Here is a 288,358-nt window from a genome sequence, read left to right as displayed (position 1 = left end):
TCATCTATTTTAAATTTGACTCGAATCACAAAAACTAGGAAAAAAAGCTGAATTTACTTGAATTTTTGTGCAGGTATTTGTTTTATATAACTTTTGTGTGCATTATATATGTATGTTATTGTATACAAATACAAAAACTTGGTATGCTGAAAAGCTAAAATGGACTCCTCCAAATGCCATTATTTTTCTTAATTATGTAATATATATTTACCATATGCCACAAAGTGTGCAATCACTGACAGTCTCAGAGATGTTTACATATCTCTAGACTTGAAAGTAGGAAGTGTGAAAGAATTGTTTGCTTTTCTATACTTAGCCATCTGGGTAACAGAGAGGACTTGTTAATTAAGTTTGCGAAATTCTGCCAGAATTCAGCTAGAAAGCACAGGAACAGACACTTGACTCTCAAGAAGTGAATGATGACTAAGTAAAGGAAGTTTCATAAATAGTTGAGAATCCTTTTTATGTCTTCTTAACGCTGTAAATATGTTGCTTAAATGAATTTGCCTTTTCCATATTTTTTCAAGGGATGTAGTTAATTGACCGGCGGACTACATGGCACTGGTCTATATCCTGACAATGAAAGCCGATGGGGGACTTAAGATAGGCATCGAAATACCGATGCCTACATTAATCCCGACGGTGGAATACATAAGGATACCAGACCAATCGGGGTAAGTCCGGGCATCTTAGCACTTAGCTGGAGGGGGGTTAGGTTTAGGGACTCCTGGGGGTCTTAGGGTTGGGCCCCCCATGGAGGGTTAGGCTAGGCGGAGGGGGGGTTAGGGTTAAGCGCCACTGGGGGGAGGTTAGGGTTAGGCACCCCCCCAGGTAGTGTTAGGTATAGGGTGCGGTAAGGGCGGGTTAGGGTTAGGCACCACTAAGGCAGGGTTTTGGTTAATGGGGGAGAGGAGTAGGGATAGGATACTTACCTGCCCTGTAGGGATCTTCCTCCTTTGGGCTGCTGGCATCGGGATATTAACCGGTGCCTATTTAGCCGCTGGGACTTCATAAACATTTCTTTTTTCAACCCACTTTTATTACTCATTAAAATACATAAAAAATATATCATATTTCTGTGTGCATTGAATATTGTCATGAACCTCACCAGTGGTGATGAGATTCTGGAGATGTCAGTTCAGTTTGGCAGTGGCACTACTTAACCCAGAGGAGCGACAGCATATGAAAGGCAGGTGCATGTCCATGTTCAGGGCAGGTGGCAGACCGAAGTATATCCAGGAAATAAGAAGGTAACAAATTTGATGGAACAACAAGCAACAAGATTCAGGAAACGGCAGCAGCAGGTTCAGCACAGTCCAGACAACCTGGCAATATACATGTATGATTACAGTAAGGGGAGTAGGAAAAATGATTACACGGGAATGTATAATTAGTGAGAGGATCAGGGTATAGGTATGATATCAAAAACAAGAAAAGGGAGGTGCATCCCAGGAGTAATCTATATCAGTAGCCAAAAAAGGGGAGAGGAAGTAAAGACTCCTTATAGGGGTCACACTCCTATGCTATTATTGGTAGTGAAATAAAAACTCTAAATTTTATTAATATTCATTAAAATTGACAAGAAAAAATGGCTAAAATAATCTATCTAGGTATACAATTAAAGGACACATCAAAACAAATAAGGAGACAATTTCTCCAATTATAGGAGATCCACTAAAACATGTCTATAGTAGGGGTGTGCATCGGCCACTTTTCGTGTTTTGGTTTTGGATCTGGATCTTTCTTCGTGTTTTAGATCTGGATTGGTTTTGCCAACACCACCCTTCCGTGTTTTGGGTTCTGGGTTTTGTGTTTTGGATCTGTATTTAAAAAAAAAAAATAATAAAAACAGCTAAAATCACAGAATGTGTTGGTTTTTCTGCTCCTATGCTATTATTAACCTCAATAACCTTAATTTCCACTAATTTCCAGTCTATTCTGAACACCTCACACCTCACAATAGTGTTTTTATGTCCAAAAGGCTATGCTAAGCGACACGAATGGGCGGCACAAACATGTGGCCCATCTAGGAGTGGCACTGCAGTGGCAGACAGGAAGGCAGTTTGAAAAACTAGGCCCCAAACAGTACATAATGCAAAGAAAAAAAAGAGGTGCAAGATGGAATTGTCCATGGGCCCTCCCACCCACCCTTATGTTGTATAAACAGGACATGCACACTTTAACAAACCAATCATTTCAGCGCCAGAGTCTGCCACACGACTGTGGCTGAAATGATTGGTTCGTTTGGGCCCCCACAAAACAAGCTGGCAATTAATCTGTCCCTGCACAAACTGGCTCTACGGAGGCAAGATGTCGTCCTCATCCTCCTCATCCACCGATTCCTCACCCTCTTCAGTGTTGTGTACATCCTCATCCTCACAGCCTATTAACTCGTCCCCGCTGGAATCCACCACCACAGGTCCCTCTGTACGTTCTGGAGGCTGGTCTCCCTGGAAGAGTTGGTAATTCATTTTTATGAACATCATCTTCTCCACATTTTGTGGAAGCAACCTCCTACGCCTTTCGCTGACAAGGTTCCCGGCTGCACTAAACACTCTTTCGGAGTACACACTGGAGGAGGGGCAACTCAGGTAAAATAGAGCCAGTTTGTACAGGGGCCTCCAAATTGCCTCTTTTTCCTGCCAGTACAGGTACGGACTGTCTGACATGCCTACTTGGATGCTGTCACCGATGTAATCCTCCACCATTCTGTCAATGGTGACAGTATCATATGCAGTGACAGTAGACATGTCAGAAATTGTTGCCAGGTCCTTCAGTCCGGACCAGATGACCAAACTTGGTCCTGCCTGCCCTGCGTCACCGCCAGCGGGTTGCTTAGGATACCTAAGTTTTTTCCTGGCAGCCCCAGTTGCGGGAGAAAATGAAGAAGGAGCTGTTGACGTGTCACGTTCCGCTTCAGCTGACAGTGTTTTCACCAGCAGGTCTTTGCACCTCTGCAGGCTTGTGTCGGCCGGAAAGAGAGACACCACATAGGCTTTAAACCTAGTATCGAGCATGGTGGCCAAAATGTAGTGGTCTGATTTCAACTGATTGACCACCCTGAAATCCTGGCAAAGCGAATGAAGGGCTTCATCCACAAGTCCCACATGCCGAGCAGAATCGCTCCATCTTAGCTCCTCCTTCACTTTCTCCAGCTGCTTCTGCAAGGGGAATAACCTGACTCAAGCTGGCAGTGTCTGAACTGACTTCACGTGTGGCAAGTTCGAAGGGCTGGAGAACCTTGCACAACACGGAAATCATTCTCCACTGTGCTTGAGTCAGGTGCATACCCCTTCCTTTGCCTATATCATAGGTGGATGTATAGGCTTGAATGGCCTTTTGCTGCTCCTCCATCCTCTGAAGCATATAGAGGGTTGAGTTCCACCGCGTCACAACCTCTTGCTTCAGGTGATGGCGGGGCAGGTTCAAGAGTGTTTGCTGGCGCTCCAGTCTTTGGCATGCAGTTGCTGAATGGCGAAAGTGGGCAGAAATTTTTTGGGCCACCCAAAGCGTCTCCTGCACGCCCTTGTCGCTTTTCAGAAAATTGTGCACTACCAAGTTTATTGTGTGAGCAAAACATGGGACATGCTGGAATTTCCCCAGATGTAATGCTCGCACAATATTGGTGGCGTTGTCAGATATCACAAATCCCCAGGAGAGTCTAAGTGGGGTAAGCCACTGGGCGATGATTTCCCTCAGTTTCTCTAAGAGGTTATCGGCGGGGTGCCTCTTACTGAAACCGGTGATACATAGCGTAGCCTGCCTTGGAACGAGCTGGCATTTCTGAGATGCTGCTACTGGTGATGCTGCTGTTGTTGCTGCGTAAGGCGATACATCTACCCAGTGGGCTGTCACAGTCATATAGTCCTTAGTCTACCCTGTTCCACTTGTCCACATGTCCGTGGTTAAGTGGACATTGGGTACAACCGCATTTTTCAGGACACTGAGGACACTTTTTCTGACATTTCTGTACAATCTTGGTATCGCCTGCCTAGTGAAGTGGAATCTAGACAGGATTTGGAACCGGGGACACACTACCTCCATCAATTGTCTAAATCCCACTGCACTAATGGTGGATACCAGATGCACGTCTAACACCAACATAGCAGTCAAGGCCTCAGTTATACGATTTGCTTCAGGATGACTGCTGTCGTACTTCATCTTCCTCGCTAAGGACTGTTGGAGGGTCAATTGTTTAGTAAAAGTAGTGGTGTTCCTACTTCCTCTCTGGGATGATGGACGACTCCCAGCAGCAGCAACAGCAGCAGTGGCAGCAGTAGGCATAGCAATGCAGGATCCTCCGGAGGAATCCCGGATAGTAGAGTCAGTCATGCCAGTGACATGGCCTTCAGGACTACTTCTGATCCTGACTAAGGAGGAAATTGACGAGGAGGGAGTTGATGGTGTGGTTTGCAGGCTCCTGGATACAACAGGACAATGGGATTTAGGTGTCCCTGGACTGCTTACGGTCTTAGCCAAAGTTTCTGAACTTGACAGTAACTTTTTATGAATGCGCTGCAGGTGCCGTATAAGGGAGGATGTTCCTAGGTGGTTAACGTCCCTACCCCTACTTATTTCACCTTAACATATGGTACATATGGCAAGACAGTTGTTGTCTGGATTTGGATAGAAATATTGCCAGACCAAAGAGGTGGAATGTTTGGTCTTCTGCCCAGGCATGACCGTGATGGGCTTTTTCATCCCACGGACAACAACTCTCTCCCCTGGAGCCTGATTTAAACAAACCACATCACCATCAGAATCCTCCTCGCCAACTTCCTCCTCAGCGCCAGCTACACCAGTATCATCATCCGGTTGTACTTCAACAGTGACATCTTCAATTTGCATATCAGCAAGTGGACTGTGGGTGCTCCTTTCAGCACTTGCAGGGGGCGTGTAAATGGTGGAAAGAGCCACCTCTTCCCATCCAGTGCTGGGAAGGTCAGGCATCGCAACCGCCACCACACTTGGACTCTCCTTGGGGATTTGTGATATCTTCTTAGAACGCACAGTTCTTCGCTGTGCTTTTGCCAGCTTAACTCGTTTGATTTTTTTAGCGGGAGGAGGGCTTCCATCGTCATGTGAAGCTGAACCACTAGTCATGAACATAGGGAAAGACCTTAGCTGTTCCTTGGCACTCTGTGTCATAAATGGCATATTGGCAAGTTTACGTTTCTCTTCAGATGATTTAAATGTTTTTTTTAAGGTAATTTTCCTGAACTTTGTCATTTGGGACTGTATGTGCCCTCTACTATGACATTGGGCATCGGCCTTGGCAGACGACGTTGATGGCATGTTATCGTCTATGTCATGACTAGTGGCAGCAGCTTCAGCACTAGGAGGAAGTGGTTCTTGATCTTTCCCTATTTTATTTTTATCGGAGAAAGTTTGGTCCTCCATTTATGTGATATTGATTTGATATATACGTGCGGCTAAGGCGCACACAAACACAGAAAATATTTTTTTATTTTTGCTGGAGACTAGTGCACTTTGTGTGTTACACAACCCTTTAAGAAATGAGCCAGCCGGCTCTTTACTTATGGGACACAGGCGCACGCTTGGTGCTGCTCCTTTGTTGATGCACGTGCAGCCACAGTGCACACAATTCACAAACACAGTAAACATTTTTTTATTTTATTTGGAGTGTACTTTGGGGGCTACAGCACCCTTTAACGGACAAGCCAGACGGCCCTTTACTTATGGGACACAGACGCACGCTTGGCGCTGCTCATTTGTTGATACACGTGCAGCCACAGTGCACACAATTCACAAACACAGAAAATATTTTTTATTTTGTTTGGAGTGCACTTTGGGGGTTACAGCACCCTTTAACGGTCAAGCCAGCTGGCCCTTTACTTATGACACAAGCGCACGCTTGGCACTACTTTGTTGATGCACGTGCGGCTACAGTGCACACAATTCACAAACACAGAAAATATATATATTTTTTTTGGAGTGTACTTTGGGGGCTACAGCACCATTTAATGGACAAGCCAGCTGGCCCTTTACTAATGGGACACAGGCGCACGCTTGGCGCTGCTCCTTTGTTGATGCACATGCAGCCACAGTGCACACAATTCACAAACACAGAAAATATTTTTTTATTTTGTTTGGAGTGTACTTTGGGGGTTACAGCACCCTTTAACGGACAAGCCAGCTGGCTCTTTACTTATGACACAGGCGCACGCTTGGCACTACTTTGTTGATGCACGTGCGGCTACAGTGCACACAATTCACAAACACAGAAAATATATATATTTTTTGTTTGGAGTGTACTTTGGGGGTTACAGCACCCTTTAATTGACAAGCCAGCCGGCCCTTTACTTATGGGATACAGGAGCACGCTTGGCGCTGCTCCTTTGTTGATGCACGTGCAGCCACAGTGCACACAATTCACAAACACAGAAAATATTTTTTTATTTTGTTTGGAGTGTACTTTGGGGGTTACAGCACCCTTTAACAGACAAGCCAGCCGGCCCTTTACTTATGGGACACAGGCGCACGCTTGGCGCTGCTCCTTTGTTGATGCACGTGCAGCCACAGTGCACACAATTCACAAACACAGAAAATATTTTTTTATTTTGTTTGGAGTGTATTTTAACGGTCAAGCCAGCTGGCCCTTTACTTATGACACAAGCGCACGCTTGGCACTACTTTGTTGATGCACGTGCGGCTACAGTGCACACAATTCACAAACACAGAAAATATATATATTTTTTTTGGAGTGTACTTTGGGGGCTACAGCACCATTTAATGGACAAGCCAGCCGGCCCTTTACTAATGGGACACAGACGCACGCTTGGCGCTGCTCCTTTGTTGATGCACACAATTCACAAACACAGAAAATATTTTTTTATTTTGTTTGGAGTGTACTTTGGGGTTACAGCACCCTTTAATGGACAAGCCAGCTGGCCCTTTACTAATGGGACACAGGCGCACGCTTGGCGCTGCTCCTTTGTTGATGCACGTGCAGCCACAGTGCACACAATTCACAAACACAGAAAATATTTTTTTATTTTGTTTGGAGTGTACTTTGGGGGTTACAGCACCCTTTAACGGACAAGCCAGCTGGCCCTTTACTTATGACACAGGCGCACGCTTGGCACTACTTTGTTGATGCACGTGCGGCTACAGTGCACACAATTCACAAACAGAAAATATATATTTTTTTTGTTTGGAGTGTACTTTGGGGGTTACAGCACCCTTTAACAGACAAGCCAGCTGGCCCTTTACTAATGGGACACAGGCGCACGCTTGGCGCTGCTCCTTTGTTGATGCACGTGCAGCCACAGTGCACACAATTCACAAACACAGAAAATATTTTTTTATTTTGTTTGGAGTTTACTTTGGGGGTTAAAGCACCCTTTAATTGACAAGCCAGCTGGCCCTTTACTTATGGGATACAGGAGCACGCTTGGCGCTGCTCCTTTGTTGATGCACGTGCAGCCACAGTGCACACAATTCACAAACACAGAAAATATTTTTTTATTTTGTTTGGAGTGTACTTTGGGGGTTACAGCACCCTTTAACAGACAGGCCAGCCGGCCCTTTACTTATGGGACACAGGCGCACGCTTGGCGCTGCTCCTTTGTTGATGCACGTGCAGCCACAGTGCACACAATTCACAAACACAGAAAATATTTTTTTATTTTGTTTGGAGTGTACTTTGGGGGTTACAGCACCCTTTAATGGACAAGCCAGCCGGCCCTTTACTAATGGGACACAGGCGCATGCTTCGCTCTGCTCCTTTGTTGATGCACTTGCAGCCACAGTGCACACAATTCACAAACACAGAAAATAATTTTTATTTTGTTTGGAGTGCACTTTGGGGGTTGCAGCACCCTTTAACAGTCAAGCCAGCCGGTCCTTTACTTATGACACAGGCGCACGCTTGGCACTACTTTGTTGATGCACGTGCGGCTACTGTGCACACAATTCACAAACAGAAAAAATATTTATTTTTTTGCACTTGGGGGGAGCACCCCTGATGGACAGAGCACCCCCTGGACAACACTACAGCACCCCTTCAGGACTGGGACACTGCACAGGACTTTGGAGTGGACACAGCCCCTATGGACAACTGACTGCACAACACAGTCCAGCCAGCCCCTATGGACTGTGGAGGAGTGGACACAGCCCCTATGGACAACAGCAGCACAGCGCAGCACAGCACAGCACTACACTGCACTACACTACACTACACAGCCCAGCCAGCCCTAACTGCCACCCTCCCTCTTCACTGTCCACAGCCGAGTGAGAAAATGGCGCCGACGTGGGTACCTTATATAGGATCCAAAAACCGGCAAGACCTGGAAGGCGGGATGATGACGTTTTGCCTCGATTTCAGATCCGTGTCAGGCGGGAAAAGTCGAGCCTGACTCGGATCGACCTCGGATCGGGGGGGTTCGGATTTCAGAAATCCGAACCCGCTCACCCCATGTCTATAGTAACTGTAGTATATAATATGTTGCTTATAATTATAAGAAATAGTCATGCATTTACTAGGATGAAATGATAGAGTTAATCCATCAATGTCTTAACTGGCAATATAACCAGCACTAAGAGATCTATTTACAAAATTAAATAAATAATTTTATCCTGCATTTATGGAAGAGACTGATCTTTCTCCCATACTGCATTGTGCCTCCTGGCTATACTTACCTATTCTCCCTCGACTGCCGGGAGCCTCCCGAAAAGAGTAGGTAAGTCTCCAGGAATGGCCACTGCACCCCATGTGGCCCCACCATGCCACCATGCCCCCCTGCATCTACATGCTAAAGTTGGCAGTTCCTTGAGCGATGACGCAATTCAGTGTCTCGTAGCCCCGCCCCCTGCTTTACAATGCCGGTATAATTCTCATTATAAAACAGGGGGTGGGCCCACGATGATGCCGGCATGCCGTGCTTAGTTAAGATTACCCCACACCCTCTGCTGCACTGACCTGGCAGCCTCGTCCCATTAGGGCAGCTAGAATGTTGGTAAGTATGCTCCTTGCACCTTTGACAAGGAGGTGCATGTGCACAGGGTACATGCCATCTTTTGCATCAGTAAATCTCCTTGCTGGGACAGACATTTATCGCTATATCTGACTCAGGGCCTGATTCAGCAAGGATCGCAGTAGCAAGGACACATGCGATCAGTCAATTAATTCGCATTGTGCATTCTTATGCATTGCAGTGCGTGAACCAGCAATTGTGATGCTAAATATATTTCCAGAGGCTACACAGATTCAAAGCAGAGTGAATGACAAAAAATGCCGTTTGTGGGTGGTGATGTGGGGGTGGTCAGGAGAACGCAGGCGTGCCAGTGCATAAATTATCCACTGCAATACCATGCGCAGCATGAGGGCTCATAGTGTGTGCTGAAGTTAGCAATTCCTGAGTGAGGTCTGACCTGCTTAACTGTGCGTATGTGTCTGATGTTACTCGATGTTACTCATTATTTCGATATGTTGCCCAAATATACAGATGTGTGTAAGGGGAAGTGGGCGTCCTTATGGTAAGCTGTGTTTGCAATGCGTTTGCAAACATTTTCAATTTCACAGCTAATATTAGCAACTGCGGTGCATGTGTTCTAGCAGAATAGCGATCCTTGCTGAATCAGGCCCTCAGCACCCAAAAAAAATATAAATATAGAGATAAAAGGGGTTTGGCTGTGGCCAGGAAGTGGGAAGAAGTCCTTATGTCAAATCTTACAGTGCATTTGATTGTGCTGAAAACAGAACACACCCGAACTCTGGGGTTCTGAGTTGAACAGAGGAGCTCATTCAGACCAGCTCGCTAAAATGCAAACGCTCACTGCTGCCGATGGTATGCACTGTGTATGCATTGTGCGCATGCGTATGCATCGCAGTGAGCGTGCGCATACCATACCTTAGCGAAAGTTCACAATGCGTTCGTTCGCTGCGCATAGACAGCCCAGCACATTTAGTGATAGGGGAAGCCATTTTTTAGGTGGTAACAGGGGCTGGCCATTAAAAACAGGGGAGTGGAGGTGCAAAGTTAAAACCTCAAGTGCTGCGATCGCATCTGATGTACCGATGGTTGCATACACTACCAGGACTTGGCACACACAAGTGTGTGTTTTAAGATAGGCTGGTGAGTGTCTGCATAGAAATACTGGGCGTGCTAATGCATTGCTGTGCGATTGCACTGCCTACGCGGCTCTGAATCAGCTCAGGAGTCCCGGCTCAGATCTCAGATCACTTTGGGGCTCTTAGCAGAAACTGGGTCTACTCGCCATGTTCACATCTTGGATCTCAAGAACGGATTTCAGGTTTTTTGGATTGCATGTACAGAAAATCTGTCTCTCATGATTTCAGGTGCCACTTCACACAGGAGAGTGTATGGAGAGGGTGTGGGCTGTAGTTCATGCTGCAATACTACAAACTGTACTCGCCTTAATTGGATAGAGTTATAGGTAGATGCAGAGGCGGCCATAGGTATAGGCATTCTAAGCAATTGCCTAGGGGTGACTGGAATGCCTAGAGGCATTCCAGGACTCTGCTGCTGCCCCACCCCCTCCACGACGCTGCCCCCGGAGCTGGTTTAAGGGGGGAAGGCAGGGGGTAAGTATCCCCGTGCCCTCCTCTCTGATTGAGCCCCCTGCCACAGATCGGATCACTATATTGATCCAATCTCCGGCGCTGCACATGCGCACCTCGCTGCCGCTGACAGCAGTGACAGCCGCCGGCGCTGCAGAGAAGTGCTGGGCAGCTGAGCGACGGCTCAGCTGCCCAATGACTTGTGAAGTTGCAGCCTGCGTCTCAGTGACTGGCAGGCTGCAGGGAAGGAAGAGGCAGGAGGAAGGGAGGGCACAGCCGCAGCCTGGCCCCTAAGCATGGAGGTGGATGACATGAGAGGAACATGCAGTCCTTCAGCCAGGGAAGGTACGACAGTTTATTAATTTTTTTAATAATTAAATTTAAAGGCACTGGGTCCTATGTGTACTAGATATATATATATATATATATATATATATATATATGATGAGCATGTTCAGTATGTGTGTTATGTGTATAAAATATATATGTGTGCATATATGTACATAGTCTGTAAATATATATATATATATATGTGTGTGTAAAAATATATGAGTATATATACAATATATTTATATATACAGTATATATATATATATATATATGATCGGTATGATATGCCGGCGGCTGAATAGATCGAAGCCCGATCACTGAAGATACCGACAGGGAACATAAGTGCCCTAGCCCTCCCCCTCTCCCCCCTAACCCTCTCTTAGTGGTGCCTAACCCTAATCTCCCCCCAGTGGTGCCGAACCATAACCTCCCCCCAGGGGTGCCTAACCCTAACCCCCCTCCCCGTAGCCTAACCCTAATCCTCCCCGGGGGGTGCCTATCCCTAATCTCCGCCCGGGAGTGCCTAAACCTAAACCCCTCCCCCATCCCGGGGAAACTAACATACTTACCTGGGTGTGGACGTTCGGGAGTCCGGCGTTCGGGATGCCGATGCCAGTATCCTGTTCTCCTTCAGGATATATCGGCATCAGCATTATAGCATTATGTCGGGCAGCGGGATTCCGGCATCGGTATATGGACAGCCGGCGGCATCCCGTCTGACAGCAATAGAACTACATCCGCGTATAAACACTTAGTGCTCGATCTAATTAGGTGCAATGTGCCATTACTATGGCATGGCGCATCGCACCCTTCGCAGCTCGACTCGCCACTGAATTTGTCTGAATTTGCTTGCTGCCCTTTTGGGCAGCGAGCACTTTCAGGCGAATCCGGGCGGCCGTCAAGCACGGCCACTGTTGCGATGACTCTCACACGCGAGTACATTGCATCTAATTGGATTGAGCCCTTAGTTTGCTGGGGGCACCAGTCATAATTTTGCCTAGGGCACCAAATTAGCTAGGGCCGGCTCTGGATAGATGGAGTGGGAGGGAAAAGTGTAAAAGACTGCAGGCAACTTTGTCACTGTGTATATTTGTCAGTCACTAGCTAGCATCTGCAATTCAGTGCACACAGGCTCTTGTATATGCAGGGCTGGATTAAAGGCAGGATGACAGGGGCGGTCGTCCAGGGGCCCCCCACACATAGGGGCTCCCCACACACTGTCCCCGACCTCTGGCCACATGCCTCAGCTAAGGTCCGGCTAAGGTTGGTCGCAATCTACTAGAAGCTCGCGGAGCTCCTGCATGTAGATCGTGCCCAACTAACTGGGAACGCTGACCTCTGATCGCTTCTAAAGCCAGCGTTCCCAGTGATTCATTGCGCGGGTGACGTCATGACGTCAAGCGCGATGAGGGGAGCCTGCGCGCCTTTACTGGATCTAGTTAGATCCAGCAGGCAGTGGCAGCAGCGATGGCGGGACCTAGGAGCCCTGACAGCGTGGAGTGAAGACAGGTAAGTATTTCACAGGGGTGTGGGCGGGGAGGGGGAGTTAGTACTGGGGGCACTACATTAGGGTGCATGACTACAGGGGGCATTGCTGGGGGCACAACTACTGGGGGCATCGGACAAGAGGCACAACTACAGGGAGCATTGAATAAGAGACACAACTATTGGGGGCACTGCAGGGGGCACAACTACTGGGGGCATTAGAGAAGGGGAACAACTACAGGGATCATTGAATAAGAGGCACAACTACTGGGGGCATTGCAGGGGGCACAACTACTGGGGGCATTAGAGAAGGGGCATAACTATTGGGGGCATTGGAGAATGGGCACAACTTCAGGGAGCATTGCAGAAGGGGTACTATATGTGTGTATATATGTATGTACAGTCAGGTCTATAAATATTGGGACATTGACAGAATTTTCAGATTTTGGCCTCTATTCACCACCACAATGGTTTTGAAATGAAACAAATAAGATGTGATTTAACTGCAGACTTTCAGATTTCATTTGAGGGTAATTAAATTCAAATCGGGTGAACGGTGTAGGAATTACAACAGTTTCAATATATGCCTCCCACTTTTTAAGGGGCCAAAAGTAATGGGACTATCAACTCAAAAGCTATTTCATGGACAGGTGTGGGCTATTCCCTCATTATTTCATTATCAATTAAGCAGGTAAAAGTTCTGGAGTAGATTCTAGGTGTGACATTTGCATTTGGAATCAGTTGCTGTCGACTCTCAATATGAGATCCAAAGAGCTGTCACTATCAGTGAAGCAAGCCATCATTAGGCTGAAAAATCAAAACAAACCCATCAGATAGATAGCAAAAACATTAGGTGTGGCCAAATCAACTGTTTGAAACATTCTTAAAAAGAAAGAATGCACCGCAGAGCTCAGCAACACCAAAAGACCCGGAAGACCATCGAAAACAACTGTGGTGGATGACAAAATAATTATTTCCCTGGTGAAGAAAAACCCCTTCACAACAGTTGGCCAAATCAAGAACACTCTCCAGGAGGTAGATGTATATGTGTCAAAGTCAACAAGAGAAGACTTCACAAGAGTGAATACAGAGGTTTCACCACAAGATGTAAACCATTGGTGAGCCACAAAAACAGGAAGACCAGATTAGAGTTTGCCAAACAACATCTAAAAAAGCCATTACAGTTCTGGAACAACATCCTATGGACAGATAAGACAAAGATCAACTTGTACCAGAGTGATGGGAAGAGAAGAGAAGGAAAGGAACTGCTCATGATCCAAAACATACCACCTCATCAGTGAAGCATGGTGGTGGTAGGGTCATAGCGTGGGCATGTATGGCTGCCAATGGAACTGGTTCCCTTGTATTTATTGATGATGTGACTGCTGACAAAAGCAGCAGAATGAATTCTGAAGTGTTTCGGGCAATATTATATGCTCATATTCAGTCAAATGCTTCAGAACTCATTGGACGGCGCTTCACAGTGCAGATGGACAATGACCCGAAGCATACTGCAAAAGCAACCAAAGAGTTTTTTAAGGCTAAAAAGTGGAATGTTATGCAATGATCAAGTCAATCCCCTGACCTGAATCCGATTGAGCATGCATTTCACTTGATGAAGGCAAAACTGAAGGGAAAATGCCCCAAGAACAAGAAGCAACTGAAGACATTTGCAGTAGAGGCCTGGCAGAGCATCACCAGGGATGAAACCCAGCATCTGGTGATGTCTATGAGATCCAGACTTCAGGCTGTAATTGCCTGCAAAGGATTTGCAACAAAGTATTAAAAAGTGAAAGTTAGATTTAGGATTGTTTAGTTTGTCCCATTACTTTTGGCCCCTTAAAAAGTGGGAGGCACATATAGAAACCGTTGTAATTCCTACACCGTTAACCTGATTTGGATGTAATTACCCTCAAATTAAATCTGAAAGTCTGCAGTTAAATCACATCTTATTTGTTTCATTTCAAAATCATTGTGGTGGTGAATAGAGGCCAAAATATGAAAATTCTGTCAATGTCCCAATATTTATGGACCGGACTGTATATATAATATATATATATATATATATATATATATATTTATATATGACCTTTATTAATAGGGGCCCCCACATGTTTGTTGCCCAGGGGCCCCCACAGAGCTTAATCCAACCCTGTGTATATGTATGGTAGAACTTGAAGTGTTCTGCATATATGCATTTACTTACAATTGTTTTTCATAGATTCGCAATATATTTTTTTTAAAACTGTGTTTGTGCCACTACTCTGTCACTTAGTTTAGTCAGTCAGCTCTCTGCAGCCTTTGGACAATTTTGGTGAAAACAATATTTTTAAAGTGATCCAGATCTAAAACCAAAACATGACTATAGATATGGATGTATGTAGAAATGTTGTACATATGTAAACACTTTTAAGTGCATTGAATTGTATTTACCTTGTGCTTCCATTCAGATGAACATAAGTTTCTACTACGCTGATGTGCGTAATAAGAATATAAAGCATTTGGAATATACTTGCCTACTATTGAAAAAGCTTTTCAGGGAAATTGTGAAACCAACACCTATGAGAACGGCGGTAAAGTGGACGTGTACTGCTACATCTGAGAGGCGTGCCATCAAATTGACTTACATTCAAATGTAAATGAGCCCCAAAGCAGTTAGTGAGATCTATTTGTTGATAAAATTCACTGATAATTTTCAGAAAATACATGTAGCCATAGGGATATTTGTGCCTTATAACCAATGCAGAAGAAGTGATACTAATGATCCCATTTGAATGTAAATATCTCTGTTTATTTTTATATATAACAGGGTAAGGTGCAATCAGGGAGATTGCTAGCCTCTTCAGGAAGACATGGAGAGTGGTACTATTTGATAGAGTCTCCCTTACAATCAGGGAGAGTTGGCAAGTACAGTATGATTTGGAATACGTATTACAGTAAATTGGAACACAAATTACTGCTTTGTACAGTAAATGCACATTTGGTCTACATACTGTGACAGGGACAGCCTGCGGTCACATGAGGTTAATGTGGAGCAGCGGGTTTTTGCAGGGCCGACGAGCAGGGCCAGATTAATAATGGGGCGGATGGAGCTACAGCTCCAAGCCTCCAAATAAAAATAGGCCCATCAACATGACAGCATGATTACCAGCTGCCTAACTAGCAATAAATAGTTTTTCTAGTTTTCCCCCTAAAAAAAAAAAAAATGCAATTTTTGTATTTCTATGCAGTTAGGGAGACATAGGGCCTGATTCAGAGATGCTCGCAAAAAGCGAGCGCTCCCTCTGAATCAGGGAGGCCGCATGTTTATTTTTGTTCGGCCTCCTGGCCACTCGCTAAGCTGTGGGTGACCACCCACAGCTTTAGCGAGCAGCCAGATGATGGTCGCGATGGTCGCGACCATCGGGCTTGCGATGAGAAACTTGTGGAAGGGTGTCATCCGTCACAAGCCCCAGTGAGCTTCCGGCTCTAATAGACTCGTGATGTCAGTGGGGACCGCCCCCAAACGGCAGGCGTTCCTTCGGGAACGCCTCCATTTGAATAGCCACCCCCCCCGACATGCCTACCAAATGGGTCAAGCAGCGTTGATCAACATCAACAGCCGCCCCTTTTGGATGCGAGCGCCGGAGCGTATGCACTGCCCAGCCATCGACCCGCTTGCGAGAGGGTCTGAATCAGGCCCAGAGTGTTCATAGTGTACACACCAAGGTGACTTTGATCACACCCACACCGCACCGATCACAGCTCTTCCCCTTCTCAGTATTGGCCCTTGAACATTTTCAGCTCCAGGCCCATGTGAGCCTTAATCCGGCCCTGCCGACGAGAGCCGCGCTGGGCCAAGTGACAGTGGGCATGGCCTAATCGTGGGAGGCATGGCCACGCCCCCTTCAATTTTTTTTTAATAAATATTATTTTAGCGCTGCAAAGGGGGACGCTGTGTGCCCCTCAGTCCAACGCACAGCCAATGGGGGTCACGATCAGTATGATTGCTCCCCCCATAGGCATAGGAGACTGCTCCAGTTGCTGCTTTAGCAGCCACAAGCAGTCTCCCAATGCAGCCCAGCACACAGCAGTAATGTTGGATTTTACCCAGTCTATGTGATTCTTGTCACATTTGGTACCCAAACAGGGACCTTGCTGGATACTACTATGCAGCAAGAGCCTGGATATAGTGACCGGATTCACCCACAGCAGAGGTGAGACGCATTGCAGGATGCTACCTGCTGCGCAGCGGCTTGGTGAGTCTGAATAACATTACTAGTTGCTGGGTAGGTGAGTGTGGCAGGCCAGCCATAATATGGTAGTGTTCACAGTGATAATCTGTCCATGTGCACAATATGCAACTGTTTAATTGAGTGTATGGGGCTGGGAGCCCAGGGACTGTAGTGCAGTTTTAAGGGAAGCCAGCTGATATAGATTGCTGGGAATCTGGTGAAGCCTTTTTCATTTGTCCATAAAGGGATAAAGCAGTGTGGAATGGAGGAGCTTTTGAAAAGTTTTGCTGAACTAGCTGCATGGTAGCAAACTCTGGCAACAGGACAGCAGGCTCTAGCTGCTGGGCAACAAACTGAAATTCTGTTATTACATGCAGAGTTAACTGAAATAAGGAAAGGTTTGCAAGAGCGAGACGTGTTACAGAAGCTTGCCCCATCTGATAACATTGAAGCTTTTCTGTGCACTTTTGAGCTTACTGCTGCATGTTTAAAATGGCCTAAGGAGGAGTTGGCTGCCAGACTTGCTCCCTGTCTCACAGGGGAACCTCAGAGAGCATACTGTATGTTGATTTAAACATGACTGAGGAGCGCCCGTCGCTAGCTGGGTCTCGCGCATGCGCACGACGGAGCCGACTCTGGCGTGCGCATGCACAGTGAGGGACCATCGACCCACTTGCGAGCGTTGTGCGCTCGCGAGCGGGTCTGAATCAGGCCTAGTGTACGGATACACATTATTTGAACCATATTGTTTATTTAAGAACACTGGAAGATTTCTATACCCACAAGCACAGGTGGATTTGACTTTGAACTTTGAACTTTGATTGACCTTGGAACTCTTTTATCCATTTTTTTTTTCTGTATTATTTTTCTACATTTCAATTTTATTAAATCCTTTAGCTTCTCTGTTTTTACATTGATTGATATATTTACTCTTTCCGTTTATTATTGCCTTCACGTGTCCACCCCCTCTTTCCTAGTGTTTTGGTTTTTATTTGCATTTTATATTTTGTCATATTTGAGCTAATTTTTTACCACGTCATGTGGACACAATCTTAGTTGAATAAATACGCATATAATTTATTATCCCAAGAACTCATGTTTTACTGTCACGTGTACAGTCCATTTGTTATATTAACCATACTGCCATTTCCATATTAACAAGTTGGATAAATTACTACAAGGGTTGAGTTGAATTACATACATAGTGACAGAAAATAGATTACACATGATTGAGCGCTCACTGGTATAAACATTCCTATATGTTTATTCTTTGTTCTATAAAGCAGAGGTTCCAGCCAATACCCAAGCCTATAACCCAGTTCCCAGTTGTTAAAGCCAACAACCCACTTCTAGCTGTGTGTTTTGACTGCGGCAACGCCGTTCATTTGCGCCGAGACTGCCCAAAGCAGGGTGAGCTGATGGAATGCAGTGCTGGAAAAACAACTCAACCAGTGGTAAGCATGGCTGATGGAAGCACTTCTCCGGTGCGAACCACCTTGTTTCATTTGACGGTGCAAGTGGATGGCTGGGAGGTCTGGACCTTAGTGGATACTGGCAGCCTGGTTCCACCTGGGGCTGATCAGGTACTACCCCCAGTAAAGATTATATGTGTACATGGGGATGTAGAAGAATGTCCCTGTGTGCACAGGGCTATCTCTGAAGGTGGTAGCCACAGTAGCTGCCAGACCACCCTACCCATTGATCCTAGAGGTGGTTACTTGGCATGATGACAGCAGATGGGCCACATCAGAGCTGTCCCAAGAGCCAAGCTCTGCTGTGTCCCAAAGTTTGGTGGCTGTAAGACCCTCCTTGGGCAATGAGAAGCAAGAGGGGAGTGAGACCGAGGCACAGTGGGGTCCCATTGGCAAGAAAGTGTCTTTGCAGGACTTTGGCCAAGACCAACAGAATAATGGGAACTTGATAAATGCATTTGAAAATGTTGTAGAGATATATGGTAGTGTAATCACGGCTTTACCAGCAGAAGGTAACTTACTTTGCATTGAACAATTATTTGTTATATCGTATAACATATATGCAGGGTAAGAGAGTAGACCAATTGTTGGTTCCCCGGAAGCACGAGCAGTTGGTGTTGAGGGCGTATCATACACACCTGTGATGTGGTCATTTGGGGAGGAGAAAACTCTCCAGTGTATTCAGTTAAGATTCTTCTGGTCAGGCATTCATGCAGCAGTAAAAAATTATTGTCAGGAATGTCCAGTGTGTCAGAAGACAGCACCCTGGCCAGGGTTTCGGGCACCCTTGGTTCCCCTCCCTTTCATTTCTGTACCTTTTGAGAGAATTGGTATGGATCTAAAAGGGCCGGTGGAAAAATCTGCTTGTGGGCATCAATACATATTTGTGTCAGTAGATTATGCCACAGGTACCCATGGAGGTCACCGTCAGTCTTAGCCAAAAACAGGAATTGGTGAGCTTTGTAGCTCGAAACCAAGATGTATTCTCTGCTATTCCAGGAAAGACCCAAATCATACAGCATGATATTGTTATTCCTCCCGGGGTGATAATAAAGCAGAGACCCTATCGCATACCCGAGACAAAACGTGCAGCGGTAAAAGGAGAGGTGTAGGAGATGCTGCACTTAGGGTCTTAGAGGAGTCAAGCAGTGAATGGATTAATCCCATTGTCTTAGTGCCTAAGCCTTTGGGGGCTTTAAGATTCTGTAATGACTTTTGCAAGTTAAATAAACTTCTCAGTTTAACTCCTGCCCTATGCCCTGAGTTGATGAGTTGGTGGAGAATCTAGCAGAAAGCCAGTATCTCACCACTCTCAATTTGACAAAAGGGTATTGGCAGATTCTTTTGACTGAAGTTGCTAAAGCAAAAACAGCCTTCTCTACCCCAGAGCGATTGTTGCAGTGCCTATTGGATTGCATGGAGTGCCAGCAACTTTCCAGATGGCTATGAATAAGTTATTTTGGCCCCACAGGGAGTATGCAGCTGCATATTTAGATGACATAGTCACACCGTCCAAGGGTAGAGGCAGTGTAACAGTCTTTACATGCGTTTACCACTAACCCTGAGAAATGTGCCATTGGAATGGTGGAGTCAAAATACTTGGGATATATCATAAGCAGAAGGCAGGTTAAACCTCAGACCAGTAATGTGGAAGCAGCCCTCACATTGCCTAAAACCAAATGTAAATCACAACTCAGAACATTGCTTGGTCTGGTGGGCTATTACCACAGATTTATATGTGATTTTGCCACCAGGGCAGCTCCACTGACTGATTGCCTTAAAAAGCAAACTCCAGCTTAGATAATGTGGTCTAGGCCAGCAGAGGCTGCTTGGCAAGATTTAAGATGAGCTTTGTGTGTAGAACCTGTTTTGCAAGCTCCTGACTTTAAATCTGGGTACACACGTAAAGATTTTCTGTCCAACCATCCAACTAGTTGATTGGTTTCAAATGAAAATCTGGTAAGGTATGAAAGCAAATGACAATCAGCAATTTGCTCCCAAATGCCAGAAAATGGACAAAAACTGTTGTTTGAACAAATTGTTTAGATCAAACAATTAACAAACTTGTCTGACGACCATTTTCATCTGTTTTCTGGCATTTAGGAGCAAATTGCTGATCATCAGTTACTCCCATACATTACCAGATTTTCATCCCAACCAATCAACTATTTGGATGGTTTGACAGAAAATCTTTACATGTGTATGCACATGTGTATGCAGCCTAAGAAACAGTTTGTGTTGCAGATTGATGCCTCTGGGACAGGCTTTGGACTAGCCCTTTCCAAGGAGGTAGATGGGGAGGAGAGACCTATATTGTATCTTAGTCGGAAATTGCTGCCCAGAGAACGCAAGTATTCAACTGTGGAACAGGTGTGCTTGGTGATAAAGTGGGCACTAGAGTACCTAAAGTATTATCTGTTGGGGTGAAAATACTGGCTAGTCACAGATCATGCTCCCATACAGTGAATGCACACAAAGAGGTGAATGCCCGGGTGACCCGCTGGTTTTTGGCTTTAAAGCCATTTGACCTCTGTTTATTGTGATGAATTCAGCATTAAATTTCCTTTCATTTGATATATGAATCATTGCACTGCGTGAAGTGAAACAGTTTTATAAGCATTCGAAGTTGATACAAGGGCATACAGGGTTTAAGTCAGAGCATCTAAAATCAAGAACCAATCTTTTACAGTGGTAAAGAAAAAAACATTAAAGGGAAAGTTAGCTGCAGAATGACATAAAATTGGCAATATGCCTTTCACCACATGAAGTGGCAAGGAAAGGCTAAGGCATTGGCCTTTATTTATGACTGGTGGTTCTGCTATTTATGATGATGTACAGTAAGCACGAGTGAACATGCTGACATAGAAATCAAGGATGCTTCTGTGGAATTGCAACAGAATGAGAATGATATTTGTGTAGCTGACACTATAAAGAATATTGTTGGTGAGGATGTTGTTTATTTAAATCAGGCACCAGTGGAAGAAACCATTATTGCCCATGATAAGGAAAAGCCCAATGTCATGCCTGGGCACGAGACAAAAAAAATCCACTTTTTTTATATGTGGAATTATTTTTACCCAAATCCGGACAATAATTGTCAAATCATCTGTACCCTTTATAAAGTCATAGTAGGTAGAGGTAGGAACCTAAACATCTAGGAATCTCCTCCCTGTTATGTCATCTGCAGCGCATCCATCCAAAATGTTATTGTGTTTTGTGTTGACTCATCTACATTACCAGTGGGTCTTTTGGGAAGGTTTAGTTTTTCCTCGCAGATGCACTTGCTGGAGAAAGTGAAGGAGCAGCCATTACTGCATCACGTGCCACTTGAGCTGACAATATGCTTACCAACATCTCTTTGCATCGCTTCAGATCTGTGTCCATTGGGAAGAAAGACACAAAGCATGACTTAAACCATATATCATAAATCTTGCATTTATTCTGTTCAGCTTGTCCACATATCTGTGGTTAAGTGGACAGTGGTTACATCATCATTTTGGAGGCCACTAATTAAGGTTTTTTTAATGTCCCTGTATGTGTTGGGAATTGCTTTTCTAGTGAAGTGGATTCTTGATGGGATTTGGTAGCAGGGAAACAGGACCTCAATTAACTGTTTCAAACCCATTGCATTATTGGCGGATATTGGACGCACATCTAATACCAGCATAGATGTTATGGCGTCAGTTATCCACTATGCAACTGGGTGACTGCTGTCATAATTGCTCCCCCTTTCAAAGGATTGTTTAACAGTCAATTAGTTCTACTAGTAGTCTTCCTGGTCCCCTTCTGGGATGAAAATCCACTCCCAATAGCAGAAGGCATAGCACTGAAGGATTCTTCTGGGGCAAGGACTGATGTGAATGATTTAAATATTTTTTGTAAATGCCTTCCCTCTCCTCCCTCATAAATTTGCTGCAGAATAAAAAAATTCAATTACATTTACTACTAATCAAATCTTCCTTTCAATGCCTTAAACTACATACATACTCCAACTCCCTCAGGCCTCTTAAATAATTAAAACATTTGTTTCCGGATGTGCCATGTTGGAAGTTGAACTGCCACTACTGCTGCAATCTTTGACATGTGGTTGCTGAATGCCAAAAATGTCCAGAAATGTTTATGGCCACAGACAGCATCTCCTGCATGTGCCTTTAATTTAAAAAACACATTCTGAACCACCAAGTTGATTTTGTGGGAAAAACATGGCACATATTGTTCACCCATGCTCTCCCCTCCTCCCTCATAAGTTTTCTTTGGAATCAAAAAATGTAATTTAATTGACTATCAATCAACCCTACCTGTCCCTGCCTTCAACTACATACATACTCCAACTCCCTCAGGCTTCTTGATTAATGAAAACATATGTTTCCTTATGTGCCATGTTGGAAGTTGAACTGCCACGTGTTTATGCCGCCCACTGCTGCTGCTTAGCTTAGTCAGCCAGTTAGCTTTGTGCAAATTTTGGGCCAAAACTAGATGAAAACAATATTGTGAACTGTGAGGTGGTCAAAATTAACTAGAATTGAGTGGAAATTAATGTTATTGAGGTTAATAATATTGTAAGAATAAAAGAAAAACAAATTATGTGATTTTAGCAGTTTTTATAAATTAAAAAAAAAAATTACAGATCCAGAACCAAAACACGCAAGGGGTGGTTTTAACAAAACCAAATCCAGATCCAAAACATGAGGAGATACAGATCCAAAACCAAAACACGGGGGTCGGCACACTTCCGTACTTCCAACATTTTTTTGCCTTTTAATATAGCACTGTCATCAGGGAATATAAGAAAAAAACAATCATCTTGCCTTAAAGAGACCCTCAACCAGGTGAACAGGACGTACCACCCTGCTGCCAGAGCCATCTTATGATATCATCCTGTTATGTACATCCTCCTGGTCTAAGATTGGAGTTCTATTTAAGAAGTGATGTTGCCCATAGCAACCAGATTCCAGGTATTATCTTCTAGAAGGTGCTAGATAAATGAGAAGTAGAATCTGATTGGTTGCTATTGGCAACATCAATTCTTAAATAGAACTCCCATCTTAGTAAATTTACCCCTAAGTAACAGATTATAAACACTATGCATAAATCACACTGCCACAAGGAACTATAGCACTAATCATAAAATATGCTTAATAACCTATGCCATAAATTAATTACAATATTACTTATCTAATAACAATACTTCAATAATTGTCATGAATCACCCAAATATATATTCTAATATCTATCCAATACAATTTAAATCTAGATGCTATTGAGATCCTTAGGTGCAAGAGCTTGCAATCTGTGGTTCCATCTCAATTCACATTGCAATAATCTCTTAGATCGATCATCATCCCTAGTAGGGCATGGGAAATGGTATATCATTCGATAATTAATTGATGCCAGAATGTGCCCTGCTGCTACAATATGCCTGGCAAGTGGCTGATCACTAGATCCACTCACCGGCGTGTAGCTCCATTCTTTCTTTAAATAATCTTTCAGTATTACTAATGTATGCAGGAAAATTGGTCTTGGTATGCAATGGTAAGTACCTACCAAAATGTGGTCCATGGTAGGACAACCAGTGAACCAGTGACAGGGTCTTGGGCACCCAAGGCTCATAGATGCGCGTGTGGAGCAAAGACTAGCTGACTGCTCTGATCCCACAGAAGAACTTGTGTAGCACAGATTGTTGAAAATGCTGGCTATGATAGAAAGCTGTCAGAACACACAGTGCATTGCAGCTTGCTGCTTAGCCACAGACCAGTCAGATTGTCCATGCCAACAGTGCCTATAATGGGAATGTGAGTGTCAGAACTGGACCATGGAGCAATGGAAGAAGGTAGCCTGGTCTGATGAATTACATTTTCTTTTACATCATGTGGATGCCCGGGTGCGTGTGTGTTGTTTACCTAAGGAAGAGATGGCACCAGGATTCACTATGGGAAGAAGGCTACCTGGTGGAGACAGTGTGATGCTCTGGGCAATATTCTGGTGGGAAACTTTGACTCCTAGCATTCATGTAGAAGTTACTTTGACACCTACCACCAGACCAAGTACACTCCTTCATGATAATGGTATTCCATGATGGCAGTGGCCTCTTTCAACAGGATAATGCACCCTGTCACACTGCAAAAAATCATTCAGGAATGGTTTGAGGAACCTGTCAAAGAGTTCAAAGTGTTGACTTGACCTTCAAATTTCCCAGATCTGAATCCAATTGAGTATATGTGGGATGTGCTAGAGGCCCCACCTCACAACATACAGGACTTAAAGAATTTGCTGCTAACATCTTGGTGCCAGATACAACAGATCACCTGCAGAGGTTTTGAGGAGTCCATACCTTAACAGGTCAGCTGTTTTGGTGGCACAAGGGGGGACCTACATAATATTGGGCAGTGGGTTTGTTATGGCTGATCAGTGTAATACACTTGTATGTATATATATATATATATATATATATAAAGGCTTACAGATGTACAGTATTAGTCGTATTGTGGCCTCACTTATACAAAGCTGCTGCTTGGGTTTGGGTTTAACTTGTTAGTATGACTTCTGAAATGAAAATAATAAACATTACTGTATATATTAATATTATACTTCCAAATTTCCACGAATATTTTTAATATTCTAACTAAATTGAAGCACTGCAATCAACACATATTATTTGCATACATACAGCAGTGCATTTTGCTGCAGAGCTTCACTAGACATGCAGGCTGTTTCCAAAAATTGCTCTATTTGCTTTCTAGCTGTATGATCATGGTCATAGTACATCAGCCTCTTTTACAGCCCAGTAGGTAACATCATTTCAACAATTAGAACCATACTGACAGAGCAATACCAAGTTATTTACCCATGGTTTGCACACTGGTCAATAATGTTGCAAACACATCCAGTGCATATATGAGGGGTCCTTCAGACCAGGACATCTTCAGCTGGATTTCAATGTCCAACCAGGTAAAGATCTGCTCAGTATTATGGGGTGTTCCACAAGAGCTGGCATGCTGGGACAGGCTTGCTGGTACTTGTAGTTCACCTGGACAATATTATCTATTCTTTTAACATTAATTCCACACCCACTGCAACCAGGAGTGCAAGGAACAGCTATCAACACAGGGCTTGTAGTTCCTCGGGAGTGGGGATCCAATTTTATTTTTGGGGTCCCCACTTTCCAAAGAATTTCAGCCCTAGGCTGACCAGATTAAGGCTGTTAATGTTATGTCAGGGGGTCCCCATGCTGTGTATCTTCTGACTATGGCATTATCCCCCCAGCTGGTTCAGTCAGGTGCTGATTAAAGGAAAATAGGGGAACCGCACACCATTTTTTCTAATACCACCCCGGGCTGATATGTCTGGGGCTGGTTATGGATTTTGGGGGGAATCATACTGATCTGTGCAGTGCTTCTCCCAAACTCACCAGTCAGAGGCTGATCTATTGTTTGGATGGATTGGTGGCCAGATACTACAGTTGAGACAAAATAACAGCGCTGTCAAGGCAAGGAACCACACTTCCTCCCACACTTAACATCATGCCTGGGTCCTTTAGCTGAAGGGGAACCAGGCTCAACCATGGCAGTAGAGCCTCCATAGGCTTAAAGGGATTTACACCCTCTGAAGAGGGTGTAAACTAATGAGGTCAAGCTCCAAAAAGCTCTCCCCAGTTGCAGGAGATTGCTTTGTTGCTAGTTTATTACAAAAGGCACAATAACTGTTACATTACAATAATTTGAATAATCTATTATGTACAATTCTTTCTAAAAAGACACATTTCTGTTGCAATTAGTTTAATGTAAATTCCGACAAGTAGAGTCTCCTGGTACTGCATGTATTGAAAATGTGTTAATAACGCCTGGTAAACAGAATAATGGAAGTTACTGTACAAGTAGAACATCTGTTTGCATTATTAATTGAACTAGAATGTGTTTGTAAAGTTAGGTAAGCAGTACTCTAAAAAATATATATATGTTGCTATTTGTAGAAAGCGCATAACAGAAATGGGACTCTCTTTTTAGGTATTTATGACACAGAAAGGGATTTACGAATTATAACTCTGCATAAGCAGACAGATATGCGTTCTCTATCAAAATATGGTATATTTTTAATGTACTTTACAAAAAAAAAAAATGTACAAAACTGTTGCACACTGATATACTGTAGTTGGTTGTCTGTTAGATACCTATTCAATTCCGAAAAAACGAAAGTTTTAAAACACTATTTGAAAAAGACAAATTCATGCAGTGTAGAGTACAAAACAATACAAAACACGGTATGCAATTAATTTAATAGAAATTTCAACAAGTAGAGGCTCCTGCTACTGCATTTATTGAAAATGAGTATTAGTGGATAATAGTCAAGAAGAACAAATCAAAAAGTAGGTTCCAGCTATCATATAACCCAGGAAAGAATGGAGTTCCTATTCTACTTACAGTATATAGTTCTAATCAATGAAAATTGCTGTTTTTGTATGATTTACTATTTTTTTTTTTATTGATAGTGACCTGTTTCTGCTATGGGAATTATTCTTTATTTATTTGAATCAGAATTTAGAAATTGAATCTGCAACAGTATATTTTAGAAATTCAATTACCAAGATTTAGCCAAATCATTTTGCTCATCTCTGTTTCACTTCCAAACTTTGGGCCTGAATCACTACGGATCGCAATTCTGCATACACACGCAATAGCAAACCAATCCACTGCGATCGCAATGCAAACTCAGCACTACATAAGGACGCCCACTTTAATATATGCACATCCATAATACTGAATAGTGAAACCATTGGTACAATCGAGTACCATCGCATCCTCATGCACAGTTGCACAAGCCCTGACCTTACTCAGAAATTGCTAACAGGCACGCACGCTATGAGACCTCACACTGCGTATTGCTTTGCAGTGGATAATTTATGCATGCCCCTGTAATGGCATGCCTGCGTTTGGGCGACCACCCCCCATCACAACCCACAAATGGCACTTCCTGACAATCACTCTGCAATGGGTCTGCGTAGCCCCCTGATCGCAGTCCCAATCGCAATAGCTAGTTCACGCATGCGCAGAACGCAACAATCAGCCGAATGCATACGTATTAGCAACTGCGATCCAAGCTGAATCAGGCCCTTTATTTGCAACATCTAAGAAGACCTTAGAAAATTTGCCCAAAAGTGTAACAAAAATGGAGGGCAGCACAGGACAGCATACATTGAATTAGATTGGAAAATAATAATTATTCAGTTATTCATATCTCTATTTTATTATATTTAAAAATGTGTCGTTTTTTTAAATGTATTCCAATCATTAATTCATGTGTCTGGCTGTGGTAGAAAGAAGCTTAAACCTGCGTAATATAACACAGTTTCCAAGTCTATTAACATTTAGCATAAAGGCCATATGTTATGTTCTATTCTTATCCTCTTTGAGATGCCTAATCAACTAAATGACTAGATATAATCCATTAGTGTTAGCTAAACTGTTACATACAATATTGCCAAGAATATTAAAGGGCTGTAAGATTTCTAAATAGTGACAATAAGCATGCAGCTTATAAGTACATGTATAGATATTGCAACACAGTGCGCAGCGGGTGTGCCTTAGGTAACCTGAAACTCTACCTTAAGTAACCACATCTCAGCCAGCTCTGTCTCATTCCTGCCTCTTCCTAGCTTCCACAGAAGAGGCAGCATCTTTTTGAATTCAAGATGGTAAAAGTGAAACCCCTTTATTTAAATAGAGCAGTTTTACAATAGCCATCTTGGATTCAAGATGAGGCTGCATCTTTTCTGGGAGCTGTGGGGAAGAGACAATCCTACTGACGTGAGTAATCTATGTACCATGCAGTGGCGTAAATCCGGGATGCAATAGAAGCATTGGCCTCTGGGTGCCAGCTGTAATGGGGGTTCTAAGGAGGGAGGAAGGAGTAGTGGCAGACCACCAAAGGGCTGCTGAGCAATGACTATGATCTCTGGCCGCACATTTCATGAGTAATTTGCTGCAGTCACTGCTGTTGCTGCTTAGCAGTCCCTTGGTGGTCCCTCGAAAGGGCTGGATGTCTTTTGCATCCAGGAGTTCAGTTGCAGTTGAAGACTCCAAAACACCCCAATACCTATCCTGCTGTGCAAGGCACTGACATAGAAGTACTAGGCACCCTCAATGGGTAGGAATCATGCATATATATATATATATATATATATATACATATACACAGTATATACACATATATATATATATATATATATATATATTAGGGGTGTGCACCGTCCACTTTTCGTGTTTTGTGTTTTGGTTTTGGATCTGGATCTTTCTTCGTGTTTTGGATCTGGATTGGTTTTGCCAAAACCACCCTTCCGTGTTTTGGGTTCTGGGTTTTGTGTTTTGGATCTGTATTTTTTTTAAAAAAAGCATAAAAACAGCTAAAATCACAGAATTTGTTGGTTTCTCTGCTCCTATGCTATTATTAACCTCAATAACCTTAATTTCCACTCATTTCCAGTCTATTCTGAACATCTCACACCTCACAATAGTGTTTTCATGTCCAAAAGGTTGCACCGAGGTAGCTGGATGACTATGCTAAGCGACACGAGTGGGCGGCACAAACACGTGACCCATCTAGGAGTGACACTGCAGTGGCAGACAGGATGGCAGTTAGAAAAACTAGGCCCCAAACTGTACATAATGCAAAGAAAAAAAAGAAGTGCAAGATGGAATTGTCCTTGGGCCCTCCCACCCACCCTTATGTTGTATAAACAGGACATGCACACTTTAACAAATCAATCATTTCAGCGCCAGGGTCTGCCACACAACTGTGGCTGAAATGATTGGTTCGTTTGGGCCCCCACAAAACAAGCTGGCAATTAATGTGTCCCTGCACAAACTGGCTCTACGGAGGCAAGATGTCATCCTCATCCTCCTCATCCACCGATTCCTCACCCTCTTCAGTGTGTACATCCTCATCCTCACAAAGTATTAACTCGTCCCCACTTGAATCCACCACCACAGGTCCCTCTGTACCTTCTGGAGGCTGGTCTCCCTGGAAGAGCTGATAATTCATTTTGATGAACATCATCTTCTCCACATTCTGTGGAAGCAACCTCCTACGCCTTTCGCTGACAAGGTTCCCGGCTGCACTAAACACTCTTTCGGAATACACACTGGAGGGGGGGCAACTCAGGTAAAATAGAGCCAGCTTGTACAGGGGCCTCCAAATTGCCTCTTTTTCCTGCCAGTACAGGTATGGACTGTCTGACATGCCTACTTGGATGCTGTCACCGATGTAATCCTCCACCATTCTGTCAATGGTGACAGTATCATATGCAGTGACAGTAGACATGTCAGAAATTGTTGCCAGGTCCTTCAGTCCGGACCAGATGTCCAAACTTGGTCCTGCCTGCCCTGCATCACCGCCAGCGGGTTGCTTAGGATACCTAAGTTTTTTCCTGGCAGCCCCAGTTGCGGGAGAAAATGAAGAAGGAGCCGTTGACGTGTCACGTTCCGCTTCAGCTGACAGTGTGTTCACCAGCAGGTCTTTGCACCTCTGCAGGCTTGTGTCGGCCGGAAAGAGAGACACCACATAGGCTTTAAACCTAGGATCAAGCACGGTGGCCAAAATGTAGTGGTCTGATTTCAACAGATTGACCACCCTGGAATCCTGGCAAAGCGAATGAAGGGCTTCATCCACAAGTCCCACATGCCGAGCGGAATCGCTCCGTCTTAGCTCCTCCTTCACTTTCTCCAGCTGCTTCTGCAAAAGCCTGATGAGGGGAATGACCTGACTCAAGCTGGCTGTGTCTGAACTGACTTCACGTGTGGCAAGTTCGAAGGGCTGGAGAACCTTGCACAACACGGAAATCATTCTCCACTGTGCTTGAGTCAGGTGCATACCCCCTCCTTTGCCTATGTCATAGGTGGATGTATAGGCTTGTATGGCCTTTTGCTGCTCCTCCATCCTCTGAAGCATATAGAGGGTTGAGTTCCACCGCGTCACAACCTCTTGCTTCAGGTGATGGCGGGGTAGGTTCAAGAGTGTTTGCTGGCGCTCCAGTCTTCGGCACGCAGTCGCTGAATGGCGAAAGTGGCCAGAAATTTTTCGGGCCACCCAAAGCGTCTCCTGCACGCCCCTGTCGCTTTTCAGAAAATTCTGCACCACCAAGTTTATTGTGTGAGCAAAACATGGGACGTGCTGGAATTTGCCCAGATGTAATGCCCGCACAATATTGGTGGCGTTGTCAGATATCACAAATCCCCAGGAGAGTCTAAGTGGGGTAAGCCACTGGGCGATGATTTCCCTCAGTTTCTCTAAGAGGTTGTCGGCGGTGTGCCTCTTACTGAAACCGGTGATACACAGCGTAGCCTGCCTTGTAACGAGCTGGCGTTTCTGAGATGCTGCTACTGGTGACGCTGCTGCTGTTGCTGCGTAAGGTGATACATCTACCCAGTGGGCTGTCACAGTCATATAGTCCTTAGTCTGCCCTGTTCCACTTGTCCACATGTCCGTGGTTAAGTGGACATTGTGTACAACGGCATTTTTCAGGACACTGAGGACACTTTTTCTGACGTTTCTGTACAGTCTCGGTATCGCCTGCCTAGTGAAGTGGAATCTAGACGGGATTTGGAACCGGGGACACACTACCTCCATCAATTGTCTAAATCCCACTGCACTAATGGCGGATACCGGACGCACGTCTAACACCAACATAGCAGTCAAGGCCTCAGTTATAAGTTTTGCTTCAGGATGACTGCTGTCGTACTTCATCCTCCTCGCTAAGGACTGTTGGAGGGTCAATTGTTTAGTAAAAGTAGTGGTGTTCCTACTTCCTCTCTGGGATGATGAACGACTCCCAGCAGCAGCAACAGCAGCAGCGGCAGCAGTAGGCGTAGCAATGCAGGATCCTCCAGAGGAATCCCGGATAGGAGAGTCAGTCATGCCAGTGACATGGCCTGCAGGACTACTTCCGATCCTGACTAAGGAGGAAATTGACGAGGAGGGAGTTGACGGTGTGGTTTGCAGGCGCTTGGATACAACAGGACAACGGGATTTAGGTGTCCCTGGACTGCTTACGGTCTTAGCCAAAGTTTCTGAACTTGACAGTAACTTTTTATGAACGCGCTGCAGGTGCCGTATAAGGGAGGATGTTCCTAGGTGGTTGACGTCCCTACCCCTACTTATTTCACCTTTACATATGGTACATATGGCAAGACAGTTGTTGTCCGGATTTGGATAGAAATATTGCCAGACCAAAGAGGTGGAATGTTTGGTCTTCTGCCCAGGCATGACCGTGATGGGCTTTTTCATCCCACGGACAACAACTGTCTCCCCCGGAGCCTGATTTAAACAAACCACATCACCATCAGAATCCTCCTCGCCAACTTCCTCCTCAGCGCCAGCTACACCAGTATCCTCATCCTGTTGTACTTCAACAGTGACATCTTCAATTTGCATATCAGCAAGTGGACTGTGGGTGCTCCTTTCAGCACTTGCAGGGGGCGTGCAAATGGTGGAAAAAGCCACCTCTTCCCGTCCAGTGCTGGGAAGGTCAGGCATCGCAACCACCACCACACTTGGACTCTCCTTGGGGATTTGTGATATCTTCTTAGAAAGCACAGTTCTTCGCTGTGCTTTTGCCAGCTTAACTCTTTTGATTTTTTTAGTGGGAGGAGGGCTTCCATCGTCATGTGAAGCTGAACCACTAGTCATGAACATACTAGGGATCGACCTTAACCGTTCCTTGCCACTCCGTGTCGTAAATGGCATATTGGCAAGTTTACGTTTCTCTTCAGCTGATTTAAATGTCTTTTTCAAGGTCATTTTCCTGAACTTTGCCATTTGGGATTGTATGTGCCCTCTACTATGACATTGGGCATCGGCCTTGGCAGACGACGTTGATGGCATGTTATCGTCTATGTCATGACTAGTGGCAGCAGCTTCAGCACTAGGAGGAAGTGGTTCTTGATCTTTCTCTATTTTATTTTTATCGGAGAAAGTTTGGTCCTCCATTTATGTTATATCGATTTGATATATACGTGCGGCTAAACCCAGAAAATAATTTTTTTTTTGGTTTGGACTGGAGTGTACTTTCAGGGGTTACAGCACCCTTTAACGGTCAAGCCAGCCGGCCCTTTACTTATGACACAGGCGCACGCTTGGCACTACTTTGTTGATGCACGTGCGGCTACTGCGCACACAATTCACAAACACAGAAAATAATTTTTTTTTTTGTTTGGACTGGAGTGTACTTTCGGGGGTTACAGCACCCTTAACGGTCAAGCCAGCCGGCCCTTTACTTATGACACAGGCGCACGCTTGGCACTACTTTGTTGATGCATGTGCGGCTACTGCGCACACAATTCACAAACACAGAAAATAATTTTTTTTTTGGTTTGGACTGGAGTGTACTTTGGGGGTTACAGCACCCTTTAACGGTCAAGCCAGCCGGCCCTTTACTTATGACACAGGCGCACGCTTGGCACTACTTTGTTGATGCACGTGCGGCTACTGCGCACACAATTCACAAACACAGAAAATAATTTTTTTTTTGGTTTGGACTGGAGTGTACTTTCGGGGGTTACAGCACCCTTAACGGTCAAGCCAGCCGGCCCTTTACTTATGACACAGGCGCACGCTTGGCACTACTTTGTTGATGCACGTGCGGCTACTGCGCACACAATTCACAAACACAGAAAATAATTTTTTTTTTTGTTTGGACTGGAGTGTACTTTCGGGGGTTACAGCACCCTTAACGGTCAAGCCAGCCGGCCCTTTACTTATGACACAGGCGCACGCTTGGCACTACTTTGTTGATGCACGTGCGGCTACTGCGCACACAATTCACAAACACAGAAAATAATTTTTTTTTTGGTTTGGACTGGAGTGTACTTTCGGGGGTTACAGCACCCTTAACGGTCAAGCCAGCCGGCCCTTTACTTATGACACAGGCGCACGCTTGGCACTACTTTGCTGATGCACGTGCGGCTACTGCGCACACAATTCACAAACACAGAAAATAATTTTTTTTGGGTTTGGACTGGAGTGTACTTTCGGGGGTTACAGCACCCTTTAACGGTCAAGCCAGCCGGCCCTTTACTTATGACACAGGCGCACGCTTGGCACTACTTTGTTGATGCACGTGCGGCTACTGCGCACACAATTCACAAACACAGAAAATATATTATTTTTTTAGCACTTGGGGGGAGCACCCCTGATGGACAGAGCACCCCCTGGACAACACTACAGCACTCCTTTAGGACTGGGACACTGCACAGGACTTTGGAGTGGACACAGCCCCTATGGAGAACTGACTGCACAACACAGTCCAGCCAGCCCCTATGGACTTTGAAGTAGTGGACACAGCCCCTATTAACAACAGCAGCACAGCACAACACAGCCAGCCCCTATGGACTTTGAAGTAGTGGACAACAGCAGCACTACACTACACTACACTACACAGCCCTAACTCCCACCCTCCCTCTTCACTGTCCACAGCCGAGTGAGAAAATGGCGCCGACGCGGGTACCTTATATAGGATCCAAAACCCGCGAGACTCGGAAGGCGGGATGATGACGTTTTGCCTCGATTTCAGATCCGAGTCAGGCGGGAAAAGTCGAGCCTGACTCGGATCAGACTCGGATCGGGGGGGTTCGGGGGGGTTCGGATTTCAGAAATCCGAACCCGCTCACCCCTAATATATATATATATATATATATATGTCTTATGAAAGAAAAGAGAGCAATAGTTGTTTTAAGGTGGTACACTAATTGTTAAAATAAAACTGTTTATTATTATCATTTGTGGCCAGTCTCTGAAAATATAGATTCCTTATTGCCGCAAATTGCAGCAATAAGGAATTGTTATTCACCCAGATGTACCATTGGTGAGTCGCCAGGGCAGGGGCTCTGATAGGAGCCCAGCCTGGCGAATATAGAGATAGAATTTGTTTGCATTGTGATCACATTACTTCCTTCTTTACCCTCTCAGCTGGGCTACTTGGGTAAGGAGGGCCATCACCATCTATTTCACCTCCAGGCACATAGGACCTCATTCAGAGTCGGTCGAAGCGGAAAAGGGGCCGGATATTCAAATGATTCCCTCGCAAGTTGCGTCCCTAAGTTCGGATCGGTAGCTGGCCGACCAAGGGGAGGAAACGGTCGGAATTCAAAAAAATACGCCCCCTTCTCGTACACATTGCACATCATCTCCGGGAATATAAGGATTAATCGAGACAATCGGGAACCATCGAAACTGGTCGTAGAGCTTAAGGTTGACCATACCCTCTCTTAAGCTCTACGATCATGTCAGTGTAAAAACCTCCCATGTCACATGTGCCATGACGCTACTTTGTTAGTTATGCACTCCCATAAACCGTATGCACTCCCATAAAATGCTGTTCGCATAATTAGGCACGCCTGCGTTCGGATCTCCACTCCCCCGTTTTCAAGCACATTCCCCTGTTACCACCCACAAACTCCTCAATCTGTTACTCAAACTACCGACCTGGCTGTGTTCAAGGAGAGAGAAATTTCTAATCATAGCGGCTAGTTTGCGCACGCACATTGCGAACTTTACGCATGCGCAGTATAGCGAACATCGAAGGCGTACGACCGTGCGGCCGCAACGACCGACTCTGAATGAGGTCCATAGTCCCATGTGTACCCTATGTCTGGGGGTGCAGTGTGGTAGTCTAGGTTGGATAGAGGGGGCAAGGGTGGTAGTCTGTGTCCTGGCAGGAGGTTGCACACTCCTTGCGCAGCACCTGCACACCCCTATGTTTTGCAATATACTGCTACCATATAGCATGATTTTGCATTATATATGCAAAAGTGCCTTCATTTATACTTTATTCTATTTAGCTATGCACTTAATTTTCTGGAAATGTATCCTTTTTAATGATGTGTTATGAAGCTTGCATGGCATGCCTTGCTTGTTTATTTACAGTCTCATATAAGCTTAATGTACTCATATGCTACCAGTAACAGTAGTACTTAACAATATGGTGCCCAGTAATACAATCAACTATTTAGTAATGACCAGTTACAGTATATGCAGCATTTTCCACCTTTGTTGTCCCAGTATAACCAGTTGTAGTGTGCAACTGCAGAAAAGATTCCGAATACTTGAATAAGTTTGAGGAAAAGTAGGCACCCTGTTTTTTAGGAGGTTTGCTAGTTCGTTCAGGTATGGGGTTAAAGGATAGAGAGGGCATAGCTAGTGAGTGGTCTATCAAATTATAAGCTTATAGCAGTGTTGGCAGGACTGCTAGTCCCATAAATAGCCAGGGTAGAGGAGCCATCTACCTCTTACAGCTATTCAAGCTGGCTGAGTATCACCCTCTTTGTTTGCTGTATTATTGCTTTGTCTTTATCACTTCTCACTTTCACCTATTCCTTTTCACCTATACCTTTACACCTAATCCATCCATCTCATTCACCTTCATAGCTTTCAATCCTAGCTCCAGCCCGTGCCCCACCTGCCCTCCGCTCCTCCCTTGAGTACTTCCATTGCAGTGCAGCAATTCACCCCCCCTCAGCGATGCCCCGTCCGCGCTGAAATGCTCTCCCCTGCCACTTGATGAAATCGGCCAGCCTGCTCACATCAGCGGCCCCAGCCTCATCCAGGCATGGCTCGTGGCATGCATGTAGCCACGATGCCGTGCCTGTGGCCTCCGCGGGTGCGCGCGCCGGGAGCTCCGGCATTAGCGCACCTTGGGGTAGATGTACGAAGCCCAGAAGCGGTATCAGCGCACGTTATGTGCGCTGATACCGCTTCTCCCCGATGTCTGGGCGGTAAATGACAGGGGCGCTATGCGCCCCTGTCATTATCGGCGCTGCTATCTACAAGATAGCAGCGCCGATAGCCTGGGCTATGTACGAACGGTCAGATCGTCTGACCGTTCGGCCGGCTGTAGCTGTTGTTATCGACAGCTACAGCCTGGCGCTAGCTTATCCCCACAGCAGGGACCGGCTCCAGGGCTCCACGCGGGGATCTCGCGATACTTGCGAGATCCCACGCATGCTCAGTGGAGCCGGCCGGGAGAGAGACACAGTGCATCAGCACTAGGCTGATGCGCTGCTGTCTCTAGCGGGTAGCGCCGGAGGGGGGAGTTAACGCTCCCCCTCTCCGGCCGATGAGATGTTTATACATCTCATCGGTAGTGCTTCCTGCTTCGCCTCGGTAAAGAGGCGAAGCGGGAAGTGTTATAGCGTCATGGTAAGTGCCGCTATAATACATCTACCCCCTTCTCCGGTCCCGTCTACCATTACTGTGTGGCTGGCCGGGGGCTCTGCAAGTGGCGCTGGTGCCTCCCGCCAGTCAATCCCTCAGCCCCAAGCTCCCATTGACCATCGGCCTTCCTTGGCATTAGGCCACACCCCTCAAGCCCCGTTGGCCATTTTAAATGGCTGCCAGCCCTCCACCAGCAGCCACCTACTCCCCAGCGGCCCTTCTCCTGCCCCCTCTGCTTTAGGAGCAGGGGGGCACATTTTGGTTAGAGGGGATTATACCCTGTTATTTAGCCACTGGGGCTCTTTGGTGTCACAGGCTAGTCCTGCTCCATCTAGGGCCCCTAGTACCCATATGGTCTCCCACTATTCGGCCCCCCCTCACCACTTTGCCACTGCTTTCCCTGCCAGTGTGCAGGCGTAGGTGCTGCAAAGCCACCCACCTTTGATGCCCACTGGCTGGTCACCTTATTTTTCCGGCGCCGCACACCAGCAGAATATGCACCGTTCCATGGTGCCCCCTTATGGTGCTGCCCCTGCCCTTTTACAGCAAGCGCCACTCCAGTTTATTATCTCCCCTGGATTTACCACACACAACCCCTTGCCGCTAGGCCAGGCAGGTTTTTACCAAGCTTACCAGCCTCCCTTGCTAAGACCCATTATTCCTACAGGCGTGTTCACACAGGCCCTGCCTTTACCCCCTGCCATGCCCCCCACCCCCCTTTCCGCTATCATCTGTATCTTATGCATCCCCCACCTGCGGTGGCTCTACCACCTCAGCCCGCCTCACACTCTGTTATCTTGAGCCTGCAGATTCCCGTTTCCATGGCTTCCAAGTTTCTGCAAGTTGGATTGATCGCAGTGCATGCAACTCTCCCCCATCTTCTGACTCTTTTAGCAGCCCAAAACGAGCTAGGGTGCTGTCCTCTCAAAAGGTGCCAGATGCAGCTGGGGAAATGGTTCACTACGCAAATACTGCTATTCTTAGGGGCCTGTGGTCGAAAGTGCAGGAGAGAATTAAAAAAGGCAAATTTGTTGACATGTTTGCCATTACTGCTGACGCTAAAAAGGCGCTTGACCAGGCGAAGTCCGCAGGGGCGATAGCGGAGGAAGCTAGACGGTCATATCAAAACTGGTTGTCCGGCATGTATGTTTTTGTGGCATGTTACTTAGAAACCAGGCTGGGCGAATACATGAATGTATCGAAGTACATGCAGTTAGTCTACGGCATGTGAAACTCGGCTAAAGGGAATGCGTGGCGTCAATATGACAAAACCTTTTGGAAAAAACAGGAGGGGCGGGATGTGTTCCAATTTGGTTTCAAGGACGTCGAAGTCTGGCTGGAAGTCAACCATTAAACCAAAGCACCCTCGGACACAGGCATAACCAGGAAACAGCCTTTTCCAGGGTGTTCTGCCCCAACAGGGGTCGGTCGTGAAAAATGTTACGCTTTCAATAATGCCCAGTGCAGCAGAGGGACGGGTTGCAGATATCGGCTCATCTGCAAGCTGTGCGGTAGTGGTCATCCGGCAAAGGAATGCTCCTGCGTGGGAACTGCTGGGGCAGGGCGTGGGGAGCACCACGGGGAACAGCGTGGCGGTTTTAAGTAAGGCGCAGTCGCCCATCAATTTATCTGAGTTGGAGAAGTGTTTAGGTCGCTATCCGCTCAAGGTGCAGGCAGCTTTTTTGCTTGACGGGTTTAGGAATGGTTTTCATCTCTCTTTAACTCTGGATATTTATGTGGTCTCCAAGCGGAACTTGCGGTCCATGAGGAAGCACATAAACTGTATGCTGAGGTGCAATTGGCCGCATGTGCGGACCCTTTTCTTCTACCCCCATGAAGGATCTGTGCATCTCACCATTGGGGGTGGTTCCAAAGAAGGAGCAGGGCAAGTTTTGTTTAATTCAGCACCTTTCTTTCCCGGAAGGGGGATCAGTCAACGATGCTTTGGCTGAAAAGGAATGTTGTGTGAGATACCAATTGTTCGAGCAGGCCCTCGAAATCGTACAAGGTTTAGATAGGCGGGTGCTTTTAGCAATTATGGATGTCGAATCAGCCTTCAGACTTCTTCCCCTTCACTCCGAGTCCTTTAAATATATGGGTTTTAGGCTTGCAGGACAGTATTACATTGACAGATGTCTCCCAATGGGGTGTTCCATCTCCTGTTAATTTTTCGAGCAATTTAGTTATTTTTTTGCAATAGCGCGTGCAGGCAGGTATGGGTCAGAGAAGCATAGCCCATTACCTCGATGATTTTTTGTTGGTAGGTCCAGCGGGGAGTTCGGTTTGCGGCAATTTGCTTTTTTCATTGCAAGCATTGTTTATCGTACTAATGGTTCCCATCGCTCAGGAATAAATGGAAGGCCCGTTTATCATACCTAGGGATATAAATCGATAACAGTCTACTCCATTTCCTTACACAGAACTATATAAAAAAAATGTTAACTCTTACTGCATACCACATAATGGGGTAGCTTCTCTGTTATTTCACTTAAACAGGCTTTGTGTCTGTGCTGGTTTACCAACTGGTTCCAGACATATCTCCCCCACTGGGTCCTGGGGGATGAAAGCAAAAAGATGGTGCTCAACTGTAGTGCAACATTCCATGTTTGTGAATGGTACACTCAGCAGTCCAACAGGAGGAATAAGCAATGGATGCCTGGATCAGATTTCAAGGTAATAACCATCACTTGGCAAAGTGGTGAGCACATCATGGGAATTAGGGGGGTTTGATGGGGATGATTAACAATGGGTCCTGTCCTTAGTAGAAGGATGTTTAAACCAGAAAGAGTAGTTGGCAGTGGCCCCATGACTGACTGTCCCAATGGGAAAATTCCTTGTGAGGTCTATGGCCAATCCATCTTTACATATAGAACAGTACTCCTGGTGTAGAGCAGCAATATAAAACCCTACCACATAAACATTTATAAGATAACAATAAACAATTACAATGAATAAAAACTCCCCAAAAGGTCCTCAAAAGTTACTATAGTCTCTGTTCTTTATAAATAATAAACCCTTTGGTAACATGAGTCTAACTCAGTTGCCCTAATTTGGGGGAGTCCTCATGGAAGAATAGACAATGGTCCTTATGCCCACCCACTTCTCCAGTGAAGTGAATGGGGTGGGTCCATGATGATACATTCTCACACCCACTATCTCCCACTACCCACCTTGACCTCCCCCTGCCAGATCTCCTAGAGGACACCATTAGAAAGTAGATGAGTATTGCAGACTCTGTCCAGGATGTCTCATCTGATTGCCCAAATTGTCTCTCCTACAGGAGTCTGTCATGCACCTCTCTTTCCAGGTGTCACACAAATTCCCACCAGAAGATAGCATTGTTTCAGCACATTTACTAACTTACAGTTCCCATTTTGGTGTCCTCCTCCTCTCCAGTAAACCGATTTATATGTCATTTTTTCCTGGCCTTTGGAAGGGTCTAGAAAATCGATTGTGTGGTTTACATTTTACATTTAGAAGGTCACAGTTAATACATGGATATGTACTTTAAGTTCAGGCCACGTGTGATGACCAGTTCTCAGCATAGGAACTGTGGAATACTGTATACATGAAACATGCAGGGTTCTATTGTTTGGGGAGTTTGTCACTAACTATTGTAACCAACCACTGCAGAACCAAACACTTAACAAGCTAATCTCACATTTACATAAAAGGCTAGATGTATTTTTGTAATAAAATATGCAGTTATTATTACACATATGTCAATATGTTGACATGGATCATCATAATCATTACTGTTATGCTAATATGCCTGGGGTAATATATCTAATTTTAGCAACAACTATGTCCCACTCTGTAACTTGCCATCTCCCTTTTCTAATAATAATATGCCTACTTTTAATATAAAGCTATTTGCCAGAAAGCCTCTGACCCAGCAGGATTCTCAGATTGAAATATGTACCTAGTGTCAGAGAATGACACATTTGAGGGAAGTAAATTGGCCAGGAAGAAGCGCACAGTACATAAGTGCCTAGCAGAGGATGAATAAAGCATAGCTCACTGTGGGTTATTATCTGGGACCTAGGGAGAGAGAATAATGAACACTTTAGATAACTAAAATGAGCGCTAACTTGCTGAGGAAACAAAGTCAGGGGAGACAAATTAACAAAATATGCAGTTACTTAGTAAATTGCACACTCCTGAATATGTGTCTGTAAGATGTAACCTGGGATATATCCACACTCTTCAAAATATGATACTGTGAGATGTGAATAATCAGCATAATGCTTCTATGTGTAGGGTAATACAGGTCTAGTGACTGATGCAGAGTTGAATGTACATCCACTTTTGTAGTGTAAGTTGCTAAGCATGCAGGGCCGGCGTTAGGTTTCTCTGCACCCAGCGCTGTCCTGTGGCTGTGCTGCACTGCGCCCCTTCCCTCCCCCTGAGCGTATACCAATAACGCAAGTGTGTGGGTGGAGGGCTGGTTTTTCACGAGTCGGGCGGTGGTGAGCTCTTTTAAAGTAATGTTCAGGCAGGGCTGCGCCCTTCAAGCTATGGCGCTCTGAGCCCACACATGTTTGTCTATGCAGAGTTATGCACCATTTGGACACAGTCACCCTTACAGCTGAGGTGGTGGCACTTGGATGGGAAGAGGCGCTCAGAGTGATGGTGTGCTGGAGAAATGCAGATATATATTCGCAGATGCACCTGTTAGGAGGCGTATATTTTGGGGGTTTTGCACCTTCTATAGGGAAGTACAAGTACTGGATGCTGCTGCTTATGATTTATCAGATAATAGCTGCATATGCTGCCAATGCAAAGGCAAACACACCTCATGTATTTCTTATGTGCAGATAAACATGAAAATACTTCTTTTGTGCAAAGCGCTCTCATTTTACTTCCAGCTTGGCATCGGCCCTATGGGGTGCTAGTGGAAACCTGTCTGCAGCAGACAAAGTAAAGCTGACAGTTTTCCAATAGTTGTGGAAGTTTGTAACCTATAAAAATCCCCATAAAAACTGTTTGATTATGAACAATCGGTTTGGTATAACTGATTTCTACATGGAGAACATCGTGTCAGCAGCGGGTGATAGACTTGAAGTGTGCAATGTGGTTAGATTACAAAGTGTCACATACATACAAGTCACTTTGCTATGAGAATGAGGTGGTGGGACAACCAGGGGCTTAGATAGCGGCCTGGGAGAAGGGGTGTAGATTAATCAAGTGAAGCTTAGAAAGAAAAAAAACCTGCACACTGGGGAGGGGGGCACTGTGAGCCCCTCAGCCCAGCATAAAATCAAGGGGGGGTGCGGTTATTGTGATTGCTCACCCCCACAGGCAGAGGAGACTGCTGCTGCTGCTCAGCAGCGAGGGAGCAGTCTCCCACTGCAGCCTAGCACACAGCATCCTGACAGGTAAGAGGGAGGGGGGATGGCTTCAGAACCAGGTCCCCTCCAGACCCCTCCAGCAAGCTCGGGCCCAGTTAATTAGTACCCGCTCTCCCTTCAGCTCCCCTGGACACAACTTCTGGGTAAGCAACAATAAGTGATGGTATGGCGTGATAGGGATATGATTCAGATATCCAATATTTGCTGGAGATGGAGCAAAGTCTTAAGCTGAGTACACTCTATATGATCTATTATCCGACACGGATTGGAGTGATGTATTGTACACTTTGTATAGTGTATTTACCCAATCCATCATTCCCGGCCATCATTCATTAAATTGTCTGTGCTCCACATCAGATGGGACAATTCCACGGCCAATGCAGTGTTGTTACATGCAGCATGTAACGATACATTGCACCATCATACGGCAGATCATTTAATGTATGGCGACACAATGCATTGTTACATCACATTACACCAACGTATGGTGTGTACCAGTGGAAGCTCCAAGGGTGGGGCTGCAGTGCAGTCCAACATTCAAATAGGGGAGCCACTTCAACTGCCAATGAGTCCCAGCCATCTATGTTTGGCAGTTTGAAATAGCAGTTGGTATGACTCCCCTATTTGAATTTTGGACTGTGCTGCAGCCCCACCTCTGGAGCCGCCACTGATGTGTACCCAGCTTTACTCCTATCCCCTAGTAGGGAAATGGGGAACCACATACCCTATAATTGTTGTCACGATTCAAGGTCTGTTTGCTACAGTAGACAACAAATTTAACCTAGCATCTGCCTTGGCAACTGTGCTAAACACAAATAGTAATATTCTACACAAAAGATATATACGATTTATATATACAATTCAGGCGTATATATAGAAAGTTCCTAAATAGTGTTAAGCAGCTCCTAATCATGATATATCTGCAATATACACCTAGGTTTCAAGATAAAAAGAAGCCTGGATAAAGAATATTCATATTATGTGCCTTAATATGCCAGCAATATTATTTATATTCAACCAGACAAAAGAGTGCGTTTCTCCGCTGCAGGTGATGGCGGTTTCATCAGACGACATCACCTGCAGCTGAGAAACGCGTAAGAGTCTCCTTTACATGCTACAAGCTGGTCTTTACACAAATGTTCCTGTCAGATACCGGAGAGCCACACATGGGAGTACGACTATAAAGAGAGAGCAAGCTCCATGAGTGATGTACGTTGGGCTCCATCCAATTCCAACAGACGGGCTGTGACACCCTTCTTAAACAGCCGGCTGGTGGTAAGCAGTCACTATTACTGACTATCACATGAGAGCCAGTCTCAAACCTCTGTGCCTGGACGGTGTTACTAACCACTGGGGTGAAAGTGATTATCACTGAACCAGTGTCATGGAACATTTCAAACAGGCTAATTGATTACATGCTACAAGTTGATTGATGGGAATCTGATGTGTGGACACTTAGTAACAAACACCATATAAGAAACATCTTGAAGTGTGTACACTATAAGCCATGCAAATATCGGCGATACCATCATTTGTTACCCGGAGGACAGAGACTATTTTTTGGAATTCAAGTAACCGATGGTTACATATTACATATCGATACAGGAGACACCTTCTGCAGGGGTTAATCTCCTATGAACAGATGTAAGTTATTACTAATATCCAGCACCATCTTGTATTTTATGTATGTGTACGTGTGTCACTTACTTTAGTTAATTTATTTCCATTGCTTTTTTCTTTTGTTACATAATAAATCGCTAATACTTTTTACGTCAACCGCTCTTTTGTCTGGTTGAATATAAATAATATTGCTGGCCTATTAAGGCACATAATATGAATATTCTTTATCCAGGCTTCTTTTCATCTAGTAATATTCTAGCAGCCGACCAACACCACGTGGAGAATGTCGAACTGGTGTGCTAAGGTGCTCAAGAATATTGAAATACAATACAAAACATTAATAATATATATTTTTAATTGAATATAATAAATACAATATATCTTCTGGGAGTAGAAAAATAAAGACAATAATAATAATAATAATAAAATGAATAATTAACCTAAATTCCAGAAATGGAAATATAAATCACAATAAACACTTTATGGTCATGATGATCCTTTAATGTAAATGAATACTAATGTTTCAATCAACATCCTTAGAGGAAAAATGCAACAAAGTTCCCCAGAAATAGATAAAATGTATTGCAAGACTTGAATAGCCCAACGTTAATTAATCTTCCATAGTAGATATATGAAAAAAAATCATGGAATAAGTTGGAAGATATAGTTACAGTCCGGTAAGTATGGATCGTGTATTAGGGGAAACAGTTCACGTCGCTAGTGAGTTGTAAATGTAGCAGTTGTCCTCATGAATACTCACTGGCTCCGGAATCCTCTATAAATTGCCTCACCAGATAGTGTGCGGGAGCTGGTATAGTGACCCGCTACTGCTGCAACTCACACAGGGGACTAGTTGTATCCTGGAGGATAGGCGGGCAGGATTCCAGTCCACCGCCCGACGATCAGACCAGAGATAGAAGTCGATAGTCAATAGTGCGTTAGGCCACAAAGACCTTCTAGAGGCACAATCCACAAGTAGCTGACAGGTATCCACGGCACTTCCGCCCGACACGGACAGGGCACTGACAAGATGCTGGATTGCTGATGGTAAATTAGCAACTGTAGTCCTCAACATGTTTTTCTGTATCTAAAGGCTTTCTCAAGAAGCAGGTGCATAAGGAGTGGGAAGGTGTGTCCGGCTTTTATTTGTGAATGTTCTAAAGTTCAAGGTGTTTATAATAACTGCAATCACTACTCCACACTGCTGTTAATGTTCCATAGTAATGTGCTGTACTATAGGAAATCTCTTTCAGAATTCCTACTACATTAGATAATCATAAAACATACAAATATAAATAAAAAGGATACAATATTTATATGACATGTTTCCAGATAGATACATAAGATGATCTAACCTAATTAAAGAGAGTATTCTCAATGTGCTTTTTCTATGGGAATGAACCTTCTATAAAGGATACATTCTCCCTTGCTTTTTTTATGTGGCTACTAGATCTAACTTATTGTTAGAATCTTACATTAGATCCATTTTTCCAACACTTGTTCTTAACAAGACAAGAAATACTTTCCAACATAAGCAAATAAGCAAATACAAATAAAATTTCAATCAAAATAAAACACAAAAGCTAAAGCAATGATCAGAAAGCAGTGGAGGCTAAATCGAATATAGAGGGAGAGAACATATAAACCTAAATTAATTCCAGATCAATATTTTCATTCAGGCCTTATGGTTTTAAAGTTTGCAATCTTAGAATCCAAACAGCCTCCTGTCTACATAGAGCAGTGGTTCCCAAACATTTTTGAATCACAGCAATTTTTCACGGCACCCCTAGGCCAAAAGTTTGTTATTGAGAAATTCAGAAAAAAATGTAGTAAAGTATTAAAGTGAAGTAAATTGTACTGACCTGTCATCCTTAGGGTCAGTTATGTGGTGGTGGACAGGTTTGCGCTTCTGTTTGTCCACATATTTACATTACATTGACCATAAATAATTTGATTTGGTGCTGGACCACCAACCTGAGGCACCCCTGCAAGTGTTTCGAGGCACCCCAGGGTGCCACTGCACACAGTTTGGGAACCACTGACATAGAGTATTAAATCTGTCACCCCCTCTACAGATGTTTTCTGATCTCTGCTTTAGCTTTTGTGTTTTATTTTTATTTGCTTATGTTGGAAAGTATTATAACAAGAAGTTAGATCTAGTAGCCACATAAAAAGAGCAAGAGATAATGTATCCTCTATAGAAGGTTAATTCCCATAGAAAAATAATATTGAGAATACTCTCTTTAATTAGGTTAGAGCATCTCATGTATCTATCTGGAAACATGTCATATAAATATTGTATCCTTTTTATGTATATCAGCTTTACTCTGGCCAAAGTGGAGAAAAGCGGAGAAGAGAGCTCTCTTCCTGCTCTCTCCCACAATGCTGCACTTCCTCGTCTCCTCCTTCACTCATCTCTCATCTTATGTGCTCTACTGCTACTTCTGTGCTGCTCACCAGCTCCTCCTCAGGGTATAAATATGCAGTTTGGGTGGACAAGTAATCCACCCAGGTACTGGCCTTTTTTGGTTCTAGTATCTGACATCTAGGGGGCAGATTCAGTTAGCCTCAGGGTTGTCCCCGCGACTAATTGCTGGCCAGACTCCCCGTGGGGAAAAGCTATTCAATTAAATAGCCTTCCGCGTAGACTGCGGAATCAATGTGTTTTTTTCCACCCTCACGAGCCCGAATAAAGTGAATTTTACCTCGCACCACCAGGTGCTGCATTTTAAAGTACGACAGCGGGGAATCGCGCAAGGGGTCTTGGGGACTCCTGCGCGAGGAATCCCCGGCAATTGAATTGGACCGGAGCAGCATTTAGACACGGTGACAACCCCAGTGCTAACTGAATCTGCCCCCTAGTGTTACAGTAATTAAGACAATAGAACACAGCGCCTTAATATTTAACCTGGGACACCAGTACAGCACACATCAAATAAAGATATAAAATATATAATTTATTCAGTAGAGCTAAATAGCAACATACAAATCACACAAAATTAATTATATAAATAAATAATTAAGAACAATTACACAATAAATCCTATTAAGCATGAAAAATTATCAATACGGTACATTCAGCAATAGAAGAGTTGATCAGACTCTTAAAGAAAGTACTCAGAGAAAAAGAAAAATTAATAAACATCAGTGGAATCATATGAAATATCCAGAATGAATATGGCCAAAAATGTATCCAATGAAGGAATAAGTATCCGGATGGCTGATACAAATTAGTGACTCTAGAAGGTACCCCGGAGATCCTTTCAGGAAATTAAACATGTAATGGTTCTCCTCTGATTGATATTAGAGATAGCCCGACAATGATATATTGAAGAAAATTGTGGCGTCTATAGGAGAGTCTGTATCCTTCTACTGTACATCAACTGCTGTGAATTAAGGGCCTGATTCAGACCGGCTCGCGAGCGCTATGCGCTCGCAAGTGGGTCGATGGTGGCCCAGTGCACATGCGCACGACGGAGCCGGCTCCGTCGTGCGCATGTGCGAGACCCGGATAGTGACGGGCAAACCGTCGCTCCGGGTCTCGTACCAAAGGGGGCGTGCTGTCGATGTTGAGTGACAGCATGCCCCCTTTGGTGGGTGGGCTGGAGGCATGGCTGCCCAGATGGAGGCGTTCCCATGGGAACGCCTACCGTCTGGGGCCGGCCTCACTGACATCACAAGTGATGTCAGTGGGAGTGCTTTCGGCTCTGTTAGAGCCGAAAGCACTTTTGGGCTTGCAGCAACGAGACCCTACCACAAGGGTCTCGTCGCAAGCCCGATGGTCGCAATGGTCTTGACCATCGCGACCATCATCATGGCCGCTCGCTATAGCTGTGGGTGTTCACCCACAGCTATGCGAGCGGCCAGGAGGCCGTTCTAAAAAACCAGAGGGCCGGCCCTGATTCAGAGCGAGCGCTCTGTCAGAGTGTCCGGCTCTGAATCAGGGCCTGAGTCCTGTATATCTGTGTATAACCACAGCAGGTTATTGGTAGGGAATACTCACTGACACCCTGTATTCAAGGCTATACCTTAGGGCAGAAAAAGACAAGTCCAGTGTAATCATCCACCACAGGACACTCACGGCTCTTGTCTCAACACGATGACAACGGTGCAATGGTCCTCCGCAGGATGCTCACAGCCACTGTCTTATTGCACCGAAGGCAGCGCAGACGGCACAGCGTGGAGGGAGCTGGAAACACTGACCATGTGTAACGGCACTGGACACGGACAGCTCACATACCACAGCCGCCCAGCCGCTCTGACACCGACGGTGTTTAGCAGACATAAAATAACTTTCCAACATATTAAAATCATCACAGACTTATATTTGAAAAGTAGCAAAGTTGCTAAAAAGTAGCACGAACAGCTTATTCACAATCTTCCCCAAACACCTACCGACGGTGTTTAGCAGACATAAAATAACTTTGCAACACATTAAAATCACCACAAACATATTTGAGCAGTAGCAAAGTAGTGGTATTTTCCCCTGCATTCACATTAACACATACGCGATGTAGCAAAAAGTAGCAAATTAGTGGTGTTTTCCCTGCACTTCATGTTAAGCATAAGACAATGCAAAATAGCTATTTAGACGCACAGCCATCTTTTTAGTGATCTTACCCAAACCCATACTGGCATGCTCACACACATACACAGAAGCCTTTCCAACTTAGTGCTGGTCGCTAAGTGCCCCACAGACCCTCAAACGCACAACACAATTTAATGTCATTTCTCCCCGCATACACATTTAAAAGCAATGGTCCCGCAGCACGAAAGGAATGATTATTATTTGGTTTAATCGCAATGTCAGCATATGAAGAAATGAATGTTTTCTGTAACTATGGTTTAGTAAATGGTAAATGGACCGTGATTGGTGTCGTACTGATCTACTCTTTTCCCACAGCGTTCCGGTGGCATCGGTGAGGAGATCAGAACATGCGGCTATGAAATATGAATGATAGAGAGAATAACTCCTTGAAATGTTGTATGCCATAGTTTAGACTAGATTTATTATGCAGCGGGAAAGTGGACACAATCAGGCTGTTAGAGGCTGGTTTGAGTCTTTGCACTGACCTATGAATTGTACCGTAATGGAAGAAGCAAGAAGAGGGACCAATGAGAACCTGCCAACGTATTCTATTGTATTGCTTATCCCAGTACGGGTATATATGTGAGTGCTCTGAAACGAGATGCCAGTCTGCGGTGGTCCTGTTATGCTGTTTCGACGAAGGTTTCATTACTGATGCCGGTATCTGGCCCCAGAGCGCACGCGTATGTATTGACTGTACCTTATGACCTAAATGTTTGTACAATTTAGTTTGCGCTCATTGTTAGATCATAGCGTGGTAACATCTGTACTTTTACCTGAATAATAATCTTTAGCGCGTTGGACCGCTATTCCACTTTCTTAGAGTCTTATTAATGGTATATTTAAAACACAGTGCTAAGTAGCGACACCTTATGGTTTTAGGAGGTATAGGCAAGTTTTGTCTTAGAGGTTCTAGGCAGGTGAATCTTAGAGGTTTATAGGCAGGAATGTACTAAAGGTTCAGTTGCACGATTCAACAGTTGGGGGCTCATAGGTTTATCACGTTATCTGATACACGGTAACACTCGGTCAGTTCCCTCTCAGCAAAAGGGTGGAGGCGCCTTTTGAGAGACGCATTAGTCTTTCATTACCACAGTGTTGCTGAGAGCGTACTGCCGGTTATTGTGTAGAGGAAGCGCTGATCAAAATCCAGGGACAATGAGAGAAAAGTTATTTTCTCTCGTTGATAAAAGTTTAGAGGGAGTAGCATAATAGCGTTAAGGTAATAACACGTGGGTCTGGTCGCATCACTGTGTATGCAACTAGTCGCTCAATTGTGTACACGTACTTTCGGTTGTGCTGCCACGTGTTTGAACAAAGCCATTGAGGTTTACATTTTTTTTTCTATTACCAATATCTGGGTTAAACGTGTAGTTTTCTGCGCAGGAAAAAAGTGTGTAACAGTGAATATTTGTTGAACAAAGTTAAGGGTATCGTATGATCCTTAAGGGGTAGGTGCAAGGGTTAGCCTAGTCGCTCGGTAAGCAGCTTTACTGTTCTATACAGGTAGTAGCAGGTGTACATGTTGTCTTTTGTTGTATAGAGGTGCGTGAGAGTGGCCGACATATAAACTCTCATAGGCTTGGAAGTTGCCTAACTAAATCTTATCTGGGTGTGGAAGTTGCCTTTTTCAAATCTTATCCAGGTGTGGAAGTTGCCTTACTATATCTTATCCAGGTGTGTGGGCGCCGCCGACTTAAATCGTCCGCAGGTAAGTGAAAGTATCTTGATTGTCTTTCACCGGTTTAAATTTTTATTGGAAAGCGTAGGAGTTGTCCCAGAATGGGAGCCATGCAAACAGTAGAAATGTTAGGCAATGATGTACTGCTAATGGAGGCGCCGATCGGATCGGCCCATCGTATCATGCATACCAAATACGGTACTTATGCAATAAGGTATTGTGATTTATGGTTTAATATGACGAGGAAGAGTGTCAGACCGTTTCCCAGAATCGGTAGTTTTGATAAAAATGTGTTAGATTATGTCCAGGATCACATCAGTTTGATGCGATCCCGAGAGAAAAAGATTAAATATTTTGAATGTTTAAAACTGTGGCAGCACGAGGGGGAAATGTGGCTGAAGGAGGTACCCGCGACGCAAGCAGGCGTCGCGGGCACAGTCTCGGGCAATGCGCCGGTGACGCTAAATAGCGCCACAGATGCATCGCTTGATAGCGTGCACGCACTGCAAGGTAGCGTCACAGAAGGTAGTACAGATGGTTCACGCGCACCACCACCACCCTATGCGGATGGGGGTGTAGGTGCAGTCAATGAAAAAAAAAACCCATAAAAATGTAACAAACAAATTGTACCCTCTCTTAAGCAACCTTAAAGAAAATGTTTATGATGTGGATGATGAGCCTATTGTAATGTCTGCCATTTCCCATGCTGTGCAAATGATAGATGCTGCATCACCACAATCACGGGTGGTGCCGCCATCTCCATCGGTAACAGCAAGGGAAGTGTTAACACACTCTGCACCCATAGAGGAAGTTGTTAATACCATACGTAGCAGCAGCAGATTAAACCCCCAGCCAGGTAACCAGGTCAAAGGTAGCAGCGCTACCGGTCTGCATCCCATTCGGACAATAACTGTTCCAAATGGAAATGCAGATGCAAACGGTATAGTGCCCACGAGGGAAGTAGTAATGCATTGTCCTTGGACAAGAGCAGAACTAAATTCCATCATAAATGATTTCCCCGATCCCAAAAAGGAATTAGCCAAATGTCAAAGATTTTTGAGAAATTTGGGTAGTTCACATGAGCCCACTAATAAAGATTGGCGTGTGGTGTTAAGGGCCTGTCTGCCACGCAATACCGATGTGACAAAATTTATCACGGATTGTGTATTGGATGGTGACGCCCCCTTAACAGATCAAGTAAACAAAGGTAACATTTCCCACATAGTAACTCAATTGGGTATATATTTTCCAGTAGTAGTTAACTGGAACAAAATTTTCACAATTAAACAGAAAGAGAGTGAGACTGCAGAAGATTACTGCGATCGGGCTCTGCAGGCTATCACCCAGTACACTGGGATAGAGGATATTAAAGATAGCACTCACCACCGGGGAATGATAGTCACAGTACTTGTGGACGGTCTGAAAGAGAGTTTGAAAACTCGGGTACAGACCTCACAGCCTGGCTGGCGGGGACTTACAATAGATATCCTCATAGAAACCGCCATTGAACATGATAAGAACATCTCCAAAAAGAGAGAAGCCCAGAGCGAGAAACTGATGGCTGTCAGTATACAAGCTCTGGAGGGAATGACGGTAACATCACAGCCAACAGCAACGCTTGCACTTGCACACACACCCACTCTCACTAACCCCACTCAACAACAAACGCAACTCTATCCCACTAACCCAATGCAACCACAGGTCCCAGGCTATCCACCAACTTCTTATCCCCCACAATACCCTTACCCTCCCTATCCTTACCCATATCCACCACCTTTACCCTCTGCGCAAACCTCACAACACCACATGTCTTCACCCGAAACACGAACATGCTTTAACTGTAAACAAACAGGATACTTAAGTAGAAACTGCACAGTAAAAGGAGTAGGAATCCCACATCAGGGAAAATTTAGATATCCCCATAAAGGATATGCACAAAGGCCAGCAAATGTTCAACAGGCACCAGCTCCAATTATAGCCGTAAATGCTTTATTGGAGAATGGTAGCCAATGCTAGGGGTCAGGTCATACCTGTAGTCTACAGATAGTCAGGTTAACGGGAAGTACTAGGGAAGAACCAGTCATAATGGTTGATGTAGCTGGTACTGAATATCCTTTTCTTGTAGACACAGGGGCGACCAGGTCAGTGATGAAATCTCCCGTTAATTTACAGGTGACCAATGAGACAGTACCAACAATGAGTGTAACAGGTAAAGTGGAATGTTATCCTTTAACAAAGTCCACAGAGGTTACTATTGGGCCGTTGCATACCAGACATTCGTTCCTTCTGGCTGCTGCGGCTCCTACTAACCTACTGGGCAGAGATTTGTTATGTAAGATAGGATGTGTTATATATTGCACCCCTGATGGGGTATATTTAGATATCCCAGAGAGAATGGTATACGAGGTGCGGGATATGTTAGACACTCCTCAAAGGATAATGTATCACTCTACAGTTGTAAATGAAACCCCATCACAAGTAGACGAAATGTTGTCCCTAATTCCAGATTCCCTTTGGACTAAGGATGGACAGGACACTGGATTAATGGCAAATGTAAGCCCTGTAATGGTAAACTTAAAAAACGGTAGGCAAGCTCCTAAAATTCCCCAGTACCCACTAAAACAGGAGGTAGAATTAGGGGTGTTTCCAATAATTGAGCAATTGTTACAACAAGGAATTTTAGTCCGTACAGCTAGTGTAGCCAACAGTCCCATCTTTCCAGTGAAGAAGAGTGGTGGGAGGGGCTATAGGCTGGTACAAGACCTTAAAGGTGTTAATAAGGTAGTAGAGAGCCAATTCCCCGTAGTGCCAAATCCAGCTGTCATTTTGATGCAGATCCCACCAAATGCAACCCATTTCACTGTCATTGACCTCTGTTCTGTTTTCCTCTCTGTGCCTCTCCATCCTGACTGTCGGTATCTATTCGCATTTACATACAGATGTTTACAATACACATGGACACGATTACCCCAAGGTTTCATAGACAGCCCCAGTATCTTCTCCCAGGCATTGCACAACTGTTTACAATCTTTTCAACCTGCCAATGGATCTGTTCTAATTCAATATGTGGACGATTTATTGCTATGTTCTGACTCGTTTATGTCATGTTTGAATGATACTAAACTTTTATTACTTCATCTCTCACAAACAGGACACAAGGTGGCTATGGACAAACTACAGCCGTGCCAATCCAGAGTAAAATATTTGGGACACTGCCTAACCCAGGGGTTACGACACCTTACAACAGATAGAATACAAGCCATACAAAACATGACACTGCCGCAGAATCAAGAGCAAATTCGTACCTTCTTAGGAATGTGTGGATATTGCCGAATGTGGATCCCAGGTTTTTCTATTTTGGCCTTACCTTTACAGGAATTAGTCTCTTTCTCAAAGCCCGATCGTGTCATACACACAGAGGAATCAGAACAGGCTTTCCTTAATCTTAAGGATAGTCTGACAAGAGCTCCTGCATTGGGAATACCTGATTATGAAAAACCTTTTGATTTGTATTGTACGGAAGCCAATGGTTGTGCTGCAGGTCTCCTTACACAAAAACATGGTGATTCCAGTAGGCCCGTAGCATACTACAGTGCCCAATTGTACACGGTAGCAAGATCACTCCCCACTTGTTTGAGAAGTGTAGCAGCTACCGCTCTATTGGTGAGTAAAAGTGAGGACGTAGTATTGGGCCATGATATGATTGTCTACACTCCCCATGCTGTATGTGCTCTGTTGAACTCAGCTCAAACCAGACACGTCTCCTCAGCTAGGTTCACCAAATGGGAACTAGCCCTAATCGCTCCTGCAAATGTTACTGTTAAACGTTGCAGTACGCTGAATCCAGCAACATACCTACCATATGTACAACATGATGTACAAAGGGTGGAAGGAGAAGAGTTGCTGGCGGGAGGTGAGTTCGGCAGACATAATGATATGCACAATTGTATGACATATCTGAATCAGACCTTTACTGCTAGACCTGACATACATGACAGACCTTTAGAGAATGTGGATGTAACTTTTTATACGGATGGGAGTTGTCATAGACAAACAGACACAGGTGAGTTATGTACAGGTTATGCTGTTGTAAATGACACAGACATCATGGAAGCTAAACCTCTCGGTCCTCCTCACTCGGCCCAGGTGGCAGAGTTAGTTGCACTGACTAGAGCATGTGAACTGGCAGCAGGCAAATCTGCTAACATTTACACTGATTCGAGGTATGCGTTCAGGGTAATGCATGATTTTGGGGCTCTATGGCGTCTGAGAAATTTTATGACAGCAGCAGGCACACCAGTTGCACACTCCCGACACATAAAACATCTCTTAGAAGCAATCCAACTGCCCAAGGCAGTGGAAGTAATTAAATGTAAAGCCCACACATGTGAGGATGACCCGGTGTCACTGGGCAACAACAGAGCTGATGAAGCTGCAAAATGGGCAGCAGGATTAAAATTGTTTTCTCCAACTGAAACAATTATGTCATTCCAAACCGTTGACATGCTAAAATTAATTGAGATGCAAAATTTGTGTTCAATTCAGGAAAAATCCATTTGGAAGTCCAAGGGGTGTGGGCAAGAGTCCTCTGGGCTCTGGAGGGATGGACATGGTAAACCAGTAGCCCCCAAGGCATATTACCCCAGCATGGCTGAGGCAGCACACGGTCTGACTCACCTGTGTAAACAGGGTATGTGCAAGTTGGTGAAGGCACACTGGTGCGCACCAGGTTTTTCTTCACAAGCAGAGAAGATAGCAATGTCCTGTCTGACCTGCTTGAGAAAGAACATAGGGAAAGCGATCCCTACCGAACCGTCCCACATTCCACCGACTGATGGACCTTTCCAGGTGATACAAATTGATTTCATTCAATTACCACCCTGCAGGAACCTTAAGTATGTATTAGTGTGCACAGACGTATTTTCTAACTGGGTTGAGGCCTACCCAGCGGCCACTAATACTGCTGCATTTACTGCCAAGAAAATAGTTCAGGAATTTGTATGCAGCTATGGTATCCCTAGAATCATCGAGAGTGATAGGGGTACCCATTTCACAGGTGATGTTTTCCAAAATATGTGTAAGCTGATGGGTATTAATAGCCGACTTCACACCCCCTACCGACCGCAAGCCAGTGCCAAGGTAGAGAGGATGAACGGGACTATTAAAAATAAGCTAAGTAAAATCATGGCAGAGACTGGACTAGGATGGCCAGAAGCATTACCCTTGGTCCTACATAGCATAAGGACCACTCCTAGACCTCCTCTGAATCTGTCCCCATTTGAAATATTGTTCGGTAGACAACCTCATTTGATTATAAGTCCACAGGAAGATCTAAAGGGTAACAACGAGGTAACTGTAAAGTATCTTATATCAATGAGTAGGCAGTTAAAGCAACAGCAGCAGAAACTGAAATTGTTGTCTAATGATATGCCTGAAACTAACTGTCATGATGTTGAACCAGGAGAATATGTAATGATCAGAAATTTCTTGCGTTCAGGTTGTTTGACTGACAGGTGGGAAGGTCCATACCAGGTGCTGCTGATGAGTACTACATCTTTGAAGGTGGCCGAGAGAGATACCTGGGTCCATTCGACTCACTGCAAAAAGGTCAATCAACCGGTGGAGAAACAAGTCGGAAACAAGGCTGATAGTGTGGACCTGTCACTCGCGAGCTTGTTCCGGGTGGATTGAAAAGGTCGTAGTGAGATACTTGAACCGAGAGAAATTTTGCAGGACTTGTTGTTAAAATGGACAGGCCTGCTGTGTTCATTTTCATATTCTCTTTTAGAGTGTTCACCATTCTGGTCAGTCCAGGGATATCCAGTGTCTTTGATGGGGGACCGATTGAGGAAACGGGAGCTGATGGCAGTGCCGATGGAATGGAGACAGGAGGAGTGCAATGCCAATCAGGGGAGTGTCTTTCCAATCTTAGTACTGTTATTGTTAAAAGAGCTATCATTCCGGATACTCGGAGAAGGTGTGGAGGGTTATCGTCTGAGGATTCCTGTATTTGTGAGCTTTGTGGGTCCCTAGTTGATGAGAACTGTATCCAACGGTGCCAACCAAAATATAATCCGTACTGGGGAGGGTATCCTTTAGAGGATTATCACAGCATGGTAGGCAAAGTGTTAAATCAAACCGATTGCTGGGTGTGTTCACATGTGCCACAGGGACAGCATAATGTAGGGTTGGTGCCATTTCCGCTGAATATCACGGAAATTTTAGAATTGCAAAAAGGGAAAACATTGGATGGAAAATTCCTCTCATCCAAACCACCTAATTTCAAACTCTATCAATTCCAAGTAGATAGATCACTTTTGTGTTTGAACATAACCAACCCCAATAAACAACCCGGAGGTTGGGAAGTGACGGGGAATAATCAGACGATGACCTTCTCACAAAGAGCTGGTAATGAGTCCATAAACTATGATCTGCTACGCTCAATTAAATCAAGTGGGAAATATTTTAGGTACCGGTATACATTGAGTTCCACCAAAGAAATGATTGGTAAAGTACCAGATGGTTATTGTGCTAAAATAATACAACCAGAAACTTGCATGTACCAGATGGAAGAGCCTGAGATAGGATTGTTTGCAAGAGAAATGTGTTTAATGATAATGATGCATACCATTCCTTATGTTCTCCCTGATAATGTATATTTTAAATGTGGAAGAAAAGCGTATAAATGGCTCTCCCCGAGTTCCGATGGTTTGTGTTACCTGGGAAGAGTAGTCCCAGAAGTTATGACCCTCACACATGTTGAAATGCTGAGTATACATAAAAACACACCGTCACCAGATCTTCACACTCAATATGAACACAGAGGCAAGAGAAATATGATACCTGGTGATATGCATAAAGCCGCTCAGTTAATCAGTGAGACAACTGGCTTCCAAGTTTTAGTCGCCCTGGATCCCACCAGAATTGCGAGGGGTACATTAAATTTTAGATATATCCAAGAACTTGCTAAATTAATAGATAATATCACCGAGATGTACGATGACACATTCAGGATACACAGGGAGAGAATTGCAAGCGTACAAGAAAGAACTGGTGCAACACAGGCTAGTGTTGAATTATTTAACAGCTGTTACTGGAGGGTATTGCATAACATTGGCCACTCAATTTGGAGTAAAATGTTGCACCTATGTCACCAATGATACCAGTGACCCTAAGGAGGTGATAGACCAGAAGATGGATGAAATTCTGCAGCTAAAGTGGGAATTTCGCAAGAACCATAACGCTTCAGTGGCTTGGAGGGGAAAAGATAGAAGGATGGGTGTCATGGCTGAACCCAGTGAAATGGTTCTCGGGTCTACGGGAATGGGTCCAGGAAGTGATCGCCAGCATAGGCAAATTCTTGATCCTTATACTGATTGTCATCATAGTAATTGGCATATGCGTCCGGTGTTATCCTATTGTGTTGAAGTGTGGAAAATGTAAAAACAGAGTGAAACGAAGGAATGAAACTGTGATGGTGGTTAGAAATGATAATATGTATACCGAGGTAGATACAGAACTGCATTACAACCCTGAGCTAGGAAGTACCATCATTTAAATGTGTAATATTTAGACATGCATAGAGGATATTATTGAAATGTTATTTAAAGAACACCCAGAAAATGTAAAGTCTCAAATTCCCCTTCAAGACTGCTGTTATAAGACTGGTGCATTCCCACACCTGTCACATGATCTCCCAAGATCCGCAGTGTGCATATAATAGTAGTTTTATGTCCCCACCCAGAGACTCATTATTGATGGATTAAGAACCACCTTGTGCCATCCCATAATAACACTAAATAATATATAAATGTAAGCCTAAATTAAATCCTAATAGCAGATTGTGATAGCATGTTGTTTGCTATCAAAGGGTGGACTGTTGAAGCTGAATAATTGGCTGAGACAAGTTCAGTTTAAAATTTAATCGCGACAACGCCATTTTGCGACTGGCCTCAAGACACCATCTTGTGAATGGCAGCAAGACTCCATTTTAGAAAAGAAAGCTTACACAAGCGCCATTTTGTCAAAAATACATAGTACACAGTCCACAGTGCAAAATTGATAAAAGTAGCAATTTTGCTACTCACAACGCAAAGTTGCTAAAAAGTAGCACGAACAGCTTTTTCACACTCTTCCCCAAACACCTACCAATGGTGTTTAGCAGACATAAAATAACTTTCCAACACATTAAAATCATCACAGACTTATATTTGAAAAGTAGCAAAGTTGCTAAAAAGTAGCATGAACAGCTTTTTCGCAATCTTCCCCAAACACCTACCGACGGTGTTTAGCAGACATAAAATAACTTTCCAACACATTAAAATCATCACAGACTTATATTTGAAAAGTAGCAAAGTTGCTAAAAAGTAGCACGAACAGCTTTTTCACAATCTTCCCCAAACACCTACCGACGGTGTTTAGCAGACATAAAATGATTTGGAAAACATTAAAATCACCACAAACATATTTGAGCAGTAGCAAAGTAGTGGTGTTTTCCCCTGCATTCACATTAACACATACGCGATGTAGCAAAAAGTAGCAAATTAGTGGTGTTTTCCCTGCACTTCATGTTAAACATAGGACAATGCAAAATAGCTATTTAGACGCACAGCCATCTTTTTAGTGATCTTTCCCAAACCCAAACTGGCTTGCTCACACACATACACAGAAGCCTTTCCAACTTAGTGCTGGTCGCTAAGTGCCCCACAGACCCTCAAACGCACAACACAATTTAATGTCATTTCTCCCCGCATACACATTTAAAAGCAATGGTCCCGCAGCACGAAAGGAATGATTATTATTTGGTTTAATCGCAATGTCAGCATATGAAGAAATGAATGTTTTCTGTAACTATGGTTTAGTAAATGGTAAATGGACCGTGATTGGTGTCATACTGATCTACTCTTTTCCCACAGCGTTCCGGTGGCATCGGTGAGGAGATCAGAACATGCGGCTATGAAATATGAATGATAGAGAGAATAACTCCTTGAAATGTTGTATGCCATAGTTTAGACTAGATTTATTATGCAGCGGGAAAGTGGACACAATCAGGCTGTTAGAGGCTGGTTTGACTCTTTGCACTGACCTATGAATTGTACCGTAACGGAAGAAGCAAGAAGAGGGACCAATGAGAACCTGCCAACGTATTCTATTGTATTGCTTATCCCAGTACGGGTATATATGTGAGTGCTCTGAAATGAGATGCCAGTCTGCGGTGGTCCTGTTATGCTGTTTCGACGAAGGTTTCATTACTGAAGCCGGTATCTGGTCCCAGAGCGCACGCGTATGTATTGACTGTACCTTATGACCTAAATGTTTGTACAATTTAGTTTGCGCCCATTGTTAGATCATAGCATGGTAACATCTGTACTTTTACCTGAATAATAATCTTTAGTGCGTTGGACCGCTATTCCACTGTCTTAGAGTCTTATTAATGGTATATTTAAAACACAGTGCTAAGTAGCGACACCTTATGGTTTTAGGAGGTATAGGCAGGTTTTGTCTTAGAGGTTCTAGGCAGGTGAATCTTAGAGGTTTATAGGCAGGAATGTACTAAAGGTTCAGTTGCACGATTCAACACATCATTTATGTCTTCCCCGGGAAAGGTCTTTTTTGAACGCCCTGTCCTGGCAAGTCATATCATATAAATATGGCATCTGTACTGAACATCGCAAGATATGGCTAAAAACACTGATAACAATTGAATTTAGCATTGTTTACTAAATAGACCCCTTAAGCCTTCCTGCTTCTCTGATCTAATGCACTGCACCCACACTTTGCCTACAGTATAAAGGTCTGGCTTTTGCAGCTTCCTGATACTCTTGTTATGTGGGCAGCCTTGGTTCCCTGTGCCTTCACCTGGTATCCTGCTCATAGCCGCTATTGAGCCTGACCCCTGAATACATGTGGTATCTGTACTGTTTCCTGCTATCCGCAGATGCTCATTATTCCCAGTGGACTTCTCAGCTAATGCCAGATACACACTGGAGTGATGTCGGCATGATATGTTGTTTCCAGGCGAATCGGAATGACATATCGGTCGCATTGCTCAGTGTGTACGGCCAATATGCGCACTCCCGCGGACGCTTGCGACATTGTCTGGTTGGGCATGCTGCAAGTACAACCGGACAATAGTGCAAGCAGCCCCTTTGCAGGTAAGGAAGTATGGAGCAAGGTATCATTCCGTCCTTCATTACCTTGTTCCGATGTGTACCCATGATCCAATAAGTCGGCCTATCGGGCCGACATATCAGCTGGGTATACATCACTCAGTGTGTAGCCAACTTAAGTTTACCTAGCCAGTGAATGCAATGCACATGAGGTTTGTTAGCACATGCCTTCTCATAGACTCCTGTTTTTCTGTAACTATTTAGGCATACTTTGGCAGATTTCCCTGGGCTTAACTGCATATAGCTGCTTAGAGACACTTGTTCTTTATATCACTGCAAACACTTAGTTCTAGCACTGCAAACACTTAGGGCCTGATTCAGACCCGCTTGCTAGATGCGTTCGTAATATTCATAGGTACACAGCCAAAGTATGCAAATCCCGCCATCACACAGCAATGCATTAGCACGCCCACTATGTCTTGGCATGTGATTGCGGTATGTATTTAGATGCCCACCAGCCTGTCTTAAGACGCGCACTTTTCCACGTCATCTCAAGGAAGTGTATGCAACAATCGGTAACATGGAGTAACATCGGACCCATAAGCAGCACTTGTGTCTCACCATACCCTACTGCAAACACTGCAAGTGCTTTAGTGTTTAATTCAGGCATGAGACGTGTATGCACATTTCTCAAATGGCGTTAAGACGTTCAGACACGCCTGCATTTGCCCGGGCTCCTGGGGGGCACTTAGGGTTAGGCACCCCCCGAGAGGGTTAGGTTTAGGATGGGGAATGGAATGTTAGGGTTAGGCACCCACGGGGAGAGGTTAGGTTTAGGCACCCCACGGGAGACTTAGGTTTAGGCACCCCACAGGAGACTTAGGTTTAGGCTGCGGGTAAGGGCCTTTAGGTTTAGGCACCCCTAAAGGAGGGTTAGGGTAGGGAATTAGGTTAGTGGCACTTACCTTAATTAGCCATTGGGATCTTCATCCCTGCTGGGCTTCCGCTGTCAGGATTTGAACCGCCGGCCATGTACACCTGAAAGTTGTATTTTAAATACATCAATGTCATTACCATGGTGACTATTTTGGGAATATGTGACATGGTTCCAGATTGTTCAGCCTAAAGCTGTGTGGTAGGCAGAGATCTGAAAATTCACGAAACCTATTGATTTTCTGCCAATCAAACTTCAAAAAGCAATGAAATTACGATCATTAAGGCTGAAACCTTAATGGAAGTGTTCCTTGTGCAATACAGATATGATATGCCATCACACCCTGTGGTTAACTGCAGATTCAGCACTCTCACAGAACGAGATTGCTGTCACTCACAAAATGGTGGAGCTGCTAATTCACAGAATTGTGTGCTAATTGGAATACACACATGCAGTCTATGCAACTGAGTTTTGAGCAGTTATGTGGCTCCCACATCCCACTCAGTGCCCACAATCTTCCCATTTGATCACCAAAACAATCTCACTGGCTTCCCACATCCTTCTCACTGTATACATTTATCTCATTTACAATACACATTCAGCTCCCTTATTTTTAAAACTATCATACTCTGTCTATGAATGTACACTTTCTTCCCCTATATGCCTCCATGCTGCTATATATTCCCCAATCCCTACTGCTGTGTGGTCTCCCAACTGGGATAGTCTGTGTTCCCTCATCCGCATCAATGTTTTTCCCCAACCACACCGGCCTGCATCCGTGCCTTCTCCACAGCCACGTTGCTGTCTTTCTCTCATCTGTGGCACTCTTTCTTCCTCCATCTGCACTACTCTGGTCCCCCAACCATGCAACTCTGTCTCCCCCACCACCCGCACCACTCTGTTTTCCTCCCCATCCACACCAATCTGTCTTCCCCAATCCCTACTGCTGTGTGGTCTCTGAACTATGGTAGTCTGTGTTCTCTCATATGCACCAATCTGTCTTTCTCCATCTGCACCACCCTGCATTCGTGCCACTCTGTTTCCTTCTGCACCACTGCCTTCCCCTAAGCCATGCCGCTGTCTTCTTTTCCTCTGTGGCACTCTTTCTTCCTCCATCTGCACCACTCTGCCCCCCCAACTCCGTCTCCTCCCCCCACCTGCACTACTCTGTCTTCCTACCCATCCACACTAATCTGTCTTCCCCAATCCCTACTGTTGTGTGTTCTCCAATTTGTGCTAATCTGTATTCCCTTATCCACACCAATCTGTCTTTGCCCATCTGCATTGCTCTGTCTTCCCATGTCCATGCCACTCACTTCCCCCATCCACGGCGCTGTCCCTCCAAACCATGCCACTCTGTTTTCCCCCATCTGCACCACTGTTTTCCACCCATCTGCATTACTTTGGCTACCCCCCCTCTGTACTGCTTAACCTTCCCTCCTCTACACACCTTTGTGTATCACCTATCTGTCTCCTCCCCCCATCCACACCACTTTTATCCCATCTGCACAGCTCTATTTTCTGCTTTGTTCTCAGTTGCATAGACTGCATGTGTGTATTCCAATGAGCACACAATTCTGTGAATTAGCAGCTCCACCATTTTGTGAGTGACAGCAATCTCATTCTGTGAGAGTGCTGAATCTGCATTTAACCACAGGGTGTGATGGCATACCATCTCTGTACTGTGCAAGGAACACATCCATTAAGGCGTCAGCCTTAATGATCGTAATTTAATTGATTTTTGACGTTTAAGTGGCAGAAAGTCAATAGGTTTTGTGAATTTTCAGCTCATGTATAAGCAGCCTTAATGGGACATGTGAAACCGTAAAGTTTTTTGTCTATGGAATTTCATAGCTTTTTTAAAATGTATTAACTAGATAAGCATCTATGGAGGGTAGTACTGTATATACTGTGGCAGCACAGAGGTGGGTAATGGAGTTACATACAGCAGCATTGCAACTAATAAAACAAGATTGGCCATCTTGACATCTATGATGACATACTGTACGACACAGTATTGCAGGCATCTGTAGTGTAGTGGTTAGAAATCAAACCACTACATGCAGGCATCTGTATAACCAGTTTCCGGGGTTCGAGACCTGGAAGGTTACACTTTTTTTTTTAATATAATTATTATTATAATTATTATTATTATTATTACACAGTCAGTGTGTAATACAGAGATCCCACTTTCACTGTGTGTGAATCATGACCCGCTATGATCTTCCATACGCCATGGCATAGTGCTACATGGGTATGGCTATGGCGCGGTGCCACTTGGCATGCACCAGAGATCCCATTGCAAACCCTCCACTGGGAATGCACCAGAGATTCCATTTAGAACCCCTCGGAGCTGGCTGACAGCCACCACAGCACCAACCGTAGTGACATTGATGCCAGTTTGCGCTTTAAATGCACAGTCAGATTGTAATACAGAGTCCTCTCTCTCAAACAGAGCCCACTACCAGTTGCTGGTCATGAGAAATCACTATAGTGTCCAAGGATGGGACAGCGCTGACTTTGATGCAATGTTGCGCTCTAAACGCACAATCAGTTTGTAATATAGAGAGCCCACTTTTAAACAGCCTAATACACTACAAATTTCTAAAGTCATGAAATCACTCTACAGTACTATAGTCTGGGATACAGTGTGTGAATCCCGACACACTGGGCATGTGCAGTAGAAACAGACTTGAAATGCTATACTGTAGCATGACTAGCTTTGTGCTGTACATGGGTACTGTATTGGTGCGCCATACACCCCTTTCTTGAGCACACAGTGGCATAAAGTACTGTAGCATAGAAATACCAGAATTTGTGGATAATGTATTAGTGAAGATTTAAAAAAAATATTTATATATATTTTAATGTCTCAAACCCATGGGACAAGAAGACAGTAGAAGCAGTGAGGCTAGGCATTAGCCCCCTAGCCCACACGCCTCAACCCTAGACTACAGTAGTTCCTAAAGTCATGGAATCACTACAATGTCTAAGTCCTGGACAATGCCAACAGTACTGTACTTACATTACCGCAAGTGTGCACAGTCAGTATAGTATGTACAGTAATACAGACAACTGGGCATGCGCAGTGCTGAGACTGAATACACAACAGCGTAGTGCGTGACTAGCAATGCGCTACATGGCATATGGAGCAACAAACTACAGTAGCTGGGCACATCTACATATACGGTATAATGTATTGAGTTTAGTAAGGATTGGATAACAATACTGAACTACTGTAGTGACCATTTAAATTTTTTTTTATCAAGTTCTCGAACAGGCAGACAGGAAGTGTAAGCAAGGTGGTTCACCTAACCCCTTGCCCACAAGCCTGTCCTAGTAAGAATTGCATCTGTCATGTATGTGATGTGACGGCTGTGAATTACAGTACTTTATGTGTAGTGAGCCTCCTTGTAGCTTGACTGGTGTATGGAGTGGCTTCATTGTGTGTGACTCCCAACACACTGGGCATGCGCATTACTACTACAGTATATGAGCCTCCTTACCCCACATATGGAGCGGCTCCACTTGGCATGTGCCAGAAATCCCTTTGCAACCCCTCCACTGGGCATGCGCCAGAGATCCCATTTGTAACTCCTCGGATGCTGGCTGACAGTCACCACAGCGCCAACCGTGCTGACATTGACGCAAGTTTGCACTTTAAACACACAGTCAGTTTGTAATGCAGAGACCTCTCTCTCAAACAGAACCCACTAGCAGTTACTGAACTCATGAAATCACTAAAGTGTACAAGTCTGGGATAGCATCGAAATTGATGCAAGTTTGCGCTGGGAAATTGTACATATTTAGGTCTATGCATTCACTGTATAGATAACATATACATGTATGTATCATGTTATCTGCCACTTGGGCAGCACTGGGTTAATAGTAATACCAATACATTCAAATTATGTAAAAATCATATTTTCCAGATAAAACATGTCCTTTTTTGTAATGGGTTTAGTTGTTATATTGATAAACAGACCATTTAGAAAGAAGCATGTGTTTTGCTTTAGGCAGTGATAGCTGTAGAAATTGTATTGACATAATGTATGTCTTTTAGGAAATGTAATGCATATGTTGCCAGAGGGTATTGTTCATGTAGAGTGCTCTGTAAACTAGTATCTGCTGTTTGGAAATCAGATTAAAACTATGAGTGGTTAAGAGTTTATTATTAGCAAAGCACTGCTTGTGAAAATCAATAAAGCTGGTTGTCCATTGGCCATGCTTGCCGAGTGGTGAGGCATGGATTGCATGGCATAGGTGGGCAGTTTGTGGGGCGTTATGGCACAATTACATCATCATAAAACACCATCCACTATACAATGCTGAGATTACCGGACCGCCCACTTTTCTCGGGAAGTTGGTGGTGCCCGTCTAATGCAGTGCAGGACCAGGAGACTTGAATGCTCTTTCTGGATTCTGGCAGCAGCACCTGAGATTCGGGATAGTAGGCAAGTATGCAATTAGCTGATCTGGCCACTGACCAGACAGTTGGGCTGCTGCTGGATAACTGTCAGATTGTTCTCCCTCTATATTGTAAGTAGAGATGAGCGGGTTCAGATCTAAAAGATCCGATCCCACCCGAACTAAGGGAATCCGAGTCAGATCCAGGTGGGCTCGGATGTTCCCACCGACTTGGATCTCTCAAATCGAGGCAAAACCATAGAGACGAAATCTCGCGACTTACGAGCTTTCATCTCTATATATAAGGGACATGGCGAGCGCCATTTCACTCTGGCTGTGGAGACTGAACAGGGAGGGTGGGTAGTGTAGGGCTGGGGAGAGGTGCTGTGCTGTTCTGTCAGCTGTGTCCTGGGTTCGTGCTGCTGATCCATTCTGGGCTCGTGTTGTGTTGTGCTGTCTGCTTTGTCCTGGGCTGGTGCTGATCCATTCTGGGCTGGTGTTGTGCTGTCTACTGTGTCCATCTGGGCTGTTGCTGCTGATCCATCAGGGCTGGTGCTGTGTTGTCTGCTGTGTCCATCTGGCTGTTGCTGATCCATCTGGGCTGGTGCTGTCTGCTGTGCTGTCTGCTGCGTCCATCTGGGCCCAAGTTCTGGACCCAAATAAAGTGTATTTTTTTTTGTAATATATATTTGTCTGCGTGCGTGTTAGGCTTAATTGCACAATATACAGCAAGTCAGCAATGCAAGCTAGTGCTGCCCGACTCCAGTCGTCATCAATCTGTGCTCTGGGCCCAAAGTTCTGGAGCAGAAAAAAACTAAAGTGTCTCTTTTTAATCTTTGTGTGTGTGTGTGCGTGCACGCGTGTTAGGCTTAACCAAACAAGATCAAGCCAGCAATGCAAGTTGCAACCTAGTGCTACCCGACTCCAGTCGCCATCAATCGGTGCTCTGGGCCAAAGTTCTGGAGCTGAAAAAAAATAAAAATAAAGGCCCTCATTCAGAGCCGTACACTCTGAGCAGAGCGCACGCTCTGAATGAGGGCCGCCCTCCTTAAAAATGGAGCGTCCTCCTGGACGCTCGTATAGCTGTGGGTCACCACCCACAGCCTATACGAGCGTGCAGTTTGATGGCCGCGATGGTCTTGACCATCGCGACCATCGAAACTGCGAGCAGGAGCCTGCGGTTGAGGTTTTCAACCGCAAGCTCCGGAGTGATTTTGGCTCTGTCAGAGCCAAAATCACTCCCACTGACATCACTAGTGATGTCAGTGGGCCGGCTTCTGATGGGAGGCGTTCCCGTGGGAACGCCCCCGTCAGGGAGGCACGCCCCCGGCATGCCCACCAAAGGGGGCGTGCTGTCAATCAACATCGACAGCACGCCCCCTTTGATCAGACACAACGAGCGAAGGACTTTCCTTCGCTCGTCGCGTCTGGCGCATGCGCACGACGGAGCTCCCTCCGTCGTGCGCATGCTCAGTGCAGAACATCGACCCACTTGCGAGCGGACAGCCGCTCGCGAGTGGGTCTGAATCAGGGCCAAAGTGTCTTTTTTTAATTTTTCTGTGTGTGTTAGGCTTAACTGCACAAGATCCAGCCAGCAACGCAAGTTGCAACCTAGTGCTGCCCGACTCCAATTGTCATCATTCGGTGCTCTGGGCCCAAGTTCTGGAGCTGAAAAAAAATAAAAGGAAAATTTTTTTGTCTAATATTTGTGTGCGGCCGACTGCACATGTGTGAATTTTGTAACCACACCTTGGCTACACTATTGGTGCTTGTGACACTGCTTCAAGACTGCAGAAAATATGGAGGGCTGTCACATGACAGGAGAGCCAGTTCAAGAACCACATGTTGTAGCTGTCGCCAGCAGTGCAAGGTTATCAACTTCCTCGTCTTCTATAAAGGCCCATGCCCCAGGGCTTAAGTCACGCCATCGATATGGTAAAGCAAGTTTTACTGACGTTAGGAAAAAAATATTGAAAGGAAATTTGTCTTTAGATAAACAAAAAATTGGCAATATGCCATTCACTACACGAAGTGGCAAGGAAAGAATAAGGCCTTGGCCTTTCTTTATGAAGACTGCTGATTCTGATAGCCCTTCTGCTTGTAGTAGTAGTGGTGGTGGTGGTACCATTAAAAAATTGAAAGTTGTTAAGACAGCTCCGGAAATCCAACTGTGTGCCCTGAGAAATCGAAATCACAAACCCCCAAGGAGAGTGCAAGTGTGTCCGCGGTTGCCATGTGTGAGCCAGACCTAAATACTAGTGTACTGGAGGATCCTCCAAGTTCCAACATTTGTGTGCCCTCTGTAAATGTGGGGAAGGGCAGTCAACATCCTGTGAGATCCAAGCGCCTTCGATCTCCAACACCAACACCTGCATCTTCAACATCCTCATTTGTCATCGGGAGTAGTCCTGCTGCATCCAATGTTGGTATTCGAAGCATGATTGACTCCTCTCCTATCCGTGATTGCTCAGAAGGATCCTTGATGACTACGCCTGTTGCTGCTGCTGTTGCTGTGAGTGGATCTTCATCCAAGAAGGGGACCAGGAGGAAGACTACTTGTAGTGTATCCTCCAAAAAAACAATTAACTGTCAAACAATCATTTGCAAGGGCAAACAAGTATGACAGCAATCATACAGTTGCACAGCGGATTACTGATGCCATAACAGCTATGCCGGTATTAGATGTGCATCCAGTTTCTGCCATTACCGCAGTGGGGTTTCAACAGTTAATTGAGGTCATGTGTCCTTGCTACCAGATTCCTTCTAGATTCCACTTCGCTAGAACAGCAATTCCAAATTTGTACAAGGACATTAAAAAAAACCTAATTAATGTCCTTGGAAATACCGTTGTACCCACTGTCCATCTGACCACTGATATGTGGACAAGTGGGACAGGGCAAACTAAGGATTACATGACTGTGACAGCTCACTGAGTAGGTGTATTGCCTACAACTGCAACATCTACCAAAAGACAGCTGATACAGAGGCAGGCTACTCTTTGTATAACTGGTTTCACTAAGAGGTATACCGCTAAGAACCTCTTAGAAAAACTCATGGAAATCATTGCTAAATGGCTTACCCCACTTGGACTCTCCTTGGGATTTGTGATTTCGGACAATGCCATGAATATTGTGAGAGCATTACATCTGGGTGAATTCCAACACATCCCATGTTTTGCTCACACAATTAATTTGGTGGTGCAACATTTTTTTAAAAATGACAGGAGCATGCAGGAGATGATCTTCGTGGCCCGCAAAATATCTGGACATTTTAGACATTCGGCAAACGCTTGTCAAAGATTGCATGACCAGCAGGTACAGTTAAGTTTGCCCTGCCATCAGCTAAAGCAAGAGGTAGTAACTCAGTGGAATTCTACCCTCTATATGCTTCAGCGGATGGATGAACAACAAAAGGCCATCCAGGGTTATACGACGGACTATGATATAGGCCGTGGAGGGGGAATGCACCTTACTCAAGTGCAGTGGAGAATAATTTCTGTGTTGTGCAAGGTTCTCAAACCCTTTGAACTTGCCACACGTGAAGTTAGTTCAGACACTGTCAGCTTGAGTCAGGTCATTCCACTCATCAGACTTTTGCAAAAACAGCTGGAGAAACTGAAGGAGGAGGTGAAACGGAGCGATTGCGCAAAGTATGTTGGATTGGTGGATCAAGCCCTTGATTCACTTCACCAGGATCCAAGAGTCGTCAATCTATTGAAATCTGAAAAATATATTTTGGCGACAATTCTGGATCCTAGGTTTAAGTCCTACCTTGTGAGTTTTTTTTCCAACAGACCGAAATCTAAAACTGTGCAAAGAGATGTTGGTATAAAAATTGTCAGCTGCAGCCGCATGTGAAATGCCATCATCTTTTCCTTCAGTTTCTGCAGCTGCCAGGAAAAGACTCAATTTTCCTTATAGAATGCCTGCTGGTCATGCAGATCGTTCACCAAAAAATGACATCTTGTCGGGCCTGAGAGAACTGCCTACTAGTGACATGGCTTCTACCATGACTAAGTGTGATACGAACTTCAACAGAATGGTGGAGGACTATTTCAGAGATAACATTCTAATAGGCATGTCAGACAGTCCCTTTCAGTACTGGCATAAAAAAAGGCAATTTGGAGTCCCATACACAAACTGGCTTTGCTTTACTTAAGTTGCCACCCTCCAATGTGTACTCCGAAAGAGTTTTCAGTGCAGCTGGCAACCTTGTCAGTGATCAGGGTAGGAGGTTACTTCCTCAAAATGTGGAAAAGATGATGTTCATTAAAATGAATTACAATTTAAACGAGGGAGACCTCTACCAACAATTACATGAAAAAATTACAGAGGCACCAATGGTGGATTCCAGCAGGGACGAATTAATATTGTGTGAAGTAGAGGATGTACACACTGATGGGGATGACGAGGACGATGACAACTAGTAATGTAAAGCCAGTTTGTGTATGGGATCATTTTCATTTCCATGTCCATAATACATTGGAAGCTTGTTTTATGGGGGTCCAAACAAACCAATCATTTCAGCAACAATTGGCAGTCATTGTCACTGAAATGATGGGTTTGTTAAACTGTCCTGTTTCGTATACAACATAAGGGTGGGTGGGAGGGCCAAGGACTATTCCATCGTGCACCTTTTTCCATTCCATTATGTGCTGTTGGGGCATTGCTGCCTGATATTTTAAATTAATGAATGGTTGGTTTAGGAACCAATGATTTGTTTTTAAATTAATTTATTATCAAATTTTACAGCCAGGGGCTGTACCAATTAATTTCTTTTTATTAATTATTCAGCCAGGGGTTGCACCCAATTAATTGTTTTTTAAATAATTTATTATCAATTTTACAGCCAGGGGCTGTACCAATGAATTGCTTTTTGTTAATTATTCAGCCAGGGGCTGCACCCAATGAATTGTTTTTTAATTAATGTATTATCAATTTTACAGCCAGGGGCTGCACCCAATTAATTGTTTTTAATTAATTTATTATTAATTTAACAGCCAGGGGCTGCATCAATGAATTTATTTTTCTAATTATTCAGCCAGGGGCTGCACCCAATTAATTGTTTTTTAATTAATTTATTATCAATTTTACAGCCAGGGATTGCACCAATGAATTTCTTTTTATTAATTTATCAGCCAGGGGCTGCACCCAATGAATTCTTTTTTAATTGATTTATTATCAATTTTACAGCCATGGGCTGTACCAATGAATTGTTTTTTAATTAATTTATTATCAATTTTACAGCCAGGGGCTGCACCAACTATCAACTATCAATTCTTCAATCCTTAAGGGTATCCCAACCATCATCTTTGCACAGTCCTCAACTCTATTAATAATTATATCAATCAGTTTTGAGCCAGCAAGCTGGATGCAACCTTTTGGGCCTATAACTAGATGAAAAAATCAATATTGTGAGCTGTGAGGTGGTCAAAATTGACTGGAAATGAGTGGAAATAAATGTATTGAGATTATTAATACTGTAGGACCAAAAAAATGCCAATTTTATGTGATTTTAGCTGTTTTTTTATTTTTTAAGAAAAAAATCCAGATCCAAAACCAAAACACGAAAACAAAACATGGAGGTGAGGTTTAGACAAAACCAATCCAGATCCAAAACCAGGGGAGTTCCAGATCCAAAAGCAAAACCAAAACACGGGGGTCGGCGCACATCTCTAATTGTAAGCTCTCACAACCAGGGTCCTCTAGCCTATATTTATTTTCTGTCTGCCTTCCATGTCCTTGTTATGTGCTTGACAAGTGTTACCCTGTAAACTACTCTTGTGCCTTTTGCCTGCCACATGCTGTGTATTGCTTGTTTCTTACTAATATCCCTTTTCCACCAAAATCTCGGGGCTGTCCCCCGGGCTTTTTGGCCTGGTATTTTGCAGAATTGTAATTGACTTTTCCACTTTTTCCACTGCACCCTCGTCTCGAGTTTTCCCTGGGTCATCTCTATTTCCACTTAACCCGTGAAAGGCCAGCAAAACCTATGGATGTCATAAAAATTGGCCTTTATTCAGGCTCACAAAGATGAGGTCACAGAAAGGGAACAAAAGGGAGGAGTGAGGACTGCTCACAGCATTGCAACAATGATGGCCAATGAGTTATCAGTGTGTAGCCTGGAGTTGCTGATTGATTGTTGCTTTCTGCTGTTTCATACAGCAAATGAGAGCATGATTCAGATTGTGACACTGTGCTGCCTAGTGCAGTGTCATTTAATGAGGAGGAGAGCACAATTTCTGACCCAGAGGGCTAATTCTCGAGGTCAGTATTTGTGCAGGAGGAGAGCCCTGATTTCATCGACCATGGCAAACATACTGGAAATAAGCATGGCAAAACAACTGAGAATGGGGGTCAGAGACCGTAGGCATGGAGAGGCTTTCATGATGACTGTGGAAGCCTTTCAGGATGAACAGTGGATGGCAAACTTTTGGATGTCGTGTGCTACAGTTCAGTATATACTGGACCTACTCACCCCAGCACTCACCATGCATACGACCAATTTCAGAAGTCCCATCAAGCCAAGTAGGAGACTTGTGATTTCTCTTAGGTGATATGCTACCCCGGGGAGTACCACATAATCTCTTGCTTGTTTGGAGTTAGCAAGATTGTGTACCAGGTGATGCAGGCAATACTGGACAACCTCTACTGCCGCTTCATCTGCTTGAATGAAGGTGAACGGCTAGATGAATGGCTAGATGACACCATCCAAGGCTTCCTGAGGCACGGTTATCCCCAGTGTGCAGGTGCCGTCGACAAGCATCACATCCCTATCATTGCACCCCTTGACAACCTGGCAGATTAATGCAACTGCAAAGAATGGCACTCAATTGTATTACAGGCTGTCATGCACTGGTAAGCATTTTTTAACAATGTGTGTTTTATATCCACTTCTCACTGTTTTATTGTTTGTGGTTTGCGATACATAATCTGATAAATTGTATTTTCTAGCTTCATCGATGTGTTTGTGGGATGTCCTGGCCGAACACATGATGCACGAGTTCTGACCAACTCCAATCTCTATAGCCTCGCACAAGAGAAGCAGGATGTCTGACTGTTTCCTAAGGGGGTAAGAATTTTTTGTTATTTGTTAAAATTTTCATAGCTGTACTTTATGTTGTCATAAATGTGAAAATCTAGGGAAAAGCCTACAATTTGGAATATTTTTTTGCACATTATAGTAGTAGTAATGTATTATAGCAGGCATAGGGGGAGATGCACTAAGCTCTGGAAAGTGATAAATTGGAGAGTGATAAAGAAACAGCCACTCAGCTCCTAACTGTCATGTCACAGTGTGTATTAAAAATGAGTTAGGAGCTGAGTGGCTGGCAGTTTATTACTCTCTAATTTATCACTTTCCAGAGCTTAGTACATCTACACCAAAGTGTGTTCAGCTCCCTTTATTTTTATTTCCCTGTGTGAAAATGTGGCATCATGGTTTTTGTGATCGTTAGCATTACTCAAACTTATCAATTTAGATATTTACTGTTACCGCAAGTCAGGTTTGCTGCAAACTTACCATTTTGAACATAATCACCGTGGCATCCAGTGTTCATGCTATGACTCTCAATCATAACTTTGGAAATACAGCTACTGTATGTGTTTTTCCAAGTAATAGCCATGTTGCCACTGTTGCTAATTAGCAAGGTAGTATGCGTGAAGCTCTGTGGAAAATGCGCATCATTGACCCAACATTAAATTTTATATTTCCAAACACAAGTACACTGTGAAAATGTCCCACCTCAGCAAAAAAGTGATACTGTTTCTATTTATTTATAGAAATCAAAGCTTGTGGATGGGGTGGAGATACCAATACACCTAATTGGGGATACTGCATACCCTTTGAGGCGGTGGCTTATTAAGGGTTTCACACAATGGGCCCACTTGCCATAGGTGAAAACTACATTTACCCACACCCTGTGTTCTGCCAGGATGGTTGTGGAGAATGCCTTTGAGTGTTTAAAGGGAGTTTGGTGCTGCTTGATGAAGTGGAACGATGTGGACCTGAAGCTAATGCCCAATATTATTGCTGCCTGCTGTATTCTCTATAACATCTGTGAGATACAGAAGGAGCATTTTCTCCCTGAGTGGACTGTGCAAGCACTGTAGAGCACAACACTGCACCTGATTCTGGGGTCTTTGATGGGGGACACAGTAGGGCAGATGCAGGTGTGCTGCACAAAATGCACACTCATTTTGTAAACCAAAGACACTCTTTTTGGGCTGAGACTTGTAGTTCAGTGATGGATTCATATATTGCTGTTCAAACCCCACTACTAATTTCTAAAGCTTGCCATCACTGTGTGAGAGCTGCACACCACTATCTACAGTACTGTAGTAACTGGTACTTACTTATGTGTATTGATTAGCATCATGCTGTACGAGCTTCTAATGGCATAGCAGTGCCGCCATTGCAGCAAATATGCTGCAGAAAATGCACAGTCAGTTTGTAATCCAAAGACAACTCTTTCTGGGCTGAGACCTGTAGTTCATTAATGGTTTCATACATCACTGCTCACACCCTACTACTAATTTATAAGGCATGTCATCACTGTGTGAGCGCTGCGCACCACTGTCTACAGTGCCACAGTGAACAGTACTTAGACATGTTCTATAAGGTCCTAGTGACACAGCAGTGCCAATATTTCCGCAGGTGTGTAGCAGAAGATGCACAGTCAGCATGTAATCCAAAGACACCTTTTTCTCGGCTGCGACTTGATGGTTTCATGCACTGCAGCTCAAACCCCTCTACTAATTTCTAAGCCATGGCATCACTGTATGAGTGCTGCATACCACTGTCTGCTGTGCCACAGTGACTTGTACTTCAGTGATGGTTTCATACATCGCTGTTTGTATTATATGGTTTCATACATCGCTGTTCAAACACTATTACTAATTTCGAAGGCACGCCATTACTGTGTGAGCACTGCAAACCACTGTCTATAGTACCGCAGTGATTGGCACTTACTGATGTGTACCGATTAGCGACATGTCTGACAAACTCCTGGTGGCACAGTAATGTCAAAATTGCTGCAGGTTTGCAGCAGAAGATGCACAGTCAGCATGCAATCAAAAGACACCTCTTTCTGGGCTGAGACTTGCAGTTGAGTGATTTTTTTTTACAGTGCCCTTCAAACCCCACTGTTCATTTCTAAGGAATGTCATCATTGTGCAAGTGCCGCATATCACTGTAGAAGAATGTGCATAGCACAAGTCGCACTGACTGGCACTGACTTCTCTAAAATTCAGTATTATCATGCAGTTACAAATGTGTACTGCTACATCTTTGATCCATACACCATGTAGTGTGCCCTGCAAGTCGCGCTATGGCATGACATATTGAATCGTATTGTACAGTACTGAAGCACTGGAAAGCCTGTCCACCTAATGTTGCTTTATCTAAACTGCACTGCGCATGCATAAAAAAAATTAAATGCAATGTCTGTAGTACCGCCCGCAGACTGGCTGATTGAACCTGTCATTCGGTACGCTATAGTGATCATGGATCGAGGGCTGTAATTGAGTGTGCAATAAATTATTAAATCGTTCAACACATGTGCGAGTCCTGAGTACACTTTTTAAAAACAATTTATAAATGTGTTCTGCCATCATTATTACAGTATATTATGCTAGATACATGAGTCAGCAAGATAACACCTCATTTTAGAAAAGTCAGTGCCAGTCCATGCAACATTGTTTTGCAGTGATGTGCAGCACTCACACAGTTATAACATGCCTTAGAAATGAACAGTTGGGTTTGAATGGCACATCAGTAAGTGCTGGTCACTGCAGCATTGTAGAAAGTGGTGTTTGGTGCTCACACAGTGATGGCATGTCTTACAAACTAGTAGTGGGGTTTGAACAATGATGCATAAAACCAGCACTGAACTACAAGTCTCAGCCCTGAAAGAGGTGTCACTGGATTACAAAAGGACTGTGCATTTTATGCCACACACCTGTGGCAATGTCGGCACTGCTGTGCCGCTTGACGCTAATAGTTACACATCAGTAAGTGTCGGTCAGTGCAGCATTGTAGAAAGTGGTGCTCATCGCTCACACAGTGAGGTGAGTGCATAACACCATCACTGAATTACAAGTCTCAGCCCAGGAAGAGGTGTCTCTGGATTACACACTGACTGTGCATTTTATGCCGTACACTTGTAGCAATGTAGGCAATGCTGTGCCACATGGAGCTTGTACACCATGTTGCTAATAGGTATATAGCAGTAAGTGCATTCACTGCCGCTCTGGTGCTTTCAAAGTGATGGTATGTCTCTGAAACTACTAGTGGGGTATGAACTGCAAGTCTCAGGCCAGAAAGAGGTGTTTTTGGGTTACAAAGTTAGCCTGAAGGCTGACAATTAAGCATGAGAGACATTAAACCATGAGTGTTAAGAGTGTTGCCATTTTAATAAGGTGTTGGTTATTGCCCCTTTAAGTTTAGTTTTGATAGGCAGCCAATGACTGGTTTGTGGGGAGTGGTTACCGTCTATTTAGTGTGGAGAAGTAGTGTGATCTGCCACTTTGTTACAGTTTTTTTCCAGGATAGAGAAGTACATTTTGTCAGTTTAAATACAGTCTTCACTTACTGTTTTTTCTTTCTCCTGATCTCTTCCTCTGCTTCTATTCTCTTTTCCTTCTCACTCAACCTTCTCTTCCACTGTATTTCTTTCCCCCCTCCCCCGTTTTTTCTATTTGTACTGTCTCCCTCATTATGTCCCATCCTCAACAATCTCTCCTTATTCGCTGCCTGTGAGTGCCGCAGCTTCAGGCTCTCAGGTCAGTCCACACTGCGGCTGTCACACTCCAGTGTGTGTTAGCAGAGGAGTAGCATGGAACCATGGTGCCCAAAGAAAGTGCATGTCATAGCGCCCGACCCTCCCTATACTGAACTGTGCTAGTGGGGTATGGCCAGCCTGTGGGGGACTACTGAAAAGAAGAGAAAAACAGCAAACAGTGGCAGTATTATGCTGGGCATTGAGGTCCCATTGGGGGAATGAAATGCTTTAGTGATGCACATTAAGGGGTAGCTGCTTTAGCACTGCTTTATGTATGTATAGTACCTAGGATCTAACTTTTATCTCCTTTGAATCATTGTCTTTAGTCAATAGAGGAGATTGTATTATATATTCTGATCTAACTTAAATTGACAGAATACAAGTGCTAGAATGAGATTCCACAGGGTGCACAGCTTATGAGTGCAATTACTGCCCCAAGCAGCTTTCACTGGAGTGGGAACACCTATGGAAAGCTCCATGAATTCTAGAACTCTGGATGGTGCCCTCTGTCCATTTTGTTTGCCTGGAGCTCATGCTCCACTGGAACCACCCTCGCTACTCCCCTGTGTGTTAGGCCTGAGGTGGCGGCTGCACATTCACAGTCAGGCAGAGCCATGGCTGTGATTATGGCCATCAGCCCTGCCCTTGGTTCAAGTAGTGTGAGGTCGGCAGCAATAGCTGCAACCTCTGTCCTTGCCTCCTCACTGGTTTTCCTGGTGCTGCCACTGTACACCAGCTCTCGCTAAGCCCAAAGCAGTGGTCACATCTGTGCAGTCAGGCAGAGCCACGGCTGGTCATTTGTCCGCCTGCTCCATCTGCATAGTGAGTGATCAGTGGCAGGCAGTGGTAGCTGCCACCGCTGATTACACTGCTTAGGGGTCCAGCCGTGGTCATGCACCCACAATCACGGACTGCGAAAGGGGCGTGGCTTTGCTACTGATGGCATCTTGATAATGTAGGGAGCACAGCTACCCACCCTAGGCGCTGTGTGCACCCCTCCCCAGTGACCCAGACTGCCCCATTAGTGCTCCCTAATGTAAGAGGCTATGCTGTTAATCTGGCAAGGGTTGTTACTATGGCCATAGGTGATGGGCTCCAGTAACTGTCTAAAGCCACCCCCCTGTCCCAGATAGACCTGGGGGAGGGTAGCAGATTTAGGTCACCTCTGTCTAGGCAGGCTGCAGCAACTACTTTGGATCAGGGTGTAGGTTCTGCTGTGCCCATTGAACTTCTGGCTTCTTGCTGCACTGTGAGTCCAGGCCCCTGTTCCCCTCCCCCTGTTCCTTCAATGCTCACGCCTGTTGTGATTTTCACAGCTCCTCTGTCTGCAAGTGTTGCTGCTCTTCCCACAAGTAACCCTCCAGTGGCCATGTTGTATAAGACTGCTGTGGTCAGTCATGTGTCAACTAATGTTGCCGGTTCTGGCCCACTTGGTGAGTCCATTGGGTTGGCTTATAGGGGTAACAAACAAGCGTGTTCCTCATCTTCTGCCTCTGATACTGATAGCTCGGATGATAGAGGCAGAAAATGCTCACGTCACAGCCGACATCATTCTTGCCGTTGGTCCCCGCTCTTCTAGTGTAGATAGTTCAGTTTCCCCTGTGGCATCAAAGGGTGGAGTAGTGCACTGCGATAACACGATTATGCTTAGAGGGCTGCATTGGAGGGTTCATGACAGGATACAAAGGGGCAAGTATGGTAATGTTTTTGCCCTAACTGCAATAGTTAAGAAGGAGTTTAGGGCGGCTGAGAGATGCAGTGGTATTCGGGAGGAGGCCCATTACTCCTATCATAATTGGCGGGCGTGTTTTTATTTATATTTGTGTCAAGATACCTGGAATCCCACCCTCAGGAGCATTTAAATGTCATCAGATATCTTCAGTTGATGCATTCTGTGTTACATTTCAAGAGTAACATATACAAGGGTCTCGGCTTAAACAGTTGTGAACCTCGGTTATCGATTTAGACTGCAATGCTGTAGGGATATGAAGGTTTGGCTGAAGGTGACTCAGCCGGGCCCCACCACTTCAGTCCCTGCCCCTAGGTACATGCAAGCTTCCTTTCGGCCCCTCTCCCATCACTAAACATGGAAAGGTGCTAAATCCACACAGGGTTCAGTTTTTTGTTTTGTTTGCCAATTTTTGGTTCTGTTCCCAATGGTTCCCCCAAGAATTTGGAGTTATTTATTTATTAATTTATTACCAGTTATTTATATATAGTGCACTCATATTCCACAGTGCTTTACAGAGAATATTTGACCATTCACATCAATCCCTACCCCAGTGGAGCTTGCAATCTATGTTCCCTATCACATGCACACACTAGGGTTGAATTTGTTGGGAGCCAATTGGCCTACATGTATATTTTTGGAGTGTGGGAAGAAACTGGAGCACCCAGAGGAAACTCATGCAAACGTAGGGTGAATGTACAAACTCCACACAGTTGGGGCAGTGATGGGAACCGAACCCATTACCTCGGTGCTGTGAGGCAGTAATGCTAGCCATTACACCATCTGTGTTGCCCATTAACATTTAAACTGACGTCTGCGGTGCTTGCAAATGTCATTAGGGAGGTGGAGCGGTGTAGGATGGCAGGTCTTTTTTCATGCTGGAACTGGTTCTTTCCCCTGTTGGTGTGTTCCTCGAGAAAGAACCAGGAAAAAGCAGGCTCATTCAGCATCTGTCTTACCCATGGGTTTTTTTTCTAACACTGGCACTATTCCTCAGGAATTGTGTCGTGTACAGTATCAGTCATTCGACCAGCATTTGGACCAGGTTCGAACATCTGGCACAGGAACCTTCTTGGCTAGGATTATATTGAATCAGCCTTCCACCTATTGCCCCTGCCCCAGAATCTTTTTGATTCATGACTTTTTTGCCTGCAGAATGGTTTCTACACAGTCAAATGCTTGCCTATGGGCTGTTCCGTATCGTGTGCCGTTTTGAGCGTTTCAGCACATTTTTGTTTTACTGTTGCCGGTACAGGGGAAGTCGAGATGGCTCACTACCTTGACGATTTCCTATGCATTGGTCCAGCTGCTTCCCCTCGCTGCGGTAACCTACTTTCAATGCAGTCATTGTTTGCCTTTTTTGGGGTCCCCGTTGCAAGCGAGAAAATGTAAGAGCCAGTGATGCAGCTCTCCTTCCTAGGTATCGAGATCAATGCCTTGGCAGGTTGCTGTTATCTCCCACGGGACAAATTAAACAAGTTGCGCAACTCTATTGTGGTTGCGTTAGGCATGGGTTATCTGACCCTGCATGAGGTGCAGTCCAGCTGGGGATTTTCTACTTTGCCTGCAGGGTCATTCCTATGGGTAGGATCTTCTGCCAGAGATTGAAAAGGTCTATTGCAGGCATCATTCGCCCCAATATTATTGTACGTTTATCAGCTGAGATCAAGCGTGACTTACGTATTTGGAATGTGTTCTTTTCCCAGTTCCACTGAGTATCTGGCCTGCCCCCATCCTGCAGTACCACTTAGCTGCAACTTTTTACTAATGCTGCTGGCTCATATGGCTTTGTAGCTTACCTCAATGGTTCGCAGTGCCAGTGGCGTATCTATAATGGGTGCAGTGTGTGCGGGGCACATGGGCCCCCAGGTCCAGGTGGGCCCTGCACCGCACACCCTGCACCCATATTATTTTAAACTTACCTGTCCATGGTCCCACGGTGGCTGTCAGTGCTGCTTAGAACACCGGAAAAATGGCCGCCACGGACATTATTCTGGTGTTCTGCGCAGGCGCAGTAGACTCCGGTGGCTGGCCAGCCACTTCAGTTGGCTGCCGGCCACCGGGGGGAGAGAAGGGGGACCCCTCCTCTCTTAAGATGCCCCTGCATAGTGCACTGCACCTTGGGGGTTGATGTTGGCTGCGGAGCGGTTCACTAGAACATGCTGTTGCTTGAGCTGTTCCTCATTGTGGTTGCTTTAGGACTCTGGGGGTCCACTTGAGCAATGCTAGCATAATAATAACATGGACGTGGTGCATGTGATTAACCATCAGACTTCATCCTCTTTTCTGGTTGTTCGTTTGCTAGTGAAATTTGTTCTGCGTAGGCTGCTGCTTAATATCAATTTTGTTGCCAGGCATGTTCCCAAAGTGGGATTGCGATACACTGTCACTGTGCAACTGGCTTCGGTTTCGGGAATTAGCCATCAGGCCGATCTGTCTGGTGACCCGTGTCCTCATTTTGTTTGGCAGATCATCAAGCCGGCATGAAGTAATTAGCTTTGAGGGCCATTGCCCCCAGGACTTTGCGCTGTTCTCAGGTGGGTTGGCTGGAATGGGAGTGTTTCCAGGTAAGAGCTTTCAGAGAGTCATACTGGCTTTTATTTGGGATCTGTATTCGCAAGGGCGCTCGCTCACTGTAGTATGGCATATTTTAACAAGCATGTAATTATTTCTCTGCGTTATATGACAGTCATGACTTCTCCAGGTCCTTCCTAATTTCAGGGGCCTTGAGGGGTTTGTCCAGGTCAACCTCTACAGTGGTTGGCTACAGGCGTTCCATTGATATTTCCATCTTGCTTTACATGGTGGCTGCTGTCCCTTCAGTTTGCTTTTCAGCTTTAGAATGCTTGCGGTTTCAATTAGGTTTTGACATGATGCTTCATGAAGCTTTCCAGTCTGCAAATTAGTTGCTCCCTCTAAGAGGGCTATCCCACCAATCACTATTGCGGACATAATTGTATACCCAGATACAATGCTATGCCTTATATGGTGCTCCGGGTCAGAACAGGCTGGTAGAGGATGATAGCTTTCACTACAACCATATCTCATTCCTGCAGTATGTCCTGTGGCGCTGGCGAGCACCTTTGAGCAAATGCATGGAGAATGGGATGGGGGATGGTTGATGCACGAGGATGGATCCCCGGATATGATATACCAGTTTTGCCATGTTTTGAAGCATTGTTTGGGATTTTCAGGGCTCGAGTCGGGTGAGTTCGGTACTCACTCATTTAGAATAGGAGCTGCTACATCTGCGGCTTCTGCTGGTTTATCCGATGGGGATACCCAAACCCTTGGTCGGTGGTGTTCTGCTGCGTTCCAATGATATATTCAATCGGGTTTAGCTATTTTTGCTCCAACGTAGCTCAATTGGCTTCTGAATTATATTATATGGCATGATTGTTAGTTTACTCCGGGGTTTTTTATGTTTTTCCCTCAAGTCTTGTTATCTACATTGTTCCTCTCCCCCTTACATTTACATATCTTGTCAATATGGTCTGTCTGTGGTGTGACTGCTTTGATTGTGTTTTTTTTTCTTTCCGTGTTATAAAGTGCTCCATCTGGGTGGGAATGATTTAGGTCAGTGCACTGCATTGGATTTGAGCTCTGTTGTCATTAGGGACTTCCATTTGATAGCGGAAGCACCGCCTTACTGCAAGTTGGTGAGGATCATTGTTTATAGGAGTCTTTGCAGGAATGCTGTTTCTGGTGCATCATTGGATGTGCTTAGGAGGAAGGTCAATACTGCTGTGGTGAGGTACATGTTGGAGAATAGTGGTGGTGTAGTGGAGCATGTGTGGTTTCAATTCCGGATGCACATTTGTAATGTGGAGATGGCGTGCATCTTAGTCCTGCAGTTTTGGCTATTTTTTTTGGAAGGCATTTTTTCTGATGGGTGAGGTGTTTCTGGTTATGGGGTTGAGTTATGGTGGCGGCGCATCGGTTTAGGCCTCGCTTGGCGGAACAGAATGGCACTTTGAGTTCATTTATGTTAAAAGTTAGACTTAGTGGGTGCACGCTCCTTGAAGTGGAGTAAGGCGACAGCCAATTATCCTGGATGGGAAATGGCTATAGCACCTGGACGGGTGGTTGAAGGTAAAGGAGAGTTGATCACCAATGCTTGGCTTGTGTGTGATTGTTTGAGCTGTTTGGTTGTTATTGTCCTGTGTGTTCTTTTTGTGCCATCACCATTATTATTAACTTATAGTCTAAAATTTAATGACGTGTCAAAAAATAAATTGACAAAAATTTCAACGCCAACACTGTTGTCTGTGTCTTTATTTTAGAAGTTAAGTTTTTCATGGCATTTAACAAGGTTATTATAGGGTAACACGATAATACACATTAGTGAGTTTACTGTGTGTTTTATGAAGCACAATTGCAGCAATGGGCCTGATTCAGCAAGGATTACAACTGTGATTATGCACTCTGTTACGGTAGTTATTTTTCCTTTCTTTTATTCTGTCTATCTGTTTGTGCTTCATATGCCTGAAGGAAATATTCTATTTTTATTCTTTACTAACAGATCAAAATTAATATTTTAACTGGCAAAGTTTTAACCAGGAATCTATAAATCATTAGGATAATTTCATTTCAATTAGATTTGCACACCAGATGTACTAAAGTAAAAGTGTATTTAAATAAACAAATTGATTGATGCTCATAAAGTTCCCATACAGTACAGTATATCATAAAACAGTATTAGTCAAATACAATGTAAGATATACAGATACTGTATAATCACAGAGAGAAAGTTAGTGTGGGGGTGTGGGGGATGTGTGGGGATGGGATGCTACATGTTCTTTGTTTCCATGCCTCATGGTTCAAAGATAAACTCCATTTTGAATGTGAGGAAACTCCCATGATCCTCTGTAAATCATTCTGCCTACAACACTGATATCTGCCAATTAACTATACTATAATAACTAGAGATGAGCGGGTTCAGTTCCCAGAGAACCGAACCCACCTGAATTTAGCATATCCAAGTCGGATCCAAGCAGGCTTGGAGGTTCCCACCTTACTCGGTTTCTCGAAACCGAGGCAAAACCATAGAGATGGAAATCTTGCGGTTCGCGAGCTTTCGCCTCTATGATCAATGTAGTATATAAGAGACCACACAACGGATGTCATTTCCACTCTGGCTGTGGAGACTGAACAGGGAGGGTGGGTAGTGTAGGGCTGGGAGAGGTGCTGGTGCTATCTGCTGTGTCCTGGGCTGGTGACTGCTGATCCATTCTGGTCTCTGGTCATGGTGCTGTCACTGTGCAGTCTGCTGATCCATTCTGGTCTCTGGTCACGGTGCTGTCACTATCACTGTGCTGTCTGTGCTGATCCATTCTGGTCTCTGGTCACGGTGCTGTCACTGTCACTGTGCTGTCTGGTGATCCATCTGGGCTGTCTGCTGTGTCGATCTCTGGGCCCAAGTTCTGGACTCCAAAAAAAAAAAAGTAAAAAAAAAAAATCAAAGTGTCTTTTTATATTTTTCTGTGTGTGCACGCGTGTTAGGCTTAACCACAGTAGCGCACAAGAGCCAGCCAGTAACGCATGTTGCAGCCTTGTGCTGCCTGACTACAGTCGTTCTTAAGAAAAAAACAATAAAAGTGTCATACCGTATTTTTTTTTCTTGTTTGTGTGGGTGGGTTTTCGCCTTAACCGCAGTAGTGCACAAGATCCAGCCCAACTCCAGTCGTGCTACAAAAAAAAATAAAAGTGTCTTATATTTTTTTCTTCTACGTGTGCTTGTGGGTGTTAGGCTTAACCGCAGTAGCGCACAAGAGCCAGCCAGCAACGCAAGTTGCAACCTTGTGCTGCCCGACTCCAGTCGTTCTCCAAAACAAAATAATAAAAGTGTCTTATATTTTTTTCTTCTGTGTGTACTTGTGGGTGTTAGGCTTAACTGCAGTAGCACACAAGAGCCAGCCAGCAACGCAAGTTGCAACCTTGTGCTGCCCGACTCCAGTCGTTCTCCAAAACAAAATAATAAAAGTGTCTTATATTTTTTTCTTCTGTGTGTACTTGTGGGTGTTTCGGCTTAACTGCAGTAGCACACAAGAGCCAGCCAGCAACGCAAGTTGCAACCTTGTGCTGCCCGACTCTAGTCGTTCTCCAAAACAAAATAATAAAAGTGTCTTATATTTTTTTCTTCTGTGTGTACTTGTGGGTGTTAGGCTTAACCGCAGTAGCACACAAGAGCCAGCCAGCAACGCAAGTTGCAACCTTGTGCTGCCCGACTCCAGTCGTTCTCCAAAACAAAATAATAAAAGTGTCTTATATTTTTTTCTTCTGTGTGTACTTGTGGGTGTTAGGCTTAACTGCAGTAGCGCACAAAAGTCAGCCAGCAATGCAAATTGCAACCTAGGGCTGCCAAACCAGGCGTGCAAAAAAAAAACATCAACACAAGTGTCTTTTATATTTTTCTGTGTGTATTTGCGTGCATGTTATGCTTAACCGCAGTACTGCACAAGATCCAGCCAGCAACGGAAGTTGCAAGCTAGTGCTGCCCGACTCCAGTCGTCAAGTGTGCTCTGGGCCCCAAGTTCTGGAGCCAAAAAAATAAAAAGAAAGTCTTGTTTTTTTCTAATAATTGTCTGAGAGTGGTAGGCTTAGCGGCACAAGAGCTATCAAGTCGGCAATGCAAGCTAGTGCTTCAAGACCGCAGATAATATGGAGGGCTGTCACATGACAGGAGAGCAAGGCCAAGAACCACATGTTGAGGTTGTAGCTGCTGCCAGCAGTGCAAGGCCGTCAACTTCCTCATCCTCTATGAAGGCCCATGCTCCATGGCTTAAGTCACGCCATCGATATGATAAAGCCAATTATACAGAAGTTAAGAAAAAAATATCGAAAGGCAAATTGCCTTTAGATAAACAAAAAATTGGCAATATGCCATTCACTACATGAAGTGGCAAGGAAAGGATAAGGCCTTGGCCTTCGAGTTGGAAGACTGCTGATAGCCCTCCGGAAAAACCAGCTGTGTGCCCTAAGAAATCGAAATCACAAATCCCCGAGGAGAGTGCAAGTGCTTCTGCGGTTGCCATGTGTGAGCCAGACCTAAATACTAGTGTACTGGAGGATCCTCCAAGATCTAACATTTGTGTGCCCTCTGTAAATGTGGGGAACGGCAGTCAACATTTTGTACACGTAGTCATTCAGGATGCTTCTGTGGAGTTGCACATCCCGGGGGAGGATATTTTGGTATTTGAAGGCGGTAAGGATGATGAGGATGTTGATGATGAAGATGTTGGTGATGAGGATGTTGAGGCCGAGGATGTTGCGTAAATCAGCCACCAGTGGCAGCAGTTCTTGCTAATGATAAAAAGAAAGCCAGAAAAGCAACGTCTTGGGTGTGGAATTATTTAAATTTAAATTCTGACAACATTTGTGAAAGCATCTGTTCCATTTGTAAAGCCAAAGTTAGCAGAGGAAGGGACGTTAACCATCTAGGCACCTCCTCCCTGTTACGTCATTTGCAGCCAGTTCATGCAATTTGTTTAACAAAATTATAATTTGTAAAATAATAACAAGCAGTCCAGTATCAGCTACCAGCAGTTTGGACCATAACATGCAATCTCCACCACCAACACCCTCATCATCAACCTCCTCCTTAATAATTGAAGGTAGTCCTTATAAAAAATGTTTTGTGGGGGCCCAAACAAACCAAGGAGTTCAGCCACGAAAGTGTCAGTCCTAGTGGCTAAAGAGAACAATACAAATGGATTCTGCGCTTCTACATAAATAAAGTGCTTGGTTTGTTAAACTGTGCATGTCCTTTTAATATCCCACATAAGAGTGGGTGGGAGGGACAATTCCATCTTGCACCTCTTTCCTTTACATTTGGCACAATTTGGGGCATTACCGATTGACATTATTATAGTTTATTAAACTGCCATCCTGTCTGCCAATGCTGTGTGGCAATGTTTCATAGATGTCCTATATTTTTTTTAACTGCCGTGCGTTTGTGCTGCTGCTCTGTTGCTTACTTTAGCCAGCCACCTGGCTGCAGGCTTTGGCCTATATTGGTGAAAAATAGTGAAATCAATATTTTGAGCTGTGAGTGGGTTAAAAATGCCTGGAAATGCCTGAAAATCATTGTTATTAAGGTTAATTATACTGTAGGAACAAAAACATGCCAAAATTATGTGGTTTTAGCTGTTTATATAATTTTTTGGAAAAAATACAGATCCAAAACCAAAACACGAAAACAAAACACCAAGGAAAAAAATCCAAAACCAGATTCAGATAAAAAACCAGGGGAGATCCAGATCCAAAACCAAAAGCAAAGCCGAAACACGGGTGTCGGCGCACATCTCTAATAATAACATACTACATTATACCTACGTAATGCATCCAGAATTTCACATATTTATCCATCTAAGGTTATTATCTCCTCCATTACACCAACTTCATCAGACATCCCTTCAATACTATTACAATATATAGTATTCCAGAATGCATAACATATAAGCTGATTCCAATATCTAACAATTCCATCTTAATATCACCATATTACTAGGGGTGTGCACCGACCACTTTTTGTGTATTGTGTTTTAGTTTTGGATCTGGATCTTTCTTTGTGTTTTGGATCTAGATTGGTTTTGCCAAAACCACCCTTCCGGGTTTTGTGTTTTGGTTTTGGATCTGTATTTTTTTAGCTAAAATCATAGAATTTTTTTTTTTGTTCCTATGCCATTATTAACCTCAATAACATTAATTTCACTCATTTCCAGTCTATTCTGAACACCTCACACCTCACAATATTGTTTTTAGGCCAAAAGGTTGCACCAAGGTAGCTGGATGACTATGCTAAGCGACACAAGTGGGTGGCACAAACACATGGCCCATCTAGGAGTGGCACTGCAGTGGCACACAGGATGGCAGTTTGAAAAACTAGACCCCAAAGAGTACATAATGTAAAGAAAAAAAAGAGGTGCAAGATGGAATTGTCCTTGGGCCCTCCCACCCACCCTTGTGTTGTATAAACAGGATATGCACAGTTTAACAAACCAGTCATTTCAGCGCCAGGGTCTGCCACACGACTGTGGCTGAAATGATTGGTTCGTTTGGGCCCCCACAAAACAAGCTGGCAATTAATCTGTCCCTGCACAAACTGGCTCTACAGAGGCAAGATGTCGTCCTCATCCTCATCCACCAATTCCTCACCCTCTTCAGTGTTGTGTACATCCTCATCCTCACAGAGTATTAATTCATCCCCGCTGAAATCCACCACCACAGGTCCCTCTGGACTTTCTGGTCTTCCCAGAAGAATTGATAATTCAATTTGATGATCAACCTCCTACACCTTTCGCTGACAAGGTTCCCGGCTGCACTAAAAATTCTTTGGGAGTACACACTGGAGGGGGGGCAACTTAGGTAAAATAGAGCCAGTTTGTACAGGGGCCTCCAAATTGCCTCTTTTTCCTGCCAATACAGGTACGGACTGTCTGACATGCCTACTTGGATGCTGTCACCGATGTAATCATCCACCATTCTTTCAATGGTGACAGCATCATACGCAGTGACAGTAGACATGTCAGAAATTGTTGACAGGTCCTTCAGTCTGGACCAGATGTCCAAACTTGGTCCAGCCTGCCCTGCATCACCGCCAGCAGGTTGGTTAGGATATCTAAGTTGTTTCCTGGCAGCCCCAGTTGTGGGAGAAATTGAAGGAGATGTTGCTGTGTCATGTTCTGCTTCAGCTGACAGTGTTTTCACCAGCAGGTCTTTGCACCTCTCCAGGCTTGTGTCCGCCAGGAAGAGAGACACCATGTAGGCTTTATACCTAGGATCAAGAATGATGGCAAAAATGTAGAGGTCTCATTGCAACAGCTTGACTACCCTTGAATCCTGGGAAAGTGAATCTACAAGTCCCATATACCAAGCGGAATTGCTCCATCTTAGCTCCTCCTTCACTTTCTCCAGCTGCTTCTGCAAAAGCCTGATGAGGGGAATGACCTGACTCAAGCTGGCAGTGTCTGAACTGACTTCACGTGTGGCAAGTTCGAAGAGCTGGAGAACCTTGCACAACATGGAAATCATTCTCCACTACACTTGAGTCAGTTGCATACCCCTTCCTTTGCCTATGTCATAGGTGGATGTATGGGCTTCAATGGCCTTTTGCTGCTCCTCCATCCTCTGAAGCATATAGAGGGTTGAGTTCCACCGTGTCACAACCTCTTGCTTCAGGTGATGGCAGGGCAGGTTCAAGAGTGTTTGCTGGTGCTCCAGTCTTCGGCACGCAGTCGCTGAATGGCGAAAGAGGCCCAAAATATCTTGGGCCACCCAAAGAGTCTCCTGCATGGCCCTGTCATTTTTCAAAAAATTCTGGACCACCAAATTTATTGTGTGAGCAAAACATGGGATGTGCTGGAATTTGCACAGAAGTAATGCCCGCACAGTGTTGGTGGCATTGTCAGATATCACAAATCCCCAGGAGAATCTAAGTGGGGTAAGTGATTGGGCGATGATTTCCCTCAGTTTCTCTAAGAGGTTGTTGGTGGTGTGCCTCTTACTGAAACTGGGGATACACAGCATAGCCTGCCTTGGAACGAGCTGGCGTTTCTGAGATGCTGCTACTGGTGATGCTGCTGTTGTTGCTGCGTAAGGCGATACATCTACCCAGTGGGCTGTCACAGTCATATAGTCCAAAGTCTGCCCTGTTCCACTTGTCTACATATCCGTGGTTAAGTGGACATTGGGTACAACCGCATTTTTTAGGACACTGAGGAAACTTTTTATGATGTTTCTGTACATTCTTGGTATTGCCTGCCTAGTGAAGTGGAATCTAGACGGGATTTGGTTCTGGGGACACACTACCTCCATCAATTATCTAAATCCCACTGCACTAATGTCAGATACCGGATACACGTCTAACACCAACATAGCTGTCAAGGCCTCAGTTATCCGCTTTGCAACATGGATGACTGCTGTCGTACTTCCTCCTCGCTAAGGACTGTTGGAGGGTCAATTGCTTAGTGAAAGTAGTGGTGTTCCAACTTCCTCTCTGGGATGATGAACGACTCCCAGCAGCAACAGCAGCAGCAGTATGCGAAGCAATACAGTATCCTCCGAAGGAATCCTGGATTGGAGAGGAGTCAGTCATGCCAGTGACATGGCCTGCAGGACTACTTCCGATCCTGACTAAGGAGGAAATTGACGAGGAGGGAGTTGACGGTGTGGTTTGCAGGCGCTTGGATACAACAGGACAAAGGGATTTAGGTGTCCCTGGACTGCTTACGGTATTAGCCACAGTTTCTGAACTTGACAGTAACTTTTTATGAATGGGCTGCAGGTGCCGTATAAGGGAGGATGTTCCTAGGTGGTTAACGTCCTTACCCCCATTTATTAGACCTTTACATATGCTACATATGGAAAGACAGTTGTTGTCCTGATTTGGATAGAAATATTTCCAGATCAAAGAGGTGGATTTTTGGTATTCTGCCCAGGCATGACGATGGGCATTTTCATCCCATGGACAACAACTGTCTCTCCTGGTGCCTGATTTAAACAAACCACATCACCATCAGAATCCTCCTTGTCAACTTCCTCCTCCGTACCAGCTACACCAGTATCCTCATCCTGTTGTACTTCAATAATGACATCTTCAGTTTGAATATCAGCAACTGGACTGTGGGTGCTCCTTCCAGCACTTGCAGAGGGCGTGCAAATGGTGGAAGGAGCCACCTCTTCCCATCCCCAGTGTTGGGAAGGTCAGTAATCGCAACCGCCGCCACACTTGGACTAGTCTATGTCATGACTAGTGGCAGCAGCTTCAGCACTAGCAGGAAGTGGTTCTTGATCTTTCCCTATTTTATCCTCCAAATTTTTGTCCTCCATTATTTTTATGGAGTGCATTATTTTTATGGAGTGAATAACCCCTGTAAAAATTATTTTGATTAAGGGCAACGTACAGCACACAGAACAGCCCCTGTAAAAATTAGTTTGATGAAGGGCAGCGTACACCACAGGACAGCCCCTGTAAAAATTATTTTGATGAAGGGCAGCGTACACCACACAGGACAATCCCTGTAAAAATTAGTTTGATGAAGGGCAATATACCCCTACACCGCACAGGGCAGCCTGTGTAAAAATTATTTTTGTTTATGGACAGCTGCCCCTTGACAGACAGGAGCACAGCACCCCTACGCACCTACCTATGCCGATGACAGGTGTGGCACACAGAAAAACTAAATATATATTTTTTTCACACTGGGGGTGGGTGAACAGAGCACCCCTGAAGGACAGATCACCCACTGGACCACACAGCACTAAAGCCAGCCAGCTCCTATGGACAGAACAACAGCCAGCCCCTATATGGACAACAGTAGCCAGCCAGCCCCTATGTATATGGACAACAGTAGCCAGCCAGCCCCTATGGTCAGTGTTAGCAACAGCTCCCAGCTTTCTCCCTCTTCACAGTAGCCAGCCAGCGTAGTATGTAATGTATATAAGTACTTTATTATTATATAAACGTTTTCACAACAGTAGCCGTCAACTCCCGAATCTGCACGCTCCACAGCCGGAATGAAAAATGGCGTAGATCATGGGACGTTTATAGAATCCAAAACCAGCGAGAATCCGACAGCGGTATAATGATGTTTTGCTTCATTCTGGGAACCGGGCTCAGTTCCCGGCTCAGACCGGGGGGGCTCAGGGGGGTTTGGATTTCAGAAATCCAAACACACTCATCCCCACATATTACAGCTAAATCACAAGAATATAACACATACCTATGCATCCCAGGCTATACTATTGTTCCAAGCACATGGTTCAATGGGGGGAGGAGGATAGCATGGATTCCTTTGTTTTACCTTTTTGAACTATACAATTGAGTATATCAAACAGTGTATAGTACTTATGAGCCTATTATATCCATCAAATGTCCACAGCTTAAAGCAAATACTTAATCTCATAACTAACCAAAGTCTTACAACCTTATGGTATGTGAACAGACAAAGGCTCCATTATGAATCATCCTCCTGCATGCTTCCCATGGCACACAGCTTTAAAGTCTGCCAGAACTACACAAAGCAATATCTATTAAACACACTGCCTAGATCACACCACAGAACTATTATAGCATTTACTGCATGTTAACACAAATTGTACAGGACACATATATACAGTTCAGACTACTACATTATTTCTGAAACCATTAATAACCGTGCCATTATCGAGGTCCATGTAAGACAATTGTGGGTTGAGAGAGAGAAATAGAGAAATCCATTGGGGTGGAAAGGAGCCAGTTTCCCCAATGAGTAGTGTTGATATCCCATCATTCTGTTATGGCTGAGGGTCAGTGTCTGTGTCTCTGCACTCTCTTTGTGTGGGAACCCCCTCCCTCTGTGGGGTGTGGTTCTAACCTTATTGTGTTAGGTAGGGCCTGAGCCAGGAAGTGGTCTGAGTGTGTGTGAGTTGGCTACATGTCTTCAAATGCTAATCAACCAAACAAACTAGTTTCTGGGCCATAAATGAGTAATGCTCATATTATGTGACTATGATTGAATAAAATAATTTTATATTTATACAGTCAGGTGCATAAATATTGGGACATTGACAGAATTTTCATATTTTGGCCTCTATTCACCACCACAATGGCTTTGAAATGAAACAAACAAGATGTTCTTTAACTGCAGACTTTCAGATTTAATTTGAGGGTAATTACATCCAAATCAGGTGAACGGTGTAGGAATTACAATGGTTTCTATATGTGCCTCCCACTTTTTAAGGGGCCAAAAGTAATGGGACAAACTAAACAATCCTAAATCTAACTTTCATTTTTTAATACTTTGTTGCAAATCCTTTGCAGGCAATTACAGCCTGAAGTCTGGAACGCATAGACATCACCAGATGCTGGGTTTCATCCCTGGTGATGCTCTGCCAGGCCTCTACTGCAAATGTCTTCAGTTCCTGCTTGTTCTTGGGGCATTTTCCCTTCAGTTTTGTCTTCATCAAGTGAAATGCATGCTCAATTGGATTCAGGTCAGGGGATTGACTTGGCCATTGCATAACATTCCACTTTTTAGCCTTAAAAAACTCTTTGGTTGCTTTTGCAGTATGCTTCGGGTCATTGTCCATCTGGACTGTGAAGCGCCGTCCAATGATTTCTGAAGCATTTGACTGAATATGAGCATATAATATTGCCCAAAACACTTTAGAATTAATTCTGCTGCTTTTGTCAGCAGTCACATCATCAGTAAATACAAGGGAACCAGTTCCATTGGCAGCCATACATGCCCACGCCATGACAACACCACCACCATGCTTCACTGATCAGGTGGTATGTTTTGGATCATGAGCAGTTTCTTTCCTTCTCCATACTCTTCTCTTCCTATCACTCTGGTACAAGTTGATCTTTGTCTCATCTGTCCATAGGATGTTGTTCCAGAACTGTAATGGCTTTTTTAGATGTTTGGCAAACTCTAATCTGGTCTTCCAGTTTTTGTGGCTCACCAATGGTTTACATCTTGTGGAGAACCCTCTATATTCACTCTTGTGAAGTCTTCTCTTGATTGTTGACTTTGACACATATACACCTACCTCCTGGAGAGTGTTCTTGATTTGGCCAACTGTTGTGAAGGGGTTTTTTTTCACCAGGGAAATAATTCTTATGTCATCCACCACAGTTGTTTTCCATGGTCTTCCTGGTCTTTTGGTGTTGCTGAGCTCTCTGGTGCATTCTTTCTTTTTTAGAATATTCCAAACAGTTGATTTCGTCACACCTAATGTTCTTGCTATCTCTCTGATGGTTTTTTTTTATTTTTCAGCCTAATGATGGCTTGCTTCACTGATAGTGACAGCTCTTTGGATCTCATATTGAGAGTCGACAGCAACTGATTCCAAATGCAAATGTCACACCTAGAATCAACTCCAGACCTTTTACCTGCTTAATTGATAATGAAATAACGAGGGAATAGCCCACACCTGTCCATGAAATAGCTTTTGAGTTGAAAGTCCCATTACTTTTGGCCCCTTAAAAAGTTGGAGGCACATATAGAAACCGTTGTAATTCCTACACCGTTCACCTGATTTGGATGTAATTACCCTCAAATTAAATCTGAATGTCTACAGTTAAAGCACATCTTGTTTGTTTCATTTCAAAGCCATTGTGGTGGTGAATAGAGACCAAAATATGAAAATTCTGTGAATGTCCCAATATTTATGCACCTGACTGTATATAATGATTAACTGGTTACCCTCTAACACAAGAAATCGGCTGATACATGCATACACATCGCAGTGTGTGAACCAGCCACTGTAATTGGGACTGTGATTGCAGTGACTATGTAGACCCATCACGGAGTGATTGTCAGGAAGTGCCATTTGTGCAAGGTGATGGGGGTTGGTTGGCGAAACGCCGGCGTGCTAGTGCATTTCAGTGCCATTGCAGGGGCATGCATAAATTAGGCACTGCAATGCCATTTGCAGCTTGAGTATTTACTGCTTGTGATGAGGTTAGCAATTCCTGAGTAAGGTCAGAGCTTATGCTAGTGTGCGTGAGGCACCAATGGTACTCAATGTTACAAATGATTTTGCAGTTTTGCTACATTATGGATATGTGTAAGGTAAGGTGGGCATCCTTGTGTTGATCTGCAATGGCATAGCGATCACAATGGATTAGCATACTATCGCAGTGAGACTCTGTGCATAATCACTATTGCATTTGCAGTTGTGATCCGTAGTGAATCAGGCTCAATGTCAGCACTGCTGTGCCACTAGGAGCATGTACAAAATTGTTGCTAAATGGTACACAGCAGTAAGTGCCTTCACTGTGGCACTGCAGAAAGTGGAGTGTGGTGCTCACATAGTGATGGCATGTCTCAGAAACTAGTACTGGGATCTGAAGAGTGGTGCAAAAAACCATCACTGAACTACAAGTCTCAGCCCAGAAAGAGGAGTCTGTGGATTACAAATTGACTGTGCGTTTTATGCTGCACACTTGAGGCAATTCCGCAGTGCCGTGCAGTGCTCACACAATCATGTCATGCCTTAGAAATAGTAGTGGGGTTTGAACACTATGAAAAGTATGAAACCATCACTCAACTACAAGTTACAGGACAGAAAGAGACTACCTCGCAGCATCAATACACTGAAATTCACACACACAAACACTGAGTAAAACATGTCCTGTGCATGCGTATGCTCCGATGCATTAATATCTGGCATCATGCATCCTGCAATTTAATGCTGTACAAAATTGCTGTTGGGCAGCAGCCATACTTCAGGAGGGAGCTGCAGGTCCTCCTTTTAAGGAGGGATCAGCCACTGATCAGCAATGCTGGGAAGAGCCAGGCATTTATAAATGATCCATTTGCTCACTCTAGCAATGCTGGAGTGATTTGGTAATGAGGGTCGGATGCCCCACGGCTGCAGAGGCTCAGACAGTGCCTTGTGCATAGTAAGTACAGTATTACTGTACAGTTACAGTAGTTAAGTATAGCCAATCAGAATCCTCTTTAGCGCCATTACTGTGTGACATAACGTGAATGGGCTTTGTGTGACATAAACTGTTAGTGACATGAATTCTGTGTGACATAATGTAACATCAATCGATTTTGCAATGCTAAGTAGTAAATCAATTTTTCACTGTCATCAATGCACAAAACATGGATGTTTTAAAAACTGCATATCCAGTATTAAAACTGTATTAAAACAGGGATGACCATTGGAGGATGAAACCATCGATGGTTTCATATCATCAATATTATCCATCAATATTCATCATTAATGGGTAACCTACTGATGGTGATCCCTAAAGCCACTACTTTGTGACAGAACGTGAATAATATGCACCACTATGTAACAAAGGGGTAGATGTTTTATAGCAGCTTCTTCTCTTTACTGAGATGAATGAAGCAGGAAGCACTACCAATGAGAGCCCTGCCTGAGTACAAAGCGCACCATGCTAGTGAAGATGCTCTGTGTCTAACCTCCCAGCCGGCTCCACTGGGCATGCGCAGGATGTCGCAAGCATCACAAGATTCCGCATGGTGCCAGCAGCTGTCGCAACTGTGGTGATAGGGCAAAGATAGTTGCAGCTGTTGATATCGATAGCTGCAGCTGTCGAAACCAATAGTTCACTGCCATCAATGGCACAGATCCAAACAATGTATTTTTTTATTTCATCTCCATGTGCTCAGGCCTGCCCTGCCCTTTCACAGATTGTGTATAATTGAAGGTCCTCTACTAATGGAATAATATAATATAATAAGAATTGTAGTACAGTAGGGTTTTATTTTTATTCAAATTTTATACATTGTACAGTTTTTTTTACAGTACGTCAGCACTAGAGGAGACAGCAGCAGGCAGAGGAGGGGGAGCCTGCACAGTCAGGTAAGTTCTGTACAGTACAGTAAATAGCGTTTACAAGCTGGGACAATGTTTTGGACTTTTTACATGTACTGTAGTGTGTTTACATTTTTTTCTACAGTAATTTTGTGCCAATGTGTTTGTTTCCATGCATCTTTAATTGTGTTGAGGCAAAATTACATTATAGTATTTTGTTTAACAGTTGTATGTTGACAGCGCATCCACTGTATATCCTCCTCCTCCTCTGAGGTGGACAGGGGCAGAGGGGCCAGACAACCCTCCCCAGCCTAGTATGTACTGACTGTACTCTACCTCTTTCCTCCACTCCCAGTGGTTCTACTTCTGCAACTTGTGCCATCACTATTGGAGTCAGGTCCATGCTTCTTTGATTACTTCCTATAAAAGAGAAAACCATCTAAATAATGGGAGACTACATGCTGGCCTGTGCCCGCCACAATGCACCAGCGCAGGAAAGTGGTGAATTTCTCAAAACAGGCACAGGAGACAGAACAGCCCATTGGCAGGAACTTGTTAATGTAAATCCTATCATCCCTCTAAAAACCCATATAGAACAAAGAATCGGGGTGCAATTGGCAGTAGCCGAAAAGCCGATTCAATGTCCATTTTTTTCATTAATGACCCAGGGCAAAAGCTGCAATTGAAACTCAGTGCATCATCAAACAGCTGATACCGCACCCAGCAAAGCTCTTCTGGAATGTCGTCGTCGACAAAGCCCCCTCCGCGGATGAGACAAATGCTGGATTAAACAGAACTTACCCGGAACTTTCTTGGGCACCACCCCAAGGGGGAAAATGCACAAGCCGGGCAGGACTTCCCCCTCAAATGTCCCAATTTAATCTCCATCTCCACCCACTGCCTCACCAGCAGTGGTAACTCCCCCACCGACTTGAGACTCCTGCGAGCAACTATTAGAAAAGAACCCGAAATGGCAAACGAAAACCCGAACTAAAACCTGCTAACAAAAACTCTGCCTCATCACGTTAAGGATAACGCTCCGGCCATTTTTTGAGCTCTTCTATAACCATAGGCGTCGGTGCCCTATTAAGTGGTCCCACTGATCTCCCCACACTCTGACTGAGCATCACCAGCCCGACCTTCCAGTCCTTGACTGGGTGCCCTGCCCCCCAATAGCGACATGAGTGTCGAAAACGACAACTCACTTGTATGTTTAGAATAATTGAAGGTGAAGCATTTACCCTTTGCTTCCCTGCCACGTTTGGCTACCTCAAATGACTCTCTAGGACGTTTTACTATGCTGGGTAACTACCCACCACACCTCTGCATCCTAGCACCTAAAGGCAAGACTGAATTCCCATCCTGCTTATGACTAAATTTTCCATCATAATCCCTATTTTATCTTTTCCCTGATCCCTTTTCTCAAACCCCTAGTTATAGCTGTATTGTCACAATGTACCATATCAGAATACGATGCCACTTCAGCAGGCGCAGTTGTCTTGCCATTTGAAACCTTACTCCTCGCCGTTTTCTTAACAATGCAATGCACAATTAATTTTGCTAATTTCCGTGGGCGCCTAGGGGGATCCTGAAGACTCGCTGCTAACAGATGAATCAGATGAAGACCTATCATTTGTAACTTGTGCAAATGTATGCTCACCCGATCCAGACGGGCCTGGAAACTCCAAATCACCTGCTGAAATTCCTCCAGCCTTGACAGCGACATCCAATGCTGATGCCAATTCCTTACGAACCGCCGGCCTTGTTCGTTGCACTATAAAAACAGTCAATACCATGGGTGAAATAGAGTGAACAATGGGGAGGGGGATGAGATGAAGGGATGGGAGCAGAGATCGAAGCAGCCCGAGGTAACTGTGAAGAGTGAACTACAGGGCTGTCAGGAGGACCGGCAATGGTTAGCGAGGCAGGGACATTTTACTGCAGCAAGCCTGGCGAAAGGTAACCATGCAACCAAGTACTGGGCGGGTGCACATTACCCATCGCAAGCCAAGGGTAATACGGGCTGGGTGGCTGCTCCGCAAAAGAAAATGTGTGTTGGCCATATGACAAATGACTAACTGCTGATGCGGGAGGGGCGTAGAAGGGGTAAGACATTGCTACGTCAAAACTTGCGGCACAACTAGTGGCCAAGTGGTTTGTGCCGCATAAGGGGATGAAATGGGAACTGACCAAGGGAGACATTTAGTATTGAAAAATTGGCTGCCTGGCAGTACTGATGGCAGGCCCGGCAGAGAAAGAAGATACATTAATGGGGACAGTAGGCAAAGCATAACCAGCTACAGCCCTCAGAGAATTTAATGTGGGCTGTGCTGGAATACTATAAGCTGTTGAAAGTGTGCTTTAAGTACTAGTGTACTGCTAATACCATGCGTGGGCTGCTGATGGCGCCCCAGGAATATGCATATTGGCGTCAAACACCTGAAGAGCTAGCCCCTGCAGTGTCTAAGATGGCGCCCACGGTAACAGCTGACAGCATGGGCCCTAGGACCTCTGCAGGGAGGCCAAGGATTCCCGCACCAACAACCGCCTCATTATTGCTCCCTAACGTGCCCGGGGATTCCCGGTCCCCAGCACGCATGTCATCACTAACTCCCTCCCCAGTATCCACATCGTGACCCACTTTGTCATGCGGGCCACCCTGCAGTCCAGTATGCTCATGGCCAGGGACTCCCGGTCCCCGGCATGCAGGTCACTAGTGTGGGCATCCCCGGGGATGATTCCGCAGCCCACGTGAAAAACTCAGGCCGCAAAGTCCGCCGGGACCCGGAGCATTCAATGCCAGAGTCGGGGACAGCTGAAACTGAGGAACCGCTTCCCCGCCCACTGTGGTAATAGGCTGACTAGCGGCACTCTCCCAGAGGAGGAGGCCAAATAGTTAAACAAACGCCTCTGGTAACCCACAGCCGAATGTGGGCGGGCCACCTCAGAGACGCGCCGGAGGGGGGGGATGTCAGAGCACTTGGAACGGGGCATAATGGAGGGAAACAGAGACAGGGGAATAAACTATTTAAAGTACTGTATAGGTGAAGTGCTGAAAGACAAAAGGCAGGGTGATTAGAACTAACCGTTAAAAAGGGGTTTAAGGCTGTAAAAGTAATGGAAAGGAAAAACCAGAAAGGATGTAAAGTATATTTGAAAAGATAGTGACAGAAAACACAGATTCAGGGCCTCATTCAGAGGCGGTCGTTAGATGCAAGCGGTTGCTCTGAATCTGGTCGGCCGCTTGCATCCTGAACGGCCGCCTCCTTGTTAACACCCACAGCTCTAACGACCGACATGGGTGATGGTCGAGATGGTCAAGACCATCGCGACCATTGGGGCTTACGACCAGACCCTAGGGTAGGGTCTGGCCACTCGTAAGCCCCAGGGAGCTTCCTGCTTTGTTTGAGCAGGAAGTTCCCCACTGACATCAGCAATGATGTCAGTGGGGTCACAGCGTTCCGACTGGAACGCCTCCGTTTGGCCGGGCACGCCCCTGGCCCGCTCAGCAAATGGGCCGAGCTGTCACTCAACAACAACAGCTCACCCCGTCTGCTACGAGACCCCTAATGACAGAGCGCCCGTCGTTAGCCGAGTCTCGCGCATGAGCGCGACGGAGCCGGCTCCGTCGTGCGCATGCGCTGTGGGGAAACATCGTGTCAGATGTGAGCGCTCACGACCGACTCTGAATGAGCTCCTAAGTCCTGAGGTAACCACACTAAACTACAGATACTACTTAGCTGGCTTCCAACTGAAGAAGAGGCTGAACCAATTCAAAGTCAGCCTTAAAAAGCACAGCCTAAAAGTACCTACCCCCATCAACCCTAATTGGCTGACCATGAACTAATAACAAAATACCTCACAAACTAGAACCAGCCTAGCAACAGATTCTCTATGCTACCCATCACAAAAAATGTAGGACTCTTAAATAGTCTCCTGCTTATGCAGCCCTCATCTAGTCAAATGCCAGAAGAGCATGTCCAGATGGGCCAGTCCGGCCTGGCCAATTTTGCGGAGGGAGCCCGGGTGGTAGCAGGTTTGAATTTGTTGCCGCATGCCCAGCCATCCACAGCAGCCCTTGAGAATGATAGCACTGCTCTCATCACAAGCCAATGGGAGCTCGCAGTTCGGTAGCCACTGATGATTGGCTGCTGGTCCATGAGCTCTAGTGGCTCACATTCGGTGCCTATTTGAATGACAGGAGCGCTGTCTCACTCTCTGCAGGGTGTCTGGGATGAACATCGGAAGCCCGGCATGGAATGGTTTCCAGGCTTCCGGCATCAAATCATGCGATGCAATGGCAGCTAGCCATCGCATCAAATCACTAGTATAACCATCACGATGGTTACACCACCACCCAAAAGGGGGACAGGGTCTGCTGGGGGCATACCCAGCATGCTCTGAGATGCTTGGTTGCCCTCCAACTCTCCCTACACTGAGAATAGAAGCCGTGTGCATGCACAAGTGCACAGCATCTATTCTCCTGCTGCCCATTTGCTGCTCTGCTATGCAGAGCAGCGGTGTGTGCACTCCTCCACAGCCAGCCATTGGATGGGCATCGGAAAGCTGCATCCGATTGCTGGCAACAATCGAATTTCCAGTATTCGATGGAAAAACTACTTCCATCGAATCAGAAACATCGATGGTTGCTAACCATTGGTTCTGCTGTCCATCCCTACCCCACGGACACCAGATTAGAATGAGGGCAGCTGGGCACTGTCATTCTCAAGGGCTACTGTGAACAGCAAATTCAAAGCTGCTTCCACACTGGCCATGTCCAATAGGCTTATTACCTGCTGCTGGAGACACACAGAGGGACAAGGTGAGAGGGTGAAGTGGTGAGGGGTAATGAGGGGAATTACTGTGTATGGCATAATGTGTTATAAGGAGCATTACTGTTTGGCATAAGATTATAATGGGAAATACTGTGTATGGCATAATGTGTTATAATGGGCATAAGGGCCATTACTGTGTGTGACATAATGTATTATAAGGGGCATTACTGAGTGTGGCATAATGTGTTATAATGGGCATTACTGTGAGTGTCATAATGTGTGTAAGGGGCATTACTGTGTGTGACATAATGTGTAAGGGGCATTACTGTGTGGCATAATGTGTTTTAAAGGGCATAATGTACAACGGGCTCTACTACTGCATGGCATAATGTGTTTTAAGTATATAGGGAAAAAAAACACTATACAGTGCTTAGCCCATAAGCGCTCAATCACAGATCAAAATGTAGTATTTATACATCAGTATACCAGAGACAATGTTGCTAATAGCCAAATAACTTAAATTATTTAGAAGGGTCCTAATTAAAAGCAGCAGATGAATCAAATATAAGTTAAAGAAAATATTATTTATTAAAGGAATTGTCAAATGGTATATAATCTTGTCACACAGCTGTGCTAAAAACATATGCAGGTGTGCTGAAAGTCACATGAGGGAAGGATGTGGGAAGGTGAAGGTGTAGGTCATAGGAGGAAAAATAAAAAAATAATAATTAAGGAAAAAAAAGGTAGGATATAAAAACTTTCCTGTTTAAGAGAAGAGATGTATAAAAATAGTAGAAAAAATAAATAAAATGTAAAGTCCTTAATAACAATGTGCTAAATACAATCAAAATGATAAAATAATTAAATCCAAGGTAATATCAATGTTAATCCTGTAAAGTACTGTCCATATGTGCAAAAATACAAGGAATAGGGTAGCAATTAATTCATAGGAGTGCTTGTAGGAATATTATGCAGTGACTAAGTTGCACACCGCAGCTCTGCAGTAGCCGCGATCCATACAGGGCCAGCTATCACTGCTTGTACTGAGAGCACTAGACAAATCCCTAGAACAGCGTCAAGGTCCAGTCAAGTGGGTGCAGGATCCTGGGAGGTCTTGAACTCCAAACATGATGGTATGGTGGATAACCAACCACCCTGCTGGAGCATGCACTACTACTGTGTGGCATAAGGTGTGTAAGGAGTACTACTGTGTGGCATAATGTGAATGGGCTCTGTCCAGGGTAATGGGAATGGGTTCTGTGTACTGTAACATGAATTGGCACTACTGTGTGCCGTAATATGAATGAGGGACACTACTGTGTGGTGTAATGTGACTAAGGGACACTACTGTGCGGTGGAATGTGTCAAAAAGGGCACTGATTTGTAGCATAGTTATATTTGGGGGAACTATTGTGTGGTCACGCCCCTTCCCAGCAAGAACACCTTGGTTCACTTGTGGATGGTGGCACCAATGCTCTTTATGTACACAGGGCACCAAAATGTGTAGTTACGGCTTTGTTTTGGTGTGCATAGATATCCTCCTCTGTGTTCAGCACCCCTGCTCTAAAAAATTCCTACAGTGGACACTATCTATTCCTCTACAACTGCTAAGCTAGGGCTTTATCAATTGGGAAAATGCCTTCCGTTTTCTTTGTGTGTGACCTACACTAATATAGTGCCAGCTTTACCTAACGGAACCAACCAAATACCAAATGTTTCACTATGGCATATGTATGAATACCCTGAAGGATGAGCTCTGTAGTGGGTATATTTTAATATAGAGCATAATGTACTCTTGATGCTCTAATATTAATTATTATCTTTGTAAGAGCATAGACTAGGAAGTAGGAGGAGTCAGGAATAGTAAGTGGAAGAGTGTGTGCCAGGAACCATATGCTGACGCGAGTTTGGCCTGTGTCTTTTAAATGCCAGGGCCTATTTTTAGTCCCATTCTGGCCCTGCCAGTAGGTATAGTGATGCGGCTGCCTTAATCATATGCTAATTCAAACACAGAGGCATCAACGGGTCTGGTGACACCAGGTGCACAGCCCATAACCCCCTTGCATCCGAAAAGGGGGCGTGGTTTAACATAAAGGGGTGTGGCCTCACAGGAAATCACTCTGGGGGTGTACCCAGCATCCCCAGTGATGCTGGGCTGCCCAAGGAGGCAAGTGCCTGCAGTGTCGGCTCCCCCTCTGTGACAGAAGCCGCGTGCTGCAGGAGTATGTCACACTCCAGTTCCTGGCTCGTGTCACTCTCTTCTAGGGTAACACCAGGTGCACCCAGCACCCCCATAGAGATATATAATTTTGTCTAGTAATACAATGTATTTGGGGCCTGATTCAGCAAGGATCGCAAGAGCTAAGATGCGTGCAGTCAGCAGATTTTCATAATCTGAGCATGCGTATGCATCGCAGTGCACGTGTGTGACCTAGCCACTGCGATCGGAAATGAGAGCGTAGTGTGTACGCAGACCCATTGCAGAGTGATTGACAGGAAGTGCCATTTATAGGTCTGAAGCAGCAGCCAGTGCTCACTGCCCAGGCATCCACGTCATCCACTGCCACCACCAACGGAGACTGCGCAGGCAGGTATGGCGTGTGACATCACACCCGACCCGCCCAGGCCGTCGTCCTAAACAAAGCCTCTACAAACAGAAGCAAACTGGCTTACGACAGATGTACTCCATCAGACCTAAACAAATGCATGTCTTTAAACCTGATTGCACTATGAACCACACCTCTGCAATCAACTGACAACAGAAAACAAGGGCAACCGCAGTGTTTACATTGCGTCGCGCCTCTTCCATCACTGTACCTAGTTAGCTGGATCACCAATTATGGCGAGGAATCATGGCAGACCAAACCAACGTACAAAATGGCCACTCATGATGCAACAGCTCAAAATCATGCACAATAGCCCACATAAGATCCAAAGACGTACGTTTTCCCAGTTTATTTCCACCCAAGTGTACAATCAACACCATAGGCCGACCAAACATTCGCACTGCATACACCAGGCGCCCTTTCAATTCATGCCCTAGAATTACTCTAACACCTAACCACCTAACATTATGGGCCAAAGCAAATGAGCTTAAATCATGTGCAGCGGCCGACAGCAGCCCAATAAATGAATCGAGACTGGCCTGTCATCGTACAATCCTGTAAGGAACATAATATAGGTTATTTAGAAAGATGTTGAAAAACCCAAAACTCTCACCACACCATAAACACATGCAAAACCACATACATGACAACATAAAACAACAATAACAATGTTAATGACAAACACAAGCATGCTAACCAGGCTGGAGGCAACAAACAAAAACCTACTAGGATCTTTTCTACTTTTATGGGGAATCTAATTGTTGCCTCCCTAGGAAAAAATAAAAATCCCTCCAGACCCCTGAAAGCGAGTAGTCTAAACCTCTGGTTAGCATGCCGAATAAGCGCTAGCAAGCACCTTGCCCGGACCCACGTAACAACGAAATGCTCTGAGGAAGCCGCCGAGCATAGACGGAGGTGGAGAAACGCATTAAGGGTCTGCTTATCCAAACCAGCTGGCGCTCTAACACTCGTCACATCACCCGGGTGAACTGTGAGTACGGGAGCATTAAACTGTTCTAGTTACGCTCCTGAGTTCCCAAAAGGAGTTCACTTGTCTAAAACTCCGGCTTGCATGAATAAGGGATTTAAAAACTGTCTTCATTGCTTGCTCTGAATGTCCTCTTGCCTACTAACCCTCTTGGCACAAGTGCTTACTAACAACTGGGGCATAACAACTAACATACATAGAGCTGAAAACTTGGATGCATGCATGTACTAATCATTAAACAAGTCAGTGCACGGAATTATTTGCAATGAACATTGACTAATACCCTTATCTAAACAGATAAAGTCTCATGCTATTGATTTTTTTCATGCTTGCAAAAAAATGGTCTCTATATGACACCAAATAAGGTGTATTCTTAATACCATATGACAAAAATTTCTTTTTTTATGGTCCTATTAGCTGATTGATGAGTGTACACACCAGCCGGTTTTGTGTAAAACACTACTTTTTGTCTATTGTATTGTAATGTCATAATATTTGTTTGTAAGGTCATTTTAATGTATTAAATCTTTTGTCAAAAAGCGCTGTCTCTATAAAATTACAACTTCCTTGTGCTCTGATTTTCACCTGCCCAGAGCCTGAATCTCTGACTGTGAAAATCCGGAAGCCGCAGCAGATGTGGCAGCCCCAATTCGGAACGAATGAGTATCATATTCATGTAAAGGGAGGCCGAGAGCTGCAATGCACTGTTGCAATACCTGCCTGACTTGATACTTAGTAACTGGTATCCCATCCTCGTGCACCAGCCACGCTTCCCCAAACCCGGGACGCTGACACAAGTATGCATGAACCAAAAACTTTGGGCAGATCCGGTTGTCCCGACACTTCTTTAAAGAGAGCCAACGACCCCGCCCAATCTGGTCGGTTTTGGATCAACGTATCTTGCACAATAGAGTATCCTCGCTGCACAATACGTCCCGACGAAGCAGAGCTGACATCGCAGCATATGCGGGCGCCATTAACTCACTAACCCAAAATGCGCCATGAAACGCCATTGCAAAAGCCAATTTAAACAGACAAACTTCAAATTGTGAGAAGCACACACCTTCAACTGCCATCAATAGATGTGGCAGCAATTATTATTGATTGGCCGATGATGATCCTCCCCCACCGGCTTAGTCCGCGCCCAACCCTTAAGCGCCTTAGCTACTAAAAAACTCTGAGTGGTGTCGGGCCGACCCAGCAGGCTAGAGAAAAAGGACACCCTCGCTAACCATTTAAGCATGGATGACAAGGAACACCACAAAATAGGACTAGATAAAAGAGTGCATCAACTGATGCTGACTCTTACCTGTATTCCCAGGAGAAAGACAATATTGCTCCCACTCACGCCAAGAAGCTTCATACAAACGCAAAGTCACTGGAGCAACAGATCTCCTTGCTGATGACCAGCCAGACATAATCAAGACAGATATCACCAAGAAGTGCCACCCGTGGCGCCAGCTCCCGAAAATTGACCCAATTAAATCTGGAAAGGGAATTTGCAACTGCATTATCGACTCCAGGGACATGCTTGGCCTGAAAACTTATGTTACACAGTAAGCAACGCAACACCAATCTAGCAAGCAAGTGTAAACCAGAAGGGAGGATGACCGCTGACGGTTGATAGCCTGGACTAGCCCCAGGTTGTTGCATCAGAATACTATGCTGGAGTTGCGCAGACACTTACCCAAAATTTCCACAGCCACTATGTTTGGGAAAAGCTTGAGCAGAAGCAGATTCCTGGTCAAACCTTCCCCAACCCAAGACAACGGCCATGGGGCCGCGCACCATAACCCATCTAGATAAGCCCCGAAACCGGATGACCCGGCAGCATCAGTAAATAACTGTAACTACCAATTACTGCGCGCAGAAAAAATGGACCAAACCCGCAGGTCCCACTTTATCTACACGGACAGACGCAAGAAATTATACGGTTTATGCAAACCCGCAGTGGTCCTTTCTAATTTTCGGCAAAAAACTCTACCCTTAGGAATAACCCCACAGGTGAAGTTTAATAGCCCGAAGAGAGACTGCACTTGCCACAGCGTCACCTTCCCAGCCAGCAGCCCAGACGCAATAGCTGCTTGCAGTTTATGAACTTTATCGTCCAGAAGCTGACAGCAACCCACAGCGGTATCTATTTCTATACCCAGGGAGGAAAGGTGTGTAACTGGGCCCTCTGTTTTGTCATGAGCAATGGGAACACCTAGTTCTGAAAATAAAGCCTGCAACGAAAAAAGCAAATGCGCACACCGAGGGGAGCCCACCAGACCGATGCAGAGGAAATTTTGAGGGGTATCCGACATAACCTGGCATCTAATGGGTAGACAAAACCCTTTCAAAAAACCAGAGCACAGAAATTCTGCATTGCTGCTATTTGGGTAAACCCTAGCCACTTTAACAAAGGTGCACTGCGAATAGGGGATGGCGCCCTACTTAGCTCCACCCCTGCCAGCCGGCCAGAAGGGGTGGCTTCAGAGGCCCTGCTACAATCAGCTGGATGCTGCCCCCCTGCAATGGAGGCAAGCATGCCTAAATCTATACCGCATACTAAGTCTGCATAAAGACCCATTGAAGGTGTAACATTGACCCTACCCCCCCACTCGGGAAGCGGGTGTTCACCGGCACCTTACACACTGCTACCACTGGCGCGGATCCTGACGATGGCTGAGTAACCTTCAGCCAATTCTCAACATCCTTGCACCCAAAATCTATGATGGCCAATAATCGGTTGTTTCTTTCGTAATTCTACATCATATGTGCGCCACATGGGCCCTTTAGTAAAGTGAGACATGCCATGAATCATGTGCAAATATTTAAGCACATTTGGGTGCTTTGCTGGCCTAGTGTCTATATAGCAAGCAAATATGTATACATCCCAACCAACCAATTAGTATAAGAGCTAAATGAATCCTCCCCAATTCCCCCTTCTTGCTTGGAGGCTCTAAACCCCTTTCTTAGACTTAGATGTGAGCGTGAATAAATCCATGTAATATGGTCATTTACATGCCTGTGCAAGCCACACAATATGGCTGTAGTGTCGCAATGTACAAAGCCACCTTTAGGCTGTGTATCGTCCTCTGACTCGCTAGACGAGTCGTAGCTGGACTGACGTGACCTGCGAGACCTACGCTGAGACCTATGCCGAGATTTACATCTTGCTCACTTAGCCCGTTTAGGCGCTGCCTCAGACAAAGAAGAATCATCATCAGAAGATGTGGAGGAGGAGGAAGTAGTCGCCTTTGCTGCGGCCACCCCAACTGCCGACTTAATTGAATTCCCAGGTGGATCACAGGTGGATCACAGCCCGCCTGCGGCACCGCGACAGCAATCTGGCCAGCTGAGGACATTGCAACTGCAACACCTGCAGAGGAGGAAAGAGGAATAACAGGCACAAATTCCGTTGCCACATTCACAGTTGTAGAAGTAGAAGCTACCGGCGCAGCACGAGGGTTTGAAAACCCCTGCAAACCTAAAGCATGCAGAAGCTGCCCTATCAGAAGGGCCAAAGCTTCCTGCAATTGTGTAGGCAACTGTGCTGCTGCTGAAGGACCTGGAGACGACGCAGACTGCACCGCCAATAAAGAATTTAAAGCCACCAATGCCATGGGTCCGGGGTCGCTGCCGGTGAGGGAAGCAGCAACATAGGAGGGACCAGCATATGTGCGGAAGAAGGGATTATGGGGGCAACAAAACCTGCTGTACTACAGGTGCCGTATGACATAGCGAAAGCTGCCTGGGAAAAACATGTGCATTACACAAGCATGCCCGCCGCACACGTTGCACTAACAGTGTGGTGCAGGGATTGCCCAGCGACAATTGTCCCCCAGCAAATGCACCAGTCCCTGTAATGAGTACCTCGCTATACAGTGGGGCAGTGTAAGCCATCCGGCCGTGAGGAGCCATCCCTCCCCCATGCAAGGCAGCAGCATGCTGTACCTGAGCAACAGGGCTAGCCTGACATGCAGGCTTACACATAGGGACCTGCAAGGCAGCAGTACTCCCCTTTCCTTCCCTGGAGCCCCTGGGAACTGGAAAGACCGAATGTTGTAGCTCTGCCCCCACCTGGAACGACGCTGACTCTGGCCCTGATTCAGAGCCGCTCGTAAGCGGCCGCTCGTTCGTTCTGACCGATGTTCGCACATCTGCGCATGCGTACGGTTTGTAATACGCATGCGCAAACCAGTCAGTGCGGCCGAAAATCGTTTGTTCGCTATATAGCGAATGCCTGCTATTTTGAGTGACAGGAGGAGGTGTATGTGGGTGGTAACAGGGGAAGGTGCTTGAAAACGGGGAGTGGAATTAAGAACGCAGGCGTGCTTAAAGGTCAAAACGTGCATTTTAAGGGTGTGCATAATTAAAACAGCAGCGTCATTGACCACGTCACTTGTTTTTTTTTTACTCAGAACTGCTCGCAAAATAGCGGTTGAAAAAACCAACCACAAGAATAGCGAGCAGTTCATACGCTGTTCGATGTACTCGATTAATCTATTAAATAGCGGACATGACGTATGGTGCGAGCGGCAAGGGAGCGTATTTTTCAAAATTACAACTGCAAGTTTTGCTCGCTCGTTCAGACTTAGAGGCGTGAACAGACCGCAATGAGCGAACGGATCATTTGAATAGCCACCCCTTGTTTTTGAATGAACGACCGCAAATAGCGAGCGGCTCTGAATGAGGGCCTCTGTCTGGAGTCAGCTGCGAATAAGGTACGATCAGCAGGGTCCGCACTAATGGCGGGGTCAAGCGGAAGTAACACTGATCCCACCGCTGTCATGCTGGCACAGGCCTCTAGAGATGTGCCCGCTGCAGCCACATGGGCCACGTCTCTCAATAATATGTAGAAAAGGTAGGGGGGTTAACCCCCTATTGCTCCTCAGCACACTGAATTATACTTGCAACAATATATGAACACTATATGGTAATAGAACTTCAGAGATATTGGTTGCATGCATTTGCAAATACATGGGAAGCTGCTAGGCCACGTCACGGCTTCTCTGTCACTAGCAGTCCCTAACACTAAGGTGTTCACGTCTGGGGCGCAGAGCATCCCAAAAAACGTCCAGCCCAGGACCACCCCAGGGCATCACACGAAAATGGAAAAAGAGTGACAGTGCAGTGTAAAATATAGATGTGTGTGAGTAGTTAATAAGTGTTGAAACAGAGGTTAAAATATATGTGAAAAATTAACATGAATAAAAAGCAAACATAAAAGGTGATGTGAAAAGTAATTATGTGTATTAAGTGGTGATGCCCTGAGGAGGTCCAGCCAGAGTAGCCTCGGGGGCCCTACGCCCAAACTCTCACCCCAAATGTAATGTATACCAATTATAAGGCCTCATAATAAAGGCACATATATATCTTGGCAAATGTAAGGCCTCATGATAAAGGCACATACATAAATGCATCCAAATTGAGAGCCAGCTTACCTGTGAGTCACCCATGGGAACTACAACTAGCACTACTAGAACCAGCATGCCCTGCTAATGCTGGCTCATTCATGCATCTCAGGACCACAAACAAAACAAACAAAAAAAAAATGAGCAGCAGCCATTTTTTTCTTTGTTTCTCTCAATAATATGCAGCGAGACGGGGCCAGCCGACGCTGCTGTACCCTGCCGGGCGTCAGCGCTGCTGAAGCAGCCTCCGAAAACCTGCGCTGCTCTCACCAATGGTGACCCATGCTGTGACCCGCGGTCGCAGCAGGCCATGTGACCGCCAGCCACGCGGCTGTTGTCCGGCCCTGCTCTGGCAGCAGAAGCCGAGCGGGAGGGTCGCTTAGCCAGGGGACGGCGGGGCATTGCGATGGCTGAGGAAAAGGCTTAACAAAGAAATAAGATGAAAAAGCTTAGTAAAGAATGAAGTAGACTAGGAGGCAAGAGAAAATATAAAGAAATGACAAGGGTGTAAAAAGAGATTATAGAATCAAGAAAGGACAGAACCATGCACTGATTACAATCAATTACACAGACCACTTCCCTGACTCCTGGGCTGGAAATTTCCAGAATCAAAGAAGCTGACTCTTCGGTAATCATCCTAATATACCAGCAAGGCCACACCCCCAAGATCCCTATAGGCTAAATGTCTGATACTTACAATACCATAACTCTTACAGGTATACTGCTACCACAACTACAGGGTTTAAATTGGCTCAGTCAGATTGCAGCTGACGTCCTTCTTTGGAAACATCCATTTGATATCTGGAAATATTTTAATATGATACAGCTCCATAACAGGGCGGCAGTGTTCCCTGTGCTAACCCCACCCCTTAAACCTGTGAATTCAAGCCCAGGAAGCAGGGCCGCTGGCTCTTGGAAGTAGAGCATTGCCCTGAGTGTCCTAAGGATGCTCCAGGCAGCTCTACAGGCTGCCTGCGGTGGCTTTTCAGTAAGCAAGCCACATGCAGGTGTCATGGGTCAATGACAGTGCTGCCCCCTAGTTACAGCCCTGATCTGATGTCTCCAAAATTGTTGAGACACATTTATTTTTATTTTTGGTACATGGTTACTAGGGGTGTGCACCGGCCACTTTTCGTGTTTTGTGTTTTGGTTTTGGATCTGGATCTTTCTTCGTGTTTTGGATCTGGAATGGTTTTGCCAAAACCACCCTTCCGTGTTTTGGGTTCTGGGTTTTGTGTTTTGGATCTGTATTTTTTTTTTAAAAAGCATAAAAACAGCTAAAATCACAGAATTTGTTGGTTTCTCTGCTCCTATGCTATTATTAACCTCAATAACCTTAATTTCCACTCATTTCCAGTCTATTCTGAACACCTCACACCTCACAATAGTGTTTTCATGTCCAAAAGGTTGCACCGAGGTAGCTGGATGACTATGCTAAGCGACACGAGTGGGCAGCACAAACACGTGACCCATCTAGGAGTGACACTGCAGTGGCAGACAGGATGGCAGTTAGAAAAACTAGGCCCCAAACTGTACATAATGCATAGAAAAAAAAGAAGTGCAAGATGGAATTGTCCTTGGGCCCTCCCACCCACCCTTATGTTGTATAAACAGGACATGCACACTTTAACAAATCAATCATTTCAGCGCCAGGGTCTGCCACACAACTGTGGCTGAAATGATTGGTTCGTTTGGGCCCCCACAAAACAAGCTGGCAATTAATGTGTCCCTGCACAAACTGGCTCTACGGAGGCAAGATGTCATCCTCATCCTCCTCATCCACCGATTCCTCACCCTCTTCAGTGTGTACATCCTCATCCTCACAAAGTATTAACTCGTCCCCACTTGAATCCACCACCACAGGTCCCTCTGTACCTTCTGGAGGCTGGTCTCCCTGGAAGAGCTGATAATTCATTTTGATGAACATCATCTTCTCCACATTCTGTGGAAGCAACCTCCTACGCCTTTCGCTGACAAGGTTCCCGGCTGCACTAAACACTCTTTCGGAGTACACACTGGAGGGGGGGCAACTCAGGTAAAATAGAGCCAGCTTGTACAGGGGCCTCCAAATTGCCTCTTTTTCCTGCCAGTACAGGTATGGACTGTCTGACATGCCTACTTGGATGCTGTCACCGATGTAATCCTCCACCATTCTGTCAATGGTGACAGTATCATATGCAGTGACAGTAGACATGTCAGAAATTGTTGCCAGGTCCTTCAGTCCGGACCAGATGTCCAAACTTGGTCCTGCCTGCCCTGCATCACCGCCAGCGGGTTGCTTAGGATACCTAAGTTTTTTCCTGGCAGCCCCAGTTGCGGGAGAAAATGAAGAAGGAGCCGTTGACGTGTCACGTTCCGCTTCAGCTGACAGTGTGTTCACCAGCAGGTCTTTGCACCTCTGCAGGCTTGTGTCGGCCGGAAAGAGAGACACCACATAGGCTTTAAACCTAGGATCAAGCACGGTGGCCAAAATGTAGTGGTCTGATTTCAACAGATTGACCACCCTGGAATCCTGGCAAAGCGAATGAAGGGCTTCATCCACAAGTCCCACATGCCGAGCGGAATCGCTCCGTCTTAGCTCCTCCTTCACTTTCTCCAGCTGCTTCTGCAAAAGCCTGATGAGCGGAATGACCTGACTCAAGCTGGCTGTGTCTGAACTGACTTCACGTGTGGCAAGTTCGAAGGGCTGGAGAACCTTGCACAACACGGAAATCATTCTCCACTGCGCTTGAGTCAGGTGCATACCCCCTCCTTTGCCTATGTCATAGGTGGATGTATAGGCTTGTATGGCCTTTTGCTGCTCCTCCATCCTCTGAAGCATATAGAGGGTTGAGTTCCACCGCGTCACAACCTCTTGCTTCAGGTGATGGCGGGGCAGGTTCAAGAGTGTTTGCTGGCGCTCCAGTCTTCGGCACGCAGTCGCTGAATGGCGAAAGTGGCCAGAAATTTTTCGGGCCACCCAAAGCGTCTCCTGCACGCCCCTGTCGCTTTTCAGAAAATTCTGCACCACCAAGTTTATTGTGTGAGCAAAACATGGGACGTGCTGGAATTTGCCCAGATGTAATGCCCGCACAATATTGGTGGCGTTGTCAGATATCACAAATCCCCAGGAGAGTCTAAGTGGGGTAAGCCACTGGGCGATGATTTCCCTCAGTTTCTCTAAGAGGTTGTCGGCGGTGTGCCTCTTACTGAAACCGGTGATACACAGCGTAGCCTGCCTTGTAACGAGCTGGCGTTTCTGAGATGCTGCTACTGGTGACGCTGCTGCTGTTGCTGCGTAAGGTGATACATCTACCCAGTGGGCTGTCACAGTCATATAGTCCTTAGTCTGCCCTGTTCCACTTGTCCACATGTCCGTGGTTAAGTGGACATTGTGTACAACGGCATTTTTCAGGACACTGAGGACACTTTTTCTGACGTTTCTGTACAGTCTCGGTATCGCCTGCCTAGTGAAGTGGAATCTAGACGGGATTTGGAACCGGGGACACACTACCTCCATCAATTGTCTAAATCCCACTGCACTAATGGCGGATACCGGACGCACGTCTAACACCAACATAGCAGTCAAGGCCTCAGTTATACGTTTTGCTTCAGGGTGACTGCTGTCGTACTTCATCCTCCTCGCTAAGGACTGTTGGAGGGTCAATTGTTTAGTAAAAGTAGTGGTGTTCCTACTTCCTCTCTGGGATGATGAACGACTCCCAGCAGCAGCAACAGCAGCAGCGGCAGCAGTAGGCGTAGCAATGCAGGATCCTCCAGAGGAATCCCGGATAGGAGAGTCAGTCATGCCAGTGACATGGCCTGCAGGACTACTTCCGATCCTGACTAAGGAGGAAATTGACGAGGAGGGAGTTGACGGTGTGGTTTGCAGGCGCTTGGATACAACAGGACAACGGGATTTAGGTGTCCCTGGACTGCTTACGGTCTTAGCCAAAGTTTCTGAACTTGACAGTAACTTTTTATGAACGCGCTGCAGGTGCCGTATAAGGGAGGATGTTCCTAGGTGGTTGACGTCCCTACCCCTACTTATTTCACCTTTACATATGGTACATATGGCAAGACAGTTGTTGTCCGGATTTGGATAGAAATATTGCCAGACCAAAGAGGTGGAATGTTTGGTCTTCTGCCCAGGCATGACCGCGATGGGCTTTTTCATCCCACGGACAACAACTGTCTCCCCTGGAGCCTGATTTAAACAAACCACATCACCATCAGAATCCTCCTCGCCAACTTCCTCCTCAGCGCCAGCTACACCAGTATCCTCATCCTGTTGTACTTCAACAGTGACATCTTCAATTTGCATATCAGCAAGTGGACTGTGGGTGCTCCTTTCAGCACTTGCAGGGGGCGTGCAAATGGTGGAAAGAGCCACCTCTTCCCGTCCAGTGCTGGGAAGGTCAGGCATCGCAACCACCACCACACTTGGACTCTCCTTGGGGATTTGTGATATCTTCTTAGAAAGCACAGTTCTTCGCTGTGCTTTTGCCAGCTTAACTCTTTTGATTTTTTTAGTGGGAGGAGGGCTTCCATCGTCATGTGAAGCTGAACCACTAGTCATGAACATACTAGGGATCGACCTTAGCCGTTCCTTGCCACTCCGTGTCGTAAATGGCATATTGGCAAGTTTACGTTTCTCTTCAGCTGATTTAAATGTCTTTTTCAAGGTCATTTTCCTGAACTTTGCCATTTGGGATTGTATGTGCCCTCTACTATGACATTGGGCATCGGCCTTGGCAGACGACGTTGATGGCATGTTATCGTCTATGTCATGACTAGTGGCAGCAGCTTCAGCACTAGGAGGAAGTGGTTCTTGATCTTTCTCTATTTTATTTTTATCGGAGAAAGTTTGGTCCTCCATTTATGTTATATCGATTTGATATATACGTGCGGCTAAACACAGAAAATAATTTTTTTTTTGGTTTGGACTGGAGTGTACTTTGGGGGTTACAGCACCCTTTAACGGTCAAGCCAGCCGGCCCTTTACTTATGACACAGGCGCACTCTTGGCACTACTTTGTTGATGCACGTGCGGCTACTGCGCACACAATTCACAAACACAGAAAATAATTTTTTTTTTGGTTTGGACTGGAGTGTACTTTCGGGGGTTACAGCACCCTTAACGGTCAAGCCAGCCGGCCCTTTACTTATGACACAGGCGCACGCTTGGCACTACTTTGTTGATGCACGTGCGGCTACTGCGCACACAATTCACAAACACAGAAAATAATTTTTTTTTTGGTTTGGACTGGAGTGTACTTTCGGGGGTTACAGCACCCTTAACGGTCAAGCCAGCCGGCCCTTTACTTATGACACAGGCGCACGCTTGGCACTACTTTGTTGATGCACGTGCGGCTACTGCGCACACAATTCACAAACACAGAAAATAATTTTTTTTTTGGTTTGGACTGGAGTGTACTTTCGGGGGTTACAGCACCCTTAACGGTCAAGCCAGCCGGCCCTTTACTTATGACACAGGCGCACGCTTGGCACTACTTTGTTGATGCATGTGCGGCTACTGCGCACACAATTCACAAACACAGAAAATAATTTTTTTTTTGGTTTGGACTGGAGTGTACTTTCGGGGGTTACAGCACCCTTAACGGTCAAGCCAGCCGGCCCTTTACTTATGACACAGGCGCACGCTTGGCACTACTTTGTTGATGCACGTGCGGCTACTGCGCACACAATTCACAAACACAGAAAATAATTTTTTTTTTGGTTTGGACTGGAGTGTACTTTCGGGGGTTACAGCACCCTTAACGGTCAAGCCAGCCGGCCCTTTACTTATGACACAGGCGCACGCTTGGCTCTACTTTGTTGATGCACGTGCGGCTACTGCGCACACAATTCACAAACACAGAAAATAATTTTTTTTTGGTTTGGACTGGAGTGTACTTTGGGGGTTACAGCACCCTTTAACGGTCAAGCCAGCCGGCCCTTTACTTATGACACAGGCGCACGCTTGGCACTACTTTGTTGATGCACGTGCGGCTACTGCGCACACAATTCACAAACACAGAAAATAATTTTTTTTTTGGTTTGGACTGGAGTGTACTTTGGGGGTTACAGCACCCTTTAACGGTCAAGCCAGCCGGCCCTTTACTTATGACACAGGCGCACGCTTGGCACTACTTTGTTGATGCACGTGCGGCTACTGCGCACACAATTCACAAACACAGAAAATTATTTTTTTTTTGGTTTGGACTGGAGTGTACTTTCGGGGGTTACAGCACCCTTTAACGGTCAAGCCAGCCGGCCCTTTACTTATGACACAGGCGCACGCTTGGCACTACTTTGTTGATGCACGTGCGGCTACTGCGCACACAATTCACAAACACAGAAAATAATTTTTTTTTGGGTTTGGACTGGAGTGTACTTTCGGGGGTTACAGCACCCTTAACGGTCAAGCCAGCCGGCCCTTTACTTATGACACAGGCGCACGCTTGGCACTACTTTGTTGATGCACGTGCGGCTACTGCGCACACAATTCACAAACACAGAAAATAATTTTTTTTTTGGTTTGGACTGGAGTGTACTTTCGGGGGTTACAGCACCCTTAACGGTCAAGCCAGCCGGCCCTTTACTTATGACACAGGCGCACGCTTGGCACTACTTTGTTGATGCACGTGCGGCTACTGCGCACACAATTCACAAACACAGAAAATAATTTTTTTTTTGGTTTGGACTGGAGTGTACTTTCGGGGGTTACAGCACCCTTAACGGTCAAGCCAGCCGGCCCTTTACTTATGACACAGGCGCACGCTTGGCACTACTTTGTTGATGCACGTGCGGCTACTGCGCACACAATTCACAAACACAGAAAATAATTTTTTTTTTGGTTTGGACTGGAGTGTACTTTCGGGGGTTACAGCACCCTTAACGGTCAAGCCAGCCGGCCCTTTACTTATGACACAGGCGCACGCTTGGCACTACTTTGTTGATGCACGTGCGGCTACTGCGCACACAATTCACAAACACAGAAAATAATTTTTTTTTTGGTTTGGACTGGAGTGTACTTTCGGGGGTTACAGCACCCTTAACGGTCAAGCCAGCCGGCCCTTTACTTATGACACAGGCGCACGCTTGGCACTACTTTGTTGATGCACGTGCGGCTACTGCGCACACAATTCACAAACACAGAAAATAATTTTTTTTTTGGTTTGGACTGGAGTGTACTTTCGGGGGTTACAGCACCCTTAACGGTCAAGCCAGCCGGCCCTTTACTTATGACACAGGCGCACGCTTGGCACTACTTTGTTGATGCACGTGCGGCTACTGCGCACACAATTCACAAACACAGAAAATATATTATTTTTTTAGCACTTGGGGGGAGCACCCCTGATGGACAGAGCACCCCCTGGACAACACTACAGCACTCCTTTAGGACTGGGACACTGCACAGGACTTCGGAGTGGACACAGCCCCTATGGAGAACTGACTGCACAACACAGTCCAGCCAGCCCCTATGGACTTTGAAGTAGTGGACACAGCCCCTATTAACAACAGCAGCACAGCACAACACAGCCAGCCCCTATGGACTTTGAAGTAGTGGACAACAGCAGCACTACACTACACTACACTACACAGCCCTAACTCCCACCCTCCCTCTTCACTGTCCACAGCCGAGTGAGAAAATGGCGCCGACGTGTGTACCTTATATAGGATCCAAAACCCGCGAGACTCGGAAGGCGGGAAGATGACGTTTTGCCTCGATTTCAGATCCGAGTCAGGCGGGAAAAGTCGAGCCTGACTCGGATCGGACTCGGATCGGGGGGGCTCGGGGGGGTTCGGATTTCAGAAATCCGAACCCGCTCACCCCTAATGGTTACCCAATTCATGACATATTTCATGTGGTTACCATAGGTGTTTATTGTAAAATGTTCTGCACCGGGACTAGGCGCTTATTTGTCTTTGTTTTCTCATATATATATATATATATATATATATATATATATATATATATATATATATATACTAGGGGTGTGCACCGGCCACTTTTCGTGTTTTGTGTTTTGGTTTTGGATCTGGATCTTTCTTCGTGTTTTGGATCTGGATTGGTTTTGCCAAAACCACCCTTCCGTGTTTTGGGTTCTGGGTTTTGTGTTTTGGATCTGTATTTTTTTGAAAAAAAGCATAAAAACAGCTAAAATCACAGAATTTGTAGGTTTTTCTGCTCCTATGCTATTATTAACCTCAATAACCTTAATTTCCGCTCATTTCCAGTCTATTCTGAACACCTCACACCTCACAATAGTGTTTTTATGTCCAAAAGGTTGCACCGAGGTAGCTGGATGACTATGCTAAGCGACACGAGTGGGCGGCACAAACACGTGACCCATCTAGGCGTGATACTGCAGTGGCAGACAGGATGGCAGTTTGAAAAACTAGGCCCCAAACTGTACATAATGCAAAGAAAAAAAAGAGGTGCAAGATGGAATTGTCCTTGGGCCCTCCCACCCACCCATATGTTGTATAAACAGGACATGCACACTTTAACAAACCAATCATTTCAGCGCCAGGGTCTGCCACACAACTGTGGCTGAAATGATTGGTTCGTTTGGGCCCCCACAAAACAAGCTGGCAATTAATCTGTCCCTGCACAAACTGGCTCTACGGAGGCAAGATGTCATCCTCATCCTCCTCATCCACCGATTCCTCACCCTCTTCAGTGTTGTGTACATCCTCATCCTCACAAAGTATTAACTCGTCCCCACTTGAATCCACCACCACAGGTCCCTCTGTACGTTCTGGAGGCTGGTCTCCCTGGAAGAGCTGATAATTCATTTTGATGAACATCATCTTCTCCACATTCTGTGGAAGCAACCTCCTACGCCTTTCGCTGACAAGGTTCCCGGCTGCACTAAACACTCTTTCGGAGTACACACTGGAGGGGGGGCAACTCAGGTAAAATAGAGCCAGTTTGTACAGGGGCCTCCAAATTGCCTCTTTTTCCTGCCAGTACAGGTATGGACTGTCTGACATGCCTACTTGGATGCTGTCACCGATGTAATCCTCCACCATTCTGTCAATGGTGACAGTATCATATGCAGTGACAGTAGACATGTCAGAAATTGTTGCCAGGTCCTTCAGTCCAGACCAGATGTCCAAACTTGGTCCTGCCTGCCCTGCATCACCGCCAGCGGGTTGCTTAGGATACCTAAGTTTTTTCCTGGCAGCCCCAGGTGCGGGAGAAAATGAAGAAGGAGCTGTTGACGTGTCACGTTCCGCTTCAGCTGACAGTGTGTTCACCAGCAGGTCTTTGCACCTCTGCAGGCTTGTGCCGGCCAGAAAGAGAGACACCACATAGGCTTTAAACCTAGGATCGAGCACTGTAGCCAAAATGTAGTGGTCTGATTTCAACAGATTGACCACCCTGGAATCCTGGCAAAGCGAATGAAGGGCTTCATCCACAAGTCCCACATGCCAAGCGGAATCGCTCCGTCTTAGCTCCTCCTTCACTTTCTCCAGCTGCTTCTGCAAAAGCCTGATGAGGGGAATGACCTGACTCAAGCTGGCAGTGTCTGAACTGACTTCACGTGTGGCAAGTTCGAAGGGCTGGAGAACCTTGCACAACACGGAAATCATTCTCCACTGCGCTTGAGTCAGGTGCATACCCCCTCCTTTGCCTATGTCATAGGTGGATGTATAGGCTTGTATGGCCTTTTGCTGCTCCTCCTTCCTCTGAAGCATATAGAGGGTTGAGTTCCACCGCGTCACAACCTCTTGCTTCAGGTGATGGCGGGGCAGGTTCAAGAGTATTTGCTGGCACTCCAGTCTTCGGCACGCAGTCGCTGAATGGCGAAAGTGGGCAGAAATTTTTCGGGCCACCCAAAGCGTCTCCTGCACGCCCCTGTCGCTTTTCAGAAAATTGTGCACCACCAAGTTTATTGTGTGAGCAAAACATGGGACGTGCTGGAATTTGCCCAGATGTAATGCCCGCACAATATTGGTGGCATTGTCAGATATCACAAATCCCCAGGAGAATCTAAGTGGGGTAAGTGATTGGGCGATGATTTCCCTCAGTTTCTCTAAGAGGTTGTTGGTGGTGTGCCTCTTACTGAAACTGGGGATACACAGCATAGCCTGCCTTGGAACGAGCTGGCGTTTCTGAGATGCTGCTACTGGTGATGCTGCTGCTGTTGCTGCGTAAGGTGATACATCTACCCAGTGGACTGTCACAGTCATATAGTCCTTAGTCTGCCCTGTTCCACTTGTCCACATGTCCGTGGTTAAGTGGACATTGTGTACAAAGGCATTTTTCAGGACACTGAGGACACTTTTTCTGACGTTTCTGTACAGTCTCGGTATCGCCTGCCTAGTGAAGTGGAATCTAGACGGGATTTGGAACCGGGGACACACTACCTCCATCAATTGTCTAAGTCCCACTGCACTAATGGCGGATACCGGATGCACATCTAACACCAACATAGCAGTCAAGGCCTCAGTTATATGTTTTGCTTCAGGATGACTGCTGTCGTACTTCATCCTCCTCGCTAAGGACTGTTGGAGGGTCAATTGTTTAGTAAAAGTAGTGGTGTTCCTACTTCCTCTCTGGGATGATGAACGACTCCCAGCAGCAGCAACAGCAGCAGCGGCAGCAGTAGGCATAACAATGCAGGATCCTCCGGAGGAATCCCGGATAGGAGAGTCAGTCATGCCAGTGACATGGCCTGCAGGACTACTTCCGATCCTGACTAAGGAGGAAATTGACGAGGAGGGAGTTGACGGTGTGGTTTGCAGGCACTTGGATACAACAGGACAACGGGATTTAGGTGTCCCTGGACTGCTTACGGTCTTAGCCAAAGTTTCTGAACTTGACAGTAACTTTTTATGAACGCGCTGCAGGTGCCGTATAAGGGAGGATGTTCCTAAGTGGTTGACGTCCCTACCCCTACTTATTTCACCTTTACATATGGTACATATGGCAAGACAGTTGTTGTCCGGATTTGGATAGAAATATTGCCAGACCAAAGAGGTGGAATGTTTGGTCTTCTGCCCAGGCATGACCGTGATGGGCTTTTTCATCCCACGGACAACAACTGTCTCCCCCGGAGCCTGATTTAAACAAACCACATCACCATCAGAATCCTCCTCGCCAACTTCCTCCTCAGCGCCAGCTACACCAGTATCCTCATCCTGTTGTACTTCAACAGTGACATCTTCAATTGGCATATCAGCAAGTGGACTGTGGGTGCTCCTTTCAGCACTTGCAGGGGGTGTGCAAATGGTGGAAAGAGCCACCTCTTCCCGTCCAGTGCTGGGAAGGTCAGGCATCGCTACCACCACCACACTTGGACTCTCCTTGGGGATTTGTGATATCTTCTTAGAACGCACAGTTCTTTGCTGTGCTTTTGCCAGCTTAACTCTTATGATTTTTTTAGTGGGAGGAGGGCTTCCATCGTCATGTGAAGCTGAACCACTAGTCATGAACATACTAGGGATCGACCTTAGCCGTTCCTTGCCACTCCATGTCGTAAATGGCATATTGGCAAGTTTACGTTTCTCTTCAGCTGATTTAAATGTTTTTTTCAAGGTCATTTTCCTGAACTTTGTCATTTTGGATTGTATGTGCCCTCTATTATGACATTGGGCATCGGCCTTGGCAGACGACGTTGATGGCATGTTATCGTCTATGTCATGACTAGTGGCAGCAGCTTCAGCACTAGGAGGAAGTGGTTCTTGATCTTTCTCTATTTTATTTTTATCGGAGAAAGTTTGGTCCTCCATTTATGTTATATCGATTTGATATATACGTGCGGCTAAACACAGAAAATATTTTTTTATTTTTGCTGGAGAGAAGTGCACTTTGTGGGTTACACCAGCCTTTAAGAAATGAGCCAGCCGGCTCTTTACTTATGGGACACAGGCGCACACTTGGCGCTGCTCCTTTGTTGATGCACGTGCGGCTACTGCGCACACAATTCACAAACACAGAAAATAATTTTTTTTTTGGTTTGGACTGGAGTGTACTTTGGGGGTTACAGCACCCTTTAACGGTCAAGCCAGCCGGCCCTTTACTTATGACACAGGCGCACGCTTGGCACTACTTTGTTGATGCACGTGCGGCTACTGCGCACACAATTAACAAACACAGAAAATAATTTTTTTTTTGGTTTGGACTGGAGTGTACTTTGGGGGTTACAGCACCCTTTAACGGTCAAGCCAGCCGGCCCTTTACTTATGACACAGGCGCACGCTTGGCACTACTTTGTTGATGCACGTGCGGCTACTGCGCACACAATTAACAAACACAGAAAATAATTTTTTTTTTGGTTTGGACTGGAGTGTACTTTGGGGGTTACAGCACCCTTTAACAGTCAAGCCAGCCGGCCCTTTACTTATGACACAGGCGCACGCTTGGCACTACTTTGTTGATGCACGTGCGGCTACTGCGCACACAATTCACAAACACAGAAAATAATTTTTTTTTGGTTTGGACTGGAGTGTACTTTGGGGGTTACAGCACCCTTTAACGGTCAAGCCAGCCGGCCCTTTACTTATGACACAGGCGCACGCTTGGCACTACTTTGTTGATGCACGTGCGGCTACTGCGCACACAATTCACAAACACAGAATATTATTTTTTTTTTGGTTTGGACTGGAGTGTACTTTGGGGGTTACAGCACCCTTTAATTGTCTAGCCAGCCGGCCCTTTACCTATGACACAGGCGCACGCTTGGCTCTACTTTGTTGATGCACGTGCGGCTACTGCGCACACAATTCACAAACACAGAAAATAATTTTTTTTTGGTTTGGACTGGAGTGTACTTTGGGGGTTACAGCACCCTTTAACGGTCAAGCCAGCCGGCCCTTTACTTATGACACAGGCGCACGCTTGGCACTACTTTGTTGATGCACGTGCGGCTACTGCGCACACAATTCACAAACACAGAAAATAATTTTTTTTTTGGTTTGGACTGGAGTGTACTTTGGGGGTTACAGCACCCTTTAACGGTCAAGCCAGCCGGCCCTTTACTTATGACACAGGCGCACGCTTGGCACTACTTTGTTGATGCACGTGCGGCTACTGCGCACACAATTCACAAACACAGAAAATTATTTTTTTTTTGGTTTGGACTGGAGTGTACTTTCGGGGGTTACAGCACCCTTTAACGGTCAAGCCAGCCGGCCCTTTACTTATGACACAGGCGCACGCTTGGCACTACTTTGTTGATGCACGTGCGGCTACTGCGCACACAATTCACAAACACAGAAAATATATAATTTTTTTAGCACTTGGGGGGAGCACCCCTGATGGACAGAGCACCCCCTGGACAACACTACAGCACCCCTTTAGGACTGGGACACTGCACAGGACTTTGGAGTGGACACAGCCCCTATGGAGAACTGACTGCACAACACAGTCCAGCCAGCCCCTATGGACTTTGAAGTAGTGGACACAGCCCCTATTAACAACAGCAGCACAGCACAACACAGCCAGCCCCTATGGACTTTGAAGTAGTGGACAACAGCAGCACTACACTACACTACACTACACAGCCCAGCCAGCCCTAACTCCCACCCTCCCTCTTCACTGTCCACAGCCGAGTGAGAAAATGGCGCCGACGCGGGTACCTTATATAGGGTCCAAAACCCGCGAGACTCGGAAGGCGGGATGATGACGTTTTGCCTCGATTTCAGATCCGAGTCAGACGGGAAAAGTCGAGCCTGACTCGGATCGGACTCGGATCGGGGGGCGCTCGGGGGGGTTCGTATTTCAGAAATCCGAACCCGCTCACCCCTAATATATACATATGTATATATATATATATATGTGTATATATACAGTATACACTGGGAAGCGGCACTCCTCTAATGTGCAAACATTTACAATGAATAAATAGATAGTTGCAGTCTGGTGCCCTCCAAGCTGTGCACGGTCAGTGTAGCTGTATGCAGATTCCAAACCGGTGGCACTCTGAAAATAACTCCACTCCACAAGAAATATGTTCCAACTTTTCAATGCTCTATTGTTGCATTTTCGTCAGGATGCCAAAAAACACACATGTCAACCCGGCACTCCAGAGGTGGATAATTAAGTACTTACTATGGTGCCTTCCCAGAGTGTCAGCACACTCACCATAGAAGAACAGAAGGGCAGCACTCAATAGGCTTTTGAGTAATAAAATGGTCCTTTAATGCATCATAACAACATTTCGGGGTTTCCCCCTCGTGTACTGCTGACCCTGACGAAGGGGGAAACCCCAAAACGTTATTATGATGCATTAAAGCACCGTTTTATTTATCAAAAACCTATTGAGTACCAAGCATATATATATTTATTTCTTTATTTATTCACCATACCCAGAATACAGGGCCGCATTTGGCCGCTGTCTTGCTGTGGGTTTGTAATGCCTTTATTTGGACTTTAATGGACTTGTGTTTTTATTAACCATGCTTAATATGTAATAAATAGAATAAAGTGCCTTGAAAGAATTGTACTGTACATGTTGGGAAGACTGCTGAAACACCAAGCAAAACGCCCTGGTGCAAACCAATTAATACTCCACCTCTATTAATGTAGCTCTTTTTTTATACTTCTGAATGAACTTGACATGAAGCACTGATCTTACTGCAGTAGAAACTCCAATAAAAGTAACAATTGCAAAAACATTAATGATGGTCAAAATGACAGCAAATACATTAAATATTATTTGCATTAATTAACATAATACAATATTCGCTTATAAAGACATTGAATGCAAAGGGATCACTAACCTTAACATTTACTGACATCTGGATAGCAGACTTCAACATTTAATGACCAAGAAAAAATTATATCTTTTGCTGATGGCACGAAAATTGTGTCAGGCTGAACATTCATCTCAGCATGTAATTTCTCCACACGGGGACACTGATATATTGAGCCTGGGCAGCGAGTGCCAGACATATTAATACAGACAAATGTTGGTGTAGGCATTCATTTAGCAATTTTAACCGCAATGGTTACAAATTCAAAGGGACAAATCAGCACAGTGTTTTGGAAGGAAAGGATTTTGTAGTCTTTGAATGTTTTTAGAGCAAAGACGATGTCATGCAATAACCCATATAATTGCAAGAAGTTAACAGAAAAACCACTCAGAAGTATACAGGGTAATCTGTTTACACCGACTCACAATAGATATTGCATTATTGTTGTACTGTAGTTCATCTAGTACATTTATAAATGATCTTCCTTTGAATGATAAAGACAATGCAATTTTAAAGGTTTCTGAACAGGAAAGAAAGGTATATTTTATGTGGGTTCTGCATAAACAAATCACTGCTTTTATAAAAAATAAAATGTATATTTGCTTCACTGAAGTTCCGTTGTGCTTAGGTGCAGCAAGGTCTATGGGGCATATTTATTAAAGTTATCTTGTGGGAAATCCCCAAAAACGTCCTTTTTGGGGGATACTCACAAAATCTAAGTATGCCCTAGAACATGGATGGCAGCATATATCTTTGATATCTGTTAAGGGGAATGGGATTGAAATACCGGTAGTGACAGGCCGACAGGTGAAGATCTCAACGCCCAGTGGTAAGTATGCTAACCCTGCCCTCTCCCCCCCTAACCCTAACCCTCCCTTAGGGGTGCCTAACCCTCACCTCCCCCCATGGGTGCCTAACCTAACCCCCCCTCTCCGCACCCTTAACCTAACCCTCCCTTAGGGGTGCCTAACCCTAACCTCCCCCCTAGTGCCTAACCCTAACCCCCCATTACCCTAGCCTAATCCTAACCTTCCCTGGGGGGGTGCTTAAACCTAAGTCCCCCCTGGGGGTCCCTAAACCTAACCCCGCCATCCCTGGGCTAGTGTATACTTACCTGGCAGAGAGGATGATCAGTCTGGCATCCTCGGCGGTCCGGCATCTGGATTAACATAGGCGTTGGTATTTCGATGCCTATGTTAAATCCCTTGCCTGGATTACATTGTTGGGATTGAGACCGGCGGTCATGCGGCCGCCGATCTCATAACTACATCCCCTGCCATGGTCCCTCCATTTCTGACCACAAAAGCAGCGACCATAGGTTTCAGATTTACCAAGCTCTGGAATGCAGAGCTGGGTGGAGAGGCGCCGCCACTGCCTTCTCCATTTGCCAGGTGCAAAAAGCTGTCGGACGGCAGCGGGGGCAGGAGCAGGACTTCAGGTAAGTACTGTTTGTGTGTTTGTGTCTGTATGTATGTGTAAGAGGCACTACTAGTGTGGGCATTGTATAAGGGACACTATTACTGTGGGAATTATATAGGGGGCACTACTACTGTGGGCATTTTATAAGGGGTATTACTACTGTGGGCATTGTATAAGGGGTACTACTACTGTGGGCATTGTATAAGGGGCACTACTACTGTGGGCATTGTATAAGGGGCACTACTACTGTGGGCATTGTATAAGGGACACTGCTGCTGTGGGCATTGTATAAGGGGCACTGCTACTGTGGGAATTATATAATGGGCACTAGTACTGAAGGTATTGTATAGGGGGTACTACTATTGTGGGCATTGTATTAAGGGGCATTAATACTGTGGGCATTTTATAAGTGGCATTGTAATTGTGTGGCATAGTGTGTATATGGGGTACTATGGTGTGGTAAAGTACACAAGAGTGGCCACGTCCCCTTTTCCAGGATGTGCGTGCCTCAGGCACACGCATTAATACAACAATAGACTTTTCATACCCCCTATTAGACAATTTAATCTTTATTGCAGTCTAACTGGGTTCCAATGTTTCTAAAGAAAGGGCAGAGGAAATGATATACTACTGATAGGTAAGTACAAAAGGGGATTGTGAAACTAGAAGGAAGAATTGGATTTTAGTAGATGTGACTGGGGAACAAAAATCGCCTTGAGGAATCATGTGGGGCGATTCAATTGACCACGCTGTAAACTGCAGACCATACTTGCCAACTCTATCTCATTGTCAGGGAGACTCCCTGAAATAGTAGCAATCTTCCTTTCTCCCTGAAGAGTCCAGCAATCTCCCTGATTGCATCTTACCCCCATTATGAAGCTGTTAAATAAAAAAAACCCAAGAGATGTATACATTGAAATGGGATCATTAGTATAATTTTCCTGCATTGCTTATAAGACACAATGGGGTAGATGTATTATTACTTAACGTGCCGCTATAACGCTTCCCGCTTTGCCTCTTTACCGAGGCGAAGCAGGAAGCACTACCAATAAGATGTATAAACATCTCATCGGCCGGAGAGGGGGAGCGTTAACCCCCCCCTCCGGCGCTACCCACTAGAGACATCAGCGCATCAGCCTAGTGCTGATGTGCTGTATCTCTCTCCCGGCCGGCTCCACTGAGCATGCGCAGGATCTCGCAAGTATTGCGAGATCCCCGCGTGGAGCCCTGGAGCCGGCAACCGCCGCAGCAGGGACAGTGCTGTCCATGCTGTGGGGATAGGCTAGCACCAGGCTGTAGCTGTCGATAACGACAGCTACAGCCGGCCGAACGGTCATGCGTTATGACCGTTCGTACATATCCCTGCCGTTGGCGCTGCTATCTTGTAGATGGCAGCGCCGATAATGACAGGGGCGCATAGCGCCCCTGTCATTTACCGCCTAGACCCCCGATCATACATCGGGGAGAAGCGGTATCAGCGCACATAACGTGCGCTGATACCGTTTCTGGGCTTCGTACATCTACCCCACTGATCCCTATGGCTGAAAAGTATGTGTGTTTTATTCAACAAATAGATCTTACTAGCTGCTTTTGGGTTAGTTTACATTTGGATGTAAGTCAGTATTATGGCACACCTCTCATATGTATCAGTACACACCAACTGTAACACGCGCTCATAGGTGCTGCTTTCACAATCTCCCTGAAATTCTTTTTCAAAAGAAGGCAAGCATGCTGCAGACTGGAGGATTTAAGCTCACACCCTCCTAAGGTGCGAGCAGAAATCCGACTAAACTAGGGCAGCGATGCTGGTTTCTATGTTAGTGCATGTTCTAACAGCATCACGGATGACTCTTAAGTCTGAGAATGCCGTTACAGCGACTTAACACCCAGCTTAAGGCGCGGTAATTCTCGACTAAGTTCAGGGCACAGCGTGGTAAATTGAATAGTTCCAGGAATTCCTTCCCAGTGCTATTCAAGTCATGCAGAAATGAATTGCCCCCATGGATTGGACACCATACACTTGGAGAGAGGTTGCCAGAGAAAATGTCGTAGACAACAAGGCCTCATAGTAGGAGAGCAGGGCTGACCATGGTCTATGGGTCTGATTCAGCACTGCATGTATGTGCAATGCTGAATGCAGATACCCGATTATCAAGAATCTGCGTGTGCACATGACCTGTTCTGCAATTGTGCAAATAGGGTTCTGTGTGATCACACGCAGATCCTTCTATGCCTCTGCCTGATTTTCCGGGAGTGGCAAGGCCAGAGACTGCATCTACGAATGCAGTTTTCTGGCCTCAGAAGCCGGCCAGCCTGAGTAAGCCTCAGCTCATTCAGCTGTGCAGCGTCCCGGTGTCGTCCACCACCGTGACCTCAGTCACAGTGCTGGGATCACAAATCCAGCAAGGTGGTGTCATACATCTCCTGCTGCATTTGCATATTAGTTTGGATGGAATTGCAAATCTGCCTGTGTGCATCTTTACAATTCCGTCCAAAGCTGAATCACCCCCTATAACATTTATTAAGGAAATTGTGAATACTTATGCTGTAAATGGTGCATTTGCCAAACTCTGTTAATCACTGCTATGAGCATGGGAGAATCAGTTCTCTTCTAATTAGATGTTACCAATCACTTTGCTGCATTTAGCATGTGTCCCATAAGCTACAATGTGTGCTTGGGAGTTTCCGGAGAAGCTATCGGTGTATCCCTTATATATCATGCATTAAATCTCATTCTACAGAATGAGAGAATATGATAATTAGAAGCTTATCTGATGAAAAGATGTTAAATTTAAAGCACATTTTTGTAGCTGTGCATATTTATGGCCCTATCTCTGTCATTCTGACAGTAGTAATAAATCTAGGCATGACTCTTATGGAATACATTTCAGATTTATCTGCTCTGTGTCAAAATGAAAAGACATACAGTATCTATCCATTGTAGGATGCACACATTTAGAAATGGCAGTAGCCTTTCATTGCAACTACTGTCAATGATTTATTGCCTACGGTATGAATATATAATAAGTCATCTGAATTTTAAAGAGAACAAGCTACCATTGTATAAAAGTATAGTTTATATAATGCCCTGTGCACTGTGGGGCTGATTCAGCATTGCACGTACAGTAAGTCATACTTACTTTTTTGGGTATCTCCCCCTCCGCACCCCAAAAGAGTAGGCAGGTATCCCCCCCCCGCACCCCAAAAGAGTAGGCAGATATACCTTATTCCGCCCACTTCCTAGTGGACAGGATGGGGAGATTGTACACGGAAATTTGCTGGCTGGACTGCACACCATACTTGCCAACTTCTAAAGTCACCTATAATACACAAGTGAAATAAGTGAGCTGCCAAACCAGCTGTGTATATTTAAATAATGGATTTATTACTTATTTACTACAATCAAATAACAATGAATTTAAATTATTATAGTAAAGTAAAAAATAGAAATAAAAGAGAATGCTGGCAATCGCATATACATCATTACATTTGTACCCTGTGGCCACAGGTTATTAGTATTCTCAGCATGCTTTATATATCTCTCAAGATGATGTTTAAAAAAAAAAAAAAGCACTGGGAGTATAAATATTGACCTTTCTTAAAAACAATTTTCATGCAGATCAGCAGCAATTTATAGCAGCAAATTGATTACGGTTTTCATAGGCACCAATAATCAGAGTATGTGTCAGCAGCACTCTAAGAAAGCAAGCTGAATAAATGTTTTTAATAAGCACCAAAAGTCAGGGCATGCACCAGCCAAGCAGTATTGTGACTAGCTGCCACCTCCCACGTGCTGCCGCTGGAGTCTCCTCCAGAAAGTGTGTCACTAGGGAATAGGTCAACTGATGCGTTTCTTTGCCCCTAGGCTGGAGGTTTCATCAGAGGATGCCTTCCCCATTTACCCAGTGGATTATTTATTCATTTGCATAACCAGTCAAGATTTTTTTGAAAGTTGAAGTGGGCTACATATCTACATTTTTAACCTCTCATCTGCGTTTTTTCAGTGTATGGATTCACAATTTACATAATAACAATAAAATACAATATATAATTTACAGAGCAATATATAAAACATATTACACCATGGGCCGGTGCAAGGTTTCTCGGCACCCAAGGCATAGTTTCAGCCTAGCGCCCCCCCACCCTCTCAACCTCTGTAAAGCTGCCATCTACAGACTAGTATAAATTAATTTTAAAAGTTGCATAATTCATTTGTATTAATATTCTGAAGACTGCTGCAGCATACACCAGCAGACCCCTCTGCTGGTTGTATATACAATATAGTGGTGGTGTTGTGATTGTATAAAAATAATTATTTACACTAACTACACAGACAGCCTAAAGCTTGCTGAGCTGACTTACCATTGGCTGTCACTCAGACCAGCTGGACGTTTGTTTTTTAATAATCTTCTGTCCAAGACTTGACTTAGTCAGCAGCCTTGAAGCCTGCTCCTCCTTCTGTAAAGGAAGAGAAAGAGTTAAGGCAGGGAAGCAGAGAGTAGGTCAGAGGGCGGGTGGCCATACTTGTAAATTGCGCAGAATGTTGGTGCTGCTTGCACCGTTGACAGCCCGGCGGAAGTGGCTGGCTGGCAACTTTCGACCAAGAGGGCAGATGCAAGTAAGTGGCCCTGGCTTTTCTATCAGTACATTGCGATGGGAAACTGGATGTGACAAAAATACCTGTAGGCATGGTCTGTCTAAAGTGAATGTGATTTCAATAGTCAATTAAATAAATACAAATTCAACACATACCAAACCCATCTGACAAACCACAGACCATTTCAGTGATCCTTATGAAAAACACAGAGCACTATAGTGATCAATATACAATACAGGGACCATTTTAGTGAACATTATACACTGCAGAGACAATTCTAGTGACCTGTATACATTATAGAGATCATTCTAGTGACCGGTATACATTATAGGGATCATTCTAGTGACCGGTATACATTATAGGGATCATTCTAGTGACCGGTATACATTATAGAGATCATTCTAGTGACCGCTATACATTATAGGGATCATTCTAGTGACCGGTATACATTATAGAGATCATTCTAGTGACTGGTATACACTACAGGGACCATTGAAGTGACCAGTATGCTTCCATGTGATAAGATACCTTACAATTTTTAGGGGCATATTTATCATCAAATATTTGTGAGCTATCCCCTAAAAATGGATGGCTCCGCAAATATTAAGCCTCCCAGGGATTTATCTAGGGAACACCAAAGCAGATATTGGACATGTAAATTAAATAAATACAAATTCAACACATACCAAACCCATCTGACAAACCACAGACCATTTCAGTGATCCTTATGAAAAACACAGAGCACTATAGTGATCAATATACAATACAGGGACCATTTTAGTGAACATTATACACTGCAGAGACAATTCTAGTGACCTGTATACATTATAGAGATCATTCTAGTGACCGGTATACATTATAGGGATCATTCTAGTGACCGGTATACATTATAGGGATCATTCTAGTGACCGGTATACATTATAGAGATCATTCTAGTGACCGCTATACATTATAGGGATCATTCTAGTGACCGGTATACATTATAGAGATCATTCTAGTGCCCTATATACATTATAGGGATCATTCTAGTGACCGATATACATTATAGAGATCATTCTAGTGACTGGTATACACTACAGGGACCATTGAAGTGACCAGTATGCTTCCATGTGATAAGATACCTTACAATTTTTAGGGGCATATTTATCATCAAATATTTGTGAGCTATCCCCTAAAAATGGATGGTTCCGCAAATATTAAGCCTCCCAGGGATTTATCTAGGGAACACCAAAGCAGATATTGGACATGTAAAGGGTTGCAGATTATTGGTAATAAATGTGGGTGTGAGGTGTGATCACTGTCAGTTATTTTGAACTGTATGCACACATGATGAACCCATAACCATTTGCTCCAGGATGACAAATAGGAGTATTAGTAAAAAAAATAAATAAATTACATTTTGTACACAGGGATTTGAGGTGTCACTTCTCTTGGCTGTGTATGGTAATATACATATATATCTTCATCAGGGTGGCAGGGCCTCTCTTCCCAGTGAGCTCTGCTTTAGCTTGCAGTCTCCACTGCTGAAGACTGTAACACTCTATACTGTGTGGGATGGGTAGCTATGTGGAACTCACCACTCCCGACTGCCTTGTTTGACTTTCAGCACTTTTTATTCAGTGTAGAAAGAGTTACTGCAGTCTCCAGCCCTGCCGGGTCCATGTCACCTCAGTGACGCTGGGAGAAGGTGTGGTCCCTGGAAGTCCCCACTCCCTGCAAAATGTAACGTGACACAGCAACTCCCTTTAACCCTTCAAAAGACTGTGTGCAGGGTGGAGAGCGCACTGAATGAAAACCCGCACCTACAATAGCATGAAATGTGCAGTGTGCTCCCATTGGGTCATCAGCCGCATCGTCAGGTCAGCCCTACATGCAGGCCAATCTGACGATACAACTGACAACTCCATGCAGTGGGATGCGGTAGTGTCCGACATATTGGGTGTATGGGCTGCCCAATATGTTGGCGTGGGGGGGGTTTGCCGGTCACATTGCTGGATACATACAAGTTCTAGTGTGCATGCAACTTAAGAGAGTCTGTGGTGACAGATCTGGTCACGTTACCCACCCCCTACAGTGATCACCTCTATAAGCACACCTATCCCCTATTGGCCACTTCAATATCCACTTCTCTCAGCACTTCTACCCTGCCCATGGCAACTTTTTTGTCCACCTCTCACAGCACTCCTACTCCACTTCCCACTTCAATGTACACCTCTCAGATCTCTCCTACCCCCCTCCCACATCAATGTCCACCTCTCCCACCCCCTTCCCACTTCAATGTCCACCTGTCCCAGCACTCTTGCACCTCTCCCACTTCATTGTCCACATCTCCCAGCACTCCTACCCCCCTCCCACTTCAATGTCCACCTCTCCCAGCACTCCTACCCCCCTCCCACTTCAATGTCCACCTCTCCCAGCACTCCTACCCTCCCCTCCCACTTCAATGTCCACCTCTCACATCTCTCCTACCCCCCTTCCACTTCAATGTCCACCTCTCACATCTCTCCTAACCCCTCCCACTTCAATGTACACCTCTCCCAGCACACCTACGCCCCTCCCACTTCATTGTCCACCTCTCCCAGCACTCCTACCCCCCTCCCACTTTAATGTCCACCTGTCCCAGCACTTCCACCCCCCCTCCCACTTTAATGTCCACCTCTCCCAGCACTCCTACCCTCACTCCCACTTCAATGTCCACCTCTCCCAGCACTTCTACCCCCCTCCCACTTTAATGTCCACCTCTCCCAGCACTCCCACCCCCCCTCCCACTTTAATGTCCACCTCTCCCAGCACTCCTACCCCCCTCCCACTTCAATGTCCACCTCTCCCAGCACTCCTACCCCTCCTTCCTGTTAGGGACTGTGTTTGTTGAGGACCCAGAGTGATAACAGGAGTAGACACCGGAACAGGTTTAAACTAAAAGGTGGGTTGTTTAATGTGAATGTTGGTAGACATGAGCAATAAGATAAACTAAAGTCCAGTAATAACAACTAATATATGTGGCAGGAGAGAACTGTAGTGAGTGGGAATAAACAAATGTCCAGATCAGTGACAGAGATGAATGAGGTGAATTCCGATAGACTATTAGGGGTAAATTTACTAAGAATTGAGTTTAGTCGAGATGACAATCTTGGGTGAGTTTAGGCATGTTTTTCATCTCGCAAATTTACTAAAGGCAGTTGGGTGAGTTGCAGAGAGATTTCTCTCATCTCACTTGTAAAACTCGGGTGAGTTAGCAAACTCGAATCTTATCACAATTGGCCAAAATCTGAAGTACTTTTCACCTAAAAGATACATCTTGCAAATTTACCAAGAATCAAGATGAAAAACGGGTGAGATGCCTGCAGACTCTCTGCCAAATTGACATTTTAAACACTCACTTCCAGATCTGCGAGTTTGGCTAAAACATACATAAATCATTTATAAAAATGATTATTATTTTTTTTAATTTTGTGGTAAAAATGACGTGAGGTCCCCCCCAAAAGACTAACCAGCCCCGGACTTGCCAGCCTGTCATGGTTCTTAAATTTACAAGGAAAAAAATGTGTAGGGTTCCACTGTAAATTAAGAACCAGCACCAGGCAGCAGGGACAGAGCTGGTTTTAAATATACGTAGCAAAAAATTGGTGTGAGGTTACACTTATATTTAAAACCAGCCCTGGACCCTTTCTAGCGAGGGGTTGATGCCACAGCCAGGGGTGCCCTTTCACCGGGCCCTCCCACCCACAACATCAGTCCTGACCACTAGTTAGCCCAGGCCATGGATCCCTGGGGAGTTGAGGGGTACCCCAATAAGGGGGTACCCTCTCCAGGGCACCCATGGCCTAGACTGATAGCCCGGGGCTGATAGTGTAGGTGTATTGTGTAAAATTTGAATATTTCGCATTGTCTATACAGTGGAACTACAGGTCCCAGCAAGCCTCCCCTGCATGCTGGTACTTGGAGAACCACAAGTATCAACATGCAGGGCATTAAGGGCCCACTGTTATGTGTAATTCCCCTGTAAAGAAATGTAAAAAAAAACACAACACACACCACGAGAATAAAATTTTATTACATACATACACACACATCTGCTGCCAGATGTTCACGTCCCCTTCTCAACGTAAAGTATCTATTGGAAGTACCTGAAGAAAAAGCCAACACTCACCTTTTGTCCCACGATGTTTTCCGCAGTAATCCTAATAGGTGGCCAGACACTGTGTACACAACACGCAATAGCATGTTGTTACAGTATCGCTAATGACTTTAGTGTCCGGGCCGCCAGCCAATTAGCGGCGGCTTCCATTAGCAGCTGCTCATTGGCTGGGACCAACGTGGAGTAGCCGCTCATTGGACCCGGGTTCAAATGGGTGAATTTCAGAATCTGTACAATGCACCAAAAACAGACTTCTCATATGCCACCTGAGAGACCAGCATATGATGTAAGTATACAATAAGTTACTGGCTGATATTTTTTTTCCCGTTTTTTAACACCAATATAGTCATTGATTGTTTTTTAGTCACAAATCTTGATAAAGACGCATACGGGCGTCGAAACGCATTGATATAGGTGGCATATGAGAAGTCCGTTATTGGTGCATTGTACAGATTCTGATATTCACCCATTTGAACCCGGGTTTTTGTTCCATCTGTAAGGTGATCTGAGAAGTGTATTTTCATGACGGTACACATGTTCTCATTTTTTAGAATGTGGTGTTAATAAAAATATACATTGTTTTATACACCTGGATTCTGTTTTTTCCTATATGCATCCCTGGTAGGAGTGGAAAGGAAGGGAGAAATTATGAATGAAATTAAAAGAGTTTTGTCCTTATCAGTGTATATATCTTCTTTCCCCATATATATCCACTTGTATTGGAGAGAAACCATCAGTGGAAGAAAGAAGAAACAACAATTAGATCTGTAAGGAACAACTTTTTGGCGCAGTTGGAAGCCCCTGTTTTTGAATATTAGGTTATACTTCCGCTACTTGCACACCCTGCCAGATGTCACCTACACAGTGCGCGCCGGATGGCTGCCTCGATTGGGTTCTTTCTTGGGCAGGATGAACAAATACGTGGATCTATTCATTCAGTGCATTTCATAGTTCAAATGTTTCAGTCACCCGTATATGTCATAGTAAATACAAACAATTAGTCCACGCTAGTTCTAGGGTGCAGAGTAGGTATGTGACTTACCCTTGTTAGTAAATTTACTTAGATCTGTATGTATCTATAAATTGCTGATAACAAATGCACTAGATACCATGATTGCAATATTGGGTATTTATTAAATCTCTATTAGGATCGGAGGCACAGTGCTCCAGTCTACTGTATAATTATCAATTTGGAATTCTGGTGTCAAAAAAAGTCTATTTCTATGATTGTTCGTTAGTGGCTCATATAAGGGTTCTTTATTTGGTGGTTTTTAGTCTCTAATAAAGTGTCTATCAATGTCCAGAATGCATATGGCAAATAAAAAGTTTTATGAGGGGCTGTGTCTGGCGGAGCAGCGTCCCATGTCCCCCAGGTGCACAACTTACCCAGATGGTCTGTTGCGCTCCCCTACTATAGAGCGGTCTGGCTGTCCTAGCTTCCTTCTGTGTCCCGGTCTCTGCTTCCTGATGTGTCAGTGTGCGTGATTACACACTGACTTGTGAATGTACCCGTATATGTCATGCCCGAACTGCATCACTGTTTGCTGTATTTGCTATTCAATGTTTTTTAAAATGTACTTCCACTCCACTGTATACTATACTGGTGTGCTATACATCCACTGTATGATATACTGGTGTGCTATACATCCACTGTATGCTATACTGGTGTGCTATACCTCCACTGTATGCTATACTGGTGTGCTATACCTCCACTGTATGATATACTGGTGTGCTATACCTCCACTGTATGATATACTGGTGTGCTATACCTCCACTAAAGTGCATCCTCCATGGGCAGGATGTACTTCATGTGGATCTATTCACACAGGATATATCATACTGCCACACATGTGTCACTTTTCCCATATATGCATTGCGTCCTTGCATGGTTTATCACCCACAGTGTAACCTTAGTAGTGCGCCCATCATGGCGGCCGAACCTGGTACACTCGTGGATGGGATGAAAAATACATGGACCTGACTATTATGGTCAGACTCTACTCCTAGCATCAGGACACTGCAACCACACCCGTTTTGTGTCATCTCTTCTAGGCATAACCTATTCCACCCAGAGTAATCCTACATAGTGCACCCAAGATGGCTGCCTCATTTAGTACCTTTTGTGAGTGGAATATATAACCCATGGAAGTTATTTCCCAAAATGTCTGCACCAACCCAGCAATATGCTTATTGTGCTATCTAAGTTTCAGTTGATTTTAATTATCTCTGTGTGGTTTTCTGTTTTTGCAACATGAAATCTTTGTACAATGTATCATGTTTTCTGATATCTTTATAGTGACCTTGAGTCCTAAGGGAGAAAAGCGTTATATAAATAAAATTATTATTATATGCACCTTCCTCTCCATCTACCCCATCTATGTCACACCTGTTTGTCTGCCCTTCCCCTTTAGAATGTAAGCTCTTATGAGCAGGGCCCTCTACCATCTTGTGCTTCTCCTTCTCTACTTTTATCTCCTTCTTACTCCCCACTAAGGCACCTAACACTTGGTTGCTTAAGATCTGCTGCTTATGTGGGTGTTATGGTCGCTAATGTAGCAATGTATATTATGCAATGTATATTATCCATGTCCTTGTCCTGCATTGTATTGTATTGTACTGTCTTTAGTCACTTATTTGTTTATATATTTTGTAAGGTGCTGCGGAACACTTGTGGTGCCATATAAATATATGATAATAATAATAAAATATATAAACAAATGGCCTGACTCACTGACTCATCAATGTACAGCCCAAACCCCTGTCTATAGAAACATCAAGCAGTACATGCCTTCCATAACGTAGGCACCCATTAAGCAGGGATATTTCAGAATTCGACTCCTAAGGGGGTGAAAAGGGCTAAAATGTTTCCTCCCCTGTGCAATGTCCTGACTGACTTATCAATGCTCATCACAAACCCAAGGACCTAGAAACATAAATTTCAGGAAATATATTCCTTCCATGATGTAAGCACACACTAAAAATTTTTGTTTTGAAATTTAACCCCTTATGGGGGTGAAAAGTGTTAAATGTTTCCTCTCGACCGAGGTGATTGGGTGACAAAGCAACATGTCCGAAGTGCTGTGGGATTGTAAGCTCATTGTCTGCATCAAGTGGTGCTTCAGAAGTGTGGCTGCAGTGCAATCCAATAATTCAAATAGGGGAGCCACACCAACTGCCAGCAGTGTTTGGCAGCTATTGGGGTGATAGTTGCTGTGGCTCCCCTATTTGAATATTGGACTGTGCTGCAGACACACCTCTGGAGTTGCCACTGCTAAGGATTTAGCACTATTTTTTTCCCCATTTGGATACCTCACTTGCTTTGGGTGAGAATGAGCATCTGAGGGAGAAGGCAGAAGGGGAGAACAGGACAGGTGGAGGAGAGGAGGAAATGGTGAGGGAACAGCGAGGAGATGTTTGAGAAGACAGAGGGAAAGGATCCCCTATAAATAAACACAATCTTAATTTACTTAATCTTGATACTAGCACACTCCTTTACCCTAGAGGCATAAAATTAACTACTGTAAACATATAAGTTAAATTAAGATGGGTTTAAGGAAATGTAAATATCTAAGGTCTACCCGGGTGAAACTGGGTGCATCAGCTAGTATCTATATAAATGGATAGATCTGGCCACAAAACACACTGGTAAGGACTGTGGATTTTTAGCATCAAGACCCAATACAGGAAACACAAGACAGTATAAACCAATGTATACTCTATGAAGGTCAAACACAATGTGGGGCAGATGTACTAAGCCTTGGAGAGAGATAAAGTGGATGGGGATAAATTACCAACCAATCACTCCTGTCATTTTTCAAATAGCCTGTAAAATGACAGTTAGGAGTTGATAGGTTGGTACTTTATCACTCTCCACTTTATCTCTCTGCAAGGCTTAGTACATCTCCATTTGTGTGTCTTAATATGTATAAGTCCACTGAATGCACTACTGTATACATCCCAGTATGTATACACTGAGGGTAATTCAGCATTGGATGGAATTGCAAAGCTGCACGCAAGCAGATATAAATACAAATGAAAAAGAAAACTAAAAAGTTTGATGCTACTTTAAAAAAAAAAAAAACTTAAATTTTTTTTTAAAACAAAAACATATATATAGCAATTAGTTTTTGTAGAAATGAATGCTGTCATTAAATTTGGGGTGCATAAACTAATGAAAGCGTTTGACGTGTAATTATTGGATTAAGTAAGCGAATTGGAAACTTCCCAATTGCATACGTTCCAACATCTTAGAGTACCTAATCAAAGGTCACGTCCCCTGGAGCCACACTGTGTGTCATGCACATGTTTTCCATCATGCTTGGGGTGAGCCCCGCACTTTGGCAGCTGCTGGGCTGCCCCCAGCCTCACCAGGCACTGAAAGGACACCATGTTCATATGCACGGCATTCATTCACCGCTGATCTGCTAAGCAGAACAGTGGTGCCTGAGTGTCTCCCAACCTCCCATGGGTAGGATGGTGGGGCCACCTTCAAAAAACAGGACTGTCCTGCTGAATTCGAGGCAGTTGGGAGGTATGCAATTGCCTAATTAGTCAGTGTGTGTGGGGGGGGGTGTCAAAGATGTTCTGAAGCCAGTCAAAACTGACATTTTTTACTTAAAATAGGGATTTTCCTTGACTTTGCACCTGATCTCGGGCTGTGAGAAATAAGTCGCTTTAATTATTATTGAAATTACTGCTGATGAATCTCTGGTAGCCTACTGAATAGCGAACACCTCTGAGTTGCGGGAAAAAAAACATTGCTCGCAATAAATTTGTTCCATTTGTTAGAGAGAATTGTGTTCCAGTGTTATTTCCTTTCCTGCATTGACAGGGCCAGCCACCTTTACCAAGATGGCCAATGAGACATCTTACTGCGCATGCCTGCTGCACATATTCCTTAGTTTCTGTGAGTACTGCTGTCACTACTGTTATACTTAAAAAACCTGCAAGCCTGGTTAGGGACAAAGGCCCTCATTCAGAGCCGGACGCTCTGAGCAGAGCGCTCGCTCTGAATGAGGGCCGTCCTCCATAAAAATGGAGCATCCTCCTGTACGCTTGTATAGCTGTGGGTCACCACCCACAGCACATACGAGCATGCAGGATGATGGTCGCAATGGTCTTGACCATCACGACCATCGCCAGTGCGACCAGAAGCCTGTGGTCGGGGTTTTTGACCACAAGCCCAGGAGTGATTTTGGCTCTATCAGAGCCAAAATCACTCCCACTGACATCACTAGTGATGTCAGTGGGGCCGGCTTCTGACGGTAGGCGTTCCCTTGGGAATGCCTCCGTCTGGCAGGCATGCCCCCGGCACGCCCACCGAAGGGGGCGTGCTGTCAATCAACATCGACAGCATGCCCCCTTTGATCAGACACAACGAGCGAAGGAAAGTCCTTCGCTCGTCGCGTCTGGCGCATGCGCACGACGGAGCTCCCTCCGTCATGCACATGCGCAGTGCACACCATCGACCCACTTGCGAGTGGACAGCCACTTGTGAGTGGGTCTGAATGAGGCCCAAAGTGTTTGACCTAAGCTCCTTTTTACAACTCTGTTGGTGCCTATGTTTATACTCACAGGTTCTATACCCAGACACCACAGGAGCCACAGGATCCTGTGTGTGAAGCATACAGTGAAACCATCATTTTGATCAGCCTAAAGCATGCCCGGTGCTGCAGCCAGCTTGAATTTAATGAAACTGAGAGACTCTGAGAACTACACCACATGGAAGTTTGCTATGGAGATGCAGCTCAATCGTTAGAAGCTGTGAAAGAGTACAAGTAACCCAGGTGACAATCCTAATCCTGATGAAGTAGATAGGGTCATAGGCTCCATAGGCTTTAGTGTGGAGCAACATGTTTACTCCATAATTCACGGGAAATGTCAGCATATGACATGTGGATAGCCCTGCAGACAACGTATGATGACAAAGGACTCATAAGGATGATAAATTTAAGGTGTACACTGTACAAGTTGAGTAAATGCAGAAACATAAAGGACTATCAAGATAAGATGATGTCTATATCTTAGCAGCTATCTTCTGTAGAAGCCCATTTTGATGATGAAGTTGCAATGGTGATGCTATGGAACCTAACATCTAAATTTGATTTCCTTTAGAATCAAACATGAGTAAGCTATTAACAGAGATTGGCAGGACTAAACTGTTGAGGTTCCGGGATCACATACCAGTGGAAGCAAGTGCATTACATACAAGGAATACGTTGCTCAAAAGGGATGCAGTTGGCATCCCGGCATGTGGGATGCTGACGGTCAAAATTCCAGTGCTGGAATCCTGACAGCATTGGGATCCTAGCTCCAGAAACCTGACAGCATCGGGATCTGGGCTCCAGAATCCCGACTGCTGCCATCCCGAAGGTAAGTATTGGGGGTTAGGGGAGGATTAGGTTTAGGGTGCAGGGTTAGGGTAAGTCACTAGGGGGAGGGTTATGGCTAGGCACTAAGAGGGGTGGGTTTAGGTTAGGGTGCAGGGAGGGAGAGGTTAGGTTCAGGCACTAAGGGTAAGGTGAGGGTTAGGCAAAAAAAGGGAGGTTTAGTGTTGGAAGAGGGGAGGGTTAGCATACCAACCAAGAAGTGTCAGTATGTTAACTCTGTGAGGATCATGGCATCTGGATTCTGATTCTGGGATCCCAACTGCTCAAAAGGCCCAAGTACAGATGTTTTATATGTCACAAGTTGGACACAAGAACTCAGAATGTAAACTGAAAGATGAGAATGATGCACAGCAATGCAAGCATGACAAGAAGCAGAAGTCATCCCTAAGTGTCATGGACAGTTGCAAAAGAGACTGTTGGTATATAGACTCAGAAGCTATAAGGCAGAATGCCTCCTGCTGCATTACAATAATAGTGCTATCGCAGCTATCCATGCTACCATGTTAGCAGCTGCGATAGCAACTATGTACCCAAGCTAAATTAGGCCCATGGTCCCTACAGCCACAAAAGTCGGCTAAGAATAAGAATAAGAGGAAATTCCATAGTCACAGATATTCAAGATGGGTTATTTTTAACAGATATGTGGACAAATCTCATTGCCATAAATGCCCTAGAGCCAAAAGGATTCAATGTCAAGTTCGCAGAGGGCAAATGTGTTATGCAAAAAAGATTGAGGGACTTTTAAAGCAACAGCAACCCGTTGCCATCAACTATACATCCTAGATACAATGATGTTCAATGATGGCCACTGATTCAAATCAATCTATGGAACTCTGGATCAGGCAGCTAGGCCACCTGGGGTATGATAATGTCCAGAAACTCCTTAATGGAATGGTGACAAGAATAACTGTGAGTGAAACAGACAGCCCGACATGCAACAGTTATATAATGAGCAAGAAAGCCCATTGGCTCTTTCCAAAATCAGCAACCAGAGCTAAAGTAGCCCTAGCATTAGATGTGTGTTGCCCAATGGAGGTGAAATCAATAAGTGGACACAGATAATTTTGAACATTCATCCATGACTTCACAAGAATGACACATGTTTACTTTATTAAGGCAAAGAGCAAAGTAATAAATCAAATTGCAGATTATAAGAGATCATTAGAAGCTCAAACAGTTCAGAAGTTAAATGTCTTGAGATCTAACAATGGTTGGGAATAGGAAAATAGGAGTATAGCAACCTTTCTAAAGAAGAATGGAATTGAGCATTGACTTACAATTGCATACACTCCAGACCAGAATGGTGTAAGTAAGCATGCCAACTGCACAATTGTCTATGTAGCATGATGCCAACCTAGAAAAATGCGTTTGGGCAGAAGTAGTGTCTACAGCAGTCTGCCTAATGAATTGTGCACCCACAGTTGCAGTACAAGACATAACACCAATAGATGCATGGTCTGGAACTAAGTCAAGCATCAATTGTCTCAGAGTATTTGGATGCATAGCATACTCTATGCTCACATACCTAAAGATAAAAGATGCAAGATGGATCCCAAATCAGAGGAAAGTATCATACTTTGGGGCACCACAAACAAAAAGATCATAAAATCAAGAGATGTTGTATCCAGAAACAGCACTACCTAAAATAAAGCTGAAACAAGAGCTATAGAACAAGTATGTTATCTTGGATAACCCAGCAGCAAAAAGCATGTCTGAGTTAGAAGCTGACAATACAGATATCCACACTCAACAACAATGTAGAAGTTCTTTGAGAAACCATCCAAGAGAGTTTGCAAATATCATATTCTGTGAACTTTACAATATCCAGAAAGCAATGTCAAACAACAACTGGGAAGAATGGAAATCAGCAATAGACAGAAAGCGCTAAGCTCTGAATGACAATGGTACATGGGCTATAGTCAGCAGGCCAAGCCACCACAATACAGTCAAAATAAATGGATATTCTGTAAAAAGCTGAATGCAGACAGAACTATTGGCCATTATAAATCCTGTCTCATTGTGAATGGATATACACAGAAATCTGGGACTGATTACAGTGAGATCTCTCCAGTGGTGAAGCACAGTACACTACATATAGTTATTGTGTCAGGATGCAGCCTGGGTTGGCCATTACTCACCACTGCACTGGCTTCCTCTGATCTTCTGACGGTTCAGCGTCGGGTGGCATGCTGAGTGTTATCCCCAGGGTCTGCTAGGACACCCATGTGTTGCTCCATGATTTGGTTCCTGCGGTTACCATCATGGATGCAGCCATGACAGTCTATATAACCTGATGAGCCCTTTACCCAATGGTAGCATTGGTTGCTGTCAGCTGACACTATCCTCCAATGGAGTGCTACCTTAGGGTATTTAGTCTGACTCCAGGAACAGGAAGCTACTGTTCACCTTAGCTACTTCCTGTGATTACTAGCTGTTGCAGCTTTCCCGGTTCCACGTTCCTTCCTACCAGTGCTATATTCTAGTATCTGGATTGGCTCCTGGCTTTACGCTATCTATTTCCAGTAACTCCTACCAGTGATAGTCAGCTTTAGGCTTCTTCGTGTAGAATCTCCAGTGTGTTGTTTCAGCCCTCACATTGAATTCCAGTGTTACATGTATCAGCTCTCATGCTGATTCCTAGTGTGCGGTTCAGCTCTCATGCTGATTCCCTATGTTACATATGTCAGCTCTCATGCTGATTACTAGTTTGCTGATCAGCACTCATGCTGATTCCCTGTGTTACATGTGTCAGCTCTCATGCTGATTCCTAGTATTTCATGTTTCAATTCACATACTGATCGCTAGTGTTTCCCAGGGCAATTCTGCATCTGTATCTCCAGTGTTTCTCGGTGCAGCCCTGTGTCTGTATCTCCTGTGCTTCCTAGAGAAAGTCTGTGTCCGGATTTTCTGAGTTTTTTATAGCAGGTCCGCGTCTGGATTTCTGGTCCTTCTTGGTGCATCTCTGTGTCTACATTCCATGTGTTTCCCAGAGCAAGTCCGCATCTGGATCTTCAGTACTCCATTTAGTTCTCCACGTTTGCATCTCCAGAGTTACCCAGAGCAAGTGTTATGAACCTCTGGGAAGATTCACAGTGGAATCAATATCAGGAATATGAAGCTCAAAATAGTTTGGTGAGTTGCATGATTATGGAATTTAATAGAGTCAATTGATTAAGAGTTGATTGATAAAGAATCTCTGAGGAGTTAACTGATAAGGAGTCAATTAATAATAAGATTCTTTGAGGAGTCAATTGATAAAGAGTTATGAAGGTTGGGTGGTTCTTGACTGGAATGCTGCCGTGAGGGCTGCTATGCAACTTGGCAAGTTGCATCTTTGCGGACTGATGAATACTTGGCAGGTTGCAGTCTTGAGGACTGATAAATACTTGGTGGGTAGCAGCCTAAATAGCTGGTATGCACTTGGCTAGTTGCAGTCTTGAGGACTGGTATGTACTTGGCTAGTCGCAGTCTTGAGGAATGGTATGCACTTGGCTAGATGCAGCCTTAACAGCTGGTATGCACTTTGCTAGTTTCAGTCTTGAGGACTGGTGTGCACTTGACTAGTTGCAGCCTTAATAGGTGGTATGCATTGAGGGATATCAGGAATTGCTTTAAGTTTATCGCTTGCTTGAATATACAGACAATGAATTGCAACTGAAACTGAGTAGTTGTAAATTGCAGATTGTGCACATAGCACTGAATTGCAGTGCAGAAAGCTGGGTGTTGTTTAGCTGATTGTCCACACAGACACAGAGAAGCTGCTAAGAGTGCTGAAAAGAATAAACAAGTTCACAGCACTGAAATGCAACTGACCCTGCTTAAATGTAGGTGCAGAGAGTACACAGATGCTGATGTGTGGCAGGCACTGCTCTGATGTATTTGCAGGTAAATCACACACACGCTGGAAAGCGGCAGCCACTGCTTAGATAAAACTTGTAGGGAGATCACAGACACTGAGGTGTGGCAGGCACTGCTCTGATGTTATTTGCAGGTCAATCACACACACACTGGGAAGCGGCAGCCACTGCTTAGATGTAACTTGCAGGGAGATCACAGACACGAACACGAGATGCTGGAACAGTGTTGTATCATTTAAACCTTGTACAATCCTGCCTATACCTTTTTAAACCTTTATACGCTCCTGCCTATACCTTCTTGGTTGACGCTATTTGCGTACGCAGTCATACAGTAAAATAAAAGCCTTCAGACATTGAAATGTATTTCCAACGCACAAAGTATATTATTCCACATAAAAACAGTAGGTTACGAACTGTGATCTAAAGACAATTTAGCGCATAGAAATTATACAGACCCAAGGTACAGTTATACATACGCACACGCACTGGAACCAGTTTCCAGCATCAACAAGAGACCTCCGTCAACAGCATCAGCAAGAAGACTACAGATTGGAGTCGGTACGCACATTTATACTCTTACAGGGATAAGCAACACAATAGGAGAGTGTGGCATGGTTCCATTGGTTCCCAGTATGCATGCATCTGTTACAGGACATTTAACAGGTTGATTCAAATGGACACAGATCAGCCTCCGACAGCCTTCTGTCTCCTTTTTCCCACCGTATGCAAATCTAAGCTGTTAATATTACAAAGTACATTTTAGTGTTTTAACTCTCTACAGTCCATAAGTTGAGAATGCATGTTGCGATCTTCTCACTGATGTTACCGGAAAGCTGTTGAGACAGAGTAGATCAGTACAACACCAAACACGGTTTGCTTATCATGTACTAAGCCTTAGTTGCAGAAAACAGTCATTTCTTTACATGCTGGCATTGTGATTGAATTGAATAATAATAACCCTTTTGTGCTATGGAACTATTGCTTTAAATGTATGTATGCAAGGGAGACTGACACTAAATAGTGTTGTGCATCTGGGGGCCTGTGGGGTACTTAGCGAGCAGCACTAAGCTGGAAAGGTATCTCTGAGTGTATGGGTTGTGTAGGGATCGTTAAAAAGCTGAACGTGCTAATAATTAGCTATTTTGCATTGTGCACTGTTTAACATCACATGTATGTGTTAATGTGAATGCAGGGAAAACACCACTAATTTGCTACTTTTTAGTGCTGTTCATATTTAAGTCTGTGGTGATTTTAATGTGTTGGAAAGTCATTTTTATGTATGTCAGACACCGTCGGTATGTGTTTGGGGAAGATTGTTAAAAAGCTGGCCATGCTACTTATTAGCAATTTTGCGTTGTGTTTTGTGTACTATGTGGTTTTGACAAAATGGTGCTGTGTGACCTATTTCTAACATGGAGTCTTGTCGCCATTCGCAAGATGGCGTCGCTCTGATCTAATATTAAAACTGATTCTGTCTCAGCCAATTATCCAGCTTCGACAGTCCACCCTTTGATAGCAACCAACATGCTATCATACACTGGTCTTAAAATTAATTTAGGCTTACATTATGACATATTATTTAATGTTATTATGGGATGGCACAAGGTGGTTCTTAATCCATCAATAATGTGTCTCTAGGAGGGGACATTAAACTACCTTTATACGCACACCGCGGATCCTGGAGGATCATGGGAAAGGTGTGGGAATGCACCTATCCTATAAAGGAAGTCTTGTGGGGGAGATAGGGACTTACATTATTTGAGGCGTTTTTAGGATAACATTTTAATAATACATTTTATGCATGTCTAAACATAATACATTATATGATGGTATTTCCTAGTTCAGGGTTGTATTGCAGTTCTACATTTACCTCAGTATTCATATTGTCATTACTGACCACCATCATAATTTCGTTCTTCCGGTTTACCTTATTTTTACATCTTCCACACTTCTACACAGTAGGAACACACCTGACACATATTCCAATTACTATGATGACAACCAGTATGAGGATCAGGAGTTTACCTATGCTTACGATCATTTCCTGGATCCACTCTCCTAGACCTGAGAACCATTTTGCTGGGTTCAACCATGAAACCATTCCTCTACCTTCTCCTCTACTTCAGCCACTGAAGCATTATGGTTCTTTCGAAATTCACATTTTAGCTGCAGAATTTCATCCATCTTTTGGTCTATCACCTCCTTGGGGTGGCGGGTATTTTTCGTGACATAAGTGCAACACTTCACTCCAAATTGGGTGGCCAAAGTTATGCAGTACCCCCCAGTGACAGCTGTTAAGTAGTTTAACACTAGTCTGTGTTGCACTAGCTCTTTCTTGTATGCTTGCAATTCCCTACCTGTATACCTGAAGGTGTCATCATACATCTCGGTGATATTATCTATCAATTTAGCAAGATCTTGGATATATCTAAAATTTAGTGTACCCCGAGCGATCCTGGTGGGATCCAATGCTACCAAAACTTGAAAGCCAGTTGTCTCACTAATTAACTGTGTGGCTTTATGCACATCACCAGGTATCATTTTTATTTTGCCTCTGTGCTCATACTGCATGTGAAGATATGGTGATGGTGTGTTTTTATAAATACCAAGCATTTCAACATGTGTGAGGGTCATAACCTCTGGGACTACTCTTCCCAGGTAACACAAACCTTCGGAACTCGGGGAGAGCCATTTATACGCTTTCCTTCCACAAATAAAATGTACATAATCGGGGAGAACATAAGGAATAGTATGCATCATTATCATTAAACACATTGCCCTTGCAAATAATCCTATCTTAGGTTCTCCCATCTGGTACATGCAAGTTTCTGGTTGTATTATCTTAGCACAGTATCCATCTGGTACCTTACCAATCATTTCTTTGGTGGAACTTAGTGTATACCAATACCTAAAATGCTTCCCATTAGATCTAATGAGAAGGTCATCATCTGATTATTCACTGTCACTTCCCAACTCCCTGGTTTATTGGGGTTGGTTATGTTTAAACACAAAAGTGACCTATCTACTTGGAATTGATGGAGTTTGAAATGAGGTGGTTTGGAAGAGAGGAATTTTCCATCCAACATTTTCCCTCTTTGTAATTCTAAAATTTCCATAATATTCAGCGGAAATGGCACCAACCCTACATTATGCTGTCCCTGTGGCACATGTGAGCACACCCAACAATCATTCTGATTTAAAACTTTGCCTACCATACTATGATAATCCTCTAAAGGATACCCACCCCAGTACGGATTATATTTAGGCTGGCACCGTTGAATACATTTTTCATCAACTAGGGACCCACAAGGCTCACAAATACAGGAATCCTCAGACGATAAACCTCCACACTGTCCCCGAGTATCCGGAATAGCAAATCTCTTAACAATTACAGTACTAAGATTGGTAAGACACTCCCCTGATTGACATAGCACTCCTCCTCTTCACTCCACTCCATCCACACTGCCATCAGCTCCCATCTTCTCTATCGGTTCCCCATCACAGAAACCAGATATCCCCGAGCAAACCAGGATGATGGAAACTCTGGAAGAGAATATGAAAATGAACACAGCAGACCAGTCCATCTCCACAACAAGGACCTGCAAATTTGTTTTAGCTCAGGTATCTCACTACAACCTTTTAATCCTCCCGGAACAAGCTCGTGATCGACGTAACATAAGAAATTTCTGATCATATTCTCCAGGTTCAACATTATGACAGTTAGTTTCAGGCATATCATGTGACAACAATTTCAGTTTCTGCTGTTGCTGTTTTAACTGTTTACTCATTGATATAAGATACCTTACTGTTACCTCAATGTTACCCTTCAAGTCTTCCTGTGGACTTATAATCAAATGAGGTTGTCTACCAAACAGTATTTCAAAGGGTGACAGATTTAGACGGGGTCTAGGAGTGGTCCTTATGCTATGTAGGACCAACCGTAATGCTTCTGGCCATCCTAGTCCAGTGTCTGTCATGATTTTACTTAACTTATTTTTAATAGTCCCGTTCATCCTCTCTACCTTGGCGCTGGCTTGCGGTCGGTAGGGGGTGTGAAGTCGGCTATTAATACCCATCAGTTTACACATATTTTGAAAAACATCACCTGTGAAATGAGTACCCCTATCACTCTCAATAATTTTAGGGATACCGTATCTGCATACAAACTCCTGTACAATTTTATTGGCAGTAAACGCAGCAGTATTAGTGGCCGCTGGGTAAGCCTCAACCCATTTGGAAAACACGTCAGTGCACACTAATGCAACATACTTAAGATTCCTGCAAGGTGGTAATTGGATGAAATAAATTTGTATTAACTGGAAAGGTCCGTCTTTCGGTGGAATGTGGGATGGTTTGGTAGGGATCATTTTCCCAATGTTCTTCCTCAAGCAGGTCAGACAGGATATTGCTCTCTTTTCCACTTGAGAAGAAAACCCAGGTGCGCACCAGTATGCTCTCACCAATTTGCACATACCCTGCTGTCCCAAGTGAGTCAGACCATGCGCTGCCTCCGCCAGGCTGGGGTAGTATGCCTTGCGAGCTACTGGCTTACCTTGTCCATCCCTCCAGAGTCCAGAGGACTCTTGCCCACATCCTTTGGACTTCCAGACTGACTTTTGCTGGATTGAACACAAATTTTGCATCTCAATTAATTTCAGCATATCAATTGTTTGAAAGGACATAATTTGTTCCTTTGGTATATTAATTTTTAACCCTGCTGCCAATTTTGCAGCTTCATCTGCTCTGTTGTTGCCCAGTGACACCGGATCATTCTCACATGTATGGGCTTTACACTTAATTACTGCCACCATTTTGGGCAGTTGAATTGCTTTTAGTAATTGTTTTATGTGTCTGGAATGTGCAACTGGTGTGCCTGCTGCTGTCATAAAATTTCTCAGATGCCATAGAGCTCCGAAATCGTGTACCACTCCGAACGCATACCTAGAGTCAGTGTAAATGTTAGCAGATTTGCCTGCTGCCAATTCACACGCTCTCTTTAGTGCTACTAACTCCGCCACCTGGGCTGAGTGAGGAGGACCATGGGGTTCAGCTTCTATGATGTCATTTACAACAGCATAACCTGTACATAATTCACCTGTCTCTGTTTGTCTATGACAACTCCCATCCATGTAAAATGTCACATCCACTTTCTCTAAAGGTGTGTCACGTATGTCAGATCGTGCAGTAAAGGTCTGGTTCAGATATTCCATACAATCATGTGCATCACTATGTCCCCAGAACTCACTTCCAGCCAGCACCTAGTCTCCTTCCAGCCTTTGTACATCACGTTGTGCATATGGTAAATACGTTGCTTAGTTCAGCATATTGCATCGTTTAATAGTGATGTTTGCAGGTGCTATTAGAGCTAGTTCCCATTTGGTGAACCTAGCTGAAGAGACGTGTCTGGTTTGGGCAGAGTTCAGTAGAGCAGATACAGCGTGGGGAGTATAGACAATCATATCATGACCCAATACTACATCCTCACTTTTACTCACCAATAGAGCAGTTGATGCTTCACTTCATAAACACGTTGGGAGTGATCTTGCCACAGTGTCCAATTGGGCACTATAGTATGCTACGGGTCTACTGGCATCACCATGTTTTTGTGTAAGGACTCCTGCTGTGCAACCATCGGCTTCCGTACAATACAAATCAAAAGGTTTTTCATAATCAGGTATTCCCAATGCAGGTGCTTTTGTCAGACTATCCTTAAGATTAAGGAAAGCCTGCTCTGATTCCTCTGTGTGTATGACAAGGTCGGGCTTTGAGGAAGAGACTAAGGACCTCATTCAGAGTCGGTCGTTGCGGCCGCACGGTCGTACGCATATGATGTTTTTCTTTCTGCGTCTGCGCACGCTAGCAATGCGCAGGTGCGTACAAGCTCTACTGATCAAAAATACTGTCGGTCGTAGGGCTTCCGACATGGAAGTTGATTGCTAAAGTTGATTGACAGGAAAGACCGTTTGTGGGAGTATACGGGGGTGGTGGTCTGGAAATTACCTTGTAACTCATTTCACTTGCGTGTGCAATAGGGAATTCGTAACACAAATGTTTCTTTGTGCTTTTTAAACAGTTTTTGGATAAAACAGTTTTTAAAACATCTAGCGTGTTTTGCGTAGCAGCCTTTTCAGATACCACACTTTTTAAACCTTGTATACATTGATATAGTTAAAGATAGACATTTTTGTTATAATTTTTTTTTATTATTTTGAAATTTGCCTTTCATCACAATGTAAATAATAATTGTTTTGGCAAAATTTGCATATAATTATTATAATTTTTTTTAATTAAAAAAAAAAATTTTTTTAGAACAAAAAAAAAGAGCTTGAGACATTGGTGACAAGAAATATGGGGACTGGACAACAGGTGAGGGAAGAAATATCCAGTGCTACTTCCGTTGTTGGGCCGGCTCAGAGGAAGAGGTAAGCTACGGACAGCCGACTGGCGTGTAACATGCCGACTGGCCTGGCCAGAGGTAGATGGGATTTCCTCTGGCCTAGACATAGGGCTCTCCATACTTGCGGGGGTGGCTGTTGGGCTGCCAGAGGTGGTGGACCTGGGAGGAAGGGAGTCTCACTCCATCATGGCAGGTGGGTTGGCCTGCTCCTGGGTATTGGCCAAACGATCTAGGGCCCCAGCAATGGTCTCCAGGGCCACCGCCACCCTCACCAGAGTGGTCTCCATCCTCAGAAGAACACATGTGTTCTCCTGAGTTTGGGAGAACAACCTGGTGAGGAGAGGCACTGCTTGGTCTGATGGTTGCCCTGGAGTAGACTCCGAAGGGTCCCCAGATGGAGTACTTGGATCCTCCCCTGCAGAGTCTCCATCTGTGCTGGACCCAGACCTGACCTCAGGAGCAGGCACTACCTCTGTCTGGAATATTAAAAAAAAAAATTGTTATTTGTTTTGCCCAAAAAAAAAAAAAAAGTTTGAGCTTTATACTTTTTGTCTAACAAAATAAAATTACCTTCTTGCACATGTGGAGCGTTGAAGTCGGCCATGTCAGTGTCCATAGTGGACACGCCGACTATCTCCTCTTCCGTCACACATCCCTGAGCCAACGTCTCCAACCTTGTCAAGGCCAGCTCCTCAGGGATGGTACCACCACCTGTCCCCGCAGCATGGTCCACCCTACTCCGTAGCTTCCTCTTCAGTTGGAACTTGAAATCCGTCCAGCTGTCAATGTTATTTTGGAAATTGTAAGTGTTACTTTATTTAAATAAGATCAAGCTTTGGACTTCAGTACACTCACAATATAATTTTCTTACTGTTTTTTAACGACTTTCTGTGTTCTGTAGGTTGTCCCCACAGCATTAACAGCCCTGGATATCTCCTCCCAAATCCTGTCTTTGGCTCCAGCCCCCATATTTCTGGGTGCATTGACAAGGTTTTCCATTGTCATGGTCATCAATGTCTCAAGCTTGATCTGTGAAAACGGAGGGTTTCTTGGCCTTGGCCTGCTTGGGCCTGCCTCCTCCTCTTCTGCTGGTGGACTTTGATTCCCAGCAAATACAACAATTTTTAAAATAGTAAAATTTTTTAACATTTTTTATGGGAAATATGACCAGTTCTTGTGTTGTGCAAAAAATGTGTTTTGCACTTACCTGGCTCAGTTGGCCTCTGCTCACCATGCTCCTCGCTTGACATTCTGGTAACCTGTGAGAGAGCATGAAGAATACTGCTTGTGTAGACTTTTTTATAGATGTGATCGCATCCATGGATTGGTTACCCATGCATCCTTATTTCCCTAACTACAAATGCACACCTTTCCTGCTATCCGTAATTACTACGTGGGTTGTGCTAGATGTGATCGCATCCCTGGATTGGTTACCCGTGCATCCTTATTTCCCTAACTACAAATGCACACCTTTCCTGCATTCCGTAATTACTGCGTGGGTTGTGCTAGATGTGAGCGCATCCCTGGATTGGTTACCCGTGCATCCTTATTTCCCTAACTACAAATGCACACCTTTCCTGCATTCCGTAATTACTGCGTGGGTTGTGCTAGATGTGAGTGCATGCCTGGATTGGTTACCCGTGCATCCTTATTTCCCTAAATACAAATGCACACCTTTCCTGCATTCCATAATTACTGCGTGGGTTTAGCTAGATGTGAGCGCATCCCTGGATTGGTTACCCGTGCATCCTTATTTCCCGAAATACAAATGCACACCTTTCCTGCATTCCGTAATTACTGCGTGGGTTGTGCTAGATGTGAGCGCATCCCTGGGTTGGTTACCCGTGCATCCTTATTTCCCTAACTACAAATGCACACCTTTCCTGCATGTTTCAATAATTGGGGTTTGGTTTCTTTATTTAAGGCAAAGCCAAATGTTCCCTTACTTGTGGGTTGTAGTTGGAGTGTTTGGTGGTGCAGGAGGTGTTTGATAGTACTTAAATTGTTTGAAGTTGTTTGAGAGGTGCTTGAGTGAGTTGTTTGAGAGGTGCTTGTGTGTGTTGTTTCAGAGGTGCTTGTGTGTGTTTTTTGAGAGATGCTTGTGTGTGTTGTTTGAGAGGTGCTTGTGTGTGTTGTTTGAGAGGTGCTTGTGTAAGTTGTTTGAGAGGTGCTTGTGTGTGTTGTTTGAGAGGTGCTTGTGTGGGTTGTTTGAGAGGTGCTTGTGTGTGTTGTTTATGAAGTGCTTGTGTGAGTTGTTTGAGAGGTGCTTCTGGGTGTTTTTTTTATTTTTTATTTTTTTAGTTCTTTTTTTGGGGTTGTTTTGTGTTCCTTTCTTTTTGGTGGTTGTTTTGTGTGTTCCTTTATTTTTGGTTTGGTTTTTTTTGTTTAATTTTTTTTTGTTTTCTTTTTGTGTTCCTTTATTTTTGTAGGTTTTTTTGTGTTCCTTTCTTTTTGGTGGTTGTTTTTTGTGTTCCTTTATTTTTGGTTGGGTTTTTTTGTCTAATTTTTTTTTGTTGGTTTTTTTTGTGTTCCTTTATTTTTGGTGGTTGTTTTTTGTGTTACTTTATTTTGGGTGGGTTTTTTTTTTGGTTACTTTCATTTGGGTGGTGGATTTTTGTTTTTTCAGTTGTTTTGGTGGTGGTGGTTTTAGTGTTACTTTATTTTGTTTTTTTATTTTTTGAGTGTTTTTTTTTGGTGGTGATTTTTGTTTGTCAAATTTGATTGGTTCGGACTTTTAACAAACCCCGTTAATTGTTGTGTTTGAGCTGGTGACTTTTTCGGTTTGGGTGGCCGGGCTTTTCTCTTCTTCAAAAATCCAACGTTATTCGAATAATAAAGTAAGTGTGCCAGCCTACTGCATTTTTTTTTTTGGTTTTTGGATCAACAATCCTAAAAAAATTACATTTTTGGTTACTATTTTTTTTTTTAACTTTATTAAAGGTGTTTAACACTCCATTTTGGACTTGAATCAGGTATGTGTATATTTATTCAAATCTACACTTATTTTTTATTTTTTTTTTTTTAAATTTTTACTTTTAATATTGTTTATTGATCTATTTTTAAAATTTAAATTTGTACATTTAACAACAATTCATATTGGCGATTTTACAAAATAAGCATGGTTTTAACAATAATAGTAATAATATTGGTTTGACCTAAAAAAATCTAATACATTTTTTTATTCCCTCTAATTTTAAAAAACGTACAACAAATACACATGTAGTGATTTCCGAAGATGGCACTGCCCGACCCTGTAAGAATATGCACCATTATTATAAAGCTAAGTATTTTTGCACAAATAATCAAAAAACACTCTGTAGAACCAATTTAAAATATAAATTTAACTTTACAGAGCGATGTTGGACAGCTAATAGTGACCATGTTGACCCCCACCAACCTTCCTCCTGGGCGTAGGCATAGGAGGTGTGCAAGGGCTAAAATATATAGAACACGTGTCACTCTTTTTGGAATGCCTGATGATGTGGTTGTAACCACTTATCGCATGCCTCCAAATATTATCCTAGACACTCTTTCAATGATAAAGAATGATCTAGAAAGTCAGATTAACATTCCTACAGCAATCTCACCACTTACACAGTTGTTGGCGGTGTTACATTTCTGTGCCTCAGGGTTCTTCCAAACCACTGTGGGGCTGGAGGGTGGCCTCTCCCAGCCCTCATTTTCACGGATCCTGAGGCGTGTGCTAGATGAATTTTTCAATCATCTAGCACATTTTATTAGTATGCCTTTGGATACGGAAGCCCTTGATGTGGTAAAGCAGAAGTTTTTTGAAATTGCAGGCTTTCCACACATCATAGGGGTAGTGGATGGCACTCACATAGCACTTCAGCCCCCTGCATGCAGGGAACAAATATATAGGAACCAAAAACATTACCATTCCCTAAATGTAATGGTGCTATGTGATGCCTCCCTCCAGATCCTCTCCCTGAATGCCAAATTCCCAGGCTGCAGCCATGATGCGTACGTGATCCAGCATTCAGGGATTTGGCCAGAATTAAGCACACTGCAAGCTGGTGACACGTGGATTCTTGGTAAGTAAAAATCCAGTATGTATTTCTAGTAATAGTGTAAACAGGTTCTCATGGTAAATGTATGTATCTTTTGGTGTCCCATTTCCATCAGGTGACAGTGGATATCTTTGCACGCCCTGGCTGCTGACTCCTTATTTGACTCCCACACCAGGGCCCCAAACTCACTATAATGCCATGCTTACAGCCACCAGGCAGGTGGTGGAGCGCTGTATCAGCCTTTTAAAGGGCCGGTTCCGGTGTCTCCATCACTCTGGTGGTGCATTCATGTACTTGCCAGATATGGTTTCTCACATTGTGGTCCTATGTGGGATTTTACACAACATTGCAATAAGGAGTCGAGTACCCATGCAGCCAGAGGAGGCCTTGCCAGTGTTGTGATGCTGTTGGGGGGGGCCAAATGCGATGATGTTGTTTCACATTTTTTTAGGTAGGCATATTTACATTTTTATTTAAAAAAAAAACACTTTTTGCAAATGTATTTTAATGTGTACCTTTTTCTTTTGTTTTCTTTTCCTACCAACCAAATCACAACACTTTCCCAAACCTGCCAAAAAAATGGAACCCATTGGCAATACCCTGTATGTTTTTAGACAACTAACACATTTTGCACGGATATCCCCCAACATGTTTAGTTAATTTGCCTTTTGTTTTAGTAATTTGTATGTTTCCCATTCAAAAATCTGTTTGTTTTTTACTATAGTTGTTTATGTTTGACTAAGCCAGATGTTTTATTTGCCCAAACCATGAGGACATTTGTTATGTGTGAATGTGTTATGAAATTATTTTTACCAGTAAAAGCCTGTTGGCAACATGTTTGTTATTTAATAAATGTTTTCAAATTAAATACAAATGTTGTTTTTTGTTTGTTTTAAAAAAATTAAAGCCATTTTGAGGTGGATAATGTATGACAACCCATAATTAAAAAATATACAACATTACTGCAAATGTTCTTAAGGTTTACTAATACATTTTTGAAGTTATTACAATATGGAAAGGCACCCACCTTTGTTCTAAAAAAATTTTACATGCAGAATTACACCCTTTAATGTGTGGCTAAAAAGAGGACAAATGTTTGAAATAGAAAAACTTTTTTATTTTTTTTTTGTGTCTGAAAAATGAAAAAATATAAAAACAAAAAAACGAAACTTCCGCCAAATGCTCCACTATTCTTTGTAGGCAGCAGTAGGCCTGCATTAAATAGCCCGAGGTCTCTCTCAGCTCCTCCCGAATTTCCCTCAGGATGTGGGTTAGATCTGTGGAAAATATAAAAATTTTGAGGATTAAATACTTCACTAAAATTACAAACATTTCAACATTACACATTATTCAATGTAACAAAAAGTGTTTAAACACAATGATGTTACGGTGTGTTTGAAAGTATCAGCCACACAACATTATCAATAGGTTTTTACTTTTATGTTGTTAAACTAATTGGAAACCTTAACATAAGCCAAAAACCACTATGATGATGTTACAAATAATGGGAGGTGTATTCTTAAGTCATGATGACCATATCCTTAAAACACAATCAGGGGTATTCAATATGAAACGTTAACTTCACTGCCGAAGTTTACGTTTCATATCGGAGTTTTTTTCTGCATTAAAATATCTGGCGCGCTCCAGCGTATCCCTGTATTCAATTTGAAATCATCGAAAACGGGAACCTCCAAAGTTGGATTTGCGTAAAGTTAAGATTTTTTCCATAAAAAATTTGTAAGACCCCCTAAAGTTGTAAAAACATGGGGGATCACTATGGGTACCCCCGTTTTAGCCTTTAAATGAAAGTTGGGGATTTAAAAAGCCGCAGCAGGTGTTTTTTTCCCGACATTGAAGAAGTGATGTAGAAGAGCACTTAGGTTATTTTTTTCGTTTTTTTAAGTGGTCCCATCAAATTTGGGGTACATGAAAATGGATACTAGCATATTTTTAAGTCCCTAAAGTAAGTTTTTAAAAATTCTGCATTTGTGCACCTGCCGCTATAAATCTATTCTTCAAAACATCTGCTGCATACTTGCAGAATAGCCCTGAACCTATTTCCCTATTGTTAAACAATTTTTTCCCATTTATTTTTTTTCACCCCAATTTTTAAATTATTTTTTTGGGGTGTCCCTATTTTTTTTTAAACCCAAATATATTTTTTAAAGGGTGTCCCGATTTTTTGTAGGACATTTTTTTTTGAACATTTCCTTTTAAGGGGACATTCCCAAAACTACAGGCTATTTTTTATAAGCCTACACCCCCAAACCCCTATTCTGCATTTTTTTTCACTTGCTATATTAGTGCTTAGAAAAATTATCCCTGTTTTTCAAAAAATGACCCTTGAGCCTATTTAAGGAAAAAAACGTGAGTTTTCGGGAAATATGCCTGGGACCCCCCTAATGATGTCCTGACATGGGGGATCACTATGGGTAACCCCGTTTTTGCCTGCTTAAGAAAGTCGGGTTTTTAAATAGCTTTGCAAGGTGTTTTTCCCTGCCGCGGCTATTAGAAAGCCTGACTTCCTTCAGGAGTTAAAAATGGGGGTACCCATAGTGATCCCCCATGTCTAGACATCATTAGGGGAGTCCCTAGAATATTTCCCGAAAATTCCCATTTTGTTAACCTTTAAAAAATGTTTTTTTAAAAATTTAGAAGAAAAATGACATAAGGTCCCCCCCCAAAAGCCAAACCAGCCCCAGGCTAGCCAGCCAGTGGTGGTTTCTAAAAATACGGGGAACAAAATGTGTAGGGTTCCACCGTATTTTAGAAACCAACACCAGGCTGCAGGGACTAGTGCTGGTTTTAAATATAGGGGGCAAAAACAACGTGGGGTACCCCCTATATTTAAGACCAGCACCAGACCCAACCGACCGGGGTGTAATGCCACAGCCCGGAGACCCAATCACTGGGGCTCCAGGTCCAAAGCATTACACCCCAAGTCGGTCAGCGCAAGCTGGTGATCTCGGGGGAGTTGGGGACCCCCCCAAAAAGGGTCCCCCCTCTCCTGAGCACCACAGGCTTACGCTGAAGCCTTGGGCTCATCCCCATACCTCTGGAGCGGTGGGTATGGGGGTAATAAGGGGGCCAAATAATGTAAGACTATTGTACTTTACAGTGGAACTACAAGTGCCAGCATGCCTGCCATTTTGTACTTGTGGAACTACAAGTGCCAGCAGAAATGCGGCACCTGTAATTTCACTGTAAAATAAATAGTTAAAAAAAGACAAAACACACACACCGTGCCCAGTATAAGTTTATTACATACACTTACCCATTCACACATACTTACCTATACCAGAAGTTTCTGTCCCCTTGTCCAGTAGATCCTTACAACTTGGCCCTGCAAGAAAGATTTCATAATCACCTACATCCAGCTCTGGTCTTCGCAGTAATCCATGGCTGTTTTAAAACAAAAAAACGCTTTTACCCGATCCACGCTACAAGCTAATTGTGTATGTGTGTTGTCACACATACACATAGCTCCCGAATGCCTGCTGCCGGGACTTCACGGGGCATTGCAGTCCCATCAGCCAATCAGCGGCAGCGCTGACTGTAGCACGGCCGCTGATAGGCTCCGGTAACTAACAGTTCCCACGTGGGTGAGTCAGCCCACGTGGGAACTGTCAGTTGCCGGAGCCTATTAGCTGATGGGACTGCAATGCCCCGTGAAGTCCCGGCAGCGGGCATTCGGGAGCTATGTGTATGTGTGACAACACACATACACATAGCTTGTCGCGTGGATCAGATAAAAGCGTTTTTTAGTTTTAAAACAGCCATGGATTACTGCGGAGACCAGCGCTGGATGTAGGTGAGTATGAAATGTAGGTGAGTATGAAATCTTTCTTGCAGGGCCAGCTACCATGGATCTCTACTGGAGAAGAGGACAGATTCATCTGGTATAGGTAAGTATTTGTGAATACTATTTATTTTACAGTGAAATTACAGGTGCCGCATGTCTGCTGGCACTTGTAATTCCACAAGTGCAAAATGGCAGGCATGCTGGCACTTGTAGTTCCACTGTAAAGTACAATAGTCTTACTTTATTTGCCCCCCCTATTACCCCCATACCCAGGCTTCAGCGTAAGCCTGTGGTGCTCGGGAGAGGGGGGACCATTTTTGGGGGGGTCCCCAACTCCCCCGAGATCACCAGCTTGCGCTGACCGACTTGGGGTGTAATGCTTTGGACCTGGAGCCCCGGTGATTGGGTCTCCGGGCTGTGGCATTACACCCCGGTTGGTTGGGTCTGGTGCTGGTCTTAAATATAGGGGGTACCCCACGTCATTTTTGCCCCCTATACTTAAAACCAGCACTAGTCCCTGCTGCCTGGTGTTGGTTTCTAAAATACGGTGGAACCCTACACATTTTGTTCCCGTATTTTTAGAAACCACCACTGGCTGGCTAGCCTGGGGCTGGTTTGGCTTTTGGGGGGGTACCTTATGTAATTTTCTACATTTTTACAATTTTTTTTTTTAAAGGTTAACAAAATGGGAATTTTCGGGAAATATTCTAGACATGTCTTGACATGGGGGATCACTATGGGTACCCCCATTTTTAACTCCTGAAGGAAGTCGGGCTTTCTAATAGCCGCAGCAAGTGCATAAATGCGACTTTGAAGAAAGTGGTGCAGAAGAGCATTTAGAATTTTTTTTGGGGAAAAATAATTATGCCCAGCAAATTTGGGGTACTTGAAAATGGGGGTCAGCATATTTTAAAGTTGCTAAACAGACTTGAAAAAATCATGAAAAACCCACTTGCGCAAGGAGCTGCAATGAAAAAAACACCTGGGGCATACTTGGGGACCCCCCCAGAGTCAAGTTCGCTATTTTTTAACTTTGTTCCCCAACATTTTTTTTTTTGGCCCCCAAATTCAAAGTGCTTTTTTTGGGGTGTCCCGATTTTTTTTTTTTTTTTGACACAGATCATTTCAAGGGGTCATTCTGAAGGGTGCAGGCTATTTTTTTTAAGCCTGCACCCCTAAACCCCAATTCTGCACTTTTTTTCGGCACCTATTCAATGGTGAAAACTTATCCCCGTTTTTTAGCAAAAACTTGTCAAAACTGCGATAAGTCTTTGAAATTGAATACGGTGTAAAAATAAAATCAGTGATATTAACGCAAAAACGTTAAAAAGTGCGATATTAACGCAAAAACTGACTTATCGCACCCATATTGAATACCCCTAAATGCACGTATTCACTTCTAGAATGTTGTTGATAAACCAAAAATACAATGTGTTTGTTTGCTACGGAAAACAACACTTTGCCTAAGTACATTAGTACAGTTTAAACACAGTGTACACAACATCAACAAAGGTAGTCTGGTTCCTAGCACCGTGCCAAGTTGTGTGACATGTTTTTTTACATTGTAAAATACTAATCCTAAAGTAATCATTATTTCCTAAAAATACAAAACATTTTTAATAAACCACTAAACCTATATTTTTGTGGTCCACAATAAAAAAAAGGCACAGACACAAAGCCTAAGGTCGTAATTCTGAAAAACAGCATTACTGCGCAATGATTTGGACCCCCATACAGCAAATTTTTAAACCAACAAAATAAGCTCAGAAATTTGTACAAATACATGGATAACAACAACACCCAAAAAAAAAATAAAAAATTAAAATAAAACATACCCTCAGAGTGGTCGGACACAGCAACAGATGTTGGCGGAGATCCTTCGGGTGAGGGAGAATATTCGTGAGTGGGGGGAATGGTTGAAGGGGAAATGGAGCAGGAAAGATCCAAGGGAGGGGAGATTTGAGACATTTGGCATGAGTGGGCAGGGGAGGGAGGAATACTTGGGGAGGATTGGAAGAGGGAGGGAGGGTTACTGGGGGGGTATGGTGGTGGGGAGGGAGGGCTGGGTTGAGGAGATGCAGGTGAGGGCTGCTGGTTTCCACCAGCATGTCTTTGCATTCTGCGTGCCCTTCTCTGTCTCCACTGTGCTTCTAAAATGTAAACATAAAATCCCAAAATAAAAATATTTTAGAATTTCGGCTACACAATACAAGTACACTTTACACATTCTGGACAATAGGGACAACATACAGGAGGGATTTTTAACATTGACTAAAATAATTGGCAAAGGAACATACATTTTTAACAGTCCACTAATTATTACTTTTAAACAAACGCATACTTATGTCTGCGTAGTTGCGCCCTCAAATTCATGAGGAGCGCAGGCAACCGGCGGCGCAGGTCCGACCAGCGCCCCTCTAACTGGGCAATATTGCGCCTATACCCCGCTGATCAGAGGGCTCGCCTCACCTCTGCATAGGCCACCCGCTTTATGCGGTTCGAAATGGGTGGCACAGCATTGGTAATCCGCCTGTCCAGGATGTTTACCAGGACAAGCAACTCTCTCCTGGTAAAGGCTGCGGCTCTCATGATGGCAATGGCCGATTTTACCCAAAACATGAAATATACATGGGGTTCAAAAAATATGATTGGCTAAAATATTTACACTTTCCTCAAAAAAACCACTATTGGACAATCCTTTAATCATGTGTCCCGAAAAATAAGCTCACATTTGATTGGCTACAACACGCAGTGTGCAATTGCAAACATAAGAGTGCAAATGATCCTAACGCAAAATGCACATGCACTTATAAAGTTAACACAATTAGCAAATGTACATTCACAGTTAATAAACCTTACTTTGTTTTTCAAATTGTGTGAAAAAAAAAAAAATGGAGAAAACAACCACGAAATGAACAATAAAGTTTATTGACACATGAAAAAAAACTCGTTTTAAAGAACAGCAAGAGTTAAACACTTAATTAGATAATTGACAACAAGCTAATAACAAGCTGATCGATAGTCCATGTAAACATGACATGTGACCATCAAAACAGCACATACGGCCGCAAACATCAGAACATAATTAGCATACAGCGACTGACAGCGCCTGACTATGATTGACTCGTTCGTTCATTCAGATCAGTCGGTAGCTAGAGGAGGTGCAGTGCTAACAAATGGACGTCACTTTGTTTACGATCGCCCTGCCATACGATCGGATTTTGCGGCCGTTGGTCGTACGAACGTGCGGCCGTTGGTCGTACGACCGTGCGGCCGCAACGACCGACTCTGAATGAGGTCCTAAGTCCTGTAATGGCAAGGCCAAAATAGAAAAACCTGGGATCCACATTCGGCAGTATCCACACATTCCCAAGAAGGTATGAATTTGCTGTTGGTTATGCGGCAGTGTCATGTTCTGTATGGCCTGGATTCGATCAGTAGTTAGATGTTGTAACCCCTGGGTTAGGCAGTGTCCCAAGTATTTTGCTCTGGATTGGCATGGCTGTAGTTTGTCCTTAGCAACCTTGTGTCCTGTTTGCGAGAGATGAAGCAACAAAAGTTTAGTATCATTTAAACATGACATAAATGAATCAGAAAATAGCAATAAATTGTCTACATATTGTATTAGAACAGATCCATTGGCAGGTTGAAAAGATTGCAAACAGTCGTGTAAGGCCTGGGAAAAGATACTAGGGCTGTCTATGAAGCCCTGGGGCAATCGTGTCCATGTATATTGTACACCCCTGTATGTGAAAGCAAATAGGTACTGACAGTCAGGATGAATAGGCACAGAGAAGAAAGCAGAAAATAGGTCAATGAAAGTGAAATGGGTTGCATTCGGTGGTATTTGCATGAGGATGACAGCTGGATTTGGCACTATGGGAAATTGTCTCTCTACCACCTTATTAACACCTCTAAGGTCTTGTACCAGCCTATAACCCCTCCCACCACTCTTATTTACAGGAAAGATGGGACTGTTGGCTACACTGGCTGTACGAACTAAAATTCCCTGTTGCAGCAATCGCTCAATTATGGCATATACCCCTAATTCTACCTCCTATTTTAATGGGTACTGGGGAAGTTTTGGAGCTTGCCTACCGCCTTTTAAATTTACCACTATGGGGCTTGCGTTTGCCATTAATCCAGCGTCCTGTCCATCCTTGGCCCAAGTGAATCTGGAATTTGGGATAGCATTTGATCTACCTGGGATGGATTTCCATTCAAGCTACATTGTCCTTTGTGGAGTGTCCATCATATCCCTCACCTCGTGCGCAACTCTCTCTGGGATATCTAAAAATACACCATCAGGGGTACAATATATGACACATCCCATCTTACATAACAAATCCCTTCCCAGTAGGTTAGTAGGAGCTGCTGCTGCCAGGAGTAAAGAATGCCTGGTTTGCAATGGCCCGATAGTAACCTCTGTGGATTTTGTTAAAGTTTTTGTTAATGTTACACTTTACCCGTTACTCCCATTGCTGGTACTGTCTTGGTACTGTAAATTAACGGGAGATTTTATCCCTGACCTGGTCACCCCTGTGTCTACAAGAAAAGGATATTTAGTACTAGCTACATCAACCATCATTACCGGTTCTTCCCTAGTATTTCCCGTTAACCTGACTATCTGTAGACCACAGGTATGACCTGACCCCTAGCGTTGGCTCCCACTCTCCAATAAAGCATTAACGGCCACAATTGGAGCTGGTGCCTGTTGCACATTGGCTGGTCTCTGTGTATATCCTTTATGAGGATACCCAGGTACTCCCTGGTTAGGGGGTCCTACCCTCTTTGCCGTACAGTTCTTACTTAGATGTCCTGGCTGGTTGCAATTAAAACACTTTCGTGGGTTGGATGAATGAAAGGTTTGTTGTGTAGGTTGAGCAGGAGAGAAAGGTGGTGGGTATGGGTAAGGATATTGAGGAAAAGGATATTGTGGGTGATATGGGGTTTGTGAATAGTATGGGACCTGTGGCTGTGAGTGATAAGTGGGGTAGGGCTGCGTTTGTGGCGGTGTGGGATTAGTGAGGACATGTAACTGTTTAGGTGCAGGTGTGGGTGCAAGTGTGTCTGCTGGCTGTGGTGTTACCGTCATTCCTTCTAGAGCTTGAATACTGACAGCCATTAGTTTCTCGCCCTGGGTCTCTCTCTTCTTAGAGATGTTCTTATCATGTTCAATTGCAGATTCTATGAGGGTGTCTATTGTGACTCCCCTCCAGCCAGGCTGTGAGGTCTGAACCCGAGTCTTTAGGTTCTTTTTAAGGCCATCCATGAGTATAGTGACAATCATTCCCCTGTGGTGAGTGCTATCTTTAATATCTTCTAACCCAGTGTACTGGGTGATAGCCTGCAGAGCCCGGTTGCAATAATCTTCTGCAGATTCACTCTCTTTTTGTTTTATGGTGAAGATTTTGTTCCAGTTAGCTACTACTGGAAAATATATACCCAATTGAGTTATAATACGGGAAATGTTACCTTGGTTTACTTAGTCTGTTAAGAGAACATCACCATCCAATACACAATCCGTGATAAATTTTGTCACGTCAATATTACATGGAAGACAAGCCCTTAACACTACTCGACAATCTTTGTTTGTTGTCTCATGGGAACTACCCAAATTTCTCAAAAATCGTTGACATTTGGATAATTCCTTTTTGGGATCGGGGAAATCATTCATTATGGAATTTAGCTCTGCTCTTGTCCAAGGGCAGTGCATTACTACTTCCCTTGTGGGCACTACTCCGTTCGTATCCGCATTGCCATTCGGAACAGTTATTGCCCGGATGGGATGCAGACCGGCCACACTGCTAATTTTGACCTTATTACCTGGCTGGGGGTTTAGTCTGTTACTGCAATGTATAGGTTTAACAAATTCCTCTACAGGCGCAGTGGATGTTAACACTTCCTGTACTACCACTGATGGAGATGGCGGCGCCACTTGTGAATGTCGTGGTGGAACATCTAACATGTGTACAGCATGGGAAATGGCAGACATTACAATAGGCTCATCATCCACATCATAAACATTTTCCTTATGGTTACTCAAGAGAGGGTACAAATCACTTGTTAAATTTTTATGGGTTTTTTCAATAACTGTACCTGCACCTTCATCCACATAAGGTGGCGGTGGTGCGCGTGAACCACTGGCAATACCTTCCACAACGCTACATTGCTGCACGTGCGCGCTATTTTGCAGCTCGCACGCTTTGCAATTTAGCGCCACGGGTGTACTTTCTGGTAATGCGTTTGCAACAGCAAATGGCGTCGCTTGCACACCTTTAAGCCACGCATCCCCTTCATGCTGCCACAATTTTAAACATTCCTTATGTTTTACCTTTTTCACTCGAGAACGCATCAGGCTGATGTGATCTCAGACATTTTTCAATATATCTTTATCAAAACTACCAATGCTGGGAAATGGCCTAACACTCTTCATCGTTATCTTAAACCATACGTCACAATACCTTATTGCATAAGCACCGTACTTAGTATGCATAATACAATGGGCCGATCCAAGCGGCGCTTCCATTAGCAGCACATCATTGTCTAACATCTCTATTGTTTGCTTGGCTCCCATCTTGGGACAACTCCTACATTTTTCAATAAAGATTTAAACTGGTGAAAGACAGTCAAGATACTTTCACTTACCTGTGGATGCCTTGGAAAAAGGGTGTATCCACGAACCGTAAGGAAGACCTCTAGACGCCTCCACTCACCTATGGAAGAAAGGCCGCTTCCACGCAGCAATCCCTTTTTGACTACGTTTCAACCGCTAGGGGGCAGCAAAGTACCCTTTGTTTTCCAGTTGATTTTGTCCACCCTCACACCAGTTCACAATCAAAGTTTAGCCAAAACTATGCGGTTCAATTATAGTGCTCAAATAAGCCTAACAGATTATCACACACTGATTACTGAATACTATAATCACACGGGGAGCCAAACCCTAACAAAAATAACAACCCATACACCTGCTTTGTGTAAAGTAAATGGTAAGCTGCTACCGAGTCACTAGGCCAACTCCTGTGCCTAGCACTTATGGGTCCTACGATACCCTTAACATTTAGGTCCCGTGTTACACTCTAAACAAATACTCACAGTTACACACTTTTTTCCTGCACAAAAAAATACCCGTTAACCCAGTTATTAGCAACAATTGATAATGTAATCTCAACGGCTTTGTTTAAAACATGTGTCAGCAAGACCGGAAATACGTATACTCTATTGTTCGACTAGTCGCATACACAATAATGTGACTACTACACAAGCATATGACTGTTACCCTTAACTGCGTATGCAAAAATGCATCTCTGTTGCATGCGCAAAAACACGACCCAGCCGTGTACGCAGTACTGCGGCACCCCTTTTAGCATGCAATTCTATCAACAAAGGAAAACACACTTTTTAGTTTCTTGTCCCTGGATTCTAGTCAGCGTACCTTAACTCACACGATAATGGATAGCAATCTTTCAGCATCAAGTGGTTGCAGGTAAACTGCGTGTGGCCACTCCACCCTTTGATGAGAGATTGATAACCGTATATTTATCGTGTAAATTGGTATCGTCACTTCACTCAATGAGCCCCCAACTGTTGTATAAGTTAAACTTTGTACAATCCTGCCTATACCTTTCTAAACCTTTATACGCTCCTGCCTTTACCTTCTAGGTTGACGCTATTTGCGTACGCAGTCATACAGTAAAATAAAAGACTTCAGACATTGAAATGTATTTCCAACGCACAAAGTATATTATTCCACATAAGAACAGTAGGTTACGAACTGTGATCTAAAGACAATTTAGCGCAAAGAAATTATACAGACCCAAGGTACAGTTATACATACGCATGCGCACTGGAACCAGTTTCCGTCAACAGCATCAGCAAGAAGACTACAGATTGGAGTCGGTACGCACATTTATACTCTTACAGGGATAAGCAACACAATAGAAGAGTGTGGCATGGTTCCATTGGTTCCCAGTACGCGTGCATCTGTTACAGGACATTTAACAGGTTGATTCAAATGGACACAGATCAGCCTCCAACAGCCTTTTGTCTCCTTTTTCCCGCCGCATGCAAATCTAAGCTGTTAATATTACAAAGTACATTTTAGTGTTTTAACTCTCTACAGTCCATAAGTTGAGAATGCATGTTGCGATCTTCTCACAGATGTTACCGAAAAGCTGTTGAGTCAGAGTAGATCAGTACAACACCAAACACGGTTTGCTTATCATGTACTAAACCTTAGTTGCAGAAAACAGTAATTTCTTTACATGCTGGCATTGTGATTGAATTGAATAATAATAACCCTTTTGCGCTACGGAACTATTGCTTTAAATGTATGTATGCAAGGGAGAACGACACTAAATAGCATTGTGCATCTGGGGGTCTGTGGGGTACTTAGCGAGCAGCACTAAGCTGGAAAGGTATCTCTGAGTGTATGGGTTGTGTAGGGATCGTTAAAAAGCTGAACGTGCTAATAATTAGCTATTTTGCATTGTGCACTGTTTAACATCACATGTATGTGTTAATGTGAATGCAGGGAAAACACCACTAATTTGCTACTTTTTAGTGCTGTTCATATTTAAGTCTGTGGTGATTTGAATGTGTTGGAAAGTAATTTTTATGTATGTCAGACACCGTCGGTATGTGTTTGGGGAGGATTGTTAGAAAGCTGGCCATGCTACTTATTAGCAATTTTGCGTTGTGTTTTGTGTACTATGTGGTTTTGACAAAATGGCGCTGTTTGACCTATTTCTAACATGGAGTCTTGTCGCCATTCGCAAGATGGCATTGCTCCAATCTAATTTTGAAACTGATTCTGTCTCAGCCAATTATCCAGCTTCTACAACACACAGGAGGATAACCTCTCACTAGAATCAAAAGCCACAACAAATGGTATAGCCGACATGGAGTGAATGGCTTGCTGTAACTTATGCAATGCAGGATCCAAAGGCATTTCCTGCAGAGAGCCTTTTCTAATGACTGCTAGTGTGCACCTGAGCTGTGCACACAGACAATGCATGATTAACTAGTGTGCAGCTGAATACAGCACACTGACAGACAGCTAGAGCTGTACACAGACAAGACAGGAATCCGGCTGCCTGCAACAGCTGGAACATGGATCAGGACAAGATGCAGTGTCCCAGTGACAACTGTAGCTGGGACCTGCCACCAAGATGATCTGCTGTCATGGATCCTAATAGCAGGCTGCGTCTGGATCTACGGTGTTTCAAAGTATATTCTGTGTCTGGGCTTACTATATCTCTTTCCATTGCAAGTCAGCCTCAGGATCTCCTATGTTTCCCAGAGCAAACCTGTGCCTGGGTTATCTCCAGTAACTTCCATTACCACAAAATTTCTAGTGATTCCCAGTGTCATTACATTTCTAGTGTTCCCAGTGCTATCTCATTGTAGTATTGTTTCCCGGTCTTCCTGCCACTCCCAGGTACCTTTCCAGAGGGCCGCGACCTGCTCACTTGGTGCTGTAAAACCCAAATCCCAATAGGAGAGGTCACTGGTAAAGCCCACCAAGTGGGTTAGACTCTGCGCCTCTAGGCAGGTCTAGCTAAGCCTGAGTTTGGCCATAATAGGAAGACTTAGGGACTGATTCAGACCCACTCGCAAGTGCACAGTGCTCGCAAGTGGGTCAATGGTCCCCCACTGCGCATGTGCCGCGACTGCAGCTCTGTCGCTATGGGTCTTGCTACAAGATGGGGTGGCTGTCGATGGTGAGTGACAGCCCCGTTTTGTAGACAGGGAGGGGGGGCTGCAGAAATGCAGGAGTTCCCTTAGGAATGCTTGGTGTTTGTGGGCGGCCCTACTGACATCACTAGTGATGTCAGTAATGAACTTCCTGCTCTATTAGAGCAGGAAGTCCACTCGGGCTTGCGGGAGCCGAGACCCTACCACAGGGTCTCATCGCAAGCCCGATGGTCGCGATAATCGCGATGGACTCCAGGCTGCTTGCAAAAGCTGTGGGTGGTCACCCACAGCTTTGCGAGAGGGCTGGAGAAATAAAAAAAAACATGCCCTGATTCAGAGCGAGCGCTCGCCAGCAGAGAGCGGCTCTGAATCAGGCCCTTAGTCACTTACATTCTCTCAGTTGTTTCCTTGTCACCCCAACCCCCGGCTTTTAGTCCTATTGAGGAATTCTCTGAGCTGATCGTGACATATTGCCATAGCTGCCATGTATGATTTATTGCTATAACAATGAGTCATCTTTCTTAAATGGAGAATTACTAGAAGAGATTTACATGGAACTTCCCAATAACTACTGATAATATATATTTCAAGAGGGATAAGTCTGTTTACTAAAGAACGCTTTGTATGACAAAGCAAAGTGGTCATTGTTGGTACATTATGCTGAATAAGCTGAAATACCTGCAAATTATCAGTTAGCCCTAAAGAGTTCACAAAGCTTAGAGACAGGAGAGTCACTATTGATCAGACATACAGTACATTGAAGCAATACTTGAGAAGTATAGAATGTCAGATGAAAAACCAATATGTATTCCCATTGACAAGAGCACTAAACTAACCAAAGCCATGTCACCCACAAGTTAAGCAGAGTTAGATGACATGAAAGATTTACCTTATGACAGTGCCATTGGAAGTTTAATGTATAGCAGAGTAGCAACTTGTCCAGACATCAAACATGCTGTGAGCCGGCTAAGCCAATTTGTTATTAACCCAGGGAAGCAATAATGGACAGCAGTTAAAAGAATCTTCAGATACTTGAAAGGATCATCTTCATTAAAGCTCATATTTTCCAAATCTGGAAATTCCAACATCATGCCAACTGAGGATCATATAAGGATGACCATCATTCCTTCACGGGATATCTAATTGTGTTATCAGGCATAGCCATCAGCTGGACAAGTAGTAGGCAACCCACTGTAACCATATCTACCACGTAGACAGAATACATGGCACTTACAGAAGCAGCTAAGGAAGCACTAATCCTAAAAGAGACTTTGGGGCCAATTCATCATTACATAATTATCACTAGTGATAATTATGTTTTAAACTCGCAGCGAGTTTAATAAACATTTTAGAGGGATTCATCATACCTCTTTAACAGAAGCAGCACTTCCAAATAGCTTCTCTTTTTGCAAAGTTAGCTTTTCAGAAAGTGATACTTTTCCCTCTACAGCTGAGGTATCCGTAAAGATTTCTTCACTGCCTTGGTTTCCTCCACTGTCTTTCAACCCAGATATCCCCCTGCTCAGAAATGTTGCTCCCCTGTTGCCGTTGTATGTCCCCACGCTCTCCTCTCCACTGTCATTAACCAACTCTCCCTCCCACGTGGCCACTGGTGTCCATCCTGTCCTCACCCCAAGCAGCCACCAGTGTTCATCCTGGCACCCATTCCTCCACGGCTGCTAGTGTCCATCCAGGCCCCCCTTCCCCATGCACGGCCACCGGTGTTCATCCTGGCACCCTTCCACAATGGCTGCCACAGCCGGTGTTTGTCCCAGCACCCCTCCCCCATGTGGCTGCTGGTGTTCAACCTGGCACCCTTTCAGTCCCAGCTTGTCCAAGCACCCCTGCAGCACAAGCTCCCCCCGGCACCCCTGCATAAGAACACAGTAGGGAACCAGGGATAGCCAGAGATGCCGGACGTAAGTAGATGCAGCTGGAGCAATCTGAATAGATCCCTCTGCTACACAAGTTGCCATCGAAATGGCAGCTTGTGAATGGTTTCGGGTGCTGTACGCCATCTCAGATTGGTGTACAGTATCACTCACAAGTTCTGAAAAAAATGCTTTTTCGAAACTTGATGAATAGATTAATATCTAAGTCCCTGTACTGAAGTATGGGGACTGTGGAAATTATCGGGTAAGAATTGTAACCAGGTGATATGATTAATTTTCACCCACTGTTGTTCAAATTAAGGAATGATGAATAGACCCCCTTGTGTGAATTGACTCTTTTAGATAAGAATGAGATTGTCAAAATGGATTATGACAACAAAGGTGCAATTGATCTGTCCTATAGTACATCTGTGGTGCTTTTCAAATTTGGCACTGGCCTTGAGCCAGTAATAGCTTGCAGACTGGCAGCCAATCAGAATGAGCCACAATAGAGGAGGCATAAAAGAGCCCCCCAAAGAGGCAAGGAAGATGCCTTGCTGAAAGACAGAAGATTAGAAGAGGCGGTAGAAGGAAGGATGCCTAAGTCCTGGCAGCAAGGGGGCTCCTGAAAAAAATCTTATACTGACCCACTTGCTGTTCAGATGAAGTCTGGTGAGAGTAGCTTATGATGTCAAACCAGCGCCAAGAGGCATGAAAGGATACAACACTTGGCAACCTGAAAAGCACTGCTAGTCCTTACAGGGAAGGGTTACAATCTATGCCTGCCAGTGGGACACACTTTACTCATTATCACCCTAGACCACCATGGTATGCAGTCACAAGGTAGGCCCTGTAGACATGGAACCCTTAAAATGCAGCCTAGGGCACTAAATTGGGCAGGGCTCATCTGGCTGGATTATGGAACAGATGGGCCTGGAAGTGAACATGATGGGGGACCTATTGTAAAAAGTAGTGGAGCTGTGACATGTGCTTTCGGCAGCACCATGTGGGTGTGCACAGCCCCTACATTATCAGCCCCAATGAAAAGTTGCATAATTTTCTCAGAAAAATAGAATCTAATATTTAGGATTGATGCCAGACCATGTGACCAGCTGTGTGGCTGCTTTTCATCATGCTGACATAATGATGGGCCAGGGCCCAGAGATATAGTCCCATTCTCCCCATTGTTAATCTGGCCCTGGGTCATTGAGAGAATTCAAATTCTTTCTCTTTCCCAGGGCCCTCATTAATAACTTGCTGAAGTTAAGCCAACACAATCAATTCCCTTGATCAACATTTACTCATCTAAAGCCTAAAGCTTACAGGATAATATGGGCAAAAGTGAATAAATGTAGTTTTTATCCGACTTGAAAACCATGTTTGCACAGCATTGTAGGCTTGAGATGAGTAAATGTTGGTCAATGGAATGGATTGTGTAGGTGGACCTTCAGAGAGTGTGTAGGTGTTTGATTAATTTAAATTTATTATTGTATTTTTATTTTGATCTTTTTGACCACCTGCCACCCTTTAAAAGACAAAAAACTGTATTTGCTTACAGAGGGCCTGATTCAGCAAGGATCGTAATTGCAAAGCTGCATACAGGCAGCTTTGCAATGCAATCCTTGCAATCATGGAAATGCAGCAGGAGGTGTATGACACCTCCTGCTATATTTGCGATCCCAGCACTGCGACGGAGGAGGACCAAACAGGTCTGAAACATGTTGGAGAGAGAAGGAGGACAAAGCCAGAAAAAACAGCAAGCCCGCCGCCAAGTCCAGAGAGAGCCGTCCGGCATCTGACGTCATCATCCAGTGCAGCGGCCTCCACACACTACCAGAAGCCTTTCGGGAAGGAGAACCCATACAAGAGGGACGGAAGACATCAGCGGTAGGAAGGTAGGGACAGGTAGAGGAGGTACTGGCACTGCGGACTATCTCTAGGTGCGGATATTATTGGGACTGATGATTGCTTGAGTCACCAACTCCTACAACTAGTCTGAAAAGACTATAAACATTAATTGCTTTTAGTACTGTGATTAAAATGCCTTTTATCTAACACTTTCTTTACAGTGCTCAGCTGGGATAACCTGCCACACAATCTACCTGAAGATAGAAATCAGTAAGCCTTTGATTTTGCTGATTTGGCTCTGTATGCAGACATCACTGCTCTCTCCCAGTCTTCTCACTCACAGACATAACAAAAACAGAGCACTACCGCACAGCTCCAGGAACACATGCAGCCAAAAGCATGTTCCTGAACACGCAATTAAATCAACCAGCACCGGGAGAGGAGGACGGTTACCCGTGCACTGCAGGGAGTTGTAGTTTGGCATACAGGGCCGGTTCTAGACATTGTGGAGCTCAGGGCAAAAGTTCACAGTTGCGCCCCCCACGCCCCCCCCCCCAAAAAAAACCCAGCTTTTATTAGATGACGTTCCTCTGCGCGCGCTGAAAGTGCACGCGCTTCCGGAAAGGGGGCGTGTCCTTGCGGAGCACCCCTAATTAATCACACTCTGGGGCATGCCCAGCACTTATGAAGGTACTCCCAAGCTGTCCCCTCATGGCGAATAATTGCCATGTGCAGAAATGCGCCTTACACAGTAATGCCCTTTATAAACACATTATGCCACATGCAGTAATGCCCTTTATAAATACACTATGCCACACGCAGTAATGCCCTGTATAACACATTATGCCACATGCAGTAATGCCCTGAATAACACATTATGCCACACACAGTAATGCCCTTTATAAACACATTATGCCACATGCAGTAATGCCCTGTATAACACATTATGCCACATGCAGTAATGCCCTGTATAACACATTATGCCACATGCAGTAATGCCCTGTATAACACATTATGCCACATGCAGGAATGGCTTTTATAACATATTATTCCACATGCAGTAATGCCCTGTATAACACATTATGCCATACGCAGTAATGCCCTGTATAACACATTATGCCACACGCAGTAATTCCTTTTATAATACAGTATCCCCAATTAAAATTACGCCACACATTAGTCCCTTATTCATGTTATGACATGCAGTGGTGCCCAATTTACGCAATGCCCAAATTAGTGCCCCTTATACACAAGGCCCACAGTACTGAGTCGTAGTGCCCCTTATAGAATGCTCACAGCAGTGGTGCCGATTACACAATGGTCCCGGTAGTGGTGCCCCCCATGCAGTGCCTTCAGTAGTGCCCACAGTGGTAATGCCTACAGTGTTAATGCCACCATTGGTAAAGTCCCCTATAGTAGTGCCCCCATTGGTAATGCCCCCAATAGTAGTGCCCACATTAGTAGTGCCCACAGTAGGAATGCCCCCTATAGTAGTGCCCAAAGTAGTAATGCCCCCTATAGTAGTGCCCACAGTTGTAATAACCCAGTAGTAATGCGCCCTTATAGACATGCCCCCAGTAGTAATTCCCCCTATAGACATGCCCCCAGTAGTAATGCCCCCAGTAGTAATGCCCCCTAATAGACATGCCCCCAGTTGTAATGCCCCCCAGTAGTAATGCCTCCTTATAGACATGCCCTCCAGTAGTAATGCCCCCTTATATACATGCCCCCAGTAGTAATGCCCCTTATAGACATGCCCCCAATAGTAATGCCCCCTTATTAGACATGCCCCAGTAGTAATGCCCCCTTATTAGACATGCTCCCAGTAGTAATGCCCCCATGCCTCCCTTCTGAAAAATAAAAAATGCAAACACAATACTTACCTTAGGCCCCGCTCCTGCGTCCGCTGCCGTCCAGTCTGACCGCAGCTCCACCATGGATCTATGGGAGAGACATCATGACGTCCCTCCCATAGTGCTCTCTGCTGGAGCCAGATCTCAGGAGTGAGCTTCATACTCCACGGATGTATGGGAGAGACGTCATGATGTCATGATGTCCCTCCCGTAGTGCTCAATGCGGAGCAGGAGCTCTGGAGTGAGCTTCGGCTGCCGCTGCAGGGAGGGAGCTGGGTGTCCGCTGATATCAAATATCAGAGGGTGCCCGGCAATGCGGGGGGGGACCGGCGCTGTTTTTTTTTTTTTCTCTTATGGGATTTTTTTCCCCCATCCTGGGGACTCAGTGGCGCCCTATGGGGCCGGCACCCCGGGTGACTGCCCTGTTAGCCCACCCCTAGAACCGCCACTGTTGGCATACACAATGGAGCTTATCACTACAGTGCACTGAATCTCACTCTAGGACTACACAGACCATCAATGAATGCAAGTTCATCATGAGAATGGCTCACAGGATCCTACTTGCACCTAATAGAATGGAGCCCAGTGTATGCACCCTGCTATTCCCTGTACTATACAGACACCACTGCAAATATTCCATAGGTATAAATCAAGAAAATAAGACAAGGATAAAAAACAGATATACATATCAAAATCCGCAAGCTTTACTCCTTCTGTCTGCCCTATGTACAGACATGAACACGCACATACAGTATAGTGACTACAACATAGGGACTCCCAATCCCTCCTATCCAGCAATTCATGAAACAACTAATAATGCAATAAGTTTAGCACAATAGGTGCAGTACACATTGAATCCATGCCACACATGGGAATTATTATCAGACACCACTACACAGAGTATGCTGGGCTGGTTACACCCAGAGTAGTGTTCACTCTAGGTCCGGTGCTGGGCAGGGCACCGGCCAAAAGAAAGGGCACTCCGGCGCATGCCCGAAAAGGGGGTGTAGCCACAAATAAAGTAGTGGTGCAGATAGAAGTAAACAGAGTGACACGGATGAAGGAAGACAGGGCTGTACAGATGGGGAAAGCCAGTTTGGTGTGGATAAGGGAATACAGACTAGCACAGTTGGGAGACCACACAGTAATAGGGATTGGGGAAGATAGAGCAGCATGGAGGCAAAGATACTGTACATGCATAGACAGAGTATGAAAGTTTTAGCAATTAGGGAGCTTAATGTATATTCAGAATGAGATGGATGTATGGAGTGAGAAGGATGTTGGAATCCAGTGGTATTGTTGAGGTGACCAAATAGGAAGATTGTAGGCACTGAGTGGGAAGTATGTGCCACATAACTGCTCAGACTTTAGTTGCATAGACTGCATGTGTGTATTCCAATGAGCACACAATTCTGTGAATTAGCAGCTCCACCATTTAATGAGTGACAGCAATCTCACACTGTGAGAGTGCTGAATCTACAGTTAACCACAGGGTGTGATGACATAAATATCAGTATTGCGTAAGGAACATGTCCAGTAAGGCCTTAATTATTGAATATTTCATTGGTTTTTATTTCGTTTGGCAGAAATTCAGTAGGTTTTGTGAAATTTTAGAACATTTCTAAGAAGTCTTAATGGGACATGTGAAACTGTAAGTTTTTTTGTCTATGGAATTTCATTGCCTTTTTAAAATGTATAAATAATCAGGGTTTGGAGGAGCAAACCGGGCCACCTACAGAGGAGAAGGGCAACCAAAATGTTATACTAGCATGGGTAGGGGAGGGGACAGCACACTGGTGTTTTGGGAATGCAGAGTGAGAGATGGGGGCGGGCTGCAGGTGTGCAGGGCAGTGGCAGCAGTGAGGGTATGGAGCAGTGGCAGCAGCTGGACAGTGCACAGGGGTATCAGCGGGTGACAGAGGGGCTCACTGGCACTGGGCATGCATATGAGAAAATAAAATCAATAAGATAGAGATGCATGGATGTATCAGTGAGATCCATCCATGCATCTGTGTGAAAAAAATTAATATGTGTAAAATAAATGTAAAAAATGACATGCCCCCCCCCCCCCCAAAAAAGCACATCCAGTCCCGGCTTTCCACTGCCGGTCCTGGTTGTCAAAATACAGGGGACAAAATACATAGGGGTCCCCTGCATTTAGCACAACCAGCACTGTGCTCAGCTGTGTATGCATGTGAAGTGCAAATTAATTGGCCAATTGCGAGTGTATTAGCAACTGCAGTCCTTGATGAATCAGGCACATAGTACAAAATTAAAATGGTGTGGACAGGTAAGGTAATAAAGCAAAGCATATTTTTTAAAAGACAACATAAAAAATAGGCAAAATAATAACAGATCATATATCTAAAGTCACAATTAAATATAGCCACATGAATGGATCCTGAATTTCAAATAATTATATCTTAGGATCAAATCTCCAGCAGTCAGTTGCATAGACCAAATTAAGCAGCAAGGTATTACCCAAATTAGGTGGATATGTGTCCAAACCAGTGCTTTCAGTGATAACTACACAAATAGTGGGCTTTTGACATTGTCCACTAGGCATTCATATACTGTGGGTGTTGTGGTCCAGATTATTATTATTATTATTATTATTATTATTATTATCAGTTATTTATATAGCACACACATGTTCCGCAGCGCTTTACAGAGAATATTTGGCCATTCACATCAGTCCCTGCCCCAGTGGAGCTTACAATCTCTATTCCCTATCACAGATGGAGAATACACAGTCTAATATGCAGAATGAAAACTCAGTGCTCCAAATAAGGCCAGTAAACAGTGGCATATATCCAGAGAAGTGACAAGGCTTTAGATGGCAAGGCTTAATACATTTCCCTGGGCAAGGTCACCCAGCTTCATCAGAAGTATAGCCCCTGTGTGTAATGGAGGCATTTTATATCCCTTTGGTTATAGCATGTATAACTGCTGTATAACATATATAATTTAATAACCTTATCCATCCAATAAAATACCAAATAAAGGGGTCTATTCATGAAGATGTGCATTGTAGAATTGTAACTTATCACTATAGATCACATCACTTCGATGCGATCTATAGTTTTGATAAGTAGCAATTCACGTATACTTATCTGTTTCCTAAGTGAAGCGGTAAATCCAGGTCCTGCGATCGGTCTTCTCCTCTTCTTCACTGCATCTTCGGGGTCTTCATTCTTCTGTGCATGCACTGGTGTCTGTGCGGGTCATGACTCATTATGACAGCAGCAGAGGAAGGTACGGGGGACTGCGGGCAGTTAGGGTGGAGGAGACCCAGCATAAGTATAAGCCAGGTCACCTTACTGAGCTGCAGCAGGGGAAGGAACAGGAGGGGAGTGCGGGGGCTGTGGGCAATCCAGATGGAGGTGACCCGACCTATGCATAAGCCAGGTCACCTTAGCGACTGCAGGGGAAGGAACAGAAGGGGAGTGCGTGTGCCGTTGGCAATTTGAATGGAGGTGACCTGGCTTATGCATATACCGGGTCACCTTACAATAGCCGGGAAAGTGTAGGAACAGGGAGAGGCACTGAGTCAGTGTGGGCAGCCGCCAGCCAGCACTGCATATGCATATACCCTGGGCACCTCTGATTGGCAGCTGGCAGAAAAGGGGGCAGAGACAATAGGGAGGTAGGAAGACAGTTGTCTTCGCTGCTCTTCTCCCCTAACAGCACTGCTAACACCATCCTAAGATAGCGAATGCAGTGCTAAGCAGAGGAACAGACAGCCGTATGGTGATGCAATACATACAGGAGCGGGTGCATTGCTGGAGAAATAATAAGCTTCTCCGGCGATATCCTGCTCTATGAATAGCATGAAGCAGAAAAGTGCCCTGTTTTCAGATAAACCGGACACTTCACTGCTTCATGAATAGACCCCAAAGTTTTATGCAATCTCATTTATACCTATTTATAAAGGTAGGTTTACAGATCTGATATTTATGTGTCTCTTCTGCCTATTTGTTGCCATCTGGTTGTTTATGGACCACTGCTGTGGCTTCATCCACCCATCCCTCCTTAAAAGCGTGAGTCACTTGGGCTGCGGCTGCTGCTGCTGATTCTCTATCTGCTGGTTGGAGGATGAGCTGCTCTGAGCACCAGACACACTGCTGCCTCTGGGATCTATCTGCCCAGCATTTCCAGGGCAACTTTTGTATCTGAAACTAACCCAGGAAACTTTGCTGGGAACATCAGACCATGCACAGAGAAGCGGACACCCGGAGAGTGATCGGGAGTGCCCAGGGTGCAGTCTACTTGTCAATTAATAAAATGATCAATCGTCAAAGAGGGGAAGGCACTGCTAGTATATATATGCTAGTATATATATTAGGGATGTGCGCTGACCCCCATGTTTTGGTTTTGAATCTGTATCTCCTTCGTGTTTTGGATCTGGATTTGGTTTTGCCAAAATCACCCTTGGGTGTTTTGGTTTTGGATCTGTATTTTTAAATTTTTTTTATAAATTCTGCTAAAATCACATAATTTGGGCTTTGTGCCTACAGTATTATTAACCTCAATAACATTAATGTCCACTCATTTCCAGTCAATTGTGACCACCTCACAGCTCACATTATCCAGTTTAGGCCCAAAATTTGCACCAAGCTAGCCGGCTGACTAAAGAATGACTGGAATAATAATTTAATTTAATTTTTTTTTCACTGGGGAAAAGCATGCCTGGATTGACAGAGCACCCCCCCTGTACAAAACAGCACCCCTTCATGAACTGCAGCCCTAACCCCTTGATTGAGAGGACAACACAGCAGCACCCCTTTAAGGACAACACAGCAGCAGCCCTTTATGTACTGCAGCCCCAGCCCCTTGATTGACAGGACAACAGTGACACAGCAGCACCCCTTTATGTACTGATTACTGTAGCCCCCCTTTATGTACTCCAGTCCCAGCCCCTTTATGGACAACACAGCAGCAGCCTGCAGCCCCAGACCCCAACAGGAGGACACAGTGACACAACATCACATTCACAGACAGAGCAGCATGTCTGTTCCATACACTCCATAGCCAGAGTGAAAATGGCGCCGATCACTGGGACCTTTATACTATGCAAAAGCTATGAGAATCCAATAGCGGGAAGATGACGCATTTTGCCTCATTTTTGGATCCAAGTCAGGTGGGAAAACCCGATTAAGACTCGGATACACAAAGTTCGGGTGAGTCTGGTTCCCATAGAACCAGACCTGCTCATCTCCTATATATATATATATATATATATATATATATGTCAGAGACAGAGTGCCTGATTCAGAGTCGGACGCTCTTTGAGAGCGCTCACTCTCAATCAGGGCGCCCCTTTTTTTTTAAAGATGGCCTCCTGGCCACTTGCATAGCTGTGCAAGTGGCCAGGTGATGGTCGCGATAGTCAAGACCATCGCAACCATCGCGCTTGTGACGAGACCCTTGTGGTAGGGTCTTGTGGCCGCAAGCCCCAGTGGACTTCTTGCTCTAATAGAGCAGGAAGTCCACATACTGACATCATGAGTGATGTCAGTAGGGCCGCCCACAAACGGCAGGCGTTCCTTCAGGAATGCTTCTGTTTGTGTAGCCGCCCCCCTCCCTGCCTACAAAACAGGGCGAGCTGTCGATCAACATCGACAGCGGCCCTTTTATAGTGAGTCCCAGAGAGAGAAATTCTCTCTCGCACAGGGACTCGCACATGCACACGCCAGGGCTGGCTCCAGCGTGCGCATGCACAGCTGGGGACCATCAACCCACTTGCGTGCGCTGTGCGCTCACGAGCGGGTCTGAATCAGGCTCAGAGCACACACACTTCCGATAGTTTGCTTATGTAGGTGCCAGGTCCAATTGATCATAGACTATGTACCATGAAATGTCCTTCCAAGACTTCCCCAGCAGACCAGCACATCACCAATAGAGAATATTTATGCAAAAAAAAACCCAAATTGAATGCATTATCAAAAACAGCACAATGGTAAAAAAAAGGCATCATCAATAAGGGGTATAGTTACTCATCCCTATGTCTGTAAATAGCATGTTCTAATAGGGTGAAGCCATCCCATGGGATGGCTTCACATAAAGTACATAAAGGGCTTCTGCTGTGTTGTCCATAAAGGGGCTGGGGCTGCAGTACATAAAGGGGGGCTACAGTAATCAGTACATAAAGGGGTGCTGCTCTGTCACTGTTGTCCTGTCAATCAAGGGGCTAGGGCTGCAGTACATAAAGGGCTGCTGCTGTGTTGTCCATAAAGGGGTGCTGCTGTGTTGTCCTCTCAATCAAGGGGTTAGGGCTGCAGTTCATATTTACAGACATAGGGATGAGTAACTATACCCCTTATTGATGATGCCTTTTTTACTATTGTGCTGTTTTTGATAAAGCATTAAATTGCATTTTTTTTGCATAAATATTCTCTAATGGTGGTGTGCTGGTCTGCTGGGGAAGTCTTGGATGGACATTTCTTGGTACATAGTCTATATATATACATATATATATATATATATATATATATATATATATATATATACATACATATACATACACTGTATATATATATATATATATATATATATAATATATTTTTATTTATATATATATATATATATATATATATATATATATATATACTGTCAGGTCCATAAATATTGGGACATTGACAGAATTTTCTTATTTTGTCCTCTATTCACCACCACAATGGCTTTGAAATGAAACAAACAAGATGTGATTTAACTGCAGACTTTCAGATTTAATTTGAAGGTAATTACATCCAAATCAGGTGAACGGTGTAGGAATTACAACGGTTTCTATATGTGCAGCCCACTTTTTAAGGGGCCAAAAGTAATGGGACAAACTAAACAATCCTAAATCTAAACTTTCACTTTTTAATACTTTGTTGCAAATTCTTTGCAGGCAATTTCAGCATGAAGTCTGGAACGCATAGACATCACCAGACGCTGGGTTTCACCCCTGGTGATGCTCTGCCAGACCCCTACTGCAAATGTCTTCAGTTCATGCTTGTTCTTGGGGCATTTTCCCTTCAGTTTTGTCTTCATCAAGTGAAATGCATGCTCAATCGGATTCAGGTCAAGGGATTGACTTGGCCATTGCATAACATTCCACTTTTTAGCCTTAAAAAACTCTTTGGTTGCTTTTGCAGTATGCTTCGGGTCATTGTCCATCTGCACTGTGAAGCGCCGTCCAATGAGTTCTGAAGCATTTGACTGAATATGAGCATATAATATTGCCTGAAACACTTCAGAATTCATTCTGCTGCTTTTGTCAGCAGTCACATCATCAATAAATACAAGGGAACAAGTTCCATTGGCAGCCATACATGCCCACGCCATGACACTACCACCACCATGCTTCAATGATGAGGTGGTATGTTTTGGATCATGAGCAGTTCCTTTCCTTCTCCATACTCTTCTCTTCCCATCACTCTGGTACAAGTTGATCTTTGTCTCATCTGTCCATAGGATGTTGTTCCAGAACTGTAATGGCTTTTTTAGATGTTGTTTGGCAAACTGTAATCTGGTCTTCCTGTTTTTGTGGCTCACCAATGGTTTGCATCTTGTGGTGAACCCTCTATATTCACTCTTGTGAAGTCTTATCTTGATTGTTGACTTTGAAACATATACATCTACCTCCTGGAGAGTGTTATTGATTTGGCCAACTGTTGTGAAGGTGTTTTTCTTCACCAGGGAAATAATTCTTTTGTCATCCACCACAGTTGTTTTCCGTGGTCTTCCGGGTCTTTTGGTGTTGCTGAGCTCTCCGGTGCATTCTTTTTAAGAATGTTCCAAACAGTTGATTTGGCCACACCTAATGCTTTTGCTATCTCTCTGATGGGTTTGTTTTGATTTTTCAGCCTAATGATGGCTTGCTTCACTGATAGTGACAGCTCTTTGGATCTCATATTGAGAGTTGACAGCAACTGATTCCAAATGCAAATGTCACACCTAGTATCAACTCCAGACCTTTTACCTGCTTAATTGATAATGAAATAATGAGGGAATAGCCCACACCTGTCCATGAAATAGTTTTTGAGTTGATAGTCCCATTACTTTTGGCCCCTTAAAAAGTGGGAGGCACATATTGAAACCGTTGTGATTCCTACACCGCTCACCCGATTTGGATGTAATTACCCTCAAATTAAATCTGAAAGTCTGCAGTTAAAGCAAATCTTTTTTGTTTCATTTCAAAACCATTGTGGTGGTGAATAGAGGCCAAAATATGAAAATTCTGTCAATGTCCCAATATTTATGGACCTGACTGTATACAGTATATATATTTTGGATGTGCACTGACCCCGTGTTTTGGTTTTGGATCAGTATCTCCTTTGTGTTTTGGATCTGAATTTGGTTATGGCAAAACCGCACTTGCTTGTTTTGGTTTTGGATCTGTATTTTTTTCAAAAAAATCATAAAAACAGCTAAAATCACATAATGTGGGCCTGTTTTTGTTCCTACAGTGTTATTAACCTCAATAACATTAATTTCCATTAGTTTCCAGTAAATTGTGACCACCTCACAGCTCACAATATTGTTTTCATCCAGTTTAGGACCATAATTTGCACCATGCTAGCTGGCTGACTAAGCTAAGTGGCAGCAGTGGGTGGTACAAGTATGTGGCAGTTCAACTTAAAACATGGCACATAAGGAAACATACAGTGTGTATTAATTAATCCAGAGACCTGGGGGAGATGGAGTATATATGTAGTTGAAGGCAGCAAAAGGAAGGTTTGATTCATAGTAAATTTAATTTAAGTTTTGGATTCCAAAGCAAATTTATGAGGGAGGGAGGTGGGGAGTAATTTTCAAAGAATATTTCACATCAGGCCTTGACCCAGTTGAGTTCTTGTGGTGGTTCAGTATTTTTTTTTTTAATGAAACTATTCTACAGTTTAGCTTTACTGTTGTTTTATAGAGCAGATATTTAATTGCTATCTTTTATAGTATGTTTTGTGTGATACTGTGTGTTGGATGCTGTGTGTGGTAGCACACAAAATTAAAAGCTATAAACAGGAAGGGAGCAGAGGGATTTTTAAAGTCCGGTACTATCCATCTGTTATCATTGTGCTTCTGGCATCATGGATGGGAAGGCTGGGAGGAGAGAGAACATCTACAGATACCATCACAAAATAGCCTTTACATTTGGTGTTTGAGTTGCATCTGACCAAACATGGCTGTTATAATCAAGGAAAACCAAGCCCACCAGGTTGATATCTACAAATCAAGGTTGGAAAATAGCATAAGAGTATTTTGCAAGTATACCTATTTGTGATTTTAGTTGAAATAAATACAGTATCAAACTATTAAAAAAAAGTAAAGCGTCAGAGCAGCGGCACAAAACCATGTCAGTTTAAAAAAATATAGGACATCTATTGAAACAGAGCAGTGGCAGACAGGATGGCAGTTTCATAAACTATAACATTAAAAATGTCATACAGCACATAATGCAAAAAAAGAGGTGTAAGATGGAATTGTCCTTGGGCCCTTCCACCCATCCTTATGTTGTATGTAGGACATGCACAGTTTAACAAACCAATCACTTTAGTGACAGGGATTGCCGATTGTGGCAGAAGCGATTGGTTTGTTGGGGCCCCCACAAAACAAGCTAGTAACGGGCAGCTGACATTGCTGGCAATGATCTCTCCATGAACAAATTGGCTTTACAGAGGCAAGATGTTGTCGCCATCATCATCCGATTTATCACCCTCATCAGTGTGTATATCATCTTCAAACAATATTAATTTGTCCCAACTGGAATCCACCATTACAGCCTCAGGTGCCTCTGTAAAGGTCGTCCTTGTAAATTTGTAGTTAATTTTGATGAATATCATCTTTTCCACATTTTGAGGAGGTAGCCTACACCGATCACTGACATGGTTCCCAGCTGTGTTGAAAACTCTATCTGAGTACACATTGAAGTATGGGCAGCTCAAGTAAGTAAAGCAAAGCCAGTTTGTGCAAGAGTCTCCAAATTGCCTTTTGTTCCTGCCAGTAGTCAAATGGACTGTCTGATATGCCTATCTGGATACTATCATTAAAATAGTCCTCAACCATTCTTTGAATGGAGACCATATCAGATGGAGTCATGGTAGAGGTCTCATTAATAGTAGGCAATTCTTTTATACCCAACCAGATGTCAAAACTTAGTTGTGTTGACTCATCTGCATCACCAGTGTGTCTTTTTTTGGGAAAGTTTCATTTTTTGCTGGCTGCCACACTGGCTGGAAAAACTGGAGGAGTCATTGCTGCATCACGTGCCAATTGAGCTGACAAATTGCTTACCAACAGCTCTTTGCATCTCTTCAGATCTGTGTCCGTTGGGAAGAAAGACGCAATGTATGACTTAAACCTAGGATCAAGCACAGTCACCAAAATGTATTGCTCCGATTGGAGGATACTGACAACCCTTGGATCCTGGTGAAGCGAATAAAGGACTTGATGTACAAGTCCAACATGCTTGGTGGAATTGTTTAGTTTCAGCTACTCCTTCAGTTTCTTAAGCTGTTTTTCCAACAGTCTAATGAGGGGAATCACCTGACTCAAGCTGGCTGTGTCTTAACTCACTTCACAGGTGACTATTATTATTATTATTATCATTTATTTATATAGCGCCACAAGTGTTCCGCAGCACCTCACAAAGTACGTAAACAAATAGGTTGACCAGTGACTTACAGTACAATACAATACAATACAGGACTAGGACATGGATAATATACATTGCTATATTAGCGACCATGACACCCAGATAAGCAACAGAGCAAAGCAACCAAGTGTTAGGTGCCCTAGTGGGGAGTAAGGAGAAGATGAGAGTAAGGAGAAGCACAAGAGAGTAGAGGGCCCTGCTCGTAAGAGCTTACATTCTAAAGGGGAGGGGCAGACAAACTGGTGTGACAACTTGGAAAGTATTTTCCCCTGAGTACCAGTAAGAAACAGTCCCCCTCCTCTTCCTATGTCATACTTCATGTAGCTTTGGATGACTTTTTGCTGTTCTCTTCTATCCGCTCATGCACATAAAGGGAAGAGTTCTACCTCATAACTACCTCCTGCTTATGCTGGTAACAGGGCAAATTCAACATTTCTTGCAGATGCTGCAATCTTCTACATGCACCTGCTGAATGGCAAAAATGCCCAGAAATTTTTCAGGCCACAGAGGGCATCTCCTGCATGACCCTGTCATTTAAAAAAAAATTTGCACCACCAAGTTAATAGTGTGAGCAAAACATGGGACCTGTTGGAATTCACCCAGCTGTAATGCTCTCACAATATAGGTGGCTTTGTCAGATATCACAAATCCCAAATAGAGTCCAAGCAGGGTAATCCATTTTGCAATTACTACCCTGAGTTTTTCTAAGATTTTGTCATCTGTATGCCTCTTAGTAAAACCGGTTATACACAGAGTAGCCTGCCTCTGAATAAGCTGTTTTTTCTTAGATGCTGCTGTTGGTGCCGCTAAAGGCAATACACCCACCCAGTGGGCTGTTACAGTCATGTAATCTTGCGATTGCTCTGTTCCACTTGTCCACATACTGTATCTGTGGTTAAATGGACAGTGGGTACAATTGCATTTTGGAGGACACTAATTAAGTTTTTTTAACATCTCTGTACAGACTGGGAATTGGTTTCTAGTGGACAGAGGACCTTAATTAACTCTCGAAAACCCACTGCACTAATGGCACATATCTAATACTAGCATAGATGTTATTGCATCAGTGATCCACTGTGCAACTGGGTGACTGCTGTCATTCTTGCTCCCCCTTGCAAAGGATTGTTTAACAGTCAATTGTTTTTTAGAACTACTACCAGTAGCTTTCCTGGGCTCCTTCTGGGATGAAGATCCAGCAGCAGCAGGCGTAGCATTTAAGGATTCTTCTGAGGAATCCAGGATGGGGAGAACTGAGTTAGCCTTATCAAACTGGATGCAGGACTACTTCTGATCATGATTGAGGATATTGTTTTTGTAGAAGGTTTTTGGTGGTGAAGATGCCAGGTGCTTGGATCTAGCAGAGAGAAGGGAGCTAGCTGATTCTGGACTGCTTGTCGTTATTTTTTTAGCCAAAGCTTCTGAATTTTGCAAACACATTTGAAGGAAGCACTGTAGATGATGTAACAGGGAGGAGGTTCCTAGATGGCTAGGGTCCCTACCTCTACTTACTCTGGTGGGACAACGTGTACAGATGGCTTGACACCTGTTGTTTGGATTTGGGTAGGAATTATTCCACACATAAGAAGTAAATTTTTTGGCTTAATGCCCAGGCATGACAATGGGCTTTTCCTTATCATGGGCAACAACTGTTTCAACTGGGGCCTGATTTTCACAAACAACATCCTCATCAACAACATCATCATCATCATCATCATCAAAATCCTCATAATCAACATCCTTATTCGCGTCAGCTACACAAATATCCTCATCCTGGTGCACTTCCACAGAAGCATCCTTAATTTCTATGTCAGCATGTTGACTTGTGCTGCTCATCCCCACATGTGCAGAGGATTATTATTATTATTATTACATTTTATTTATAGGGTGCCACAAGAGGTCCACAGCACCGTACATACAGTAAAGGGTACACAGAACATTACATTACAATTAGGGGTGAGCGGGTTCGGATTTCTGAAATCCGAACCCCCCCGAGCCCCCCCGATCTGAGGCCGATCCGAGTCAGGCTCGACTTTTCCAGCCTGACTCGGATCTGAAATCGAGGTAAAACTTCATCATCCCGCCTTCCGGGTCTCGCGGGTTTTGGATTCTATATAAGGTACCCGCGTCGGCACCATTTTCTCACTCTGCTGTGGACAGTGAAGAGGGAGGGTGGGAGTTAGGGCTGGCTGGGCTGTGTAGTGTAGTGTTGTGCTGTGCAGTGCTGCGCTCTCCTGCTGTTGTCCATAGGGGCTGTGTCCTCTCCTCCAAAGTCCATAGGGACTGGCTGTGTTGTGATGTGCTGCTTTTGTCCATAGGGACTGTGTCCACTCCTCCAAAGTCCATAGGGGCTGGCTGTGTTGTGCTGTGCTGCTGTTGTCCATTGGGGCTGTGTCCACTCTTCCAAAGTCCATAGGGGCTGGCTGTGTTGTGCTGTGTTGCTGTTGTCCATAGGGGCTGTGTCCACTCCAAAGTCCTGTGCAGTGTCCCAGTCCTAAAGGGGTGCTGTAGCATTGTCCAGGGGGTGCTCTGTCCATCAGGGGTGCTCCCCCAAGTGCAAAAAAATAAATATTTTTTCTGTGTTTGTGAATTGTGTGCGCAGTAGCTGCACATGCATCAACAAAGTAGTGCCAAGTGTGCGCCTGTGTCATAAGTAAAGGGCCGGCTGGCTTGACTGTTAAAGGGTGCTGTAACCCCCAAAGTGCACTCCAAACAAAATAAAAAAATACTTTCTGTGTTTGTGAATTGTGTGCACTGTGGCTGCACGTGCATCAACAAAGGAGCAGCGCCAAGCGTGCGTCTGTCTGTTAATGGGTGGTGTAACCCCCAAAGTGCACTCCAACAAAAATAAAACATTTTCTTCTGTGTTTGTGAATTGTCTACACTGTACGTGCATCCTCAAAGCAGCAGTGCCAAGCGTGCAACTGTCTGTTAAAAGGTGGTGTAACCCCCAAAGTGTGCTCCACAAAGAATAAAAAAATCTTATTTTTTCTGTCTTTGTGAATTGTGTGGGCTGTAGCTGCACGTGCATCAACAAAGGAGCAGCGCCAAGCGTACGCCTGTGTCCCATAAGTAAAGAGCTGGCTGGCTCATTTTTTAAAGGGTGGTGTAACCCACAAAGTGCACTAGTCTCCAACAAAAATAAAAAATTACTTTCTGTGTTTGTGTGCGCCTTAGCCGCACGTATATATCAATATTACATAAATGGAGGACCAAACTTTCTCCGATAAAAATAAATTAGGGAAAGATCAAGAACCACTTCCTCCTAGTGCTGAAGCTGCTGCCACTAGTCATGACATAGATGATAACATGCCATCAACATCGTATGCCAAGGCCGATGCCCAATATCATAGTAGAGGGCACATACAATCCCAAATTACAAAGTTCAGGAAAATGACCTTGAAAAAAACATTTAAATCATCTGAGAAACATAAAATTGCCAATATGCCATTTACGACAGGGAGTGGCAAGGAACGGCTAAGGTCTTTCCCTATGTTAATGACTAGTGGTTCATCTTCACATGACGATGGAAGCCCTCCTCTCGCTAAAAAAATCAAATGAGTTAAGCTGGCAAAAGCACAGCGAAGAACTGTGCATTCTAAGAAGATATCACAAATCCCCAAGATGAGTCCAAGTGTGGTGGCGGTTGCGATGCCTGACCTTCACAGCAGTGGACGGGAAGAGGTGGCTCTTTCCACCATTTGCACTCCCCCTGCAAGCGCTGAAAAGAGCACCCACAGTCCACTTGCTGATATGCAAATTGAAGATGTCACTCTTGAAGTACAACAGGATGAGGATACTGGTGTAGCTGGCGCTGAGGAGGAAGTTGGCGAGGAGGATTCTGATGGTGATGTGGTTTGTTTAAATCAGGCTCCAGGGGAGACAGTTGTTGTCCGTGGGATGAAAAAGCCCATCACGGTCATGCCTGGGCAGAAGACCAAACATTCCACCTCTTTGGTCTGGCAATATTTCTATCCAAATCCGGACAACAACTGTCTTGCCATATGTACCATATGTAAAGGTGAAATAAGTAGGGGTAGGGACGTTAACCACCTAGGAACATCCTCCCTTATTCGGCACCTGCAGCGCGTTGATAAAAAGTTACTGTCAAGTTCAGAAACTTTGGCTAAGACCGTAAGCAGTCCAGGTACACCTAAATCCCGTTGTCCTGTTGTATCCAAGTGCCTGCAAACCACACCGTCAACTCCCTCCTCGTCAATTTCCTCCTTAGTCAGGATCGGAAGTAGTCCTGCAGGCCATGTCACTGGCATGACTGACTCTCCTATACGGGATTCCTCCGGAGGATCCTGCATTGCTACGCCTCCTGCTGCCGCTGCTGCTGTTGCTGCTGCTGGGAGTCGTTCATCATCCCAGAGAGGAAGTAGGAACACCACTACTGTTACTAAACAATTGACCCTCCAACAGTCCTTAGCGAAGAGGATGAAGAATGACAGCCTGAAGCAAAACGTATAACTGAGGCCTTGACTGCTATGTTGGTGTTAGACGTGCGTCCGGTATCTGCCATTAGTGCAGTGGGATTTAGACAATTGATGGAGGTAGTGTGTCCCCAGTTCCAAATCCCGTCTAGATTCCACTTCACTTGGCAGGCGATACCAAGACTGTACAGAAACGTCAGAAAAAGTGTCCTCAGTGTCCTGAAAAATGCGGTTGTACCCAATGTCCATTTAACCACGGACATGTGGACAAGTGGAACAGGGCAGACTAAGGACTATATGACTGTGACAGCCCACTGGGTAGATGTATCACCTTATGCAGCAACAACAGCAGCGTCACTAGTAGCAGCATCTCAGAAATGCCAGCTCGTTCCAAGGCAGGCTACGCTGTGTATCACCGGTTTCAGTAAGAGGCACACCGCCGACAACCTCTTAGAGAAACTGAGGGAAATCATCGCCCAGTGGCTTACCCCACTTAGACTCTCCTGGGGATTTGTGATATCTGACAACGCCACCAATATTGTGCGGGCATTACATCTGGGCAAATTCCAGCACGTCCCATGTTTTGCTCACACAATAAACTTGGTGGTGCAGAATTTTGTGAAAAGCGACAGGGGCATGCAGGAGATGCTTTGGGTAGCCCGAAAAATTTCTGACCACTTTTGCCATTCAGCGACTGCGTGCCAAAGACTGGAGCGCCAGCAAACACTCTTGAACCTGCCCCGCCATCACCTGAAGCAAGAGGTTGTGACGCGGTGGATCTCAACCCTTTATATGTTTCAGAGGATGGAGGAGCAGCAAAAGGCCATTCAAGCCTATACATCCACCTATGACATAGATATAGGAGGGGGTATGCACCTGACTCAAGCGCAGTACAGAATGATTTCTGTGTTGTGCAAGGTTCTCCAGCCCTTCGAACTTGCCACATGTGAAGTCAGTTCAGACACTGCCAGCTTGAGTCAGGTCATTCCCCTCATCAGGCTTTTGCAGAAGCAGCTGGAGAAAATGAAGGAGGAGCTAAGATGGAACGATTCCGCTCAGCATGTGGGGCTTTCCCAGGATTCCAGGGTGGTCAATCTGTTGAAATCAGACCACTACATTTTGGCGACCGTGCTCGATCCTAGGTTTAAAGCCTATGTGGTGTCTCTCTTTCCAGCCGACACAAGCCTGCAGAGGTGCAAAAACCTGCTGGTGAAAACACTGTCAGCTGAAGCAGAACGTGACACATTTTCTCCCGCAACTGGGGCTGCCAGGAAAAAACTTAGGTATCCTAAGCAACCCGCTGGCGGTGATGCAGGGCATGCAGGACCAAGTTTGGACATCTGGTCTGGACTGAAGGACCTGGCAACAATTTCTGACATGTCTACTGTCACTACATATGATACTGTCACCATTGACAGTATGGTGGAGGATTACATCGGTGACAGCATCCAAGTAGGCATGTCAGACAGTCCGTACCTGTACTGGCAAGAAAAAGAGGCAATTTGGAGGCCCCTGTACAAACTGGCTCTATTTTACCTGAGTTGCCCCCCCTCCAGTGTGTACTCTGAAAGAGTGTGTAGTGCAGCCGGGAACCTTTTCAGCGAAAGGTGTAGGGGGTTGCTTCCACAAAATGTGGAGAAGATGATGTTCATAAAAATGAATTATCAACTCTTCCAGGGAGACCAGCCTCCAGAATGTACAGAGGGACCTGTGGTGGTGGATTCCAGCAGGGACGAGTTAATCGTCTGTGAGGATGAGGATGTACACAACACTGAAGAGGGTGAGGAATCGGTGGATGAGGAGGATGAGGACGACATCTTGCCTCCGTAGAGCCAGTTTGTGGAGGGACAGATTAATTGCCAGCTTGTTTTGTGGGGGCCCAAACGAACCAATCATTTCAGCCACAGTCGTGTGGCAGACCCTGGCGCTGAAATGATTGGTTTGTTAAAGTGTGCATGTCCTGTTTATACAACATAAGGGTGGGTGGGAGGGCCCAAGGACAATTCCATCTTGCACCTCTTTTTTTTCTTTGCATTATGTACTGTTTGGGGTCTAGTTTTTCAAACTGCCATCCTGCCTGCCACTGCAGTGCCACTCCTAGATGGGTCACGTGTTTGTGCCCCCACTCGTGTCACCTTTTGGACATAAAAACACTATTGTGAGGTGTGACGTGTTCAGAATAGACTGGAAATGAGTGGAAATTAAGGTTATTGAGGTTAATAATAGCATAGGAGCAGAAAAACCAACACATTCTGTGATTTTAGCTGTTTTTATTCTTTTTAAAAAAAAAATACAGATAAAAAACACAAAACCCAGAACCCAAAACACGGAAGGGTGGTTTTGGCAAAACCAATCCAGATCCAAAACCCGAAGAAAGATCCAGATCCAAAACCAACACACAAAACAGTGGCCGGTGCACACCCCTAATTACAATACAGTAATCATCTTATAAACAGAGCACAAGTAAAAATTAGCATCACAATTCTCCATACACAATACAGCTGTCATAGAAGTGCTAGAGAAGAAGGCTATGAGACAGTGGGGAGGAGGACCGTGCTCCTAGGAGCTTACAATCTAGGATGCATTAATTGTGGAAGGAGGCTGCTCTTGAAGTACAGTTTTGGAAAGGTCAGGCTCACACATGGTATCCACCGACACACTTAGACTCTCCACAGGGATTTGTGACATTTCTGAGTGCACAGTTTGTTCCTGTGCCTTAACAATTTCATTTTTTTTAACATCTAAAGGGAGATGGGCTTACATCATCTTAAGAGGCAGAACCACCAGTCATAAATAAAGGCCACTTCATATGGTGAGAGGCATATTGCCATTTTTAAGTCTTTCTGCAGCTAACTTTCCCTTTGATATTTTTTCTTTACCAATGTAAAAAATAGTTTCTTTGATTTTAGATGCCCTGACTTAAGCCCTGTATGCCCTTGCGCATTGGCTTTAGTAGATGACATAGACGGACTAGTATCATCATGACTGGTGGCACGGGCATCAGCTCCAGCCCTAGTATGCAATTCCTGCTCTTCTCTCAACTGATCATTCTCCATATCAACAAACACGAATGAAGTGGGGCACAGCACAAACGTCAATTTGTACCAATTTTGAATATTACACTGCGGTATCAGTGGCCTACAGTGTTACAATATTTTTTTATGAGTCAAAGACTGCGCTACCACTTACAGTGTCACAAGATATTTTATGAATAAGAAAAGAATAACACACTGTGCCACCACTTACAGTGTCACAAGATTACTTATGAGTAAATTACTGCGCTACCACTTACAGTGTCACAAGATTTTTTATTAAGAAAACAATGGGCTACCACTTACAGTGTCACAAGATATTTTATGAATAAGAAAAGAATAACACACTGCACTACCACTTATAGTGTCACAAAAATTTTTATGAATAAGAAAAGAATAACACACTGCACTACCACTTACAGTGTCACAACATTTTTTATGAATAAGAATAGCACACTGCGCTACAACTTATAGTGTCACAATACGTGCATGATAGACTGTGGTCTGGCCGGCAGTGTCGCCTAACAATAATAGCGTAGCTAGCACACACAAAATAAAATGAAAACAAAATATTTTTCTTTAATTTTTTGTGGAATGCTAATTCAGCACCCCTGGACAAGGCAGCAGCCCCTTGATGAACAACATAGCATCCCTTTATGGACAACAAAGCACCCCTGCGGACTGCGGATGGACCAACTGCAGAGTCACAAATATGTGGATGATAAACTACGATCTGGCTGGCACAGTCACCAAATAATAGTAATGCAGCTAGTACACACAAGAAAAATATGTTTTTATTTATTGTAGAATGATAAATATTAATTTATTTTTTTTACACTGGGGAAGAGCACCCCTGGATTGACAGAGCACCCCTCGATGATACAGCACCCCTTTATGTACTGCAGCCCCAGGCCTTTTATGGACAACAAAGCAGCAGCCCTTTACGTACTGCAGCCAATTAATTGACAGGACAACTGTACTGTAGCCCAGCCTGACAACACTGCACCCTTGAACAGACATGGCAGCACAGTGCACATCTGTTCTCTGTACACTATCCACAGCCAGAGTAAAAATGGCGCTGATCACCGTGACCTTTTATAGAATCCAAAACCGTAGAAAATCCGAGAGCAGGATGATGATGTTTTGCCTCGTTTTGGATTTCGAGTTAGGCGGGAAAACCCGAGCCGGACTCGGATCCAACTCGGATCCCCTCATCTCTAATATATACTGTATATATATATCCGCCACCTCAGTGAGCCAGTTGCAGTCTGTGACTGCACTGGCTACGCTGTGACTGGCATTATGACTGGAAGTGCTGCCAGTCACTCACATAGGACAGGCAGTCCTAGGGGGAGGGGTGTTCTCTCCCTGAGACTGCCAGTCCAGGCTGCAATTAGCAGAGAATGTGCTTGCACTCCTCTGTATTTTGGGCAGTCCTACCCGGCTTCTAGGGGCTGATAAGGGATGGACATTGGAAGCCAATAGTTAGCAACCATCAATGTTTCCAATTTGATGGAAGTACTTTTTCAATTGAATAATAGAAATTCAGTTGCCAACCATAGGATGCAGCTTTCTGATGTCCATCCAATGGTTGGCTGTGTAGTCGGAGCGGACACCACTGCTCTGCATAGCAGCAGGAGAATAGATGTCAGGCTGTCAATTTTGGGCGGTAAATAATTGCTAGCTAGGGTTTGCACGGCCCCGACTTCCCAGGCTAGTGCTGATCACTTTTATTTTAGCGGCCCCTGCATGGTCCTGATTATAAGAAAAATTGTCACACATAGGTGCTGCCCCTGGATGGTAGTTATATGATAAATAATGATATCATGTGGTGCAGGCTTGTGAAGCCCTTCACTCACACTGTGTTACCATTTGCAATGCCCATTGCCTGCAGTGACTTGACTGAGAGAGACCAGAGATGTTATCCTGTACAGGTAAGGATGGTCTGGTGGTAGGTTTTGTATAGTTAGGTCCTAGGAGAACAGCTGCTGACAGAATAAACATTTTTTTAATGTCAACTCAGTCAATCTCCTGTGGGCCTATTTTCATGGGGAGGTCTGGGCCTGCAGCTCCACCTGCCTCATTGTTAATCCGGCCCTGGTCACACTTACACAGAAAGAGGCATATGCTTTATTACTTAAAAACAGATTTTTTTTTGTAATTTACAGCCAATGGTTAAGCACACAGAGAGCAGCTAGTAATAAACTCACTGTTTATGTGGATTATTAAAACTGACTGACTACTAAAAAACTAGAGAGACTGATATGAAACTATTAAATGACCTCAGCTAATAGATATACAGCAGCTTCTCATGTCTCTTCACATCAGAGAGCACAGTTAAGATATATAGCCGCCTGTCATCTCTCTTCACATCAATTTGCTCTGTTAAATTATACTACAGCCTAGTACATCCTTTTCACGTAAAAAAGTCTTCACTAAGCATATAGGTTGCCTGTTAACTTTCACGCTGAACTGTAGACTGAACATAATCCTCAATGCAGTAATTGAGGTACAGTAGACTGCCAGAAAAAAAGGGATTAACATTTCAATTCAAACTATTGTGATTGCCGCCACTTCATCACATATGACTCAGACAAACATATAGTACTTCATACTATTTAGCTCAAAGCTTATGAGTCAATGGCTAAAGGTCGGTACACACTAGTCGATGTCTAGTGTGTACTTAACTTGTAAGCGATGGGACCCAGGGGGTGCCGGTATTGGCAAGTGCATACACACTTGTCGATGCTGGCAGCAATGGCGGGGGCCATGCTGCATTCATCAGCACGGCCCTCGATAACTATGATGCCCGTTGGGCCTGCGGGAGTATGGTATACACTAGACCAGGCATGTCAAACACGCGGCCCGAATAAACATTTTAATGTGGCCAGACAGTGTGGGCCCACATATATATATAATATGTGGCCCACACACCTGCCACGATCAGAGCTCAGCTCCGATCGGGCAGTGTTTACATTATTTAAAGCTGGTAACGCTGGTCTATGAAGCAATCAGAAGCCTCTAATCACTTCAGAGGCCAGAGTTCTCAGTGGTGCAGCACGCGGGTGATGTCATGAGGTCAGCAATGTCTTCCACAATGAGAGGAGCCTGTGCCTGTTGCTCTGGATCTAATTAATTCCAGTCATCGGCAGCGGCTATGCGGGACAATGGGAGTGAAGATGGCATGGACTGGAGCGGTGCCCAGTGGCCATCGTGAAGAAAGGTAAGTACAGCACAGGTGACTGGGGCCTGTTCTATACTGCGAGGGGGCTTAGCATAAGGGGCATTACTGAGGGAACAACATAAAGGGGCTCTGCATAAGGGGCATTACTGGGGGCTCTGCATAAGGAGCATTAATGAGGCTCTGCATAAGAGGTACTACTAAGGACATTACTGGGGGCTCTGCATAAGTGGCATTACTGGGGGCACTACTAGGGACATTACTGGGGGCTCTGCATAAGGGGCATTATTGGGGGCTCTGCATAAGGGCCACTATTGGGGGCATTGCATAAGGGGCACTATTAGGGACATTACAGGGGGCACAACATAAGGGGCATTACTGGGGCACTGCATAATGGTCACTAGTAGGCCACTGTATAAAGGGCATTGCCTAATGGGCACAAATTCAGGGAGCATTGCATAAGGGGCACTACTACAGGGGGCACTATATTAGTTTTTATTAATAATAAACCTTTCAAAATTGCATATAAGACTTTTTTTGTTGCTGCCTACACACTCTTAATACCTTGAATATTTGGCCCGGTTGGTATTTTGAGTTTGCCTTGCCTGCACTAGATGATGTGTCCGATATGTTGTCAGCAACGGCAGGATCGGACGACATTTCGTCTAGTGTGTACCCAGCATAACTGTATTAAGTCTATTCTCCCTCACTTCCAGAGATCACTTTTCTGCCCATAGGGTGTGAACCCCAGTATGAACTACCTCCTGTGATGGAAGGAATAAGAAATATATAACTAAGGGGCCCTTAGTTGCAACTTCTTCAGTTTAAAACTTGCACCAACAAGTTTGGCCAAGAACTACAATATTACATATTTTGGAAGCTTACCACATACTGTAAGCCCGAGATACTGGTATCACATATTTTAATACATTTATAAATTAAAGGTATGTGTGTGTGGGTGTGTGACAGTGAGTAGGAATAAGGGAAGTGTTAACTATTTATTAGAATAGACGAAGATTTAATAGTAACAAATACAATTGTAAATACTAAAATGCCAGTTAAAGTGAAGTGAAATTTGTATTCTGAATATTGTAATTGATATTTGTAGGTATCATTCCATCATATAGTCTCTCTAAGTTAACATCTTCATTCTCAGTGCCCTGGTCCCTGGAGTTATTTTATTAATTGTTTTGTGCCAAGTTATCTCGTATAACCATTGTTTTTTATGCTGTATGAGGGTTTCCATGCTTGCCCTATTTTGGTTAACAAAAAAGCATGTGACCTGGCTGCCAAAACATATCTATATGTAAGCAATCATTCCAACAGATATGAGAGAGAAACAGAGAGAGAGTAGCTGGAGGTGGAAGGATGGGGGGAGGGATAGGAAGGTGGGAAAAGAGAGAACCCCTTTTAATGGGCACAAAATACTCATAAATATTAAATTACCTAGACTGTATCCAAATGGGTCTGATTCAGAGTTGTATGCTATTATTGCTTATTTTGGATGCAGCAGCAATGTTAAAATATGCTAATAATGCAGCATCTGATCACCATCGCGACCATCAGTCGTGTCATTGGCCATCTGAGTGAGCCTAAGGCTATTCAGAATGGGCGTCTCAGCTCTATAGCCGAGGCCAGTAAATCTGCATCGAAAGAAGCAGAGACTGGCCTTGCCACTACCAGAAAACGGGGGCAATACGCTATATGCTGGCGCTATATAAGTAAATGTTAATATATAAATACTGAAAACATAAATTGAATTTGATTAGCCTTTACAGAGTTTATCAAGCTATGAATATTTAATATCTTTTCCAAACTGTATTATACCCCTTTCAGACCAAAATCCTGGGTCCTTCCAGGGATTTTGAACATGAGTCAGTCCCATATGAGACCCGGGTCAGACCTTGTTGCACTACCAAACCAGGTTATTCCTGGGTTGACCCTATTTACATTGCACATGAGTGCAGTGTTTTCTGTTCTGACATCTTCTCCAAGTGCCGGTGATCCGGCTTTTCATAGGCTTGTAACGGGATCGCTAACACTGCTAGGTGACCCTGGTTGCTCCTGTGTCCAACCATGCTCGCTACCCAATTTTAAAGGCCAGGGCACTCGACCTGGGTCATTGTTCAAAGACCATTTCACACCAAGCCCAACTCGTGTTGACTCAGCAATAATGGCGATGTGAAAGGGGTATTAATCCATAAATCCATTGCCAAAAAATCTTAAAAGGCATTTTACTAATGAAGGACAAAAAAATTCTTAATGTGATTTTGCATGTCGTGTAATTACTTTTCATTTGAAATTTGATTGCTATAAACATTATACCAATAAATTCAGACGCAACGTTTCAAATGATAGAGTTCAAGCCAAGGTCAAAAACACTTTAATTTAACAGCATGATCAAATTGGTTTTAATTATGTGTTCCTTGGCAGACCTTTTTATCCTTTATCCTTGGTTTTTAGTTCAATGGTTTCTCATGTGTAACTGAAAATGAAGTATTTGAATATTTTTAGCTATAATCAAATCTAAATAGAATATACATATTATTGTAAAACAAAAACCCTAGATGACATTTAATGATCTCATTCAAACATGTCTTTCGCAAGCCAGAATGATTACAAAGTATGAAATACTACACAGTATGCACCTAATACACATAAATACAACATGTGCAGTGGTTAAATCCTCAATGTCTTTGCTACATTTGAAGTCTGTATGCAGTCAGATGAGGTTATGGTTTAATCATAACTCACAAAAATGTAAATCAGGAGGCATGGTCAGGAAGTGGAGGGGGAATGTCAGCATCATGGAAGGGGTATGCCATGCTCCCATGGGCATGCCTAGTGCTAGGCTGCTTCTCACCTCCACCTCCCTCCTATCACTTTATCAGGAGGGGGCCAATGGATGTAGAGGAGAAGTTGGGATTGGTGAGAATGAACATCAAGTGAATGAAGAGAGGATCTCGGATGCATGGCCTGAAAGTCCAGGAGGGAGCAGAGCAGGGCCTGCCTGTGCTTCTCCCCAAGGCACATCCTCTACAGTGTTGAGGAATGCTGCAATCAGGGGGAACCCACTAAACACCTTCTGAGTAGAGCGTACTAGCAGAGTGCCCTGACGTAAGTTGCAGTGGGGTGGTCTAAATATAAATTGCTGCACTGTGTGGCATAATATGAACTGAAGTCACTGTGCGGCATCAAGTGAACAGGGTGGGGGCACTGTATTACATATGTGAACTATGGGCACTGCATAGCATAACATGAGCTGGGGACACAGTGTGGTATAATGATAAAATCTCTCCTTAAAAGACTGATAGTGTTCTTTGACAATTTTAGCATTTAGCTTAGTGTGCCATCAGTTGAAAAAGGTTAATATCTCTTTTCTACACCAACAGAGCTGATGTACCGCAGCATGGCACAGGCATTTCCCTTATGTAAACAAGAGAGAGCTCTGTACACAGAGACAAAGGACCTGATTCAGAGCCACTTGCAAGCACTGTGCACTCGCAAGCAGCCCGTGGGTATGTAAATGCACATGCGCATGCTTTGTTCTGCGCATGCGCAAACTACTCTGTGCGATCGCAAACCGCTCGCTCGCCAAGCAAAGACAGCCCAGTGAAATGAGTGACAGGAGAGGCCATTTGTGGGTGGTAACAGGGGCAGGACACTAATAACGGGGGAGGAGAGGTGCAAACACAGGCGTGCCTTTTCAAAGGCGTGCATAATTAACAGGCAGCATCATAGTACATCTCACATGCCTGTTTTTTACACTGAAGTCCTCGCAGTGCTTGCGGTAGGGTAAGGCAACCACAAGCGCTGCATTAGATTCCGATGGTCCTCGATGTACCAATGTTTTAAAACTCTTCCTGGAGATGACGGGCGCCAGTGGGCGTCTCAACATACGCTTATGGGTGTCTGCATACACAGAGTGATCACTCGCACTGCCAAAGTGGACCTGCAATTGCCTTTCTGAGCAAGCGCCTGCCATGGCATCATTTTGCCGAATTTGTATACGCTGGATGAGAGCGATTGCATCTAGCGAGCGGCTCTGAATGAGATCCACAGTGTGTTCCCTGAGAGGTGAGGGAGGGGCTAAGCTCTGACTTTGACAATGTGTGAAGGGTCACAGAGCAGCCACTGAGGGGCTGGGTATGTATGCACAATAATTAAACTACATATAGATGTGCCCAGCTCATTTGTTGCTCCATATGCTATGAAGCGCGCCATGCAAGGCGCGCCACACACCACACCATGACTTGCACCACACAAAAAGTTTCATAATGTAGCTTAGCGTAGCGCTGGAAAAAGTCATAACATGTAATACAACTTTTTGCCCACCAGATGTCACTTTTCCTAAACTACATAGCGCATGCGTCTGATTTCCAATGTATGTTCTGTATCACTGCCCGATGATTGGCTGACAGAAGCGGTGATTCGGTACACTATACAGTAGTAGAGCGTTTTCCACATGGAATCAGGAATGTATAATAAAGCGGTAGAAGAATGTCTAATATTACACACTGACTGTGTGGTTGAAATTGCACACTTGCGCCAACGTAAGTACTGTCGGCACTGTTCCAGACTTAGACATGGTAGTGATATCATTACTTTAGGAACTACTGGAGTAATGGGATGAGGCGTATGGCCTAGGCGGCTAAAGCCTAGTCTCACTGCTTCTCCCATCTTCTTGTCCCATGGGTTTGAGACCTTGAAAATATTTTTTTTTTTTTCAAATCTTCACTTATTCAGTATTCAATACATGTGGAGCGCATGCCCAGTTGGTCGGGAGTCAAACGCAGTGAAAGTGGGATGTCTGTATTACAGTACATACTTTAGAGCGCAAACTTGCGTCAATGTCGGCACTGTCCCAGACTAGGACACTATAGTGATTTCTCCTGACCAGTAACTGGTAGTGGGCTCTGTTTGAGAGAAAGGTATCCCGATTACAAACTGACTTTGCATTTAAAGCACAAACTTGTGTCAATTTCTGTACGGTTGGCGCTGTGATGGCTGTCAGCCAGCTCCGAGGGGTTACAAATCGGACCGCTGGTGCATGCCCAGTGGAGGGGTTGCAATGAGATTTCTGGTGCATACCCAGTGGAGTCAAGCCATACAGTATGCAATGTAGCGCTACAGTATGCCAGCCATGGTGTATGGAAGATCACAGCACTGCACATGCCCAGTGCTTCAGGAGTCAAATGCAGCGAAAGTGGGATGTCTGTATTACATTACACACTTTAGAGCGCAAACTTGCATAAATGTCGGCACTGTCCCAGACTAGGACACTATAGTGATATCTCATGACCAGTAACTGGTAGTGGGCTCTGTTTGAGAGAGACGTCTCTCCATCACAAACTGACTGTGCATTTAAAGTACAAACTTGCGTCAATGTCTGCACGGTTGGCACTGTGGTGGCTGTCAGCCAGCTCCGAGGGGTTACAAATGGGATCTCTGGCGCATGCCCAGTGGAGGGGTTGCAATGGGATTTCTGGCGCATGCCCAGTGGAGCCAAGCCATACAGTACACAATGTAGTGCTACAGTATGCCAGCCATGGCATATGGAAGATCACAGCACTGTGCATGCCCAGTGCTTCGGGAGTCAAATGCAGCGAAAGTGGGATGTCTTGCTATCTGCCTGTCCCGCCTGTTCTAGACCTTAATAATTTTTTTAAAATTCTTCACTAGTTCAGTATTGTTATCCAACCCTTACTAAACCCAATACATTATATATACTAGATGTGACCAGCTACTGTAGTTTTTTGCTTCATACACCATGTAGCACCTTGCTAGTCGCGCTACGCTGTTGAGTCTCATACTGCGCATGCCTAATGGAGCTGATCTGAATTGAGAGTGCAATCAGCAATACTGTACACTTACAGTACTGTATGCACTGCTAGTTGTATACAACAGGTTCGACTGTGGGTTAGAGCTTTAGTAATCGGCCACAGCTTGCAAGAAAGCCCCCCATCACATTCCTCAGCCTGGCCCCCTCATCACCTTCCACAGCCAGGCTCCCCATCACCATCCACAGCCAGGCACCCCCATCACCTTATACAGGCAGGCCCCCCATCATAGATGGATCCCAACTTCCCCAGCCCAAGTCCTCATGCTGCTGTACACTCCTCCTGCCTTCTCAGTCCTTACCCCTGCAAGTCCCAGCCGATGGAGTCAGCAGTGCAGCATGTGCTCCCTGCCCCTGCTGTGAAGGGCATCTACAGTAGATGCTGCTATTAGGCATGAGTCACACTCCACTAAGGGGTCACGTGGTCACCCAGTGCTGCCAAATCCAGACTGAGGGCCTCATTTTGGGGTCTATTTACTAAGCAGTGTTAGGAGACAGAGTGAAAAGTGATAAGGTGCCAGCCAATCATCTCCCAACTGTAATTTTTCAAACACAGCCTGTGAGATGGCAGATACTGTATGAGCCAATTGGCTGGCACCTTATCACTTTTCACTCTGTCTCCTAACACTGCTTAGTAAATAGACCCCTTACTAACAAGTTTTGTCACCAAAATGAGTGACAAATTTCACTGTGTACTGTATGATAAATGGTGCTCCAACCAATCACCTACCAACTGTCAACGGTTAGAAAAATGACAGTTGGGAGCTGATTGGCTGGAGCACAATTTATAATACACAGTGAAATTTATCACTCATTTTGGTGATAAAACTTGTTAGTAAATGGGGGCCTGAGTCTGTCACTCTGTAGTGATTGTGTCAAACTCAGTGTGTACAGTACTGTATGTGTATACTACTGTAAGTGCCGGGCAGGCAGGCGGGAAATCACTGGGATGGGCAACAGGGATATAACTGACTGTGGGCAGCAACCCCCATCAGTCTGCGCTCCTGGTGAGGGCAATCCTGGCCAATAGGAAGATACGCCCCTGCATCTGTGTCTTATTGACTTTTTGTTATCATACTGTAGCCGCTTCCAACACGGAATGCACTGATCCATGCATGCATCTGTAATCTGCTTATTTCATCAGTACTTGTAGCATGGATCTTCCTGATCCATGCTGCAAGCATCTTCTGCTATTGCATATGATCTAATATAAAAAATAGTTAAACGGAGGGGTGCGGTGCCTGCTGCCGTGCAGGTGTACTTCCATAGCTTGCGTCATACTGTCTCACCATCAGCCCGTACAGTATATTGCTCAGATGGTCCTGGAATTCCAAGCTGGACATGGACATGACTACTGTACAGTACCTAGGAGGAAGGAGATGACATGAGAACAGTCCTTCCTCAGTGCCAACCGATATGCCCTACCAGACTGAGGAATACACAAAAAGATTAGGGTTTTAAGTTAAAATCATCACTGGCACTTTTGGCCTCAGATCCAGAGTTTCACCTATACTGTAGGCGCTCACGCACCAGGAGCAGACTCAACCTCGCACTGGAGTGCAAGGTCCACTGTATGCCCTGAAGAAAGGAGGAAAAGGAGGATAGGCAGAGATGAACAGACAGTAAAAGACAGACACACAGGTACTCACCGGAGATACTCTTGTTCTTCGTCCCGCTCGATCTCACACACAGGTCCCTGTAGGAGAGAGAATATGCCATGCAAGGCCCTTTCCTGCTCTAACAGTGTGTCACACTAATCTACATAATTAACATCAGCCCTACTGTAACTCACCAGCCTAATAAACTACAGTATTAATGTACATTTGGCCTTACAGAGGGCCTACCTGTTATGGTGGAAGAGGCTTGGGGGGGACTTCTTTAGCTCTTTTGCTTTCCACCCCCATAGTCCTCTTCTGTCCTCAGCTTCTTTCTTCTGCCGCTGGCACGTCCTGGCCAGTGGCGCCGGGTCTTCCTCTCTTCAGACCTGTTGGTCTAGGTAGGGGTTAATGTACAGTTGGCCTCACAGAGAGCCTACCTGTTATGGTGGAAGAGGCTTGGAGGGGGACATTTCCTTAACTCTTTTGCTTTCCACCCCTGTAGTCCTCTCCTGTCCTCAGCTTCTTTCTTCTACTGCTAGCACGTCCTGGCCAGTGGTGGCACCGGGTCTTCCTCTCTTCAGACAAGTCCCTTCAAGTCTCAAGTCATGTTGATTGAAGATCTGTACTTGGTGGCTGTGTGGCGGTCCTCAATGCTTGTTTCCTTGCCATGCGCAGCACCCCATTAAATGTGTCCTTTATCCGGTTCAGTTCCTCTTTTCCAATCCTGAATCTTTCCAACATCTTGAGAGGATATCTTCTTTTAAATTGTTGGGGATTGGTACATTCTTCCGACTACCATCAAAGTTCACATGCTTGGTCTTTGCAATCGTAGGGCACATATTCTTGAAATATTGCTTGTGCATATTGATGCATCTCACCATTGCCAGCTCTTTAAAGTTCATTGTCCTTCTCAGCGGTGATTACAGCCAGTGGTATATCTGACAAGGGTGTTCCAAATAGAGACTGTGGTGCTGGGGTGCTTGACAAGACAGGCGTTCCTGGTGAAAGTACAGCTAAGCTTGCATTGTTCATTCGCGATTATTCAGCTGACTGTTCCGGCAGTCGCAATACTGCTGTGTCTAATGTGCTGTATAATGTCTCCTTCGTAGATGCATCTTTGCGTATTAAGGGGCATATGTATCAAAGCTTGATGTGAGATAAAATTGGGAAATATATATCACCAACCAACCAGCTCCAAACAATCATTTATTAAACACAGCCTGCAAAATGTAAGTTACAAGCTGATTGGTTGGTTATACTGTATATATCTCACAATTTTATCTTGCATCAAGCTTTGAGTACATACTGTATGCCCCTTAGTTTCCATCGAGCAGGCCACATTTCACATTATCTGCTAGTGTAAATGTGAGGACATATACATACATACTGTACACTAAGCAGTGTTAGGAGACAGTGAAAAGAGAAGGTACCAAATGATCAGCTCCCAACTGTAATTTTTCAAGGTTGTGTTTGAAAAATGACAGTTGGGAGCTGATTGGTTTTACCTTATCTCTTTTCACTGTCTCCTAACACTGCTTAGTAAATAAACCCCTAAGTTTCTATCTAACAGGCCACATTTCACATACCCTGTATATCGATGAACACTCCATAGCCCCCCACTGCCTCACGCCCATCTTGTGTATGCTTGGCACCCGTCTTGTGAGTTGCAATATTGCTGTTTCATACTGACCCATTAACTCTACAGTATGTGCTGCTACAATGTCCCCGGCCCATTATTATTATTATCCTTTATTTATATGGCGCCACAAAGGTTCCGCAGCGCCTTACACAGTACATAAATGAGCACACAAGAAAAACAGTTAATAGTAATACAAAACAATGCAGGACAAGGACAAGGTTATAAACTCAGCTGCAAAACACAAGCAGCAGGACATGAGCAACCAGGTGGTAGGTGCCATTGTAGGGAGTTAGGAGTAAATTATACTATAAGTAGGGGGAGGAGAAGCACGTGAGGATGAGGGCCCTGCTCGTGAGAGCTTACATTCTAAAGGGGAAGGGCAGACAGACAGGGGCGACACAGAGGGGTAGATAGTGAAGAAGGAGCATGGAGCAGTGGGTTAGGATATGTGCTGCGGAATGTGTGTGTATAAGACGACCTGATGTTATGTAAAAATTAAGTCCTTCATACATCTATCTCTATGATAGAAAATAGATTGTTTGTGTTATTTACATGAGATATGTACAAAGTAAAGTAGAAGCACTTTAATTTGTGTGTTACATTTTAGCATCTATATACAGCCTGACAAGAAATGCAGCTATTATGGGACTGTCCCGCCATCCTAATACAGTAGTGACTACTTTAGTTCCAGCTGCTGGGTGCTATGCCATGCTCCTGTGAGTGGGTGCATCTCACATGCTAGACCCACTCACAAATGGGTGCAGCCATACATGATGTGGTCCCACAGGATGTTGCAGTACCCGGGCCCAGAATTTCTCTTGGCAGCCCTGGAGGTGACAGACAGAACGAGGAGGGAATGGGGCTTAGTAGTGGGGTAACAAGACCATGGAGGGAGGTGGTTGAGAGTGGAGGTATAGGAGAGGTGGGGGAAAGAAGCAGAGGGTTGGAAGCAGACTGATGAGAGAAAAAAAAGGAAGAACAGCAAGTGGAGGAAACAGGAGGGGGAAGAGAGGGATGGATAAAGTAGAGGATTATGTGGACATAGAATATGGGGGTTGTGTGAAGTAAGGGTGTTCATGCTGTGGACAAGGTAATAATTGAGATGTAAACTGGAGTGGAGGCTGTGAGATATAGAGTCAGTGTGGATTAAAGTTGTTAAATGTTCAAAAATACATGTAAAGAACAGTGATGCTAATGTATGAGCGCAGCTCCAAAAGTGATTTATAAAGGAGAGGTATGTGAGTAGTGGGTGCAGGAATTAGTTTATAAACAAATGATTAAAGTGGATAGATGTGACACAATTGGAAAAGGCAATACAAAATGAATGAGGACAAAATTACAATGTACCCGAGCTGATCCAGTCCGTAGTGTTCTGATCAACAAAGATCAATCAACAAGAGCAGTACACAGACAGGGGAGTACTTGCAGTGTCCAAGCAGTGAGTGCAGTAAGTAGTTGCCTGGATATGCATACAGCAGAAGATGTTGATTTTGGTCATTCACATAAGTATGTTGCTTCTTGTTCAGAAAGTGTTTTGGTTTTGAGTTTCTTTTCCCTCAGTTTTCCTCCAGTTTAACTCCAGCGTAACTCCGACTTAGTTATCAAATTGTATTTACACTTATAATCAGAACACTTTGATTCTTAACACAGACTATGGCAGCCACCGGCTATGCAGCCTGTGGGAGCAGTAATATCTAAAGTTACAAACATGTGTCTCTGTGCTCACTGATTGGGACCCCACCCCGAAAGCTCTAACACACACTAAATTGGGATGCAATAAAGTCTAAGATAAACAATTTGTGAGAAGGGGGAGGCCAACACAGATTCACAATACATTCCTAACTTCCTTTAGATAAATTGCTCTTAGTATAGCAGTAGTTGTAATTTACCCAGTATAAATTTTCAAAACTGTGCTGACCATTATACAGTATGTTATGGCTGATGTAAGAATGTAATACCCCCTGTGTTCTAAAATACAGTATCTTATACAGTATACTGTAATATATTTTGTAAGATACTAAACATTAAATCCTGTATACTGTCTGTATACTCAGTAACAGTATTTCTCTTGTTCTCTCCACAGTTTTTGACGTCAAACATGCCGATAAAAATCAGCAAATCCATGAGCAAGATCATTGCAAACATGAAAAAAGAACACAAAACAACACAACAGATCCAGGCCTGGCTGAAAGAGAGTGGTGTTGTTGTCAGTTTACAAACTGAGCGCTATCATGCATTTGAGAGAACGCGGCCCAGATATATCTTTCCTTCTAAATACACATGGTAGGTACTTTACAGCAACCTTTTTTTTAAATTATACTGTATGTTGCTAGATTGCTACTCTACTGTGTTCCAATTTCAACACTAACTGTCCAATAATTTCTATATGTTCTGTATGTGTTCTACTATAGGAGCGTCAAAAAGATTGTGCACAAATTAACTTGTGAGGATGATGAGCGTACAGCTTTACAAATAAAATATTTTCTAAAAACAGAATGTGACCTAGACATCTCCTGTTCCAGCATCAAACTGATGCGTAAGGAATTGGGATGGACTTTTGGCCCTACAAGGTACGTAAAATACTATAGTGTACAAAAACGCACAAATGCACTATTTTATTCAGTAAACTGTCCTTAATAATGTAATGTACTGATTTACTGTACATGACTGCAAACTAAAACTTATTTTTATTCCACAGGATACATCCAATGATAAGGGATGTTAATAAAGAAAAGAGACTTGAACAAGCACGGCGGTAGATAGAGAGTGGAGAGAATTTTAATGATGTCATTTTCACAGATGAAAATTCTGTTTCTCTCGAGAGGTTCTCAAGATTGTGCTTCTGGAATTGTGCACATCTCTCACTTAAACCACGTCCTAAGCATCCATTAAAGGTCCATGTATGGGGAGGTATATCTCATTGCAGTGCAGGACCAATCTTAATTTTTGAAGGAACAGTACAGAGCATTTGTGGTCAGCTGTAGCATGTCTCAATCAGACTTTCTTTAAGTTTAGAATCAGTATAGAGGCAGCCGTGGATGTCGATGGCAGCCGTGTATTATAAGCACTAAGTGTGTTATAACACAAAGTGTAATTATATAACAGTTAAAAAAAAACAATAATCTACATAAATTTGCAACTGGACTGAACATCTTCTATTTCTTGTCATCCCTGCAGGTATGTTACCCATTCTACAAGCTGCATAGTCTAACTAGTGCTTTGCAATCACTCAGATCAACTGTTTGGATTTTAAAAAGTATGTTACCCATTCCCATCTAGCAAGCAACATATTGCTCTTACATTTCTGCATAATGGATTTTATTTCTGTTAGCAAAGATTTAGATGTAATGACTTGATTGTATTTTGTATTACCTGGGTGGGGGATGTTGTTCAGTGATGCCTAGTTTATGGTAGGATACTGCTTGTGTTTACACAAACCCAGTGCCAAATTTCTTCATTGATTAGTTAGCATTTGTGGTCAGCTGTAGCATGTCTCAACCAGACTTTCTTTAAGTTTAGAATCAGTATAGAGGCAGCTGTGGATGTCGATGGCAGCCGTGTATTATAAGCACTAAGTGTGTTATAACACAAAGTGTAATTATATAACAGTTAAAAAAAAACAGTTGAACAAACAATGAACAACATCTACAACAAGGTAATTACAATATCATTCCTTACCAGTAGTTTGTGTGTTGTGTATTATTGAATGTATTGCAAAAATGTATCAAAAACTTCTATTAATGATCTCACTCCATGGAATCATCTCTAAGACTACTACATCCTTTACTCTCCATGCAGCTCCTCCTTTTGTACATATTGCTGCCTCAGTACTTTCCTCTTCTCTTACAAACACATATGAGCTTTTAACTTATCTAAACACATTGACAATAACATCCACAACCTCTCGCCATAACAAACATTCTGTCAAATCCCACAAATATATTTATATCTCGCTCCTGTTGCTTCTATTAGCTGGTGACATATCTCCAAATCCAGGCCCAACTCACATGCCACACCCACAACAAACTATAAATCCAGCTAACCTCATAAATATTGCATGCCTCCCTTCACCATCCAAGTCACTAAAATGTGCATTATGGAATGCACGCTCTGTCTGCAACAAACTAACATCCATCCATGACCTCTTTATTTCAACCAACCTCAACCTTCTGGCAATAACAGAAACATGGCTAACACAATCAGACACTGTCTCCCCTGCTGCACTTTCACATGGTAACCTACACTTCTCACACACCTCCAGGCCTGGCAATTGTAAAGGAGGTGGGGTAGGAATATTACTCTCCCAATCTTTCACATTCACAGTTCTCCCACAGGTACCTTCACTCACATTTACATCATTTGAAGTACATTCTATCAGGACTTTCACCCCTTTCTCTCTGCGAGTTGCTGTTATCTATCGCCCGCCTGGGCCACCGCACCAATTTCTGGAACATTTTTCAGCCTGGTTCCCTCACTTCATATCCTCAGACATCTCCACCATCATTATGGGTGATTTCAATATCCCCATTGACAGTCCACAATCTCCTCATGCCACCAAACTATTCTCTCTAACCTCCTCTCTTGGCCTCTCCCAATGGACTGACTCCTCTACTCATAAGGAGGGCCACTGCCTTGATCTTGTATTTACCAGACTATGCTCAGTTTCTGATTTCACTAATGCTCCTTTCCCTCTCTCAGATCACAATCTTATCACCTGCACACTTTCCTCCATTACATCAACCTCAATGTCAGTGAAATCAACCAAACCTACTAAAACCCGCAGAAATATTAATGTGATTAACTTTCAACAACTATCTACCTCTCTACAACAACAACTCTCACCAATTTCTGCACTCACTTCTCCTGAGAATGCTGCATCACAGCTAAACCAGATTTTAGTAAAAGCCCTCGATGAAGTAGCTCCAGCTACCCATCACACTCCGCGTAGACTCAGACGTCAACCGTGGCATTCTAACTTAACAAGGCATCTACAAAAACTCTCACGTAAAGTAGAACGTCAGTGGCGAAAGTCTCGCACTCCAAGTGACTTCCTCACATATAAGTCTATCTACAACTCTTATCGTACTGCTCTGGACACTGCCAAGCAAATATATTTCCAATCTCTAATCTCTGCTCAAGCCTCTAACCCCAAGCGACTTTTTTATACATTTAAACTGCTTCTTACCCCTCCCTCACCCAAGCCACCTGCTACTATCTGTGCACAAGATCTTGCTTCCTATTTCAAGGACAAGATTGATAATATCCGAAATGAAATGTTATTCTCTTCCTCAGCTAGTGACCTACTCAATTCCCTACCTGAACCCTCTGGCACATTCTCTTCATTTGACCCCACAAATGAAGATGAAGTATCTACACTCTTCTCATCCTCCTACTCTATTACCTCTCCTCTAGATCCTATACCCTCACAAATTAGTAAAGCTCTGTCTCCTGTGCTCATCCCAACCCTAACTAAAATCTGTAATCTCTCTCTTTCTACTGGCATCTTTCCATCACTGTTCAAGCATGCAGTGATTACTCCCATTCTGAAAAAACAAAATTCTGACCCTAACACTCTCTCTAATTACCGTCCTATCTCCCAGCTCCCATGCCCCTCCAAGCTACTGGAGAGACTTGTCTACACCCGCCTCACACACTTTCTTAACACCCACAACTTATTGGACCCACTTCAGTCTGGCTTCCGTTCCCAGCACTCCACAGAGACAGCACTGACTAAGGTAGTAAATAATTTGGTCACTGCCAAGGCTAAAGGCCATTACTCACTTCTAATTCTTCTAGATCTCTCTGCTGCTTTTGACACTGTTGACCACTCTCTTCTCGTACAAACATTACAATCCCTAGGTCTTAAGGACACAGCCCTTTCTTGGTTCTCTTCCTACCTATCTGATCGCTCTTTTTCTGTTCGTTTTTCTGATTCTGCCTCCTCTTCGCTACCTCTATCAGTTGGAGTACCGCAAGGCTCTGTCTTAGGTCCTTTGCTATTCTCAATCTATACCACCTCTCTTGGCAAACTAATCCGCTCTTTTGGATTTCAGTACCATCTGTATGCGGATGATACTCAAATCTACCTATCCTCTCCAGATTTATCACCATCTGTATTGGTCCGTGTCACTGAATGTATTTCTGCCATTTCATCTTGGATGTCATCTCGCTACCTGAAACTTAATATTTCTAAAACAGAATTAATTATATTTCCACTGGCCAATAACAGTTACCAATCTGATCTCTTTATCACTGTTGATAACTCAACAATCCACCCCACCCCACAAGCTCGCTGCCTTGGTGTCATCCTTGATTCTGAATTGTCCTTTGTTCCCCACATTCAATCTGTCTCAAAATCATGTTACATACATCTAAAAAACATATACAAAATTCGACCATATCTCACACAAGACACTGCAAAAACTCTAATCCATGCACTCATTATTTCCCGCATTGACTATTGCAATAGTCTCCTTATTGGTCTTCCCAAAAACAGGCTATCGCCATTACAATCCATTATGAATGCAGCTGCGAGGCTTATCTTCCTTGCCAAACGTTCATCATCTGCTGCCCCGCTCTGTCAGTCCCTCCATTGGTTGCCAGTTTTCTACCGTATTCAATACAAAATACTGTTACTTACACATAAGGCCATTAACCGAATTACACCAACATACATCTCTTCACTCATCTCAAAATATCTCCCAACCCGACCTCTCCGCTCAGCACAAGAACTGCGTCTCTCATCCCCACGCATTACTTGCTCCCATTTACGGTTACAGGACTTTCTTCGGGCTGCACCTACTCTATGGAATGCCTTACCACACACAATAAGACTTACCTCTACTCTTCAATCCTTCAAGCGTTCCCTGAAAACTCACCTCTTCAGACAAGCTTATCAGATTCCAGAACCGACCACATAACCTTCATAGCTTCCATGTCTTATCACATCCCCTCTCACAGTCCATACATAACCTCACATATTGTCTTTCTTTCACATACTCCTGACATTTTGCCGACATTCCTATGTGACTGGATCAAGCAGCCCACCAAGAAACTCTGCATTCTGGCCAGACCAAATTGCAATATATATAGCACCTATCCTTGTGTATCAATGCCTGTTTCCCTATAGATTGTATGCTTGCAAGCAGGGCCCTCTTACCTCTATGTCTGTCTGTTATTACCCTGTTTTGTTCTATCAATGTTTCCAATTGTAAAGCGCAACGGAATATGCTGCGCTATATAAGAAACTGTTAATAAATAAATAAATAAAATAAATAATGTTTGTTGTAAAAATTATTTACAGTCCCGTACAGTGTGCACTTGTTACTGACAATAATTTCTCATGTCTTTAGGCATCATGGATAAGACCTACTTCCAAGAACAAATAGTAGATGTCTGTATGATGCCATTTGTGAGAAAATGCTTTCCATCAGGACATCGATTATTCCAGGATACTGATCCAAAACACTCGGCTTCAGCGAAATTCACGGGAGATAGGTATAAATTGGCAATGCACACCACTAGAGTGAGTATGTCCTACTGTATTAACTGTTTATTGTACAATAAAGTACAGTATGTACCATGCAGTAATTATTCGAGTATGCTTTTTATTAAAGTACTGTGTCTGAATATTTTTTTTTTCACTTTCCTGTAGGTCACCGGACATAAATCCTATTGAATCGGTCTGGGCCCAGTTGAAGAAGTTCATCAGGTCTGATGTGAAACCAAAAACTAAACAGGAACTTTTGGTTGGGATAATGAAGTTTTGGAAAACAGTGTTGACACATGCCCAGTGTAACAATTATATTGATCATCTGTATAGAGTCTTACCAGTTGTCATTGAAAGAAAGGGTCAAGCAACTGCTATGTAGCTTATACAGCCCTATACTGTATGTTATATAATTAGTACTGAGGAGGAGGGGTTTAACTTCTTCTTTTCAGTTTGTGATCCAGACTGTTTAGTACAGTACATTGTATCCATACTGTATGTACAGTATTGTGGTTGTGCTTTCTGTCCCTACAGTATATACAATATTCTCCTAATTTATTTTATAAGCTCTTTATTTACCTTTCCCTTACTGTACCTTATTTACTGTACTTCATAATTTTCCTCTTTTCCTTTCATTCTTTAATTTCATTCATTTCTTTCTCCCCCCTGTCCTCGCGTTTCTGGTATTACACACCTCTGTTCATATTTAACCCTGTTCCCCAGCCCTGCCCCATCACAACCGCAGTGCTCCCCCTCCCCGCCACCTAGTCAAAGCCTCGAGATCTCTGACGGTCATTGAAACCACAATTAGTGGGGATTAATCAGCAGTTTTGCACCCCCTCCTTTCCTCATGGGCCAGGACAAATCTCGCAGCATTATGTCACTGACCCTACACTGTTTAACCCTTATGCAGGTTCAATATGTGCCTAGTCAGTGTGCAAGCCCGCAGCTAATGGTTCAACCACCCCTTCCACTGGCTCCTACATCTACATTGCCCCCTGTTCCAAGGCACGCATTGCCACCGCAGCCATCTGCAACGGCATCATCACAGGTTGTGCTGCAGCTGCCATTTTCTGCTACTGCACTTGATGTAGATGTTTGTAATGCAGATGTTTCACGTTTTCAGGTTCATACAGTAGCTGCTGCTTCAACATCCTATCCATAGTCACAGATATACTGTACAGTAGTGGGCGCACCATGCATTGAGGGACAGACTTCAACTGTACATCTGCAGTCAGGGCGGCGGTCCCTTCGACATCAAGATGAGATGAGAAGAGCATTTTGGGTAATGTTAGCGCTCCGTTATTGCATTCATAGGAATCTTCTGAATCTTCTATCTCCCTGCCAGTTTGTTCTTTGGGAAACCCAGGGCCTTATGCCACCTGCTGCTAGGGGGGATTTGGAGTTATTTTCCCTTTTGACCTAAAAAATAGGTGGTGTTCACTTCCATCTCAAATTCCATCTTGTTTCATGCATTTTTTTGTAAATAAATAGTTACAGTATATGGGCTGTGGGCCAAGGGGCACTGCTTTTTTCACCACCAGGCTTAATTATAAGACTAATTCATTATTAATAAATTTGTTAGGCTGGTTAGTTAGGGCCGATATTAATGTGGATAAGTGGATTAGTGTGACACACTGTTAGAGCTGGAAAGGGCCCTGCATGGCGTACTCTCTCTCCTACAGGGACCTGTATGTGGGATCGAGCGGGACAAAGCACAGGAGCATCTTCGGTGAGAACCTATGTGTCTGTCTTTTACTGTCTGTTCGTCTCTGCCTATCTTCCTTTATTCAGGGCGTACAGTGGACCTTTCACTCATCCTTGCACCTTTCATCCGGTGCAAGGATGAGTCTGCACCTGGTGAATGAGCGCCTACAATATAGGTGAAACTCTGTATCTGAGGCCAAAAGTGCCAGTGATGATTGTCACTTAAAACTATAATTTTTTTGTTTAGTCCTCGGTCCGGTAGGGCATATCGGTCAGCATTGAGGAAGGACTGTTCTCACGTCATCTCCTTCCTCCTAGGTACAGTAGTCATGTCCATGTCCAGCTTGGAATTCCAGGACAATCTGAGCAACATACTGTATGGGCTGAAGGTGAGGCGGTGCGACACAAGCTACGGAAGTATTGTACACCTGCATGGCTGCAGGCACTGCACCGCTCTTAGAAATGCATGCTAATATCATAAGGTGCATACACATGGGACTATTTTTGAACGATTTTTCTTTAACGACAAATCGTTAAAAAAAAAAATTTCAGCATTTGATCCAAAATGATGATCGAAAACTACAAATCCGCGCTCCTGCTTGCCGTTTGTAGTTTTCGTTCATAGTCCGAACTTCCTGTCCAACATGACGATATTGTCAGGTTGGACATGTTCGAGGATGGAGCCCAGCACTGAACGAAATAGTTTTTGATTTCGTTCAGTGTGTGTGCTCAGTGTCGTTAATGACACTGAGCAAATCCCTGCCGGGGACACACGGGATGATGTTCGTTCAGGGTGCACATCGTCCTGTGTGGATGCACCTGTAGTGTAATGCAGTTGTTGACAGTACTGTATATACAGTAAAACTGTTAAACTACTGTACTGTGTAACAGTGAATATATTTTTAATTTACTGTACACTACTGTGTTTGACTGTACAGTACTTACAATCATTTTTGTTTACTTTTTCTAGTTGGCATCATGCAGTGACCATTGGCAAATCCATTTTGTTTTCGTCTTACAGTATCTAAAAGCATGTATTAAAAAGGTGTGATTAACTGCATACAGTATTTTACAGTATGTTATGTTAAGTAAACATTGTCATTAATTTACAGTATAAAATTGGTGTTTGTGTGTAATTCAGTCTTTCAGTCCCAACACGTGCATCTGTCATTGCAAGGTACAGTACTGTACAGTTGGGGTTGTTGTGAATAATGTAGTGAGTTTAATACAGTGCCCCAAGACTATTGAACAGGAATTAATCCTACTGTAAATCAGTATGTGACTTACAGTACAATAAGAACTATCGTGTACGGTCAAACTATTTTTATATTAGATCATACGCAATAGCAGAAGATGCTTGCAGCACGGATCAGGGAGATCCATGCTCCAAGTAACGGTGAGAAAAAACAGATTACAGATGTATGCACAGATCACTGCATTCCGTGTTGCAAGCAGCTACAGTATGATAACAAAAAGTCAATAATACACAGATCATACAGATGCATAATCCAGAGACCCCTCTTACAAACAGAGCCCACTACTACTGTAGTTTCTAAAGTCATGAAATCACTTTAGTATTAGCATAGCTGTAACTACAGTAAACTTTTTGGTGCCCTGTGCTAGAGAAAGCATTGCCCCCCCCTCTCTATTTTTTAAATAGGGACATACAATACTGTAGTGCACCTGAAAAATGGCCATGGCTTTATGGGGAAGGGCAAGGGAAGAGATAGGGGCGACCAGGAGATGCTGGGGATAAAAGAAGAGGAGGCTGAAATAAACAATGATAATAAACAGTAAAATTGACAGGCCCAAACAGTGCACCCTGCCCTGCAGGGCCCTGTGCCATGGTTGCACTACCCTAGTTACTGTATGGCCCTGAGTATTACTCTGGAATGCATTGTGTGTGACTCCAGGACGATTCTTCTGGGCATGCACAGTACTATGATCTTCCATACGGCATGCCATAGCACGACTGGCATATGGAGTGGCTCCAGTGACTGTGGCCTCTATTTCAAATTTATACAGTTGTCGTGTCTTTATTTATTATTTGGTTAAAGCTTAAGAGTGGTGTGAAAATAATAAAACTACTGTATGGGTGACTCACAGTATTAAAGCTATCTACTGTATCAACAGGATCCCATAAGAAAAGACAAAACACGTTGTACTCTATATAAATGAAAATTTTTACAACAAAATTAAATTAAATTTAACAAAAAAGAACAAAATTGGTCTGTGACCATATTAACTGTCTGCCTATAAAGGGCAATCACCTGCCATTGTTGGTCTGTGGGGAGAAAAAAAATAAGGTACAGTAGTACTAGAGTAATGTACAATATTGTACAATCTTGACACTCACTACTGTAAATACAGTACTTTACCTCTTGTGAGGCATTGCCTGCATGGCAGTGGGCCCTGGCCCTGTCTGTGTCTGTGTCCCTGTCCCCAGTGGAAGACTTTATTGGAAAAAAATACATTCACATTACAGTGCTGCATTAACCTTTATACAGTATGATGCTACATGGTTTGGCTAGCTCCTAACAAACTACATAAATGAACAAAACAATAAAATGGAATACAGTATGTACAGTAAGACAATGCTGGAAAAGTACAGTACTGTATAGTATTCGACAAACAGAGTGATTGAATAAGAATGGCGTGGGTTAAACTTCGAGTCTGGGGGGTTGGCTTGGGTAACACCATGTGACTTAGTTTGCCCTATTAGGATAGGTGTGTGTGTTTTAACTTGGAATGTGAGGCTGTGTGGGCTGAGACAAAGCTTCTTTTGTTCCTGACTTGGCAGAAGATAAGTCCTGTACCAGTTTGTGCTTTTAAATTGTATTTTATTGCATTCTTCCTAACTGCTTTTCTGTGTCTAGCTCTCTTTCATTCTCTAATCTCCCTCACTGTTATTCTTTTCCTGTCTTGAACTACTGTCACCCTCTTTCCTTTCCCTCTCCTCCTGTGCCATCTCTTTCCCTGCATTTAGCTATCCTCTACTGACCCCATGTCCTGCCCGCGGCGCTAAATGAACCCCCCCACTGTTTCTTGTATGGAACCGGGTCCCCTCCCGCTGCCTCATCCAGCGTTTTACCATGCCAGGGAGGCCGCGGCAATGCCGGCTTCTGAAGCCACCGACTCCCACGGGATTAGTGCAGGCTCTAGGTGGGTGTGTCAGCGCACTTCTATAGTTGTGCCTGCCCGCCCACATGTCCTGGCTTGCGGTAGTGCTGCGTGCCCCCACCCGAATATCAGCTGGGGCTCCTGCAGTACATGAGGTGTCCGTGGGTTTGAGACCAGTCAGGTCTCAGGTCCGGGCTTGGACCTCCAGGGCAAGTAGGGCCCACAGAGGCCCTCAGGCCCAAATTGCAAATGGCGGCCCTGCTCAGCTCCCTGAGCCTGCTCGGGGGGTTTCGGCTTAGCCGCAATTTTAGTGATATAAATCAGAGCTTGCTGCAGGTGGGCTCTGCCAGCAGCTCTGCAGGGAGGGATAGCCAGGCTCAGCATGCCAGTCAGAGTGGAGGGCCACAGGCACAAGGGGCTAATCTTAGTGTAGGGCCCCCAGTATGAATGCTCTTGAAATGCCATAAGCTCTGGGGATCCTGCAGGGGTTATAAATGTCATGTTCTCCATGGCCACGTTATTTGCCCCTTTTGTGGCTGCCTTATCACAACTGCCTGTGGCTGGTTCTTCAGCTTGTGTGCCACCGGCAGCTTCTACATCTCAATTACCAGCAACCATGCCCGAGGGTCTTTAGTAGTGCAAGGTACTTCAGGAGCGGTCCCTTCCCTGATTTTGGCCAATTCAGTTTTTCCTTCTTCTGGACCTTTGTCTGCATCGGGGGCTGTGCACGAGATGCTGTTACACTCTTTTTCAAATGGCGATGCCAGCAACAGTCCCGAGGATGCAGCTGTGGATGAGGAGGTGACTTCGGCTGATTCTTTGGGTGGTGAGCAGCCGAGTACATCTGGTGGGTCACCTTATGAAAAGGATGATGACAGTAGCAGCTGTTATTCCTCTTCATCGCTGGTGTCTGATGCCAGCAGCTCTGCCAGGGTGCACAAGCGGGCTGCTAAATATGCTAAATGCAAGGCCAACTGGTGGGATAAGTCATCTAAGCGCTGTTGTTCCCGTTCTCGTGGCGTTCCCGCAAACATTCTAAATGGTCACTGGGGGTCCGCTGCGATAATACGGCAGTTTTGCACATCTTGCGCCCATGCTGTAAGCGTAAGATAACTAAGGGCCTATACGTGGACATTTTTGTGCTCACCGACAAAACAAAAAAGGTTTTTAGGGCGGCCAAGACTTAGGAATGGGTTGGCCTGGATGCTTTCAAATCCTTTAGTAATTGGATCTCGGGTTTCTGCATGTTTGCATCATGCTATTTAATAACTCGTCCTGAGGAGCACTTAAATATTATCAGGTATCTGTACCTGATTAATAGCATGCAGCGCAGTTCCCAGGGGTTTGCCTGGCGGGCTTACGACAAAGAGTTTCGTCGGAAGCAGGATGGCAGGCCTGTCATTGAGTTTGGTGGTAAAGACGTGGAGGTGTGTCTGGAAGTCACTCAGCCGCTGTGTCTTCCAGTCGAAACTACCCCTGTTTGGCGTCCAGCAGGATCGGGTCATTTTTCTGCTCAGTCTCAGAATAAAGGCAAATGTTTCGCTTTTAACAATGCCACCTGTACCTAGGGGCAGCGGTGTCATTTTCATCACCTTTGTTTGCGTTGCGGTGGAGCCCATCCCATGTCCAATTGTTCCCAACCAGCTGGACAGCAGTCTTCCAAGCCACCCGGGAATACCAGGGCTAAGTAAGGCATCATCTCCAGTGCGTTTGGATGCTATGACCAAATGGTTGGGTTGGTATCCAAACCTTGAGGACGCACGTTTTTTGTATTCCGGTTTCACTTTTGTTTTTCAGTTACCCATTAGGGGTGAGGTTAGGGTTGGCCCCCCACAGAATCTGCAGTCAATGCGAGAGTTACCTTTTGTCTTAAAAGACAAAATTCCGAAGGAGGTGAGATTAGGGCGAATGGCAGGCCCATGTGAACAACCTCCACTGGAGGATTTGATTCTTTCTCCAGTAGGAGTTGTCCCCAAGAAGTCTCCTGGTAAATTTAGGCTCATTCAGCATCTGTCATACCCATCAGGGTCATCGGTGAATGATGCTATACCTCTAGAATTCTGTTCGGTGGTGTATCAGTCATTTGACGAGGCTTTGGAGATGGTTAGGTCATATGGCTAAGATAGATGTAGAATCGTTGTTTTAATTCTTTATTCATTTATTTTTTATCAATATTATTTTCCAGTGGATCTGCAGGTATTTATCAATACACATTATTATAAGCGCTTCTTATAGCTTACAAAAAAATTTTCTTCCCTATTTTAACAGTGAATATAGAGGCAGCTATACAACTTCAGGTGTGCTATCATATTATTAATTTAAACCATATCGAGATTAACACCCTGGCAGGGGTTTGCAGGCATCCTCAGGACAAGGTGGCGAAATTGCGCGACGCGATTGCTACATGTTTGGCTGCAAACAAAATTTCTTTGCGGCAGGTGCAATCGATCATTGGTCTGTTGAATTTTGCCTGTAGGGTTGTCCCGATGGCTAGAGTTTTGTGTTGGAAGCTGGAGCGGTCCACGGCTGGGGCATCCAGACCGCACCATATGGTTCACCTGTCCTCTGAAATCAAGAGGGATCTGTCCGTTTGGGCATCTTTTCTTGACAAATTTAATGGTGTGGTGATTTGGATGGCTCCAGCTGTTGACAGCTTTCAGCTGCAGCTTTTCACTGATGTGGTGGGTTCAACTGGTTTGGTTGCTACCTTGCCGCACTCACGCACGCAGGGGTGGTTTCCGAGTACCTAGAAACCCCCCCTGGCTGCCGATTTATCACAGCTTACTATTTAAATTTTTTATATTCTAGTTTAGTACATCGCCGCCGGAGCAGCGCAGCCACCGCAGTACAGTATGTCACTCACTCACTGCGTGGCTGCAGAGCTCCGGCGTGTGAGAGGCTGGCCGCAGCTGGCAGGTAGGGGGAGCTGCTCTCAGCAGCTCCTCTCAGGCTGCTCTGTCACGTGGGATAAGCGGCGAGTGTCCTGTGTCCTCCAAGACGGCTACACAGTGCAGGCACAGGTAAAGTTGTTCACTCACGACTGTATGGGGTGAGCGGGCAGGCGCCGGTAAAAGCCATTCATCAGCATGATAGTCGGGGGAGGGGAGAGGAGGAGGGGGAAGGCAGATTATGGTGGTAGTACTGTCTGTGTAGGGGTGGTGCTGGGGTGGGAATGACATGGTGGCTGTGCTATCTGTGTATGGGGGTCGGGTTTGCTGTTTGTGTAGGGGTGGTGCTGGGGTGGGAATGACATGGTGGCTGTGCTATCTGTGTATGGGGGTCGGGGGTGCTGTCTGCATAGGGGTGGTGCTGGGGTGGGAATGACATGGTGGCTGTGCTATCTGTGTATGGGGGTCAGGGGTGCTGTCTATGCAGGGGTGGTGCTGGGGTGGGAATGGTCATGGTGGCTGTGCTGTCTGTGTATGGGGGGCTGGGGGTACCATCTGTCTATGGAGAGGGGGGGTGAAGCCACATACTTTAATTTCTGATGGCAGCTCTATTTAATGCATCTTTGTTTCCTTGCGTTTGCCTTCGGCCTCGCTCACGCAGATGTCTATTATTGCTCAGCAGAACTAATTTTATTGTTATTTATATTAAAACACTTGAAGTACACAATAAAGTGAATGTTGCAGTATTATTCTGGTTAGACTTTTTTGTCATTGGTTCTGTAACCAATTATTTGGAACCCCCCCTTTAAAAATCCTACGTTTGCCACTGCGCCGGGTCCTGGTGTTCCGCACCTTGGCCTGAGGAATGGGTGCGTTTGGGTTTCACATGGGACCTGTTGCTCCTCAAACTCATTCCAATCATGGTTGCATTGGAAGTGTGGGGTGAGTGTTTGCGTGATCGCAGCATAGTGCTCAGGTGTGATAACCTTGGCATTGTGCATGCGATTAATCAGCACAGTTTTGGTGCAGTTAGTCTTAACTTGCTTGCGCTGCAATATTTCATTTAGGGCACGGCGTATTCCCGGGGCAAAGAATGAAATTGCAGACTCGTTATCTCGGTTTCAGTGGCCTAGGGTTCAATCTTTGGCCCCTGGGGCTGATGCTACTGGTGTGCTTTGCCCCTCTTATGTTTGGCAGGTCATCAAGCTGGCATGGAGGGTTTAGCACACCGGTCTCTCGCCCCGCGTACTCTGAGAGTTTAACGCCAGGCTTTGTAAGAGTGGGAAGAGTATTCCCGTCACCACAGACATGAAGGTAAGAGCAGGCATCAGTTGATGCTTTCTTTTATTTGGCATCTCTATGTCTCTGGCAGATCCAGAGCTGTGGTTTCGCATTATTTGGCCGGTATTTCATTTTTCTTTAAGTTAAAAAGCCTTCCTGACCTGACAAAGAGCTTTCTGATTCAAAAGGTCTTGAAAAGTTGGGCTTGTTCGGTTCCGGTTGTGCCCGACAAGAGACGTCCCATTGATATTTCCCTCCTTCCATCACTCCTTGCGGCCATAGCGGAAGTGGCGGATTCATTTTTTTTAAGTTGATTTGTTTAAACTAGCTTTTTCTATGGCCTTTCATGGGGCTTTCCGGATTTTGGAGTTGGTGGTGGCCTCCAAACGAACCGATTCTGCGCTTCTTCGGACGGATGTTCTGGTGGGGTGGAGGTCATTGCTTTGTAGGCTTAGGCACTCCAAAACTGATCAGCTGGGTAGGGGCCATTGAATTTTGCTTGTGCCTTCTGAGGACTTACGTATTTGCCCCATTGCCCTGGCCAAGTGTTATCTTCAGGTCAGGCCTGCTACTGCGGGCTCTTGGCTTCTGCATGTAGATGGTTCTCCATTAACCAAATACCAGTTCAGATGGGTTTTGAAGCACTGTGTCTCTCCTGTCGGCCTCTCCCTGTAGGATTTCGGTACAAAATTCATTTTGTATCTGGGCAGCAACTTCTGCTGCTTCAGCAGGATTTTCTGTATCCGAGATTAAGGCTTTAGGCTGTGGGAAATCCTCCAGTTATAAGCGATACATTCAACCTCTGCATTGATTGCATTTCGCATTTAATAATGTTATGTTTATTCATTTGTTTTGTTATTTGTTTGTTTACCTTCAATGTATGGTCTTGTGTGTCTTGTTTGTCCTGTCTACCTGACACAGGGATTAGCTACTTGCCGCTGTGGCAGAGGAAGTCTGGAGGCATTTGGACTTTTATTTTTGCCTGAACTGACAGACCTAATTTGGCTTATTGGCATCACTAATTACAATTAATATGTCCCTCAGCAGGCTATTCGTTTTTTCCTACAGCCGAGTTATCCGTGTTTCCATGCTTTCCCCCCTCCTCCCCCCCTCCCCTCCTCTTCACCCCCGTTTACGCTCATGTGTCTTTATGTTTGCTTCAAATTGGCACTGAAGCTTGTCTAAATTTCAGCCTGGCAGCTGGTTACACTAATATTTTTCTTTTTGGCAGATCCTCCGCTAATTAATTATAATTGCAAATTAATTTAATTTTGCATTGTTTTTCTCCCCATTCAGGTGTTAAAATTGACTCTCTCAAAGTATGGATTGTTGGCCACTCCTATATTTTCTGGGCTGCTAAGTTCATGAATGCTTGTGGTTCTCCTTCCTTCCCTTGCTCTGATTGTGTGCGGTGGATTGGTGTGAGAGGAATGTTGTGGCACGCTTTGTGTCATAAACTTTTAGAATCTGCAAAGCGTTTTGGGACCCCAGAGGTTTTGCTGATTCACTTAGGTGGAAATGATCTTGGTAAAACGACTGGGTTGGAATTAGGGGTGTGCACCGGCCACTTTTCGTGTTTTGTGTTTTGGTTTTGGATCTGGATCTTTCTTCGTGTTTTGGATCTGGATCGGTTTTGCCAAAATCACCCTTCCCTGTTTTGGGTTCTGAGTTTTTGTATTTTGAATCTGTATTTTTTTGAAAAAAAGCATAAAAACAGCTAAAATCACAGAATTTGTGGGTTTTTCGGCACCTATGCTATTATTAACCTCAATAACCTTAATTTCAACTCATTTCCAGTCTATTCTGAACACCTCACACCTCACAATAGTGTTTTTATGTCCAAAAGGTTGCACCGAGGTAGCTGGATGACTATGCTAAGCGACACGAGTGGGCGGCACAAACACGTGGCCCATCTAGGAGTGACACTGCAGTGGCAGACAGGATGGCAGTTTGAAAAACTAGGCCCCAAACAGTACATAATGCAAAGAAAAAAAAGAGGAGCAAGATGGAATTGTCCTTGGGCTCTCCCTCCCACCCTTATGTTGTATAAACAGGACATGCACACTTTAATAAACAAATCATTTCAGCGCCAGGGTCTGCCACATGACTGTGGCTGAAATGATTGGTTTGTTTGGGCCCCCACAAAACAAGCTGGTAATTAATCTGTCCCTGCACAAACTGGCTCTATGGAGACAAGATGTTATCCTCATCCTCCTCATCCACTGATTCCTCACCCTCTTCAGTGTTGTATACATCCTCATCCTCACAGAATATTAATTTGTCCAAACTGGAATCCACCACCACAGGTCCCTCTGTACATTCTGGAGGCTGGTCTCCCTGGAAGAGTTGATAATTAATTTATATGAAGATCATCTTCTCCACATTTTGTGGAAGCAACCTCCTATGCCTTTCGCTGACAAGGTTCCCAGCTGCACTAAACACTCTTTCGGAGTACACACTGGAGGGGGGGCAACTCAGGTAAAATAGAGCCAGTTTGTACAGGGGCCTCCAAATTGCCTCTTTTTCCTGCCAGTATAGGTATGGACTGTCTGACATGCCTACTTGGATGCTGTCACCGAAGTAATCCTCCACCATTCTGTCAATGGTGATGGTATCATATGCAGTGACAGTAGACATGTCAGAAATTGTTGCCAGGTCCTTCAGTCCGGACCAGATATCCAAACTTGGTCCTGCCTGCCCTGTATCACCGCCAGTGGGTTGGTTAGGATATCTAAGTTTTTTCCTGGCAGCCCCAGTTGCAGGAGAAATTGAAGAAGGAGCTGTTGACATGTCACGTTCCGCTTCAGCTGACAGTGTTTTCACCAGCAGGTCTTTGCACCTCTGCAGGCTTGTGATGGCCAGAAAGAGAGACACCACATAGGCTTTAAACCTAGGATCGAGCATGGTGGCCAAAATGTAGAGGTCTGATTTCAACAGATTGACCGTCTTAGAATCCTGGCAAAGCGAATGAAGGGCTTCATCCACAAGTCCCACATGCCGAGCAGAATTGCTCCATCTTAGCTCCTCCTTCACTTTCTCCAGCTGCTTCTGCAAAAACATGATGAGGGGAATGACCTGACACAAGCTGGCAGTGTCTGAACTGACTTCACGTGTGGCAAGTTCGAAGGGATGGAGAACCTTGCACAACACGGAAATCATTCTCCACTGTGCTTGAGTCAGGTGCATACCCACTCCTTTAGAATGGAAGGGTTTGTAGCGCCCACCTCCCTGCAATTTATCACGACCAGCAGCCGTCCCAAGGGTCCTCCAGTTCCCTATTCCAAGGAATAAAACAGTAGAAAAAATAGAAATGGCGCATGTAGGTCTAACCGGACCCAGAAGACACACTGATAATAAAAGATAAATTGTTTATTATAACATACAAGTGTAGATAATAAATGGTAGATATTGGAGATAGATTGAAAGGTCAATGACCACAATAAATTACTGCAGAAATTTGTACATAAAAAAGGAAAAAAACCTCACATGTATTATTGGAGATTAGAGCACCAGCTGTGTACTCCAATCACATGTGTTGTACTAAAGTGCTGTTAATAAATACACCTCTATAATATAGAATAAAATCCTCTTCAGGAATAGATGAATAAATGGCCTATTACTGGCATAAAATGATAGTTCCGTTATTGTGAATCCATATTGACACAAATTTTGTATCCAATCATTGGCTGTGAATGCAAAAATGTAACAGATAATAGAGCCAATGTTACCAAAAATGTGTTCCTCGCTGAGGTAAAAAGAAGGGTGAGTATTAATGCATATAAATCCTCCTCTAGCCCACCTAGGATTAAGGCTGGGGGATATGATGTGGATATGTCTCTCACCTAGTGTTCTTAGACACTTGCTGCTGTGCACTGGATCTGTGCCATGGAAAGTAAAGCAGTGATGCCGTCAATGTACGGTGTGGAGGTAATATGTCCCGTGTCAGCGCTGGTTCAATAGGCGCTAGCTGATATATAGCTGCGACTGTTCACCGGAGGATCCTAGGCCGTGATGGAAGGCTAAGGCTCTACGGAGGCACTCACAGGAGTATATCAACTCCGGAGCATAGCGTTGTCTGCGACTCCAGCAGGAGGGATGGAGCTCTAACGGCTGGATCAGAAAGACGGCTCTGCTACAATTACACAGGTGCTTCAGCAAGGTAGGAATGCAGGTTAGTAGCAGGGACACCCTTAACGCGTTTCTTTCTCTATTGAGAATTTCTTCAGAAGGATGTCTTAGGAGCAGGAAGGTGTCGTATTTAAAGAGGGAACCTGCCAATCAATTTCATTCATTAGTCCAGACAGCACCTGCAATCTATTTTGTCCCTGTGTAATCGGCATTCCTGAACACAATTGATTTAGATACTTCTTTTTTCATTTTTCACGTTTGTAATCCACATATATCTACTCTGCATTCACAGATTAAGTAAATGTCAACAGAAACTCATATCAAATCTGTCAAAGTAAAATGCAATCAATGTATAATTAAACATCATCTGTAAATGTTGAAGCACATGCAGATCATAGATCTATCTATATTATTATTTATTCCTTGTCACTAATAAAACATAGTGCATATTGGTCAACATTATATACTCCCTATTACAGGAATTATATATTAGGAATTATTACTAAACGTACATATATATATATGCAAAGAGGTGTATAGATACTAAAATATATTTCTGGCACAAATGAAAGTATTTATATATATAAAACTCTAGAGGACCAGCTCATAAACAAATTATCTAATAGGTGTAGGGGAGAGTGTAACCGCATCCTGTTAGTGATGGTTAATCACACTCCCTCCGACAACCAAAAGACAATACAAGTTGTCCATATAACGAACTACAATAATTATGTAAAATAATATTTATGCATGTGCTTCAACATTTACAGATGATGTTTAATTATACATTGATTGCATTTTACTTTGACAGATTTGATATGAGTTTCTGTTGACATTTACTTAATCTGTGAATGCAGAGTAGATATATGTGGATTACAAACGTGAAAAATGAAAAAAGAAGTATCTAAATCAATTGTGTTCAGGAATGCCGATTACACAGGGACAAAATAGATTGCAGGTGCTGTCTGGACTAATGAATGAAATTGATTGACAGGTTCCCTCTTTAAATACGACACCTTCCTGCTCCTAAGACATCCTTCTGAAGAAATTCTCAATAGAGAAAGAAACGCGTTAAGGGTGTCCCTGCTACTAACCTGCATTCCTGCCTTGCTGAAGCACCTGTGTAATTGTAGCAGAGCCGTCTTTCTGATCCAGCCGTTAGAGCTCCATCCCTCCTGCTGGAGTCGCAGACAACGCTATGCTCCGGAGTTGATATACTCCTGTGAGTGCCTCCATAGAGCCTTAGCCTTCCATCACGGCCTAGGATCCTCCGGTGAACAGTCGCAGCTATATATCAGCTAGCGCCTATTGAACCAGCGCTGACACGGGACATATTACCTCCACACCGTACATTGACGGCATCACTGCTTTACTTTCCATGGCACAGATCCAGTGCACAGCAGCAAGTGTCTAAGAACACTAGGTGAGAGACATATCCACATCATATCCCCCAGCCTTAATCCTAGGTGGGCTAGAGGAGGATTTATATGCATTAATACTCACCCTTCTTTTTACCTCAGCGAGGAACACATTTTTGGTAACATTGGCTCTATTATCTGTTACATTTTTGCATTCACAGCCAATGATTGGATACAAAATTTGTGTCAATATGGATTCACAATAACGGAACTATCATTTTATGCCAGTAATAGGCCATTTATTCATCTATTCCTGAAGAGGATTTTATTCTATATTATAGAGGTGTATTTATTAACAGCACTTTAGTACAACACATGTGATTGGAGTACACAGCTGGTGCTCTAATCTCCAATAATACATGTGAGGTTTTTTTCCTTTTTTATGTACAAATTTCTGCAGTAATTTATTGTGGTCATTGACCTTTCAATCTATCTCCAATATCTACCATTTATTATCTACACTTGTATGTTATAATAAACAATTTATCTTTTATTATCAGTGTGTCTTCTGGGTCCGGTTAGACCTACATGCGCCGTTTCTATTTTTTCTACTGTTTTATTCCTTGGAATAGGGAACTGGAGGACCCTTGGGACGGCTGCTGGTCGTGATAAATTGCAGGGAGGTGGGCGCTACAAACCCTTCCATTCTTTTGTTCATTTTTTCTCCAATTGGGGCAGCACCCTCCCTGCGGTATATCATTTCTGGACCCAGAGGACACTGTTTTGGATGGTTAGTGTTTGTGTCAATATAGAGGAGAGATTATACTCTGCTCTAGATTCATGTGTTAGAAGCTTATTTTGTCTAAATTCTGTATAGTCTGTGCTTACTATCTGAGATCAACAGCTTGTAATTCGATTTGCTCATTTTGTTATTTAATAATAATTAGAGCTATGGATTTATCTTTTTATAATGACAGGAATCTGAGGAGATAAACACTATTGGAGAACTATTGTAAAGGGGATTTCCCTATAGAAATAGAGGATTCATTAGAAATCTCACACCTGTATAATAAATTAGATTTAGTAAAAATGGAAGCCAGACACTGGTGTGACAAAACGACATTATGTAAATATATAGAGTTTAAAAGAATACCTAGAGGACTAAGGATTTTTAAAGCTCTGTCTTTTAGGGATGATGATACATTACAGACTAAATGGAATAATATATTAGACGAATGTTCTGTCTCACTAATGAGATTATTGATTGGTTATAGAGAATCCAAAATTAAAAATATCGAACAGGAAATAGAAACCATAAGAGTACAAATAGAAGGTTTGAATTTGGGATTAGAACAAAAGGAAAGAGAGGTACTCATTAACAAGAGAGTCGAGAGCTTTGAGAAGGAATTGATTCAAAACAAAAATAGAAAGTTTCATAGAGATTATCTAGATTATAGTGCTAATCAAATCAGAACATACAATAAGAAACCTTATAACCAGGCTCAGAGACCGGGAATCAAAACCCCAAAAACTCAGAAATCTCATAATTATCAATCAGTAACGCATGTGACCCGTTTTAAAAAACTGCGGAATAATTCAGATGAGGAAACAGATACATCTATTAATCGGAAAGAGATTAATAAGGTTAAAACAATACCATATGATAATGATAGTAAATCTTATCCACCTCAACATGGTTTTACTGATAAATCAAATTATGGGGGGGGCCCGACCTAAGCAGCATTCATCACAAATACGCAGAGATGTAGAGTCCAAAAGATCTCCTTTTCGAAGGAGAAAGGAAGAGGCCCCAGACTTAAGAAGGGAACCTTACCTCCCAAACAGATTCGAACCCCTCTACCCGGGGACTCCAAAAAGAAGAAGAGACCCAGATTTAGGGGCTCTAGAGGAGGAAAACATAAAAAGAAGTCGAAATTTTAGACCATATTAAACCCTTCTAATGTTTTTAATTTATCCTCCCGTTCATTTAGTGAGGCGGAAATCAAACTTTTATCTAAGGGAATGAAATTCGCCCCATCTTCCGGTCCAAATTTTTTTGAGTTATTTATTGAACTCAATCGTTATGTGAGAGCCCTCAGTCGTAAACGTTATTTTACACATAAAAAGATGAATAAGAAAGAAATAGAGGGCTCACCTATTATTTTGGATGAAGGAGACAAAGAGAGTTTAATTCAACTTACAGAACTTTTGGGAGAAAATTATTCGGAATCAGAGAAGGAGGACTTTAATTCAGTGCCCCTCTTTGATATTAATCTCTCCCAAAAGGGAACATCTACCAAATCCAAAAACAAACTATTTACGAAGAAATCTCAATTTTTCCCCTTGAAATTTAAAAACGGATGCATAGATACGTTTTGTAAAAATAGTTTGACTCAATTCAAAAATCTATGTAATAAAACTACTAAACCTTTATATCATAATCTGACTCCCCAAGAAAGACAAGCTCTAAAGAACCTCTCAAAGGATACAGTGAGTACTATAAAACCGGCGGATAAGGGAGGAGGGGTGGTGGTATTAAACACCTCCGACTATATTGCTGAAGCATTAAGACAACTAGGTGATTTAACCTTTTACACCCCCCTCCCTAGAGATCCATCCCAGGGATTTCAGAGTGAACTTAGGTCTCTTTTGGAGAAAGCCTTGGATGATAGTGTGATATCCAGAGGGGAGTTTGATTTTTTATTCACTATGCACCCTGTTACACCAGTTTTTTATTATTTGCCCAAAATTCACAAGTCACTCACTAATCCACCTGGGCGTCCCATCATTTCGGGGATAGGGTCTTTAACGTCTAATCTTTCGGCATTTGTTGATCACTTTTTGCAACCGTGTGCGACCTCTCTGAGATCCCACCTTAAAGATACTACTGAATTTCTCAGTAAAATCTATAAATTTGCTTGGAAAGATAGTTATCAATTCTTGACATGTGATGTTACAGCGCTCTATACCAATATCCCACATGACAAGGGAGTGGAGGCTGTAAATCATTTCTTGATTCTACAGAGTGGGATCTCAGAGAGATTAAGATACTTTCTCACTGATTCTATATTATTTATTTTAAAACACAATAATTTTATTTTTGATCGGTTTCACTATCTACAGCGCCCTGGGACGGCCATGGGTACGAAGTTCGCCCCGAGCTTCGCCAACCTTTATATGGGCAGAGCCGAGGAGGAGCTCATTTGGGGGGTGGACCTCGGGGCGCACCTGGTATTCTATGGCCATTATATTGATGACCTATTTTTTTATTTGGGATGGGGATGATCAATCTATCACAGATTTTGTCACTAGGTTAAACGAGAATTCTTTTAATTTGAATTTCACGAGCACTTTTCATAGATCCACTATCAACTTTCTGGATATCACACTAGAAGTTATTGATGGTACAATAACATCTTATACATATAAGAAAGAGGTAGATACAAACACCTATATAGATTACTCTAGTAATCATCACAAAAAATGGCTCTCAAGTATACCTCAGGGACAGTTGTGCAGGATCAAACGGAATTGCTCCTCTGTATTTAAGTATGAAGAACAAGCCTCTGAACTATGTACAGTATTGGAGGAAAAGGGGTACCCCCATGATATATTGGTTAAGGCTAAATATAAGGTTGATAATTTGGATAGGACTACATTGGTTAACATACCCACAGACTTTGCAGATGTGCTTGCACAATCTAATTATGTGCATATAGAAGAGACAGACAACATTAGCACTCAAACCACTAATAAGAAGAAACGCAAAGATATAGATCCAACGGTAGTATTTATATCCAAATACAATCAATCCGCCAACCAAATTAAGAGGATTATTAAAGATAATTATTCCTTGTTATTATTGGATCCATTACTTAAGGAAGGACTGGAGGAATATCCCACAATTATATTTAGGAAAGCCAGAAATTTGCAAAGTTATTTAGCACCTAGTACATTTAGGTCAACAACAGACTCCAAAACTACATGGTTAAACCCTAAATTAGTGGGAAGGTTTCGCTGTGGACATACCAAGTGTATAACTTGTGGATTTATCCAAAATAAAAGTCTTTCAGTTAGATCCACAGTTACCAATAACATACATCAGTCCACAACCTTTATAAATTGTGAAACATCTTATGTAGTGTATTTGTTACAATGTAAGTGTGGACTCCAATACGTGGGACGTACCACTTGCCCTTTGAAGAAACGATTTTTAGAACATCGTAGGAACCTAATGAACCAATTATTGACTCACAGTGTTCCTCGACATCATGCAGAGAAACACTGTGGAGAAATTATGGACTGGAAACTATGGGGACTAGAACATATACCTGGAACCATGAGACAGGGAGATAGATTTTCCAGATTATGCATGAGAGAGGCCTATTGGATCCACTTATTGAGCACCCTCAGTCCGGATGGGCTCAATGAAATAGTGGATCTGGAGTTCCTTTAACTCATGCATCGCTTAGCTTCCGTAGAATATATTCTCTTAGTCCCCTGTTACTTTCCATTTACCCTTCACTCTCTATTTCCTTGGGACTTTATATTATTTATTTGTTGCCCCTTTCTTTAGTATTATTTTACATAATTATTGTAGTTCGTTATATGGACAACTTGTGTTGTCTTTTGGTTGTCGGAGGGAGTGTGATTAACCATCCCTAACAGGATGCGGTTACACTCTCCCCTACACCTATTAGTTAATTTGTTTATGAGCTGGTCCTCTAGAGTTTTATATATATAAATACTTTCATTTGTGCCAGAATTATATTTTGGTATCTATACACCTCTTTGCATATATATATATGTACGTTTAGTAATAATTCCTAATATATATTTCCTGTAATAGGGAGTATATAATGTTGACCAATATGCACTATGTTTTATTAGTGACAAGGAATAAATAATAATATAGATAGATCTACGATCTGCATGTGCTTCAACATTTACAGATGATGTTTAATTATACATTGATTGCATTTTACTTTGACAGATTTGATATGAGTTTCTGTTGACATTTACTTAATCTGTGAATGCAGAGTAGATATATGTGGATTACAAACGTGAAAAATGAAAAAAAAAGTATCTAAATCAATTGGGTTCAGGAATGCCGATTACACAGGGACAAAATAGATTGCAGATGCTGTCTGGACTAATGAATGAAATTGATTGGCAGGTTCCCTCTTTAAATACGACACCTTCCTGCTCCTAAGACATCCTTCTGAAGAAATTCTCAATAGAGAAAGAAACGCGTTAAGGGTGTCCCTGCTACTAACCTGCATTCCTACCTTGCTGAAGCACCTGTGTAATTGTAGCAGAGCCGTCTTTCTGATCCAGCCGTTAGAGCTCCATCCCTCCTGCTGGAGTCGCAGACAACGCTATGCTCCGGAGTTGATATACTCCTGTGAGTGCCTCCGTAGAGCCTTAGCCTTCCATCACGGCCTAGGATCCTCCGGTGAACAGTCGCAGCTATATATCAGCTAGCGCCTATTGAACCAGCGCTGACACGGGACATATTACCTCCACACCGTACATTGACGGCATCACTGCTTTACTTTCCATGGCACAGATCCAGTGCACAGCAGCAAGTGTCTAAGAACACTAGGTGAGAGACATATCCACATCATATCCCCCAGCCTTAATCCTAGGTGGGCTAGAGCAGGATTTATATGCATTAATACTCACCCTTCTTTTTACCTCAGCGAGGAACACATTTTTGGTAACATTGGCTCTATTATCTGTTACATTTTTGCATTCACAGCCAATGATTGGATACAAAATTTGTGTCAATATGGATTCACAATAACGGAACTATCATTTTATGCCAGTAATAGGCCATTTATTCATCTATTCCTGAAGAGGATTTTATTCTATATTATAGAGGTGTATTTATTAACAGCACTTTAGTACAACACATGTGATTGGAGTACACAGCTGGTGCTCTAATCTCCAATAATACATGTGAGGTTTTTTTCCTTTTTTATGTACAAATTTCTGCAGTAATTTATTGTGGTCATTGACCTTTCAATCTATCTCCAATATCTACCATTTATTATCTACACTTGTATGTTATAATAAACAATTTATCTTTTATTATCAGTGTGTCTTCTGGGTCCGGTTAGACCTACATGCGCCGTTTCTATTTTTTATACCCACTCCTTTGCCTATGTCATAGGTGGGTGTATAGGTTTGAATGGCCTTTTGCTGCTCCTCCTTCCTCTGAAGCATATAGAGGGTTGAGTTCCACCACGTCATAACCTCTTGCTTCAGGTGATGGCGGGGCAGTGTCACGCTGGGAGGCGGTTTTCTGGAAGCTGAGGCCAGAGGCTGTGGGAGGAAACGGAGGCGAGGGGCCTGAAGGTATGACCTCTGCATCCACGGGTCTTAGTCATTGACGAGACCTAGTCAAAGGTGCGGAATCTAACCCACGAGATGGTGTTCACCAGTGACCCCACCAATCGAGATATGGGCTTGAGCTGCACCTCGTAAGCAGGTTGCGGTCCTTTGACTAGGTGACCAAAGCCTGCGGGAAAAAGGAGAAATGAACACTCATGGCCCAAAGGGTCTGTGCCAGTAAGGGGCACGTAGGGACACACTCTACCAGGTTGCCGGTCAGAAAGAGTGCACCATGGTGCAATACTGTAACACATAGGTAGAGACCACAGAGTCCAGTAACGAGGTGGGTAGTGGTACTGGAGCCAGCCAGAGATTATGACGCTGGAGAGGTGGGTACGTTTAAGTACACAGGCTGTGATGGTAAAGCACTGGTGAAATGGATAGTATACTGCACACAGGTGGTGGTGGTAACGCACTGGTGGAATAGAGGTATACTGCACACAGGTGAGGTGATAACGCACTGACAATATAGCTGCACACAGGCTGAGGTGGTAAAGCACTGGTGAGATAAATGATATAGCTGCACACAGGCTAAGATGGTAAAGCACTGATGAGATGAATGATACAGCTGCTCACAGGCTGAGATGGTAAAGCACTGATGAGATGAATGGAATAGCTGCACACAGGCTGAGATGGTAAAGCACTGATGAGATGAATGATATAGCTGCACACAGGCTGAGGTGGTAAACCACTGGTGAGATGAATGATATAGCTGTACACAGGCTAAGATGGTAAAGCACTGATGAGATGAATGATACAGCTGCTCACAGGCTGAGATGGTAAAGCACTGATGAGATGAATGGAATAGCTGCACACAGGCTGAGATGGTAAAGCACTGATGAGATGAATGATATAGCTGCACACAGGCTGAGGTGGTAAAGCACTGGTGAGATGGACGATATAGCTGTACACAGGAATAGATCACTGGAAGCAAGGGAACCTGGAACGAGAGACCACTAGTAACACTAGCAGCGACAATGGTTGTTCAGGCAACTACCTGATACACAGGAGCCAGAAATATACCCCTGGATGCCCAATGATTGGTCCACAGCGTCAGCTGACCAGCCAGACTGTCAAGGGAGGAAAAGCAGTCAGAGCAGGAAGTGTCATGGCGGCGCCCATGACAGGGACTCCGATCCCCGTGCACCAGGCCGCCCGGGACACAGCATCAGTGAGAATGCTTAGCACCTCCCGCATCGCCACACAAGCTGCCCGACTGCCCTGGAAGCCGGTGGGAAGGTAAGGGATGGCCGATCCCCGGCTGAACTCTGACAACACCCCCCCCCTTTCAGGGTGGATACCGGACACCCACCAGGTTTACCAGGAAATCTAGTATGGAAGGCTCGAACCATTTGAGGCGCATGAACGTCTGTGGCCCTGATCAATGCCCTTTCTTCTGGACCGTACCCTTTCCAGTCAATGAGATATTGGAGTTTGTTAGATTGGGTAAATCGAGAGTCCAAAATCCTCCCTACCTCGAACTCTGTACCTTGAGAAGTTTGCACTTGAGGTAACTTGGGAGCAGAGGTTTGAAAACAATTCAGCACTAGAGGATGCAGTAAAGAAATATGAAAGGTATTGGATATTCTTAGTTGAGGAGGGAGTTCCAACTTATACGCGACCGGGTTGATGACCTTGCGAACACGGTAAGGACCAATGAAGCGCGGAGCTAGCTTCATACTAGGTACTCTCAAATGGATGTTCCTGGAGGATACCCAGACTTTATCTCCAACTCTCAGCAGTGGGACAGCGACACATCGTCTATCCGCAAATTTTTTGTAGTTCTTAGACGACTGCTTCAGAGAAGAATGAACCCTCTTCCAAATGGTCGCGAAGGACTCCACCAATTTAGAAATCTGGGAGTCGAGGATGTCTCCCAAACACCATAAAAAAAGGAGTGGCTTTGGAGGAAGTGTGATATTTGAAGTTATGTGAAAATTCTGCCCAAGGTAATAGATCCAGCCAGTTATCTTGTGAGGAGGAAACGAAGAGTCTAATGAAAGTCTCCAGCTCTTGGTTAACTCTTTCGGTTTGCCCATTAGTTTGTGGATGGTAGGCTGAAGAAAATTTTAACTTGGTTTCACAAGTGCTACATAAGGCTCTCCAAAATTTAGCTACGAATTGAACTCCGCGGTCGGAAATGATCTCTTTAGGAAGTCCATGCAACCTAAATATTTCCTTAATAAAGACTCTTGCCAACTGCGGAGCAGAAGGGAAACCCATTAATGGAATAAAGTGTGCCATCTTAGAAAAGCGATCCACCACTACCCATATGGTATTGTATCCTTGGGAGCATGGTAGTTCAGAGATGAAATCCATGGATATATGGGTCCAAGACATATTAGGAATGGACAGGAGTCGCAGGAGACCTGCTGCCTTCTTGCGAGGAGTCTTATGCTGAGCGCATTTTACACATGAAAGAATAAATTCTCGAATATCTCCTTTCATTGTGGGCCACCAATAGGAACGCTGAAGAAACTTGTAAGTCTTGAGGATGCCAGAATGGCCAGCAAACAGAGAGCTATGAGCCCAAGTTAGTAATTTTCCCCGTAGTTCTGGGGTCACGAAAATTTTTCCTGGGGGAGGAGTCAAAATCTGAGTAGAGGCGAAGACTACAGGATCTAAAATTGGTCGGGAACGTTGATGATCCTCTTCCTGAGTGCTGGACAAGAAAGACCGTGAGAGGGCATCAGCTTTTCTGTTTAGACTGCCAGGACGAAATTGAAGTTTTAAATTAAATCTTGAAAAGAACAAGGACCAACAGGCCTGTCTAGCATTTAGACGGTGAGCCGTTTGGAGGTAGATTAAGTTTTTATGATCCGTGATCACGGTAACTGGAAAGTTGGCTCCTTCCAACAAATGCCGCCATTCCATTAAAGCTAACCGCATAGCTAGTAGTTCCTGGTCACCAATTCCATAGTTCTTTTCGGCAATGGAAAACTTATGAGAAAAATACCCACAGGGCTGGTACTTTCCATCACTTGAGATTTGAGACAGTACTGCCCCTACCCCTACTGAAGAAGCATCTACCTCAACTGTGAATGGTTTGTCCAATTGGGGATGGCACAGGATAGGTGCAGTGGAGAAGGTTTCTTTTAATTTTTGGAAGGCTTGGATGGCAGTATCTGGCCAGTGAATGGGATTGGCCCCCTTCTTTGTGAGATTTGTGATAGGTGACACCAGTGTAGAGAAATTTGGTATAAACCGCCGGTAATAATTTGAAAAACCCAAGAAGCGTTGAGTAGCCTTCAAGGATTTGGGTAACGGCCTGTCAGAAATGGCTTTTAAACTTCTCCGGATCCATCCGGAGGGTCTTTCCAGAAATTATGTGCCCTAGGAAGGGTACCGCGGTTTGTTCGAAAAGGCACTTGGATATTTTTCCATAAAGGTGATGCTTCCGGACGCGGGACAAGACTTCGCGGACATGCTGGCGATGATCCTGCAAATTCTTGGAAAAAAATGGAATATCATCCAAATAGACTATAACAAAACTGTAGAGAACATCCCGGAAAATCTCGTTCATGTAACCTTGAAATATCGCTGGGGCATTGCAGAGTCCGAAGGGCATTACGAGACATTTGAAGTGGCCGTCTCTGGTGATAAAAGCGGTCTTCCACTCATCTCCAGCTTTAATACGAATTAAATTATATGCACCCCGCAGATCAAGTTTGGTGGAAAAAGAGGCCCCGCGAACTCTATCAAAAAGCTCCGGAATCAGAGGCAGAGGATATCGATTCTTTACAGTAATCTGCTTGAGACCACGGCAGTCAATACAAGGCCGAAGCCCGCCGTCTTTCTAGCTAACAAAAAAAAACCCTGCCCCTGCTGGAGAAGTGGAGGGCCGATAAACCCCTTAGCTAGATTTTCTTTTATATATGCTGCCATAGCGGCTGTTTCAGGAACTGATAATGGGTAGGTTCGACCCCGAGAAGGGTTTTTCCCTGGCAGGAGCTCAATACCACAGTCCCAGGAACGATGAGGTGGAAGTTTATCGGCAGCCTGTTTGCAGAATACATTGGCAAAATCTTGATAAGCTGCTGGTAGACTGGGAACAGGAGAACACTTGGGATTGTCAGACGGGGGGAAGCTTATATTTCCACTGGAGGACACCGTATTAGTGCAGACAGGGAGTACCTGGACGAGACATCCATGGAAACAACTTGGACCCCACGATAAAATCTGCATACTGGATCACTCAAACATAGGGTTGTGCTTTTGTAGCCAGGGGAGGCCTAAAACTAGTTCATAGGCTGAGTCGGGAAGAACAAAAAATTCAAATGTCTCCTGGTGCAGACATCCAATCTGGAGGAACACTGGCAGGGTTTTAGATGAAATAGATCTTCCTAACAAGGTTTTGCCATCTACACCTGAGAGCAGTAACCTGTTTGGCAATGGAACCACCGGAATGCCTAGGGTCTGAACCAGTGACTTAGAAATGAAACTGCCGGCAGCCCCAGAATCCACAAGGGCTTTAACCATCCTTGTCCTGGACCAGTAGGAAAGCGACACAGGCAATAAACTGTCATTTATTTGGGAGAAGTCAGAAATAACCCCCAATTGCATGCTCCCAACATCAATTAGGGTTTCGCATTTTCCACCAATACAGGACAGTTCCTTAATATGTGCTCTGGAGCAGCACAATATAAGCACAATTATTTTGAAAACGCCGGTTCCGTTCGGCGGTACTTAACCGGGATCTGTTAATTTGCATCGGCTCCTCATTGCTAAGGAAGGAAGGAGGGGCATTACCTCCCAAGGATGGGCGATCCCGAGGACGATCTCCATGCCCCCTATTTCCCCACCGCTCTCTATGGCGAAGGTCAATCTTTATACAGAGGGATATAACATCCGAGAAGGCGGGAGGTAAATCCCTAGATGCCAATTCATCCTTCATCCTCTCAGATAAGCCATGTAGGAAGGCTGCCTTCAGTGCTTCCTTGTTCCATTTTAGTTCGGACACCAGGGTTTGAAATTGTACCACATATTGCCCGACGGAATGGGTACCCTGATGAACGCAAAGCAAATCTGAAGAAGCAGAGACGGATCTCCCTGGTTCATCGAAGATCTTTTTGAAAGCTGCCACGAACTCTTGATATCTAGATACGAGTGGATCTGCTCGTTCCCACAAGGGGGAGACCCAATCCAGAGCTGCCCTGGTTAGTAACGAAATTACATAGGCCACCTTAGACCGGGAGGTAGGGAAATTCTGGGGTAGGCATGCGAACTGGATCTCACACTGGTTTATGAAACCCGACATCGTTGAGGCGTACCATCGAACCTCTCAGGAGTAGCCAAGTGCAAATGGGATTTTTGAGGAACGACCCCCGAAGGTAATACCAGAGAAACCGTAGGAGCGACAGAAGGTGGAGCATGAGACAGAGTAGCCAGAGTGTTCTGAATAGACAGGAGCTGACCAGATAAACCCTGTAGGTACTGGGCCACATGTTGCTGTGCCGCCTCTTGGTTATCCATGCGAGCCGCTAGCTCCTGGAGATTCCCTGTACCTGGGGTGCCCGTAACTTCCATTGGGCCTGAACAAACTGTCACGCTGGGAGGCGGTTTTCTGGAAGCTGAGGCCAGAGGCTGCGGAAGGAAACGGAGGCGAGGGGCCTGAATGTATGACCTCCGCATCCACGGGTCTTGGTCGTTGACGAGACCTAGTCAAAGGTGCGGAATCTAACCCACGAGATGGTGTTCGCCAGTGACCCCACCAATCGGGATAGGGGCTTGAGCTGCACCTCGTAAGCAGGTTGTGGTCCTTTGACTAGGTGACCAAAGCCTGCGGGAAAAAGGAGAAATGAACACTCATGGCCCAAAGGGTCTGTGCCAGTAAGGGGCACGAAGGGACACTGTACTTGAGGCACAAGGAAGTGTGCACTGCGGACACACTCTACCGGGTTGCTGGTCAGAAAGAGTGCACCACGGTGCAATACTGTAGCACGTAGGTAGAGACCACAGAGTCCAGTAACGAGGTGGGTAGTGGTACTGGAGCCAGCCAGAGATTATGATGCTGGAGAGGTGGGTACGTATAACTACACAGGCTGTGATGGTAAAGCACTGGTGAAATGGATAGTATACTGAACACAGGTGGCGGTGGTAACGCACTGGTGGAATAGAGGTATACTGCACACAGGCGAGGTGATAATGCACTGACAATATAGCTGCACACAGGCTGAGGTGGTAAAGCACTGGTGAGATAAATGATATAGCTGCACACAGGCTGAGGTGGTAAAGCACTGGTGAGATGAATGATATAGCTGCACACAGGCTGAGGTGGTAAAGCACTGGTGAGATGAATGATATAGCTGTACACAGGCTGAGATGGTAAAGCACTGATGAGATGAATGGAATAGCTGCACACAGGCTGAGATGGTAAAGCACTGATGAGATGAATGATATAGCTGCACACAGGCTGAGGTGGTAAAGCACTGGTGAGATGGACGATATAGCTGTACACAGGAATAGATCACTGGAAGCAAGGGAACCTGGAATGAGAGACCACTAGTAACACTAGCAGCGACAATGGTTGTTCAGGCAACTACCTGATACACAGGAGCCAGAAATATACCCCTGGAAGCCAACTGATTGGTCCACAGCGTCAGCTGACCGGCCAGACTGTCAAGGGAGGAAAAGCAGTCAGAGCAGGAAGTGTCATGGCGGCGCCCATGACAGGGACTCCGATCCCCGTGCACCAGGCCGCCCGGGACACAGCATCGGGGAGAATGCTCAGCACCTCCCGCGTCGCCGCACGAGCCGCCCGACTGCCCAGGAAGTCAGAGGAAGCCGGCGGGATGGTAAGGGACGGCTGATCCCCAGCTGAACTCTGACAGGCAGGTTCAAGAGTGTTTGCTGGCGCTCCAGTCTTCGGCATGCAGTCTCTGAATGGCAAAAGTGGACAGAAATTTTTCAGGCCACCCAAAGCGTCTCCTGCACGCCCCTGTCACTTTTCAGAAAATTCTGCACCACCAAACTGGGCAATGATTTCCCTCAGTTTCTCTAAGAGGTTGTCGGCGGTGTGCCTCTTACTGAAACTGGTGATACACATCGTAGCCTGCCTTGGAACGAGCTGGTGTTTCTGAGATGCTGCTACTAGTGACGCTGCTGTTGTTGCTGCGTAAGGTGATACATCTACCCAGTGGGCTGTCACAGTCATATATTCCTTAGTCTGCCCTGTTCCACTTGTCCACATGTCCGTGGTTAAGTGGACATTTGGTAAAACTGCATTTTTCAGGACACTGAGGGCACTTTGTCTGACGTGTCTGTACAGTCTCGGTATCGCCTGCCTAGTGAAATGGAATCTAGACGAGATTTGGAACCGGGGACACATTACCTCCATCAATTGTCTAAATCCCACTGCACTAATGGCGGATACCGGATGCACGTCTAACACCAACATAGCAGTCAAGGCCTCAGTTATACGTTTTGCTTCAGGATGACTGCTGTCGTACTTCATCCTCCTCGCAATGGACTGTTGGAGGGTCAATTGTTTAGTAAAAGTAGTGGTGTTCCTACTTCCTCTCTGGGATGATGAACGACTCCCAGCAGCAGCAACAGCAGCAGCGGCAGCAGGAGGCGTAGCAATGCAGGATCCTCCGGAGGAATCCAAGATAGGAGAGTCAGTCATGCCAGTGACATGGCCTGCAGGACTACTTCCGATCCTGACTAAGGAGGAAATTGACGAGGATGGAGTTGACGGTGTGGTTTGCAGGTGCTTGGATACAACAGGACAAAGGGATTTAGGTGTCCCTGGACTGCTTTCGGCCTTAGCCAAAGTTTCTGAACTTGACAGTAACTTTTTATGAATGCGCTGCAGGTGATGTATAAGGGAGGATGTTCCTAGGTTGTTAACGTCTCTACCCCTACATATTTCACCTTTACATATGGTACATATGGCAAGACAGTTGTTGTCCGGATTTGGATAGAAATATTGCCAGACCAAAGAGGTGGAAGGTTTGGTCTTCTGCCCAGGCATGTCCATGATGGGCTTTTTCATCCCACGGACAACAACTGTCTCCCCCAGAGCCTGATTTAAACAAACCACATCACCATCAGAATCCTCCTCGCCAACTTCCTCCTCAGCGCCAGCTACACCAGTATCCTCATCCTGTTGTACTTCAACAGTGACATCTTCAATTTGCATATCAGCAAGTGGACTGTGGGTGCTCCTTTCAGCACTTTTAGAGGGTGTGCAAATGGTGGAAAGAGCCACCTCTTCCCGTCCAGTGCTGTGAAGGTCAGGCATCGCAACCGCCACCACACTTGGACTCTCCTTGGGGATTTGTGATATCTTCTTAGAATGCACAGTTCTTCGCTGTGCTTTTGCCAGCTTAACTCATTTCATTATTTTAGCGGGAGAAGGGCTTCCATCATCATGTGAAGCTGAACCACTAGTCATGAACATAGGGAAAGACCTTAGCCGTTCCTTGCCACTCCATGTCGTAAATGTCATATTGGCAAGTTTACGTTTCTCCTCAGATGATTTAAATGTTTTTTTAAGGTAATTTTTCTGAACTTTGGGCCTGATTCAGAGCCGGACGCTATTTGCGAATGGTCGTTCAGAAAAATGGGCTGGCTATTTAAATGAAGTGCTCACTCTTTGCGGTCTGTTGACGCCTCTAAGTCTGAACGAGCGAACAAAACCTGCGGCCGCTATTTTGATAAAAACGCCCCCTGGCAGCTCACATCCTACGTCATCGCTGCTATTAATTTGATTAATCGAGTACATCGAAAGGCGTATGAACTGCTCGCAGTGCTTGTGGTTGGATTTTCCTACCGCAATCATGTGAACAGTTCAGGCTAAGAAACAACCAAGTGACGTGGTCGATGACGCTGCTTTGTTAATTATGCACACCCTTAAAACACCCGTTTTGACCGTTTGGCACGCCTGCGTTCGGATCTCCACTCCCCGTTTTCAAGCACCTTCCCCTGTTACCACCCACAAACGCCTCATTCTGTCACTCAAATTAGCAGGCATTCGCTATTTTGTGAGCACATAAATTTCAACCGCACTGACTGGTTCGCGCATGCGTATTACGAGCCGTACGCATGCGCAGTTGTGCGAACATCGCTCAGAGCGAATGAGCGGCCGCTTACGAGCAGATCTGAATCAGGCCCTTTGTAATTTGGGATTGTACATGTCCTCTACTATGACAGTGTGCATCAGCCTTGGAAGATGACGTTGATGGCATGTTATCGTCTATGTCATGACTAGTGGCAGCAGCTTCAGCACTGGGAGGAAGTGGTTCATGATCTTTCCCAATTTTATTTTTATCGGAGAAAGTTTGGTCCTCCATTTATGTTATATTGATATATATGTGCGGCTAAGGCGCACACAAACACAGAAAGTAATTTTTTATTTTTGTTGGAGACTAGTGCACTTTGTGGGTTACACCACCCTTTAAGAAATGAGCCAGCCGGCTCTTTACTTATGGGACACAGGCGCACGCTTGGCACTGCTCTTTTGTTGATGTACGTGCAGCCACAGTGCACACAATTCACAAACACAGAAAATAATTTTTTATTTTGTTTGGAGTGCACTTTGGGAGTTACAGCACCCTTTAACGGACAAGCCACCCGGCACTTGATTTATGACACAGGCGCACGCTTGGCGCTACCTTGTTGATGCACATGTGGCTACTGCGCACACAATTCACAAACACAGAAAAAAATGAAAAATTTTTGGAGTGCTCTTTGGGGGAGCACCCCTGATGCACAGATCACCCCCTGGACAACACTACAGCACCCCTCTAGGACTACAGCCTTTATGGGACACTGCACAACACAGTCCAGCCAGCCCCTACAGACTTTGGAGTGGACACAGCCCCTATGGACAACTGACTGCACAACACAGCCCAGCCAGCCCCTATGACAGCAGCACAACACAGCCCAGCCAGCCCCTATGGACAACAGCAGCACAACACAGCCCAGTCAGCCCCTATGGACTGAGTGGTCACCGCCCCTATGGACAACAGCAGCACAACATAGCTCAGCCAGCCCTAGCTCCCACCCTCCCTCTTCACTGTAAACAGCCGGAGTGAGAAATGGTGCCGACATGGGGACCTTTTATGGAATCCAAAACCCGCGAGATCTGGAAGGTGGGATGATGATGTTTTGCCTCGATTTCAGATCCGAGTCAGGCGGGAAAAGTCTAACCTGACTTGGATACGACTCAGATGGGGGGGGGCTCGGGGGGGGTTTGGATTTCAGAAATCTGAACCCGCTCATCTCTAGTTTGAATGGGGGAGCTCCATGGCTGATGATGTTGCTAGGATTTCAGCAGCATGGCCTTCTTGCAAGATTGTATGGTCGTTTATTGTGTCTCGGCTGGTCTGGCATGGTGTACAGAATGGTAGGGCGATTGATGAAGTCTGAAAGAAGGTGAATACTGCAGTCACAAAGCATGTGTTGGCCTCTGGAGGTGGTGTTGTGCATGACAGGATACGTTTCCGGCATGCATATATGTATAGGAGAAATGGCGTTCATTTGACTGAGGAAGGGATTTCGATTTTTGTTGAGTATCTGTTCCAGGTTATTTCTCAGTGTTTTAGTTGTGGTATGGTGGCAGTGCATTGGTCCTGTAACCAGGCCTTCACGTTGGTGGGAAAGAACGGCAGGTCGCCACTTAGGGTGCAAATATCTTTCAGTTTGTAGTAGTATTATAGTATTTGGGTGTGCTCACCCCCTTTGACTTGTTATGTTCGCTGGATCACCCTGCCGGGGATAGCGTCATCACCCTTCCGGGTGGGTAGTCATGTTAGAGGGTTGAGTGGATATCTTTTGTTGACAGTTGTTTAAGTTACTGTTTGCTCTGCACCTTAGGCGGTATCCGCTTGGTATGCATGTCTGTGTGCAGCATGGCTGGTGTAAGCTGTATGTTGCTGTCCTTTCTTTGCCAACATATCTCCAATGAGTTTAGAATATTTAATACTAATTAGATAATTTTAATAAATTAACAACTAATTATTCTGACAAATCTCATGTCTCCAAGTCTTTATTTCATATAATTTATTAAGAAGGTGTTTTATCGCATGGTGTTACACAAGGCACCCTTTGGATGATTGAAAGTTTAAGTCTAAACATTGCTACACCAAAGGTCATGAAACTGAATGAAGCATCAGGGTGGCAGACGGGGGGTTACTTTAGGTGTGGAGTAGATACAGTACAGTTACTTACACAATTTATTGACTATTACTGTATGGTATGTGGGAAGATGATCAGCTATAGTAAGTCTGAGACTTACTGTAAAGTGTAATACCTGTATACTGATGTACTGTACAGTACTGTTAAGCTACTGTTTTCCAAAATGCAGTGGTCATTTTGTCCCTCCTGTGCCCATCTACTAGATGATTGATGTGAGCGATTGAATTATAAAGTAGTCTTTCATAAATTGTTTGCAAACATTTGTAAAACAATCAGCGATGCGCGTGCCCGCTGGTCATTTAGACATCTATCATTGTGCAAACATGATGGACATACAGACCACAGATCATCACACATCAAGCCTGTCCCAGGCAGTCCATCTACTTGCCAGAAGGGTGACCCACACCGCACCCCCGGCTCTCACAGGGGGACCCACCCCAGTGACCCAGCACCAGTGGCAGCTCCCACAAGCAACTCAGCCCCACTGCTGCATTCACAACCACCAGCACCACCCGGTCGCTGACCGCTGCAAAATAGAAGATCCTCTTGAACAACAGCTACTCATCTTTACCACCGCAGCAGCTTCAATCAATTAACAAGGAACTGCTGCAACGCAATATCCCTATGGCCTACCGACCTCAGGCCTTCCCTACCGGTAGGTACAAGACTTCTAGACTTTTCATTCATATGCAGGATGCCGCCAGGTGTACTACACCCATCCACCATAGCATACCCCTCTTGCTCTCCCCCCCCCTCACCCACCGAGACTCCCAAGACTGTCGACCAAAGTGTCCAGCAGGGGTAACATGACGGTCTATTGAACCACATGGAAAGGAGCCCCCTGAAAGGGTCAACCCACATCCCCAGTCTCCCCCCCCACCTCTCTCACCCACCACCACACCCACCTAGTTGCCCGGGACTATATAGGAGAAGCACTGTGACTACTCCAATAAAACTATTTACTCCCACCTTGTGTCCGCCTCTGTCATTTCATTGGTCCACCCCTCCCCACTTATTCACACCACACACACTAGCAACCACATACACATTCCAACACACCCCCATCAACATTGCAACCACAGGTACCCCACCGTTGTGCACCTTCCGTACCCCACCGTCTCTATCCAATTTTATGCAGGACCCAGTATGCCTGCGATCAGGAAGTGCAGCACCCCACTCACACATATAGCACACCTTTCAGACCACTAACATATAACATCTGCCCACACAGCAGAGCACAGTCCTACCCAACCATCACCATGATGGACAACCTGACCATAATGTCAGGTTGAGCATGTTTGCAGATGATTGATGACCCTGCACTGAATGACTGCTTGTGCAGAGCAGGCTCATCACAGACTGACAAACGACTGCACGTTTACAATGTCATAATCGTGCAGTGGTTTTCAGATCTTTAAGTGGATGTGCACGTTTAGAGTGCTGTACTTTCTAAAAATTTACCATTAAGCTTGTGCAGTAATACTATGGAGATTGGTTAGAACAGTAAGATACCCACAAAAAATGAAACATGAACAACAGATATTGTAATGTAAAAGAGCTGGAGCATGGTATTGAATAATATCCCTCTGTATAAATTGAGATTAGTGGTGATTTAAAAATGTGACTATACAGTACTGTACTTGCCGATACTCCAGTCCAGTCTGCATCTCGCTCCTTATTCTGTTATGGAAAAACAATTTTTATTATTTACTGTTCAGTATTTATCTTCAATGGGCATGGGTGGTGGATCCTCCTCCTCCTCCTCCTGGTCCATTGGCTCTTCCTCTAAAGGTAAAAAGAAACTGCATTGGCTCTACTGTACATTGAAGATATTGTCAGTGTGAAAGTATAAAGGGTGGAACATGATGGAAACTATCAACTACAGTACTCTATACAGTGCTGTATCAAGGCTTTCAATAAGGTACAGTATAGGAGGGAGAGAGACACACTGAAAAGGAACATACAGTAAGTACACAGTGGTAGAACAATGTGTTGTACACTACTATACTTACGGCTAAAGGGAGGGCTGCTGATATCCTCTACTATGATGCAGTTTGTGTGTCAAAGAAAAACAAATGTTGTAAAATCCAAAAAGTATTGGAACTACTGTACTGTCTCCCTAACAGTACTAATCATTACCACTGTCATCTGACTCCTCTGCCGGGGAGTTCGGGTGCACCCTTTCACTTTCTGGAATTATAGTGAAAAAAACATAATTTTGTCTCAAAACAATCTGAAAAAAGGTAAATAAATTCAACCAGACAGTATTACTATTATTACAGTACACTTTATTGCCAGTATCCACTTACTGTACAGTATGTCTCATGGATACTAGATCAGACACAAAGATGAGGGGGTAGGCAATTCTGCCTTCACCAGCATGGCATCGTTAACAATATCCCCAGATTGGGCTGCAGGTACAACCCACTGGGGATATCGTTGATGCCTTGGGGGAGTGCTAGCACACATCCTTGGTGATTTACTGCATACACACTAGACAATATGAACAATATATTATTGAACCATATTGTTATCGTTCATGCACATCGTCTGGTGTGTAATCCCCTTATTACAGGTCACCGAAACATAAAGTATAGCACTGAAAAATAAAAATAGACAACAAGTACAGAAAGAATTAGTGTTTAAGGAGAAGAGTTTGGAGATGCGTCTTTGCAGTACAGGAGAGAGACACTGTGAAAAGGAAAAAAAGGAGAGAGATACAGTAGAAGACAATGTAAAGTAGTGTTGGTACAGTCCTCACGCAACCTGGAAAGGCTGCTCGGCCTGGGTGTAGGCTACTGGGAGGTGGGCGGCTGGGGCCTGGAAGGGCGGAGGAGGTGGCGATCTGGGGAAAAAAAAACCCTAATGTAATTTTGACACAGAAGAATTTAACAAATGTCAATACTGTAAATGGATCACTTTATTACCCTTTTTTGGCAATAGAAGACAAGGTCACCAAAACATACAGTACAGTACTGGAAAATAAAAAAAGAAAACAAGTACAGAAAGAATTAGTGTGTAAGGGAAGAGATTGGGGATGCATCTTTGTAGTACAGAAGAGAGAGAGCGACACACTGTGAAAAGAAAAAAAAGGAGAGAGATACAGTAGAAGACAATGTAGTTTAGAGTACAGTACTTACGTGGCCTTGACAGGCAGCTTGGCCCGGGTGCAGGCTCCAGGGCAGAGGGGAGTCTGGGTCCCTTCAATCTCTCGAACTGTGGGGAAAAAAATATATCATTTTGCCTGAAAACAATGTGGAAAAATGTCAATAAATTCAGCCTGACAGTACTATTACTACAGTATTATTACACTTTACTGGCAGTATGCACTTACTGTACAGTATGGCCCATGGGCACTAGACCAGGTGTGTATGAGCCAATATTGTTTGCCACGGGGCCGGCATCATCAAATGTACTCTATGCACACTTGCTGATGCCGGAAGTGAGGAAAGATGAGGGGGTGGGAGGGTTAACAATATCCCCAGATTGGACTGCATGTACAGCCCACTGGGGATATCGTTGACGCCTCGGGGGAGCGCGTGAACGCATCCTTGGTGATTTACTGCATACACACTAGAAGACGATATGAACAAGGAGAAGAGGTTGGAGAGGGACACGAAGGAGAGAGAAACTGTGAAAAGGAAAAAAAGTATAGCGATACTGTAGAAGAAAATGTAGTGTACAGTACTTACTAAAAATGCAAGAGCCACTGGGGCTTCTAGGCTCCTCTGCCTCATCAACAAATAAGGTATCTGTGTGTATAAGAAAAATATTATACAAAAAATAAAAAAGCCAGTAGCAGTGCACTAGTGTGTCCATAACTATTAATCATTACCACTATCCCCTGATGAGGCTGTTGATGGTGGTGGTAGAGAGGGGGGAATTGTTAGAGTCGGAGTCTGAACTCTGGAAAAAGAACACTGTCAGTTTCCCTCAAAACAATTTGGAAACAAATAAATCCCTCCTTTACAAATCTTGACCAGAGCCTCCATAACACCAAAAACAAACACACTCTACTGAAAGAGTCAACTGTACATACTATACTATACAGTACTCTAGTGCACACATGAGAAGTGAAAAGTACAGTAATACAGTACAATTAAAAACTATAAACTCTCAAACTTTTTAAACTAGACTATTTTAACGGAGTCCAAGAACATGCACACTCCCATGTTTTTACAGGCAAAAAACTCTCATGATCTAAACTCTGATCCAAATGTTTTACTATTATTAATATATAATGTGACAGTTTACTGCTAAACTCTCATCCTATCACATTTGGCCCAATGACTTCAATTGAGATACTGTACTGTACAGTACAGTCAAAGGCAAAGAACAAAGGCAACAAAGCAATGAGAAAGAAAATGACTGTGAGAGGTATCTCCTGAAGTATAGTACTGTACATGATAAATCTGTAAAGCAAGGGTGTAATTGCGACAGCATGTACTGAAGGGAGGCAATCGGGAAGCCGACTGCCTAAATACCAGCAGCCGGCTTCCCGACTGCCATTTCCCGGTAAGGGTGAAATGCCGGGCGTCTAGATGTAGACGCCCGCATTTCCCCGATGCCGGGAGACCGGCGCCCGGCATCCTGATCATAGGGATGCCGGGCGCCATGAGCGGACAGCCGTGGGGGGGAGGGTTAGGTTTAGGGCTCCCGGGGGGGACTTAGGGTTAGGCACCCCCCCGGGTTTAGGCAGCGGGGAAGGGGGTGGTTAGGTTTAGGCACTTAGAGGGGGGATTAGGGTTAGGCACTTGGGGAGGAAGTTAGGGTTAGGCACCCCTAAGGAGGGTTAGGGTTAGGGGGGTTAGGTTAGGAAATACTTACCTATCCATGATCGGGATTTCCAGCGCTGTCGGGCTTCCGCTGCGTCGCACTCTGCTCCTGTCGGGCTGCCTCTGACGGGAATCGAACCGCCGGCGATATTTCATACCAGTTCCGTACTGAAGATATTGTTGATGACCTGAGGGAGCGAGTATGCATTGTTGGTCATTTACTGCATTACATACATTTACTGCATTACATACAGTACACACTAGACCAGGGGTCTTCAACCTTGGCCCTCCAGCTGCTGTGGAACTACACATCCCAGCATACACTGCCATAGTTTTAGCATGCTGTTATATCAAAAAGGTGGCAATGTATGCTTGGATGTGTAGTTCCACAGCAGCTGGAGGGCAAAGGTTGAAGACCCTGGCACTAGACAATATGAGCAATAGTGTACACTGTATCATTGAACCATATTTTTATCGTTCATCAAAATCGTCTAGTGTGTACAGTAAGTTGCTTAAGACAGGTTAACAAAACATACTGTATCGTACCATACCCCCTTCCCCGCACCCTAAACCAAACCCCCCCAGGGATGCCTAACTCTAACCAAAAAATTCAAGGTTAAGGTTTACTAGAATCGCAGCTCTCCTCACTCTGCAGCTCCACCATCACAATATGGAGGTGTTCTGTGTAAAGAAATTCATTTTACAAATATTTCCTTCTGCTGCTAATATAACCTAAGTGTTCTTGCCATTGGCAAAATACATGTATGAATTAAGCTGTCTTTTAGTAAAAACGTTGTCATTTATTTTAGAATCTGTATTTATATGAATTATTTATTTTCTTTTTATAATAATTGAGGTTTATAAATATATCAAAACACATCGCATTATCAATTCTGTACTGTAACATTACTATATAGTACAGTAGTAAAACAAAATGTCCTATACTTCTGTATACAGCACTTACTTGGCTGGGAGAGGAGTCCGGGTCGTCCTTTTCCTCCTCCTCAGGTTTTTGGCCTGTGAAAATAAAGAAATATATACAGTAACTGTACTAAAAAATTTAAAAAAAAAACAAGGAGAGAAAGAATTATTGTGTAAGGAGAAGAGGTTGGAGATGCGTTGAGAGAAAGAGAGAGAGAGAAAAAAAAGGAGATAGATAGAAGACAATGTACTGGACTGTACACTACTGTACTTACATGGCCTAGCAAGGCCACTGGGCCTGGCTGGGAAGGGCTGAGGCCCTTCAATGTATTGTACTGTGGAAAAAAACAAATCACAAGGACAGAAAGAATTAGTGTGTAAGGAGAAGAGGTTGGAGATGTGTTGAGAGAGGAGAGAGAGAGAGAAACAGAGAAAAAAGGATATAGAGAGACAGAAAACAATGTACTGGAGTGTACACTACTGTAGTTACGCGGCCTAGCACGGTCACTGGACCTGGCTGGGAGGGCTAAGGCCCTTTAATGTCTTGTACTGTGGAAAAAAAACACAAGGACAAAAAGAATTATAGGGGTATTCAATATGGATACGATAACATCATTTTTTGCGTTAATATCGCACTTTTTAACATTTTTGCATTAATACCACTTGTTTTAGTTTTACATCGTATTCAATTTCAAAGACTTATCGCAGTTTTGAAAAGTCTTTGATAAAAAACGGTGATAACTTTTCACCATTGAATAGGTGTCGAAAAAAAGTGCAGAATTGGGGTTTAGGGGTGCAGGCTTAAAAAAAATAGCCTGCACCCCTGAGTTTGACATTAAAAAAAGAATTGTGTCAAAAAAAGTTTTAATAAAAAAATAGGGACACCCCAAAAAATTCATTTAAAAATTGGGGTGAAAAAAAAAATGGGGAAAAATTGTTTAACAATAGGGAAATAGGTTCAGGGCTATTCTGCATGTATGCGGCAGGTGTTTTCTAGAATAGATTTATAGCGGCAGGTGCACAAATGCAGAATTTTTTAAAACTTACTTTAGGGACATCAAAATATGCTAGTATCCATTTTCATGTACCCCAAATTTGATGGGACCACTTAGAAAAACGAAAAAAAATAACCTAAGTGCTCTTCTGCATCACTTCTTCAATGTCGGGAAAAAAACACTTGCTGCGGCTATTTAAATCCCCACTTTCAATTAAAGGCTAAAACTGGGGTACCCATAGTGTTTCCCCATGTTTTTACAACTTTAGGGGGGTCTTACAATTATTTTAAGGAAAAATTCGTAACTTTGCGCAAATCCAACTTTGGAGTTTCCCGTTTTCGTTAATTTGATATTGAATACGGGGATAAGCGGGAGCGCGCACCATACCTTTACGCAGAAAAAAACTCCGATATAAAGTGTTAACTTCACCTGGGAAGTTAACCTTTCATATTGAATACCCCTCTTAGTGTGTAAGGAGAAGAGGTAATCTTGGGTAAACTTGCAAGTAGGTTGTTAAATGGTTTATAATTATTAATTAATTATAATCTGTTATTAAATGATAAAAATAAATTTGCTTCAAGAATATGATATTAGTAGAATAAAAAGGAAATAAGGAACTAAAACCTTTAAGCCCCCTTTTACATGCACTTACAGTACTCCAATAAGGAATTAACTACAGTAGGAACAGATTGCAAACCAAATAAAAATGTGTGCTCTCAGACACACAAACCAATCTCCAAACACAGAGAGCACGGCACAACAGAACAGCATGATGTACAGTAGGAATAGATAAATGTTGCCCGCTAGGGGTCCATTGGTTCCTCTGCTGGATTACTCTGTGCATGTGGATGAGCCCTAGATGGGAAAATGCTTAAAAAAATGAAAAAAGGACAATTTGGACAGGAAAAAAACAACATTGACTTGTCTCTGCTTGAATGTCATGTCTGTTTTCTCAGGAAGAAATATTTATTCTCCCTTATCTTTGTGAAATGATGCTTTACATTACCAGTCGCTGGAAGCAGGAGATCAGCATGACACATTTTCTATGCAGAAATTTCAAATGTGTCTATCTTTCTAGATACATATACAGTGGGGCACACGGGGGAAGTTTCTGAGTACCCAGAAACACCAATGATGGACCAATATTCTAACGATGTATACTGTAGGTGGAGGGCAAGTACAGGCAGTCTTGTCTGATTTACTAGACACTAGTCCTGGGTATGACAGTATTTAGAAATGAGTCTGTAAAGTAGTGGATGTGACTGAGGGGCTTGGGGAGGTGGCCAGATGGAGTGGGAGTTAGTCAGGGAGGAGATAGGGGCAGCCAGAAGATGCCAGGGATAAAAGAAGAGGAAGCTACAAGTGAGAAGATTATAAACAGAAAAGTGACAGGACCAGACAGTGCCCCCTGCCCTGCGGTTCCCTGTGCCATGGCACATGTTGCACCACTCTAGTTACGGCCCTGCTATAAGCTCGGGGGCATAATTAGAGAGGAGGGGGCCCATGTTTACTCACCATCCGGGGCCCCCTACTTTCTCACCAGCGGCCGGGGCGTAGTGACAGGTTCAGTAGACTACACGCATTAGTCTGTGCCCGGAGTGTACTGTGCATGTGCAGGACCCTGGGCACTGCCACGCCATTTTCACAGCGATTTCCATACTGCGCATGTGGTGAATGCCAGGAAAGTGGCCGCTGCGCCCATTTTCCAGGCATTCTGTGTAGCACCTCTCCAGCCAACATGGGATTTTAGAGAAGTATTAGGAAGTATGGGTGCAGGGTGTGCAGTTTGGGTGCCTCTGGACCCACACACCCTGCACCCATTGTACAGTAGATATGCCCCTATGAAAGCTGCAGTGTATGCAATCATATATTACACAGTATTCAGGGCACAAAATCAGGGGCATAACTAGAACTTTTTGGGCCCCGTAGCAACATTTTTAAGGGGCCCCCCTAAACTTAGGTCTTACACAATAACAACAGTAGTTCCCCTAAAACATTAAATGCCCACTGTAATGGTGCCCCTTATGCAATGCCCACTATAGTGGTGCCCCTTATGCAGTGCCCCCAGTAGTAAGCCCCCTGTAGTTGCCCCCAGTAATGAGCCCCCTGTAATGCCCTCAGTAGTGAGCCCCTTGTAGTTGCCCCCAGTAGTGAGCCCCCTGCAATGCCCCCAATAGTGGGCCCCTTGTAGCTGCCCCTAGTAGTGAGCCCCCTCTAAAGACCCCAGTAGTGGGCCCCTTGTAGCTGCCCTCAGTAGTGAGCCCCCTGTAATGCCCCCCAGTAGTGAGCCCCCTGTAATGCCCCAGTAGTGAGCCCCCTGTAATGCCCTCAGTAGTGAGCCCCCTGTAATGCCCCCAGTAGTGACCCCCTGTAGCTTCCCCCAGTAGCGAGATCCTAGTAGCTGCCCCCAGTAGTGAGATCCCAGTAGCTGCCTCGCCCCCTACCCCCGCGCACACAAAAAAACACTTATCTTATCCCCGCTCCTGTGAAGCCGCCATCCGCCCCGGCATCCGCTCCTCGGCACTATGGGAGTGACGTCATGACGTCACTCCCATAGTGCTCTGCGGCACCCGGAAGACGGAGCTCACTCCTGAGCTCCATCCCCAGCATCCGCTCCTCGGCACTATGGGAGTGACGTCATGATGTCACTCCCATACTGCACTGCGGGACCCGGAAGATGGAGTGAGCTCCGTCCTCCGGCTGCCGTCGGTGGTTTGAATAGGAGCCGGGCGTCCGTTGGTAACACAATCTCAGCGGGTGCCCGGCATATGGAGGGTGCAGGGGGTGCGATCGCTGGGCCGGTGGGCCCCTTAAGCTGCCGGGCCCCATAGCAACCGCACCCCCTGCACCCTCCATAGTTACACCACTGCACAAAACCACCCACTATAAGAGAATAATGGACACTTCTAGTAGGTAAATGCTGAGATTATAGATCTGATATAAGCCTGTATGAACAATTACAGTTTTGGAAAGTCAATATGAAATCAATCTTCTGGACATAAAAAAAATGCTTTTCCACTGAACTCAGAACTAGAGAGCTTCCACATTAAGACAATGAATAGTTATTGCAGAGTGCAGTTTGTAGTCTCTATTAAAACAGAACCTGTATATAAAGTAGGGGTGTGCACCGGCCACTTTTCGTGTTTTGTGTTTTGGTTTTGGATCTGGATCTTTCTTCGTGTTTTGGATCTGGATTGGTTTTGCCAAAACCACCCTTCCGTGTTTTGGGTTCTGGGTTTTGTGTTTTGGATCTGTATTTTTTTGAAAAAAAGCATAAAAACAGCTAAAATCACAGAATTTGTAGGTTTTTCTGCTCCTATGCTATTATTAACCTCAATAACCTTAATTTCCACTCATTTCCAGTCTATTCTGAACACCTCACACCTCACAATAGTGTTTTTATGTCCAAAAGGTTGCACCGAGGTAGCTGGATGACTATGCTAAGCGACACGAGTGGGCGGCACAAACACGTGACCCATCTAGGAGTGACACTGCAGTGGCAGGCAGGATGGCAGTTAGAAAAACTAGGCCCCAAACTGTACATAATGCAAAGAAAAAAAGAGGTGCAAGATGGAATTGTCCTTGGGCCCTCCCACCCACCCTTATGTTGTATAAACAGGACATGCACACTTTAACAAATCAATCATTTCAGCGCCAGGGTCTGCCACACAACTGTGGCTGAAATGATTGGTTCGTTTGGGCCCCCACAAAACAAGCTGGCAATTAATGTGTCCCTGCACAAACTGGCTCTACGGAGGCAAGATGTCATCCTCATCCTCCTCATCCACCGATTCCTCACCCTCTTCAGTGTGTACATCCTCATCCTCACAAAGTATTAACTCGTCCCCACTTGAATCCACCACCACAGGTCCCTCTGTACCTTCTGGAGGCTGGTCTCCCTGGAAGAGCTGATAATTCATTTTGATGAACATCATCTTCTCCACATTCTGTGGAAGCAACCTCCTACGCCTTTCGCTGACAAGGTTCCCGGCTGCACTAAACACTCTTTCGGAGTACACACTGGAGGGGGGGCAACTCAGGTAAAATAGAGCCAGTTTGTACAGGGGCCTCCAAATTGCCTCTTTTTCCTGCCAGTACAGGTATGGACTGTCTGACATGCCTACTTGGATGCTGTCACCGATGTAATCCTCCACCATTCTGTCAATGGTGACAGTATCATATGCAGTGACAGTAGACATGTCAGAAATTGTTGCCAGGTCCTTCAGTCCGGACCAGATGTCCAAACTTGGTCCTGCCTGCCCTGCATCACCGCCAGCGGGTTGCTTAGGATACCTAAGTTTTTTCCTGGCAGCCCCAGTTGCGGGAGAAAATGAAGAAGGAGCCGTTGACGTGTCACGTTCCGCTTCAGCTGACAGTGTGTTCACCAGCAGGTCTTTGCACCTCTGCAGGCTTGTGTCGGCCGGAAAGAGAGACACCACATAGGCTTTAAACCTAGGATCGAGCACGGTGGCCAAAATGTAGTGGTCTGATTTCAACAGATTGACCACCCTGGAATCCTGGCAAAGCGAATGAAGGGCTTCATCCACAAGTCCCACATGCCGAGCGGAATCGCTCCGTCTTAGCTCCTCCTTCACTTTCTCCAGCTGCTTCTGCAAAAGCCTGATGAGGGGAATGACCTGACTCAAGCTGGCAGTGTCTGAAATGACTTCACGTGTGGCAAGTTCGAAGGGCTGAAGAACCTTGCACAACACGGAAATCATTCTCCACTGCGCTTGAGTCAGGTGCATACCCCCTCCTTTGCCTATGTCATAGGTGGATGTATAGGCTTGTATGGCCTTTTGCTGCTCCTCCATCCTCTGAAGCATATAGAGGGTTGAGTTCCACCGCGTCACAACCTCTTGCTTCAGGTGATGGTGGGGCAGGTTCAAGAGTGTTTGCTGGCGCTCCAGTCTTCGGCACGCAGTCGCTGAATGGCGAAAGTGGCCAGAAATTTTTCGGGCCACCCAAAGCGTCTCCTGCACGCCCCTGTCGCTTTTCAGAAAATTCTGCACCACCAAGTTTATTGTGTGAGCAAAACATGGGACGTGCTGGAATTTGCCCAGATGTAATGCCCGCACAATATTGGTGGCGTTGTCAGATATCACAAATCCCCAGGAGAGTCTAAGTGGGGTAAGCCACTGGGCGATGATTTCCCTCAGTTTCTCTAAGAGGTTGTCGGCGGTGTGCCTCTTACTGAAACCGGTGATACACAGCGTAGCCTGCCTTGTAACGAGCTGGCGTTTCTGAGATGCTGCTACTGGTGACGCTGCTGCTGTTGCTGCGTAAGGTGATACATCTACCCAGTGGGCTGTCACAGTCATATAGTCCTTAGTCTGCCCTGTTCCACTTGTCCACATGTCCGTGGTTAAGTGGACATTGTGTACAACGGCATTTTTCAGGACACTGAGGACACTTTTTCTGACGTTTCTGTACAGTCTCGGTATCGCCTGCCTAGTGAAGTGGAATCTAGACGGGATTTGGAACCGGGGACACACTACCTCCATCAATTGTCTAAATCCCACTGCACTAATGGCGGATACCGGACGCACGTCTAACACCAACATAGCAGTCAAGGCCTCAGTTATACGTTTTGCTTCAGGATGACTGCTGTCGTACTTCATCCTCCTCGCTAAGGACTGTTGGAGGGTCAATTGTTTAGTAAAAGTAGTGGTGTTCCTACTTCCTCTCTGGGATGATGAACGACTCCCAGCAGCAGCAGCAACAGCAGCAGCGGCAGCAGTAGGCGTAGCAATGCAGGATCCTCCGGAGGAATCCCGGATAGGAGAGTCAGTCATGCCAGTGATATGGCCTGCAGGACTACTTCCGATCCTGACTAAGGAGGAAATTGACGAGGAGGGAGTTGACGGTGTGGTTTGCAGGCGCTTGGATACAACAGGACAACGGGATTTAGGTGTCCCTGGACTGCTTACGGTCTGAGCCAAAGTTTCTGAACTTGACAGTAACTTTTTATGAACGCGCTGCAGGTGCCGTATAAGGGAGGATGTTCCTAGGTGGTTGACGTCCCTACCCCTACTTATTTCACCTTTACATATGGTACATATGGCAAGACAGTTGTTGTCCGGATTTGGATAGAAATATTGCCAGACCAAAGAGGTGGAATGTTTGGTCTTCTGCCCAGGCATGACCGTGATGGGCTTTTTCATCCCACGGACAACAACTGTCTCCCCCGGAGCCTGATTTAAACAAACCACATCACCATCAGAATCCTCCTCGCCAACTTCCTCCTCAGCGCCAGCTACACCAGTATCCTCATCCTGTTGTACTTCAACAGTGACATCTTCAATTTGCATATCAGCAAGTGGACTGTGGGTGCTCCTTTCAGCACTTGCAGGGGGCGTGCAAATGGTGGAAAGAGCCACCTCTTCCCGTCCAGTGCTGGGAAGGTCAGGCATCGCAACCACCACCACACTTGGACTCTCTTTGGGGATTTGTGATATCTTCTTAGAAAGCACAGTTCTTCGCTGTGCTTTTGCCAGCTTAACTCTTTTGATTTTTTTAGTGGGAGGAGTGCTTCCATCGTCATGTGAAGCTGAACCACTAGTCATGAACATACTAGGGATCGACCTTAGCCGTTCCTTGCCACTCCGTGTCGTAAATGGCATATTGGCAAGTTTACGTTTCTCTTCAGCTGATTTAAATGTCTTTTTCAAGGTCATTTTCCTGAACTTTGCCATTTGGGATTGTATGTGCCCTCTACTATGACATTGGGCATCGGCCTTGGCAGACGACGTTGATGGCATGTTATCGTCTATGTCATGACTAGTGGCAGCAGCTTCAGCACTAGGAGGAAGTGGTTCTTGATCTTTCTCTATTTTATTTTTATCGGAGAAAGTTTGGTCCTCCATTTATGTTATATCGATTTGATATATACGTGCGGCTAAACACAGAAAATAAATTTTTTTTTGGTTCGGACTGGAGTGTACTTTGTGGGTTACAGCACCCTTTAACGGTCAAGCCAGCCGGCCCTTTACTTATGACACAGGCGCACTCTTGGCACTACTTTGTTGATGCACGTGCGGCTACTGCGCACACAATTCACAAACACAGAAAATAATTTTTTTTTGGTTTGGACTGGAGTGTACTTTGGGGGTTACAGCACCCTTTAACGGTCAAGCCAGCCGGCCCTTTACTTATGACACAGGCGCACGCTTGGCACTACTTTGTTGATGCACGTGCGGCTACTGCGCACACAATTCACAAACACAGAAAATAATTATTTTTTGGTTTGGACTGGAGTGTACTTTCGGGGGTTACAGCACCCTTTAACGGTCAAGCCAGCCGGCCCTTTACTTATGACACAGGTGCACGCTTGGCACTACTTTGTTGATGCACGTGCGGCTACTGCGCACACAATTCACAAACACAGAAAATAATTTTTTTTTAGGTTTGGACTGGAGTGTACTTTCGGGGGTTACAGCACCCTTAACGGTCAAGCCAGCCGGCCCTTTACTTATGACACAGGCGCACGCTTGGCACTACTTTGTTGATGCACGTGCGGCTACTGCGCACACAATTCACAAACACAGAAAATAATTTTTTTTTTGGTTTGGACTGGAGTGTACTTTCGGGGGTTACAGCACCCTTAACGGTCAAGCCAGCCGGCCCTTTACTTATGACACAGGCGCACGCTTGGCACTACTTTGTTGATGCACGTGCGGCTACTGCGCACACAATTCACAAACACAGAAAATAATTTTTTTTTTGGTTTGGACTGGAGTGTACTTTCGGGAGTTACAGCACCCTTAACGGTCAAGCCAGCCGGCCCTTTACTTATGACACAGGCGCACGCTTGGCACTACTTTGTTGATGCACGTGCGGCTACTGCGCACACAATTCACAAACACAGAAAATAATTTTTTTTTGGTTTGGACTGGAGTGTACTTTCAGGGGTTACAGCACCCTTTAACGGTCAAGCCAGCCGGCCCTTTACTTATGACACAGGCGCACGCTTGGCACTACTTTGTTGATGCACGTGCGGCTACTGCGCACACAATTCACAAACACAGAAAATAATTTTTTTTTGGTTTGGACTGGAGTGTACTTTCGGGGGTTACAGCACCCTTAACGGTCAAGCCAGCCGGCCCTTTACTTATGACACAGGCGCACGCTTGGCACTACTTTGTTGATGCACGTGCGGCTACTGCGCACACAATTCACAAACACAGAAAATAATTTTTTTTTTGGTTTGGACTGGAGTGTACTTTCGGGGGTTACAGCACCCTTAACGGTCAAGCCAGCCGGCCCTTTACTTATGACACAGGCGCACGCTTGGCACTACTTTGTTGATGCACGTGCGGCTACTGCGCACACAATTCACAAACACAGAAAATAATTTTTTTTTTGGTTTGGACTGGAGTGTACTTTCGGGGGTTACAGCACCCTTAACGGTCAAGCCAGCCGGCCCTTTACTTATGACACAGGCGCACGCTTGGCACTACTTTGTTGATGCACGTGCGGCTACTGCGCACACAATTCACAAACACAGAAAATAATTTTTTTTTGGTTTGGACTGGAGTGTACTTTCGGGGGTTACAGCACCCTTAACGGTCAAGCCAGCCGGCCCTTTACTTATGACACAGGCGAACGCTTGACACTACTTTGTTGATGCACGTGCGGCTACTGCGCACACAATTCACAAACACAGAAAATAATTTTTTTTTGGTTTGGACTGGAGTGTACTTTCAGGGGTTACAGCACCCTTTAACGGTCAAGCCAGCCGGCCCTTTACTTATGACACAGGCGCACGCTTGGCACTACTTTGTTGATGCACGTGCGGCTACTGCGCACACAATTCACAAACACAGAAAATAATTTTTTTTTGGTTTGGACTGGAGTGTACTTTCGGGGGTTACAGCACCCTTTAACGGTCAAGCCAGCCGGCCCTTTACTTATGACACAGGGGCACTCTTGGCACTACTTTGTTGATGCACGTGCGGCTACTGTGCACACAATTCACAAACACAGAAAATAATTTTTTTTTGGTTTGGACTGGAGTGTACTTTCGGGGGTTACAGCACCCTTAACGGTCAAGCCAGCCGGCCCTTTACTTATGACACAGGCGCACGCTTGGCACTACTTTGTTGATGCACGTGCGGCTACTGCGCACACAATTCACAAACACAGAAAATAATTTTTTTTTTGGTTTGGACTGGAGTGTACTTTCGGGGGTTACAGCACCCTTAACGGTCAAGCCAGCCGGCCCTTTACTTATGACACAGGGGCACTCTTGGCACTACTTTGTTGATGCACGTGCGGCTACTGCGCACACAATTCACAAACACAGAAAATAATTTTTTTTTAGGTTTGGACTGGAGTGTACTTTCGGGGGTTACAGCACCCTTAACGGTCAAGCCAGCCGGCCCTTTACTTATGACACAGGCGCACGCTTGGCACTACTTTGTTGATGCACGTGCGGCTACTGCGCACACAATTCACAAACACAGAAAATAATTTTTTTTTTGGTTTGGACTGGAGTGTACTTTCGGGGGTTACAGCACCCTTAACGGTCAAGCCAGCCGGCCCTTTACTTATGACACAGGCGCACGCTTGGCACTACTTTGTTGATGCACGTGCGGCTACTGCGCACACAATTCACAAACACAGAAAATAATTTTTTTTTTGGTTTGGACTGGAGTGTACTTTCGGGGGTTACAGCACCCTTAACGGTCAAGCCAGCCGGCCCTTTACTTATGACACAGGCGCACGCTTGGCACTACTTTGTTGATGCACGTGCGGCTACTGCGCACACAATTCACAAACACAGAAAATAATTTTTTTTTTGGTTTGGACTGGAGTGTACTTTCGGGGGTTACAGCACCCTTAACGGTCAAGCCAGCCGGCCCTTTACTTATGACACAGGCGAACGCTTGACACTACTTTGTTGATGCACGTGCGGCTACTGCGCACACAATTCACAAACACAGAAAATAATTTTTTTTTGGTTTGGACTGGAGTGTACTTTCAGGGGTTACAGCACCCTTTAACGGTCAAGCCAGCCGGCCCTTTACTTATGACACAGGCGCACGCTTGGCACTACTTTGTTGATGCACGTGCGGCTACTGCGCACACAATTCACAAACACAGAAAATAATTTTTTTTTGGTTTGGACTGGAGTGTACTTTCGGGGGTTACAGCACCCTTAACGGTCAAGCCAGCCGGCCCTTTACTTATGACACAGGGGCACTCTTGGCACTACTTTGTTGATGCACGTGCGGCTACTGCGCACACAATTCACAAACACAGAAAATAATTTTTTTTTAGGTTTGGACTGGAGTGTACTTTCGGGGGTTACAGCACCCTTAACGGTCAAGCCAGCCGGCCCTTTACTTATGACACAGGCGCACGCTTGGCACTACTTTGTTGATGCACGTGCGGCTACTGCGCACACAATTCACAAACACAGAAAATAATTTTTTTCTTGGTTTGGACTGGAGTGTACTTTCGGGGGTTACAGCACCCTTTAACGGTCAAGCCAGCCGGCCCTTTACTTATGACACAGGCGCACGCTTGGCACTACTTTGTTGATGCACGTGCGGCTACTGCGCACACAATTCACAAACACAGAAAATAATTTTTACTTGGTTTGGACTGGAGTGTACTTTCGGGGGTTACAGCACCCTTAACGGTCAAGCCAGCCGGCCCTTTACTTATGACACAGGCGCACGCTTGGCACTACTTTGTTGATGCACGTGCGGCTACTGCGCACACAATTCACAAACACAGAAAATAATTTTTTTTTTGGTTTGGACTGGAGTGTACTTTCGGGGGTTACAGCACCCTTAACGGTCAAGCCAGCCGGCCCTTTACTTATGACACAGGCGCACGCTTGGCACTACTTTGTTGATGCACGTGCGGCTACTGCGCACACAATTCACAAACACAGAAAATAATTTTTTTTTTGGTTTGGACTGGAGTGTACTTTCGGGGGTTACAGCACCCTTAACGGTCAAGCCAGCCGGCCCTTTACTTATGACACAGGGGCACTCTTGGCACTACTTTGTTGATGCACGTGCGGCTACTGCGCACACAATTCACAAACACAGAAAATAATTTTTTTTTAGGTTTGGACTGGAGTGTACTTTCGGGGGTTACAGCACCCTTAACGGTCAAGCCAGCCGGCCCTTTACTTATGACACAGGCGCACGCTTGGCACTACTTTGTTGATGCACGTGCGGCTACTGCGCACACAATTCACAAACACAGAAAATAATTTTTTTCTTGGTTTGGACTGGAGTGTACTTTCGGGGGTTACAGCACCCTTTAACGGTCAAGCCAGCCGGCCCTTTACTTATGACACAGGCGCACGCTTGGCACTACTTTGTTGATGCACGTGCGGCTACTGCGCACACAATTCACAAACACAGAAAATAATTTTTACTTGGTTTGGACTGGAGTGTACTTTCGGGGGTTACAGCACCCTTAACGGTCAAGCCAGCCGGCCCTTTACTTATGACACAGGCGCACGCTTGGCACTACTTTGTTGATGCACGTGCGGCTACTGCGCACACAATTCACAAACACAGAAAATAATTTTTTTTTTGGTTTGGACTGGAGTGTACTTTCGGGGGTTACAGCACCCTTAACGGTCAAGCCAGCCGGCCCTTTACTTATGACACAGGCGCACGCTTGGCACTACTTTGTTGATGCACGTGCGGCTACTGCGCACACAATTCACAAACACAGAAAATAATTTTTTTTTTGGTTTGGACTGGAGTGTACTTTCGGGGGTTACAGCACCCTTAACGGTCAAGCCAGCCGGCCCTTTACTTATGACACAGGCGAACGCTTGACACTACTTTGTTGATGCACGTGCGGCTACTGCGCACACAATTCACAAACACAGAAAATAATTTTTTTTTGGTTTGGACTGGAGTGTACTTTCAGGGGTTACAGCACCCTTTAACGGTCAAGCCAGCCGGCCCTTTACTTATGACACAGGCGCACGCTTGGCACTACTTTGTTGATGCACGTGCGGCTACTGCGCACACAATTCACAAACACAGAAAATAATTTTTTTTTGGTTTGGACTGGAGTGTACTTTCGGGGGTTACAGCACCCTTTAACGGTCAAGCCAGCCGGCCCTTTACTTATGACACAGGGGCACTCTTGGCACTACTTTGTTGATGCACGTGCGGCTACTGCGCACACAATTCACAAACACAGAAAATAATTTTTTTTTGGTTTGGACTGGAGTGTACTTTCGGGGGTTACAGCACCCTTAACGGTCAAGCCAGCCGGCCCTTTACTTATGACACAGGCGCACGCTTGGCACTACTTTGTTGATGCACGTGCGGCTACTGCGCACACAATTCACAAACACAGAAAATAATTTTTTTTTTGGTTTGGACTGGAGTGTACTTTCGGGGGTTACAGCACCCTTAACGGTCAAGCCAGCCGGCCCTTTACTTATGACACAGGGGCACTCTTGGCACTACTTTGTTGATGCACGTGCGGCTACTGCGCACACAATTCACAAACACAGAAAATAATTTTTTTTTAGGTTTGGACTGGAGTGTACTTTCGGGGGTTACAGCACCCTTAACGGTCAAGCCAGCCGGCCCTTTACTTATGACACAGGCGCACGCTTGGCACTACTTTGTTGATGCACGTGCGGCTACTGCGCACACAATTCACAAACACAGAAAATAATTTTTTTTTGGTTTGGACTGGAGTGTACTTTCGGGGGTTACAGCACCCTTAACGGTCAAGCCAGCCGGCCCTTTACTTATGACACAGGCGCACGCTTGGCACTACTTTGTTGATGCACGTGCGGCTACTGCGCACACAATTCACAAACACAGAAAATAATTTTTTTTTTGGTTTGGACTGGAGTGTACTTTCGGGGGTTACAGCACCCTTAATGGTCAAGCCAGCCGGCCCTTTACTTATGACACAGGCGCACGCTTGGCACTACTTTGTTGATGCACGTGCGGCTACTGCGCACACAATTCACAAACACAGAAAATATATTATTTTTTTAGCACTTGGGGGGAGCACCCCTGATGGACAGAGCACCCCCTGGACAACACTACAGCACCCCTTTAGGACTGGGACACTGCACAGGACTTTGGAACTGACTGCACAACACAGTCCAGCCAGCCCCTATGGACTTTGAAGTAGTGGACACAGCCCCTATTAACAACAGCAGCACAGCACAACACAGCCAGCCCCTATGGACTTTGAAGTAGTGGACAACAGCAGCACTACACTACACTACACTACACAGCACTAACTCCCACCCTCCCTCTTCACTGTCCACAGCCGAGTGAGAAAATGGCGCCGACGCGGGTACCTTATATAGGATCCAAAACCCGCGAGACTCGGAAGGCGGGATGATGACGTTTTGCCTCGATGTCAGATCCGAGTCAGGCGGGAAAAGTCGAGCCTGACTCGGATCGGACTCGGATCGGGGGGGCTCGGGGGGGTTCGGATTTCAGAAATCCGAACCCGCTCACCCCTAATATAAAGGGCTGTGCATATGGCATTTAGGGCCTGATTCAGAGCCGGTCGCTCTTTGCGCTCGCTCGTCCAGAAAATAGGGGTGGCTATTCAAATGAACCGTTCGCTGTTTGCGGTCTGTTCACGCCTCTAGGTCTGAACGAGTGAACAAAACTTGCGGTCGTTTTTTGGGAAACTACGCCCCCTGTCCGCTCGCATCCTACGTCATGTCCGCTATTTATTAGATTAATCGAGTACATCGAACAGGGTATGAGCTGCTCACTATTCTTGTGGTTGGTTTTTGCTACCACAATTTTGCGAGCAGTTCTGGCTATAAAATAACCCAGTGACGTGGTCAATGACGCTGCTGTTTTAAATATGCACACCCATAAAACGCCGATTTTGACCTTTAAGCACGCCTGCGATCGGATCTCCACTCCCCGTTTTCAAGCACCTTCCCCTGTTACCACCCACATACGCCTCATCCTGTCTCTCAAATTAGCAGGCATTCGCTATTTTGCGAGCACATGAATTTCGGCCGCACTGACTGGTTCGCGCATGCGTATAACGATCCGCACGCAAGCTCAGTTGGGCAAACATCGCTCGGAGCGAACAAGCTGCCACTTACGAGTGGCTCTGAATCAGGCCCTTAATGTGTTTTCCTAAGTACAGTTTGCCTTTAATGCCTGTATTTGCATACATAAATTATATATACTGTAGTGCAATATAATGAGAAAGAACAGAGGTAATAAACTATCCTGGAAAATGTCACTTTGCATATACTGTACATTAGCTGCATGCAAACATTCTGTTTACAGGTACTGCACCTTGCTAGTAATATTATGGCTTTGCTGGTCTTGCTAGAACTACGGTACTGTACTGTAGCTCTGTGGTTTAGACTACACCATTTACTGTATTGTTCCTGGGCAGACTTGCTACACAAGTAAATTTAGCATACGAAAACATTGTGGGCCTGATGCAGAGCCGCTCGTAAGCGGCAGTACACTCGTTCCGAGCGATGTTCGCACTTCTGCGCATGCGTACAGTTTATAATACGCATGCGTGAACCAGTCAGTGCGGCCGAAAAACGTTTGTTCGCTATATAGCGAATGCCTGCTACTTTGAGTGACAGGATGAGGCGTATGTGGGTGGTAACAGGGGAAGGTGTTTGAAAACGGGGAGTGGAGATCAGAACGCAGGCGTGCTTAAAGGTCAAAACGGGCGTTTTATGGGTGTGCATAATTAATACAGCAGCGTCACTAACCACGTCACTGGGTTATTTTATAGTCAGAACTGCTCGCAAATTTGTGGTAGGAAAAACCAACCACAAGAATAGCGAGCAGCTCATACGCTGGTCGATGTACTCGATTAATCTAATAAATAGCGGACATGACGTAGGATGCGAGCGGCCAGGGGGCGTAGTTATCCAAAAAACAACCACAAGTTTTGTTCGCTCATTCAGACATAGAGGCGTGAACAGACCGCAAAGAGCGAACGGTTCATTTGAATAGCCACCCCTTTTTTCTGAACGACTGTCCGCAAATAGCGTCCGGCTCTGAATCAGGCCCTGAGCCAGGACACAGACAATGCAATACTGTACTGTAGTTTAGAGGAAATATGAACACTTAATCTGTTCGTGACGTCACTATGTCAGACTTAAAGGGCGCAGGGCCAGGACAGATAAACAGTGTCTAGGTCCACATAGATTTGGTCGACAGGAAAAATGGTTGACTGTGACTCATGATCACACACAGTATTTGCCAACATGGCAATAGATAACAATGGATGAAATGTTGCCAAAATATTTTTGACGACCAAATATAGTATGGTGGATCAACTTGCCTTGTGTTACTGTAGGTTTACTATACAAACAAGCCATGTCGACCAATAGTGTGTCGCCCTTTAGTCCATGTAGATTTAATGACCGTCAATCAAATCTCTGCCAGTCATGTGAGTGTGTGTTAACAACTGTCAGTCATCATCCTATATCCAACACCCTACAGTGCAGTGTACTGTATGTCACAGTAGTGCCTTGTATTTGTTATTGTACTGTATACTGTAATTCATGTAATTGTACAGCAATACTGTACTTACTGCATCGGAGACGCCTCATGATGCGACATAGCCGAGGCCTATCCCTGCACAGCAGCTCAGACCAGCGCCGTTGGAGGGCCCTGATGGTCCGGCCAGTGGCAAACACAGGATTTCTAGAGGGGGGTTTCCAAATGCTTGATTTTAGAGCGAGTGTGACCAGTCCATGAAGAGGGTATAATTAGCACTTATCTAGCTTTAATATGCATCATACAAAGTATATTGTGTTGCATAATTCCAGCATATACTGGACCAGGGATCACAGTAACCATTAGATGAGGCATAAGGTCCATCCTTTGTGAGCAGAATGTTTTTTTTCAGAAGTGGGCATCATTCCAGAGCATTGGAGCAAGTCCGAGGTAGCAGCAGAAGAACCTAGCACTGCCCTGGACATATATGTACATAATGGTATCCTAATGTACTGGATAGTATATTATTATACAGTAATAATAATTAACCCTATTGATGGTCTTTATCAGTGCACCCCTAACAGTGCATGTCTTCCACATCTCCTAGTTGGTGCACAGGTATATTTATTATTGGCTGACACATTTTAAAAGATCCACAGGTGTTGCTAATCATTTCATTTGTGATACTGAGAAGAACATGCAGCACTAGTAACATTGTATTATATTACTATTTCTATTGTGGTCATGATGTGTGCTGGGGAGGGGGGTTCCAGGCAGACGGAACCCCCCCTGCATTTGCCTATGCTGGCAGCGCCCATATTTCCTAAATATGGCTTTACTTGCTCTCCTGTAAGCGAGCTCTTTCTCTTGGTTTGTGGAAAAAGCTTGGTCTCTCCACTTCACCAAGAGAAAGAGCTCGCCTGGGGAAAACCTCCTCGCTCTCGTCGCCATCTTCAACCCACATGTACATAACAACGCAAGACGATCATTCATTACACACAGGTGCGTCACCCATTATGGCAGGCATCTGTGGTATAGTGGTTAGAACGTATAGTATTGTGGGCATCCCGGGATCAAAGCCTGGAAGGCTACAAATTGTCATTTTTTTATTATTTTTATTTTTGTTTAAATCTTCACAACACGATTACACAGAAATCACTTGGTGATGTGTGAATTATGGCCCTCATTCAGAGCCGTACGCTCTGAGCAGAGCGCACGCTCTGAATGAGGGCCAGGCTCCATTTTCATGGAGCGTCCTCCTGGACACTCGTATAGCTGTGGGTCACCACCCACAGGCTATACGAGCGTGCTTTGTGATGGCCGCGATGGTCGAGACCATCGCGACCATCGAAATTGCGAGCCGTAGCCTGCGGTTGAGGTTTTCAACTGCAAGCTCCGGAGTGATTTTGGCTCTATCAGAGCCAAAATCACTCCCACTGACATCACTAGTGATGTCAGTGGGCCGGCTTCTGACGGGAGGCGTTCCCGTGGGAACGCCCCCATCAGGGAGGCACGCCCCCGGCACGCCCACCAAAGGGGGCGTGCTGTCAATCAACATTGACAGCACGCCCCCTTTGATCGGACACAACGAGCGAAGGACTTTCCTTCGCTCGTCGCGTCTGGCGCATGCGCACGACGGAGCTCCCTCCGTCGTGCGCATGCTCAGTCCATAACATTGACCCACTTGCGAGCGGACAGCCGCTCGCGAGTGGGTCTGAATCAGGCCCTATGTCATTTATACCAACACATACAGGTATCAACGCACAAACAGCATTGAATAAATATAGAGCAATTGAATTTTAATATTATTAAGTAAGTTTACTCCAATATAGTAGACTTTCCTCAACTTCCCACCACCTGCCGTTTCTACTGTATGCTACTCTATGCCACCTAGCTGTATTTTACATGAAACCACAGTGCACTAGACATTGCATTGTTTGTATTGCAGAAAATGCAGTGACGTACAGGTAAGGGCAGACCTTGAGCTGACTGCTAACAGTAAATGGATTAACAGAGCATCCTTTATTATGGTAATGAGAGGCTCTTGCTTGCTTTGGGGGAAGGGACCTGATGCACTGTGTGTGACTCTCGGATCCACTGGGCATTCGCATTACTATTGTATGAGCCTCCTTACGCCACAGCTACGGAGCAGCTCCACTGGGACAGTGCCGACGTTGATGCAATTTTGCGCTCTAAGGACCTCATTCAGAGCCGGATGCTATTTGCGCTCGCTCGTTCAGTAAATAGGGGTGGCTATTCAAATGATCCGTTCGCTCTTTGCGGTCTGTTCACGCCTCTAGGTCTGAATGAGCTAACAAAACTTGTGGTCGTTTTTTGGAAAACTACGCCCCCTGGCCGCTCACATCCTACGTCATGTCCGCTATTTATTAGATTCATCGAGTACATCGACTTGCGTATGAACTCCTCGCTATTCTTGTGGCTGGTTTTTCCTACCGCAATCTTGCGAGCAGTTCTGACTATAAAATAACCCAGTGACTTGGTCAATGACGCTGCTGTATTAATTATGCACACCCATAAAACGCCCGTTTTGACCTTTAAGCACGCCTGCGTTTGGATCTCCACTCCCCGTTTTCAAGCACCTTCCCCTGTTACCACCCACATACGCCTCCTCCTGTCACTCAAAATAGCAGGCATTTGCTATTTAGCGAACAAATGATTTTCGGCCGCACTGACTGGTTCGCGCATGCCTATTATGATCCGTACGCATGCGCAGTTGTGCAAACATCGCTTGGAACAAACGAGCCGCCGCTTACGAGCGGCTCTTAATCAGGCCCTAAATGCACAATCAGTTTGTAATACAGAGACCTCTCTCTCAAACAGATCCCACTCACTACCAGTTTCTAAAGTCATGAAATCACTATTGTGTACAAATCTGGGACAGCGCAGAGAGTGGCGCAAGAGTACAAATGCAACCGCTCAGTCAGTTTTTAATATACAGCAGATGGGGGATGGTGTCCTTGGCAATGGTCACTATTCATAGCCTTTTCAGGACACAAGGGCAGAGCTGACTGCTTACAGTAATAGGCTAACAGGGGGTCCTTTGTTACAGTAATGAGAGGCTCTTGTTTGCTTTGGGGGAAGGGACCTGATGCACTGTGTGTGATTCCCGACCCACTGGGCTTGCACCAGAAATCCCATTGCAACCGCTCCACTGGGCATGAGCCAGAGATCCCATTTGTAACCCCTTGGAGCTGGATGACAGCCACCACAGTGCCAACCATGCAGACTTTGATGCAAGTTTGCACTTTAAATGGACAGTCAGTTTGTAATGCAGAGAGCTCTCTCTTAAACAGAGCCCACTAGCAGTTTCTGAAGTCCCGAAATGACTATTGTGTCTAAGTCTGGGACAGCGCAGAGAGTGGCGCAAGTGTGAAAATTCAACCGCATAGTAATACATACAACTGGGCATGCACAGTGATGATTTTCCATACGCCATGGCATGGTGATACATGGCATATGGCTTGGCTCCATTGGGCATGCACCACAGATCCCATTGTAACCCCTCCACTGGGCATGCGCCAGAGATCCCATTGTAACCCCTCAGAGCTGACAGCTACCACAGCGCAGGCATTGACGCAAGTTTTCACTAATCAGTTTGTAATGCCGTACTTTTAAAAACCCACTACTACAGTAGTTTCACTATAGTGTCCAGTGCCGACAGTGCCAAAAAAAAGGTATTCTTTTGCAGGGCTCGAACCCGGGACAATCATTGTTGCAAAGCGATCACCCAACCACTAGCCCACAAGCCAGCTACAGTACAGTATATGAAGTACAGCACATACTGGAGCAGGCTCATCCTTTGGCAATCCATCTCATTGAAAGCTATGCGTGCATCTTATTAATCTACAGTATCAGTTATACCGTGATAACAACTCGGGCAACTACACTACTATACAGTTATGTACAATATGTGTACTGATTTGCGTCCCGTTCTAAGAGCTTACTGTATGTACTGTATGTGATATTAAAAATATTGGTTGTGCGAACATGCAAATACTGTACAGTGTGTGAATAGTGATATCCATCCAATTTAACAGTATGGTATTCAGTACAAATTACAGCAGTGGAACACTCACCACCCAGCGGTTAAGCGCTATATTACATTGTGCAGCGTATCCTTCATTGAAGAATAACACGGTACGCCACAAGTCCAGCCATCATGTAACGTTCCATGGCGCGACTCAGAGCCCTGAATGGCGCGTCATGAACAACAAACTAGCTGGGCACATCTGTATGGATTCCTTTAGTTAATGAGCCTAATTTTGGAGGGACATCTGGCTGCAGAAAAGAAGAGAGCAGTCTATAAATGTGCCTGAGGACTTGTACAAAACTTGTGCCAACTTGGAAAATTTTGTTAAATCAGTTTTGGCACTTTTTTCACTGGTTTCAGATATAATAAAGATGCTCCTGATTTCTACTCACTCTCATGATTTACTTTAACACATAGGGGTAGATTTACTATATGACAGACTTTGAAAGCCGCCATTAATTGATGGCTCTTGTTTTCCTGTTTGACTCCTGTTTTTCAAACGGTAATAGTAATGAATGCTTCATCAAGCTTCTTTACCATTAATTGCTATTTCGGCTTGAAAAAACATTGGTCAAAACCATCGATTTTCGACCACTTTGTAAATCCGTCATTTAGTAAATTTGCTTTATAATTTTGAATCAAACAAGCAATACTTTAGGAGAATAAATGAAAAGTTAAAACTAAAGAAAGAGCCAGTAGGAAGGCGTTAAAGCAAACTTACCTCCATACCTGCCTCTCTATAGGGGAGATCAAAGTAACAAGTACAGTATAAGCGGGGGCATGACAACACCAATCTCGCAGGACCATGCAGCAGCGTTGATAACTATATACTTTTATACCATCATGATAACTATATACTTTAATATGTGTCATTGCACCCACAGCCATTTAGTTTAGTAATTTCCGGGAGAAGAGGCAAATATGTTTTGAAAACCTTCATTGCTAAAGATGTGCCCCTTTATTAGAATCACTTTGGTGATAATGCTTTGCCAACTTCCCAAACAACAAAGAGAAGGATATATGTGCACTTTCGCAAAATAAAGTTAATAGCAACTGTGATCTGGAATTTACAGCGCAGCAGTTGACCAGCTGTAGTACACATTGCAATAAGATGCAACTGATAGTCATGTTCGGAGATAAGTCGCACCCATTTAAAAGTCTGGGTTGAGGAGAGTAGTGGTGTAACTTTACTAGCTTGAGAATCAACAAGACATGGTACTGATCCATGGGAATCTTGGCTAGTATCAGGCCCTGTATATTCACTGCAGAATGAATGCCAGCATAATGGAGAAACTACTCCCATAGTCTGAGATTTGGAGGCACATAAAAGTTTGTTTTGCTTATAGACGCTGCGATTTTTTTGCACTGTGCATACTCTGTAGCCAAGTCTGATTCAGAGTGGTAAGCATGTCATCACAGAGGCACTTGGTTCTGAGTGGGCTAATCTGGATGGTAAGCCATCATGCACATGTAGGCTAGGTAAGGTGAGGGCATGTTGGGGGAGTCTAGTCAAAATTGTGGGATATGCTGAGTTTGCCTGTGCATATGTTCTTCTGATTTCAGATGGGTCTCTTGCACCAGGTATAGGGCTAGTGCAAGTTGATGACAACTATGTGAACAAGTGTATGAATAAGGGCAGTGTGGTCGCATAAATGTGACATAATGGTGAATATCCATATTTAGTTCTGTGCATACAGTACAAATGTAATTGCAGGCAACTTGCATGCAACTATAAAACAACCTAAGTCAATGAATACGTATAAGAAAATATTTTTTTTCCACAAATAAAGGGGTTGATGTATCAAGCTGTGAAAAGAGTTGCCATTAGCAACCAATGAGCTTCTACTTATAATTTTATAAAATATATTTAATAATGCTACCTCAATACTGATTGGTTGCTGTTAGGATTTGCGGTTAGCAAATCATCTTGGTGGTAGTTCCCAGTCTTAGTGTTACTGGGATACTACATCATGTCCTGTCCTTTTTCTGGCTTTTTGCAAGTAGCTGGAAATCCTGTCTTGTCTATGTCCATTCATGGCCTGTCATTCATGTCTGTCTGTGTGTTGTTTCATGTGTTCAATAATTAGGAAGTGCTCTCTCCAGGAATTGGTTCTGATTGGACACTGCTTCCTTTAAGTTTCAGCCAGCCTTTCACTTCTCTGCCGGTTATATTGCCTGACATCCGGAGAGTGTTTGTGCTCAGAAGTCTGAATCCTTTGCAGGTCTTACCTTGTTCCACAGTTCCTGTATGCTCAGTTAATCTTCCAGTATCCTGCACCTGTCTGACTGTTTAGGATTAGCCTGTGGAATATACCCTGCTGCTGCCTGTGGACTTTCATTCCAGAGTCCAGCCTAGCCATGTCAGTCTGCTTCCAACCTGTGTTCCTGTCGTGCCAGAGTTCATCTGTCTGCCATATTGCTCCAGACACACCTCAGCCTGCATCTCATCTCGGCTCTCAAGCTGCGTCTCAGCTGTCATAGCCACACCAAGTAGCATTCATCTAGCAGCCCCCCTGCTGCTAACATTCATCCTACGGCTTACTAGCTGCTCCAGCCAGCTCCATCGCCACAACATTGACACAAGTACCGCACCATCGCCACAACATCGGCACAGTTGCCGCATCATTGGCTCTCAAAGCCATTTCCAACCCCTAGGCTGTTTATCTACGGCTATTGCCACAACATTGGCACCATCGCCGCAACATCGGCACTATAGCCGCACCATGGCCCGCAAGGCCGCACCTTGAACTTGTTGCTTCAGCCACTGGTCCTGCCACTTCGTTGTTCATTGTCTGTCTACTCTTAGCTTGTGTTTTGTCAGTCTAGTTCTTGTATGTATCTTGTCTGTCCAGTCCTTGTTTTGTTTTTCTGTCACTCTTGTTGTAGTCCATTCTTGTCTAGTCTTGTCTTGATATCCTGCAGTATTGAGTCCTGGCCATTCCTGCTGTGCTGCCTGCTTAGGTTGTCCTCTCGCTTCTTGCCTGACTACCCAGCTGCACCATTGTCCCTAGACATTCCTGATACCTATCATCTGCCGCTGCTAGAGTATCCTGTCACTCACGTCAGTCCCTGTACTAACCATTTGCAGACTCACTCCAGCTAGTACCAGTACAGGAAGCACTGCCACTCCTCAGGACTCCTGCAGTCTCTCATTGGTTGTGTAAGCCTCTACTGCTGGAGGCATAAATCCAGGCGGTCACCTAAGTACCGGTGTGTAAATAAAGCACTAAGGGAACAGCGGGTGGCTGTTATTGGTAGAAGATCCTCTCCCTGGCTCTAGAGGTCTTACACAACCATGCGAGTATCGTAGCAGTTGCTATGGGCAACTTCTCCGCTGGTCCAATTCTCCAGTGTTTTCATTGCTTGATACATCAACCCCTAAGTCAATGAGCAGGCCCAGTAGTTATTCTTGTTCTCTACCCTTGTTCCGGCTGTTCCTGGTTCTCAGTAATTATTTTACTATTTAAAGATCCACATTGCTTACATCCAGTGCTTGGATTTTAGTCGTCTCAACCCATTATCTATAATTATCTATAATTGCAACAACTTCAGTTACTGTTTTATGATATCTTTTTACCATCAGTTCCATGGGACCAGACCACTGCAGGAGCGTTTTCATCAAGATCATGTGAAAGATTTGTTTTTGTTTTATGTTTGACTTGTAGGGAAGGCCCAGCAGAGGTCTCTTTGAGTAACTGCAACCTCATTAGCTCCAATAGTTTAATTGATTATTCATTAACAGTTAATAATATAGCATCAGCATATTCCATTACACTTTACAATAGGGGTTTGCACTGGCCACTTTTCATGTTTTGTGTTTTGGTTTTGGATCTGGATCTTTCTTCGTGTTTTGGATCTGGATTGGTTTTGCCAAAACCACCCTTCCGTGGGAATGCCTACTGTCTGGGGCCGGCCCCACTGACATCACAAGTGATGTCAGTGGGAGTGCTTTCGGCTCTGTTAGAGCTGAAAGCACTCTGGGGCTTGCGGCAACGAGACCCTACCACAAGGGTCTCGTCTTGACCATCGCAACCATCTTCCTGGCCGCTCACTATAGCTGTGGGTGGTCACGGGGCTCAACCCCGCTACAATCTTCTCCACATCCCGGGGCTCAACCCCGCTACAATAATCTTCTCCGCGTCACAGGGTTCAACCCCACTACAATCTTCTCCACATCACAGGGCTCAACCCCGCTACAATCCTCTTTGCATCATGGGGCTCAACCTCGCTCCGTACTCTAGCCACACCACAGTGCTCAACCCTGCTACAATCTTCTCCGCATCACGGGGCTCAACCCCGCTCTGAACCCTAGCCATACCATGGGGCTCAACCCTGCTACAATGTTCTCTGCATCACGGGGCTCAACCCCACTCTATACTCTAGCCACACCACAGTGCTCAACCCTGCTACAATCTTCTCTGCATCCCGGGGGTCAACCCCGCTACAATCTTCTCTGCATCCCGGGGGTCAACCCCGCTACAATCTTCTCCATGTCACGGGCTCAACCCTGCTACAATCTTCTCTGCATGCCAGGGCTCAGCCCCACTACAATCTTCTCCATGTCACAGGCTCAACCCTGCTACAATCTTCTCCGCATTATGAGGCTCAACCCAGCTACAATCTTCTCTGCATCACGGGGCTCAACCCCGCTCTGAACTCTAGCCACACCGCAGGACTCAACCCTGTTCTGGAATCTCATCGTCTTACAGGGCTTAACCCTGCTCCGACTTCACTACTCCACAAGGCTCAAGTTTGCTTCGTCTCTCATTGCACCACAGGGCACGGCACTGTCCTGGAACTATACTATTCTGCAGTGTCCGCTCTGCTCCGGATTCCCATTACTACAGGGTTCCATCCTGGCAAAGGTCCTTAATGTCATCCTGAGGTGTTAGTTAATGAAAATCGTCATGTTGGACAGTCTGAAATGGATGATGAACGATAACTACAAACTACAAACTATAAATGGGAGTGCGCATTTATGATTATCGTTCATCGTTATAACTCATAAACTGAATGATTTTTTGAACGATTTAATGATAACGACATCGTTATTGACAAATTGTTCAAAAAAAGTTACGTGTGTATGCACCTTTACAGGTTTATGACCCGGGAGTCCTGCGCATGTGCGTGCTGTGGGGGACCCTGGGAAGGATCCCACTGGATTCTGCTGGGGGAAGTCTGTGATGTGATGCCCATAGACTTGATGAAAATTGAGAATGCTGTCAAAATCTGCATTTTTGAAGAATTTACCACATTTTTGAGGATAGTGCATCCCACCCATGGTAATAAGAGGCAAACAAACAGGTAAGGGGGGGCTGTTAGCAAGCTTACAATCTATAGGGAAATAGGCATTGATACAGTAGGATAAGTTATTCAAATTGCAGATAGGTCCAGCCAGATTGCAGAGGTTCTTGGTGGGCTCTGTTATCCAGTCACGCAGTACTGTTGGCCTGTGGTCAGTGGGATGTGCAAGTGCTGAAAGAGAACATATGTAACATTATGAGTGGACAGTGTAGAGGAGATGTAATTATAAGAATAGCTACCTGAGGTTATGAGGGTGGTTCTGGAATTATGTTCTTTGCAGGTATGTATCTCTTTTTGCTCTTTATGTGTGGTAAAGGCAGTGGCACTGTGTACTGTGGGCTGGCTGCAGCACTGTGTGAGGCACAAAAAAAACTCCATAGGAGTGGACTGCAGAAATCTGTTCATTACTAAAGAAAAACCCACTTTTTTAAAATAAAATAAAATAGGAGCCCTGTGTTAAAGGGGCCCTGTAGAAGCACTCTGTACCTCTGCAACACTGTGAGGCACAACAAATGCCATAGGGTGCCACCCTTGTACTAGCATCGCAGTTAGTTGTGTGTTCAGGCAGAGTTAAGAAATGTTAATAGAAAGCTATAACCTCATTATTACTTGTAATATACCTTTTATAGACAACTCTATAATGTATTTATGTGTAATCTCTTACACTGCACCATTTCTCAGCTCTCCTTTTACTTCCACCCTTTTCACCACTTACCTCCCTCTTCCTTTTCTGCTGAAGTTTACAATGGAGTCCTGCTGGCTGCCAATATGAAGAAACATAGAAGAATGGAGGTACAATTGTATCCAATGCATACTCGCCCACTCCATGGTACATCTGGGAGACTCCCAAATCTCGGATGGCTCTCCTGGAAGACCAGTAGTAGTCAAGTCTCCTGTAGGCAACCCACTGCTGCTGCCGCAGCCCCCTCCCAGGTGGAGGTAGGCTTGAAGATGTGAATCACACACAATTGCATCATCATAACCCCTCCCTCACAACCCAGTGTCTGGAACTATGCCTACTCAGTTGTGCACCTCCTCCCTGCACCACCGACCTGGTTGTTCCCTGCCAGGGGAGATTGCCAGGTTATTGGCAGGTATCATCCAGTGTCACATAACTTAGCCTAAACATGTCAGGTATGCATAGTCTTCTGATTTTTTTTTTTTGCTTCTACCCTGATCTTGGTAACATTCGCCAGCCTGCACCAGAGAAAGTTTCCCAATGTGAATTTAACAACTGTTACTGCAAAATCTTATCTATGATCAACACCTCAGGATAGCGATAACTGATACAAATAATTAAAAGCTTTCATGCTTTAATACACTATTTTTTAATGTATAAATGTTATATATGGTTCACATTTTTATTAATAAACTGTAACTATTTATAAACTTTGATAAAGAACTATTAAATGAGTCTAAATGAGTGCTACATAGGGCTGCATTTTCAGAGCTGCTGTTTATAGATGAGGGTCGTCAAGCTTCACAAGTATGGAATGGGATCGAAATGTTGGTAGCTGTTCAGCCGCCAGTTCAAATCTTGACAATGTCTGCCCGAAAGGAGGAATTGCAGACAGTGGCAGGTAAGTAATCCCTTAGGAATGCCTAACGCTAAACTCCCACCATAGTGCGTAACCCTAACCTCCCCCCAGGGGTGCGTAAACCTAACCCCCCTCCCCGTACTCTAAACCTAACCCTCCCAGGGGGGTGCCTAACCCTAACCTCCCCCTTACCCCTAGCCCCTAGCCTAAACCTCCCCAGAGGGTGCCTAACCCTAAGTCCCCCCATGGTGCCCTAAACCTAACCCCCCCTAGCGTCTAAGAGGATGGGCATCCCAGACTTACCTCATTGGGGCCTGCGTCATCCTGGATTCTGGCATTGGGAGTATGATAGGCATCGATATCCCTAGCCAGCATTCTGTACATACAATCAATACACCAGAAACAAAACGTAAACAGCGCTATTGTTAATAAATAGTAAAAAAATGGATGGAATGGATTATAAATAATCATATTTAATGCATCATGGTTAAAAACATATAAGAGGTAGGTACAAATTAAAATTCACCAATAGATGCACAACTGTAGTCAAGAGAAAATTTCATAAACAGCAATATATTCTGCAGCATTAATTGATAGTCACTGTTCTTAGCAGCTAGGAATTAATAAATGTATATGGCTGTCCAATAAAGTGCAACATTGAAAATATAGGGGCCTGTTCCTGTTGTAGCCTTTTTAAAAGTGCCGGGAGTGGATACAGTGTCACAGTGCTTTTTACAAATAGTACATCAATTCAGCTCTTTATAGTTACCGCTACAGAATCAAAGACAGGGAAGTCCCATAGCGGAGTTACACCACATAGCAGAGTCCCTTGGTGAAGGTGCATTGTTAAAGCTGTGATGAAACAAGTATCCCGAATGGTAAATAGGTCCCGTGTCACATCTAATGAAAAGTTCCAAGGTTCCAAGGCTTGGTCCAGGCTGTGCAAAGTTCAATAGGAATCCAGAGTAAACACTGATGCATTTTGCAGTGTCCCACAGCTTTATCTAAGGTGGCCTTTGATAAAGCTATGGGACACACATACAATTATTTATAATCCATTCCTACCCTTTCTATTCTATTTATTAACAATAGTGTTGTTTACTTTGTTTTTGATAAAGAAAAGTCTACATAAGTAGAACTGAAAGACTAAGGGGGAAATGTAAAAAGTGCGACTTTGAAAAAGGTGCAAGTTTGCGGCAAAAAACATGTTTGAACTCGATAAATTTGCATTAAACTCGCATCAAGCATTTCCGTCCCGTATAAAGTTGCATCCAGATTGTTTCCCATTCCACTTTTTAAAAGTGCCGGGAGTGGATACAGTGTCACAGTGCTTTTTACAAATAGTACATCAATTCAGCTCTTTATAGTTACCGCTACAGAATCAAAGACAGGGAAGTCCCATAGCGGAGTTACACCACATAGCAGAGTCCCTTGGTGAAGGTGCATTGTTAAAGCTGTGATGAAACAAGTATCCCGAATGGTAAATAGGTCCCGTGTCACATCTAATGAAAAGTTCCAAGGTTCCAAGGCTTGGTCCAGGCTGTGCAAAGTTCAATAGGAATCCAGAGTAAACACTGATGCATTTTGCAGTGTCCCACAGCTTTATCTAAGGTGGCCTTTGATAAAGCTATGGGACACACATACAATTATTTATAATCCATTCCTACCCTTTCTATTCTATTTATTAACAATAGTGTTGTTTACTTTGTTTTTGATAAAGAAAAGTCTACATAAGTAGAACTGAAAGACTAAGGGGGAAATGTAAAAAGTGCGACTTTGAAAAAGGTGCAAGTTTGCGGCAAAAAACATGTTTGAACTCGATAAATTTGCATTAAACTCGCATCAAGCATTTCCGTCCCGTATAAAGTTGCATCCAGATTGTTTCCCATTCCAAACATAGAACTCGCACAATGTCATAGGGTGCAAGTTGTAAACTCGCACATAACTAATATAAAAATACTCACAAAATAATTGTCCAGATTTTGCCTAGCAAGTTTAGCCTGAGCAGCAGCGTATATACAGTAGCAGAAGCCTGCACAGATCAATGAGATCCATTTAGGCTTCTGTGTGGTAAAAAGGAATGATATTGTTAAAAAGAACAGAAAAAAATGAAATGTGGTCCCTCCCCAAAAGCATAACCAGTGAGCCAATCCTGGTTGCGAAAATAAGGGGGAAAATAAGACATAGGGGTCTCTCGCATTTTCATCAGCTAGCATGAGTCTCTGTGCTTTGGTTCTGGTTGTGGAAATATGGGGGAAAAAATTAGTAGGGGTTCCCTGTATTATCCACAAGCAGCGCTGTGCTTTAACTAGCACTTTACACATCCCCTGGCCAAAGCATTCAGCACCCCACACTAGTCAGCCCAGGCCAGGGATCCCTGGGCATGTAGGGATCTCCCAATAAAGGGGTTCCCCCTCTACAGTGCACCCTAGGCTGGGGCTGAAGCTTGGGGCTATCCCCTACATTCCTAACCTGGTTGATTGTGTAACATAATATATCAAAACTAATATTGTACAGCAGGATTAGAGGCCCCAGCAATCCTCCCCCGCATGCCCGTATTTGGAGAACCACAAGTAACAGCATGTGGTGCATTAAGAGCCTGTTGGTACCTCTAATCCCCCTGCAAAAGAAATGTTAAAATAAAGACAATGACAAGAGTGTATGTGTATTATTTTATTATACATACACTCACTCATTCGCTCATCCGCACTTACACTACTTGCTTACCTTGTCCCTTGCGCTGCTCTGTCCCCTTGTCCGGTAGATTTCCTGATAGCTGTAAAAAAAAAAAAAAACATACTCACCCACCCTTGGTTCAGGTCCTCTTTGGTCCATGTAGTCATTCAAGGTCTTGGTAAAATAAAAAAATAATAATACACAGAGCCCACAGACACAGTACTGTCCTCTAAGGACAGTACTTACCGAATGATGGGTCAGCCGCAACATTTCCCATAGAAATGTATGGCTGACCATTTATTGGCTGAGAGAGGTGAGCCCTTGACTCTCTCAGCCAATACACGCTTCCTCCATATATTCAATGATGGGAATGAACTTGAATAACCTGCAGGACCCCTACTTATTTTGTCCCCCATATTTCCACATCCAGGACTGGCTCACAAAGCCTGGTGCTGGTTGATAAAAATGCAGGGGACACAGGGGACCAGTGCTGGTTAACTTTTGGGGGCGGACTCAACAACATTTTATTTAATTTTTTTTAACACTTTCCTATACTTTTAACACACAGAGACCTGCACGGATCTCACTGATCTCTGCAGGCTTCTGATAAACTCACAGAAGCTATGTTGAATAGCCCCAGGAATGAGTTCCCAGAGCTATTTAATTGGTTGCGCTGGTAACCCTGACTAGAGGATTTCTGCTTGCACCCTCCTGAATAGTGCCGCAATGCTAGTTTTGGGCTTAGCACATGCGTTAACAGCATTATGGACGACACTTAAGACAGATAATGCAGGTTACAGCGACTAAAACCTCGGTATTAGGCACAGTAATCTGCATTTCCCTGCTTAAGTGTAGGGCACGATGGGGACTATTAAATAGCTCACGACTCATTCCAGGCATTATTCAACATCACATTTAATGGAAGTGCCCCCTATGTGTAATAAGTAATAAGGTAATGACCACATTAGATTAAGAAAGGTTAAAATATTAATTTACAGTACCATATTTCAAATGCCTGATAGACATTAATTTAATTAATTCTTTAAAATTTTTAGGCTATTCGTGTTACAGTGAATAAAACATCTTCAACTTCAAAGAAAACTGCCTATTCTCTGCTTCTCTGGAGTTTGGGAAAATGGCTCCTTACACAATCCAATCTCACTGAGGATAATTCTATCACAAGAGATGCATCATTTCATTTGAAGCAGGAGATTTGCTTCTACTGTATATAAACAGACTATCAGTTTCAACTTGTATTATTACTCACTATACCATCTTCTGGCTGTGTTATCATTGTGCCTGATACAGCAAGGATCACAAATGCAAAGCTGCACGTAGGCAGCTTAAGCTGGCCAAACACGTCCAGATAAAATGCTTGTCAGACCGACAGACATTTTATCTGGCAGCCTGCCAGCCGCAGATGTCCGTGGCATACACTGTGAGATTGCTCAGTCTATTAGCCCGACATCTGCGCTCCACCCCCAGGAGAGGAGACATTTCCCTGTTCCTTCCAGTTAACCTCATAAATATCGCATTGGACGGGCTTGCTGGACAATCTGGCATGCCCGACTAAGCAATAGTTAACCCTCAGTTGCCCGCACACATGCTATAATTATCGGGGCAATCCGCCCGATATCCACGCATGTATGGCCAGCTTTTGCATTTGCAATCCTTGCAATACTGTAAATGCAGGAGGAGGTGTATGACACCTCCTGCTGCATTTGCAATCCCAGCACTGCGACGGAGGTTGCAGGCTGGGATCACCATCATGACCATTTGTGGTCGATGGTCGCGATGGTGGATGGCGCCGGGTTTCAAATCAAGGGAAAAATGGGGGAAAAGAAAGCCATTGCACTAACTATTCATCAATATATTATCCCAAATTCTAAATACTCAAAACAGACTGTTTTAATATGAAGATGGGGTGCTGCCAAACACAATGCACAAATTCATATACACAGTTCCATAGAAGAAGAAATGTCCTATGATGGCACACAAGAAGAAAAATTAACCATAAATAAAATGTAACCTTTATTATCTATCTTTTAAAACCTTGTTTAGTGAAATATTTAAAAACACATAAATAGAATCAAGAATGATGAAGACAAAGTTGGAAAAGTGATATAATAAAAATTACACTGACTCACTAAATGCTGGTGTCTTATAATAAATTGTTTGTACAGTATTCTGAGTATTTATGACTCTCATTCATTATTACATGTGTGCGTGATTTCAATAAACCAAAAACCAGAGATATATGTAAAGACCATGCATCCCATTAGTATATCATATAATTTAAAAGAGATATGTCTCTTGTTAAATACCTTCTAACCGAGAGGTTCCCAAATGCGGTCCTCAAGGCTCCCCAGCAATTCAAGTTTTAGAGACATCCATGCTGGACCACAGGTGACTTAATTAGTACCTCAGTCAATTTGAGTTAAACACCTGTGCTCAACCTTGGATATCTCTAAAACCTGAACTGTTGGGGAGCCTTGAGGACCACATTTGGGAACCTCTGTTCTAACTGATAATAAGTTTCTGGACTCATTACTAGGGTGTTTGTTGAATTAATCACCCGAGGAGTATCATGCTATAGTCCGGTACTCTGAGAAAGTGCTTAATACAAATATAGTCTTTCATCCAGATAAATCATTAACGTTATAAGCACATCCCAGGTAATACATAATTTCTCTCTGGGTTAGATATAATTACCGGTTATAGCTTGTTTAATTACATAGAGAAACAGTATTGAAAAGATAGCTTACATCTGCTCTGCTCTCCTTGTACAAGCCTCACGCTGTCTCAGCAATGAACATTCGTATACAATGTTTCTATTTACAGTGGCATGCTGAAACATTTGTATCCAATTCTGCACGCTGTGTCTCGTGCTGTATCTTATTCTCCATGCAGTTACGGTATACTGGGAGTAGATTGCTAGGCTATAGTATAGGAAACATCCATCTCACTATAGATAGTTGAAAATAGCGGGAATCTATAGTCTGTACAAATCTAACAAGAGGGTTAATCAGTTTCAAAACTCGAATTTTATATATCGGGCAACCTAGGGCTTTGGTATATTTAATAGCAAACGTTATTTCTCTATGTTTCAGGAGACACAACTCCTTTCACCAGGACATGACAAAACAGGCTGTGTCCTCAGAAATGTAGAGAAATAAGTTTTCTATAAACAAGACACCGAGTGCTGTCTGTATTCTGTGGGATTTTTTAATTACTGTAGATAGATAGATTCTTATATGTTGTTGGATGTTTAAAAAACAAACTTGTATATCTTGTATTCCATTATAGCTACAGCAATCTGTTTTTTTAGTTACATTTAACAGGCTGAAGCTCTGCACGCTTGGGCTGGTTATTGCAGTAACTGTGGTATCCGCTTCTGGGTACACAGCCTCAGTGATGGCTTTGGCATGCCTAGCACAAGGCAGATTGAAAATATGACTTTGTTTTTCATTCACGCCCCAAAACACATCTCTCTTTAGAGGATAAGTCTGTGTGATACAGATAATGAGGCAGACACAAAATTGGAAGTAAACTGAGTTTACACATTACACAAAATAAATGTGCTTGGATAGTGTGTGTCTTCTCAGCTACACTATGAATGCATCTGGAGATGTCTACACATATGTGACTGGTTTTCTACTTCTCATCCTCATCATTATGTACTACCTGTACCTGTCAAATACTAAGTGTAACAGTAAGCCTCCCAATTATATATATATATATATATATATATACATACTGGTCTGTGTGAGCCACATTTACATGAACACATCCTTACTGAACTTGGCCTGATCTCCCCATGATGCACCCGCTCTGTTTCTACAATCGTTACCTGCCACCCTATCCCAGAGGAGACATCTCAGTTAGACACAGGCAGAGTGTTCCTGGAATCCCTGTGAGCACACCAATGCTGAACTTTCATATGCATCTGGTTCAAGGATTACTGGTATTTGTACTCATTATTTCCTCAGAACTCATTGCTAATGTGGCTTAACATTTCAGCCTATCTGCTCTATACAAGATAATTGTTTTGTTTTACTTTTATATCTGTTTTTGGCTCTATATGAGCTTATTTTTTAAATGTTTATATAAACATCATATGCTACACCTTCGAACTTGAATGTATTATGTAAGGTGCATATACAGTAGACATATACTGTAGATCACCATTGTTGCTTTTAGGATAATACACTATGTTGTTTCTTTTTATTTGTTTTTCATATTGAAACTGCATCTGCAATACTGTAAAAACACCAGAAGGAAAGTACGTCTATATATTTTATCTTACATAGCATTATCCTATTGTAAAATATTACTCCTTATCCCCTCCAGTTTTGAATATCTTATCAACACAACTGTAGCACAAACAGACTTGAATGCAGTGGGCTGGTGCAACGATGCTCAGCAATGACTATGAGAAGTCCAAGGGTGTAACTACCATGGGTACAGGGCTGCCAAGGGCCACCGCCAGGGCCCACCTCCTCCTCTACACCCAGTCACGCTGCACTACAACCCATGCCTAATTAAATCCACAGTTAAAATACTTCCAAACTGGAATAATTGATACAATCTTCTGTTGGAACTACTTTTCCAGCTACTTCAAAGCTATATACTAACCATATTTGTTTTGAATTTTTATTTTTACTGCTACAAACAAATTGTGATAATGCTACATGCACTTCTTTACCAAAAACGGATACAAATCATAATATTCTCTTTATCCTCTGACATTGTGAACATTTTGACCTCTTTGCTTTTCTTTTTCTTTTTCTTTTGGTATTTGGTATATGTTATTTTTTCCATTGAGGTGTTCTGCGTGTTGCTATTAGAGATGAGCGGGTTCGGTTCCCAGAGAACCGAACCCACCCGAATTTAGCATATCCGAGTCAGATCCAAGCAGGCTCGGAGGTTCCCGCCTTACTCGGTTCTTGAAACCGAGGCAAAACCATAGAGATGGAAATCTCGCGGTTCACGAGCTTTCGTCTCTATGATCAATGTAGTATATAGGGACTACGCGACAGACGCCATTTCACTCCAGCTGTGGAGACTGAACATGGAGGGTTGGTAGTGTATTGCTGGGAGATGTGCTGGTGCTATCTACTGTGTCCTGGGCTGGTGCTGATCCATTCTGGTCTCTGGGCCTGATTCAGAGCCGAACGCTATTTGCACTCGCTCGTTCAGAAAAAGGGTCCGGCTATTTAAATTGAGCGCTCGCTCTTTGCGGTCTGTTGACGCCTCTATGTCTGAGCGAGCAAACGAAACATGTGCTCGCTATTTTGTAAAGACGCCCCCTGGCCGCTCACATCCTACATCATCTCCGCTATTTATTAGATTAATGGAGTACATCGAAAGGCGTCTGAACTGCTCGCAGTGCTTGTGGTTGGATTTTCCTACCACAATCATGCGAACAGTTCAGGCTAAGAGACATCCAAGTGACGTGGCCGATGACGCTGCTTTGTTAATTATGCACACCCTTAAAACGCCCGTTTTGACCGTTTGGCACACCTGTGTTCAGATCTCCACTCCCCGTTTTCAAGCACCTTCCCCTGTTACCACCCACAAACGCCTCATCCTGTCACTCAAATTAGCAGGCACTCGCAATTTTACAAACGCACAATTTCCAACCGCAATGACTGGTTGGCGCATGCGCATTATGACCCATACGCATGCGCAGATGTGCGAACATCGCTCGGAGCGAACGAGCGGCTGCTTACGAGTGGCTCTGAATCAGGCCCTCTGGTCACTGTGCTGTCACTGTGCTCTCTCTTCTGAGTCCTGATCCATTCCAGTCTCTGGTCATGGTGCTGTCACTATCACTGTGCTGTCTGCTGATCCATTCTGGTCACGGTGCTGTCACTGTCACTGTGCTGTCTGCTGATACATCAGGGCTGTCTGCTGTGTCCTGGGCTTGTGCTGTATTCACATCTGGGACCAAGTTCTAGACTCCCCCCCCAAAAAAAAAAGTAAAAAAAAAAAAAAATCAAACTGTCTTTATTATTTCTTCTGTATGTGCGTGGGTGTTAGGCTTAACCACAGTAGCGCACAAGATCCAGTGACTCCTGTCGTCCTCAATCAAAAAAAAAAACAAGTGTATTATATATTTTTTTCTTCTGTATGTGCATGGGTGTTAGGCTTAACCACATTAGCGCACAAGATCTAGCGACTCCAGTCATGCTCAATAAAAAAAAAAAACAATTGAAGTGTCTTATATAGTTTTTTCTTCTGTGTGTGTGTGGGTTTTAGGCTGAACCACAGTATCGCACAAGATCCAGCGAATCCAGATGTGCTCAATAAAAAAAAAAACAATGAAAGTATCATATATATTTTTTTCTTCTGCGTGTGCATTAGGCTGAACCACAATAGCGCACAAAATCCAGCGACTCCAGTCGTGCTCAATAAAATAAAAACAATTAAAGTGTCATATTTTTTTCTTCTGTTTGCTCGTGGATGTTAGGCTTAACTGCAGTAGTGCACAAGAGCCAGCCAGCAACGCAAGTTGCAACCTTGTGCTGCCCGACTACAGTTGTGCTCCAAAAAAAATTCTGGGGCCAAGTTCTTCTGGAGCTGACAAAAAAAAATTCATCATTTGTCTTTTTTACTAATATTTTTTTGGGTGTGTATGACTGCACATGTGTGAATTTTGTAACCGCACCTTGGCTACACTATTGGTGATTGTGACACTGCTTCTAGACTGCAGAAAAAATATGGAGGGCTGTCACATGACAGGAGAGCAAGGCCAAGAACCACAAGTTGTAGCTGTTGCCAGCAGTGCAAGGCCGTCAACTTCCTCAACCTCTAGGAAGGCCCATGCCCCAGGGCTTAAGTCACGCCATCGATATGGTAAAGCAAGTTTTACTGAAATTAAGAAAAATAAATTGAAATGATATTTGCCTTTAGATAAAAAAAAATGGCAATATGCCATTCACTACACGAAGTGGCAAGGAAAGGATAAGGGCTTGGCATCTTTCTTTATGAAGACTGCTGATTCTGATAGCCCTTCTGCTTGTAGTAGTAGTGGTGGTTGTCCAATTAAAAATGTGAAAGTTGTTAAGACAGCTACAGAAAAACCAACTGTGTGCCCTGAGAAATCAAAATCACAAATCCCTGAGGAGAGTGCAAGTGTGTCCGCGGTTGCCATGTGTGAGCCCGACTTAAATACTAGTGTACTGGAGGATCCTCCAAGTTCCAACATTTGTGTGCCCTCTGTAAATGTGGGGAAGTGCAGTCAACATCTTGCACACGTAGTCATTGAGGATGCTTCTGTGGAATTGCACATGAATGAGGAGAATATTTTGGTGGATGAAGGCACTAAGATTGATGAGGATGTTGATGATGAAGATATTGGTGATGAGGATGTTGATGCCGAGGATGTCCTTTGTGTAAGTAAGGCAATAGCTGTTGCCCATGGTTTGAAAAAGCCAAAGCCATTGTTGTCATGCCGGGACAAAAGACAAAAAAATCTACTTGTCCCGATCCGGACAACAGCTGTCAAGCCATATGTGCCCGTTGCCATGCAAGAGTGAGTAGAGGGAGGGACCTACACCACCTAGGAATCTCCTCCTTGTTACGTCACTTGGTGCGCATTCATCAAATATCAAATTGTATGTCTCCAAGTTCCAAAACTCAAAACGTAACAAGTCCAGTGTCACCTACCTGCTCCCTCTCTGTGAGATCCAAGCGCCTTCGATCTCCAACACCAATACCTGAATCATCAACATCCTCATTCGTCATCACAAGTAGTCCTGCTGCATCCAATGTTGGTATTCGAAGCATGATTGACTCCTCTCCTCTCCGTGATTCCTCAGAAGGATCCTTGATGACTACGCCTGTTGCTGCTGCTGCTGTTGGTGTCAGTGGATCTTCATCCCAGAAGGGGACCAGGAGGAAGACTACTTGTAGCGTATCCTCCAAAAAACAATTAACTGTTAAACAATCATTTGCAAGGGCAAACAAGTATGACAGCAATCATACAGTTGCACAGTGGATTACTGACGCCATAACAGCTATGCTGGTATTAGATGTGCATCCAGTATCCGCCATTACTGCAGTGGGTTTTTCAACAGTTAATTCAGGTCCTGTGTCCTCGCTACCAGATCCCTTCCAGCTTCCACTTCACTAGAAGAGCAATTCCAAATCTGTACAAGGACATTAAAAAAAACCTTATTAATGTCCTCAGAAATGCCGTTGTACCCACTGTCCACTTGACCACTGACATGTGGACAAGTGGGACAGGGCAAACTAAGGATTACATGACTGTGACAGCCCACTGGGTAGGTGTATTGCCTACAACAGCAACAGCAGCAGCAACATCTACCAAAAGACAGCTGATACAGAGGCAGGCTTCTCTTTGTATAACTGGTTTCACTAAGAGGCATACCACTGAGAACCTCTTAGAAAAACTCAGGGAAATCATTGCTAATTGGCTTACCCCACTTGGACTCTCCTCGTGATTTGTGATTTCGGACAATGACACCAATATTGTGAGAGCATTACATTGGGGCGAATTCCAACATGTCCCATGTTTTGCTCACACAATTAGTTTGGTGGAGCAACATTTTTAAAAACTGACATGGTCGTGCAGGAGATGCTCTTGGTGGCCCGCAAAATATCCGGACATTTTAGACATTCGGCGACCGTCAAAGATTGCATGACCAGCAGGTACAGTTAAATTTGCCTTCCATCAGCTGAAGCAAGAGGTAGTAATTTGGTGGAATTCTACCCTCTGTATGCTTCAATGGATGGAGGAACAGCAAAAGGCCATCCAGGCCTATACAACGGACTATGACATAGGCCGTGGAGGGGGAATGCACCTTACTCAAGTGCAGTGGAGAATAATTTCCGTGTTGTGCAAGGTTCTCAAAGCCTTTGAACTTGCCACATGTGAAGTTAGTTCAGATGCTGCCAGCTTGAGTCAGGTCATTCCCCTTATCAGACTTTTGCAAAAACAGCTGGAGAAACTGAAGGAGGAGCTGAAACAGAGTGATTGCGCAAAGTATGTCGGACTGGTGGATCAAGCCCTTGAGTCACTTCACCAGGATCCAAGAGTCGTCAATCTATTGAAATCTGAAAAATATATTTTTGCCACCATTCTGGATCCTAGGTTTAAGACCTACCTTGTGAGTTTTTTTCCAACAGACCAAAATCTAAAACTATGCAAAGAGCTGTTGGTCAAAAAATTGTCAGCTGCAGCCACATGTGAAATGCCTTCATCTCCTCCTTCAGTTTCAACAGCTGCCAGGAAAAAACTAAATTTTCCTTACAGAATGCCTGCTGGTCATGCAGGTCAGTCACCAAAAAATGACATCTGGTCATGCCTGAGAGAACCCTCTACTAGTGACATGTCTTCTACCGTGACTATGTGTGATACGGTTTCCATTCACAGAATGGTGGAGGACTATTTCAGTTATAACATCCTAATAGACATGTCAGGCAGTCCCTTTCAGTACTGGCAGGAAAAAGAGGCAATTTGGAGTCCCATACACAAACTGGCTTTTCATTACTTAAGTTGCCCACTCTCCAGTGTGTACTCCAAAAGAGTTTTCAGTGCAGCTGGCAACCTTGTCAGTGATCGGCGTAGGAGGTTACTTCCTTAAAATGTGGAAAAGATGATGTTCATTAAAATGAATTACAAATTCCACAAGGAAGACCTCTACCAACAATTACATAAAAAAATTACAGAGGCGCCT

At 44.4% G+C, this 288,358-nt stretch overlaps 1 pseudogene; it reads left to right on the top strand.

Annotated features, from left to right (window-relative positions):
• The first annotated feature begins 205,528 nt into the window (after positions 1 to 205,528).
• Positions 205,529 to 206,414, top strand: LOC148507510 (uncharacterized; annotated as a pseudogene).
• Positions 206,415 to 288,358: the final 81,944 nt, after the last annotated feature.

Source organism: Taudactylus pleione, unplaced genomic scaffold, assembly GCF_031769625.1.
Source record: "Taudactylus pleione unplaced genomic scaffold, aTauple2 ptg000392l, whole genome shotgun sequence".
Lineage (NCBI taxonomy): Eukaryota > Metazoa > Chordata > Amphibia > Anura > Myobatrachidae > Taudactylus > Taudactylus pleione.
The sequence above is the reverse complement of the archived record's forward strand: the minus strand, read 5'-3'. Positions and strand labels throughout refer to the sequence as shown.